General features: G+C 43.1%; 9 protein-coding genes, 1 long non-coding RNA gene and 2 pseudogenes across 13 annotated transcripts; 4 read left to right on the plus strand and 8 right to left on the minus strand.

Annotated features, from left to right (window-relative positions):
* The first annotated feature begins 31,635 nt into the window (after positions 1-31,635).
* Positions 31,636-55,694, plus strand: Ywhab (tyrosine 3-monooxygenase/tryptophan 5-monooxygenase activation protein beta). 2 transcript variants are annotated; one of them, XM_090352412.1, is made up of 6 exons: positions 31,636-31,819; positions 49,990-50,292; positions 52,385-52,508; positions 53,899-54,062; positions 54,512-54,607; positions 54,962-55,694. In XM_090352412.1, the coding sequence occupies exons 2-6, from the start codon at positions 49,999-50,001 to the stop codon at positions 55,016-55,018; spliced, it is 735 nt and encodes a 244-aa protein (XP_090208538.1). In that variant the 5' UTR covers positions 31,636-31,819; positions 49,990-49,998; the 3' UTR covers positions 55,019-55,694. The 2 variants fall into 2 exon arrangements, with proteins under 2 accessions (XP_090208538.1, XP_090208537.1); XM_090352411.1 differs by lacking the exon at positions 31,636-31,819 and adding an exon at positions 32,687-32,771.
* A 3,463-nt stretch (positions 55,695-59,157) lies between these two features.
* On the plus strand, positions 59,158-83,473 carry Pabpc1l (poly(A) binding protein cytoplasmic 1 like). The gene is made up of 14 exons (XM_090352410.1): positions 59,158-59,350; positions 61,842-62,035; positions 63,689-63,804; positions 66,332-66,471; positions 66,663-66,757; positions 69,581-69,718; positions 71,688-71,783; positions 75,963-76,211; positions 76,862-76,952; positions 77,395-77,523; positions 78,758-78,864; positions 79,888-79,981; positions 81,488-81,618; positions 82,891-83,473. The coding sequence occupies exons 1-14, from the start codon at positions 59,158-59,160 to the stop codon at positions 82,957-82,959; spliced, it is 1,842 nt and encodes a 613-aa protein (XP_090208536.1). The 3' UTR covers positions 82,960-83,473.
* A 1,292-nt stretch (positions 83,474-84,765) lies between these two features.
* Positions 84,766-96,433, minus strand: Tomm34 (translocase of outer mitochondrial membrane 34). Of its 2 annotated transcripts, none has more exons than XM_090352414.1 (7): positions 96,184-96,433; positions 92,103-92,202; positions 90,928-91,056; positions 89,975-90,144; positions 86,575-86,722; positions 85,937-86,063; positions 84,766-85,729 (listed from the first exon to the last, which is right to left on the minus strand). In XM_090352414.1, exons 1-7 carry the CDS (start codon positions 96,308-96,310, stop codon positions 85,625-85,627), a joined length of 906 nt encoding a protein of 301 aa, XP_090208540.1. In that variant the 5' UTR covers positions 96,311-96,433; the 3' UTR covers positions 84,766-85,624. The 2 variants fall into 2 exon arrangements, with proteins under 2 accessions (XP_090208540.1, XP_090208539.1); XM_090352413.1 differs by having other exon boundaries at positions 90,928-91,080; positions 96,184-96,432.
* Positions 96,434-99,180: 2,747 nt separating this feature from the next.
* On the plus strand, positions 99,181-168,957 carry Stk4 (serine/threonine kinase 4). Its single transcript, XM_090352415.1, has 11 exons — positions 99,181-99,297; positions 104,270-104,350; positions 111,220-111,348; positions 115,041-115,155; positions 118,044-118,208; positions 120,184-120,351; positions 121,528-121,665; positions 123,064-123,192; positions 124,101-124,287; positions 139,480-139,637; positions 167,573-168,957. The coding sequence occupies exons 1-11, from the start codon at positions 99,263-99,265 to the stop codon at positions 167,729-167,731; spliced, it is 1,464 nt and encodes a 487-aa protein (XP_090208541.1). The 5' UTR covers positions 99,181-99,262; the 3' UTR covers positions 167,732-168,957.
* A 10,660-nt stretch (positions 168,958-179,617) lies between these two features.
* Positions 179,618-183,635, minus strand: Kcns1 (potassium voltage-gated channel modifier subfamily S member 1). The gene is made up of 2 exons (XM_090352863.1): positions 182,610-183,635; positions 179,618-180,088 (listed from the first exon to the last, which is right to left on the minus strand). Exons 1-2 carry the CDS (start codon positions 183,633-183,635, stop codon positions 179,618-179,620), a joined length of 1,497 nt encoding a protein of 498 aa, XP_090208989.1.
* A 2,895-nt stretch (positions 183,636-186,530) lies between these two features.
* On the minus strand, positions 186,531-194,339 carry Wfdc5 (WAP four-disulfide core domain 5). Its single transcript, XM_090352717.1, has 6 exons — positions 194,252-194,339; positions 190,283-190,423; positions 190,034-190,198; positions 188,134-188,219; positions 186,820-186,895; positions 186,531-186,700 (listed from the first exon to the last, which is right to left on the minus strand). Exons 1-6 carry the CDS (start codon positions 194,337-194,339, stop codon positions 186,531-186,533), a joined length of 726 nt encoding a protein of 241 aa, XP_090208843.1.
* A 6,085-nt stretch (positions 194,340-200,424) lies between these two features.
* Positions 200,425-203,987, minus strand: LOC150050520 (WAP four-disulfide core domain protein 12-like; annotated as a pseudogene). Its single transcript, XR_016538693.1, has 4 exons — positions 203,732-203,987; positions 201,127-201,391; positions 200,968-201,076; positions 200,425-200,503 (listed from the first exon to the last, which is right to left on the minus strand). The product of XR_016538693.1 is annotated as a WAP four-disulfide core domain protein 12-like (transcript).
* Positions 203,988-207,997: 4,010 nt separating this feature from the next.
* On the minus strand, positions 207,998-209,224 carry LOC150050521 (WAP four-disulfide core domain protein 15A-like). The gene is made up of 3 exons (XM_090352864.1): positions 208,998-209,224; positions 208,679-208,837; positions 207,998-208,136 (listed from the first exon to the last, which is right to left on the minus strand). Exons 1-2 carry the CDS (start codon positions 209,083-209,085, stop codon positions 208,680-208,682), a joined length of 246 nt encoding a protein of 81 aa, XP_090208990.1. The 5' UTR covers positions 209,086-209,224; the 3' UTR covers positions 207,998-208,136; position 208,679.
* Positions 209,225-215,781: 6,557 nt separating this feature from the next.
* On the minus strand, positions 215,782-218,096 carry LOC150050522 (uncharacterized). The gene is made up of 3 exons (XR_016538728.1): positions 217,909-218,096; positions 216,963-217,577; positions 215,782-215,919 (listed from the first exon to the last, which is right to left on the minus strand). It is a non-coding gene; the product is annotated as an uncharacterized LOC150050522 (long non-coding RNA).
* Positions 218,097-219,894: 1,798 nt separating this feature from the next.
* Positions 219,895-220,368, minus strand: LOC150050523 (large ribosomal subunit protein uL23 pseudogene; annotated as a pseudogene).
* Positions 220,369-231,386: 11,018 nt separating this feature from the next.
* Positions 231,387-233,430, plus strand: LOC150050524 (uncharacterized). Its single transcript, XM_090352719.1, has 2 exons — positions 231,387-231,583; positions 231,845-233,430. The coding sequence occupies exons 1-2, from the start codon at positions 231,511-231,513 to the stop codon at positions 233,428-233,430; spliced, it is 1,659 nt and encodes a 552-aa protein (XP_090208845.1). The 5' UTR covers positions 231,387-231,510.
* Positions 233,431-270,073: 36,643 nt separating this feature from the next.
* Positions 270,074-276,134, minus strand: Slpi (secretory leukocyte peptidase inhibitor). Its single transcript, XM_090352720.1, has 4 exons — positions 276,050-276,134; positions 275,226-275,387; positions 274,638-274,787; positions 270,074-270,210 (listed from the first exon to the last, which is right to left on the minus strand). Exons 1-4 carry the CDS (start codon positions 276,132-276,134, stop codon positions 270,074-270,076), a joined length of 534 nt encoding a protein of 177 aa, XP_090208846.1.
* Positions 276,135-281,734: the final 5,600 nt, after the last annotated feature.

A 281,734-nucleotide genomic window follows, 5' to 3' on the forward strand; every position in this document is an offset into this window, starting at 1 on the left:
GGGTATGAGTAAGCCCAGGCTATGTGGACCTTGATGCAGCCCTTGCTGGCACCTGCCGGTAACTGCTAAGCAAGGCCAGCCTAGTCAGAGCCCTTCTCAAACTCCCTTCAGGCGTGGGGATCATATTTTATGCCACAGTACATTGTGGATTGAACACAGGGCTCATACATGTTAGGCAAGTGCTCTACCTCTTGAGCTATGCCTCTATCCTTTTCATGTTTGAGGTAAGCTCTTCCTAATTTTGTCTGGGAAGGGCCTCAAACATGAGATCTTCCTGCTTCCTATTCCTAAGTAGCTGGGATGACAGGCTTACACCCACACACCCATTGGAATAATGACCATCGGGGAGAGAATTTACCTCTTCCAGCTTCAGTTTCTCCATTTGTAAAGCAAGGACCATGTGGAATATCTCCATCAAATGATGTCCTAAACACAGAGCCCCACACAAGAATCAGTGATTACTAATGAGGGGCCTGACAGCTCCACCTGTATGTGCTTGATATGCAGAGCTTGACAGAATACAAATCTCATCCATCGTTCTCCTCTGGAGAGAGAGAAAATGAGGTGCAAGGGATTGCGAATGGGGCAAAGCGGTTGCCTGGACAGAGCCCTCCTGACCTGGGCACCTGTTCATCTGGAAAGATTGGAAGGAGGTTCCTGGGGTAACTGCACAGAAGGCTGGCTGTGTGTAGAAGAGGAAAGATCTTCTGGTCAAAAGGTTAGGCAGTACCCTTTGTGTATAATTTCACTGTTCTTTATAAGCTTATGGCTAAATTCTATCCACAAGGACCAGGTCTGTAAGGTTAAATCTCTTGTCCTTTATGAGTGCCTAGTATCCCAATAGGAAATTTCAGGGGGTCAGCCACTTGGACCTTGGTTTGAATAAAATGGCCTAAGAACTAGTTTGATGGTGGAGGGATAGTTGGGATTGTAGATGCGGGGAGTGGTCAGAGTGGATCCAGGAGAAGGAAATTGGGAAAACAGAAAAATGTTCAGTTGGGGCTTTCGTACACAATGAGAAGGACAGTGCCAAGGGCCAAGCGGGAGGAGTGGGTCTGAAGAGGTTGTAATGCCTGGGTGATGTGGGTAAACCTCCTTGGCTTCTCATTTAAAAAAAGGATAATTAACACTCACTTTTACAAAGTCATGGTGAAGATGAAATGTGTAGAGAGTGTTTCACATATAACAGATAGTTACTAGATACCTCCCTTGGATTAAAGTTCTAGATATTGGCTATCTGCCAGCTCTCAGAATCCGGGGATGAATAGAAGAGACCTGGATCCTGCCTCCATGGAGTTTACAGTTCAACAACATTAAACAATTATGCTAATAGATACCTCATGACAACAGTATCTAATCATTTCTTTATGACAATTATAATTGCAATTGTGATAAATGTCATAAAAACATACAGCACACCTATTACTTTGCAGTGTGTGTGCCCACCTGTTAAGTGGGCAGGGACTTTAATTCCAACTGGAGAGATGAGGGAAAGCTTCCCCAGGGAAGTGATATTTAAGCTGGAAATGTTACCTACTATGCTACTGGCACTGGTCCTATGTTCTGAGTCTATATCAACAAATTAAAAAGTCACTGTCCTCATGTCTAAAAATTATCCCACTAGCTACTCTGAAGAGAATGGATTGGAATAGATTTAGAAGGTTACCTTCCCCATTCTTTTCAGATAAATACTGATTGGAAGCCAAAGGTCCCTGATGATTTCTGGTTTCCTCAGTGGGGGAAGATGACTGAGACAGAATGCCCCAGGGTGAAGGGGGACCTGAGAAGGGTTGGAAACTGGGGATTCTGCGGCCAGAGAGAAGGCTGTGATGGAGATTTAGGTGGTGACAAAGCCTAAGGGAAGGGCTGAGCCTGAGGACATTTCAGAGCAGGATTAGGTGACAAAATGGGTAAGATGAGGTACAAAGACATTGCTGAGCTTCTGGGCATCCAGAGAAAACAGCTGCAGCTGAATCCCTCACCACCACCCCCACCTTTCTCTAAGTTGAGGCATCGAGGGACGATGGGTCCCTCACTGTAAGACCCAGAGAATGGCTTTCATCTTGAGTGAGAAGGGGCTGGTATATGGCTAAGCCCAAGGGGGTTCTTTTGTAACTAGGTCAGCTAGAGAAAGACTAGTCTTGTCTATGTCCTACTTATGTGTATGTGTGTGTGCATGTGCATGTAAGTGTGTGTGTGAAACAACTATATTCATTTATGCCTGTCTCTAAACAGGTGGACATTTTTTTTATACCTGTGTCCTCATCTGTGTGGCAATGACCTTGTTGCTGAGAGTATCTTTGAAGGATGCCTATCACCTTGTGTTCAATGTATCCAATCTGGCTTTAAATGCACCAGGCATCCTGATCTCTGTGTTGCATGTCTTTGAATAGATGGGCATTTCTGCATAGCTCATTAATGACCATGTCTAAGCATGTCTTTTTGGGTTTTTTTGTTTGTTTTGTCAGTCCTGGGCACTGTCCTTGCACTTTCTCATCACTTGAGCCAGAGCACCATTTCTGGCTTTTTCTGTGTATGTAGTACCAAGGAATCAAACCCAGGGCTTCATGCATGCTAGGCAAGCACTCTACCACTAGGCTACAATCTCAGCCCTGAGCATGTTTTGAAAAGTCTTGTCCTTGTGTTTGGCACGTCCAGTCTGGCTATATGTGTGCAAATCTGCGTGTGCAATGTGTATTTGTACCAGGGAGAGAAGAGAGATTCTATGTGTAAGTGGCCCAAGTGTACAAGTATTTGTGTGGCTCTGCATGTGCTAAAGTGTGTATGTGCTTATTCTTCTATTGATGGCTTATCCTTCTCCATGTCTGCCTTGTCTCTAAGCATATCAGAGTCTACGTGAATGTCACTGCAGTGTGTGTGTGTTATATTTGTGTATAGTGTAAGTTTTCTGATATCATCTGCTTATGGTTGTGTCTGCCCCTCTGTGTCCTGGAGTGTGCTGCACGTGTAACTTTGTCCACCTAGGCTCATGTAGCTGGAGAGAGACTCATATTTTCTTGATTAGTCTTTGCCTTTGAGGGGCTAATATATAACCTGAAGCCTCATGGGAACATAGATGTTCAGATACTTTGTGAACTCAAGGTCCTCTAACTACTTATCTAACTTCATTAATTTATCCATCCATCCATCCATCTCAATTACACTCACATCTAGTTCCTGGGGAGTTATCTCTCTCAGACAAATTACTAAAGGTCTCAGTATCTCTGTGTTCTCATCTATAAAATGGTGATAAAGGTAGTTACCTGATAGGGCTTTGGGCATAGGATGGGAATGTAACTGACAGAAGGCATACAAAATACCTAATGCACTGTGTGACACCGAGTAAGTGCTCTCAACACATGGACACATTAACTATGATTATCACATCATATCCTCAGTATATTTCAGCAAATTCTCTACACTTCACTGAACAGCACCCCTGAGCTAGATGCTGATGAGGTTATTAAATGTCTGCCAGTGTCTATTCCTATGACCTTGGGGAAGGCATATGCCTTCCGTGGGCCCACAGAATGAGAGTCTGGATGTAGCTGCCCTTCAAGGCCTGTAAAGAGCTGTGCATAGCAAGACAGGAGACAAACACCTCAAAAGGTCAGGGTGATGAGGTGTTATCCCTGGTTATTTAGAAATTCAGGCAGAGCAGCGACACAGTCCACCCTGCTACACTGCAAAACTCAGTGTGGTGCCTCCCATTGTCTCTTTCCTGCCATGAGTAATCTGTGTTCACACTGGGGAAGCACTAGTGGGGAGCCAAAGGCACTGACACCTCCTCCTCCTTTCCACTGGTGGGATCTCAGAATTTAGAGCGGGGCTTTATGTTTTATGCCCTCAGAAAGAAAGGAAAAGAACCAATGAGAGATCTGATTTCTGTTCTAGTAGCCACTAACTTGGGTGAGAGGCAGAAAAAGGGAGGGGTGGTATATGGGGAAATGCAATAGAGAGACACAGAGACAAGAAATGGAGGCAGAAATGAGAGCAAATGGGAGAAAGTTGGAGGGAGGAGACAGAGGGAATAGAGTCAGGCTTTACGGCAGACCAGGTTTCCACAGCCAGGAATCAAGGCTCCACCCATGGCAGCCCTTATGGCAATACTGCTTCTTCTCCCAGCTAATCCCTGCCACACACATGCGCACACACACACACACACACACACACACACACACACACACACACCACTCATACACACCACACACACACTCATACATGCATGCACACACATGCACAAACTCATAATCCACCCATACACCAATGTATGCATACACACACAAGCTTGTGCACTGATGTATACACTCACATATTGATGCACACACACCAATGCACACACATGCTAATACATGCACACATCCATACACTGATAAACATATATCCACATGTATGTGGAAGGCTCCCACCATGACATACATATATGGGCATGCATGTATATATTTGTGCACACTCACACTGGTACACACAGATGTACATATATTCTCACATGCACGCTCATACTCATATGTATGATACATATAGATGCACTCATATGCTCATGTGTGTTCATACATGGATACACATAGCAACACACATGTTCATATAGTGACATGCAATATACCCAAGTAAGCACTCAGACAAACATTGAAATGAACATTAACAGAGGCAGAGGCCCAGGCCACAGGACAGGGTGGATGCTGGCCATTGGAACTCTTCTCTGTGACCTTGGGCAATGCTACGTCACACCTCAAATGGATGTCACCTTCCTCATTTGGAGAACAAGCCCACTGAACTCAGTGGCTTTGAGGCTTAATAGGATAAAGGATATAAAAGAGATTTTGAAATAGTGGAAAAATTGGAGCTGATTTGACAATTCATAAGGAAAAATAAACAAGTAAAAATGGTCAGGAAAATTGGGGCTGGGGAATGGAGAGGAGAATTATGAGAACGAATGACTATATCCAAGAGGAAAACATGATAAATCACAGGGGGTGTTTTAAGGCTTTGAAAATGAGTTCTCTTAATATGTAAAAAGCTCTTTAAAAAAACAATATTAAGAGCCTATACCTATTACAAAAAAAATAGGGGAAACTCATCTGAAAAAAATGTCACTGACATAGAGGTAGTAAAAAGATATTCATTATTTCTCATTACAGTTAATAGAATGTTCATTAAAATAAAAGCAAGGCATCATTTTCTACCCATTCATCTAAGGAGGAAGAAACTACTTAAAATAAACTGTACAGAAGGAGGGAGGGGAGAAATAGACACAGGCACACATTTTTGGTGGGTGTATATATTAATTGATAGAAACTTTGGAGATTACTCTGTTTGTACCTATCAAAATATTTAAGGCAGCAATTTACCATTTCATACAACAATTTCACTTCTGGCAATTTATTCTGTGTTCTTCAGAGATACTTGCTTATGTATACAAAGTTAGTACAGATAAGAATGTATTTGTAGGGGCCGGGAGTTTGGCCTAGTGGTAGAGTGCTTGCCTAGCATGCATGAAGACCCGGGTTCGATTCCTCGGTACCACATACATAGAAAAAAGCCGGAAGTGGTGCTGAGGCTCAAGAGGTAGAGCTCTAGCCTTGAGAAAGTCCAAGGACAGTGCTCAGGCCCTGAGCTCAAACCCAGGACTGGCAAAAAAAAAAAAAAAAAAAAAAAAAAAAAGAATGTATTTGTAACAATTTCTAATTAGGGGAATGGAAAACAAGGTAAATAAGAAACTAAGGATATCCATATAAGAGAATCAGATATCAAACTCAAATATACAGACATGTTAAAATTATAATTAAATTAAAATTTAAATTGGGCACCAATATGCCCACCTGTACTGCTAGCTACTCAAGAGGCTGAGGTCTGAGGATCATGGTTCACAGCTAACCAGGGCAGGAAAGTCCATGAGACTTGTGTCTCCAATTAACTGCCAAAAAGCTAGAAGCAGAGCTGTGGCTTAAGTGGTAGAGCACCAAACTTGAGCAAAGAAAAAAAAACAATTCAGGGACAGCACCCAAGTCCTGAGTTCAAGCCCCAGGACCAGCATACACACACACACACACACACACACACACAGAGTAATGTTGAACATTATATCTATAATGAGCATTATATGTACGTCTATACATATATATTTCCATCTGTGTTCCCAAAAGACATATATGTGGTATTTAATATTTTTGAGTAGAGACAGATTTTAGTAGCAATGCATATTTTTATTTTCTTTTTCCTTCTCTTCCCTTTCTTCCCTCTCTCCTTTTTCCTTCTCTCTTTCTGGATCCTCACTGATGGAGTGGTGAAAGGGCACTTCTAAGCACAGCTGGTACTTCTGCGAATTGGCACTGCTTTCCTGGAGGGCAATTTGGCAGACTATTAAAAAAAATGAAGACAGGCCCTCTGTTTGATCCAACAATCCTACTTCTAGGAATGTTTCCTAAGGAAATAATTAGAAATGAATGCAGAGATGAATAATAGCAAGTGAACATTGATCAGCATTCATTCCGTGCCAGGCAACATGTTGCATGCTCTATCCTGATGGCAATATACAAAGTAATGAAATATTATCCACAAGGGGAAACTGAGACTCAGGTATAAGTTGCTAAAATTCAAGTTCCTGGCAAATGAGAGGATGGAGTCAAATCCTGATCTCTAAGTCCAAAAATTCTACACTTGATGCTCCAAGCCAACTTGTTCTTTCTCATGTGCTTTGAAAGCACTGCATAAGAAATGTGTTTTAGTGGGGCCGGGAGTTTGGCCTAGTGGTTAAAGTGCTTGCCTAGCATGCATGAAGACCCGGGTTCGATTCCTTGGTACCACATATAGAAAAAAGCCAGAAATGGTGCTGAGGCTCAAGTGGTAGAGCTCTAGCCTTGAGAAAGTCCAAAGACAGTGCTCAGGCCCTGAGCTCAAGCCCAGGACTGGCAAAAAAAAAAAAAAAGAAATGTGTGTTAGAGCTCCCCTATGACCCAGCAATTCCACTACTTGGCATTTACCCAACCATCCAGAAACAAGGACATACTAAATCCACTAGCACAACGATGTTCATTGCAGCACTATTTACTATAGCGAAGATATGGAACCAACCCAGATGTCCCTCAGTTGATGAGTAGATCAACAAGATGTGGTATTTGTACACAATGAAATTCTATGCTGCTGTCAGAAAGAACGACATCACCCCATTTGTAAAGAAATGGAAAGACTTAGAAAAAAAAAATCATACTAAGTGAAGTTAGCCAGATTCAAAGGAACATAGGCTCAATGGTTTCCCTCATTTGTCATAATCAGTAGAAACCTTGGGCTCTCCTAGCAGAGATTTACAATAGAGCAAAATCTAGATACATAAGGCCATATAGGATGATGTGAAATGAAAGGACCTTCAGGATATAGAAACAAAAGCCATATGAGTGATGGTTGTCCTTAATGTACTACATTATTTCTCATCTCTTTTGCTGTTCTTTGGTTATCTCATATTGTTACAGTATTTTATCTTGTTATCTGATATATTGTATACATGTTTATTTGGTTATTTGAAATAGGATAGAGAAGAGGGGAAAACAAGATGAGGGGCAGGGGTAGGGAGAGGGAAATGGGGACCAAGACATGAAAAAGGGTATCAATGTTTGTGAAGTAGTGCGTCTTCTATTTGGTGAATATAATGTAACCCTTCCATTAATTACAATAAAAATATATGAAAAAAAGAAGAGCGAGAGAGAGAGAGAGAGAGAGAGAGAGAGAGAGAGAGAGAGAGAGAGAGAGTGTGTGTGTGTGTGTGTGTCCTGGTACTGATGGGCATGAACTCAGAGTCTGGTTGGTGCTTCTTAGCTCTCTCATTCAAGGCAAGACCTCTATCAATTTAGCCACAGTTCTTTTTGGACTTATTTGCTGGTTAATTGGAGGTAAGAGTCTCATTAACTTTCCTGCCATGGTTAGCTTTGAACTTTGATTCTCATATCTCAGTCTCCTAAGTAGCTAGGGTTACAAGTATAAGCTACCTGTACTTGATTTCTCCCTACTACTGTTAAAAACAGTGAAAGTTTCCAGGTGCCTGTAGCTCATACTTGTAATCCTCACTACTTTGGAGGCAAGGATGACCAGAGGCACAGAGGCATTGTGTAAAGCTTTGTGTTCTTCCCCTTAGTATATTCTCCTTTGGTCTCACTGCATGGGAATGCCTGGAGTCCTACATTGTTCATGATATATTAAATGTAAAAAACTAAAAACAGCCAGGTGCCAGTGGTTCATGCCTGTAATCCTAGCTACTCAGGAGGCTGAGATCTGAGGATCACAGTTCAAAGCCAGACCAGGCACAAAAGTATGTAAGACTCTTATCTACAATAAACCACCAGAAACCTGAAGTGGTGCTGTGGCTCAAGTGGTAGAGCACTAGCCTTGAGTTGAAGAGCTCAGGCCCAGAATTCAAGCCCCATGACTGACAAAGAAAAACAAAACAAGGGCCTGGAGTTTGGCCTAGTGGTTAAAGTGCTTGCCTAGCATGCACGAAGACCCAGGTTCGATTCCTCGGTACCACATACATACAAAAAAGCCGGAAGTGGTGCTGAGGCTCAAGTGGTAGAGCTCTAGCCTTGAGAAAGTCCAAGGACAGTGCTCAGGCCCTGAGCTCAAGCCCAGGACTGGCAAAAAAAAAAAAAAAAAAAAAAAAAAAAAGCTAAAAAACAGATCCATTTTCAATTTTTTTTTTTTTTGCCAGTCCTGGGCTTGAGCTCAGGGCCTGAGCACTGTCCTTGGACTTTCTCAAGGCTTCAGCTCTATCACTGGAGCCTCAGCACCACTGCTGGCTTTTTTTTTTCTATGTATATGGTACCGAAAAATTGAACCCAGGTCTTTGTGCATGCTAGGCAAGCACTCTACCATTAGGCCAAACTTCCGGCCCTCGTTTTCAGTTTTTTAAATGTAGTTTTGCCATTCAACTGCATTTTTATCAAGTTGAAAACTTGGGAAGCGGTGGAGGGGAGGGTAATGGGTACCAAGACATGTGAAAGGGTATCAGTGTAGTGAATCAATGCACCTTCTATCTGGCAAATATCATGTAACCCTTTTATTAATTACAATAAAAATATATATAAAAAAAGAAAACTTGGGAAGCCTAATCTGTGGTGGTAAAGGTTGAAAGAGGAAGGGCTGTCAACTGGGACACCGTCTGGGTATATGTATGCATAAAGTCTGAACCTGGGTTGTGTGGTTATGTGATGGTCTACACATGTTCAAATCAATCCAGTTGTGGCTGGGCACTGGTGGCTCATGTTGTAATCCTTGCTATTCAGGAGACTGAGATCTGAGCACTGAGGTTCAAAGCTAGTCTGGGCAGGAAAGTCCATAAGACTCTTATCTCCAGTTAACTAAAAAAAAAAAAATAGTAGGAGGTAGAGCTCAAGTGGTAGAAAGTTGGCCTTGAACAACAACAACAAAAAAAAAACACCACAAAACCCCCTACAGCAGCTACCAGGCCTTGAGTTTAAGCCCCAGAATGTGAATGAAAAAATATTAATTCAGTTATATAGTTAATGTATTATAGGTTTATATATTGTGTATTGTGTATTGTGCATTATAAGTTTATATCATTTACAGGCCCATAAAATTAAATAAATTGTGTGTGTGTGTGTGTGTAAAACTTTTGTGGAAAAACACAGAAGTGTTGGGAGTGTGGGTGCTAACTGCTATACAATTTTAATTTTTAGAATCTGTATTTTATAGTATTCTATAGTATTTACCTACAAGTATATACTATTTTTGTACATATATGTATTTTATGGTATATTTCATATAGTCTATATTTTCCTTATCCGAATGAGTCTGCATTACCTTTATAATTAGGAAAAAATAATGCCAATAACAGAAGTGTGGGAACAATGTACTGGAGAAGCAAGTTCAAGTATGGCCCTGGAACCTGGAGTGCACAGAGCTGTTTTAAATCCCAGACAGCCCTGGGCCCACCTGGCTCTGGTCTTGCAAGTTCCAGTCTCCTTAGAAGGCAGAGCTTCTGTGATGTGCAGAGGTTTGTTTGGGTAGAGGAGACACACAGTGCCCTTAACACAGATTCCACCCGTTTTTGAATCCCTGCTGGGCAAGTGCGACAGAACCACAGAACCATCCTGGTCCCAGCAACAACTCCTTGTTCAGCTGCCAGCTGGACGCCTTGTTGCTTGCTGGTGGTGACATCAGGCCACCTGGGAGCAGCAGGCTGTCAATCTGAGGCCTCTTCTCAGCAGTGAGCCATCTCTGCCTCCTCTCCCATTTAAAGGGGCAGTTTCTGCCTGGGTGAGAGAGCAGGGTTTCTGCCTTTCCATTTAGGGTCTGATTTAGGATAATGGAGATATTAGGAAGGGACAAAGGCCAGTTACCATGAATAACTCCTGAGATGACAGAATCATCTTATCCTCCATAGGAAACCAATGCAAGCAAAGCCAAGCATCGGTATTCTCATCTGTCATCCTAACTACTTAAGCCGCTGAGATCTCAGGATTGCTGTTCAAAGCCAGCCCAAGCAGGAAAGTCTGTGAGACTCTTATCTCCAATTAACCTCCAAAAAAGCCAGAAGTGGAGCTGTGGCTCAAGTAGTAGAGCATTAGCCTTGAGCAAAAATGCTCAGGAACAGTGTCTTAGGCACTGAGTTCAAGCCCTAGGACACACACACACACACACACACACACACACACACACACACACACAGCACCAAATAAGAGATCAGTCATTTAATACCAATTTTAGCCAGGTACTGGTAGCTTACTCGTACAATCCCACCCAAAATATGGAGGATCATGGTTTGAAGCCAGCCTGGGCAGAAGTCTGCAAGATCTCCAAAATAATCAGCAAAGCTAGAGATCACAATGTCCAAACAGAAATATATACATTACTGGACTTATGTCAGCAACTTTTCTGTGTATCACCTTTATAATAGCAACTAAAAATTTAATTACCTGGCACTGGTAGCTCATGCCTACAATCCTAGCCATTCAGAAGGCTGAGATCTGAGGAATGCTGTTTGAAGCCAGCCTGGGCAAGAAAGTCTGAGAGATACTTATCTCCAATCAAGTACTAGGAAACCATAAGTGGTACTGTGGCTCAAGGTGGTAGAGCACTAGCACTCTTTTGAACAAAAGAGTTCAGGGACAGTGCCCAGGCCCTGAGTTCAAGCCTCATAACCAACCAAAAATAAATACATAAAGTCAGGCTAAAGGTATGGCTCAAATGGTAGAGCACCTGTCTACCAATTATCAACACCCTAAGTTAAAACTCCAGAACTTCAAAAAGGAAAGTTGAGGACCGGGATTGTGGCCTAGTGGTAGAGTGCTTGCCTAGCATGCAAGAAGCCCTGGGTTTGAATCCTCAGTACCACATACACAGATAAAGCCAGAAGTTGTGCTGTGGCTCAAGTGGTAAGGCCCTAGCCTTGAGAAAGTCCAAGGACAGTGCTCAGGCCCTGAGTTCAAGCCCCAGGACTGGCAAAAAAAAAAACTGTTTGAAATGATGTTTCTAACATTTGATTTGTTGTGTTCATTTCATGCATTTGTTTGTTTTTGCTCTTACACTTTTAATATAGTAACGATGGTAGTTTTACAGAAGAGTTGCACAGACGACTAAAAGTCCCCATTTACCAACTCTTTCTCAAGTTCATCTTACATAATCATGGAACATTTGCAAAGATTCAAAAATTAAACCAGTAACTGCCATAATATTATTAATGACACTCCATATTTAATTCAGATTTTCCATTTTTTTCCACTGACGTCCCTTCTCTGTTCCAGTTTCCAAATCAGGATGTCACATTGCATTTCTACATCATCACATAGCTCAAGTTTCTTCTGGCCTATGACAGTTTCTCAATTATCTTGGCTTACTTTTTTTTTTTTTGCCAGTCCTGGGCCTTGAACTCAGGACCTGAGCTTTCTCAAGGCTAGAGCTCTACCACTTGAGCACAGCACCATTTCCAGCTTTTTCTGTGTATGTGGTACTGAGGAATCAAACCCCGATCTTTGTGCATGCTAGCCAAGCACTCTACCTCTAGGCCAAACTCCCTGCCCCTCCTTGTCTTACTTTTAAAGAAAGGTGTTCAGATAGTTCACAGAATTCCCCCTAACAGTGGTTTGTCAGATATTTGCCCAGATCTGACAGAAGTTACAGACTTGGGGAAATGAGACCACAGAAGTGACACTCACATCACCATACTGGAGGTATGTGGCGTGCACCTGACTTCATGCATGCAAGCATCCCCTTGGTCACATGACTTCTGGAGTATAAGTCATTGTACTTCATATTGCTTTAAGTCTTTGTCATGGATATATGGAAAGGGTGAGTTTAGAAATGCCTTGTCCACAGAAGAACCTCACAAATGAAAGTATTAAATTTTTTATTTGAAAGAGAAAATTCATATCCAGAGCTTGGCTGGACAAGGAATTATAGCCAGGACATCAATGTTTAATTGGTCTGGAGACTAGCTAGGGAGACAGGCAAAGATGGAGATGGCTTTGAGATTTATGTTCCTGCTAACAGCAGAGTGCCTTTTTCAGGCATTTGGAACATAATATTCTCTTTTAGACTGAAGCCCTGGGTGAGGGGTGTAGACTAGCCTACCTGCCTAGTCAGAAATAGCATGACCAAGAAGGATGATTCTTCTCGAACAGCAGGGGGTGCAGAACTAACACTATGAACTGGCTATATTTCAGCTATTACTCCATTTTATTAGCCCTGCTAGCTAATTTGATGGGTATTCTCTCTTTCTCTTTCCTTTCCTTCCTCCCTTCCCCCTTTCCCACTTCCCTCCCATCTTTCTCTCTCACACTCTCTCTTTCTGTTTCAGTGTTGCAATGAGTGCCTTACATGTGCCAGGCAAGTATTCCTTCCCTGAGTGACATTCCTAGCCCTTGGGTTTTTTTCCAAATAGGGTCTCATTAAGTACGTCAGACAAGGCTCAAATGTTAGATCTTCTTGCCTCTGCCTCCAAAGAGCTGGAGCTGGAATTACAGGCATGCAAAACTCACCGTGGCAAGTTGATCATCTCTACTTTATGGGAAAACCGGGGCTCAAGAGAAGTGAAATTGATTTGCCTAAAGCCAATGGCCTATTTGATATCAGTCATCTCTTGGGCCACATACCAGGTAGAGGGATTTAGACTGTTCAAATCTGGAGCTCTGGAATAACACAACTGTCCTGCTTCTCTTCCCCGCTACACAATATGCTTCCTAGAATTCTGAGAAGCACAAGGATCTCAGTCACTGGCGAAGAATTTGAGCTTGGATTGCTATTCCTATCCATAAAATTTATTTTTCCTTGAAATATTTTCATTACCTCACAAATCACCTGGTGTAAATCCCCAGATCAGGATCCACTATCCTCTGGATGATATCTGCCTTCCAGTGGGGCCAAAGGCCAAAGAGTAGATCGGGATAGCCTGCTTCTCACTTACGAGTACACTGGTATGAAGGGATAAATAAGAAAAACAAATATAAAAATAGAGAGATGTGAAGGCAAGATGTTTGGTTTTGAATCTTGCCTTCCAGTTGGCCTCAAGGCCAGCTTCCATTTTGGCCCTGTAGGGATGAATTAAGTCAAAGCAACAGTCTTACTTGCTGAATCTGGACCAAGGTTGGCAATCATAGTCTCATACTGGTTTCAGGAATGGTTATAATGAAGGTTCTAGAATGAGAAAGACCAAGCGATTGGATCATCATTTTTCCTGGATAAGCTATGTGGGCCTGTGCAGGGACTTGGGTCTTTTTGAATTTGTCACTCTGATTGTACCCCAAGGAGCAGCAAAAGAATTAGACAGGATAATGCACGCAAAGTGCTTAGCCAGGCACAACTTTAGCTTAGCATCCCAAGTACCTTAGCTATATTCAACTCTCCTCACCAATTAGACATAATTGATTGATTTCCATGTCGAATGAGATGTTTGCTAGTCAGCCATTTTTTTTTCCTCACCAGGCCATAGGATACAAATGTCACTGGAAGTCTATAGACAAGTCTTCCCAGGGGTTGAGTCTATCTCTGGGGCCGGGAGTTTGGCCTAGTGGTTAAAGTTCTTGCCTAGCATGCATGAAGACCCGGGTTTAATTCCTCGGTACCACATACATAGAAAAAAGCCAGAAGTGGTACGAAGGCTCAAGTGGTAGAGCTCTAGCCTTGAGAAAGTCCAAGGACAGTGCTCAGGCCCTGAGCTCAAGCCCACGACTGGAAAAAAAAAAAAGAGTCTATCTCTGCCTTTTGTTGTTGTTGTTGGTGGTGGTGGTGGTGGTAGAGAGGGTCAGAGGGAAAAAGCCCAGATGACTCACTCTCTGGAGATCATCAGGGTGTGATGATCATATTTATGGAGAAATTGATAGGGATGGAGAGGCCCAAGGTTGTGGAGCTGCTGCTGCTGCTGCTTGCTCCCTCTCTGGGAGGTTGGCTAGGCCTGTGGTGGTGGCAGTGGCAGCTGGTGTTGATATTGGGTGACCATGACTATGAACAAGGTTCTAGTGTAAAGATCACAAGTATTCAACTCCCTATTTCTTCCAAGTTTGTCTTTCTTTCAACGTCTTGTGTTTCGACAATGGTCCTGGGCATTAAAACAATTTCAAATTCCATCTTGTCAAAACTAGAAGGATGGAAGCGTGAATAAGAGCATGGAAATACATTCACTTCACCAGAGCAGTCCTGCTGTGTATATTTCCTGTGAAAACAATACACACATTCCCTAGGGCTGTAATTTCTTTGGTTTGCCTCCATACAGTTCTGTGGGGAGTGTAGGGTTGTGGTGACTACAGACTTGTTAACATGGCAAACCCATGAGTGCAGCTGAACAAGGCAACATGGTGCCAGGAAATCCACCAGTTTCCTAGAATGAGTCTGCCTGCAGGCAGTGTGGGACTGCTGGGTCCAGCCGTGGGGCCTTGCTTGTGAGGACCAGCGCTTAGTAACCGTGCCTGTGGATAGACTGGTTGGTGAGCTGGAGGTCATGTCTGAGGAAGTCTGCAGGAAATGAGCAGTTGTGATTGTTTCTCTTTTGGTGTGTGCCTGCGTCTCTTCCTTCCTCTCATTCTCCCTCCCCAGAGTGAGACTGAGGTCTTTTGCCATGCCAAGCACTGGCCATATTATCTTGGCAGCAAAGAAGCTCTCTACATAAGGCCTATCCTGGGACAAATGCAAACGTCATTCCTGTGGTATCTACTGAGCATCAACTGTGAGCCATGCATGCATCCAGGTGCAGGGGAGGTAGAAAGGAGGAAAGAAGATCACTCCCCAGTCTTCTCAGGGCTAGTGCTCAAGTAAATTTAAAGGCTCATTCTCCACACCCATATGAGGTAATGGAGACTCAGTGAAACTGATCAAGGACAGATAACCAACAGTGGAGCTATGATTTCATTTAACATCAGCCTGGTCTCAAAACCCATGTCAAGGGCTGGGGAGGTGGCTTAGTGGTAGAGTGCTTTCCTATCATGCCTAAAGCCCTAGGTTCAGTTCCTCAGCACCATGTAGACAGAAGAGGATGGAAGTAGCACGTGGCTCAAGTGGTAGAGTGCTAGCTTTGAGCTCAAAAAAGCCCAGAGACAGTGCCCAGGCCCTGATTTCAAGTCCCAGATCTGGAAAAAAAAAAAAGCCACAGACAGTATTATCTATACTGTCTTCAGTGAACGTTTTTGCTTGTAGGTGTTTTTAAACAACTAACCCCCCTGCCCGCTCTGCATGACATTTTTTTTTCTGGCTATTCTATAAAGACACCATTCCAATTATCTGGAAGGTCTGCTAGCTAGCACATCCTGTCCTTTTCCACTTAAGATCAAGCCCCTCTACCAAAAGATGGCATGGAATCCTTGTTCTGTTGCTGCCCTGCTACAACCAAGGGCTCCCTCTGTGTCTACCTTAGTTTTGCCTAGAGTCTGCCTGCCTGCTATCAACAAACAAGCTTTTCTTCCAGCTGTACTATCTGTAGCTGTAGCATAGAACCAGCACTGGGCTGATCTGATCACTTCACCCTATGGGCCCTGGTTTGGACCCCAGGCAGGTTCTGTCATGTGATTACTGCAAGGAACAGTATGTGCTTCCTGGAAAGACAGAGGAAGGAGAGCCTGCTTACCTGAGTCTGGCTTTACACATCCTACTCTCCATAGGGACAGCAGAAATGCTTTGAAACACCCCTGGGAGACACCATTAGTCCTTGTAGTAATCAGGTCTGTCGATGTGAACAGGAAAAGACAAAAACAACATAACCACCAACTTGCAAATGACTCAGGGCCAAAGGATCCCATAACTAAAAAACTGGAGCTTGCATTTGTTAAGCCATTGTGTGGCCAATAGAGGTCTAAGAATTCTTTTAATCCTCTACATAATATTTTGAGGAAAAAGCTAATATTAGCTTGTCACCATAATGTTTTAGAAAGGATTTAAAGCTACTCTCCAGGAGGAGAAAATGCTAGGTAAGCATTTTCAGGGAATGATTAAAAAAAAAAAAGAAGTGGTGGTGGAAGCATTGCATTTGGTGAGTGGGGATGGAAAATGAAAGGAATAAGGCATTGAAAGCAGAGAGAACTCTTAAGTGAGCAACAGGGCTGCATCCTTGTGTGCTGATGCCATCTTCTGGAAAGAAGTGAGTACAACAGGTTAATTCCTGCTTCAGAATGCTTCTGGAGGGAGTGAAAGAAGAGACTACATTTTAACCAACTCCCATCTTCCTCTGCTCTGGCCCTGTCCATTTTTATACTGATGTCATTTTTTTTTTGGTATTTCTAGCTCTGGGGCTTGACCTTGGAGTCCAGGAACCATCCCTGAGCTTTCTTTCCTTTTTCTCTGTTGAGGCTAGTTCGTGTTTTACCACTTGAGCCACAGCTCCACTTCTGGCTTTTGAATCGTTATTCGGAGATAAAAGTATCATGGACTCTTTTGCCCAGGCTGGCTTCAAACCTTGATCCTCAGATCTTAGCCTCCTGAGTAGCTAGGATTACAGGTATGAGTCACCAGAGCCCAGCATAGTATTCCTTTTAATAAAATACAACTGTAAACATGCTTGTCTATTGCACTGAAAGCCTGCTGGATTCTGTGCCATGTGCTTTACATGTATTCTAGTCAATCTCACAGTAACTGCAAGAGGCAGTCATGATTCTTGTTTCATCTTTAGATAACAAAGAGGGCTCATGTGCTAGCTTGCTACTTAAATTTAAAAATAATAAAAAGATGGTTTGCTTGGTGCTGGTGGCTCATGCCTATAATCCTAATTACTCAAAAGACTGAGATCTGAAAAAAAAAATCCCAGTTCAAAGCCAGCCTGTACAGACAAATCCAAGAGACTTGTATCTTTAAAAACAAAACAAAAACCAGCTGGAAGTGGAGCTATAGCTCAAGTAGCAAAGCACTAGCCTTCAAAAAAAAAAAAAACCTAAGAAAGAGCATGAAGCAGCAATGTAATGCAATGTAATAATGTAATACTTGGGACAATGAAAAATTTTTAAATTTTAAACTAAATTCCCTTTTTCCACCTGTGACACTGACCAATGAGTAAGCCATTTTCCGCAACTCTGCAATGAGGGGGAAGAATGGGGTGATTCTGTCCTATTTGCTCTCTGTCCTCCTCTGTGCCCCAGGCGGCTTGCACAGGCTACATCAACAGACTTGTTCTGCCATCTGGGCAGAGGTCATCCCAGGGGGACACTGAGGGGAGAGAGTAATCAAGGCCTGTATTCCCTCTGCTCATCCCCTGGGGGCCTCACTAGGCTGGTTCATCCATCTCACCCCACATGACTCTGTTGCTCTACTAAAGAACACTCTCCCTTTGCTCTAAAAGCTCTCCAAGGGTATTAATAGTCCCATCCTTGCCAGGCCTGCAGTATTGTTCACTCATTACAAATAGTACCTCCTGGGGGCCAGGAGTTTGGCCTAGTGGTAGAGTGCTAGCATGCACAAAGACCCAGGTTCGATTCCTCGGTACCACATACATAGAAAAAAGCTGGAAGTGGTTCTGAGGCTCAAGTGGTAGAGCTCTAGCCTAGAGAAAGTCCAAGGACAGTTCTCAAGCCCTGAGCTCAAGCCCAGGACTGGCAGAAAAAAAAAAAAAAAACAAATAGCACCTCCTTGTTTTTGTTTTGTTTTGTTTTGTTTGCCAGTTCTGGGCCTTGAGCTCAGGGCCTGAGCACTGTTTCTGAGATTAAAAAAAAAACAAAAACGAACAAACAAAAAAAACCCTCAAGGCTAGCGCTCTATCACTGAACCACAGCTCCATTTGCAGCATTTTTGGTAGTTAATTGGAAATAAGAATCTCACCAACTTTCCTGCCTGGAACTGTGATTCTCGGGTCTCAGTCTCCTGAGCAGCTAAGATTACAGACGTGAACCACTGGCACTGGGGACAAGTGACTTTAATGCTTAATATTTTCATCTTCTTACAACAAAAATGCTTTCATACATCACTATGTAATACATTATTTAAAATGGATATAGCAGGTGTTTTCTTACTTAAAAAGTAAATGCTAAAAAATATCGGTCTTAAAATATACTCACAAACATCGAAAAAATTAATGGTTCTTTCTGCCCAGCTGGCATTCCAAAGAAGGCAATTGGAGGCAGAGCGCTTCACTGAACTTTCTCAAGCTAGAGGTACTGGAGCGTGACGGTGTCTGACCACTTTCTTTGCAGGTTAGATATCTGCAGAGCCTGGACATATGTGCAACTTACTTCTGGCCTAACTGTCCTGAAATTGAAATGCAGATTCCAAATCCTTTTTATTTTTACATTAATAATTCCTCGCTTTTATGATAACGAAGGTTATCGTATAACTTATATGAGCCAATTCAACTCATGGTAGTCTAGGAGACCGCTCTGGTCTTCTTGACACAGCTTACCCTTGTCAGTTAGCAAGAGCTAGAAGAGCTCCGTGTCTTTATTTTTATTTTTTTAATTGTATCTGTAGACTTCTCTGAACCAGCCTCTGTTCCATTCAAATGAAGAGCCAAATTTGGCTGCACAGGTAGTAAAGACCTCATGAAAGGCACATCATAGATCTGCCTTGCAATTTCAACTTTTTATGGAAGCCAAAAAAATACCCTCTTTACTTTTGGGCATAATCAAAGTCACCAGATTGCCTGACCCAAAGCCCAGTATCCAGCTTCATGAGTATCAAGAAATAGCAATGGTGCCCTGACCTTCCAGTCACTGTGATGATGACCTTGATTTCTCCCTTGATTTCTGAAGCTCCAGCTCTTGTCATGTTTGCATTCAAACGCTTTCAATTTATAATACCTACGCTGGTTTTTGCTCTGCACCCTAAATAGAACCCTGAAGACAGGTTGGAAAATAGTATTCAAAAAGGAGTCCCAAAGACAAAAGGTGGGGAGAGTGAGAAATAAAATAAAAAGAAAATTTTAGTTCCATTAGAATATTCCATATGGTCAAAGACCTGTAATACTCAAGCTCTAAAAAGTGAAAATATGGAAAATAGAGAAATAAGGGGGATTAATATTCTGTGTGTGTGTGTGTGTGTGTGTGTGTGTGTGTGTGTTGGCCTTGGTGTTTGGACTCCGGGCCGATGCACTGTCCTGGGTGCTACTGCACCCGGTTTAAGGGGGGAATAATATTGTAAAAAAAAAAAAATTGTGGGCCCGGGAGTTTGGCCTAGCGGTTAAAGTGCTTGCCTAGCATGCACAAAGACCCGGGTTCGATTCCTCGGTATCCCACATACACAACCAAGCCGGAAGTGGCAGAGACGAGACACAACCAAGCCGGAAGTGGCAGAGACGAGACTGCAACAAGCGACAGAGACCTAAAGCAAGCAAGCGGAGCCCAACCGAGTGGTGGCCGGAGCGAGCGGGGCCGGAGCGAGCAGGGCGGGAGCGTGCGGGAGCGAGCCGAGCCCGGAGCCAGCGAGGCCGGAGCGAGCGGGGCCGGAGCGGGGCCGGAGCGGGGCCGGAGCGGGGCCGGAGCGGGGCCGGAGCGGGGCCGGAGCGAGCGGGGCCAGAAAGAGAAGGGGGCCAAAAAAAAAAAAAAAAATTGTGCTGGGCAATGGCTCACACCTGTAATCCAAACTACTTAAGAGGCTGAGATCTGAAGACCAAGGTTCAAAGCCAGCCCGGGCACAAAAGGACCTGAGACTCTTGTCTCCAATTAACCTCTAGAAAATGGGAAGTAGGGCTTGGCTCAAGGGTAGGGTGGTAATCTTGAGCTGAAGAGCTCAGGGACAGTGTCTAGGCCCAGCGTTCAAGCCCCATGACCCACCAAAAAAATAATGCAAAAAGGAAAGAAAGAAGAGGATATTCCAATTGCAATTTCAAAGCCATTTTAGAATGGGATTTCAAATATTTTAGAATGAGATTTTAGAATAAACAAAACAAAGCAAAAAAGAAAAAAACTTGAAAAGAGACAAAGTCAGTTTCTATAAGAAGAAAAATTCAGAAGAAGAAGAAGAAGAAGAGGAAGAAGAAAAAGAGAAAGGGGCAGATAGGCACTGGTAGCTCACACCTGTAATCCTAGCTATTCAAGAGGCTGAGATCTGAGGATCATGATTCAAAGCCAGCCTGGGTACAAAAGTTTGTAAGACTCTTATCCTCAATTAACCATCAAAAAACCGGAAGTGGTGTTGTGGCTCAAAGTGGTAGAGTGCTAGGTTTGAACTAAACAGCTCAGGGACAGCACCCAGGACCAGAGTGCCAGCCCCATGACTGACCAAAAAAAAAAAAAAAAAGAGGATGAATATGGTCAAAATAAATCATTGACATGTATAAAAATAGTGCAATGAAACCTGATGTATTGGGAAGGGTGAGGGGAGGGGAGATTCATTGGAATCCACTGTATCCCAATGTGCAGAATGTCACAATGAAACCCCATCTCTTTCGCTAATGTATACAAATAAAAAAATTATAGAATACTAAAATTAGAAAGAATCAAGGGGCTGGGAGCCTAGTGGCAGCGTGATTGCCCAGAACCACATACACACAAAAAACCGGAAGTGGCGCTGTGGCTCAAATGGCAGAGTGGAGCAAAAAGTGTCCAAGGACAGTGCCCACACCCTGAGTTTTGCCAGGCCCCAGGACTGACAAGAGGGGGAGGAAGTGGGGGGGGGGGAAGGAGAGAGGATCATAAAAGCCTAAGATTTTGCAACAGCAATACAGATGCTAAAGGAGTGTAAGAATGTGGTCTGCTAGGAGTGGAGATATGGCTCAGTGATAGAGTATTGACCTTGAGTGAAAAAGCCAAATGAGAACTTGAAGGCCCAAGTTTAAGTCCCAGTACCTGCACACATATATGGAAAAAAAAAAGATTGAGGTCTTCACAATTTAGAAAAAGTGGTTAACTTGCAACTTGGGATTTTATATCTAGGGAAAGGATCAGCCAGGTGCCAAGGTAGGATAAAAGTGTTTGTTCTCACACAATTCCCACCCCCTCCGGACACCACAGAGAAATGTTATCCACATACATTAATTTATTCATCAAAGATATAGCATCCAGGAAACTCAACATCCAAATTAAAAGTAGGAAAGAATCCCACAGATGGTGATGAAGAAGAACTCCAAGTCACAACCTAGATAGAGAAGGCAACCAAGTGGAACTGGAGTCACCCAACCGCAGAGAGCTCTTCAGTAAATGGAAGTTTATACAAAAGGCACTGAAAAGGTATGCGCAGGTATGAATCCGTGTACACACACACACACACACACACACACACACACACGGAAGGCTTTGCATACAAATGAAAAGACAACAAAAAACTGAAACTAAATTAATATTGAAACTAACACGTTCCCTAGCTATCAGACCTGGGAAAACAAAATATTGCTTCTGAACTACCGGGCAGCCCATCCACCATCACAAGCTTGGAGCCTGTTGTCATATGTCACCTACAGAGCTGACCAAGTGACAGATGCTTTGGTTTTTGGCTGAAGCCTCCTTCTGGAGAGCATAATGTGTGCTTTGATCTGTCACCAAGTCAAGCTCCTCAGGAGAAGGAGCGAGAGTGTTGGAATCATGGGGACTAATAGCTACAGCTGGCAGTTTTTCAACAGGGCAAGTTTCTTCCTTGACCTCATGTATTTAGGAGTGTGTAACAGCATCTTCTGTGCATGCTCAGGCTCAGACACTAGAACTGTTCCTACTCTCAAGGAGCTTACAATCTGAAGCTGCACTGGGCATCCCCTGTGATCAAATCTAGTCTTTAACTTGTGTAGGTGTGTTACTAAGTCTTGACTCCAGGTCCTTGTGCTCCGATTTGGCTTTTCCACTCAAGGCTGACAACCATTTGAACCACAGTTCCTCTTCTGGTTTTTGTTTGTTTGGTTTTTGGCCATCCTGAGGTTTGAATTCAGGTCCTGGGCACTGTCCTTGAGTTTTCTCAAGGCTAGTGCTCTACCACTTGAGCCACAGCACCACTTTCAGCTTTTTCTGTGTATGTGGTACTAAGGAATCAAACCCAGGGTTTCATTCATGCTAGGCAAGCACTCTACCACTAGGCCACAGCCCTGTTTTTGTTTTAATGTTGTTGTTGTTGGTGGTGGTGGTGGTGGTAGTAGTATTGATTAATTGGAAATAAAAATGTCACAGACTTTTCTGCCTGGGCTAGCTTTAAACCTTGATTCTCAGGGACTGGGAGTTTGGCCTACTGGTAGAGTGCTTGCCTAGCATGCACAAAGGCCTAGGTTTGATTCCTTGGTACCACATACATATAAAAAGCCAGAGTGGTGCTGTAGTTCAAGTGGTAGAGCTCTAGTCTTGAGAAAGCCCAAGAATAGTGCTCAGGTCCTGAGTTCAAGCCCCACGACTCAGTCTCCTGGGTAGCTAGGATCATAGGCATAAACCACCAGTAACTGACTATTTTGGGGGGTGAGGGGTGGGACTGGGGCCTACATTCAGGGCTTTGCACTTTTGCTTAGCTTTTTAAATGCTCTGCCATTCAAGCCACACCTCTAGGTCCTTCACTCTATTCTTTAAACAATACATTGTCCTTATTTTTCATTTTGCCTTACATGAGTGAAACTTTACTGTGGCATGGCTTCTGCTCCAAGAGCTCAGAAGCTAGAGCACTCTGTCTTCAAAAACATGGGAAAAAACTGAGCAAATTGAAGACCAAGAAATCTTAAGCCTTCTTAGCAAATTGAGGTGACAGGGCAGTGGCTGCTTAAAAGCCAGAAAGACAAATAATAAACAGGACCACAACTTGCCAGGAGTAAAACCTCTTGGACACAGTAACATGTAGTAACATTTGCTAAGTATTTACCAATCACTAGAGTCAGAGTTTGGTCTAGCTTAAAAAAAAAATCTAGGAGCCCAGGTTAGGCATGGTGGTTTCTCTACCTGTAATCCCAGCTACTTGGGAGGTAAAGATGTAAGAGGCCAGCCAAGGCAAAAACAAACAAAAAAACACACAAAGACCCCATCTGAAAAAAGGAGCTGTTGTATGGATGCATACTTGCAATCTCAACTATGCCAGAGGCATAAATAAGCAGATAGGTGCCTATGGCTACCTGGGGCAGAAGTACAAGATTGTATTGGGAGGGGGGAACTAAAACAAAAAGGACTGGGGATGTGGCTTAAGTGGGAGAATGTATGCTCATTAAGTGTGAGGTCTTGAGTTCAAACTCTAGTACTGTACCAAAAAAAAATGCAGGAACCCATTATCTTCGGGCACCCACTGAATCCCACCAGTTTTTCATAGCAAAGATCTGAAGTCACACTGTGGACTACAGGAGGGAAGAAGAAACCATTGGAAATGAGCCCAGAGCACTGCGCTTGTTGTGTGAGGCCTGCCCTCAAATGAAACCACTTTACCAGAGCCTTCCCTGACCTGGGGGAAGGCAATTACACAACTCCAGACTCCTTCAGTTCTCCTGTCTCCCCAAGAGAAGTAGAGGGAGACTATGAGACTATTTTGAAAGTTACAGTCCAATAACTGACAAACAACTCCCATCCCCCACAAAGAGATGAAAGATAAGATTATAGCAGGCTCTCTCCCTACCATACCTTACCATCCACACCACGTCTTCAGTACAAAAACAGTGATTTACAACCAAGAAAGCTGCAAAACATAGACTTTAATTCAGTAGGGGTTTCCAGGGAAACTAAAAGACAACAGGGGAGACAAAAACAAGGACATTGGAAGAAACTGAAGCCTTTGACACAGTTACAGTAAACAGGCGAACTCATAAACATGAAATACCACAGGCCTATTTACCTAAGTTCCTGTTACCCAATGCATTGTGCGTGATAATCCAAAAGTATAGAAGGCACACTAAAAACAAGGAGAAATAAACAGATTGGAGAGACAAACTAGGCATCTCCTGGCTGGGGTATGATAAAAGGTTTGGATTAATGTTCTAGCAGACAATGTGCAGGAATGCAGGTACGGATTCAGGAAGCTCAGAGAACCTCAAGAAAATAAAAGATTCACATCAACAATTGTGTCAAAACTGTAGAAAATCAAAGACAAAGTATTTTTTTCTTCCTTTACCAGTCTTTTTCTTTTCTTTCTCTTTTCTTTTCTTGCATTTGAACTCAGAGCTTCCCATTTGCTAGGAAGGCACTCTACCTCTAAGCCCTGGCTCAGCCCCAAAAGACAATCCTGGGAAAGAGTTAGAGGGGAAGAAATCACCTTACTTAAGATGGAAAAAGGCACTAGGTCTTATGCCTGTCAGGAAGCTGCAATCTGAGGATCATCGGTCAAAGTCAGCCTGGGCAGGAAAGTCTGAGCTTCTTATCTCCATTCACCACCAGAAAACTGGAAGTGGCACTGTGGCTCAATGTGATAGAGTGCTAACTTTGAGTGTAAGAGCTCAGGGACAGTGCACAGACCTACAGCTGAAGCCCCATGACTGATCAAAAAAAAAAAAAAAGAAAGAAAATCAATTAATCCATCACAAAAACAGTTTAAAATAAAGCAAGACAGAAGAAAGCAAGAGATGGTATCACAAATATAGAGGAAGCATTTGACAAAACTTTATGTGAATGTATTATAAAAGTGCTCACTAAATTAGGAATAGAAATAAAACTTCCTAAGCTTGATGAATACAAACTCCCTATAACTAATCATATACTTGGTGATGAGAAACTACATGATTTCTCCTGGGACAAGGCAGACACATCTCCCTTACTAGTTTCATTCATCATCTTGCATAAAAAGTATAATAACAAAAGGCAAAAATAAGAAAAATTGTTTTTGTAGACAAAAATGGAAATAAATACGATAAAACATGTCCAAATTCATGAGAGGAAAACTACAAAACTCTTATAATAAAATGGAATAGCTGGGTGTGGTGGCTCATGCATTAATCCTAACTACTCAGGAGGCTGAGATCTGAGGATCACAGTTCAAAGCCAGCCTGGGCACTACAGTCTGTGAGACTCTTCAATTAACCACCAGAAACCAGAAGTGGCACTGTGATTCAAGGGGTAGGGCAGTAGCTTTGAGCTGAAGAGGTCAGGGAGAGCACCCAGGTCCAGAGTTCAAGCCCCACGACCGACAAAATAAATAAGTAAATAAATAAAATGGAATAAATGAAGAGACATTCCATCAGTCTTAAAAAAAAAACAACGCACCCTCAATATTGCTAAGATATGGTTCTTCTCAATTTGACTCGTAAATTCAATATAATCCCAACCAATTTTCCAGTAAGATACTTTAGGATGTTGATAACCTGATTATGAAATTTAGATGTTAAAACAAATAAAAAAAAACTGTACAGAAGGAAGGAAAAAGCTGGAGTTGTGACAACTGACTACAAGACTTACCAGATAGCTGCTATAATCAACACAGCATGGTCTGCCCCTACCAAAAGAAAATAGATCAATGGAATCAAATATAAGAGAAACCAAAAGTAGACAAAATTATAGACAACTGTGTATTTGTAAAGGAGCATAGGCAATTCAATATAGGACATTGTATTTAGTAAGAAGATTTACACAATATCCACAGCAAAAAGTGAATCTATAGACTTCACACTAAAAAAACATATATTTAGGCCGGGTGCTGGTGGCTCACACCTGTAATCCTAGCTATTCAGGAGGCTGAGACCTAAGTATCATGGTTCAAAGCCAGCTCAGGCATGAAAAGTCCATGAGACTCATCTCCAGTTAACCACCAGAAAACCAGAAGTGGCACTATGGCTCAAGTGGTAGAACACTAGCACTGAGCTGAAGAGCTTAGAGACAGTGCCCAAATCTCAATGAGTTTAGCATAGTGATCTAGGTATGTGATTCTAGCTGTGCAGAAGGCTGAACATTAGGTCATGAGGCCCACTGGCCCTGAACAAAAAAAATCATAAGGTCCAGGGCATGGAGATGCAGCTAAGGCGATACAGTGTTTGTCGGTATTAGATATGGCTCAGGATGTTGGGGTGCCAAATATGAATAAGAACATCAATTCAACAGGAACTCTGCAAGGCAGAGATTATTTCTGCAGAAGGGTGTGCCATCAGCCACCCGCCCCCCCCCCCAAAAAAAAATCTAGCAGGCTGTTCCAGGGAGGCTGCTCCTTTTTTATCTCTAACCCAGCAGACCCTGTCCCTCTGCTGGGATTGGCTGAATTCAGGGTTACAAAATGCAAAAAGATGTAGCTTAATTTTAGTTACAGGATATAACTAAAACTCAAGGAGTTTCTAACATGAATTATTAATTAAAGTACAACAAGAAAAGGATGTAGCTAAAATGTAGCAAGCCACCTGGCCAAAGCAAGAACTTTTCAGATAAACAAGTGTCACAAGACGGACAGAAAGGCAGTAAACTACTTTGATAGAAAAGACAGTTTCTCTCCCATCTAGCAAGTGCAAAACCATGTTAGTACCACCAAAAACCCTACAAAATACAAAGGGGCCTGGGGATGTAGCTTGAAAGTGGCCTATTTGACTACTATAGGAAGACCTTAGTACCACACATACAATTAAAAAAAAAAAAAAGCTAGGCACTGGTGGCTCATGCCTGTAATCCTAGCCTGTGACCTTGTCTTCTAGCAATCTTGCCTTCACTTGATTATATCTGCAAAAATCCTTTTCTCCAAAGAAGGTTCCAGTCACAGAAACTTGGGATTAGATCTGAGAGTTCAAAGCCAGTCCAGGGGAAAAAGTGGAGACTTTATCTCCACTAAACTACTCAGAAAAAAAAAAAATGCAAGTGGCACTGTAGCTCAAGTGGTAAAGCACTAATCTTGAGTACTAAGAGGCTCAGGGACAGGGCCTGGGCTTTGAGGTCAAACTATAGGCCAAGCAAGAAAAAAAGAAAAAAGAAAGAAATGAAAAGGAAACAACAAAAAACCAAAGACCCTACCTGAATAACTAAAACAAAAAGATCTAGAAGGTGAACAAAGCTCAAGTGGTAGAGTGCTTGCTCAGCAAGCAATAGCTCCAGAGTTCAATCCCCGATACCACACACACACACACACACACACACACACACACACACACACACACAAAGTAAAATAAATCCCAACTGTATGAAAAACCATATAACTTCCAGGAGATAACATAAGAAATAAAATGTAGGTGACCTTGTGTTTAGAGTTTTTAGATACCAAAAATGATTCATTGACTTCACTGATAAGTTTGATTTCAGACAAACCACAGACTAGAAGAAAACTTTTCCTGATAAAGGACAGATATGTCAAATATAAGCCTCCCAAAAACTCTTAAAATTCAGCAATAATTTTAATAACGAACAACTCAATTAAAAATGGGCCAACCCAGGCGCTAGTGGCTCATATCTATAATCCCAGCTACTCAGGCGGCTGAAATCTGAGGATCACAATTCAAAGCCAGACCGGACACGAAAATTCAAAAAATTCAAGCAATGATAAGATATATAACTAAAATACAGAAAACAAAGCAAAAAAAAATAAAACAAAATCTAGCTGGCATACATACATAGGGGACAACAAGAATTATCAGTGTGGGTGAAAACATAAAATGACACAGCCACTTTGAAATTTAGTCTTATAGTTTCTTATCTAGTTAGGCATAGTTTGAACACAGCGTCTAGCAGACAGGTACTTATTTAAAAGAGTTAAGAACTGGAGCTGGGAGTTTGGCCTAGTGTTAGAGTGCTTGCCTAGCATGCACGAAGACTGGAGTTCAATTCCTCAGTACCACACACATAGGTTCAAGTGGTAGAGCGCTAGCCTTGAGAAAGTCCAAGGACAATGCTCAGGACCTGAGTTCAAGCCAGGACTGGCAAAAAAAAAAAAAAAAAAGAGTTAAGAACTGATGGCCATACAAAAATGTGCCCATGAATATTTAACAGTGGCTTAACTCTTCATCAGCAAAGGCTGGATCAGAGATCCCTCCATAGATCTGTTAATTTCCCAGGGCTACTAAAAAACAAAGTACTACAAATCAGGAGGCTTTAAACCAGTTATATGTTTTCTGATAGTTCTGGAATCTAGAAGCCTGAAATTGATGTGTCTTCAAGACCATCTTTCCTGACACTCTTGGTAAAGTATCTTCCTGCTTCTCAAGCGGTTAATGCTTAACACCCTTAAATTTGCAGCTACAATCACTGCAATCTTTTCCTGTGTCACAGTGTGTTTTCCATAAGAGTCTGTTTCCACATGGCATTTCCACCTTAAAGATATTATTCCTGTTGGACTGGGGTCCATTCTAGTGACCCAGCCTTCACTTGATTAAAGCTGCAAAGATACTTTTCTCCAAAGAAGGTTACATTCACAGAAACATGGGATTAGTACTTTAACAGATCTTTCTGGAAGAACTAGATCAATTTTTAAGAATGGGTTAATGAATAAACAAACTGTGGTAATTTATACAATGGACTACTATTCAGTAATAAAAAGAAATGAGCCTTGGGCCATAAAAAGGCAAGAGGGAGTTTTAAATCATATAGCTTTGTGAAAGAATACAATTAGAAAAGGCTACGTAGTGTATGATACAAGTTTATGAAACTTTGGCAAAGGCAAAACTGTGAATACCAAAGTTGGAGGTACCTGAAGCAGATGTGATTTTTTCAGGCAGTGAAATTGTTTGATCTGTGCATGTATGTACACATTTTGCATGTGTACATGTGCGTGCACTTGCATGTGCTGGTGCTTGAACTCACAGCTGGTGCTCTACCACTTGAACCATGCCTCTGTTTGTAGCTCTTGGCTGGCTCTCAACTTAGATCCTCAGATCTCAGCTTCCTGAATAGCTAGACTACAGGTGAGAATCACCAGCACCATGTTTTCTTCTGGATAGTTAATTGGAGATATATCACATCTCATCTTTGTCAAAACCTGTAGAACTATACAACCCAAAGAATGAGCTCTAACAGAAAACTATGGACTCTAGTTAATGATCATGTGTCAATATTGGCTCAGCAACTTACAATTTGTTACAGGATACTATATATTTCTAATTGGGAAACTGTGTGGGGAAGAAGGGACTGTGGAAGTTCTGCTGTAGTTTTGTTCTTTAAAAAGGGTCTATTGAATACATCATTTGAAATAGGATGTAAAAATCAATGCTAATAAATTCTTTAATAAAAAAGAAAAAAGGGTCTATTGATTTTCTAAAATACATTACTAAATCTCAGAATCAAATGCCATTTCCCACAACCTCATGATGGGCTGGGAGTCCTTGTCCCCAAACACATATAGACACCTAATACCCTACACAGACAAGATAGTCCTATGGTTGCATCTACCACATCTTTGGGTCAATGTCAGTACATAGCTGTGGCTTGCTGACCTCTGAACTAGAATGTAGAGATGGTAAAAGGATCTATTCTAGCCAATCTCTTACCAGACACATAATGAGGTCTGAAAAGGGTACTCTGTTCACTCAGTGTACTGATGATATAATTTGTGGTGTAATCATTATGAGTCTCTGACCCACTCAGCTGTTTTCTGGATGATGGCATAAGACACAGTCATGAGACATTAAAGTTTACTGCAATCTGAACAAAGACAAATTCCCATGGGAAGTTTTTGTACTCCAGAACTCCAATCTAGTGGTTTTGATCAAAACCCATGCTTTTTGCATTACACAACTCACTCTTAAGCTTTGTCAAGTTAAAAGATGGTATACTATTTGGTTCAGACCAAATATGATACAGAGGTCATTAGCACAAATGTCTATACAACAGACAAATCCATGAGGCAGGCTGATAGTTTGGGAGAGTGTCCTTTCGACAGTTCATGCCTCACCTTGAGTAAGGAGGGCTATAGCCAATTGTTGCCATACAGATATGTCGAAATAGTGTTACCAGATGAGGCAGAGGTGCAGATTTCTGTAGTATTAAAAAGAAAAGAAAGAAAGAAATGCTATCAATTAATTCCGATTGTTTAGAAGTAATGGAAGGGCATGTTGAAAGGATAAAGGTTATATACATCAGGGTACTCAGGATGGGAGAAAAACTGCAGGTGATGGCTGTAGAGAACTTTGACTCCAGAAAACTAATGGGTCTGAGCCACCACCACTAAAAGATTTAAGCAACAACAGGATAAGATTAGAATGGCATCTTTAAAAGATCACTTGGCAGTTGATGGGGGCAGGGCTGAGAGTTGGGTGATGAATTAGAAGTCTATCATTAAACTAAGTAAGGGTAAAGGAGAGATGACAAAGGCCTATTTACTTTGTTCTTTTCTTCTACCAGACTGTAAACTCCAAGCCAGCAGGGCGCCTGCTGATCTTGTTCTAGGTCTCCAGCATTTAGCAGAAAGCTTACTAAATATTTGTTTAAAGAATGAAGGAAGACAGAAGCATTTGGAAGGGCTGGGCTGAAAAGTCAACTGCATTGACTATAGTAAAATACTGGTTATTTGGTTATTTTCATATTGTTACAGTATCTTAACCTTGTTATCTGGTATAGTGTATACACATTTATTTATTTTAAATAGGAAAGGGAAGGTGGGAAAACAAGATGAGGGGAGGAGGAGGAGGGAGAGAAATGGGGACAAAAAACATGAAAAGGTATCAATGTGTGTAAAGTAATGCACCTTCTACCTGGCAAATACAACTGTAACGCTTCTATAAATTACAATAAAAATATATGAAAAAAATACTGGTTAATGTAGAGTAATGTGGAGGGTGGAGGGGTGCCAAGGCCTGTTCCCTTTCCACACGCTTCTCCTGGAAGCCTCAGGGAAGGGGCTACTCTCAAGGAAGAACTGAACACAGATTCTTTTTTTTGAATTTTTAATACCTTGGAGTGTTCCCTTCCTGGAACCCCTAGGTTTGTGTATGAAAGGAGGAAATAGGAAGTACCTTGAAGAACTGGGAAAGCAGACGACCTGAAAATGGAGTTAGTAAGCAATCTCTCTTCTCTACTAGTTACAGTGTCCCCCAAGCGCCCAGCAAAGGCGCCTGGTCACCCTACGATCCGTGCGGACCGCTTTAAGGGTGGGTGGGGTGGGAACCTCTGGACCCTCAGAATTTCAGGCCTGACGCTCGAGGGTAGGGCAAACCCCAACGTACCCACCAAGTCCTCCGCTCCCACACACCGCATTTCTGGATCGCGACAACCCCCAGCTCCACCCTCTCTCTCACCTCCTCTTCCTGCACCCCCGCCCCATTTCCTTCCCCTTCGCCCACCTCCTCCCCGCTCCCACCCCAGCCCGCCGCATCCCTGCCCTCAGCTCCTTTTCCTCCTCCCTTGCGTCACTGCCCTTCTGGGGCGGCCGAGGCAACCCCGTGCCGCGCTTGGCCAATGAGGAGACGGCGCAGGGTGGGGGCGGGACTTGGGCCAGAGCGGAAGTGGTGGCCGGAGCGGAAGTGGAGCTACCGCCACTGCCGCCACCGATTTCGGAGCCGTGGTAGCTGTCGCCGCCGCCGCCGTCGCCGCCACCGCTGGCACCGCTGCCGCCGCCTGAAGCGTGGGCTTGGGAAGAAAGCGGTCGCCGCTCTTAAAGCTTCGCTGGAAGCGCCTTTGCCCCCTGGAATCCTCCCACGGTAAATGTGGCGCGGGGTCCATCGGGGCCCCTAGGGGGCCCAGCTCGAAGCTCCTCTCACGGCGACGGTGGCCCCGCGGGCCGCCCCCTCGGTAGCGGCGTGAGGGCCTCCACGGCCCCGCGCGGCCGCCCGCGGCGCGCGCCTGGCCTCGCCGCGGCCCCTCCCTGTTTCCGGGGCCGGGCCCGTCGCCTCCGGCCGGAGCCCGGGCCTCTCTCGCCGCCCGCCGCCCGCCGCCCGCCGCCCTGCCCAGCGGGTGCGGCTCGGTACCGCGCTGGGAGGGGCCGTCGGGACCCGAGCCGCAGACGGGGCTCCTGAACCCAGGACGTCCCCTCAGTACCTAGCCTCGGTCTCGGGCGACCCCTCCCCGCTCCTTGATCGGCCAGAGTCATCCCTTTCAGCTCTTTCACACCCTGCTCCTTGCTTGGTGGCCTACAGAGATGGAAATTGTAGTCAAACGTGGGCGAATTCTGGAGCCCCCCGTGCCCTTACTGGACTCCTCCTGGATGAGTAAGGGGTTTAACCTTGAGAAACAGCAGGAGGGGACCCCTCCTCCCACTTTGCAGTAAAGCTTTTTTCATCCGCTGCTCCTTGTTTTTGAAACCTGGTAGGACCCGAGATTCCCGAGGAAGAACAGCAGGGTTGAGGTTTGAATCAAGAAATGGATCTGTTGGAATCGGCGACCGAGCCGGCCCCAGATCCCCAGGAAAAAATATCAAGAGGCAGAATTGGAAATTATCCATAATTTCCCACGGCCCTTATCATCATTTAATGACGAAATCTTGTGCCCTTGCTCGTCCCCAGTCCCTCCATAGACATTTTTTTTTTTTCCTGTCTGAAATTTGCCTAATGGCTTGGTTGATGGTGGGGAAGGGGTGGGATGTGGACCTTTCTTCAGATGAGCAGGCAAATGGAGAACTTGCATGTGATGGGGTTTTCAAAGGTGGCAATATTGGTAAGACAATTGGCCATCGTTTCTGTTTAAAGATGCATGTTTTTTGTTCTTGCCTTAACTTCGTTTCTCTTTGGTAAGGCTGTGGTGCTATGATTTCACTTGTTCTGTCTGGGAGATGGAATTTGACAAGATGATACTGTGAATGTATAAAATCCATCTCAGGAAGTCCTTAGTACAAGGAAATTGTCTTTACTTCTGGTGTCTCACTTGTTCATAGGAAACCACACACATAGGTAGTTTATAGAACTGAATACATGGGAGTTACTCAGCTCTTTTCATTTTCCTATTGGAAGTTATATTAATATTACTTGGTTCGCACTGAATCTCTTCTTAACTCATTCTATACTATTTCTTAGAGTTGTCTGGGCCCTCGTGTTTCTTCCATCCATATTCACAGCAGCACTCAACATATTGAGTGTAAAACTTACTGGTTTTACATGACCCAGGTTAGAATTTTATCCTGGCCTTCAAAATGGAAGGCTAAAATCCAATAGCAACTGCAGAATTATTTTCTTAGCTTCTGCCTTCAATGAGATAAATCATTCAGTCCATCTTAGAGATGAAGTCTTTATGAGGAATGAGGTGATTTGACCTAAACCACGGACTTAGTTTCATATTGAATATCCTCTTTCATCAGTAGCAAATATTTATGGACTGACAGCCCCTGGAGTATGGCTCCTACCCTATAATCTTCTGTACACTTCCCATCATGCAGTGCTTGTGTTGTGTTGAAGCCATTTTAGAATTGGAGCTCCATAGATCAGGGAGGCATCCTCTATAAAATTGAGCTGAGCAAATTCCCTTGACACTAGCTCCCCTAGGCAGTGTCTCCAGAGATTTAGGCCACTGCAAAAAGTGCATTTTCCCCACTTGGCTGTGGATCCAGAAACAGAAAGAGCACTGAAGCTGCAGTTAGGCAAATTGGATTTAGTTCTTGCCTGAAGTATTTTCTGTCATTGTGATCTTGTTAATCAGTCTCTTAATTTCCTTGTCTCCAGATTTGTCACGAGATTTTTTTCACAAGCCATAAAGTGCGAAATACAAGCTTTTGATTTTGTTGTATTTTTTCTTAGATCCTTGGTTTTCTTTTTTCCTCTAGTCACATTCTGATAAAAGGCAGCGTTGTTTTTGATGAAAATTCAGCATCATTTTTATACATGTTACATTGAAAAAAAAGATATGTATTACAGAATTTTATGCTACATATAGCAAATCCAGTTTTTTTTCAGTTAAAGACTATCATCTTGGATGTGTTGTGATCGACTAAATGAAGCATCTGGCATATAGACTTTTAAAAATTTAAATAAATAACTGATAGATAAAAACCTTGCACATGTTGATGAATACCATGTGATGTTTAATATGTGTATAGCTTGGGTAATGTTTAAATCAGATCAAAACATATCTCTCCTCCAACATTTGTGATGAAAACATTCAAAGTTCTTCTAGCTTTTTGAGGTCTATTGTACATTCTTTTTATCTGTAATCACCATATTGTACACCAGAACTTCTCCCTCTCCTTTTCTAACCATAACTTAATACTAATCCATTTAACTTCAACCGGTAGATGTTTAATAAATATTTCGATCATATGGATGAATGCATATATTTAGATTAGGCATGGTATGGGCATGTAGAGTACCCATTGTGACTTGTTCACCAACTGCTGTAGCACAAGCACATGAGACAGTAGTCATAATAGCTGTAATTTGTAGCACTTACTATGTGCTAAACTTTTTCTTAGTATCTCATACATATTAACTGTCTTCTGACTACTAGTAAGAGGTAAGTACTTTTAGATTCATTTTACAGATGAGGAAGCAAGTGCAGAGAATTTTTCCAAGGACACACACACAGAACAGCACAAGGTAAGTGCTAGAATCAAGACTCAAACACAGGTGGTCTGACTATAAGGAATGAGATTTGTAGATATGGTAGAACACAGGTGTATGTCTTTGTAAATACCACTTAGTTTTTAATTTTTTAGTGTGCTTAAACTGGAATTTAGGCCCTTTGCTAGTGGCTCACACTTGTAATCCTAGTTATTCAGCAGGTTGATATCTGAGGATCCCAGGTTGAGGCCAGCCTGGGCAGGAACATCTGTGAGATTTTTATCTCCAATAAACCATCAAAAAGTTGGACATGGATCTATGGCTCAAGTGGTACAATGCCAGCTTTGACAGAAAAGCTAAGGAATAGCACCCAGCCTTGAGTTCAGTCCCCAATACCAACAACAAACACACACCTCAAAAATTGGAATTTTGACTGATTTTGAAGCTAATTAGAATGTGACTTACTGGGAGTGGGCAAACCCATCCAGGACAGTGAAGATGATAATTCCCAGTAGGAAGCAAGCTGGTAAAAAATCCAGTTTTTCAGGTACTTGCTTCATACTGGGGAGAAAGTTCGTCAGTACTTTGTGGCATACAGTTTTGGGTATTTCTTTGAATAGAATTTGATTATGGCCATCATTAATTTGAACTTTTTGTATTCTGTTCAGTTGATGAGGAATTGTAAAACATAAGAGAGTAGGATATGTAAGTAGAGAGAATATTTTTAAGTACTACATCCTGTTTTACTACCTGCCTTTTTTGTGGCATTAGACAAAGCAGTTTTCCTTAAATAAGAATACCTTAGAGGGGCCTGGAGTTTGGCCTAGTGGTTAAAGTGCTTGCCTAGCATGCATGAAGACCCGGGTTCGATTCCTCGGTACCACATACATAGAAAAAAGCCGGAAGTGGTGCTGAGGCTCAAGTGGTAGAGCTCTAGCCTTGAGAAAGTCCAAGGCCAGTGCTCAGGCCCTGAGCTCAAGCCCAGGACTGGCAAAAAAAAAAAAAAAAGAATACCTTAGAGAACTAAAATTGGGTTACAGAGAGACCTTTAAAAGTACTTTACTTGGGGCTGGGAGTTTGGCCTAGTGGTAGAGTGCTTGCCTAGCATGCACAAAGACCCCGGTTCAATTCCTGGGTACCATACACATAGAAAAAAAGCCAGAAATGGTGCGGTTGGCTTAAGTGGTAGAGCTCTAGCCTTGAGGAAAGCCCAAGGACTGCGCTCAGGTCCTGAGTTTAAGCCCAGGACTGGCAAAAATAAAAAATAAAAGTACCTTAGTTTATATATTTTTCTAGGGTAATGCTAACACTATGGTTAGGGTCAGGAAATTATGGTGGTATATATTAACTATCCTGATCACCACATGAAAATCCTAGTAGTCATCTGTATGTTATAATGGAAAAGTTGATTATTGGAGATGAATTCTGAAGGCATTGTTGAAAGAATGCTAAAGAAGGAAAAAAAGATTAAAGGTAGTCTCTAATTCCTGGAATGTATGCTAAGAGCCACTTAGGCTCCTGCTTCCTTTACTAAAAGATCTAGAAGAGGCACAGTTACATGTTTCTAATACTTTCAATGAGATGAATGATCTCACAAAAACAAGTTATTCCAGAAGATTATAGGTTAGTTGACTTTAAAAATTCTGGGTAGTTCTTTATTATGTAAGTTTTCCTGTCCTGGTTGTTTATTTCATTTTTTTTTTTCTCTAAGAGACCTCCTTGTTGGGTCTCCTTGTTGAATGGCCTTGACCAAGACAAACAACTTGAAAGCTAAAATAGACAACAGCCCTGTCATTATAATTATTAGCCCCCTGAGACTGAGAACCATATTTAAAGTTTGTTTGGTGAGTTTTTGGCATATACTGCAATGCTAACATTGCATGATTCTTTGAAAAGAACTATTGTACCTTTTTCTTTTCTTTCTTTCTTTTTTTTTTTTTTTTTTTGCCAGTCCTGGGACTTGAACTCAGGGCCTGGGCACTGTCCTTGGACACTTTGCTCAAGGCTAGTGCTCTGCACCTTGAGCCTCAGTGCCACTTCTGGCTTTTCTGGGTGTGTGGCACTGAGGAATTGAATCCAGAGCTTCATGCATGCTAGGTGAGCACTCCCAGCCCCTAGACCTTTTTTTTTTTTTTTTTTTTTTTTTAATAATGCTAGGGTAGGGTATGAACCCAGCCTTTTGCTTTTTAAACTGGTCCATCTCTTGAACCATACTTCTCATTGGAGGCAGCCTGACCTTTGACCTCCTTCAAACTTGGATTATAGGCATGTTATTTGCTGAGTTAAATTCTCACTTTTTTCTTGTACTCTCCTTGAACCATAACCTGAGTAAAGATTGTACGTGTGAGCCACTGCATCAATGTTGATTAGCTTTTGGAATGAAGATGGATAGAAAGTATTTCAAGAACTTACTGAAATTCAGTTTGAACCAATAAATATTATGATTGGCAGTGAAAATACTATTATATATCTATATGTCTGTATATCTATAGCTCCATGAACCACCCCCTTTTTTATACAACTAATACATACTAAAAGTATATAGGGGGAAAAAAAGCCTGAGGTTGCTCTTTTCAAGAAATAGCCTTAAGTGGGCTGTGCATATAGTCTGTTTTCATGTCTACATGAAAAATAATAGCTTGTTTGCATCTTTAAAAAAAAATGGGGGCTGGGAGTTTGGCCTAGTGGTAGAGTGCTTGCCTAGCATGCACGAAGACCCGGGTTCAATTCCTCGGTACCGCACATACATAGCAAAAAGCCGGAAGTGGTGCTGAGGCTCAAGTAGTAGAGCTCTAGCCTTGAGAACGTCCAAGGACAGTGCTCAAGCCCTGAGCCCAAGCCCAGGACTGGCAAAAAAAAAAAAAAAATGGCATCAGTTGTTGATGCCTTACTGCTTGGTGTGGTAAACGTGTCCAAAGGTAAAGTGAATTTCTTCCTTAAGCTCTTAATCTAGTATAGGAGCTGATAGAGATGTTTACAGTAAATGATGATAAGAGCTATTTAGAAATGGATATAAGTAATTAAAGTCTGTAAAGAGTCAGTCATTGGTGGCCCACATCTGTGCTCCTGCTTACACGGGAGGCTGAAATCCAAAGGATTCAAAGCCAACATAGAAAATCTTTGAGACTTTATCACCAAAATAACCAGCAAAAAGCTGGGCTGGAGGTATGGCTCAAGTGGTAAATAACTTTGCTTATCTTAGCAGTGAGAAAACATTCAGTTGTCAATTAACTTATGTAGCTTGTGTGTGGTACTGGTATATTGGACTAGAAAGCTTCATTATGTTGAAATTAATTGATGGGGTCAATTAATTGAGCTGTATTTATGGGCCAGAATTAGCATATTTTTTCTGGGTTGATCAACTAAGGCCAAGAGATCAATTTATTATAATACATGCTATTGGTTCATCTTGGACAAACCATTTAATACCATAATTGCTTCAGTTGACTCATTGGACATAATCTAATGATATTCAAGAACTTGTGGGAGAAAAAGAAGGGGTTTCAAAGTAAAGGCACAATTTCTTAGCAGTTTAATATTCATTGGACAGAAAGTTAATGGCTGTGTTTAAGATACTGTTCTGGGGCTGGGAGTTTGGCCTAGTGGTAGAGTGTTTGCCTAGCATACAGGAAGACCCAGGTTTGATTCCTTGGTACCACATACATAGAAAAAATGCCAGAAGTGGTGCTGTGGCTCAACTGGTAGAGCTCTAAAAGACAAAGCTCAGGCCCTGAGCCCAAGCCCAGGACTGGCAAAAAAAAAAACCTAACTAAATAAATAATTTTAAAGAAGATACTGTTTCTGTTCTGACAAAGAACCTGCAAGTGTTTGGATGGAATTAAATGTAATTCATGACACCAAATTTTGTGTATGGAATGGCACATAGACTTTTTAGAGTAGGTGTTTCTCAGTAAGTAGTTTTCTTTGAGAGATAGAAGTATCTTAACTTTTTTTCTGGGTAACACCCACTAGCAAACTGGTCCCACTGACTTTGTCATTCCCTCTTGCAGTAATTTGGCATAAGTTTCTTTCAGCAGTGTTTTTAGAGCTGTAATCTGCTTTATTGTGCTAAAGGTGCTGTATGTGAGATGTTACAATGAATACTTAACCCATGGAAGCTTTTACTTATGGATTGTTAATTTTCTCACTGTTTTCTTTCTCTTAGCTAGCTATATATATATATATTTGTGTCATCACCTGTAGTTCTTTTCCATACATCCCTACCAACCATGAAACAAGTCAGGATCTGTATACTTTCAGATTAAATGTCTTTCCTTCTAGGTACTTGCTTTTCCAAGAAAAGTATTGTCTCTTTAAATGTGTGCTGCTTTCTGATATTTCTGCCATTAGAGTTAAATTCTCAGAGGGGATATTCATACTCATGGCATTTCTTTTCAGCTCTTCTCAGTAAATAATTTAGAGTTCTTGGAAATACTGATTTTCATTTTAGAGTTATCACAACACTCACAGATTCTATGCATTATATATTTGTACAGAGACTTAAGAGCAAGGGTATTTGTCCATGAACCTTTCATTATATAGGCACTGTACTATATAATCTCATTTGGTAGCTATTAATCTATATTCCTATCACTGAGGGGATGAGTCAGAGGAGTTCTAATATGGAGATATAGAAAATATCACTTGATTTCTTTGTAGGAGCCCAGATTTGTTATATATATGGCTTTTCTAAAAACAAGTGATGAAATTGGGAAATTTCCTGACACGTAATAGATAACGGAATCCTCATTGTGACTATTTGGCAGTTCAGTTAAAACATATTAGAGAGCTGGGAATGTGGCTTAATAGTAGAATGCTTGCCTAGCAGGCATGAAGCCCTGGATTCCATTCCTCAGTACCATATACACAGAAAAAGCTGGAAGTGGTGCTGTGGCTCAAGTGTTAGAGCTCCAGCTTTGAACATAACGGCCCAGGTCCTGAGTTCAAGACCCAGGACCGGCCAGGAAAAAAAGGAAAATGTATTAGAGCTTGGTACTGGTGGCTTATACCTGAGGAGGCTCAGGCTGTCCTCAGGAGATCTGAGGATTATGATTCAAAGCCAGGCAGCAAAGTTTGTGAGACTCTTAGCTCCAACACACCACTGAGAAAAAGGCTGGAAGTAGAGCTATGCCTCCAGTGGTAGAGTACTAGCCTTGAGCAAAAAGGCTCTGGGGGTCTGGGAATGTGGCTTAGTGGTAGAGTGCTTGCCTAGCATGCCTGAAGCCCTGGGCTTGATTCCTCAGTTCCACATGAACAGAAAAGGCTGGAAATGATGCTGTGGCTCAAGTGCTTAGAGTGATAGCCTTGAACAAAAGAAACTCAGGTATCACACCTATGCCCTGAGTTCAAGCCCCAGGCCTGGCATAAAAAGTAAATAAGTAACATAGAGTTTTTTTCCTTGCAAACAAAACAGGTGAAATTGTCTCCAAAAGCCATCTCTGTCATGCCTTCTTATAAAAATACAAGTTAGTGGGCTAGGAGTTTGACCTAGTGGTATAGAATGCTTGCCTAGCATGCACAAAACAAAACAAAATACAAGTTAGTGATGGATAATTTTTGTTTGTTTTTTGTTTTTTTGTTCTTTGTCCTTAGATAGCTGCTCTGGCCACTGCAAAATGATGTCTTTGAATTTTGACCATTATTAGAAAAATGAGGAGCTAGGTTACTCTTGTTAGCTTGTGGGCATATTTAGAACTATTTCTCAGGTTGATGCTATAATCCTGGCACTAAGGAGGCAGAGACAGGAGTATCTGGGATTATAAACCAGTGTTGGGCTACATAGCAAGAACCTATCTCAAAAAACCTAGGGCTAGGATGCAACATTGTAGAAATCTGCTTGCCTGGCATGTGCAAGGCCCTAGGTTTGATCCCCAACACTACAAAAAGAAGGAAGAAAAGAAAAAAATCATAGCTGTTTCTCTACAGTAATGGGTCATCTCTCATCCCCTTATAGTATAGAGGTTTGGACTTGGACTTATACATTTAACTTGCACTTTTATTTTATTTTATTTTTTTTGGCCAGTCCTGGGGCTTGAACTCAGGGCCTAAGCATTGTCCGTGGGCTTTCCCAAGGCTAGAGCATTACCACTTGAGCCACAGCACCACTTCCAGCTTCTTTTATGTATGTGGTACGTTAAGGAATCGAACCTGGGTCTTCATGCATGCTAGGCAAGCACTCTACCACTAGGCCAAGCTCCCAATTCTCTTACCTTGCACTTTTCTAGGCAGATTTTTTACCACTTGAATTGTGATTCTAGCCCTTTTTGCTCAGTTATTTATTTATTTATTTTATTTTTTTGCCAGTTCTGGGCTTGAGCCCAGGGCCTGAGCACTGTCCTTGGACTTTCTCAAGGCTAGAGCTCTACCACTTGAGCCCCAGCACCACTTCTGGCTTTTTTCTATGTATGTGGTACCGAGGAATCGAACCCGGGTCTTCATGCATGCTAGGCAAGCACTTTAACCACTAGGCCAAACTCCCGGCCCTGCTCAGTTATTTTTCATATAAGATGTTTTGCTTTTTGCCCAGCTAGCCTTAGACCATAATCCTCCTGCCTTTAATCTCTTGGTTGGAAAGCTGGGATTTTGGTGTGTCCCACCTTCTCTGAGCACTGTCCTTGGACTTTTTCAAGGCTAGAGCTCTACTACTTGAGCCTCAGCACCACTTCTGGTTTTTTTTCTATGTATGTGATACTGAGGAATTGAACCTGGGTCTTCATGCATACTAGGCAAGCACTCTACCACTAGGCCAAACTCCCTGCCATTAACTGTTAACTTTTTGTTGAAGCTGGCCTCCCAAGTTGGGATTCTTTAGTCACTTTTTTTTTTTCTTTTTTTGCCAATGAATGTAGTGTATGCACATTTGTAATCCCAGCAATTAGAAGTCTGCGAGTCAAAAAGCTCTAGGTTAGCTTGGACTACATGTGGCTCACAATCCTAGCTTCTCAGAAGGCTGAGATATGAGGATTCTGTTTCAAAGTCAGCCCAGGCAGAAAAGAGCCCGTGAGTTTCTTTATCTCCAGGTAACCACTCAAAACCTTGAAGTGGCTCTGGTGGTAGAGCACAAGCCTTGAGAAAAGAGCTGAGGGAAAGTAGACCTGAGTCTAAGCCCCATAACTTGGGGGACAGGAAAGCAAGATGCACAAAAAAATTTCAAAAGGTGAAATATGAGTATTATGGAAATGTTATCACCCAGAAAAGACTAGAAAAATAACCCATTAGCCATTTGTTGTTAACTTTTTTGATTGTGTATGTTCTTTAGAGCATATTTTACAAAAGTGAAACTATATTGTAAGCCTTCTCTCCTTGTCATTTATAGCTCTTTTAAATACATCTTTCTCATTGAATGCCTTATTTTGATGGCTATACAGTTTTGTACCATCTGTCTCCTTTTCTCTAACCATTCCCCTATTGTTAGATATCTAGCTTGTTTCCAGTATTTCACTAAGGGGTTGCTACAATGTCAGCAAATGATTTCCAGTCCTGTAACTCACTGAGTCCAGTGGCTTAGAACAGATTGACACTCATCTCCACTATATCACCATATGGGTGTGGTTTAGAACTCTTGTTCTCACTGTTTCCATATCTTCCTCAAGTGTGCCAGCACAGGGAAAAATCTTATGTCTCACTGCAGGTCAAGACCCAGACGCTAATGAATTTGTCTCTCCTGGTGTTTTGACTGTTGTTTTGGTGTTAGGCCTGGTCATAACTGTAGTCTTCTAGGGTTTTTTTGTTTTGTTTTTTGTCTTTAAGTTTTTTGAGGAACCAAATAAAAGTTCTTAGCTAGGTACTGGTAGCCCACATACGTAATCCTAGCTACTCAAGAGGCTGAGATCCTAGGATTATGGTTTGAAGCTAGCCAGGGCAGGAAAGTCCTTGAGACTCTTACCTCCAGTTAACTGCCAGAAAACCGGAAGTGGCGCTGTGGAGCTCTGGCCTTCAACACAAAGAGGCTCAGGCAGCACCCAGGCCATGAGTTCCAGCCCCACAACCCCCCTCCCCCCTCAAAAAAAGGACCAGGAGGAAGTCAGGTGCTAGTGGCTCAAGCAGGAGGCTAAAATCCAGGCACCTCAAAGGCAGAAAAGTATATAAGACCACCTATTTCAATTACCTAGCAAAAAGCAAGGCTAGAGACATAACTTAGTGTAGAGCACCAGAGTTCAAATTTTAGAGTTAGGGACTGAGTTTTAGGATAACAACATGCTTTCTATGCAAAATTAAAAGTTTGCTTATAGAATTGTATGTTCAAGATTGATCGATTTCTGTCTAGGGCTAAAGGGTATGCATAACTCAAATGGTAGAGTGCTGCTTGGCAGGGCCCAAATCCTTAGCTCAAATCCCAATACTGCATCTACCTCCCCCACCCCAAATTGAATTCAAGGCCTTGGTCTCATGCTGTGCATCTACCACTGAACTAACATCCCCACCAGTACTTTTGAAGTTGTATATTTTTTAAAGAATCCACATTCTGATGCCGGGTACAGTGGCTCACACCTATAGTCCTAATTACTCACAGGCTGAGATCTGAGGATCACAGTTCAAAGCCAGCCCAGGCATTAAAGACCTTGAGACTCATATCTCCAATTAATCACTAGAAAAGGGAAAGTGGGGCTGTGGTTCAAGGGGTAGGGCAGTAGCCTTGAGCCGAAGCGCTCAGGGGCAGCGCCCAGGTCCAGAGTTCAAGCCCCATGACTCCCCCCCTACCCACCCCCCCAAAAAAAAGAATCCACATTCTGGGGCCAGAAGTGTGGCCTAGTGGTAGAGGTAGAGTGTGTGTGTGCATAACATGCACAAAACCATGGACTCAATTGCCCAGTACCACATACACAGAAAAAGCGGAAGGGATGCTATGGTTCAAGTGGTAGAACACTAGCCTTCAGAAAGCTCAAGGACAGTACCCAGGTCCTGAGTCAGGTCCTAGGACTGGCAAAAAAAAAAAAAAATCTACATTCTGTGGGTTAAAACAGTAATGTGAGAGGAATAACATTGTTTGTGCAGCAGGCATTTTTAAAGAAATGTTTCCACATTTGCTATTTCATAATTCTCTATTCCTTGTGCTCATAGCAACTTTTCTGAAGGGGATGCTGCTTACTCAGTGATGTTTTATAAATGGTAGAGTGGGGGGCCGGGAGTTTGGCCTAGTGGTTAAAGTGTTTGCCTAGCATGCATGAAGACCCAAGTTCAATTCCTCGGTACCACATAGCCGGAAGTGGTGCTGAGGCTCAAGTGATAGAGCTCTAGCCTTGAGAAAGTCCAAGGACAGTGAGCCCTGAGCTCAAGCCCAGGACTGGCAAATAAATAAATAAATGAATGAATGGATGAATGAATGGTAGAGTGGGGTTTAACAAGTTCCTAATGCTGTGTTGTAGTAGATTGCTCAGGCACACAATACTGTTGTTTTTCTCCTGTATCCCACATAGGTAATTTGTGTTCTCTGCTATCCAAGTAACAAGTGGTGAAAAAGTTAACAGATATTTGATCTTCCAATGAAAAATTCACATTTGTGGGGAATAAGAATAGTACGAAATTTGAGTAATTTCCTTAATTTCAGTGTGTTTTAGTTTCCTTTAGTAGAACCTCTTATATCAATAATGTACAGAATGCTGTAGCAGACAGATACACTCCAAAGGATCTCAAGATATACAAAGGCATTTGAGAAATATAGGAGTAACTTTAATACTGAAGAAAAGTGGTAAGACATTGTGACAGTTATAGATGAAAGTCCTTGGGCGAATGTTTTTATTTTAGTGCTGTCCAATAGAAATAGAATGCCAGAAGCCTGGCTCGGTGGCTCACGCCTGTAATCTTAGCTGTTCAGGAGGCTTCTCTCCAGTTAACCACTAGGAAACTGGAAGTGGTACTGTGGCTCAAGTCTTGAGCTGAAGAGCTCAGGTACAATGCCCAGGCCCGGAAGTATAGCAGTAGCCTTGAGCTGAAGAGCTCAGGGACAGCGCCCAGGCCCAGAGTTCAAGCCCCACGACCAACTGAAAAAAAAAAAAAGAAATAGAATGCCAGCCACGTGCAGTTTAAAATTTTCTGGTAGCTACTCTACGTGTATGTGTGTGTACACGTGCTACCATACTCTAGTCCTGAGGCCTGAACTAAGGGCCTAGGCACTGTCCCCAAGCTTTTTTGCTTAAGGCTAGTGTCCTACCCTTTGAGAGGGCTGGCTTTAAACCTCAATCCTCAGATCTTTAAAAAGATGAGCCGGGAGTTTGGCCTAGTGGTAGAGTGCTTGCCTAGCATGCACGAAGACCCAGGTTCGATTCCTCGGCACCACATACATAGGAAAAAGCCAAAAGTGGTGCTGAGGCTCAAGTGGTAGAGTTCTAGCGTTGAGAAAGTCCAAGGACAGTGCTCAGGCCCTAAGCTCAAGCCTAGGACTGGCAAAAAAAAAAAAAAAATTAAAAAGATGACAATAAAGCAGGTCTGGAGACAGCTGAAGTGGTAGAGCACAAGACCTTAAGATGCAGCTTAGTGGTAGAATGCCTTTGCCTCGGCATGGGTACAGTTCTCAACCCTGCATAACACCATCAACAAAACTAAGTGATTTTTTTTTTTAACCTTATTGTTTGTGTCCAAAACATTATTTCAGCAGGTAGCCCTGGTCACATTTCAGCTGCCTAACTATGTGGGTAGGACCTTGCAGTAAATGAAAGCTCAGGCATAGGGGTAAGAAAAACTTCATATTGGGGATATTGTTGGAGCTGTGGTCCAGAGAACATTGTAGTCTGTAAATGGCAAAGGCCATTTCAGAAAGAAAGATTGACTTAGCCAAGACTAAGCAGCACACTATGTATGTAAGATAACCTTTTTGTCTGAAGCTTACACTGTGTGGCATGTTGTAAGAGACGGTACCTTAGCAAACTTGAACTGGAGAAGAGATTGATTCTGCTATTCACAGCAGGAACTAGAACTTGGGGGCGGAAGTGTCCTGATTGGGGTTTTAAGAAGCTGGGTCTAATAGCAAAAGATGTGATGGTAGCTAGAGATCATGAGGGACTGAATGCAGTGTGAACAGGGAGAGATTGAGGATGGGATATTTATCATAGATATAGTAAGAGGAACAAATTCATTTCTCCCTTGTCTGCTGCCTTCTCCAAACTGCTGGGTGTTGTGTAACCCATTTCCTGTTGAAATTGGTCTAGTTACTTCAAAATCCATGTTATATAAGTAAAAGGTTATATAAGCAGTAGACATCAGGATATTTAGCTATGGATTTTAAGTTGTTTCTGTGTGTATGTGTACTTTTGAAATAAATCAAGATTATTTTAAGGCACTCTATATTAAAAGTGAATTTTAATCTCTAGAAACTCTTGTAATGATCTCAAAAGAATTTTAAAATAGTTGGCCTTTAACCAGAAGGCTACGTTTTGTTTTAGAAAATAAAGTGAAGACACTTGAGGGGAAGCTCCCAAGGTAGAGTTAGGTAGAGTATGAGTTTTAACTTTAAATGTGTGAGGAAGAAAGAAGGCGTGGGGTAGTTAGTTTGGGGCCACTTCATGGTACCCTTCTGGCTTGTCCGTCCTTCCTGTCTCTGTGGTTCCTTATGCTCCATGTGATGACTAAACTGGCTCTTATCAAAACATATTTGGAATCTTTCAGAGAAAATGTTGCATAGGGTCCCAGGAGTTTGGTCTAGTGGTAGAGTGCTTGCCTAGCATGCATGAATACCCAGGTTCAATTCCTCGGTACCATATACACAGACATGATGGAGCTCTAACCTTGAGAAAGCCCAAGGGCAGGGCTCAGGCCCTGAGTTCAAGCCCCAGGACTGGCCCAAGAAAGAAAAAAGAAAACATGGGGCCGGGAGTTTGGCCTAGTGGTAGAGTACTTGCCTAGCATGCACAAAGACCCGGGTTCAATTCCTTGGTACCACATACTTAGAAAAAGCCAGAAGTGGTACTGAGGATCAAGTGGTAGAGCTCTAGCCTTGAGAAAAATCCAAGGACAGTGCTCAGGCCCTGAGCTTAAGCCCAGGACTGGCCAAAAAAAAAAAAAAAAAGAAGAAAAGAAAAGAAAACATGTTGGACAGGGTCTGGGAGTTTGGCCTAGTGGTAGAGTACTTGCCTATTTGCATGAAGCCCTGGATTTGATTCCTCAGTACCACATGCACAGAAAAAGCTGGAAGTGGTGCTGTGGCTCAAGTGGTAGAGCACTAGCCTTAAGAAAGCCCAAGGACGGTGTCCAGGCCCTAAGTTAAAGCCCGAGGACTGGTGAAAGGGAGGGAGAGAGGAAGGAAGGGAAGGGAAGGAGTGGTATTTTACAAGCTTTAGAGTGGACCAAAGCTGCTTTTGGTGGATGTGCCTGGCACTTTAGGAAGAATGAAGTAAGATTATTTAATAAAGAGATGTTTTCTCTAATGGTCCCGGAGGTTTTATTTTCTCTCAGACATATTGAGAGTGTATGTGGCTTTTGGGGGAGTGGCAGGGAGTGGGGGAAGTCTTGGATTTGAACTCAGGGCCTAGTTACTGTCCCTGAGCTTTTTTGTTTAAGGCTAGTGCTTTGAGCCACCACTGGTTCTTAGTTGAAAGTGCTGCTTTTTTTTTTTTTTTTTTAAATCCTGGGGCTCAAACTCAGGGCAGGGGGCTTCCCTGAGCTTTTATTTTGCTCAAAACTAGCACCCTACCACTTTGAGCCACAGTGCCACTTCCGATTCTCTGGTTTCTAATTGGGAGATAAGAGTCTCATATGGGGCTGGGAGTTTGGCCTAGTGGTAGATTGCTTGCCTAGCATGCATAAAGACCTAGGTTTGATTCCTTGGTACCACAAACATAGAAAAAGCTGGAAGTGGTGCTGTGGTTCAAGTGGTGAGGCTCTAGTCTTGAGAAAGCCCAAGGACTGCTCAAGCCCTGAGATCAAGACCCAGGAAAGTCTCACAGATTTTCCTGCTTGGTCTGGCTTCAAACTTCAATCCTCAGATTGCAGCCTCCCAAGTAACTTGGATTACAGGCGTGAGTCATCAGCACCCAGCTAAAGAGCATTATATGTATGTATGTATGTATGCATGTATGTATGTTTGTTTGTTTAGTGGGTAATGGGGCTTGAACTCAGCCTGGGTGCTGTCCCTGAGTTCAAAGCTCAAAACTACCGCCCTACCCCTTGAGCCATCCCATTTTCCAGAGGTTAATTGGAGATAAGAGTCTCAGGTCCTTTTGTGCCTGGATTGGCTTTGAACCTTGATCCTCAGATTTTAGCCTCCTGAGTAGCTGGGATTACAGGTGTGCACCACTGTGCCCGGGTAAGAGCACATAATTTAAAGGTGACAAATATGCTATATTCGTGCGTGCTTGCGTGTGTTGTGTGTGTGTGTGTGCGCGCACGCACGCACACACGCGCGCATTTGCATGCACAATCTTCCAGCTTAAACTTGAGGCCTACATGCTGTTCTTAACCTTTTTTGTTCAAGGCTAGTGTTTTGCCACTCGCCACAGTTCCATTCCCTGCTTTTGGGTGATTTATTGGAGAGAGAGACTGATGGTCTTATCTGAGGATCACAGATCCTTAGAATGTTGTGTGAGGATTTTATCTGTCTCAATCTGTGATGTGAGTAGAGATGTCTGAGACCAAGAAGAGACTTAATTCACTGAGGGGGACTTTACAGTTAATGAGTTTTGTGTAGGAAAATAAACAGAAGGAAGAACAATCAAGAGTTCTCAAGTAGAGGATTCCAAACAAACATCTTTAATTCCCATGTATGCAGTATGCAGCTCATGCAGCTCAGTTGGCTTTGTTAAAGGACAGGATGTCTTAGTGGAACTAGAATGGCCTTACAGGAAAAATTGGATCAAATGGCCAAGAGTATGAAAGGAGGTCTAGTTTTTAGTGAGCAATATTAATGTGTACAGCGGTAATTTCTTTCTTTTTTGGGGTGGGGGGGGGACGTCAGTCATGGGACTTGAACTCTGAGCCTGGGCCCTGTCCCTGAGCTCTTCAGCTCAAGGCTACCACCCTACCTCTTGAGCCACAATGCCGCCGCTTCCAGTTTTCTGGTGATTAATTGGAGATAAGAGTCTCATGGGTACTGGCTGGCTTTGAACCCTTATCCTCACACCTCAGCCTCCTGAGTAGCTATGATTATAGGCATGACGTGAATATATCCTTCTCCATGTGGTTTCAAGTCATGAGATGGTCAGACCAGTTACTATATGCATGGTATAGGTAAATTTGAATAATTTCAGAGCCAAACTCCATGCATCCTGAGTGTTCCTGGTTTTTCCTCAATATTAGTCTGCTTGGAACCACATACCCAACAGATACTAGTATTTAGCATATATACTACTAACTTATTTTTGCCCTGGAATTAGTTGATATATAGCATTTTAAGTGAGCAGTACATAAACTCTTAGTAATTTTTACTTACATATTATCCAAAAATTACTTTATAATGATGATTTTTATAGTAGGGGGATTGACTAATGTGAGGTAAACAAGAGGTACCAAGGATGATATATTCTAGGATTCAATAGAATGATAAACTGAAGTCACTATGATTGTATCCCAGAAAAACTTTAAACAAACTCCGTGTGGTTAGATTAATTCAGTTTCTGGTTTGTGTACATCCTGTTCATTGTGGTCTTTTACAACCTATAACCGAACAGAATTGTGCTTGGTATCTCTAAGTGTAATGCTTTAGACTATGAGTTAGGTCATTTGTTTTTCACAAGTCCCCATTAAGAGAGCTGGTAGAGTTCTTTCCAGTCAAGAAACAGGCCCTCAAGTTAAGTGATTTAACCAGCCAGGTTCATGGTTCTTCTGAGGAGTAGAGCCAGTGCTGCCCATCTTTGGTATGTGCTCCTCTACCAGGTGTTCTTGAACCAAAGCCACTGTGTGTGGAGGATATGACTTCTATAGTTTATATTTCAGGATAGACTTTTTCTTAAACTAAAGGGGGAAACAGATTTGGTAAATCCAGATAATTAGGACAGTGAGAAAGGGAAAGGAAGTCACGGGTACTTTCACTTTGAAAAGTACCCAATTACTGAAAGAACTAAAGAATGTATACTTAGCATAAACTTTGAAAGAAAGAGTTGCTAAGCAGTGTCCGTGTTGGGGAAGTAGAATAGGATAGTGGAGAAAATAAAAGCACGGATAGTCAAGTTCAAGTCCTGGCTTTCTATCGTTTTCCACTCTGGGCATGTTGCCTGCCTTCTTTGAACCTTCATTCTTTAGCTCTAAAAAAGGGTTGTTATTAACATACTCTCCCATAGAACTTTTGGGGCATGCTAATTTACCAGAGTAATTTAAAGACCTCAGGAACTTCTTGGCTCTGGAGGTGCTCAGCATATGGTCAGCATTGTTGGTAGCATTTGTAAAAGGAGGTCTCACTTTCACATGTGCTGCTTTGAATGTGAGACTCCTGACACTTTCCTTTTCTCTTGCTCTTCTAGGGAATAACCATGGACAAAAGTGAGCTGGTACAGAAAGCTAAGCTGGCCGAACAGGCTGAGCGCTATGATGACATGGCTGCAGCTATGAAAGCAGTCACGGAACAGGGGCATGAACTCTCCAATGAAGAGAGAAATCTGCTCTCTGTTGCCTACAAGAACGTGGTAGGCGCTCGACGCTCTTCCTGGCGTGTTATCTCCAGCATTGAGCAGAAAACAGAGAGGAATGAGAAGAAGCAGCAGATGGGCAAAGAGTACCGTGAGAAGATTGAGGCGGAGCTGCAGGACATCTGCAATGACGTTCTGGTGAGGGGCCAGCATTTCTGCTTTAAGTGATTATCTTTTAAGTAATTAATGTCCAAATGCAAACCAAACAACTTGTGAGAGAGATCTTGAGTATACTGGAAGCTGAAAGTCATTTTGTGATTCATTTGAATGCATATGATGTGATTTTTTTTTTTTCTCACTAGAAACTTCATCACTTCTGGGCTATTTTCCTCTATCATAAAGACCTTTGAAAAACAGGAACATTTAGTCAACATCCTGCCATCTTCCCCCCCCCCCCCAAGGCCAGATAGGATTTTAGGTAGATACAACTAAAGATCGAGTATTTGCTAATTCTGTCTGAGTAATGATGTCATCTTTAGTGTAGGTGACACAAGATAAAAGGGCTGAGGTGCTTTTCAGCCTCTCCCCAGCCATGCCTTTGCAGTATAGAGTCCTGGTTTTTTTCTGAAGGGCAGGCACATGTGTCTAATGTATCCCAAAGTTAAGTCAAAGGTGATAATGGGGCTTCCCCTGTATTTTCTATAAGCTCTAGTCAGGTGATTGAGTCCCTCTTTCCACAATTTGAGGTTGAAGGGAAGGGTCTGGATTCTAGAGCGAATCATTATCATGCTGTCTTCCCTCACATCCTATACCCACTGGGAACTTTTTTTTTCTTCCAGGTGAAATCAGGTAAAAATGAGGGCTGCTTTGAAGGGAAAAGGAATTCACACTTGTTGATCTACCTCCTCCCTGCTAGCTGCCTCTCTGAATTAACTACCCTTGACACCTTTCTTTTGAAAACCAGTATAGAGCTTGTCAGTCATCAGACAGTACTGTTCATCCCTACCCTGTAAGGCATTACACCGTTTGCCTGCAAAGAATACTAAAATGACTACTACCCCTTTCATTCGTCACTTTGATCAAATTCCCTAGTAGCTAAGCTTGGCATTGAGCCTCTCCTTTATTAGACGTATGGTGTAAGATAAGAATGTCATGGCTAAACTTGTTGCCTGTTGGTCATTTGGGGGTTTGTTAATGGTGCACTAATTCCTGAATGTTAGGTACATCTGTATTCAGATGAAGTATGGCATGCATTCCAAGGGCAAGAAAGTTCCATTATTCCTGAAATGTAGACCAGCTTTTAAGAGCATCTGAAAGAATGTGAAGAAGAGCATGGTACTTACTGCCTCTTAACCAGTTTTTCAGGATGCCACATTCTAAAACAACTCTTCGAAAATATTGCTCTGTATACGAAGCTTGGACTCCTTCAGAACTACTTTTGTTGTAAGCATAAATGTTTAAAGGAATTTATTATTAATAATAGTTCTAGACTCTTTGAGTGCTTACTGTGTGCCAGGCAACGTATGAAGCACTTTCTGTATGTTGGCTCACTTGTCTTAATAACTACCCTAGAAGGGGACCATTATGGTCCCCAGTTGTACAGCCAAGGAAACAAGCTTGGGGTGGTAAGGCAGTCTGTCCAAGGTCATATCGACAGAGACAGTAACCACAAGAAGAAGGGTTTCCCAGGTCAGATTAATTCTAATCATAGTGTTTGGCAGTTTTCTCTATTGTTGACCTTTTCCCTCTCAGAATTTAAACATCCCTTCCCCCCCAATTACAGAAGAAATACAAATTTATGTGTATATGTAAAGGACAAGGCAGAAGAGTGTAAAGTAAAAAAATCACTTCTAATCTTTTATCACTTAGAGAACCATGGTTAACCTAATCCTTGTAGGCTTTCTCACTATGTGTTTGTGTGCATATACACATGAATATCTTAGGAGTTAAAATAGACTTGTTGGGTTTTTTTTTTTTCCACTCAAATTTCTTTTGGGAGATTTTTCATGTGCTCAGTATAGGTCTGCACCATCATTTTTACATAGCATTCCATTGTAATGGCTAGATTTTAATTAACCCCTTATGGATGGTCAAGGTGACTTTAACGGAAAATTACAGGCATCTGCTGTTAACTCCTGGGCAAACAACATTTAGAGGCTTGGATGGAAACATATATATATGTTTTTTGATCTTCAAAAAATTGGTAGGGGTAGTCTATCTTTGAATCACAAACATAATTAAAACATCTTGAAACAATTTGAAATTCTTAACAATGCGAATCATTTTTTAGGAGCTGTTGGACAAATACCTTATTCCTAATGCTACACAACCAGAAAGTAAGGTGTTCTACTTGAAAATGAAAGGAGATTATTTTAGATACCTTTCTGAGGTGGCATCTGGAGATAATAAACAAAGTAAGTAACCTTTTAAAAAATTGACCAGATGTCTTCTTCCTTAATGATTTGAACACTTATTACTTTGTTCACCCTAGGCAGTAACATTATAGGAATCAGAACTTAAAAGACCACAGCAGCTTATTTTGAGGATTACAAGTCATTAATTTTAAGGTTATATGATGGGATAGAATATCATGCTATCCTCAAGTCAAGAGTCATCATTTGTCCCAAGTATCTTCCCTGTGTGTTGTGCTACCTGTCTGCTACAGCTAAAGCTACTCATTGCCTTAGATGCCATCTTTGTTACCAGATCTACAGTTGTAAATGTAAATTTAGTGCTTTTGTTCAAGTAACTGTCATTTTATTTAATGACTACAAATACAAATTTACAGTACATTGTTACAGTTGTCCTATTTAATTATTAGTGATTCATAAATTTTACTGTTGAGATATATATATATATATATATATATATATATATATATATATATATATGGACAAACAGCTGTATCCAGTTTAATACTGTCTGCAGTTGCAAGAATCTACTTGGAGTTTGGGAACAAACCCCACAAGTAAGGGAGCCCTACTGTAATGTGGTGAGAAACCACCATGTAATGCATTTCCTTCATCATGTGGATTCTTATGATGATGACAATTTTCTATACCTTACTGGGTGCCTCCTCAATGCCAAGTATTTTGCAGTCTCGTTTATTCTCACACAGCTTTATGGGTTTTGGTAGGTGCCTTTAGTTTTTCTAATAAAGAAAACCAGTGCTTAGAGATAGCAGTCTCACAGACTTTTGTGCCTCGGCTGGCTTTGAACTGTAATCCTCAGGTCTCAGCCTCCTAAGTACCTAAGAATACAGGCGTGAGCCACCAGTACCTGGCCTCCCCTTGTCCTCTCCCCCTCTTTCTGTGGTATTTGGCAGTGCTGGGGTTTGAAGTTGAACTCAGGGCCTTGTGTTTGCTAGGCCAGCACTCATTATTTGAGCAATACTCCCAGCCTTGCTTTTTGCTGGTTAGATTGGAGATGGAGTCTCAAGAATTTTTTTTTTCCCCATGGACTGGCCTTGAACCAAGATTCTCCAGATTCAGTCGCCTGAACAGCTAGAATTATAGGCATGAGCCACCCCCACCTGGTTTTCTTTTCTTTTAAAGGTTATGTCTGTTTCTTAATTACTTTAATAGTCTTTATCTATAGACTTTTATCCCCCTCGAAGCATTTAATGATACTTGAGTTAGAATAAACATTTAGCCAATATGTAATTGAACATCAGACATGCTGTTTTTTTCATTTTGATGAATCATTTGCTTCAGCTCAGTTTGCTAATTTGGTAGTGGATCTAGTGGGATGTAACCTGTGAAAGAAGCTAATCTTTAATATATAATTTTTTCATATTCCTTCTAGCTACTGTGTCGAACTCCCAGCAGGCGTATCAGGAAGCGTTTGAAATTAGTAAGAAAGAAATGCAACCTACACATCCAATTCGACTTGGCCTGGCACTGAATTTCTCCGTCTTTTACTATGAAATTCTAAACTCTCCTGAAAAGGCCTGCAGCCTAGCGAAAACGGTGAGAAGGACCCTTGATGGCCTCTGGTCATAGTGAATAAATAGTACATGTGCTTTTTTATTCTGAACATCTTCAAATACTGTATTTTTACAAAGATTTTTTTAGGGATGGAATTAGATCTGTTAGGAAGTATGAACTTTGTGATTTCTCTTTGATGCCTGCTGATTTCTGTTTGTTTTGTTTGATGACAGTTGTAGAGGGTGGTTATAGACAATTCCAGGTAAAAGTAGCAGTTGTTTCCTCATCAAGCTTGGGCACTGGTTATCTGTTCTTATCTGAGTACTGACACAGTTCTGATCCAGGAATGTAGATCTGTTTTAGTTGCTGCTATACATGCACTGTACATTTTTTTTTAATAAAGAGATAATATACTCATTAGCAGAAGAAAAAAAATGAGCTAGAGGGACTTCTGAGAGCTTGGAGGTTTACTGAAGGGTCTTTTGTTTTAGGCATTTGATGAAGCGATTGCTGAATTGGATACACTGAATGAGGAATCTTACAAAGACAGCACCTTGATCATGCAGCTACTTAGGGACAATCTCACTGTAAGTACTGTTGTTAGCTGGGTGCAGAATAATCACAGCTACTCTGGAAGTAAGACGGGAGAATCAACTGGCAAAGTTAGCAACTAAGATTCTTCTCTCAGAATCAAGTGAAAATCAGAAAGACTGGGGGCATAGTTTTAAGTAGAACGCTCGGAGGCCATAGGTTCAGTCCCTAGTACCACAAAAAAAAAAGTGATTGTTAAGTTATATATGACTACTAAGATTTTTACCTTCTCAGTCTTCCCTGTGATACTACAGAAGTTAGATGAGATAAGTTACAGATTGGATCTCTCCCTTGAGGAAATTTTAGTGGCCCTACTTTGATAATACTTTTGATTTCTTTTTGTTTTGCAGCTTTGGACATCGGAGAACCAGGGAGATGAAGGAGATGCTGGGGAGGGAGAGAACTAATGTTTGTTGTGCTCTGTGATCTATTCAGCGTCACTCTGTACCCTCCACATATATCCCTTTGTGCGATAAAAAAAAAAAATTGTATGTCGACTTTCGATTTTTCACAGCCTCTGCCTAGCAAAAATGGTCCATGGGATAAACAGCTGGTATTTGTATCTAAAACAAATTGGTCACATAAATGCCACGGCATTCTGAAGTTTTGATTTCAATTGACTTTGACAGGATCACTGTATGTTTAATTTTTTAAAACTAAACACTGTGATTATGTGGTTTTGTAACTTAGCAGAAACTCACTGGTAGAAAAAAATAGACCTGAATTATGTGTAACTTTTCCAAAAGTTTAATCTGATATCAAAATAGTCACTGAAGTACAATTCTGTTGTAAAGTTGTACAGAAAGTTAATAGAGATTATATTGCAATGCTGGGACTAGGAGTGAGACACCATTTGGCAACTGAGTATAATGGTAATTCACAGTGATTCTGCCTGTAGGGACATAAGATCCTTGACCAGTTTGGGCCATTGCCACTCAAATTTCATGACCACAAATGTCTGTAGAGTCTTCCTCTGAGGATATGGAAGCCTGACCTGAAATTGGAATTGCTTATGGCGGAAAACTTGGTTGTGACACCATGAATAGGTCCCGTGCTCCTATATGATGTGACTAAACCCCCTTCCTACAGCACTATGATACTGAAATCAGAGGGATCGCTTTTCCTTATTATCACTTAGATGAAAGAAGAGAAAATAAAAAGCCGTGTGTCTTATGGATGGCCTTCTCTGTTTCCTGGATGCTACCTTTTAAGACTAATGTTCTAGCCAGGCACGGTGGATCACACCTATAATCCTAGCTACTCAGGAGGCTGAGATCTGAGGATTGCAGTTCAAAGCCAGCCTGGACACCAACATCCATGAGACTTTTTTCTCCAATTAACCACTAGGAAACTGGAAGTGGTGCTGTGGCTCAAGGGGTAGGGTGGTAGCCTTGGGCTGAAGAGCTCAGGGACAGAGCCCAGGCCAAGAGTTCAAGTCCCATGATCAACAACAACAAAAAGAGTAGCATTCTGTAGACATAGCTTCTCACTTGGAATACTCATACTTTGAGTTCTTCCTGGCTTGGAGCATTTAAAATTTTGAAATTTAGCATTCTTTCCCTTTTTGACTGTTGATTTTAGTTTTCTCTTTCCTCTTTAAAATTTTGTCCTTGTACTTCTTTCCATTTGTTTTATTTTGGAAGCCCATTTTTATCTGTCTTTTGTTTACTTTTTTATATTGTATGGGCAGGGGGTGAGAGATGGGCAAGCACATTGGTGAGCAAGCCCTGCTCAGAATTGAGAAGAGCTTCTGACACCACTGCCCTGTCTTCCTCTAGTTCTCAGCCCAGTTACTGCTCTTTAGTCATACCACAGTCAGAACCAGCACAGCATTCTTAAGTATCCATGGTTTCTCCCTGTAGTGCACCAACCCTGATACTGCTTGTTGATTATTATTACCAACCTCCCAAGTGTGCTCACCCAGCTCAGTTCTCAGATAATGTCTAAACCAGACCCTAGAACTCGAGCGGTTGTGTGGACACTACAACAGAGCACAGCCAGGCCTATCAGTCTCACAGTAGCACTCCTCTACCTTTGACATTCCACATAGCTATAGGGTCCCATCTGTTTGTCCATCTGCTGAACTGAGAAAAGAAAAAATCATGCACTGAATTAAACAAACAAGAAAAAAGAAAAAAATCCTCCTTTTTAGCTGAACAAAAATGTGCAGTTAATACTTGGCGCTTGAAAATGCAGTAGTGAATGTGGAACCAAGCTTGTCTGTATATCTGGTAGCCCTTTGTTTTTCCTTACCAGTATTCTGCCTACTGTTTGCTTCTGTGACGGTTACATTGCCTAGCAAGCACACCTGTGGTTGTGAAAATAGTATAGAAAAAAACAAAAAAGAAAAGAAAATCCCCAGTTATTGATGTACTAGATTTGTGTATGTCTTCTAAACAGTTCAAGTTTCACCTTACATGGACTAATCAGGAAAAGTGTAAAAATTCAAAAGTGAAATAAAAAAATTTTATCAGTTAATTTCCTGTGCATTGCTGTGTCACCACCATCTCACCACTTTCAAAACTAGTTTAAACATTTAGATCACTTTTAGCTGTTTCTTTTTCTTTTTTTCTTTTTTTAAGCCAGTCCTGGGCTTGAGTTCAGGGCCTGGGCTCTGTCCTTGTACTTTCTCAAGGCTAGAGCTCTACCACTTGAGCTCACTTCGGGGTTTGTTTTGTTTTGTTTTTCCTATGTATGTGGTACTGAGGAATTGAACCCGGGTCTTTGTGCATGCTAGACAAGCACTTTACCACTAGGCCAAACTCTGGGCCTCTTTTTTTTTTTTTTTAAGGCAAACAGCCTTCCTCCTTTAAAACCAGTAAGCAAGCTGGGTGAGTGTGGTGGCAAATGCCTGTAATCCTAGCTACTCAGGAGGCTGAGATCTGAGGATGAAAGTTCAAAGCCAGACCAGGCACTAAAGTCTGTGAGACTCTTATCTCCAATTAACCACCAAAAAACTGGACGTGGTGCTGTGGCTTAAGGGGTAGGGAGGTAACCTTGAGCTGAAAACTCAAGGACAACACCCAGGCCCAGAGTTAAGTCTCACAACCTACAAAGGTAAACCTCGTGTGGTAAAGGGAAATAAATTGCCCACGATCAAACAGCTCTTCCCATCAGTTAACCTCCACAGCAGACTATCCAGGTGTTAAGTCCCCTGTGGATTGCTTGATCCCTTCCCAACATGTTTAACCCTAAGATGGAACCAGGCTGGGAGGTATAACCTGGCCTTGGGATTGTGTGATTCTTGGAGGTCTCCAATGTTATACTGGTCTCCTCTCCTGTTCATGATAGCTTGCAACACTTTCCTCATGAAGTTCTCTCTCCCTAGATAAGAGTAGTATTGGGGCCAGGAATGTGACCTAGTGGTAGAGTGCCTGCCTAGAATGCACAAAGCTCTGGGTACAATTTCTCAGTACCACATACACAGAAAAAGCTGGAAATGGAGCTGTGGTTCAAGTGGCAGAATGCTAGCCTTGAGCAGAAGCAGCGCAGGGATAGTGCAAAGACAGAGTAGTATTTTTTAGGCCAAGCTTAAGACTGGCATATCTTTTTTAGGGTGATACTGGACAGGCCGGCATCCACCCCTAGTTCAGGAATTGTTGGGGGTACATGCAACCCGAGTTCCGGGGAGGCCTCTCCGCCTGATGCAGGAGGACAACCAGCATCCCTAAGAAACATGATGAAATATTGGTTCCTTGTGTACCAGGACTTTAACAAAACTGCCTGACGCCATGCAGGTTGAGGCCAGAAGTTCCAGCAGAAAGTCTAGTGGGGGGGGGGGGGCTCCTTGGCCTTGCTCTTTTCCCATTCAGGCTGAGGCATGAATGGGATGGCTTAGCCCACAGAGGTGGGAGGGGACCTTGGCATTGTCACCACCAGTGTCAAAGCCTTACCTTAGTGGTCCAAAACCGCAAAACAGACAATGCCAGTGCAGAAGAGCAGAGCCAGATAGGCTTGAGAGACCAGGCTTGCCTGGATGCAGCATCAAAAAACAGTATAGCTATGGGCACCGGAGGCTGACCCTGTGGTCCTACTCGGGAAGCTGAGAGGGGGAGAGCAGCTCGAAGCTGGCCAATTAACCACCCAGAAAAACGAAGTGGCGCTGTGGCTCCGTGGTAGATCACTATCCTTGAGTAAAAGGGACTCAAGGACAGCACCCAGGCCCTGGAGTTCAAGCTCCACCACCGACAAAACAAAATCTGTGTTCCCCTTGGAATAGTCCCACTTGATGTAGAGCCCAGGGTCCAGAGTCTGATCCTAAACTAGAAGGAAAAGCCGAGGATGGTGAATTTCCACCCAATCGGGTTCCAGCCTCCGCCCCTCCTGAACTGCTCCACCCTGCCCCAGGCCCGGTCAGTGGAGGCGCTGGCCACCTGCGCCTGGCAAGGGCTGAGGGTTCGCAGGTGGGCGGGGGCTGCCGTCTGTGATTGGCTGCAGGGCCTGGTGGGCTGTCTAGGGAGGCTATAAAGGGAATGAGCAGGTCGCCCGCGCACCCAGGCAGGCCGCAGGGGGCGCCCGGAGCCCAGGCCACCCAGCCCCTGCCACCATGCACGCTGGAGGCCAGGGCTACCCGCTCGCCTCCCTCTACGTAGGTGACCTGCACCCCGACGTGACCGAAGCTTTGCTCTACGAGACATTCTCGCCCACGGGCCCCATCCTGTCCATCCGTGTGTGCCGCGACGTGGCCACCCGGCGCTCGCTGGGCTACGCCTACATCAACTTCCAGCAGCCAGCGGACGGTGAGTTGGGGCCAGAGCCCAGCAGAGAGACAGGGACACTTGGGACTGGAGCCATAGATGCAGGGCAGGGCGTTGGCAGACACTGGGCTCCTTTGGAGGTGGTGAAAGAGGGGGGCAGAGAATGCGGATGGCTGCATGGCTTCCTGGCATTGCTTTCTTTTGTAGAGAAAATTAGGCCAAGTGAAGATACTAACCTTTGGGGCCAGGCAGATCCTGGTATGGAATCCTAGCTAGCAGCTGTGTGATGGTGGCCAAGTTATTCAACCATTCTGGGCTTTCTGAAAAATCAGGGTGCTTTCCTTAGGAGTGAATTGAGAGGCCTGGCATAGTAGCTCATACTTGTAATCTTCCCTATTAGGGAGTGGAAATCCTGTAGATGCCAGTTCCAAGGAAGGTCCTAGGTAAAGATTTTTTTCTTTTTTTAAGGAATCTATTGGAAAATAAAGCAGTGGTGCTGGAAGTGTGGCTTGAGTGGTAGAGTGCCTGCCTAACAAGCTTGACTGAAAGATAGCACCTGGTGAGGGGGAATGACCAAGGCACCACAGCTGGAGAGTAGGGGAAGCCTTGGCCGCACCCTACCAACCAATGAAAAGCCATTTCCTCCAGGCTCCAGGGAAGCCTCCTGGAGCTTGTGGGGTTGACTAGAGCTTCATCAGCTAGGCATGTCTATGCCTTCGTTGACACTGAAGACACTAAGTTTTTCTGTGTACTTAATCATTGCTGGCACTTCTTTATTTGTAAAATGGAACCAAGGCTTATTCCCAACAGCATGAATGAAGAACTGGTTGTTTGTGAAGTACCATTTGCCACATTGCAAGCCGCTCTTAAGTAACAACCTAAGAAAAGTAAGTCCTTGTAACACTCTACAAATGTAACCAAAATTTGCCTGGACCAGATAGGGCACACCTGTAAGCTTAGCACTCAGGAGTCTGAGGCAAGAGGATCATGAGTTTGAGGCTAACCTAGTCTACATATGGAGACTGTCTCAAAAAAGCAAACGACAAAAAACAAAAGCCCCAGCTTTTCTGCCCCAGTCAAAACACAAGGAGGAGGAGGAGGGGGGGGGGGGGAGAAGGAAGAAAAATGGCCACTTAATTTCAGGCTTCCAAGATAGTTCCCTGAGTTGGGGATTGTAACAATTCTGTATTCCAGTACAGTTCTCATTCCTCTTTGCTTTACCCCATTTTCCGACTCTTGCCCAGTGCCTCTGCAGGCCCTGTGAGTGCAATAGAACCTGACCCAGTTCATAGGTGGAAGAATTGAACAGCAGAGGAAAGGTGTTTTGCCCTTGGTTGCGCATGCTAGCACAGGATGGAGAGCCTAGACTTCAAGGCATGCCCTGCCACCCTCCACCAGCTTCTTCTGTCCTCAAAGCAGAGGGGGCAGCATGTAGTGTGACACGAGGATGGGCTGAGGTTGCTGTTTTCGAACACATCATCATCCACCAAAAACCTCTTATAAACTGAGCTTTGGTAGGGCAGAAAAGTCTGTGAGACCTTTATCTCCAATTAACTGCCAAAAAGCTGGAAGTGGAGGTGCAGTTCAAATAGTAGAGCACCAGCCTTGAGCAAAAATATCTATGGTCTGGGCACTGATGGTTCATGTCTGTAACCCTAGCTACTAAGGAGGCTGAGATCTGAGGGTCAGGGTTCAAAGCCATCCCAGACAGGAAAGTCCATGTAACTCTTATCTCCAGTTAGCTACCTAAACAATGGAAGTGGAGCTGTGGCTCAAAGTGGTAGAGTGCTAACTTTGAACACAAAAACTCAGTGCCTAGGTCCTATGTTCAAGCCCTATGAACAACTATAGATGAGGATGGGGGCTTGGAGAGGTGGTCTTCACTTTCCCTAAAGCCAAACCATCCCAAATCAAATCTCAGCTCTATTATTTAGCACCTCTGAGCTGTAATTTCCTCTAACTGCTATTACCCTCTTGTCACATGGGACTTTCCTTTACGTTCTCATTTAGTCCACTGACTATAGAAGACAGAATAAATGCGTTCAGCCACTGACCTCTTATCTTGCCCAGCTTGTTTTCCCATTTTTAAAATGGGGTTAGGGATCCATGTTCGTGTGGCTCTGGTAAGCTGGGCCAGAAAGGTGAGAGAAGCACCAGACACATGAATTTCTTCAGCTTAATGTGACCTGAACTTCTGGGTTCCTCTCATGTGAGGATCAGACAATAGCTTTCCATTTTTTGTTTCTGTGCAGGTACTAAGGCTTGAACTCAGGGCCTGGGCAATGTAGCTTTTGGCTCAAGTTTAGCATTCTACTAAAGCACAGCTCTACTTCCTGCTTATTTTTAGTGCTTAATTGGAGATCAAAGTGTCACAGACTTCTTCCTGGGCTGGTTTTGAACTGTAATCCTCGGATCTCAGCTTCCTGACTAGCTAAAATTATAGGAAGTAGAAGCCACCAGGACCTGGCTTGCTCTTTCCATTCCCTTCTTTCTGTTTTGTTCTAATTTAGCTTTTTTCTCTCCTTCTGCCCAGCTGAACGAGCCTTGGACACCATGAACTTTGAAGTACTCAAGGGTCAACCCATTCGAATCATGTGGTCCCATCGAGACCCAGGGCTTCGAAAGTCAGGTGTGGGCAACATCTTCATCAAGAACCTGGAGGACTCCATAGACAACAAGGCATTGTATGACACCTTCTCCACCTTCGGGAATATCCTCTCGTGCAAGGTGGGTGCGACTCTCTAGGGAAAGTTTGCTGAATCTCATGTGTTGGATGGAGCCACATTTCACCTTTACAACTGGGCTTAACATAAGAGCAAGTGGTTGAACAGTAGCTAGCTGTTCTGTTTTCTCTCACTGGATCTATCAGAGGTTATCTGTGTATGAGTCAATCCACCATGACAGGTATTCAGAGACTGAGAACTGACACCCCATCACTTCTACTGCATTCTGTTGGCCAAAGCAAGTACCAAGACCAGCCCATATCCACGGGGGGGGGTGGATAGGGGGTTGGGGGGGAGAGACAGAGAGAGGGGGTGCAGTGGGGGGAGAGAGAGGAGAGACATGGGGGGAGAGAGAGGAGAGACATGGGGGGAGAGAGAGGAGAGACATGGGGGGAGAGAGAGGAGAGACATGGGGGGAGAGAGAGGAGAGACATGGGGGGAGAGAGAGGAGAGACATGGGGGGAGAGAGAGGAGAGACATGGGGGGAGAGAGAGGAGAGACATGGGGGGAGAGAGAAGAGAGACATGGGGGGAGAGAGAAGAGAGACATGGGGGGAGAGAGAAGAGAGACATGGGGGGAGAGAGAAGAGAGACATGGGGGGAGAGAGAAGAGAGACATGGGGGGAGAGAGAAGAGAGACATGGGGGGAGAGAGAAGAGAGACATGGGGGGAGAGAGAAGAGAGACACGGGAGGAGGAGGAGAGAGAAGAGAGACACGGGAGGAGGAGGAGAGAGAAGAGAGACGCGGGGGGAGAGAGAAGAGAGACGCGGGGGGAGAGAGAAGAGAGACGCGGGGGGAGAGAGAAGAGAGACGCGGGGGGAGAGAGAAGAGAGACGCGGGGGGAGAGAGAAGAGAGACGCGGGGGGAGAGAGAAGAGAGACGCGGGGGGAGAGAGAAGAGAGACGCGGGGGGAGAGAGAAGAGAGACGGGGGGGGGAGAGAAGAGAGACGGGGGGGGAGAGAAGAGAGACGGGGGGGGGAGAGAAGAGAGACACGGGGGGGAGGGGGAAATACAGGCTAAAATCATGTATCAGTGGTCCAGGGCTATAATCCAAGCTACGTAGGAGACTGAGACTTGAAGGTGGAGGTTGGAAGCCAGCCCAGGCAGACGTATCCTGCGTTTGAGGGCTAGGGATGTGAATACTTCTGTCACTTAAGTCTCACCCGGCCCCTACCACATCGCCTTTTAAAAACTTTTCCTATGCTGTTCATGGAGACCAGTGGCCTGGCTCTGAATCGCTGTTGTATGTCCAGGATCTAACGTAGACATGAGAGCCAGCCCAGGAGGCTCTTGCCTGAATCCTAGGTATTCGGGAGTCTCATCTAGAAGTTTGGGGGGTTTCTAGGTTTCTAGTTTGCTGTTAGAACTAGGATGCAGTTATAGGGGCTTGATATCCTTGACCATCATCTTAGCAAGGGAAGGAATTGATCTCCAAATCTCAATGTCCCATCATGAAATGGGACAGATAGAGGATTCTTTTTGTTGTTGTTTGTTTGATGATGGTGCTAACACCACAAAATACTTGGTGCGTACTTGACAAATGTCCGACCTCTGAGCCACACCCAATCCCTATGCATTCAACACACAGAGGTACATGTGCTGCCTTTATCACCGCCGCCGTCCTGTTGAATGCTCTGTCTTTCCTCCCGTGGCTCAGGTGGTGTGCAATGAGCATGGCTCCCGGGGCTTCGGCTTTGTGCACTTTGAGACCCACGAGGCTGCGCAGCAGGCCATCAGCACCATGAATGGGATGCTGCTCAATGACCGCAAAGTGTGAGTGGTGGGGCCCAGGGAAGGGGCCAAGGCTTGAGGGGACAGACTTGTCAGGGATTAGGAAGGACAGGGCTGCCACCCACAAATGGGCAACCAGCCCTGGGCAGCCGTCTTCTTGCTCAAACTGGGACTCTCGTGGATTTTCTGCCTCACAGTTGTCTTCTCTGTCTCCTGCTCTCCTTATTTCTCAGCAAGGCTGAGACTCTCATGGATTCTCTTTCCTTGTGTTAAAAAAAAATGAGCTAGGCGTGGTGGCTCACGCCTGTAATCCCAGCTACTCAGGAAGCTGAGATCTGAGGATCAGGGTTCAACACAGCCTGAGCACTAAAGAACTAAAGAATGTGAGACTCGTATCTCCAAGTAATCACTAGAAAATGGGAAGTGGGGCTGTAGTCAAGGGGTAGTGTGGTAGCCTTGAGCTGAGGAGCCCAGGCCCAGAGTTCAAGCCCCATCACCCACAAAAAAAAAAGTTCATTCAGAAGGTAGTGTGTCCCCTTTGTGTTTTCTCAGTATGGTTGTGAATTTTCTTCCCCAAACCCTCCAAGTTATTCCATGGAGTTTGTGGGCAGAAAGCAAAATAGGGGGCCAGGAATTTGGCCTAGTGGTAGAGTGCTTGCCTGGCATGCACAAGGACCTGGGTTCGATTCTTCAGTACCACATATATAGCAAAAGCCAGAAGTGGTGTTGTGACTCAAGTGGTAGGGTTCTAGCCTTGTGAAACCCCACAGAGAGTGCTCAGGCTCTGAGCTCAAGCCCAGGACTGGCAAAATAAAACAATTAAAATAATAATTAAAAAGAAAGCAAAGTAAGCCTGACCTGCTTAGTCTATTTTGGCTGCCAACCGTCTTCTCCCCACTACTTTAATGGGAAAACTGAGATGTAGACATTGGAGAGAAGCTGCTTCTGCTATTCTGCCCACTTTTTTATTTTTCTTTTTTTGCCAGTACCAGTGTTTGAACTCGGAGGCTCATGTTTGTTCAGCTTACTTGTCTGGTGCTGTACCACTTACACTGTATCTCCAGTCCAGCATTTTTGGAGATCGAATCTTGTAAGGCTTTTCTGACCAAACTATCTTTGAACTGAGGTCTTCCAGATTTCAGCCTCCTGAGTAGCTAGGATTACAGGCATAGAGCCACTGGAACTCAGCTATTTTCTTCAAGTTTTGAAGAATTCAGCATCCTTGTGCCAATTCAAGAGGCAAGAGGGATGAAAACTCCTAAAACTCAACTCTTTTAATGCTACATGTACTACAGATATCACCCAAATAACTTTGTTTCTATGAGACAGGAACTTGATAGGTAGCCCAGATAGGTCTCAAACATGTGATTGTCTTGGCTCAGCTTCCTGAGGTGAGTACTCCCTTATCTGACTTCACCTAAATTTCATCATGAAGTGTCATCATGACGCTTCAATACATGCATATATATGTATTTTGATTTTATATGGTTTTTTTTTTTTCCAGTCCTGGGCTTGAACTCAGGGCTTGAGCACTGTCCTTGGATTTTCTTAAGGCTAGCACTCTACCACTTGAGCCTCAGCACCACTTCCGGCTTTTTGCTATGTATGTGGGGTACCTAGGAATCAAACCTGGGTCTTCGTGCATGCTAGGCAAGCACTCTACCACTAGGCCAAACTCCCAGCCCCTAATTTTATATATTTTATTTTCTTAGTCCTGGGGCTTGAACTTAGGGTCTGGGCACTACCCCTGAGCTGCTTTTACTTAAGACTGGCACTCTACCACATGAACCACATTGTCACTTCCAGCCCTTTCTGCTTATGTGGTACTGAGGAATCAAACCTAAGGGCTTCATGAATGCTAGGCAAACCCTCTACCACTGAGCCACATTACCAGCCATTTTTGTTTTCTTTAGGATATTTTGAGGCCAGGCGTGGAAGATGTGCCTATAGCTGAGAAGCTGAGGCAGGAGAATTACTTGAGCCTAGGAAATGAAGGCCATAGTCTGAGCAATATACCAGGCTCGAATCTCTTAAAAACGGGAGAGAGATATCAGTACTTTCCTTCATGGGTTATGTGAACTTGGAAACTCTAGTTTTTTTTAATTAATGTGTACTTAAGTAATTTCAGCCCATTTCCTAGAATGACACTGGCATTACTCATGTTTGACTCACCCACCCCTGCTTCTCCAACATACCTAAGTATGTGTTACATGAATAAGCAGTTTTGCAGGGATAAACACTGAAGCTCAGAGATGCTAAGTAACTTGCCTGGAATCATACAGCTAGGCATCTGCAGAGTAAGGATTCAAACTTGTTTTGGAATCCCAAGTTCATGTGCTCATCTCCTATTGTCACAGCTACCCGGTGTATAGGAGTTCTGTATACATTTGTTCACCTGAACCTCATGTAAGGACAAAGGACAGACTGAGTGTAGGACGATAGTCCTACCTTGTCTCCCAGGAGGGATATGGAGAAGGACAGTGACTAGCCTAAGTGGTCCAGGACAGCCTGAGGAAGGGATGGAGTAGCTGCAGGCTGGCAGTTGCTTACCATGTCAGTGTATCCACAGCTTCGTTGGCCACTTCAAGTCTCGACGAGAACGAGAGGCAGAGCTGGGAGCTCGGAAACAGGAGTTCACCAACATCTATGTGAAGAACCTCCATGCAGATATGGATGAGCAGGGCCTGCAGGATCTCTTCTCTCAGTTTGGTGAGCATTATATTTCTATTTCCCAAAAGAGGGCCGGCTCCACTTTTGTTCGCCCCCCCACACACCCCCAGATCTGGTATGTGGGGGAGGGGGAGATGGGGAGCCCTGAGATGTACTGAGGTCTATGGAAAGGAAAGACAGCACCCCGGGGCTTCCACAACTTCCCACTGAGCCAGATTTGTTGTTTCCAGGAAAGATGCTGAGCGTGAAAGTGATGAGAAACAGCAGCGGCCAGTCCCGGGGCTTTGGCTTTGTCAACTTTGAGAAACATGAGGATGCCCAGAAGGTAGCACCTCCCCCCATGGCTCCAGCCAGCACTGGAAAGATGGGAGACAGGAGTAGGCCTCAAGATGCTCTTGGAGGGGAGGGCAGACCCCTCTTTCTGGGTCACATGGGGTGGGAGAGATTAAACAAGGTCTCTACAGCTTGTGATGCAGAGGCCTAGGGCTTCATCCTCCCTTGTCCAGGTCTAAGACTTGAGAGGTGAAAAATTAAGTATTTAGGTAGAGAAAATTTATTCATAATTACTGCTAGTACTAAAGCTTGAATTCAGAACCTGGGTGCTGTCCCTTAGCTTTTTCACTCAAGTCTGGCACTCTACCACTTGAGCCATAGGTCTAATGAACTTTCCTGCACAGGCTAGGTTTGAACTTCACTCCTCAATGCTCAAGTCTCTTGAATATCTAGGATCACAGGCATGAACCACTGGAGATGGGAAAAAGTCTCCATTATGTGTAAAATATTCATGAATGAAATAAACATTTTAAGTCCGTTTCCCTTTAAACATTCCAGCTAACACCAATGGAAAATCTTAACCACTGGGTCAGTATAAATTAGATCTGACTTCTGCTAATTTTTTGAGATAAGCCAATGAAACCCCAGTCAAGTATGAAACCCCAGTCAAGTATGAATGGAGAGAAGCTTCCCATCCTGTAGAATATGTAGAAGTTAATGCCACCAACCTTCAGATCTAGCAGGATTAGGCCAGTTAGCTAGAGAAAAGAAAAATCAATGGGGTTAACACCCAGCTGCATTTAAGAAATGTAATAAAAGCTCCTTGTAGGTAGCAAAGAGCATGCTTTTGTGCTGTGAAATAATGCCCTCAAACAAAGGATGCTGATTACGTTATTGTCATTTTGGGAACAATTATACTTGCTGCTTTGTTCAAACTATCCATGAGTAGTTTTCTGTAAGAACCTTTTTGGTATTTATTTATTTATTTATTTTTTGCCAGTCCTGGGCTTGAGCTCAGGGCCTGAGCACTGTCCTTGGACTTTCTCAAGGTTAGAGCTGTACCACTTGAGCCTCAGCACCATTTCTGGCTTTTTTCTATGTATGTGGTACCGAGGAATTGAACCAGGGTCTTCGTGCGTGCTAGGCAAGCACTCTACCACTAGGCCAAACTCCCGGCCCCGGTATTTATTTATTATTTATTTATTTTGCCAGTCCTGAGGCTTGAACTCAGGGCATGGGCTCTGTCCCTGAGCCTCTTTGCCCAAGGCTAGCACCCTACCACTTGGCCACAGCACCACTTCCAGCCACAGGGCTTCATGCATGCTAGGCAAGCATTCTATCACTAAGCCACATTCCCAGCCCTGTGAGAACCTTTTATAATAGACTTTATATTTCTAGAATCACAGAAGAACTGGGGGGGGACACAGATGTCTCACATACTTCCACCCCTACACTTGCACAGCATCCCCATTATTACATAGGTTACAATTGATCAATCTACCTCAATATAATCATCACCACTGGAGCCCACAGTACATATACCAGGAGTCACTTGATGGGGTACATAATGTAGATTTGGATGAAAGTATAATGACATGACGCACCATTACAGTACCACACAGAGTATTTTCATTCCTCTAAAAAAAAGTCTGTGATTGCATTCAGCTCTATAATCCCAGCTACTTGGGAGGCTGAGATCTGAGAATTGTGATTTGAAGCCAGCCCAGATAGGAAAATCCATGAGACGTTATCTCAATTAACCACCAAAAAATAAGCCAGAAGTGGAGCTGTGGCTAAAGTAGTAGAGTGCTAGTTCTAGGAGAAGAAAAAAAGGCTCAGAGACATGAGCTCAAGTTCAAGCCCCAGGACTGACACGCACACATACATACATGCACACACACAATCTGTGCTTTGTCTGTTCAACATCTCCTGACCTTAACCTTGACCTACTACTGATTGTTTTAGTGGTCTCATAGTTCTACCTTTTCCAGAATGTTAGGCAGTCGAAGTTACGTGCCATGTAGCTTTTCCCCACTGACTTCATTAAGTTTCATTGAGTTTCAAAGATGAGAAAATTGGTTGGGTAGCAGTGGCTCATATCTACAATCCTAGCTATTCAGGAGGTGAGATCCAGAGGATTGTAGTTCAAAGCCAAGACTGGACAGAAAAATCTGTGAGACTCCATCTCTAAAGTAACTAGTAAAAAAACCCAGCTGGAGGTGTGGCTGTCGTGGTACAGTGCAGCCTAGCAAGCAAGTCTAGCAAGTAAGAGGCCCATGAATTAAAATACTAGTATTTTAATATATTTAAATTTAAGCCTGGAAAAGTGAAAAGTTCTATTAAAAAATTAGAGCCTTGATTAAAAAATGTAAGGCCCACAATTTATGCTGGAACTTATCTTTTTAACTAAATAAGAAAATGTTTATATGATGAGGTCGGGGGAGGGAAATGGGGACTAGGACATGAGAAAGGGTATCAATGTATGTGAAGTAATGCACCTTCTATCTGGTGAATATATTGTAACCCTTCTATTAATTACAATAAAAATATATGGATTAAAAATGTTTATATGAAAGTAAAAAAAAAGCAGTGAAAGAAAGTAGCAAAAACTTGAGAGGACTCAAAGAGTCATTTGTTTTGTCTTGCTCGGGCTTGAACCCAGGACCTTGTTACTTGCTAGGCAAGCACTCATCACTGAGCCATACCCTCAGCCCCATGGTTGCACTTTAAATCGCCTTTATCCTGACATAAATGATCAACTAGCAAGACCAGCCTGGTTTGTAGGTGGGCCCCTCTAGGTCCATGACACAGTGTTGGTGACTAGGGCCACATCTGGAGAGTTACTACGCATGCTCACCCCACTTTCCCTCTCCAGGCCGTGGACCATATGAACAGCCAGGAGGTGAGCGGGAGGCTGCTGTATGTAGGCCGGGCCCAGAAGCGGGCAGAGCGGCAGAATGAGCTAAAGCGCAAGTTTGAGCAGATGAAGCAGGATCGGCAGAACCGTTACCAGGTGAGGCCTGGCCTCCTGGTTGGCCACTGCTCTGTAGGAAGGAGGCAGGCCGGGTATGACTCCTCCTCCCCTTAGCTATGCTACTTCTAGAAACCCCACTGTGGCACCGAGACAGCCTCCAGTGCTTGGCTTGTAAAGGGATCTGGCCAGAGCGTGTTGGTCTCTTACAGCCAGCCTTTTTGGGGGCCTATTGGCACCCCTCATCCCAGTATCCATTACATCCTCCAATCATGAACAACCAAAGTGCCCTGTGTATTTCCAGACTGAGAATAATGGAGCCAACTATCTGACATCCAAAAATGACATATTTTTCTCTCCTAGTTTTTTTTTTTCCTCTCTCAAGGCTAGTACTCTACCATTTGAACCACAGCTCCATTTCTGGCTTTTTGCTGGTTAACTGGTGGTAAGAGTTCCATGGGCTTTCCAGCCTGCGCTGGCTTTGAACCACAGTCCTCAGATCTCAGCCTCCTGAGTGGCCAAGATCACAGGTGTGAGCCGCCAGCGCCCTTCCCCCCACTCAGTAGCTCTCAATGAGAGGCAGCTTTCCTCCCCACTCCAAGGACATGATCAGCAGTGTCTAGAATTTTCACCTGCCACATTTTGTGGGTAGAGGCCATGGCAAGGCAATGCCTGCAACAACAAGCAAGTCTCAGTCTGCACACACAGTCTGTTGTGCATACACACTTGGACTTGGGGGTCCTGGAAAGATGAAACCAAAGTCTTGGAAGCAGATGTCACTCAGTGGTGAGGAGCCTGGCTGAGGTTAGACTGCCTCAGATAGTCCTGGTTCTGTATTTTAGGGGCTGTATGACCTGAGGCACTGAACTTGACCTGTTTGTGCCTTTTGTTTTTTGTTTTGTTTTTGTTTGTTTGTTTTTGGTCAGTTGTGGGGTTTGAACTCAGGGCCAGGGTGCTGTTCCTGAGGCTCTTTGTGCTTAAGCGCTCCACCACTTGAGCCACAACACCACTTCCAGTTTTTGAGTGGTTTGTTGGAGAAAATAGTATCCAAGCTGGGCATTGGGCATTGAGGATCACGGTTCAAAACCAGCCCTGACATGAAAACACATGAGACTTTTTTTTTTTTGCCAGTCCTGTGCATGGACTCAGGGCCTGAGCACTGTCCTTGGATTCTTTTTCTCAAGAGTAGAGCTCTAACACTTGAGCCACAGCACCATTTCTGGCTTTTTTCTATGTATGTGGTACTGAGGAGTTGAACCTGGGTCTTCATGCATGCTAGGCAAGCACTCTACTGCTAGGCTAAACTCCTGGCCCCAGAAAAATACATGAGACTCTTATCTCCAATTAACCACTAGAAAATGGAAGTGGTGCTGTGGTTCAAAGGATAGGGTGGTAGGCTTGAACTGAAGAGCTCAGGGACAACACCCAGTCCCAGACAGAGTTCAAGTCCTACAACTGACTAAAAAAAAAAAGTCTCCAGAATTTTTCTGCACAGGCTGGTTTCAAACTGTGATCATCAGATCTCAGCCTCCTGAGTAGCTAGGATTACTGAAAGGAACCACCAGCTCCAGGCTTGTGTTCTGACATCTCTAAGGTGGAAAGTAAAGCTTTCTTCTCTTAGAATGTTGTGAGGTTTAAACATTAGCTTAGTGTACTGAGCTGGCAGGTCAGGGAGTGACAGCTCTTTCTGCTCTGTGGCTGGTCCAGAGCTGGTTTGCAAGGAATTCCGCCTCTGGCTGCTTCCTGTGACTAGCTGACTGAACTCAGACCCTAAGGCTGCTGAGGGAGTCCAGCTTCCTTCTGTGAAATGAGTGCACGTGGAAGACCTGCTGGAGGCCTTTGGAGTTGTGGGTCCTGCATCTTTCTAGGGGGCAGGCATGCTGAGTGAGTGGTGATAGGGTGTTGTGACTGGCAGAGCTCCCAGGGTCCTCATGGCCATGGGAGCCCCTGTCCTTCCCTGGGTGATCTGAGACTTAAGGGAAGGGACATTGAGCAGTGTCCCTTCCTCCAGGGTGTAAACCTGTATGTGAAGAACCTGGATGACTCCATCAATGATGAGAAGCTGAGGAAAGTGTTCTCTCCTTACGGAGTGATTACCAGTGCAAAGGTGAGGCTCGTGACCCATCCAGGGAGCAAGTCTCTCCTTCATCCTCTCACCACCCCTCCATGAACCCGATTCCCCCCAGCCTCTTGCCTGGCTTCTGGACAACTTGAGGCTGAGCTCCCTTTTGGGGCTTTGCCTTAACCCATTGGAGCTTGCAGTCCACCTACAGCCTTGTCTGGGTTGGTGGGGAAGTAGACACAATCCAGTTACAGAACTGGACCCAGGATGTACTGTAACCTTAATTCATTGAATAAGCATTTATTGAGTGCCTACTGTATACCAGCTTCCAGAAATGCCTCAGTGTTCTATGGATTTTGCTGTTTGGTTTTGGCCAGTGACAAATCCCTTTTGGGCCTCAGTTTCCCCATCCAAATTTGATCATGTTACTCTTACCTCGTTTGTCCACAGTGATTGTTCCTAATCCTAAAAGGTACCTAAGAAGAGACAACAATCATTCTACTCAGAATGACCCTGATGGAGTCTTAGCTTTGCAACTCCATTTGTGTTGGGCTTACTGACTTTTGTTTTTTGTTTTATTTTATTTTATTTTTTACAGTCCTCAGGCTTGAACTCAGGGCCTGGGCACTGAACTTTTGTGCAAGGATAGCACTCTACCACTAAGCCACTTGTGGTTTTTTCTGAGTAGTTTATTAGAGGTAAGAGTCACTTGAACTTTTCTACCTGGACTGCTTTCTGTCCTGTTTACCTGCTTGGAGTGTGGGAGTGCTTTCCCTGCCTCTAGAGATGACCTGAGCTCCACGATGGAGTCACATGCACACCAGTGCTATATGTACTAGACATTTCTGTGAATATTTGAAACATAGTGCATAGAATTCTTTTTGCTCATGAATTTTCTTTATTGTAATTAATAGAGGGGTTACAGTTATAGTTGCCAGCTAGAAGGAGCATTACTTCACATACATCGATACCCCTTTTCATATTTCTGTCCCCATTTGCCTCCCCACAGCCCCTAGGGCATATAATTCTAAGAAACTTGCTGAGAATTGCTTGAACAAGGTGGATTGCTGAGTTGGAGTAAACCTGGGATGATCATTTTATAGTAGATCAAATAGGTTTTGAGATGGGGATTTGAAATAATTGTATATATTGTCTATTTTAACTGGGCATGATGGCTTATGCCTGTAATCCCACCTACTCAGGAGGCTGAGATCTGAGGATCAAGGTTCAAAGCCAGCCGGGCACAAAAGGACCTGAGACTCTTCAATTAACCTCTAGAAAATGGGACGTGGGGCTTGGCTCAAGGGTAGGGCAATAGCCTTGAGCTGAAGAGCTCAGGGACACTGTCCAGGCCCAGAGGTAAAGCGGTAGCCTTGAACTAGAGCTCAAGGACAGTGCCCAGGCCAAGTTCAAGCCTCAGGACCCACAAAAAAAATAAGTGTATATATTGTCTATTTTGTATTAAATGGCACTTGTGACAATTAGATGAATTCAGATAAACACCTTACACAACTATTGAGTTTACAGTATTAGCTTTACTAATTTTTATTTTTATTTTCTTTTTTTTTTTTTTTTTTGCTAGTCCTGGGCTTGAGCTCAGTGCCTGAGCACTGTCCTTGGACTTTCTCAAGGCTAGAGTTCTACCACTTGAGCTTTAGCACCACTTCCGGCTTTTTTCTATGTATGTGGTACCGAGGAATCAAACCTGGGCCTCCTTGCATGCTAGGCAAGCACTCTGCTACTAGGCCAAACTCCCAGCCACTGATTTTTATTTTTTTAATTACCTATTGCTGGACACTGGTGGTTCATGCCTGTAATCCTTTGCTACTCAAGAGGCTTAGCTCTGAGGATCATAGTTCAAAACTAGCCCAGGCAGGAGAGGCCATGAGCATGACTTAGTGATAGAGTGCTTGCCTAGCATGCACAAAGCCTTGGGTCTGAGTCCTCAGTACCACATACACAGAAAAAGCTGGAAGTGCATCTATGGCTCAAGTGGTAGAGCACTAGCCTTGAGAAAGCCTAAGGGCAGTGCCCATGCCCTGAGTTCAAGCCCCATGACTGGCAAAAACAAAAACCAACCAACTAGTTACAGTATTCTTGTATTATGACCTCTTGTTCCTACTGAACCTGTGGACCGCTTCTAAGAATTTTTTTTTGCCACACTCCCAGCCAAGAATATGAATATATATATATATATATTCTAGAGGTTCTAGAGGTTAATTGAGGATAAGAGCCTCTTGGCTTTGTGGTGCCCGAATTGTGATGCTCAGATCTCAGCCTCCTGAGTCGGATGAGAGGCCTGAGCCACTGTGCCGGCTAAGAATATTTTTAAATGTATAAGTAAATTCACAAAATGATAAAAGAAATCCCAATTGTGTTGCTGGTTTTTGTTTTTGGTGGAAGGGCTAGCTAGCAATGTTGCTGAAGTGGGAGAATGATTGTGTAGAAAGTATAAGGCCCTGAATTCAAATCCCAAAGAACTACAACCTATCATAATTCAAAAGTGATAGTATGGGCTTCATTACTAAAGCATTCAACTGAAATCTATCATAGTAGCAATTAGCATAAATGACATTATCTTTTTTTTTTTTTTTTTTTTTTTTGCTAGTCCTGTGCTTGGGCACAGGGGCTGAGCATTGTCCTTGGGTTTTCTCAAGGCTAGAGCTCTACCACTTGAACCACAGTACCACTTCTGGCTTTTTTTCTATGTGTGTGGTATCAAGGAATCGAACCCGGTCTTTGTGCATGCTAGGCAAGCACTCTACTACTAGGCCCAACTCCCAGTCCCATCATAAATGACATTTAAAAATAATGGAAAGCTCGCTCACTCGCTCGCTCTCGCGCTCTCTCTCCCTCCCTCCCTCCCTCCCTCCCTCCCTCTCTCCCTCTCTCTCTCTCTCTCTCTCTCTCTCTCTCTCTCTCTCTTTCCGTCTCTCTCTCTCTCTCTCTGTCTCTCTCTCTCTCTGTCTCTCTCTCTCTGTCTCTCTCTGTCTCTCTCTCTGTCTCTCTTTCTCTCTCTCTCTCTCTCTCTCTCTCTCGTTTTTGTCACTCGTGGGCCTGGGTGTTGTCCTTGAGTTCTTCAGCTCAAGGCTAACACTCTACCACTTGAGCCATAGCACGACTTCTGGTTTTCTGGTGATAATCTGGAGATGAGTCTCATGGACTTTCATTCCTGGGCTTGCTTTGAACCTCGATCCTCAGATCTCAGCCTCCTGAGGATTACAGGCGTGAGTCACCAGTGCCCAGCTTTGACTTCTCTTTTTGATAAACAGTGCTGGTTCCTTTTCTGCTTGTATCTATATTCATACTAAAAGAGAAGGCTCATGTGAAAAAATTTTTGCCCATCCCAAGTCCACAGAGCCTGAATTGTATCTTTTATAGTCTGTATGTCCTCAGTGATAGGGAGGGTTTGCTGCTGAGTGTCGCTGTGATGGAATGTTCACAAGAGATCTAGTCATCACAGGACATGTCTACTCTAAATCAAGTTAAAAACGTAATGTGGTGGCCAGGAGTTTGGCCTAGTGGTTAAAGTGCTTGCCTAGCATGCACGAAGGCCTGGGTTTGATTCCTTGGTACCACATACATAGAAAAAAAGCCAGAAGTGGTGCTGAGTCTCAAGTGGTAGAGCTCTAGCCTTGAGAAAGTCCAAGGACAGTGTTCAGGCCCTGAGCTCAAGACCAGGACTGGCAAAAAAAAAAAATGCAATGTGAATCTGATCCTGGAAGAGAAAAGAGAACACTAGTCCAAAAGGTGACAACTGAATGAAGTGTGGAGTTCAGGTAGTGATTAGGAGCTAGTATTTTAAGGGCATTGCATCATTGTTGAGGTACCATCAGCGACAAATAACACCTAGTTCACCTTAGCGATGTCTGAGTGAAAGCTACATGGCAGTTCTTTCTGTTGGTAACTTTTCTGTGAGTCTTCTGGTCCTGTGCCTTGCTGAGGCTCCAGAACACCATGACCTATGGCATGGGAGGCCCTAGTGTGCACAAACCACCAAAAACTGGGTGGCCCTGGACAAGTCACTCTTGCCTCTTTTCTTTCCTGGGAAGTCCAACCTGCAGGCGTGTGAACTCTCTGGTACACAGTAGGCCTCAGTAAGTGTGGGGTGGGTGGTTTGTCCACAAGCTTCTGTGGAGGCCGAGTGGGTGCTGGGCGGGGAGGAGGGCAGCATGGTCCAGAGGTCTGCCACCCCCAGCAAACCTTGTCTTGTCTTGCTTTTAGGTGATGACAGAGAGTAGCCACAGCAAAGGGTTTGGCTTTGTGTGTTTTTCCTCTCCAGAAGAGGCGACAAAGGCCGTGACAGAAATGAATGGACGCATCGTGGGCACCAAGCCACTGTACGTGGCACTGGCCCAACGCAAAGAGGAGCGGAAGGCCATCCTGACTAACCAGCACCTGCAGCGCCTCTCCACCGTGCAGGCCTTAGGATCCTTTCAGCAACCCAGTTACTTCCTGCCTGCCGTGCCCCAGGTGACCTTCTGCCCGCAGCTCCTGCCTCCACCCTTCCCCTCCCCCCCCCATGACAGCTAGGAACATGGTTCCTTCAGGAAAGGCCTTCTGGGCCTTGAAGGAAATAGACACCACTGAAGGCCACCCAGCTGGTAACATTCCCTCCCCTTCTAGCTGATCTTAAGCTGGCACATATTGGGGTACAATGAAGTGCTTTTTTTTTTTTGTGGGTCATGAGACTTGAGCTCTGGACCTGGTGTTGTCCATGAGTCTTTAGCTCAAGGCAGAGTTTTCTGGTGGTTAACTAGAGATAAGAGTCTCATGGACTTTAGTGCCCTTGCTGGCTTTGAACAGGATCCTCAGATCTCAGCCTCCTGAGTAGCTAGGGTTACAGGCCTGAGCCACTTCTCCCCGCTGTTTGTTTCTTTTTATCTAGGTCTCTGGGCTAGACCTGATAAGGACCAAGAGTTGAAATCTTTCTCTTAAGGGGTTTCAGGTTCATGGAACTTGTGAGATGGGAGGGAGGAGTCTTTCCCCACTGGCTTTTTTGAGCCTTTTATTGCTCTCTGGAAGGGCTTGGTTGTTCTTGCTGTGGTCATTCCTGAGTGGATGCCGTGTCCTTCCTGCTCCGCTATCAACTTCCTCATTCTAGGTCCTCTTCTCTCATACAGCCTCCAGCCCAGGCTGCATATTATGGCTCTAGCTCCATGACCCCTGTCCAGGCTACTCCTAGGTGGACAGCCCAGCTTCACAGACCATCATGTGAGTCACCCAGCCCCTTCCGCCCTTAGCCCCGAGAGGCAATGAGTGTGTAACACAGGGGTCAAACCTGGCTTTGCTGCTTCCCACCATTGACTCCGTTGACTCCCTCTGAACTTGGATTTGAATACGCTGTGCATGAAGCTGCCAGCACTGTGGGAGCCCGCAAGACATGTGCAGTGTGGCCAGTATCAGTTGACTCCAGACACCGAGAAAGTACAACCCCTTGGCATTGCTCTTCATAATCACGTCAAACTCTGGGGACTGAAGTGAACCCTCAGGGTAGTTAGGCAGCTCAGGGCTCTGGGTAGACCTGAATTATTTGTCATTTTTAGACTTAGGCCCCTCTTCCCTTTTTACTGCCCCTCCCTATGGGACCTTTGGGGGAGAGTACAACCCTGTTTACCTCTCGTTGCCCAACTTTTCTCCATTTTTCTGTCACAAGCTGTCTACTCTCCATGTGCCTCAGTGGTCCAGCCACCAGGCCTGCCTCAGCGCTCCCGGGCCCAGGTCAGCAGTGCCAGGCAGGTGTCTACCCAGATGCCACGCCCAGTGTCCCACACCCAGAGAGTGGGTGAGTGTGGGTGGGACCACAGGAATTGGGATGTGAGGAGGGTGAGGTAAGGACTAGGAGTCTCCGAGGTTGACTCTGGAGGAGCGTTACATAATGACCTTCCTTGCCCTCTTGGTGAGCAAAACCAACTTTGGAGGTGGCATAGTGTAGCATTTGGTTTGGCCTTCAACTTCTGGAGCTCAGATCACTCTGTGACCCTCGCAGACTATTTCTGATCGCTTGATCTTTACAGTGGGGGAAAGAAAACTGTAAAGAGTATGCCCAATTGGTTTGAGGATTCATGAATTCTCTTAGCCTTAGTAAGATTGCAACTGCTGTTAAGAAGGGTATGCCCTGCAAGGCAAGGGCTTCTGTTCTGTCATCCAGTGGATCCTTAGTCTCTGCCCTTGGTTGTTACAAGTCCCTAACACTCATGCTTATTATTATTATTATTAATTGTGGTAAAATATACATAATATTTGCATTAAGCTATTTTTTGAGGTGTACAGTGCAGTGGTATGTATTCTTTCCTCGTCATGCATCTCTAGAACTTGGTCTTTGCAGAATTGAAATTCTGTGCCCATTAAGCCAAAACTCCTCACCCCGTAGCCACTAGCAACTACCATTCTATTTTACATCTGTGAATCTCCCCTACACTGGTTTACTTCATAGAATTGGAATCATACAGAATTTGTCCTTCTGTGATTGGCTTATTTAAGCTTGGCACAATGTCCTTAAATTTCAGTTGTGCCATAGCACATCAGGTTGAATAATTCATTGTTTGTATGGACACTCACCTGTCTGTTTATCTACTCATCTATGGATTGACAGACAATGGGTTGCTTCCTATAGGCTACTGTAAATCCTACAGCTATGCAAATGATGTCTTTCAATTCCTCTGGATGCATGAAATTTGATGGATAATACAGAAGCTCAATTTCTGTATATGTATACATTTGTGTGTGTGTGCGTGTGTGTGTGTGTGTGCGCGTGCATGTGTGCTGGAAGTTGTATTTGAGTGTCTGGTCTGGGCATTGTCCCTTTACCTTTATGACCAAGGCTGGTGCTCTACCACCTGAGTCATGGCTATACTTCCAGCTCTTAATTTGGGGTGCTTAAATTGGAGATAAAGGGAGCCTTAGGAACTTTCTTGCTCAGGCTGGCTTCAAACTTTGATTCAAACTTTGATTCCCCAAGATATCTGCCTCCTGAATTCCAGGTGTGATTTGTTAGTTTACTTTTTTTTTTTTTTCAGCCAACATTGGAACCCAGACCACAGGATCTTGCAGGACAGGATGTTACACCCCAAGCCGGCCTCTCCTGCCGTACAAGTGTTCCTCAGCTATGTACAATGCCCGTAGGGTAAGGCGACCTGCTTTCTCTGGCTTTAGGGGGATCATGGCTTTAGAGCTTTAGCTAAGGTGTTGGTTCTCTGGGCCTTCCTTGCTTTTCTTTATTTTCTTGGCTTGTAAAGTTTAAGTCAGGAAGAGAAGCACACTTACAGAAGGAAAAAGGACCAGTGACATATTTTATTACTACTACTACTATTATTATTATTATTATTTTGCCAGTCCTGGGGCTTGAACTCAGGGCCTGAGCACTGTCCTTGGGTCTTTCTCAAGGCTAGAGCTCTACCACTTGAGCCACAGCACCACTTCCGGATTTTCTATGTATATGGTACTGAGGAATCGAACCCGGGTCTTTGTGCATGCCTTAAGCAAACCTGTTACCACTAGGCCAACCTTCCAGCTCACATTTTGGTTATTACTATTGTCAAGGCAATTACCAAAACGAATTTGAACTTTGCTGGTATTTACTGAGCATCAAAGAAAGGTATTCTATGATTACGCTGAGTATTAAAACTGAATCATGTTCAAAATAGAACTGAAAATCCTCATTGGAATAAAATGAAAGACTGTGTTTTGATCTTCTTGCCCCCCAAAAGGTCTCCAACTATCTGCACTGTCATGCAGTTTGTAGTATTTCACTGTACCTAGAACTATTTTTCCTTTTTGCCTTCCTTCAGCTGGTTGTGAATACCATAGATAAGGGGGCAGAATCACTCTCCTGTGTGAAACCTACAAGTTGATGGCTTAATGCACACCTGTTACACACCTGTGTAACTTTATTTAAAAGTGCTTTATTAAGCACAAAGTGATGAGCAATGAGTGGCTTTCATTGGGCAACACTTTCCAAGTCCTTTAGAGGTTCAAAATACACCTAAATTAGTATTCTAATCCATGTTATCCTACTTGATTGACCAGACCTTGATCACCACTCCTCTTCCAGAGCCTTCCTTCCTGGAGGCTTTGTTCACCTGACAGCCTCACTTGAGGCCTTTTCAATCCATGTGGTTAAATGACGTGTCCCTGGCACCCTGTGCAGGTCCAGGAGCCTGCTGTGTATGTTCCTGGTCAGGAGCCCCTGACTGCGTCCATGCTGGCTGCTGCACCCCTGCACGAGCAAAAGCAGATGATAGGTGAGTGGGCTGGCTCTTCTACATGGGGGCAGGAGGGGGCGGGCTGACTTTCCAGGAACTCCCAGAAGTGAGGACCAGCTTACTTTGTCCCTTGATGGAGCTGCTAGGTAATTTTCCCCATGTTGCCTCTATTGCCTAGGCTCCTGTCCTTCTGTCTTCAAATACTGGCTAGACGAATGGTTCCGAGGCTTTCCCCAGCTCTGCTGTTGTCATTCTGACACAGATGGGAAAGGTCAGGGCCTGGAGGAATCTGTAGCCTTGGGTTTCTGCTAGGAAATAGCCCAGAGTCGGGCGCTGGTGGCTCACACCTCTAATTCTAGCTACTCAGGAAGCTGAGATTTGAGGATTGGGGTTCAAAGCCAGCCATGAGATTCATCCAGAAAACCAGAAGTGGCACTGTGGCTCAAGTAGTAGAGGGCTAGCCTTGAGCTGAAGAGCTCAGGGCAGTGCCTAGGCCCAGAGTTCAAGCCCCATAAGAGAGAGAGAGAGGGACAGAGAGAGGGAGGGACAGAGAGAGGGAGGGACAGAGAGAGGGAGGGACAGAGAGAGGGAGAGAGACATAGAGAGGGAGAGAGACATAGAGAAGGAGAGAGACATAGAGAGGGAGAGAGACATAGAGAGGGAGAGAGACATAGAGAGGGAGAGAGACATAGAGAGGGAGAGAGACATAGAGAGGGAGAGAGACAGAGAGGGAGAGAGACAGGGAGACAGGGAGACAGGGAGACAGGGAGACAGGGAGACATACGCAGAGAAAAGAAATAGCCCAGAAGTAGGAAATACTGTGCGCTGGGTTCAGTACAGGTGGTTCCCATTGAACTCTGAACGCCATTTATGTGGTTCATTTCTAGGTTCATTTCTAGTTCAGTCCGTGACACACCCTGCCACTAACCGTACAGGCTTGTTTGCTAGCAGGTTGGCCAATTTGATGGCCATAAGGTCTCTAGAACCTCCACTACCAGTCTTTATTTCCCCAGCTGATTAGGTTTGGTCACTTCAACATCCAAAAAAAAAAAAAATTGAAGTGTGCTTAAAGGTAAAAGGCCTTCCCAGCTCTCCATAAACACCTTCCTCATGCATAGACCTCCCCCTGCGGGCCTCATTCTGTCAGGTCCTCTGCACATTGCTGAGATGGGCCGATACCAATGCTAGGCACGGTTACTAGAAAGACTGAGGGTGGAAGGTGAATCTACTCCAGGTTTGTCTCTTCATCCCTTCACACAATCTCACATTTAGTGTTATATCCTGCCTAGAATCTTGAGTGTCCAGTGAGAACCGTTTCTTGCCAAATGAACAAGTACTGTCTTTTAAACAGCAACTAACATACTACTGCAGATCACGTCACACATTATAGCAAATCTGAATCTTCAAACTGTCCTCTATAGCTCAGTAATAGCCTAGAATGAGAACCCAGGTAGCCCCACAGCCCAACTCCAGGTCCCACTCCCCGGACATGGGGGTATAGGTCAGGTGTGTGTTAAGTCATCCACTTGTAGGTTGTTCACACAGGGGAGCGACTCTACCCCCTCATCTATGATGTTCATAACCAGCTGGCTGGCAAGATCACAGGCATGCTGCTGGAGATTGACAACTCGGAGCTGCTGCTTATGCTGGAGTCTCCAGAGTCCCTCAAGGCCAAGGTAGGTGGAGACTGGGTAGCCTGGCAGCTAAAGACAAGAGCTGGGGAGATGAGCCAGGAACCAGTGATGGTTGTCTGTAATTCAGCTACTCAGGAGGCTGAGCCCTGAGGATTGCAGTTTGAAGCCAGCCTGAGTAGGAAAGTCTGAGACCCTGATCGCCAATTGACCATAAAAAAAGCTGGAAATGGAGCTGCAGTTTTTAGATGGTAGAGCGCTAGCTTTAAGCAAAATGCAGCTCAGGGACAGTTTCCAGACCCTGAGTTCAAGTTCCAAGAACAAAAAACAAAATGTTCAGGACTACTTAATTTGATGTTGCTTTTTGCCAGTCCTAGGCATTACTCAGGGCCTGAGCACTGACCTTGGGCTTTCTCAAGGCTAGCACTCTACCACTTGAGCCACAGCACCACTTCTGGTTTTATGTATGTGGTCCATACATAAAAACCCAGGTCTTTGTGCATGCCAGGCAAGCACTCTACCATTAGGCCAAACTCCTGGCCCCGATATTGCTGATTTTTAAAAATGTATCCCAGTCCTGGAGCTTGAACTTGGGACCTGTGTGCTGTCCTGAGGTGCTTTTTCTTGTTTTTCCTCAAGGCTAGCTCTCTTATCACTTGAGGCACAGCACAACTTCTGAGTTTTTGGTAAAGTGCAAATAAGTCTCAGACTTTCAGCTGGGTGTGGTGGCTCACACCTGTAATCCTAGTTACTCAGGAGGCTGAGATCTGAGGATCCTAATTCAAAGCCAGCACAGGCACTAAAGACTGAGATTCTCATCTCCAATTAACCACTAGAAAAAGGGAGGTGGTGCTGTGGCTCAAGGGGTAGGGTGGTAGCCTTGAGCTGAAGAGCTGAGGGACAGCGCCCAGGTCTAGAGTTTAAGCCCCATGACCAATCAAAACCAAAAAAAGTTTTAGACCTTCCTGCCCAGGCTGGCCTTGAACCTTATTCCTCTGATCTTACCCTTTTGAATAGCCATGGTATGGTGGTGAGCCTCCAGTGTCCATCTAATTTGTGCTGAACCTTGAGTAGGAGAGGGCCTTCATTAAGGGTTTACTAATTCAGCCAGTGTACAGGCAAGGTCTGGAATAAGTAGCTGATTCGTCCATTGTCTATGGTGTACCTCTATCTTGAGAACAGGAAATGGGCCATGGGACCTTGTAAGCACAGTGGATGACTCCACAAATCCTTTTGCTGAGTTAAGATGGGGAGGTCACAGCTCTCCTGAGGTTCTATGGGGGCAGCTGCAGTAAGCTCCTCATTTGCATCCCACAGATTGAAGAGGCGCTGGCAGTCCTGCGCTCGCACCAGGCCGTGGAGCCACTAAAGGCACAGGAGAACTGAAAACAGGTGGATTGGGAGTAAGGAACTAGAACTGAGCAGCTGGGTCCAGGAAAAGCTGCAGAGAAGCGGCCAGAGGCTGCCTCTTAAAGATGCTGCTGGCTTTGAAGTGCCAAGAGGTGGGGGACACGGAGGCTCACAGATGACACACCAACGCACAACTGCAACCGTAGTGAGGGTGGTGCTCGTGTGTCCTCGACCCTGGCCTGGCCTCATGTAGAACGGGTTGGGCTTTCCCTGGGAACTGTCTGGTTCTGGAGGCCTGGTGTAGACCACTGCCACCTTCTTACCTGAAGACTTTATCTTCCCTACTTTTGAAGTGTGTATTCCCTCCCTTCCCTCCTCCCCCCACCCACTTTTCACTCGCAGAAAATGGAACCCTTACTTCCCTGGCTGCTACAAGTACAGCATCTACTGTTCTCAGCTCTAAGGCCCTGAAAACAATAACTTATTTCCTGATTGTTCTGTATCTGTAGTAGACCTTGGGCTATGGGCCACAGGCTGGTTCCCTTTCCCCCTGGCCACTTACCTTTTGCTTTGTGTATTAAAAGTGTTGCAAAATCTATTTTGCCTCCCAGGAGGCTTTCTTGTGCCCACAGGGAGGTGGAGATGGAGCAAAGGCTCTACTACATTGAGTTTGGGCTTTGGCTATAAGGAACAGAACTCCAGAAGCGCATGGACCTACCCTGTTGTATATATAACACCACAGACCTGTAGGGAACAGAGATGCACTATCTGTAATAGTCCAGAGAAGAAACGCTGGCTGGTCAGGACAGCATTGTACCATACGAAGTAGAATGAGAAATGAGCTAACGCTACAAGTGCCTATATGTGAAGCGCAGTGTTTCCTCAGAACTGTGCACCCTGTAACACCCTAAGAGAAAGCAACTGCTTCCAGTTGTACAGTACACTTCCTGAAAAACCCTCATAGAAATGTATTTGGGTGTTTTCCTAGGTCAGGGCTTCCTTCGCTCAAGCATGCAACCTTAGCAGCTTGGGAGGGGAAGATCAGGGATCATGGTTTGAGGCACGTCGGAGGTCTTGAGACCCCAACTCAAAATCAATAGCCGGGTGTAGCGGCGTGTGCTAGTCATCCTAGCTCTGAATGAAGCATAAAAATTGTAGCCTAGGCTGACCTGGGGTCCTGGGGGGCAAGACATGTTCTCAAAAGCAGCCAAGATAAAAAGGCTTGGGGGCAATTCAGTAGAGCTCTTGCTGAACAAGCTCTGGTTTTTGAGTTCCTTCCCAGTACTACCGGGGAAGGGGACGGAGTGGAAGATTCTTCAAAGCAGAGCTGACAGAGGGACAGACCCCAGCTCTTTGCCCTCCCTATATCTGTGTAGTCAAAAGATAGTAGTGAAGATCAAACTGGTACTACATTAAGTTCACCAGCAATACTTCTTTTTATCATCAGTCATAGGGCTTGGATCTGGGCCTGGGCCTTGTCTCTGAGCTCTTCAGCTCAAGGCTACTTTGAGCCACAGCACCACTTCCAGTTTCCTAATGGTTAATTGGAGATAAGAGTCTTGAGTGCTCAGGTTGGCTCTGAACCGTGATCCTCAGATCTCAGGCTTCTGAGTAGCTAGGACTACAGCGTGAGCCACCGTGCCCGGCGCACAGCCACTGTTTCTCAAGACTGTACCTAATTTTGCCTTAAACTGCTCCATTGCTTAGACCAACCCCGAGTCCCTGGTGCGCTCACCCCCCTCTTCCTTCACCATGCTTTAGCCAGCTGTGGCCAGCTATCTGATCACGTCTCACCTTTCCACTCGACTGCGGACATTTTAGTAAATTTGTTCAACAAATGGATAAATGCACAAGAATCGATAGCTTTATTATCACTATGAAGTTCCAGGCACAAAGCTAAAGAGGTATAAATGAAAGTAGAACAAACACCTGTAAAAGCTTTTTAATGCAAGAGCTTAAACACAGTTCAACAAAATCAGTCCAAATTAACTTCAACATATTACAAACAACTAAGAAGCCTGAGGGGCCATGTTTGGGGGAAAAGGCAAGTTCCTGCCCAGCATGGAAGGACACTGACCTCAGAGAGGCCTCTCCATCCCAGGAGGAACAGCCATAACCACTGAGCTCTTGAAATAGCTTAGGTAGCTGCACATAGAAGGCAGCGGCAGAGTCGAGGACAGAGACTCCACAGGTCAGGGCTCTGCCTTCCCACAAAGGAGGGCCTGACTAAAGGCACTGGGGCTCAGACACAGTGGACTGTGCCTGTGGGGAGGTAGCAGCCCTGGAGAACCAGCTCAACAGGCTGCTCTGGGTGTAGGTGGGTCAGGAGTTTTAGCTTGTCAAACCTTCCTTTCCCCAGCTCAGTTTGTTCAGGTTAACTGCAGAAAGGCTGGGTCTGGGGAAGCCATAGGGGCAGCCTGCAGGACCAAGCCTACTGTTTGCTGTCTGAGGCAGGTGAATGGGGACAAGTCTCCAACTTCACACTCAGCTCTAGAAGGTACCTTTCTGCCAAAACAATGTCCTGTGCTTGACTATACTGGGCTTAATTTGAACAAGCAAAGCTTCTCAGAGGGGCTGAGGAGAGTACTTTGAAGCTCCCTTGGGGGCATGCTGGGTGTTAGGGGTAGGCAGATGCAGGGGAGGAGGCTCCTGGCTTCTCTGGGATGGTCAGGCAGAGGGTTCCTGCTGCCCATTGGGGGTTCTACTTCAGGCTCTGGTTAACTTCCTGACGTAACTTCTGTGCAGGGCCATTCCTGGGCTCAATCTGTAGGAGGCTGCTGATGTCTGCAAGGCTGGATTTATAGTCCTAGTGGAAGAGAAGAGTGTGGGGAAGGGACCGGGAGGAGGTGAGATCTAGCTGGGGTCAGGACATTTCAAACTCCAGCCTCTACGTGTTGTGCACTATCTTGGGGCCCTGCAATAATTGCCTCACTTTTAACTGCACTCTGAAGTGCCAGTACTGGCATCAGTATCTACAGCGAAACAGCAGCACGTTCAGACATACATCTTTTACCTTGAGTGACTTGTAGGCTTGGGCCCGCCTGTAAAACGCCTTCACGTTCTTCCCATCCAGCTTAAGGGCTTCAGAGCAGTCTTTCACTGCTTCCTTGTACTGCTTCAGGACTAGATGGCAGAGTGCTCTGGTGGAGAGGTCATTGTAGAGGTTCAGTCATTTTTCATGGACCCCCACAAGCTCAAAGACAGCTGAAAAGTCATCTCTGATTTGTGAACACCTATTCTGTGCCAGCTATCTTCTTAGGTCCTCCCAACAGTCCTACCCTCTATTTATAGACGAGAAGTCTTGAAAACCTTTCTGTGGTTGGATAGAGTGAAGGGATCTACCCAACATGCTACCACTACTGAGGGCTAAAGCAAGGGGGTCTAAATGATCCCAGATCCTGATCTTACTTGGGGCTATCTCTCTGTCTACTTCACTCTCCTGAACCAAGGTCTTTCAAGGGGCTAATTAAAAAGTCTATGGAGCTAGTAAAACCCAGACTACCCTGTATCCTGAAAGGGGTCAAAGTGCATGGTCTGAACTAGAACATGACTAAATGCTAGAGACTGGAGAACCCATCAGTCACAGAAGCCCATGGAACCAAATGTCCAATGTCCTGAAATCCCCCAGGCCAGCAGCTGTGTGCAAGGTACCTGTTGCTGTACGTGGCAGATTCCAGGTTACTAAACAAGAGGCTCTCACTGTACTTCTCAATAGCTTTCTTATGGTTGCCCTTCTTTACAAGCTCATTGCCTTCTTCCTTCAGAACTTTGGCTCTCTCCACATCCCCAGCAGAAGGCACTAGACAAATTCAGAAGAGGAAAAAACCATGGAGCAGCAAGTGCTCAAACGAGATCAGTGAGATCTCTTCAGCATTATCTCTTCAAAATGGAGTAACTCCCTCCCACCCCCCACTGCCTATACTGTTTTAAATTATTTTTCCTGGATTAAACAATGAGTTCCCCAACTAATGGCTTCTTGGAAAGTTTTTCATTCAGAGGAGATTGAAGACTCCTGCTATCGATGTATTTACAACATGCACATGACATATACATGACTAAGCAGCTCAGGTTCTAGTCTTGACATGGCCACTTGATAGCTGGTGTACCTCAAGTGATCTATTTAACCTCTTCAGTTTCCTAACTAAGGCAGCAGAGCATCTAGTCCACAAGAGGCTATGTCAGGATCAGACATGAGGGTACATGAGAAAGTATAAAATATCCTGCAGACTTAAAGCAGGAGTGCTACTCAACTAACAGCTAGCAAAAAAAGAGCTATAGTTTCTGGGTTTCAGAAGTGAATACAAGGGTGTGTTTGTTCTGTTTTGGTCTGAGTTTGTGAGTCCCCTCCCTCTCCTGTCCCAGGCAGCTTGACCCCAGCTTCTCATAACAGAGAGAACAAGGTGAACACGCGGTTTACATTGGTGGAAAAAGGCCATTCACTGCTTGGCTCCAGTTAACTTCTCAGTCTTGGTTCTATGTTACCTGCTTTTTAATCCTTAAAAACTAATTTAAAAAAAAAAACGAGTATTTACAACAAAAGTAAGGCTACAACCAACCTCGGAACCCATCCCACTGCTTAGGAAACATCACGAAGTCTCCTGTAGTCCTGAATACCCTTCTCTACTTAATCTACTTCTGGAAGAAAATAGGATGCCCCCCAATTCTAGTCTTCTCTGCTGACTTTCCCTGCTTTAACCTATAGTTTAACTATATATAGTAATACCAATAAACTATTCTTTAATATACTATTTTTGAGTTTTATATAGAGGAGTAAATAATCCTGCATATACATTTTTGGTTTGGTTTTCCTTTCCCCCACTTGACATGCTCTTGAGATTCATATGGGTTGATGCATTTTTTTTTTTTTTTTTTTTTGTTGGTTATGGGGCTTGAACTCCAGGCCTAGGTGCTGTCCCTGAGCTCTTCAGCTCAAAGCTATTACTCTACCACTTGTGCCACAGCACCACTTACAGTTTTCTGGTGGTTAACTGGAGATAAAAGTCTCACAGACTTTAGTGCCCAGGCTGGCTTTGAACTGGGATCCTCAGATCTCAGCCTCCTGAGTAGCTAGGATTGCAGGTGTGAGCCACTGGTGCCCAGCAGGTTGATGCATTTTCACAGTGGCAGCACCACAATGGATTTGTCCTTTGTCTCACTTGTGGAAATGCGAGTTATTTCTGGTTTTCTTATTGCTGCTACAAACATGTTGCTATGAATACTCCTGTACATGTCACAGATGTACATTTCTGGAGCTTCTCTAGAAGCGACTCTATGCACTGGATATATACAGCCTCAGTTTTACCTGGGTTCTGTGACATACCGCTCATTGTTCCAACAGGTATTTCCATTGTTTGCCCTGTGTGCTTTCCTTTTCCTTCCCCAGTTCCTTCTACTGTCTCTGTCCCTTCCCACTTATGACCTCCTCCTTCAAGGCCCAGTTCCAGCTATCATTTCATAGCCAGCTTTCTCTAACCTTAAGCTGTGTGTGTGTGTGTAAGCTAGGTATTTAATTAAGCTTCCTGTCTGAAGACTCTACAGCACTCATTCTTCCCCCTTGTAATTTTTTTCTTTTTTTTTTGGTGGGTCATAGGGCTTGGACTCTGGGCCTAGATGTTGTCCCTGAGCTCTTCAGCTCAAGACTACCCCCCACCACTGAAGCCACAGCACCACTTCCCATTTTCTAGTGATTAATTGGAGTACCAGTCTCATGGGCTTTAGTGCCCAGACTGTCTTTGAACCTTGATCCTCAGATCTCAGCCTCCTGAGTAGCTAGGATTACAGGCGTGAGCCACCTCGCCTGGCTCTCCTTGTAAAGTGTTCTTTCCTTGTTTCATTTCCTTGTCTGATCAGTAGTTCCCTACAGATTGTCCTCTCTCATGTCACAATACTTAGCACAAGACCTGGAACACATATATGGCTGAGTGACTCCCACAAGGCAGAGTGAGTACTACCCATGGCTAGATAGTTACTCCTCTCAGAGATCCCTACATTTCCCTGACCTCAATCCCTGGCCTACTTGGTGGGACAGTTAGTTCTCTTGGAACATGGTAAAGGCTTCCAGTGGTTAGTTTCCTGCTTGTGGGCTTTAGGATCTGATCGCTTTTCTTTTACTAATCTTTCTCCAAGGATCCACCCAGAGCACCAGTTCCTGAGGAAGCATCTCCCTCTAGTACTGGAGGTGGTACGAAGGGCCTGGGGCTAAGAAAGTCACAAAATCTCATCTCCTGACCAAACCAGAAGAAACTGAGAATAATTTTACACAGGGCACTTTGGGAAAAATAGGCTCTCATTCACTAGTGAACTATTTTGTTTTTCTTTTTGTGGTGGTGCGGTCAGGCAGAGAAGGTTCCTTCCCCAGGTCATGAGGCATGGAGTAAGGCTGAAGGCCAGAAAATGTCTGAAGGCAAAGCTGAAATACAACCAAGAAGAAAATGGAGAAAAGAATCTTATTATGATCTGGGTGCCAGTAGTTCCTGCCTATAATTCCAGCTACTCAGGAGGCTGAGGATCACACCTTGAAGCCAGCTCAGGCAGGAAAGTCCCCATGAGACTTCTTATCTCCAAGTAACTACTCAAGAATTGGAAGTGGAGCTGTGGCTCAAAGTGGTAGAGCACTGGCCTTGAGCAAAAGAATTCAGGCCCTGGATTTAAAAACAAAACAAAACAAAAAAACAGAAAGAAAAAAGAAGAACCTGAGTATATAATGAACTGCTGGGGCAAACCTCATCTGAACTCTGGACTTGCATTTATGTGAGCAATACATTCCCTTTACTGAGCTTTCCTTTCTTACAAACAAAATTATGCTAAGTGACACACCCAAATACCACCAGAGGAATGGGAACAAATACCCGAAACCCATGGGCAAAGCTGAAAAGTTCTTAATCCTTATTGCTACAAAGTAGGTTTTCTCTTTGCCTCACTGTACAGCTGAGAAAACAAACTCTGAGTAGAGACCTTTTCTCTTTCTTTAAAAAACTTTACTTATATATAACTTGGCTAAGTAAGATCAATTTGTATATAGAAACACTCTAAGCAGGGCGTCACAACTTACCTCTGCTCTTTGTAGTTGCAGTTTCTTTGGATTTGCTTTTAGCTGTCTCATTGTGGTTCTCTGAAGGCAGGGAATTCCACCTCTTCTGGGCCGAGACAGGTACTACGGGGACAGAGGGCAGTTTCAAGCGCCACTCAGGTCCAAGTGAGTCCATGAGAGCTCTGGTCATTCTGGAAGGGTTTTGCAGCAGGGTCAAGAAGGCTGTTACTCCCTTTACATGCCTCAGGGAAAGATAGGCCCTTTCACAAAAGCTAGAATTATCTCCCCCAGTCCAAACCTTCTGCTTATATTCTCTTAACAGAGCTGTAATAGAGGAACAAAATGGAGCCTGCCATCCCCACACACGCTACTTCTCAGATTATCACTATGACCCTCATTCGATTAGGGCTCACCACAATACATGGTGATATGTGCTGCATGTTAAGGATACATAACTTTACCCTGCCAAACTACATGTTCCCCAAGAATGTTCTGTTTTAGTATTTTTTCTATCTAAAAGTCAGGTAAGCACCTAACATTTCTTGAGTACTATGAGATGAAAAAAAAAAAAGTGAATCTAGTAAAAAAAAAAATAATCAACTACTAAAGACAGCAGATTCTCTTTGCAAACTTTGCCCACATGGCAGTCTTTTTTTTTTTTTTTAGGGGGGAGTCAGTCCTGGCTCTTGAACTCAGGGTCTAAACATTGTTCTTGGACTTTCTCAAGGCTAGAGCTTTACCACTTGAGCCACAGCACCACTTCTAGCTTTTTCTATGTATGTGGTACCAGGAATTGAACCTGGGTCTTTGTGCATGCTAGGCAAGCACTCTATCACTAGGCCAAACTCCCGGCCCATTGCATGCCAGTCTTCTAAGCCCAGTCAAAGGAATGCTATTCAGAAGATAACCAAATCAATGGGTGGATCAAGCATAGAGAACCTCCACGGAGAAGACCTGAGGTGAATTGGGCTCACCTATTGATGCCTTCCAGGGCTGACATTACACTATTGTCAATCTGTAATACAGTCTTGTAGTCGACATAGGCCTGGGGGTACTTCTCTAGGGCCTCATAGGCTGCTGCTCGCCGCAGTAGAGGCTTCATGCTGAAAGGAACCAAGGCCAGGGCTCTAAAACAGAAAGCAAACTATTGTATTTCTGCTGGGACCCTAGGGCTGTCCCACAATTTCTTCTAGGTGGGGTCCATGTATTAGAGGCAACTTGTGCAGAAAGCCATTCCCTCTAAAATGAGAACTTTTCAATTTAAAGTGTGTGGGAAAGGAGGGTTGAGAACTATTAATGGGAACTTTGCATGCAAATATATCAATTTTCATTCCTTCACTCTCCTAAAGAGAAAAAGAACCCCATGGTTTTCAAGCTACTAGACTTAAGTCCTGTGTGAGTGATACATGTGGAGTCAGCTGAGGTTCCATTGGGAGGCACCTCTGCCATCCTAGAAATGGTACCCCAGCAAATTCAGTAACTCAGTTCTACCTGGGAAGGTGGGTAAACTTAACCTACAGGGTGATCATGAGCACTTAAGAAGGAAACCTAGTATAGGTTCTACCAGCATGTTCACCTACCTACTCCTGTAAGGCAGTGCTACCAGTCAGGAGGGGTTAAGTGCTAGTTTAGAGATGAGCAGGCCACATTAGCCTGGCCTGAAGAAGGGAGAGGTATGAACAACTGCTCAGTGTTCTCTATCACTGGTCAATGATGGAAACCCATTTTTGTCCTCTTTGCTTCTTCAGCAACAACCTTCTCTCATCCTTCTTTCTTTTCTCCCCTCCTTCTTCCCTTTTACCTGTATCCATCCCAGAAAAAAACAAAAACAAAAGCAAAAACAAAACAAAACAAAACACAAAAAGCCATTTAGCAAGCCTGTCACAGATCTGCAACTCTGTCTCACCACAGGTTCCCAGACTCAAGAAAGTTTTAAGGCCGACCTCTAACTACCCACCTAACTCATTTTTCAATAGCAGCAGAGCTGAAACTCCAAAGACACAAGTCAAAGGCACCAAAACAAATAAAACCTGTTGCCCGAGGCTTGATGATAATCCTAGAATCTGTCACCTATATAACTGGGAGGATCCTTCCAAGGAAGAAATAAACTAGATCCTCAGGGACCCAAAAGTCACCCCGGGTCACTTACGAAGTACAGTCTTTGATGCAGTCTGTGCAGTTCCCATCTTTCAAGTGGCACGCTGCGCGATTGGAGTAGAGAACACTTTCCTCTTCGGGGTCTGCACAACCTGCCCAGGAGAAGGCAGAAAGAGAGCATCACTTTGGAAAATGGATGTCAGGGGAAAACCGAAACTCTCGAGGCTTTGGGGAAAGGCAACAGATGACTATAATCGCTCAGGCTTGTTCACCAGCACCTGCTGGCATGTTTGTCATTCTCACCAGCATTGACTGGGACAGGGCACTGACTGACCATGCTGCCATTACAGGGAACCAAGCATCTTCTCAATTATTCACTTCAGCACTGAATTGGCCCAAAGCATATACAGCTGACTCCTGCCTCACTCTGCAAGTCAGTCACTGAGCAGAGTCTTACAAAGACTATGTATGGTGAACTCAGAAGAATTCCAGTTATCCAAGAGCAAGAGAGTTATTATTTCTCTAAAGAAAATCCTACTCTCAGGAATGCTACTTAACTGTGTTTTCACTGTGGCTATGATTTTCAATTTTAAAGATAATTTTTGAGGCCAAGAGCATGGCGTTTAAGCAACAGAACAGGCACCCTGTCAACAGAGGTTCTGAGTTCAAACCCTAAGTACTGCTCCCCCCCCCCATATATAGCCATAAACAAAACAGAAGGGTGGGGGTTTGGCCTAGTGGTAGAGTGCTTGCCTAGCATGCATGAAGAGCAGGTTCAATTTCTCAGTACCATATACATAGAAAAAAAATCTAGAAGTGGTGCTGAGGCTCAAGTGGTAGAACTCTAGCCTTGAGAAAGTCCAAGAACAGTGCTCGGCTGAGCACTGAGCTCAAGCCCAAGACTGGCAAAAATCAAAAAACAAAAACATAGAAAAACTAAACAAGATCCAGTAATTCTACTCCTAGGGACCTATCCCAAAGACCTGAAAACATTTTCTTTCTGAAAATTCTGAAACACATGCAATGCCATATACTATTCAGTACCTACTACTATATTTAGCATATTGACATATTTTCATCCTTAAATTTAGGGGCCGGGAGTTTGGCCTAGTGGTAGAGTGCTTGCCTAGCATGCATGAAGACCCAGGTTCGATTCCTTGGTACCACATACATAGAAAAAAGCTGGAAATGGTGCTGAGGCTATATAGCCCAGCCTAGCCTAAAACTAGTGATCTTTTGCCCTGACTGCTGAGTGAGTGCTGGAATTACAGGTATAAGATACTAGGCCTGATTTCCTTTTTATTTGTGATATGCCTAAAGTCCTATGCATTCTCATCCATATCCCTGAGCTCCCTTTTCAGGAGCCAGGACAACTGATATGTAGGTTTTCAAGCACTGTCTACTTTTTAAGGGGGTGGGTCTGTGGTTTGGACCTTGTACATTCTAGGACGGTGTTTCACCACTTGAGTTTCACTAATAACTCTACTTTTTCCTGGTTATTTTGGAGATGGAGTTTTGCTAACTTTTCTGTCCAGGCTGGCCTGGAACTGCTATCCTCCTCTAGTTCTCCTGAGTAGCTAGGATTATATGTATGAGGCATTGGCACCTGGCTATTTTTATTACACATGTAGTCACAGGTAAGGTACAATATCATTTATATCTACCACAGCATTTCCTAAGGAGCATCATATTTCCTATCCCTTGGTAACTTGCTTTTTTCACCATCATGATACTATGCTGATATTTGATATCTTGCATTCAACAGCAACAATAGCAAACATGATTAAAATAGCCTTTTTCTTATCTTGCTGGGCCCTGAGCCAGAAAGTACATAGATAAAACACAGCCTTGTCCTTAAGAAGCAAGTTGTCTGTAATGCATCCCAAGTCACCAGAGCATGTCCTGTTCAGAAATAGCAATGGCATATGAAAACACCAGGAGAACCTACAGTCCAGCCAGCCTGACCAAGTCACTTGATCCTGTGTATGTACCGAGCACATGAAAGCATCACTTCACAGACTTGCTGAGAAGGTTCCTTGCATTAGGCTGCTCCCTGTTCCTTCCAAGAACAATCAAGAAATTTGTCCACAAATTACCACAAAATCAGTAGTTGGATCAGAAAAACTGTGGTCCCGGAGAAATTTAAACCTAGGGTCAATTTTCCTAAGGAATAAACGTACACAAAAGCACAGCTTTTCTAGACCAGCTGGGTGGGTAAGAAAGGAAAATGAAGAATTATCAACACTTCAGATCCCTGAACAATTTCAAATAATGCTGGTCTGAGCAGGTAAGACTACAGAGGTTCCCAGGAGAAAAAACAGAGGGGATGGGGAGTGAAGAGTAGATTATTACTGTAAAAACTACTAATAAAAAGGCTTAACCTGGAAACATGAAGAAGTCTAATTTACAAAAATATTGGTCTTGGGGCTGGAAGTGTGACCTAGTGGCAGAGTGCTTGCCTAGCATGCACAAAGCCCTGCGCCCAATTCCTCAGTACCATATACATAGAAAAAGCCAGAAGTGGTGCTGTGGCTCAAGTGGTAGAGTGCTAGTCTTGAGAAAGCCCAAGGACAGTGCCCAGGCCCTGCATTCAAGGCCCAGGACTGGCCAAAAGAAAAAACAACAACAACAACAACAAAACCCTGGTCGTAGCAATCAGACAGATAGATCCATGTGCAAATCCTATCTTGGACATATCCTGATTGTCTAACCCTAGATTTTTCAATTCTAAGTGTCTTACCAGTAAGGTATAATGTACATAAAAGTAATTTCTATAGAGCATTTGACTTATGCTAGCCAAGAAAGAGGAAGGCAAAAGAAAATAGGCACTGAAGTGAAAATGTCAAAAGTTATAAGCTTTAACCAAGGGGGGCTCTGGATAAAATATTCTGGAAATGAGGCCTTGGGCCTAGGGGAACTATATAAAAATCTCCTATCCCTTCTCTCAAGGAATAAGATGCAAATTCCTTACTAAAGCTTAACATGGCTACAAGACTGGCTCTTCTACTCTCATGTATTCCCTATAGGAAATGCAGCACTGTGCTTCAGGCCTTGGGCACACTGCTTACCCTGTGTGTGTGTGTGTACTGAACTCTGGGCCCAAATTCTGGGCCAGGATGCTTTCCCATAGCTTTCTGCTTCAAGGCTGGCACTGTACCAATCAAGCTACACCTCCACCTCCACTTCTGGCTTTTTGCTAGTTGGAGATTAACTCCAATTAATTGGGAGTCTCTCCGAATTGTCTGCCCAGGCAGTTCAAGCTGTGATTCTCTGATTATAGCGTCCACAGTTGCTAGGATTGCAGAGGAGCTAACTCTGCCTGGCTCCGAGGGCCTTAATAATGGCTGTTTCCTCCATCTGGAGAGCTCAGCCTTTGTGCACTGGGCTCTCACCATTCAGTCATCTCCTGGAATGGCCCTCCATTACACAAGTTGCCTTTGACTTCCCACGGTAGAGGGGTGCTAGGGATGATTACATCACCTCAGTGTCTCTCTCACTCTCTTTTTGTGGGGCTTAAACTCAGGGACTGGGCTTTTTTTTTTTTTTTTTCTCAAGTCTAGCGCTCTACCACTGGAGCCACAGCTCCCCTTCCGGTTAACTGGAGGCTCACGGCCTTTCCTGCCTGGGCTGGCTACGAACCACCATCTTTAGATCCAAGCCTTCTGAGAAGCTAGGATTAAAGGCTGAGCCACCAGTTCCCGGCTGGTGTCAGTCTTTTCGATGGCTTTACTTTCCCCTCGATGTCCTTATGTATTTATTTACTACCTTAAGGCCCACCCCCCTCTCCCAAATCCCGCAGTGTGATTCAACAGGGAATAGGTATACAACAGGTGCTCAAAAGATATTTAATTTAAAAAAGTAGTGGAGGGGAAGGAGGAGAAGGAGGAGGAGGAGGCCCGAGTAACTTGAGGCTGGGAGTCCGGAAGGCAGTTGGAAAATGAAAACGAACCGAGGAAGTCTCTGGTGGGATGCTGAGCGCCGGCGGGGGCGGAGCCGGGCGGGAAGGCCTGCGGGGCCGGCGGGCCGCGGGGGAGGGAAAGCCCCGGCCAGCCGGCCCCGGAGCCCGGCGTGGGGGGCGCCGAGGGGAGGCCGTGGGGGGCCGGCCGGGGGACAAATGGGGGCCAGGTTCGTACCTCGCGCCTGCAGCAGCTGCAGCGCGCGGCCGTAGAGCGCGGAGGCCTCGGCGTACTGGCCGTTGCGGAAGCTCTGGTTGCCGGCAGCACGGAGCCCTTCCACAGAGTCCGGGAGTTTCGGGGCCATCCCGGGGCCGGCGGGCCGACGAGGGAGCGACTCCGGACCCGGCGGCGCGGCGGGGGAAACAGCGTCCCCGAGGAAACAGCGTCCGGGCGGAAGCACCGACTGCGAGGCCTTGGGTCCCGCCCCTTCTGCGGCAGCCAGGGGGCGGGGCCTCCGCGCACTGGAGGCGGAGAGCCCGGCCCTCTGCGCATGCTCAGTCTGCACCGCCTTGGTTCCTAGAGCTGGGCGGGGCGCTGGGTGTCCAGGGGCAACGGCGGGGAGGGGGGAAGGGGGGAGACTCGCTCTCCATCTTCTGGAGGGGCCGTAGCACGCCTTTAACGCCTGACCCAGTGAAGACGCTATCTTCACTTGAAGAAAGTGAAACTTCCTGGGATGGTGGTACACGGCTGAAATTCCGGCCCTCTGCAGTTGTCGCCGGAGGATGGCGAGTTTGAGGCCTGCCTGGACCACATAGCAAGGCTGGTGGTCAACAAAGTAAACCCCCAAGAAAAGAGACTGGTAATGCCACGGAAAGTGCCCCCGTGGGAACTACGGTAGACGAGGCAGGCAGAGAAGAACACTCTTGAGGGCAATAATGGGCCTGAAACCTGAGATGATTTAGGAAATATTCTAAATGGAGATAGCAAGTGCAAAGGTTTTCTTTCTTTCTTTTTTTGTCACTCATCGGGCTTCAGCTCAGTGCCTGGGTACTGTCCTTGAGAAAGGTTAGCACTCTACCACTTGAGCTACAGCACCACTTTGGGCTTTTTCTGTGCATGGGATACTGAGGAATCCAACCTGGGTCTTTTTGCATGCTAGGCAAGCACTCTACCACTAGGCCAAACTCCCGGACAACAGCAAAGGTCTTGAGGCTTTCTGGGTACTGACTTGGTAAATGGAGCCTTGGTAAATGGTTGATGGATAAAGAGTTTCCATTCAGGGTGACTTTAGTTTATTCTTATCTTGACCCACTAAATATTCCAATTTCTCTCTCTCTCTCTCTCTTTTGGCAATCTTGGGGCAGGAACTCAGGGTCTGAGCACTATTCTTGGGCTTTCTCAAGGCTAGAGCTCTACTACTTGAGCCACAGCACCACTTTTGGCTTTTTCTATGTATCTGGTACCGAGGAATCAAACCCTGGTATTTGTGCATACTAGGCAAGCACTCTACCACTAGGCCAAACTTCGGCCTCATCCAATTTTTTTTAAACTTCATTTTACTACTTACACATACTAAACAATTTCTCTTGCCTCTAGTTATTCTCTTCTGGAATTCCCTTCTGAATATTTTTTTTTATCCTGAATCAGTTTATAACACTAAACTCAAAACATCAGCTCTCAAATCCCCTCTTTAGCTCTCGATGGATCTGCACATTGATCCCTAGCTTATGATTTATCACTGGGCTTGTCAGTTTACAGGTGGAGGCAGAGGTGGGACCTTCTTGTCTTTGTCACTGCAGGATGCAATAGTTTACCATCAGGCATGAGTTTGTCCCTTAATAGCTGTAGGTGAACCAGGTGCTAGTGGCTCACATATGTAATCCTAGTTACTTAGGCTGAGATCTGAGGGTGTAAGTTCGAGCCAGTCCAGGCAGGAAAGTTTGTGATGTTGTTTCCAATTAAGCTTCAAAAAGCTAGAGTTTGGGATGGGGAGTTTGGCCTCATGGCAGAGTATTTGCCTAGCATGCACAAAGACCAGTTTCGATTCCTTGGTACCACATACATAGAAAAAGCTGGAAGTGGTGCTGTGGCTCAAGTGGTAGAGCTCTAGCCTTGAGAAAGCCCAAAGACAGTGTTCAGGCCCTGAGCTCAAGCCCCAGGATTGGCCAAAAAAATGAAAATAAAATAAAAGCCTGGAGCTTTGGCTCAAGTTAGCCTTGAATAAGAAAAGCCAAGTGAGACTATGAGGCTCCAAGTTTAAGACCTGGTCCTGACACAGACACAAAAAGCTTTATTTCAAAATCCTTCCTAACTCCTCCCCCGGGCCCCCAGGTGATGGTTCTAGGAGTGGGGACATTAGGCAATTTATAGAGGCAAAATCCTCATGGGTAGATTCCATGTCCTTACCATAGTGAGTAATCACTTCCAAGATGCTGGGACACAGCAAGAAGTGTGGTCAATGAACCAGAAAGGAGGCCCTCACCAGAGGCTGAAGTTACCACCACCCGTGTTTCCAGCCTCTAGACCTGGGCGAATTACACTGTCCATGTTATATTTTTATGCTATTTTAAAAAACAGCACAGACCAAGAAAGCCTGGGTTGAAAACTCTGCATAACTATAAACTGATCAATTGTGATGCTGGTGACATGTCTACCCTAAATCCACTTGTTTTTCAGCTTAACGGTTAAATCCAACGACTGAGTCCTGTTCAATCAATGAAACGTTAAGACCTGAGAGTCTGATCCTAACATATCTTTACTTGCCAGTGTTTTCTCAACATAAGGGAGGCAGATTGGACAGAGCATTTTAAGAAGAGGAGACGGAAAGGGGATAGTGGGCTGGGGATAGGGCACAAAGGCAGAGAACATGCCCAGCATGGACAAGGCCTTTGGATGCAAAACCAAACCAAACGTGTAGTTAACAGCTGATACACAAAATAGGGCCCGGTGGCTGCCTGTAACCCCAGTAGTGGGTGGGCAGAGGCCAGAGGATCTCAAGGCAGAACAAGGAAAGAGAACCGTTCTTTGAGAGTCGGAGCCCGAGAGAGAAGAAGCCCGAGGTAGAGACAGGTACTGGCCCGGCGCTTCCTGACAAAGCCCTCCAGGACTCCAGGCCCTCCAGGACTTCCGGGTTCCGGCTCCGCGCACGCGGCGGCACCACGTGACCCACACAAGCCCCGCCCACCACACGCGCTCACGCCGCTTCCGGTAGGGGCGGAAAGCGGAAGTGTGGGAGGGTCTGCGGGGCGGGCTTGGCTCCGGGAGGTCCGGGGCAGGATGGAGCAGTGAGCCCAGTTTGGTGGCTGCCGGCAGCGCCATGGAGACAGTGCAGCTGAGGAACCCGCCGCGCCGGTGAGAGGAGGACGCGCAGGGGGCCGGGGAGGACCAGGGGGTGAACTGTACGGAGCCGAGGGGCGGTGGGGGGGGAGACACTTGGGTGGGAGCCCCGCCGGAGGGAAGGGACCTGCGGGGCGAGGCGACCCGGCTGGCGGGGCACCTGCTGGTCCCCGGGGCCGTCCGGTGGGTCGGGCTGCGGGAGCTCCCGGGGAGACCGACGGAGGACTCCCCTCTGGAACGGCGGGCGGGTTGGCGAGCGCGCCTGCCGGACCCCCGGAGGAGACCCACGGCGGTGGGGTGTGCCGAGTCCGCACGGGGACCCGCGCGGGGTCGCTCTCGGGAGGAGCGGGAGCTCGCCGAGAGCGAGATTCGCAAAAGTAGTCTTCAGATCCCACCCCAGGGAGCGGTGGGGACAGGTGTGCGGGCTCGAGGCCGACGTCGTGCGAGCCCCGCTGCAGAGTCCGCCACAGGCGAGAGGTCTGGCGAGGCTGGCGGGCTCAGGAGGATGTACCTGGGGGTGTCCCCACGCGAGCGTGACGGCAGCATCTTCGGTCCTAATTTCCTTTACAGCCTCCCCCGGCCCCTTTTCGGATCCCAACATTGGTAAATGAAATATCTTAAGGATGAGCCAGGGAGGTCCAGAAGAGTCGAGAGATAAATGGACCCATGTAAGGATAAAATACTCCATGCCTCTGTTGTGCGACTACCGGTAGCTCCTCCGTGCCCTCTTTCGAGCCTTCTGTTGATTTGTGACTGTCAGCTTCGGATCCTAAAGGTGCCTGGAATGCCTTTAGGTCAAGTGCCTGAAGGCTGATCCTACGGAAACTCTGAGCTCCTGATGGGTTGCAGTTGTGCCACTGAGTTCCCCTGTGGGCATCCAGGGTCTGAGACTTGCCTCATCTGGAGAAAAGTAGGGAGCAAGACGGTGGGTGTCATCCTCTAGGTGGTGCAGCTTGGTTAACTTCTTTCTCGCAGAGAAGACATTTGACTTCCTGCTGCAGAATGAGCTCTGAAGTAGGAAGTGTTGAGAGTGTGAGGGTGCTGAGAGAGGTGGAGGGAGGGGATTGGCAGCCCAGACAGCACTCGTAAGGATGATTGTTTGAAGGACACAGACATTGCACAAACGTTGTTGGACTGGACCCTCACAGGTATTGAATGAGCTGCTTAAAGAGATAATAAAAACTGAAGCATAGAGGTTAGTGATTTCTTGAGGTCCAAAGCTGAGATTTTAATGTCCCAGTAGTTTGGCCTGAAGGCCCCCCTATCTCCCTCCTCTCTCTCTCAGTGCCTGTCCTAGGGTTTGAACTCTGTGAGCTTTTTTTTTTGCTCAAAGTTAGCATTCTACCACTTGAGCCCAGCACTCCCTTTCCAGCTCTTTGTTATCTTGAGACTTTGACTGCCTTCTCCCTACGTATTCATATGGTCTTCTCCTTATACCTGTGTTCTCACTTCTTCCTTTTATAAGGACATCAAATCATATTGGACTGAAGCCTTGCTCATATGACCCCTGCCTGTTTTACTCAATGGTTCTATCTCTAAACATGGTCAAATTCTGAAGGACTAGGAGTTAGGACTTCAACATGGTGTGTGGCACAGTTAATTTTGATATTAAAATATTTAAAATATATCATTTATTGTAACCTATTTGTAATTCTGTTTGAAATGAGTGATAGGTTTTCTAAATAAAATGAGCCTTTTTATAGTTTGGATATGGGAGCTAGAAGGTTAGAATTAGCCAGACTTCTGAATGACCTCTTCGTAAACATTGTTCATGTCTGATAGCTTCAGATGGTATGCATTTCCAACAATCCCGATGAAGGAAGTGCTCTGTATGTTCATGAGTGTGGTATTTGTGTGACTAAGTGAATGAGGGTAGATGGGTATCTTAATGTGGTCATTTTAAAAAGTGAGTTGCCATTAGGTAGTGGTATAGTGGGAGGCATAAAGTACACTCTTGAGATTTTGTCTCTTCCAACAGTTCTGTGGCAGGAGAATGAAATCCACCGAGATTCAGTGCGTGTAATCTGTATTAGCCAGACCTGTTCATTCTGAGCAAGTGCTGAAACTGCTTCAGACCTGGGGAATTCTCAAGTGAAAGAGTCATATAATAAAAGTCATGCCATTGTGGTCTATTTACTTGTTCTGTGAAGACTCATAGTTTAACATGACAAGTACTAGTCACTTATCAATACATTTTTCCATAGCAATTTTGACTTGTTAATAACCTCATAATACATTTTATTTATTATTTAACCATTGCCAATCCTGGGGCTTGCACTCAGGGCCTGGGCACTATCTCTGGGTTTTTGTGCTCAAGGTTAGTGTTTGGAGCCCTGGTTCCATTTCAGCTTCTTGGGTGATTAATTTGAGGTAAGAATTCTATAGACTTTTCTATCCAGCCTGGCTTCAAACCATGATCTTCATAGCTCAACCTCTTGAGTAGCTAGGATTACAGGCGTGAGTGACCAGTGCTTGGCTTATAATACTTTTTAGGTGAATTTCTGTTTTATTTTGATAACTTGCACAGTTAGGATTCTCATAACATTTGTTGATACATTTAACAGCTAATATTTTTTGACCACCTCTTTATCGTCAAGCACTAGAGATAATTTGTTTTAAATTATTCCTGGTCAAAAATAAAGAAAACACTTAGATTGTTTGAAAGAAGCATGTAAGCAGTTATATAAAGTTTGTCTGTTACAGTATTATCAGAGCCTTGCAACTGTCTTCCATGGCAATGGCAGTTTCCTTTGTTTTATTCTGTGGTCTCTGGGGTAGCTGAAATAGTGAGTTTTGCTTTCTGTAAACTACAAGAATCACCACTTCAAAGAAACACATTTGATCCTTATGTAAACTGTTTATAAAACTTTAATTATACTTGATTGAGGCTTTTGTTTATATAATTCAAGTCTTTACCAAAACCCTGGCATATGAGCTGTTCATAAGTTCATAGAAATTTCAGTTCTGACGTTTTAGAGAAGTTTCACTTCAGATCTTTAATGTTTTTGAAAGTGGGAAGTTTTATGCTGTCACTGGAATTTCATTTTTAGAATCTTTGTTTTTTCAAAGGTCAGTGTGGTCACTGTTGTGTTGATCTTCAAGTTTAGGCATTGACCTTTTTAGTTTTTCATTTCTTTAGTATGTAGCTCTTGACTGTTTTTAAAATCTAAGATTATTCTTTTGAGATCAGGCTTTATTAGTGTTCATATTTGATGTGGTTAGGATTTTTTTTATCTTCTGATTTTGCTATTTAGGAAGGTATGTTTGTGTGTGTGTTTAAATTCAACTTTTTTTTTTGTAAGAAATGGTATTGTCTAGTTAGCTTAAACCTTTTTCTTTACAAGAAATCTACAGAGTGACTACTTCCATATTTCACCATTTCCTGAGCTCTTTGTGTCCTTTGCCATTTCAGGAAGCCATTGTGTAGAACGAACCCACGGACACACACATACATACATGTGCACATGCGCACGCACGCACGCACGCACGCACGCACGCACGCAGGGACACACACACACACACACACACACACACACACACACACACATTCTCCAGAAGATTCTTTAAGACCGTTGGCAATTCTCAGAGGTTTCAGAATTTTTAAAAGGTTGTTAATTTATAACCCCATGGTTGCCATGATTGTTTAGCATCAGTAAAATAAGAACTGTCTGGAGGCTGTGATCAGATATGTACCTTTGATTTGGAGACTAGTCAAAGGTACATAGCAGTTCTTGGGAGAGTCTTAGAAACGCTGTTTAAACTCCTAGTTGCCAAGTTATTTTTTACTTCATTCTTGCCTTTCACTTTCCATTCTCTGTTTCTGTGACCTGTAGAACTTAGATGTTTTGAAAGTTACCAAAATCTTGCTAATAGAGAGCTTCCTAGCTGCCAGTGCAATTCATGTTTCAATACATTGTTGACCTTATTTTTTCTGAAGAGATAGCAGTGGCCTTTCAGTTCATGAATTCTTAAGAGTTAAGTGATTCTAAAGGACTTATCTACTGATTGACCCCACTCTACATCATTTTACCCGCATAACATTTCTTCCATTTTCTGTTTAAATGTTCCAGCCATGGGGAATTTAGGATTACTTAGTCTAAACATTGTAGGGCAGCTTCGGTTGTCAGAAAATTCCTGTATATGTTGAATCTGAAGTCTTGATTCCTGGCAGCTGTTCTTTGCGTTCTGATTTTGCTCCTCAGGTGATCCAAACAAACTTACTCATCCCACAGAACAATTCTTCAGTGTCCTGAACTAGGCTTTTAGAGCTGGGCACTGGTGGCTCATGTCTGTAATTCTAGCTTCTCAGGAGGCTGAGATCTGAGGATCTCAGTTTGAAGCCAGCCTGGGCAGATTAATCTGAGATATTCTTACTCCAGTTAACCAGCAGAAAGCTGACGATGGAGGTGTGGTCTAAGTAGAAGAGCCTCAAACTTGAGTGAGAGGCTGTGAGCTAGAGGCTGTGTCAAGCCCCAGTACCAGTGCACGCATATGTATGTACACACACACACACACACACACACACACACACACACACACACACACACACACACACACACACACGGCCCTTAAAGTTAGTATGGTGATATATACCTAGCTCTTCAGTGGCTGAGACAGAAGCATTGTCAGTTTGAGGTCAGTCTTTACTACGTAATGACACTTAGACCAAGTGAGACAAAGGCAAGTCTTGGCTAGCTTTTGTTGTTTATCAGTAGAGTTTAGGGCCTAGGCACCGTCCTGGCTTTCTCAAGGCTAGCACTCTACCACTTGCCACAGTACCACTTCAGCCTTTTCTGTGTATGTGGTACCGAGGAATCGAACCCAGAGCTTCGTGCATGCTAGGCGAGTACTCTATCATTAGGCCATGCTCCCAGCTCTATAGAGAAATTCTTAGGATGCTAGTTAGTTGGAAAATAAGTGATATATTTTATGTTTTAGTTGCTAGGAAGTGAAATGGTATTTTATGTTTATATTTCTTTATTTACAGGCAGCTGAAAAAGTTGGATGAAGATAGTTTAACCAAACAACCAGAAGAAGTGTTTGATGTTTTAGAGAAACTTGGAGAAGGGTAAGTGTGGAGAAAATAAGTATTTTTCCTGCTGTAGTACTTGAAGGATAAAGATTTTCTCCTGGTGCCAATTCTGAAATGCGCAAAAGAAAGAGGAATGTTGCATATAAGCCTGGCTATAGGTGAAGTAGGGAGATAAATATGCTGCTTTAAGTGCCTTCCACTATTTCACCTTAATCACTATTCTAAATGAATTCAATATGACTCTGAGGCATTGACACCAAGGCACTTATTGTTTCCTCTATTGAATCTATGGTATGTATGATTTTTATATGGTTAAAGATAATACTAATAAAATCATAATTGCATTTTTAGTCATCAAAATAGGTACATCTATTTGCTGCTCATGGCTTTAGATTGATATGCAGTCACTGCAGTCTCAGTAAAAAGCAGTGTAATTCAGCATTTTAGTTATTGCAGCTTTATGGAATATAATAAAGGCTTGCCATCCTTTGCATGTTCCTGGGAGATCCAGAGCTCTCCATTGGGAATCCAGTGTGGGTTTCTTAAAATACAGACTTGTGACAGTGAGTGAAATATGGCATAAATTATACTTACTGGTTGATGTACTATCATTGACTTTCATAATATAGTAGGGGTTATATCATAATTCCTCACATCTTTCCTTTACATAGCTTTTAAATTTAATTATGTGTATTGATTCCTTCTTTTGTAACATTAAAATATTAGAAGCACCATTTTTTAAGTTTTGGCTATTAATTTTTGAATAAGTAATAAATGCACATTTTGGAGGTGGTTTATACACATATGTAAGAATGTGTGCATACATGTGGGTTTTTCATCTTTTAATAATACTTCTTAGAACTGGGTTCTGGTGGCTCATGCCTGTAATCCTAGCTACTCAGGAGGCTGAGATCTGAGGATTATCATTGGAATCCAGCCCAGGCAGGGAAGTCTATGAGACCTATCTCCAGTTAACCACTAGAAAACTGGAAGTAGTGTTGTAGTTCAAGTGGTATAGTGCTAGCCTTTAGCAAAAGAGCTCTGGGACAACTCCCAGGCCCCAAGTTCAAGCCTCACTACCAATTAAAAAAAAAGAAAGTACTTCTTATTCAAGAGAACACCCTTTTTTTAATACTTAGTACCACAATTGCATTTCCTAGCCCTTCCTTTCCTCCCTTTCTGCAGCCCCATCTTTACCCTCCCTAAAAAGAACAACAACAACACGAAAAAGCAAAACCCAAAGCAAAAACAAAAACACTAAATACTGCCAGCAACCAGTAACAACAACCAAAAGACCCATCTATGTTTCCATTTTCTGGAATTTATTTTGCTAAATGGTAATTTATTATTTTTTTTGTGGGTCATGGGGCTTGAACTCAGCCTGGATGCTATCCCTGAGCTCTTCAGCTCAGTGCTGCTGCCCTACCCCTGGGCCTGGGCATTGTTGGTGAACTCTTCAGGTCTAGGCTACTGCCCTAACCCTTGAGCCAAGTCCCACTTCCTGTTTTCTAAAGGTTAACTGGAGATAAGAGTCTTAGGTCCTTTTGTGCCGGGGCTGGCTTTGAACCTTAATCTTCAGATCTCAGCCTTCTGAGTACCTAGGATTATAATAGGCATGAGCCACTGAGCCCTGTTTGTCCTTGGTCTTTTTCCTCAAGGCTAGAACCCTAGCCCTTGAGCCATCCTGGGTCTTTGTGCATGCTGGGTCTTGAGTGCAAGCACTCAACTGCTAGGCCAAACTCTTGGCCCCATTTTTTTTGCCAGTCCTGGGGCTTGAACTCAGGGCCTGGCACTGTCATTGGACACATTTACTCAAGGCTAGTGCTCTGCTACTTGAGCCACAGTGCTACTTCCCACTTCTGGTTTTTGAGTGGTTTATTGGAGATAAGAATCTCAAGGACTTTCTTGGACTTTACTAACCACAATCTTCAGATCTCAGCCTCTTGAGTGGCTAGGACTATAGGTGTGAGAAACCTGAGCGTGGATGATAAAATAATATTTTAAATTTTTAGAGGAGTTATACCTTTGGGTTCACCCCCTAAAGTCTTGTTTGTGTATGAATGCTTAGAGCCTTGAATAGGTTATATTTTAGATCTAACTTCTACATATGAAAGAAACATGCTCCGTTTGTCTCTTTGAGCTTGGCTTACTTCACTTAGCATGATTTATTCTAGGTCTATTTATTGTAGGTCCATATTCTAGGTCATTTCCCTGAAAAAACATAAACTTATTCTTATGAATGAGCAAAATTCCGTTGTGTATTTATACCACATTTTATTGATCTGTTGTATGGCATCTGGGCTATTTCCATAACTTGGTTATTGTGAACAATGCAGGAATGAACATGGATGTGCCAATGTTTTTATGGTATCCTGACTTGTAATGATCTGGGGAGATACCCAAGAGTGATATAATTGGGTCATAGGGAAGTTCTATTTTTTTTTTTTTTTGCCAGTCCTGGGCTTGAGCTCAGGGCCTGAGCACTGTCCTTGGACTTTCTCAAGGCTAGAGCTCTACCGCTTGAGCCTTTGCACCACTTCCCGCTTTTTTTTTTATGTATGTGGTACTGAGGAATCAAATCCAGGTCTTCTTGTATGCTAGGCAAGTACTCTATCACTAGGCCAAACTCCTGGCCCTGGGAAGTTCTATCTTTAGTTTCTTGAACTTCCAAACCACCTTCCAGAAGGGTTGTACCGCTATTTATGTAAGAGGAGAGCATATTAACTTTTAAAAATGACTCACTTTTATAATGACTATATGCTCTTTAAAATCAGTTCATAGGTGATTAGATTAGATTGTCGTGGGGGCTAGTGTAATTTATGCCTACAATCCCCATTAATGTCAAGCTGTATTCTGGATTACCTAGAAAAGTTTTTCATGGATTATTACTTCCTTGTTAAGAAAAAAAAATAGCTAGACATCATGGCTCAAGCCTGTAATCCTAGCTACTCAGGAGGTTGAGATCTGAGGATCATGGTTCAAAGCCAGCCTGGGCGCTAAAATCCGTGAGAATCTTACCTCCAGTTAATCATCAGAAAACTGGAAGTGGTGCTGTGGCTCAAGGGACAGGGCGGTAGCCTTGAGCTGAAGAGCTCAGGGACAGCACCTAGGCCCAGAGTTCAAGTCCCATGACTAAAAACAAAACAAAACAAAATTAGTCTTCAGTTTTCTGTAAATTGGAAAAAACCTCTTTGGAATCCAGTAAGAAATCAGGCAGAGAAGAGGAGGAAAAGAGAACACCACCTGTAGACCATAAGACAAGTCTAGGATTGATTGGCATTGTTAAAGGTACGGGATGGTGACCAGAACTGGTCCCTTGCTATGTTTAGCGTTAGCTAGCATCCTTGCTGTTCCCTTCAAGGCACCGTGTCCATGCTCCTTAATCTAAGGACGATCATAGGTTAACACTTACAATAAGATAATGCTAGTAGACATAACTTTATATTTATTATGAACATTTATGTTTACCATAACTTATTTTTTCCTGGTCTGTTGTGAGGCTTGAACTCAGGGCCTAGGTTCTGTCCCTGAGCTCTTCTGCTCAAGGCTAGTGCTTTACCACTTTGAGCCACAGCACCACTTTTAGTTCTCTGGTGGTTAGTCGGAGCTAAGAGTCTCACAGACTTTCTTCCCTAGGTTGGCTTTGAACCACAATCCTCAGCTCTCAGCCTCCTGAGAAACGAGGATTATAGGCATGAGCCACCAGTGCTCCGCTTGCACTTCCTTCTTAATTCAAAATGCTGTTGTCTTTAAATGTTTCTTTAGAATGAATGGATTGTGAACTCTTTACGACTGGTGTCTTGTGAAATGAGATCTTGCTAAAGAGCTATACTTGATTCTGGAGTCTGCAGTCAGGCCATGTTGTGAGGAAATCCCGTGGAGTAGTCACAAGCTTGAAATGAATGAGTGGAGAACATTTGAAGAGTGGCTTACATTGAAAGTGTGCTTCCTTTTACTTCTGTTATACTTAAAGTTTTAAAGTTTTACATATTGACTCAGTTGGCTGTTTTTTAAATAGAAATAAAAAGATTTAGTATGTTTGTTTAGGTCTTAACTTGAAATATTCCCTGAAGGCTCATTTATTAAAGGCTTGGCTACCAACTGATAGATTCATTCAGAAGTGTTTGGATCCTAAGGGCTGTGATTAGTCTGGGTTAATTTCATGATAGATTTGTTATTGGGAAGCAAGGGTCACTAAAAAGTGGGGTCTAGTTGGAGGAAGTAAGTTATAGGGAAAGGAAAATATATCGTGTCCTAGGCCCCATCTTTTCTCTTTTCCTCCTCTCTGTCATGAAATGAGCTTATTTGTTCTACCACATGCTCTTGGTTATTTTATTGTCTTACTCTTCATGGACCTAACGGCAGTGGAGTTGGGTGAAGGAGGACTGATACTCTACTTGATCTTAGCCAAAAGGCTAAGAACCTGACCAAGACCTAAACCTCTGAAAAGAAAAAAGAAATACTCCTTCCTTTTCAATTGTTTATTGACATTGTCAATTGTTAATTGAAATTGCCATGTAAAGCATATAAACAATGTTTGTTTTTGATGTTTAAAAGCTAAAACAAGGAAATAGTAACTTTGAAAGATTATTAATGTGAAAAGTTGGCCTAGTGAAAAAAATTGGGAATCTTGATGATGAAAACTGTGATAAGTGAAGTTTCTGTGCCTATACTAGTGGCTCTCACCTGTGATCCTAGCAACTCAGGAGGCTGAGATGTGAGGATCATGGTTCAAAGCCAGCCTGGGTACAAAAGTCTGTGAGACTTTTCTCTATATTATATCCAATTAACCATCAGAAAACCGGAAATGAAGCTGTGGCTCAATGTGGTAGCTTTCTACCTTTGAGCTGAAGAGCTCAGGGACAGCCCTCAGGCTCAGAGTTCAAGCCAAATGACAGACTCCCCCTCCCCCCCAAAAAGAAAGAATCCTAGAAGGTATTAAAAGAGATAAAGTAGGGAATGTTGAGAAATTTCCATACTTGAATGACATAAGCCCTTCAATTTAAGACACTTAAATCCCAATTGCAGAAAAAAATAGAGAAACTGAAGGATGAAGAAGACATTAGAGACTATGGAGAGATTACCAATGAAGAATGGTAATCCAGTGAGTATTCATCTCAACAGTAGATGAGCAAATAAAAGTATTAAGAGAAAGCTATCATTGAAACAGAATTCTCCAGAAAAAAAAATACAGTTCCAGAGTAAAGCTGAAATAAAGACAATTTGGGTACGCATATGTGTCAAGAGTACCTTTGGATGAGAATAGCAGGACTAGGGGATGGGCTCAGAAGTGGTTTGGTATGGGCAGTTCTCAAAGTCTCAGAATGGGTATATTAGTTTCAAGCATCTTCCCTCACCAGACAGTAACCAAAACAAGAAAGGAAGTGCCTGGGGAAAATGGCCGTTGTTTTAATCTGGGGGAAAAAAATCTTTCTCCGAAACCTGGCAACAGAAGTTCAGTCAAACACCACTGGTTAGAACTGGGCAAATGCTGTGGCAAAGAGAAAAGGCAGGCTGGCACTGGTTTAGTCTACCATGATTTATACCCTGGGACCAAGTGATTTGCCATCTTAACTAACTCAGGGTTACTTTAGCAAAGAAGATAAGGCAGTGGTTAGGTCTTTACACATGCCTTTCTGTGGTGAAAAAGTATTGATATTGTATTTAAATGTCATAATATTAATTCGTAAAATAGGGGATTCTGATGGAATTTACGTGCTCTGCATAGTTTTGTTGTTCTGTTTTTTGGTATTAGCCCTGAGGCTTGAACTCAGGGCTTTAGTGCTGCCCTAAATTATTTATTTTTTGTCCAAAGCTAGCACTCCAGCACTTGAGCCATAGCTCTACTTCTAGCTTCTTGGTGGTTAATTTGGTACAAAAAAACCCTAATAATATTTATAAATAATAGTGAATATATGCTGATGGTAGGACTTAATTAGGTCTTTATATTCTAATCTAAGGTTATTTGTGTGTGTGTGGGGGGGGGTCATGGGGCTTGAACTCTGGACCTGGGTGCTGTCCCTGAGCTCTTCAGCTCAAGGCTACCACCCTACCCCTGGGCCTGGGCATTGTCTCTGAGCGCCTCAGCTCAAGGTCAAGGCTACCACTCTACCCCAGAGCTGCAGCCCCACTTCCTGTTTTCTAGTGATTAATTAGAGATAAGAGTCTTACATTCTTTAGTGCCTGGGCTGGCTTTGAACCTCCATCTTCAGATCTTAGCCTCCTGGGTAGCTACCATTACAGATGTGAGCCACTGCGCCTAGCTCTAAATCTAAGGTTCTTATAGTCCCCAAATTAAATAGGCATAGACACTTCATTTATTTTGATTTCAGGTTTTTAAGAAAAGTGGAACAGAAAGCAAAATGTTTATATGTACACTGTTGAACTGATAATGGCACTAAAGAGAATTAGATTTGAGTTTTTTATAATGTTTAATTATTATTGCATATAAGAGGAACAAGGAGAGATAAACTTGGTGTACTTGAGTGAATATAACAAAACAGACTTCCATATTTTATTCTCATATAAGTGCAGAGAGGAAACAAGTGCTCTATTCAGATACCTGCTTTCAAATATTGAACCACTTATTAATTACGTATGTGACTGTGGGCAGCTCATGTAACCTTTCTGAACACTTTTTACATTTACTTGTCAATATAAATGATTATGGTATTTTTTTCTGTAGGTATAAGCTCACATGATATACAGTTTCTGGAAGATACTAAGGATCCAGTAAAATGATAATTATCACTTCACAATATTCACATATATATAAATTACAAATATATGTGTAGGAATGTGTGTGTGTGTTTATATATATGTTAGAATTTGGAGTTGCTTGCATTATACCATTTATTTCTTGGCTGGCTTTGTTTTTATAAATATTCTTATTCCCTCGATTGTAGGTCCTATGGCAGTGTATACAAAGCTATTCATAAAGAGACGGGTCAGATTGTTGCTATTAAGCAAGTTCCAGTAGAATCAGACCTGCAGGAGATAATCAAAGAAATCTCTATCATGCAACAATGTGACAGGTAAAGACTTGGGGAGTTCCTTTGGAGAGAATGTGGTTTTGACTTTTTTTTTTTTGCCACTCCTGGGCTTGAACTCAGAGCCTGATCACTATCTTTGGGCTTTCTCAAGGTTAGCACTGTACCAGTTGAGCCATAGCACCACTTCTGGCTTTTTCTTGTATATGGTACTGAGGAATCAAATCCAGGGCTTTGTACATGCTAGGCAGGCGCTCTACCACTAGGCTATACTCTCAGCCCATGTTTTTTACTTTCTGTGATTATTTAGAATTGGACATTTAGAGATTTATTCACTTAGATATTTTGCAGAAAGTAGAGGTTGATGGAATCATTGTACATATTCTTCTCAGAAAAAAAAAAACAAGAGGAAAATGTTTGAATGTTTGGAAGCTAGGTTTATATAGTTTTACTTTTTTATTTGTTGGTAAGCCCTTTCAGAAACTAGGAGGAAGAGACAGATGTGGTTTTTTTTTTTCTTTTTTGATAATGATCTCCTACTTCCTATTGAGAAACCTTTTCTGCAGACATAGCTAAGACAAATTGCAACTGCTTTTTAGCTCTAGAAATCTTAGAATATTCAGTTGAGTCTATGAAGAGATATTTAGGCATTGCTATTCTGTCCTTTACTTTAAAAATTGTAAGTTTTCAAGCTGAGAGCAGTTAAAGATTTTATTTTGAGGAACTAAGTTTGTCAAATGCAAAAAGCAGGAAGTTGTCCTAAAAGTTGACCACAGAAAAGCACGTGGTATGTGCTGAAATTCTGTGACAACAAGGGCTGGTCACTGATGGAGCAGGCTTTTATCTAGCACTCTATAGATTTGAAAGAAAAAGTTAAACGGAATGCCAGCACTAGGGCTTTAGAAGTGTAATTCAAAAAATTCCACACTTGAGGATCCATACCTTATTTTTATTTGTTTTCTTATTTAGTGGTACTAGTGTTTGAACTCTGTACTTCATGCTTGCTAGAAAGACCCTCTATTCTTTTTTTTGAGGGGGGGGGTTTGTAGTGAGGCATGAACTCTGGGCCTGGGGGCATCCCTAAGCTCTTCAGCTCAAGACTCTACCACTTTGAGCCACAGCATTACTTCTGGTTTTCTGGTGGTTAGTTGGAGATAAGAGTCTCGTGGACTTTTGTGCCTGAGCTGGCTTTGAACTGGGATCCTCAGATCTCAGCCTCCTGAGTAGCTAGGATTACAGGCCTGAGCCACTATACCCAGCCCCTCTACTTTTGGAGCTATGCCTCTATCCCTCCACCCCCCCCCCCCCCCATTATTTTTAAGATAGAGCCTCACCTTTTGCCTGGAGCCATCCGTCCTGTGTATGTTTCCTGCAGTATCTGGGATGGCCAGCATGTGCCATTATACCTAATCCTTTTTTTTTTTCCTATTGCGATCTGTGATTCATAAGCTTTTTGCCTCTAGCCTTAAACCATGGCCTTCCCAATCTCTTGTTCCTGAGTAGTTTAGGAATACAGGTAGAACAAGTTAAGCTACCTTCTAGGAAATTTGCTCAGAAGTACTGTCATTTCTCTTTTTCGTTTTTTTTCCCCTTCTACATTTGTGATTATTATTTATTAAATAAAGTTCTCATTTTTCTTGATTGTATTGCCAGATTAATTTAGCAGTTTTTCTTTTCCTTCTCTATAGAAACCATTATGGTTTATAAACTGGAACATTGTTCATAGGGTATGGAAATTAGTGAAAAAAATTAGAAAATTAATAGAGATACTTTGAAGATTTTTTAAAGTAATGTAGGACAAAGACCTTGTGTTTTGGGAATTTATAGACAAATTAGTCAGACTAGGATACACATGTTCAGGGAAATCTAGATGAAAGTACCAGTCTAGATAGAAATGTCCATTGACTCATAGAGGCAGTAAATACTATAGGAGTTGTGGGGAGAGTACAGTGGGCATCTGGAAGTTAAAAGAGATTTAGTTATGGTCTGGGGGTTTGGCCTAGTTATAGAGTGCTTGCCTAGTGTGCATGAAGACCCAGATTCAATTCCTCAGTACCACATACATAGAAAAAAAAAAGCCGGAAGCAGTATTAAGGCTCAAGTGGTAGAGCTCTAGCCTTGAGAAAGTCCAATGACAGTGCTCAGGCCCTGAGCTCAAGTCCAGGAATGAAAAAAAAAAAAAAAAGAGATTTAGTTACTTATTTCTTAATATTTAGTGTGTGTGTGTTTTCCCTCTGTCCTTGTCATTGGTAAGTGTTGCAAGGATGAAGGAATGTGAAATTCTGAGACTTAATAAACACAAGCTGGTTTTATCATCTTTGATTGCTAGGCAGTTTCATCTGATCCTAATAGCAGTTTACCTAGTTATAGCCAATAGCTTGCAAGAGGACAGATTATTTAATTTACTGGGATGTTTGACTTCTCTCTGAAATCTTTTGTTTGATATCTGTCTTCAAGCGTGGAAAGTAAAAAATTAAAACCAAATTAATTTTTTTTTGACTGGTCTCGTGGCTTGAACTCAGGGCCTGGGTACTGTTGCTGAGTCTGTGCTCAACTATAGTGCTCTATCACAGTACCAGTTCCTGCTCTTTCTGAGTAGTTTATTGGAGATAAGAGTCTTACAGACTTTCCTGCCTAGGCTGGCTTTGAAATGCAATCTTCTGAAATCAGCCTCCAGAGTAGCTGAGATTACAGGTGTGAGCTACCAGTACCCAGCCAAATTAATCTTGAATCTCTATTTTTTTGTAATAGATACTTTGTTACTATAAAATATGTATGACTGTTTTGATAAAAAGGAAATAACTTTCCCCTTTAGAGAAACCATTGTTAAAAATTTTCCTGATAAGCATATGATTGTCTCTGTAAAAACTGGAATATCTTTTTATTATCAGTTATTCCCCTATGACATTTTATGGATTCATAATGTTCATTATATTGATATATTTCTTAAGTAGAACCTCTACAGTTGGATGGAAATTTAAATGTTACCTAAATTTTAAATGGTAACTAAATTTTTATTGACAGTTTTATGTTGGTGTCCATTTCATTTCTGCTTTTGTATTGGCAGTACTGAGGCTTGAACTGAGGGTTTTGTGATTGCTAGGTAGGTGCTTTGCTGCTTAGGCCATGTTTTCAGCCCTTTTTGTTTTCATTAATTTTTGGAATAGAGTATCACTTTTTGGTTATGAATCTCCTATTTATGCTTCCTGCAGAGCTGAAATGACAGGCTCATGCCACCACACCAGGTTTGGGACCACTTTCTTTTTTTTTTTTTTTTTTTGCCAGTCCTGGCTTTGAGCTCAGGGCCTGAGCACTGTTCTTGGGCTTTTCTCAAGGTTAGCACTCTACCACTTGAGCCATAGCACCACTTCCAGCCTTTTTCTATGTATGTGGTACTAAGGAATCGAACCTGGGTCTTCGTGCATGCTAGGCAGGCACTCTACCACTAGGCCAAACTCCCAGCCCTGGGACCACTTTCTTTTTGAACATGTATAATTCTTTTCCAGGGGCAAATTGTAAACCTGAAACTAGTTTAAAATATCCACCCATTTCTTGTAGTTTCTGTTACTCCTAGGTCAGCACAATTTGATTTTTTGTCAAAAGAGCACTCATTTTAGCTTTGACAGAGAATAATTGATTTTTTTTGGATGAGTAGTAAGTTTTCATGTATTTAACAGCATTAGGTCATAGAGATATTTGAAGACCATTCCATTAATTTGTATTGTGTATCTCTCCAGCCCTCATGTAGTCAAATATTATGGCAGTTATTTTAAGAACACTGATTTGTGGATCGTTATGGAATACTGTGGGGCTGGTTCTGTATCTGACATCATTCGATTACGAAATAAGACGGTAAGTTTACCTTCCAGAAGATTGCTACTAAGCTATCTTCTTTTCTCTGGACTTTTAGTTGTGTGCTTGTTCTCCTCTTCCTCCTCCTCCTTCTCATCCCCCCCCTCCTTTTAATGAACAATTTTGACTCCTTAACTAGTATAAAAAAAAAATCCAGTGATTTGTGTGTGTGCCTGTGTGCCTGTGTGTCTGTGTGTCTATCCTTGGTCTTGAACTCAGGGCCTTGGCACTGTCCTTAAGCTTTTTTTTTTTTTTTTTTTTTTTTTTGCCAGGCTTGGACTTGGGCTCAGGGCCTGAGCACTGTCCTTGGACTTTCTCAAGGCTAGAGCTCTACCACTTGAGCCTCAGCACCACTTCTGACTTTTTTCTATGTATGTAATACCGAGGAATTGAACCTGGGTCTTCGTGCATGCTAGGCAAGCACTCTACCACTAGGCCAAACTCCCGGCCGAGTCCTTAAGCTTTCTTAAGGCCAGCACTCTACCATTTGAGCCACAGTGCCACTTCCGGCTTGTTTTTGTGTGTGTGTGTGTGTGTGTGTGTGTGTGTGTGTGTGTGTGTGGTGCCAAGGAATTGAACCCAGGGCTTTGTGCATGCTAGGCAAGCACTCTACTACTAGGCTATACTCTCGCCCTTCCCGAGATTCTTTTGCTCAAGGTTAGCACTCTGTCCTTTGAGCCACAGTGCCATGTCTCGCCTTTTCTGTTTATGTGGTACTGAGGAATTGAACCCAGGGCTTCATGCATGCTAGGCAAGCAGTCTACCACTAAGTCACATTCCCACCCCTGACTTTTTCTTTCTTTCTTTTCTTTTTCTGTTTTTTTTTTTAAAGCATGTTATACTTTTTTATTATTGGGGGAAAGAATAAATGTCAAATTTGGCCTGGGCAGTGTCCCTTAGCTTTTAGTTCAAGGCTGGCACTCTACTTCTTGAACCATACCTTTACTTCTAGCTTTTTGGTGGTTAATTGGACTTTTCTGCCTGGGTTAGCTTGGGACTGCAATCCTTAGATCTTAACCTGAATAGTTAGGATTTGGGGTATGAACCACCAGTGCCCAGCTGAGCTAAGATACATGCTAGTTGGAGAATATTGAGAAATTGATGAGAGAAGCTCTTTTTTTTTTTTTAAATGTCAGTCATGGGACTTGGACTCTGGGCTTGGGCACTGTCTTGAGCTGTTAAGCTCAAGGCTACCACTCTACCCCTTGAGCAACAGTGCTTCTTCCAGTTTTATGGTGGTTAATTGGAGATGAGTCTCATGTTCTTTAGTGCCTGGGCTGGCTTTGAACCTCTATCCTCAGATCTCAGCCTCCTGAGTAGCTAGGATTACAGGCGTGAGCCACCACACCTGGCTCAATAACTTAATTTTAAGAATTACTCCCTAAGAATAAAGGCTGGGTCTTTCTCTAAATTTCACACTTTTCTTTTTGCTACAGCTCTTTTTCTTCTAAATGTGAGCTTTTATCAGAGGAACTATTGTTGGTGGATTTTGTTTAGAGCTAGGGATAGCTCTGTACAGAGTCAACATTTGGTCTGAGCTGGTTTCTATACCAGTCTCCAGCATTCTCAGCTACATTTAGCCATCATCATTCAACATCCAGTATGTGTCAGCTAGCTTTCTTGGTGCTGAAGATAGAAATAGAAACAAAAGACATTTTTAATGGTGCTTATATTTCTAATAGGGAAGACATCATACAAATGTGTACTCCAGTAATTCATGGTATGTTTAATACACTGCACTGAAAAGCAAGGTTAGATGAAGGAGTAGAGAATGATTTAGGTGTGGACTAAGAAAGGCCTCTGCTATTCTGATGACGTGAATTTAGGTAAAGTAAGTGATGTAAGAAAGCCAATGGTATAGACATTAGATGAAGGGTGCTGTAGTCAGAGAATAGCAGATAAAGGGGAGTGTGCATTTCCATTTCTCAGCAGCAAGGAAGCCAATGTAGCCAGAATGGAACAAGAAAGAAAACTAGGGACTAGGAGTGTAGCTTACTGGTAGAATGCTTGCCTAGCATGCACAAAGCCCTAGCTAGGTTTGATTATTCATACCACATACACAGGAAAAGCTGGAAGTGGTGCTATGGCTCAAGTGGCAGAGCACTAGTCTTGAGCAAAAAGTGTCCAAGGACAGTGCCCAGGTGCTGAGTTAAGGCTCAGGACTGGAAAAAAAAAAAGGAGGAAGGAAGGAAAACAAAACTAAACTAGTTGGAGAGGCATCTGATGAGGAGCCAAATAGTGTTTTGTGACTTAGAAAGCTGTTGGCAAGTTTTGAACAGATTTGGCTTATATTTGAAAATGAAAAATGCATTATAGCATGTCAAGGGCAGAGGCATAAGAGCAGCTAAGAAGTTGTTAGAACAGTACAGGCAGGTTATAGTGGCAACTTGAATGTGATTTCAGAAGATAGAAGAGTGAAGGGTGACCTCAGTGTTTTTGGCTAGAGCAACTGAAAGAATGAAGTTACCTTTTACTGAGACAACAAGAAAAGCAGAGTAGTTTTGGTGAGGAGAGGACAGGGTGGACCAGAACTGGAGATTAAATGTGGGGCCTCATCCTTGCTAGGAAGGTGTTGTTTTACTTGAGCTATACCCTGACCCCCAAAATACAGAATTGGATTTTGGGCATATTTTAACATTTTCTGCTTGGGATGCGTGCTAAATAGTATTCAACTAGGGATATTGTCAGCATGTACATAAATTCCATGTTTGGGGACAGATCTGGTCAAGAAATACCATCAGGAGAGGTTAATATGTCAAAGAGATCATAAGTAGTCAAATGCTCTTTGGAGACCAGGATGCTTACCGTCACAGAAAGGAGTTTGTATCTAATGTTTTTCCTTTTTTCTAATGTGGGATGTAAACAGAATTTGAACTTCTCTTTTTTAGTTAACAGAAGATGAAATTTCTACAATATTACAGTCAACTCTTAAGGGTCTAGAATACCTTCATTTTATGAGAAAAATACACCGAGATATCAAGGCAGGAAATATTTTGCTAAATACCGAAGGACATGCAAAACTTGCAGATTTTGGAGTAGCAGGCCAACTTACAGTAAGTAAAAAGTGATTGCTTTTTTGAAATTTCTAGATCTGACCTGAGGTAGTTTTTTTAAATTACTTATTTTTAAAGTATATTACTTAATTATTTTAGTAGAAAATCTGTAGGATCTATGAAGAGTTACAGAAGAGCTAACAGGTTTTTGTTTTGTTTTATTTTTAAAGTCCTTTCTCCAGGGTACACAGTTCAGCTCAACTTTTTTTTTCCCTCCTGTCAAGGTCTAGGTACTCTCCCTGAGTATTTTTTGCTCAAGGCTCCATTCTACCACTTGAACCATAGGTCAACTTCTAGATTTTTTTCTTGGGAGGATGGTAAATTTAATGGAGATGAGAGTCTCACAAACTTTCCTGCCCACGTTGGCTTTAATCCACAGTCCTCAGGTCTCAGCTTCCTGAGTAGCTAGGATTATAGACATAAGCTCCCAGTGCCAGGTTTCTACCAAAACTTTTATCTTGCTTTTTGTACTGTTTGCTTCTTGAGAAGCATATTTTTTACAAAACCAAGGAAGGTAAAACAGAAGGTCACACAACAATTTAAGTAAGTGGAGATAATGGGAGATTGCGAGCTCTTTTTCTCTCCCATTTGACAGTGTCTTCCTGTGTACCTCAGGCTGGCCTAGAACCCAAAAGCCTCTTTTTAACTCTGCTTCCCAAGTGCTGGGTTTACTGTCTGGCTCCATTAAGCCTAGCACAAACTCTTAGATTCACTTAAATGATCCACCTGCTTCAGCTTCTGGGGTATCTAGGACTATAGATGCCTAGCTGGATGGTCAGTCCAGGCTCCCTTATAATCATATCTGTAATTTTGTACATGTCTCTTCTGCACTGGTATGTTAGACACACATTTAGAAATGTATTTGTAAGCTGGGAGCGGTGATGTGAGACGCTTATCTCCAATTAACCACTAGAAAACCGGAAATGACGCTGAGGCTCAAGCGGTAGTGTGGTAGCCTTGAGCTGAGGAGCTCAGGAACAATGCCCAGGCCCAAAGGATGGGAGGTGACTGACCAAAAAAAAGAAATGTATTTGGAGGGCTGGGAGAATAGCCTAGTGGTAGAGTGCTTGCCTAGCATGCAGGAAGCCTTGGATTCGATTCTTCAGTACCACATACACAGAAAAAGCTGGAAGTGGTGCTGTGGCTCAAGTGGCAGAGTACTAGCCTGGGAATTGCTATATATATATATATATATATATATATATATATATATATATACACGCACACACACACACACACACACACATATATATTTAGAGCTAAGCAGAATTGCCACACACACACATTTAGAGCTAAGCGCCAGTGGCTCATACCTACAATTCTAAGCAATTCAGAAGGCTGAGATCCAGGGATCGTGGTTTGAAGTCATTAATATCTATGAGATTCTTATCACCATTAAAAACTACCAAAAAGCCAGAAGTAGAGATGTAGTTCAAGTTGTATAGCACTATCCTTGAGCAAAACAGCTCAGGGAAAATGCCTAAGCCTCAGTTCAAGACCTAGGACTGGTTCCAAAAAAAGAAATGTATTTGGATTAGAGGATATAAACATTTAGAAGTTTAATAAATACTGCCAATTTGCCTACTAAAAAGGTTGTACTAGTTTATATTATAGAGATCTTGCATTTCAGTTCCTGATTTTTAGTGCTATTATCAATACTACTTACTGGTTGCAAAAAATAGCATTCTTATTTAGTTTGTTTTAATAATCAAATTGAGAGTCATTTTATGTTTTTGGTATTTAACTTTCTTCTATATTGCATACTGTTTTTATATATATATATTTCTAGTTTACAATATATATTCAATTAACAACCAAAGTGAAGCTGTGATTCAAAGTGGTAGAGCTCTAGCCTTGAGCAAAAGAGCTCAGAGTTCAGGAACAGTGCCTTGGTCTAGACTTGAAGCCCCATGACAGACAAAAAAAAGGAATTTATTATAATGACAAGATTTGGTCTTTCCCCTTTCTACTTTAGGATACGATGGCCAAGCGGAATACAGTGATAGGAACACCATTTTGGATGGCTCCTGAAGTGATTCAAGAAATTGGGTACAACTGCGTGGCAGACATCTGGTCTCTGGGAATAACTGCCATAGAAATGGCTGAAGGAAAGCCCCCATATGCCGATATCCATCCAATGAGGGTAAGGGAATAGACACTCATCAGCACTATGAAGTAAATGGAGTGATTTACTTGGTTACATTCCAAATAGTAAATGAGGGGCTGGGAATTTGGCTTAGTGGTAGTGCTTGCCTAGCATGCAAGAAGACCCAGGTTTGGTTCCTTGGTACCACATACCTAGAAAAAGCTAGAAGTGGTATTGTGGCTCAAGTGGTAGAGTTCTAGTTTTGAGAAAGCTCAAGGACAGCGCTCAGGCCCTGAGTTCAAGCCTAGGACTGGCAAAAAAGAAAAAAAAAGGAACTGATTACATCTAATTGATGTGTTTCCACAGATGTTCTTCCATTATTAATTAAGTGTGACCCACCTTTTTATAAATTTATAGCGGGGTGCTGATGGCCCACATCTGTAATCCTAGCTACTTTGGAGGCTGAGATCGAGAATCACAGTTTGAACCCTCCTGGACACTATTGAAAAAGCCAGAAATGAAGCTGTGGTTCAAATGGTAGAGTGCTAACTTTGAGTAAAAATGTTCAGGGGCAGTGCTTAGGCACTGAGTTCAAGTTCCAGGCCTGGCATGCACATGTGTATACACACACACACTTGCACACATGCAGAAACAGTTTACTACAGGCCAGATTAGTGTCTAGTGAGGGCCTGTTCCTCTGTAAGTCACTCTGTCTAGGCCCTCACATGAGTACAGAGGAGCCATTCTTTTTTTTTTTTTGCCAGTGTTGGGCCTTGAACTCAGGGCCTGAGCATTGTCTTTGGGTTTTCTCAAGGCTAGAGGTATACTCTTTGAGCTACAGTACCACTTTCAGGCTTTTCTATAAATGTGGTACTGAGAAATCAAACACAAGTCTTTGTGCATGCTAGGCAAGCACTCTAGGCCAAATTCCCGGCCCAGAAAAATAATTTTAAAAGCTTCATATATAATTATCATCATGTTTGTATTGGGGCATTACTTTTATTTTTGTTTCCTTTTTCTCTTTTGGTTTGTTTTGCCAGTCCTGGGCCTTGAACTCAGGGCCTGAGCACTGTCCTTGGGCTTTCTCAAGACTAGAGCTTGAGCCACAGCACCCTTCCGGCTTTTTTCTATGTCTGTGGTACCGAGGAATCAAATCTGCATCTTCGTGCATGCTAGGCAAGCACTCTACCACTAGGCCAAACTCCTGGCCCTATTTTTGTTTCTTTTGACTAGGCAATCTTCATGATTCCTACAAATCCTCCACCCACATTCCGCAAGCCAGAACTGTGGTCAGATAACTTTATGGATTTTGTGAAGCAGTGTCTTGTCAAAAGCCCAGACCAGAGAGCCACAGCTACTCAGCTCCTACAGGTATGAATCACCGTGTAAGGCTGCTTCTCTATTTCATTCACTAACTGACCTGAAGATGCTAAGTCCTCTGCTTGGAGTTATCCTATTTGAGCAGAAAAGACATAGAAAACCATCTTAACTCATTGAGCATAGCACTAATATAAGAAAACATAGGGCATATGGGATTAGAGAAAGAGAATCCATGTTGTACCTAATGTGTGTTAAATGCTGTGCACATTTAATCATCTTGTAGACCCTATGAGAGGTGGCTGTCATGTCCATTTTATAGGTGAGAAAAACTGGTTAGGTTAATCCATTTAGAGTTGTTCAGCTGGTAAACTGGTAAAGAGTAGGGCAGCCAGTGATAGAACTTGGTTCTACTTGCTTTCCTTCTTCCCTTCCCTTCCTCTCTTTTTATCTTAGGTATGTATCCTAGGTCAGCCTGGAACTTGAGATGCCAAAATTATAGAGATGCACCATCATATCTGGCAGAAACTTGAGTCTTTTTCATTCCAAAAGCAGGAATGCCATCAGGTCTACCCAGTCCTGAGAGAGTTAACATCAGTGCTGGTAGTATTGTTGCTTGGGGTAGGAGGAGGCTATATTAGTTTGGAGACACTGCAAGTGTTTCATTGGAAGAAAGTATGTCTATGTTTGGGCTTTGAAGGGTAGATAGGATTTGGCAGATGGTCTGTGTACCCCAGTAATTGGATTCAAAGGTCATACTACCCAGGTTTGAAGTCAAGATCCCTACTTGGTTACTTGTCTAAGGTCACAGGCTATTAGAAACCAGCTAGTATAGAAACTATTTTTTGCACTAAAATCCACTTTACCTAAGTAGGTGGTTGGAAATGTATAATGTATTGAATTAAATAAGTGAAATGGATAAATATGCAGTGATTTCTAAGCAATATTTTTGTTTCATTTAAGCCCCCCTCTCCTAAATTACCTCCAAAATCACTATACTTTGCATGTCACTTGGAAAAAGCCCAGTATTTATCACAGTGTAGTAGATAGTCTAAAACATTTGAAAAAATGTGTAGAATTTTCAGGATCGCTTGCAGTATTGCTAGTGTCTCCACTGCTCATCACCTGCCATCTGTGTTCTTGAAGCATTATGACAACAGGTTTTCAGTGCACTTAGAAAACTTCCTGTAGGGACTGATACCACTGCTTTAAGGATTTTAGACTAGACAGAGAGAAATGATATAGCCATGCCAATGAGGATAAAAAAAAAAACAACCCACCAAAATGAGCAAATCCTGAATGTAATCTGTCCAGAGTGATAGTGAGTGTCACCAAAAATGTGAAGGGAAAGCTTACAACCACTGATTTATTCAGATTTTATTAAGTACCTAGTATGTCTCCTGGGCTGTGTTGTTATAAATTGTTTCCAGCATTTTTCGTTTTGCTGTTTAGCACCCATTTGTAAAGAGTGCCAAAGGAGTGTCAATATTACGAGACTTAATTAACGAAGCCATGGATGTGAAACTGAAACATCAGGAAGCCCAGCAGCGGGAAGTGGACCAGGATGATGAAGAAAACTCAGTAAGTGGCAGGCAGTGCTGTTGGGCTCAGGCATGAGTGCTTGTTAGTTCATGATAGCCAAGACTGTAAGATAAATAGGTGATTCTGGATTGGCTTGCAACTGGAGATTCTTTTTGACGGACTGTGCCCTGACCTACACCCAAGCACATAGAAGCTTGCTAAACTTGTTTCCCCAGTGCTTACATTTTATTCTTGCCACCATAGCTTTCACTGAAGTTAAATTTTTTTTTCTTGGTCTGAGACTGGGACTTGACTCTGTACCTGATGCTTCTGCTCATTAGCTAGTACTTTACCAACGGAGCCACTCTTCCAATGCACAAATTCAAATTTATTTGTGATGGATCTAAGACAGGTTTTCTAAGCCCTTTTGGGTGAATCTAGAATCTATTCTCAGTTATATAAACTTTACACTTACAGGTTCTCACAATCTTGAGATTCCAAGGGTGCTTATGTGAGCTGCTTAGATCTGTCTTGTAAAAGTATAATAAGTAAAGGGATCGCTGACTGCCAGTGGCTCATGCCTGTAATCTTAGCTACTCCAGAAGCTGAGATCTGAAGTGAGATGGGTGGTAAAAGAGGTTCCCTTCATTTTAGCTGTCTTTCCATGTGGGTGAATTGTAATTTTCTTTGATTAAATAGGGATTTTCAGTTCTATTAAGGTAGGTTTAGAAGCTAAAGATATATCAAATCCAGAAACATTTGTGCTAAGATGAGAAACAGTACTTCAGGAAACTTAAAGTGTTTTGATCAAAGTAGCTCCAGTTTGAGGTTTTGTCTGTTTTTTTTTTTTTTTTGTCGCTCATGGGGCTTGAGCTCTGAGCCTGGGTGCTGTCCCTGAGCTCTTCAGCTCAAGGCTACCTCTCTACCCCTCGAGCCACAGCACCACTTAAGGTTTTGTCGTTTTGCAGGAGGAAGATGAAATGGATTCTGGCACAATGGTCCGAGCAGCAGGTGATGAGATGGGCACTGTCCGAGTAGCCAGCACCATGAGTGATGGAGCCAATACCATGATTGAGCACGATGACACGTTGCCATCACAGCTGGGCACCATGGTGATCAATGCAGAGGATGAGGAAGAGGAAGGGACTATGAAAAGTAAGGCTCTGATGACAGACACTAACTTCTCAGACAGAACATACACATTCCAGAAAAGATGCTTTCTGGAGTCTACCTTTCTGTTGCCTCAACCAAGAGAGGCTTTGTATTGGAGGGCTGAGTAGAAATAGTTGGCATGTGGAGTAAGAGGAAAGAAGGCTTCACAAAGGATTTAGCTTTTGAACCCAAACGATTATTGTCTCATTGGATGTTGTCACTGAAAGTCATCCATGGAGGCAAATGTATATAATCTTCAGTTCGTTTTCAGGACAGTTTGTTATCTAGGCAAGGTTTACCAGCACTCTGTAGTCACAGCATAGCTGTACAAGTTTAAAATTCTGCTATGTCCCTTTAGAAGTTTCTATTCTCTTTTCCTTTCTTACTGAGATGGTGATCTCCCTCTGCTTTGTAATGCTCCTGAACTCATGGGCTCAAGTGTCCTTCTTGCCTCAGCCTCCCACGGAGCTGGGATTGCAGGCAGGCCCTCATCACCATGCCTTTTGCTCTGCTTCTTTTCATATCTGGCTGATCCTTTTTTTTTTTTTTTTTTTTTTTCTGCCAGTCCTGGGCTTGAGCTCAGGGCCTGAGCCCTGTCCTTGGACTTTCCCAAGGCTAGAGCTCTACCACTTGAGCCTCAGCACCACTTCTGGCTTTTTTCTATGTATGTGGTACCGAGAAATCGAACCCGGGTCTTCATGCATGCTAGGCAAGCACTCAACCACTAGGCCAAACTCCCGACCTGGCTGATCCTTTTTGCCTCTAGGCCTCAGACTCTGCGCCTAGCTTTCATCTTAAGGTAACACTCTCCTCTCCTTTTTAGCTATTGACCTTCCCTTTATTTTGAACATTACACACCAATTCTCAGAGGAAAGGAAATGGGATTCAAAATGATTATAATTGAGTTGTAAGGTATAGTTTAGCAAAATATAGGTTTAAAGTATCAAGTCTTTCATCCTCTTTTTTTTTGTTGTTAATCTCTCTTTAAAATTAAACAAAACCAAAGCCAAAACATTGCTAGGCATCTAACCCCAGGACTTGTGTAGACTAGACAACTATTCAATCACTGAGCTACATCTCTGCCTCTATCTTTTGTTGTTGTTGTTGGTGGTGGTGGTGGTAATGGTGGCACTTGAACTCTGGGCCTGGGTGTGTCCCTGAGCTCTTTAGTTCAAACCTAGTGCTCTACCACTTGAGCCACAGTGCCACTTCTGGTGGTTAATTGGAGATAGGAGTCTCACAGACTTTAATGCCTGGGCTGGCTTTGAGCCACGATCCTCAGATATCAGCCTCCTGAGTAGCTAGGATTATAGGTGTGAGCCACTGGCACCTGGCTTTTTTTTTTTTCTCCCCCGAACAACACTGTAATGTACCTTCCTCTTAACCATGGGTCAGCAGACTGTGGTCCTTGACCAAATCTGGCTTGGTCCCTACAGTTGGTAATAGACTTTTATTGAAACATAGGCATGGTCATTCATTTACATGTTGTCATCTATGGTTGGTTTTTTTTTTTTTGTGCTAAGCAGGCAGAATTAAATAGTGAGAGGGACCATATAGCCTACAAGGCCTAAAATTAATTAGTTTTCTGACTTCTGACAGAAAGAGGTTGCTGTCTTAGTTGTAGATCCTTTGTAATTAGTTTATTCAGTAAATTTGTCTTCAGTGCCTACTGTTTCTGAAGTACTTTGCTAGAGGTTGAGGACAGCAGAGAATGAAAAAGCAATCCTTGCCCTGAATGAACTGATTGTCTAGTCTAGGAAAAGACTACTAATTACTGTTCAGCATATGAAGTAAGCTCTATCAGAGGAGCAATCTGAGGGTGTTGTCAGAACAGAACTTAGATGGGCCTCACTGAAAAATGTCTAGAGGAAAAAGGCAGCGAGATTGGCAGCATTCAGCATGGGCAAAGGTTCTCCAGCACCGGGAGCAGTGTAAAGAAGATCCTGGGCAAGAGCTAGAGGAGGCCAGGGAGCTGAAGTTGGGATGGACAGTGAGAGACAGGGATCTCAGGCTTCTTCTCCAGTCTTCACCTTCCCAGTCTAGGTCCTTATGTTTATTGTCAGCCACTTGTTTTCAAAGGGAAAATGTTTTCTTTTTTCTCTTTGGGTCCAGGGCTCATTATTTGGCTTCTGACTTGAATTTTATAGATGATGAAGTAGTGGTAGCAATATTGGTTGATACTTTAACTGGTAAGACTTTTTTGGAATGTTTCCAGAGTTTGAAAAGTTCAAATTTTTGATCCAGTAAATTTTCTTTCTCTTCCTTCCTTCCTTCCTCCTTCCTTCCTTCCTTCCTTCCTTCCTTCCTTCCTTCCTTCCTTCCTCCCTTCCCTCCTCCTCCTCCTCCTCCTCCTCCTCCTCCTCCTCCTCCTCCTCTTCCTCCTTCCTTTCTTCTTCTTCTTCCTTCTTCTTCTTCCATCTTCGTCCTGGGGCTTGAACTCAGGGCCTGGGCAGTGTCCTTGGGTTTTCTCAAGACTACTGCTCTACCACTTGAGCCACAGAACCACTTTCAGAATTTTTCTGTGTATGTGGTCCCTGACGAATTGAACCCAGAGCTTCGTGTGTGCTAGGCAAGTACTCTACTGCTAGGCCCCGCTTTTGCCCCAGTAAATACTATTTCTAGGAATATGATCCAAGAAAATAACTGTGTATATATTGAATACACACCCATACCCACATAGAAGTTATATTTAAGAATATTTCCAAGTACAATGCTTATAATTAAAAAAACTGGATTAATGTAAATATTTAGTGGCAGATGATTTCATCTAAAGGATGAAATACTGTACATAGGAAAACAAAAAATCCTGTTGTGAGGAACACAGTGAATTGAGGAAACAGCATGATTGGTTTTGTAAAGATGAAAAGCTAATATATGTTCAGAATAAGTACTAAAAAGAGAAAAAGAAGAAAAACAGCTGTTGAGAAAGAAAGCAAAGTATTTATCCCTGATAGCTGATGCTAGAATGTGAAAGAAGGTTGAGATCTCAACTGAAATCTAAAAGATAAGTGGAGATTACCATTTATGCCTGTCTAAAAGCATAGTAGAAATTTGGGGGTGGGGGGAGGGAAACAGGGACTAAAACATGAGAAAGGGATATCAATGTGCAAGAAGTAATGTACCTACTACCTGACAAATATAACTGTAACTCTATACATTACCCCAACAATAAAATTAAAAATAAAAAAAGAAATCCTCCCCCCTTTTGTGGAATACATGCAGAACAAAATAGCCTATTACCTAAATATTTATTTTGTTCTTTTAAAAGATTTGAGTCTGGGCTGGGAGTGTTGCCTAGTGGTAGAGTGCTTGCCTAGCATGCATGACAACCCAGGTTCGATTTCTGGGCACCACAAACACAGAAAAAGCCAGAAGTGGGGCTGTGGCTCAAATGTTAGAGCATTAACCTTGAGAAAGCCCAAGGAGTGCTTAGGTCCTGAGTTCAAGTCCCAGGACTGGAAAAAAATGTGTGTGTGTGTGTGTGTGTGTATATATATATATATATATATATATATATTTGCAGGCATGGTGGCTCACACCTGTAATCCTAGCTACTTAGAAGGCTGAGATCTGAGAATTGCAGTTCAAAGCCAGCCCAGGCACTAAAGACTGTGAGACTCTTATCTCCAGTTAACCACTAGAAAACCATAGGTGGCACTGTGGCTCCAGCAGTAGGTTGGTAGCCTTGAGCTGAAGAGCTTAGGGACAGTGGCCAGAGTCCATGCCATATGACCAACCCCCCGCCCACCCCCCCAAAAATTGAGTCTACTGTTTAGATTTAACATGCTGATTTTTTTTCCTCTGATTCTGGGACTTGAACTTAGGGCCTGGGTTCTGTTCCTGAACCTCTTTGGGCTCAAGGCTAGCCCTCTACCACTTAAGTCACAGCACCACTTCTGGCTTTTTCTGTTTATGTGGTACTAGGGAATCGAACCCTAGGGCTTCGTGCATGCTAGGTGAGCACTCTACCTACCACTAGGCTACATTCCCAGCCCCCGATTCTTTTAGATGCATATCACAATTTTTTTTTTTGGCCAGTCCTGGCTTGAACTCAAGGCCTGAGCACTGTCCTTGGGCTTTCTTAAAGCTAGAGCTCTACCACAAGCCTGAGAACCACTTCTGGCTCTTTCTGTGTATGTGGTACCAAGGAATCAACCCCAGGTCTTCATGCATGCTGGGCAAGTACTCCACCACTAAGCCAAACTCCCAGCTCTGCACATCACAAATTCTAAGAAAACAACTCAATACAAAAAGAAGCTTAATATTGTCCAATTCCTCTTTTTAGCTATATTAATCACAAATTTGCTGTGCAATTTTTCTGATTTTTTTGTATCTGTATTTTTGCTACATTTCTATATATTTACAAATAATGCTAGATGTTGTCTTGTCTTTAGAAGATGATATTGTGTGTTTAACAGCTTGTAAGCAATTAAATGTAGTGTTTTTTGGTTATTTTTCGATGAGATATGTCATTACACCCTGGGCATTCTCACTTAATTTCTAGTGTTTTGTTTTGTTTCAATCATGTCTGTTTCTCTCAGTAGAGGTATGAATGTATGCTGAGAAGTGGAATTTGCTAGGCTTCATGACACGGACACTTTGGGTTTTACTTAGAATCCTCTACATTGCTCCCCCAAAATAAAATAATACATGCTTTTACTAGCAGTGGATAAGGCCTCAGTTTGTTTTTTTTGCCAGTTGTGGGATTTGAACTCAGGGCCTGAGCACTGTCCTTGGACTTTTCTCAAGGCTAGAGCTCTCCCACTTGAGCCACTTCCAGCTTTCTTTTATGTATGTGGTAACGAGGAATCGAACCTGGGCCTTTGTACATGCTAGGCAAGCACTCTACCACTAGGCCAAACTCCCGGCCTAATGCCTCTGTTTTATATCTTTTCCATTAACTGATATTTCTAGATCTTTTGCTGCTTTTTAGTTTTTGATGTTTCTGTTTTTCATAAAATATTTTAGACAAAAAATAGAGTACAGTAATACTTACATTATACCACTCATTGTACAGAAGTGGTCCCTATTTGTTCATCAGTTACAGTCCTCTCATTTTTTTTTTGCCAGTCCTGGGCTTGGGCTCAGGGCCTGAGTTCTGTCCCTGGATTTTCTCAAGGCTAGAGCTCTACCACTTGAGCCACAGCACCACTTCTGGCTTTTTGCTATTATGTGGTACCCAGGAATTGAACCCGGGTCTCCATGCATGCTAGGCAAGCACTCTACCACTAGGCCAAACTCCTGGCCCCTAGTCCTCTCATTTTTACCACAGATAGTGATGTTTTGTTCCTTCCTCTTTATCATTCTAATTTCTTGAATTTAATAAATATTTTTTTCTGTTCAGCATTTTAATTTTTGCAGGTTAAAGTATTGCTTTAAAACAGTATCCCACAAATGTTTGTCCAAGGTGCTAATGTGCTTGGGTTATTTTTGTCAGTCAGAGCTGTTTGAAATTAATCTACAAAGAAGACATTTTTGCACTTTCTCTGTAAGGAACAGCTTCACAGAGGGTGTTCTTCTTAGTCCCATGGCTAGTAGTGATGAGCTGGGAGCTGTAAGCAGTCCAGATTGTCCCTTCTTCATGTTCCTGTGTCTAGTAAGTGGTAGAGACAGTGCGCTTGTTATTGTAGTGAATGTCTGATTTGTTTTGATTGCCTGTGAAACCAAATTTATAATAGAAAACTTCTGGAAAGTAATAGTAAAACTTATGTTGTCTTCTGATTAGATTCTGGGATGTCGTTTGTGTATATGTTTTTAAGACATTATTATTATACTCAGTAGGATGGAAGTTAATACTATTAATAGTAATTAGTGAGTAGTCATTTAATATACACCTGTCACTGTGTTTAATCTTTTATAAAAAATTTGACATTATTTTAATCATCACAGCCATGCTGTGTGGTAAATATATATAATCACTGTTTGATAGCATTTGAATCTGAATTATGGAGAAATTAAGTGGCTTGCTTCTGATTACTTGTAGTAGAAAAGCCATTATTTGAATCCAGATATACTTGATTGCAGAGTTAATGCTCTTAACCATGAAATTATTTTGCTTCAGCAGAGCTCATTTATTTTGATTGTTCACACTAAGGCTTGCATTATGGTCTCAGCCTCGCCTTGCTGATTTTAGTAATTAGCTCCTCTGCATGCTCTTAGGATTTCCAGAAGGAAATAACAGATGGTGTTCAAGGGGGACATGCCTCTGATAGATGATGGTATTGTTATATCTGAGAACTATGTTTCAGACACACACACAATTAATTGCTTTATCAAGAATGCTTGCTAGACCAGGTACTGGTGGCTCACACCTGCAATCCTCACTATTCTGGAGGCTGAGCTCTGAGGATCGAAGTTCAAAGCCAGCCTGGGGCAAGAAAAGTCCATGAGACTCTTATGACCAATTAACCACCAGAAAACTGGAAGTGGTACTATGGCTCAATGTGGTAGATCACTAAGTAGGCTTGAGCTAAATTGCTCAAGGACAGCACCCAGGCCCAGAGTGCAAGCCCCAAAACCAAACCAAAAAAAAAAACAAAAAACCCACCAAAAAACAGTGCTTGTAAGAATAACAGACAAACCATGGTCCATGCTACTTACAACTGTTCTATTCCCTAATGCATGTTAGCAAGCATTCAGTTATACTTTATCATTTTAGGAAAATCTTATTTGTCCCCAGGATCTGAGTAGTATAATTAGCCTGTTAGAAGTGATCCTGATAGACTGTTAGTTGGGAATCAGTGTTTTTTTCCTTTGACCAGCAGAGGGAGCTCTGTAATAGGTTATGAGTTAAATTCTATCCCAATGCACGAAGCCCCCTTTTCTTGGTTAAAGACCATTAGTAGGCAAGCATACAAACACTAAATCAGTGTCCCTATTTAGTTAGGAGATTGGGATATCTCATACTTGGCAAAATTAAGTAAGATTGATGTCATCAAAGCATCTCAACATAGTAATTTTTTCTCTCCCAGATTTCTTAGTGGTCCTTAACCAGAATTGGTATTCTCTTTCTGTAGCATGCTACTCTAAATATAGTTTTGGAGCTTTCATTACTTAAAAGGTCCTAACCAAGAAATTTAACAAAATAAAAATTGATAAAACTTTTAACAATTGATAAAGAATTGATTTTGGAGAAAGTTACTTCGTATGTATAAATAGTAATAGTAATAATATTTTATAGCTTTTTTTGGTCTGCTTCATTTGGGGGGGAATACTTGGCATTTTGCTTGTTACCTTACCACTTAGCTCTACCTTTAGATCTCATTTTATTTATTTGATTTGATTTAGCCACTACCAGGATTTGAACTCAGGTCCTTATGATTGCTTTTCAGTGGTGTTGTTCCAGTAAAGGAAGTGACAGGAGGAAGGATGGCTGTCACAGTAGTCAAGTACCCATTTACCCATGTCTTGCCATGCCATCATTCTCTGTGAGACTTAGTGACTATAATGCCACGGTCCTTACAATCACACTGCATGTTCTAGAGAGGTAGATTGGCTGTTGTCTCCCTGATTCTTCCTAGGCTTGTTAAGCTAATGGAGGCAGGAGGTAGATGACTATGCAAAGTTTTTTCCCCAGACTTGAGCCTTTCTAATTCGACTCTTACAAACTAAGGGGAGTAAGTAGGTGATTTATCTTTAGAACTTGCAATTAGGGGCTGGGATATAGCTCAAAAGTGAAGCGCTTTTCTAGCAAGTGTAATGTTCTGGGTTCAATCCCCAGGACTAAAATGGTAAAGACAAAAAAAAAATACAGTTAAAATTGGATTTTGTTCACAGAATTCTCCTTTGTGTCTCTAGAGTGATAGAGCCATTAATCTCTTTAAAATAGAATTTTAAGGTATAGTGGCATACTTAAGTTAAAGCAATTCTAGTAAATTACTGTAACAGTATTATATAGTGAAAACATGTATTTAGAGTTTCAGAAAGTCCTCAGGTGTATGAAGGCACCACTGTTGTGAGTTCCCTCCTTTAGAGCCAAAGGTCAGGCTCTTTTGAAAAGATTCTGTTTCAACACTGTCCATCAGATACACATGTCAGAACTGCATAAGAGAGAGATTCTTGACTCATGTCCTATTTTCTTTCCACCTGCAGTTTTCTGAAGGGGGCTGTTGTTATAAAAATTGCCTCTTTTGTGTTTTATCTTTTTCATTCTCTCTGGGATTATAACATTTGCATTTTGGGTAGTTAGGCCATAAAATATTTTAACACTTTTTCTTAACGACTGGAACCTAATTGTTCAATTTCTGATTGCTTCAGAATTTTAGAAACTATCACCAGAGAGTATTAAATGGCTGTGTATGTTTGTCACTCCTAGTTAACATCATAAGACAAGTGCACATACATATACTAGAGCTTAAACAGGACATTCAGCTTTGTTGGAATCATTCTTGAGGCCTCAGGGGTCTATCTGAGCTTTTTTTTCCTTCCCTTAATGTTAGTGCTCTACCAGTTGAGCCACAGGGTCACTGGCTATTTCTGAGTGGTATATTGAAGATAAGAGTCTCAAGGATTTTCCGGCCTGGGCTGGCTTCAAACTGTGATCCTCAGATCTCTGACCCTTGAGTGGCTAGGAACAGGCATGAGCCACTGATGCCAGGCTGGAATCATATTTCTGAGTAAGGCTGAAAAACTTTTCTGTACGATTTTCAGAGTAAGTCTTTGGCTTGCAACTCTGGTTCTAGGCTTTATACACTGAGTCACTTTGGGAAAACTATTTCTTTTGGAGCCCTTCAGTTTCCTAGTCTGAAAAAAACAGCATAGAAAAATTTCTGTTTTGTAGCCGGAATATACAATATTTAGTGTTTAAATGCTAAAAAATGGTAGGTATTATAGTAAGTACTTACGAATCCTATGAGTACTTTTGTATTACACCTAAACATTCCTGCAGTTGGGCTGCTTATCTCCATCCTCATTCCTTTTTTCTTGACAATTAACAACTTTTTAAAATCTCTATTGTTGGTTATTAACTCTATTTTCTAAGTGCTACCTTAAATGTATCTGAGCATTGACATGAAAATGCTTGAATTAAAGGAAGGTCGCATATCTCTTTCAGGAATGTTTTACAAATGTGCTGAGAAGAAAATGGAAGTGTGTGTGTGTGTGTGTGTGTGTGTGTGTGTGTGTGTGTGTGTTTGTGTGTTTGTGTTAAATTCCTTGGCAATAAGAAGATAGATATTTTTGAGAATCTGTTAAGTAGCTCAACATAGCAGATGACAGATTCTAAAGAAGTCCAGACTTTGGATCCCCATGAGCCCTCTTTTGTGAAGTTTCAACCTCTTATCTTAATACTGTGGAATTTATTACTGACTGGATTGTTTTACATTCCTGAAAGATAATCTCTGTGGCTCCCTGTGTATTTTATCAGAAGCTCCTGCTTGGATGACATTTACAATAGAAGAACAGACATCTTGGTACTCAGACTTTTCTCACAGTTTCATAAATAGCCAAGGTCATCCTGCCAGAATACAGACTAAGTCCTAATTGTTTGTGCAGTTTTCTTATTGTGTGCAGATGTTGGGTCCACATTTATCTTCGGAAACCATTAGCTTTTTAAATTTTTTTTGGATGAACTAAAAAGCATAGACACTTAGTGCCTGAAAATTTGTTCAAGACACCCTGCCAGACCATGTATTAGACATGAACATACCACATCTCACTGTGACTTGGGTGAAGGGCTCATGGACTGCATTTCTGGGAATTTAAGGTACTGCTTCATAGTTATATTGGTAAGAGGAAAGGCAAGAATAGCTACAAGGAAATACATCTTCCCAGCTGGGCGCTGGTGGCTCATGCCGATAATCCTAGCTACTCGGGAGGTTGAGCTCTGAGGATTGAGGTTCAAAGCCAGTCCGTGAGACTCTTATCTGCAGTTAACCACAGAAAACCAGAAATGGCTCTGTGGCTCAATTGGTAGAGTGCTAGCCTTGAGCTGAAGAGCTCAGGGACAGTTCTCAAGCCCTCAGTTCAAGTCCCACAAAAGAAAAAAACAAAGACACACACAAAAAAATCCGGCACAATAGTGATGAAAAACTAAGGAAAGTAAGTCTTAAAGATATTCTTTGGCTCTTCTGCCTACGTGATAGGTAAAATCAATCTTGATCAGTTAATGAAATCTGTTTCTCTGGTGCCCCAATCTGTTCTGATCAGCTTGCTTTTGTTCAGAAAGAAATGGAGATGAGTTCTCCCCTCCTTCCCTCTCTTCTCTCCTCTGTCCTCTCTCTCTCCTCTCTCCCTCCCCCACCTCTGTCTCTTTCTCTCTTTGTTTCCTTTTTTTTTTTTTTTCAAGTCCTGGAACTTGAATTCAGGGCCTGGGCACTGTCTTTGAGCATTCTCACACTACCACTTGAGCCACAGCACCACTTCTGGCTTTTTCTGTGAATGTGGTATCAAAGAATTGAGCCAGGGCTTCGTGCATGCTAGGCAAGCACTCTACTGCTAGGCCATGCTCCCGGCCCTGGCTCCTGGCTTTGAACGGAATATTATGGTTACCCAGCACAACTTGAATAATTTCTATAAGTAAATGAGTTGATACATGGAAAGCAATTAGATGCCAAGGAACAAAACCAAAACCCCCAACCATACACATAACTAATAGTAGACTTAAAACCCAAACCAAAGAAAAACTTCTAAATGCTCTAAGAAAAGTTCACATGATATCATAGTATTCTAAACCAGAAGGAAACACTGAGGGATCACTAGAGTTTTTCTTTGCAGATGTTTACATATAAACATTTGCATTGGGGCCGGAAGTTTGGCCTAGTGGTTAAAGTGCTTGCCTAGCATGCACGAAGACCTGGGTTCGATTCCTTGGTACCACATACATAGAAAAAAGCCGGAAGTGGTGCTGAGGCTCAAGTGGTAGAGCTCTAGCCTTGAGAAAGTCCAAGGACAGTGCTCAGGCCCTGAGCTCAAGCCCAGGACTGGCAAAAAAAAAAAAAAAAAGAAAGAAAAAAAAACATTTGCATTATGTATAAAGAGAAGAAAATGTAGGCTTTTACCTAGTTCCCTGTTTTGAACAGCTAATTACTATTCAGGTGAAGAACTATTGTAGGAATTAAGGAAAGAATAGGTTGCACAGTGTGGTTTTACCTAGGGACAAATCTGAAACATGGAAGTTTGAAATGGAGGTCATAAAGTCATTGACTCCTTTTTAGTTAGCACTCTGTTGGCATCATTATGTAAATCCAAAATTAGAATTGAACAGTAGAGGAAAGTGATCTTGCTGCTTTGTTTGAAAATTGAATTAGTGACATGTAATTTAAAAACCATAGGCATCACTTAAGAGTGTGCAGTTAGTGGTTTTTCATACATTCACACTTGTGCAGCCATCACCCTCTCCTCTTATTCTGTTCCCCTCATCAAAGGCATGGGGATTTGAAACCAGCCATGGGCTTGCCAGGCAGGTAGTCTCACTTTATCAGTTGAGCAACCCAGCCTTGTTTTGTTTTAGTTATTTTTCTTGTTATTTGTTAGTCTTGTGGTTTTGTCCCTCTCACGTAAGGAGACCATATGGGACATAGGCCCATGCTCCTTCCCCTGCTTATGTGATTGAGATGGGCTGACCTTGAAGTGTGATCTCCAGATCTCCACATTCTGAGTGGCAAGAATTATAGGCATGCACCACCAGCACTCAGCGGGATTGTTGCTTTTTTAAAAAAAAAATGTAATTTTATTGTGATTATTAAGAAGGTTGTACAGAGGGATTATCATTTCTTAAATCAGGTAATGAGGACATTTCTTTTTTTGGGGGGATGGTGTTACCCCTTCCTTCACTTTCCCTCAGTTTCCCCCTCCCATTTCTTCCTACAAGTTACAGAGGTCATTTTCCACATTGGATTGTTGCTTTTACATAGCATTTTTCAACAAAAAAGTAGCAGAAGGTATTGTTTATCATTTAACTCCTTTGCCTGTGGGCCTAGACAGATTGCCCTTTTAGCTTGATAAATGTGGCTCACAGAGAAAAATAGGCCAGTTAAAATACAGGAGTTCATGTATTTCCTGCACCACATAAAAGAATCTGCAAGATGTGATTGTTTTTAAGGCTTTGCTCAGTCCAGTCTCCCTGTGGCTTCAAGTTTCTTCTATTATTTCACTGAATGTCTTCCTTGCCTGGGATACATCTGAAAAAAAGTGCCCTGGTTCAAGTTGAAACAGAAAGCTGGTCAGCCAACCAACGGAAGCCCTGGGGATAGCGCAGCCTTTAATCAGCTTGGAGTGATGGTCTTAAGCCTTTCAGCAGAGTCGGGCTGCTGTCCAGCACTTGATCATCTAACTAGACGATGCTGAAAGAAAAGTTCAAAGATAAAGTTCCTGGGAAATTCCATTCCCTCACTCTTTCTGCACTTTACTTAATGGAAGCACTAACATGTCAAGAGTCTTCAGTTTGGTTTCAGAGCATTTACAATGTAAATGCTTAACACCTGACAGCTGGAATTTGATCCTATCCTTGTTGGTTACTAGCTATGAAATCTTAGGCAAAATTCTCACCGCTGAAGTGGGGAAAATAACATGTACTTCAGAAGATTCTCTGAGGATCAAATGAGGTAGTGCTTTGGCTCTTGGTAGCAGTACAGGTCCTCTTTCCCTCCTCCATTCTGTGCTGGTCCATGACTTTGGATGAGACTCGTGTGAATGCACCTAGTAGAAAGCCTGAGAGACTCAGAGGTATTTAGTGAGTGTTGATTGAATTTGATTTCCTCCAGGATAGATCTCTTTTTGTGGATAACATAGGGTGGTACGTGTGAATGAGGGGCTGGGGTAAAGACAGACAGACTATATATCCAGACTAAATCTAGACTACATTTTCTGGTTAATAAAGCACTTCAAAATTTAATGGCTTAAAATAGCAACCATTTTACTTGATTCATGATTCTGTAGGTGGGCTGCTAAGTTGCACTCAGCTAGACATTTCTTTTGGTCTGGTCTGGTTAGCTTTGCTGTGTGTTCAGCTGGGAAAGCAGCAGCTAGGACCGACTTGATGAAGGCCTCAGCTAAGGACCAGGCTCTTCCACATGCTTTGTGTTATACATCTCACAAACTCACTGCTTTATTTACATGGTAGTAGAATACACAAGAAATTTAGAACTCTTACTTGTATTGCAGTGAGGACCGAGGTTATAGATTTATTTATTTTTTATTTTTTTGCCAGTCCTGGGGCTTGAACTCAGGGCATGGGCGCACTCTCCCTGAATTTCTTTTGTTCAAGGCTAGCACTCTACCACACTTGAGCCATAGCACCACTTCGGCTTTTTCTGTGTATGTGGTACCAAGGAATTGGTACCAAGGAAGCTGTGTCTAGCACAGCTTCATGCGTGCTAGACAAGCACTCTATCACTAAGCCGTCTTCTCAGTTAAGGATATAGATTTTTATTTATGGTACTGGAGATTAAAACCAGGGCCTTACGCATGCTAGGCAAGTGCTCTACCATTTGAGCCATACCCCAGCCCTAGGATAGGAAGATATTTTTGTTTTTTTGCCAGTCCTAGGCTTGAGCTTCAGGGCCTGAGCACTGTCCTTGAGCTTTCTCAAGGCTAAAGCTCTACCACTTGAGCCTCAGCACCACTTCTGGCTTTTTTCTATGTATGTGGTACTGAGGAATCGAACTGGGTCTTCATGCATGTTAGGCAAGCACTCTACCACTAGGCCAAACTCCTAGCCCCTGTTTTGGTTTTGTTTGTGGGTCATGGGGCTTGAACTCTGGGCCTGAGCACTGTCCCTGAGCTCTTCAGCTCAAGGCTACCACCCTACTCCTGAGCCACAGCCCCCCTTCCCATTTTTTAGTGATTAGTTGAAGATAAGAATCTCATGTTCTTTAGTGCACTGGGCTGGCTTTGAACCTTGATCCTCAGCCTCCTGAGTAGCTAGGATTACAGATGTAGGCAACGTGTCTGGCAGATTTTCTTCTTATATTTTAAAATCATGGATATATATCATTTTTCTAGGGATTTTCTGTTGTGTTTCTGAAATTAACTTTAGGTCTTTGTTAATCTGATATAGATATCTATCTATATCTATATTAGATATAGATATCTATAAATGATATAGATTGCTTAAATGATTATATCTAATATTAGATATAGATATAGAAGTATATAATCATTTAAGCTATCATTTCTAAGAAGTGTGTGAATTTCACTCGGCTTATGTTTGAATAGGTATTGAGATTTAAAAAAAATCTAATTCCAAAATTTATTTTAGTTTTTAGAACTTTGAATTCTTGTAGATATCAGGTATTGACATTAAGCTGAAAGCAGAAATATTTTATGTAGACTATGCAGAATTTTTGATTCTTAACCATTGAAAGAGATTAAAAAAAAAACAGCACTTAATATAGCTGGATGCCAGTGGCTCATGCCTGTAATCCTAGCTGTTCAGGAGACTGAGATGTGAGGATCATGGTTCGAAGCTGGCCCAGGCAGCAAAGTCTGTGAGACTCTTATTTCCAGTTAATCACTACAATACCAGGAGTGGAGCTGTGGCTCAAACTTGGAGAGCACTAGCATTGAACACAAAAGCTCAGGGACAGCATCCTAGCCCTTAGGTCAAGCCCCTTGACTGACCATCCACCCCCCCCCAAAAAAACCCCAAAACAAAAACAAGTTAATGTTTTTGTTTACAAAATGCCAGCTCTAGGTTTCACCCCTAGCACTAGAAGAACAGAAACAAAAACAGCTACATAATATTTCACAGAGTGGATAGATTGTGATTTTTGTAATTTTGTCTGTGTGTGTATTTTTCTTTCCTAGATCTTGAATTTATCCAGAAAAATCACCTCACTGTATTATCCTCCTAACTACCTATGGCAGAAAGAAGTGTGTATGGCAGATTCTAAACAAGTATTTTTGTGCTTTTCACTTGTTTTTAAATCTAAATAACATAGATATTATTTATTACAGAAAACTCAAAAATATATTATTCACAGCTTACTCAGTTGCTGGAGTGTGCAAATCTTTCTGTATAGGAAAAGAGACCCTGGGTTTCACATAAACAGGGAAACCTTGGATTTTATTCAGGTCCATGAGAAATACTTTGAGCATTTGTAGATTTGTACATTTTTCTGCAGTTTCCCTGGATTTATGGAGGATCGCTCAGAAAGGCCTACTGATAAAGAGATGGTAGCTTCCCTGAGATCTATTTACTACAATTAACCTAAAATATAAGGTTTCTTTTTACCTTTTATTTTTCTTGGTTTTCAGGAAGGGATGAGACCATTCAGCCTGCAAAACCATCTTTCCTTGAGTACTTTGAACAAAAAGAAAAGGAAAATCAGATCAACAGCTTTGGCAAGAGTATACCTGGCCCGCTGAAAAATTCTTCAGAGTGGAAAATACCACAGGATGGAGACTATGAGTTTGTGAGTAATGTCAGAATTAAATGGTTATGTCTTCTGAAGCTGTTTGCAATATCACCCATCTAGTTTTGTCCGTTCATGACAGTGCCCTGGGCATGGTTCACCCACCCCTCTCCCAATCTGTTTTTTTATTGTATTTTACTTTTTTTAGTTGATTTTCTGTAAGTACCTCCAGTAGCAGCTTCTGAGCCAAGAACCTCATTTATTTGTAGTGTGTGTGTGTGTGTGTGTGTGTGTGTGTGTGTGTGTGTATGTGTATGTGTATGCATGCATGCATGCCATCCCTAGGGCTTAAACTCAGCAGACTGGGCACTGTCCTTGAACTTTTTTGCACAAGGCTAGTGCTCTTAACACTTGAGCCACAACTGTACTCTGGCCTTTTGCTTGTCAGTTGAAGGCAAGAGTCTTACAGCATTTCCTGCCTGGATTGGCTTCCAAACATGATAGTCAGATATCAGCTTTCTAAGTAGCTAGGATTATAGGTGTGAACCACTGGTGTCTGGACAGAAATATACAGTATTTTCACTGGCATTTGCTGTTCTGTGGTCTCTGATGAGTAATATCAATTTTGCTTTAAAATCCTTTATCTGGGCTAGGAGTGTAGCCTGGTGGTAGGATACTTGCCTAGCATGCACGAAACCCTGGGTTTGATTCCTTGGCGCTACATACACAGAAAAACCAGAACTGGTGCTGTGATATTTCAGTTAGGTACTGATGACTCACACCGAAGTCCTAGCTACTTAGGATCTGAGATCTGAAGATCTGCCAACTTGGGCAGTAAAAGCCATAAAACTTTTATCTCCAGTTAACAATCAAAATGTCAGAAGTAGAACTGTGGCTCAAATGGTAGAGCACTATCCTTGAACATAAAAATTCAGGGACAGTACCCAGGCCCTGAGTTCTAGGATTGGCTAACTAACTAAATGCCCCTAGTCCTTTTTACTTTGGCTGTTTTTTTGAATACAGTCTTAAATTTTTCTTAGAGTTGGCTTAGAACAAATTTTCCTATTTATATGTCCCAATATCTGGGATCATAGGTGTTAACCACTGTACCCCACTTGCTTGTTAAGATGGTTATCTCATTAACTTTGTGCCCAGAATGGCCTTGAATTGAAAACTTTCTAATCTCTGCTTCCTAAATAGCTGGGATTAGAGGTGTGTACCCCTATGACTCCCCATCTCCCCTTGTTTTTAAAGCAAGGAATAGATTTATACAGAGGTATATATATATATATTTACATATCATCAAATAATTTTTTTACAGAGGTATATTTTTTACCAATCTGTTGCTGGTTATATAAACTAGACTCTAAGACTAATGTAATCATAACATCATGTTTCATAGGAGAGTAAGCATAGTCCATCTTTTAGCCAAGCATTATTAGTCTGCCCCAGTTGCCAAGTCAGAGTTAACAAGTGCAGTCTCTAGGGCCTAGAGTTACTAATTGCTGTAATCAAATCCTGACATTTTAAAGTTTGAATCTATTTACAATCAGGGCCAGATTTTGTTCAGTTACTTTATGTTATAATTTAAAATCAGAAAAGAAAAACAACTGTAAGTTCAGTAATTTGTTCTTCATCAAGAAGATTCCAGAGGATGAAAAATATTTTTAAAAATACAAATTAGTTATTAACCTAGGAGACAAAGATTTAATTTTTGCCTAACTTAAATGTAAATCTCCCTTTTCCCTTCCTTTGTGTTAAATGCAGGGCCTCGGGCTTTTTTTTTTTTTTTTTGGTGGGTCATGGGGCTTGAACTCAGCCTGGACACTGTCCCTGAGCTCTTCACCTCAAGGCTACTGCCCTACCCTTGAGCCAAACTCCACTTCCCATTTTCTACAGGTTAGTTGGAGATAAGAGTCTCAGGTCCTTTTGTGCCCCAGCTAGCTTTGAACCCTGATCCTCAGATCTCAGCCTCCTAAGTAGCTAGGATTACAGGCATGAGCCACTGCGCTAAATTCCTCGGGCTTTTGAGCCATACTTTAACCCAGCGCTTGTTTGAATTTGGGGTCTTGTGCTTGCTAGGTTGGTGCTATGCTGCTCAAGCCATACCTCCAGTTCTGTAAATTAGAACCATGAAGTTGAGTTGTTATGCAATTAGCTTACATGCTCTCTTGACAGTACTGGGGCTTAAACACAAAGCCTTGTATTGCTTTATGTGTGTTCTGCCACTTGAGCTATGCTCCCAGACCTTTCTGCTTTGTGTATTTTTGGATAATGTCTCGCTTTTTTACCCCCAAACTAGTTTAGACTCCCCTGCTCCAGTCTCCTCCTCTTAATTTCTTTGAGCTGTCAAAAATACTTCATTCAATGGCTTTTCTTTGCTTCACCTCCCCTCCCCACCTTTTTTTCTTACATGGGCTCTTGACAGTTCCAGTAATCCACATTCCTTGGATGTAAGAGCTGCAAATAAAAGATTTATGTCATCCTTATTGTCATCCAAAGTGAGAATCTCCATTTGTAATAATTAGTATACCTAGGATTTTCCAAGCAGAGGGTCACAATAGCACAATAGTTATGTGCATATGACCATTTAGGATGATGCTAAGCGACATGAACTCCAGGATAAGGAAACAAGAGGTTTATCTTTGTGTGTGTGTGGTTTTCTTTCTTTCTTTCTTTCTTTCTTTCTTTCTTTCTTTCTTTCTTTCTTTTCTTTTCTTTCTTTCTTTCTTTCTTTCGTTCTCTCTCTCTCTCTCTCTCTCTCTTCTCTCCTCTCTCTTCTCTCCTCTCTCTCTCTCTCTCTCTCTCTCTCTCTCTCTCTCTCTCTCTCTCTCTCTCTCTCTCTCTCTCTCTCTCTCTTTCTTTTTTTTTGTGGGTCATGGGGCTTGAACTCGGCCTGGGCAGCGCTATCCCTGAGCTCTTCAGCTCAAGGCTACCACTCTAGCCCTGAGCCACAGCCCCACTTCCCATTTTTCTAGTGATTAGTTGGAGATAGAGTCTCTAGTGCACAGGCTGGCTTTTGAACCTTGATTCTCAGATCTCAGCCTCCTGAGTAGCTAGGATTACAGGCGTGAGCCACCATGAGGCTTTTGGTTGTTTTTAATGTACTATGTGAAGTTATTTCTTTTCTCTTTTTTTTCCCCTTATGGTTTATCCCATGATGTTACTACATCTGTCTTTGGCACCTGGTATATTGTATATACGTTTTGTGTGTTCAAATTAGGGAAGGGAAAGGAAGGGGAACAACAAGATGACGAGACAAAGGACAAAGAGTAAACCAACATAACAGGAATATTCACAAAACAATATGTCGGAAATGAACTTTACAACCCTGGGGCATGTGGGAGAAAAACATGGAAAAGGGAGAAGGGGTAATAATGTTCGAGAAGTAATGTACTCACTGCATTGTGAATGTAACTGTAATCTCTCTATACATCACCCTGACAATAAAATCAAAGAAAGAAAGTACATACGTGAGAATCTGTTAGGACTCAAAGTACATGGAGGTAGGAGGATAGAGTTCAAGGCCAGCCAGGGCTACACAGTGAAATTTATTTATTTTTTAAAAAGAGGCCTCTGACAGGAAATTAAAAAACAAAAACATGACATGAAACCTTTTTCCAATACAAGTCAGCATCTTTAGTCTTTAATAGCATGTTCTTCAAGCTCTGACAATTCTTGTGTGGAAGTCGGGCCTCTTTCCTCCACTGCTTACTTCATTATGCTGCTGTAGTTTGATTATTAATGAACTGACAATGTGGGGAGAAAAGGTATTGAAGTGATTTGGAAGCAAAAGTTGGTTGATGGCCTTTTACTGTATTTCTAAGGAAATGACACAGCTTGAGTGGTTCTACGCATCTTTTTTTTTTTCTTTTTCTTTTTTTCCCCTGGCTGACTAGATTTCACATTTGTTCAGCAGTTCTTTGTATGGACCTGGGTTATGCCTCTATGTATCATGCTGGTTTAGTTGAGTGGCATTGTATCTGGCTGTTAAGATGAGTAGAATCAAGCTTTTAGTGTTGAATCCCTTCTGCCTTCTTCTTAGTAGCTTTAAACATATTGTTCATTTGAAGCCAGCCAGGGTTCCCTTCTCTTCTCATCCTTGCTAGCAAGCTCATTTGTCTTTTCTCTCTTTCTTTTTTTTTTTGGCCAGTCCTGGGCTTGTGCTTAGGACTTGAGCATTGTCCTTGGACTTTCTCAGGGCTAGAGTTCTAATACTTGAGCCTCAGCACCACTTCCAGCTTTTTTTCTATGCATGTAGTACTGAGGAATCAAACCAGGATCTTCGTGCATGCTAGGCAAGCACTCTACCGCTAGGCCTAACTCCCGCCCCCTAAATGGATCAGTACTCCTTTTTCCATCTGACAGAGTTGGGGAAAAACTCAGGGCCTTGCAATTATTAGACAAGCACCCTATCACTTGAGCCACCCTCCAGCCCCCTAAACATTTTGTCTCTCCGGACTTAAGTTTCCTCATCTGCAGAATGGGGAAAATGTTGGGATAGAATCTATCCCAAAGGATAGATTCTGTGGGGGAAAGTTAAATGGGATAATGCATTAAACGCTTCATGTTTGCCAGCCTTCTCTTCTTTCCCTCTACCTGCCCTCCTTTATTGAAACATTATCTACAGAATCAGTTGCAGTTATCTAAATCTTCCTCCATATCAGAGCAGAGCTCTATTCCCAAAGAAACCATGATCCAAAGGAACTGATTTTAAAATTACTCCCCAAAAAAGGGAATGGAAATACTGCGACTTATAGATTGATTCTGGAAGTACTCATATCAGTTTTGTGACTTTCCAGTCTCTCTTTCTCTCCGTTCAGTATAGTATTGCTTTCTAGCCCCCTTTCATTTCCTGGTAATTTTCAAATAGTGAAGCTGAGTACTTACGTTGTAACAGCATACTTTGGTCAGTAGATGCCGCCCTTTCACTTCTTGTGTGCAGTGTGCTGTAGAACATTTTTAGAGCAGGGTGGCCAGCTGTGTACAATAAGTAGTAATATTAATTCACCATCATAGAAGTTTGGGCATCGTGAGATGTGAATAGACCCACCAAATCAGTGAAGATCACATTATATTGGAAGAGCAATGGTGCCAGCCCTAGCCTTAGCTGGATCCTTTGGTTTGAATTTCACATTGTGGTCTTGTATTATATCAGGCATAATACCATCTTTCTCACATACCACACAGAGCTAGAGAAAAGGATCAAATTAAATGTAGCTTCGATTATCTGAGCCAAATTTATTTTCAGAACTGTCGTAAAATTGTGTTAGATAATTATCAGGCTGTTTCTGTTTATGGTCCACTGTGCATTAAACTAATATTACTTATTTTATTATTTTACATTTTACCTTTGTTTAAAAAAAAGTCGTTAGCTCTTTGCTAATGACAGAGATCACAGAGGCAACAGAAAGTTAAGGGAGCAGTTAACATCCCTTTGGTATGTTTTTATTTGCTGATAAGTATTACCACTGCTTTCCAAGTGCTTAGTGATTCTCATCTGTAATCTTTGTTCCTCAGGAGTCTGCGAATCAAGGTTTGAAGCCAGGCCAGGCAGGAAAGTCTGAGATTTTTTTTTTTTTTTTGGTCGCTGTGGGGCTTGAACTCTGGACCTGGGAGCTTGTCCCTGAGCTCTTCAGCTGAAGGCTAGTGCTCTACCACTTTGAGCCACAATGCCACTTCTGGTTTTCTAGTGGTTATTGGTGGTAAGAGTCTCATGGACTTCCATGCCTCAGCTGGCTTTGAACTGTGATCCTCGGATCTCAGCCTCCTGAAGAGGTAGGATTACAGGCATGAGTGGTGCCCAGCTAAAAGTCTATGAGAATCTTATCTCTAATTAACCACCAAAAAAACTGGAAGTGGCTCCGTGGCTCAAGTGATAAAATACTAGCTTTGAGCAAAAGAATCTCACGGACAGTGCTTAGGCTCTGAATTCAAGCCCCAGAACAGACAACTCCTCCCCCCAAGAAAAGAAATATTATCATTGCTTAATAATTCAGTTATAGGTACATTTAATGCAGATAAGAGTAAAGACATACATCGTTTGTTTGGTGATTCTTACAGTGTTCCTGTGCGGAAACAAGGTAGTGTTTTTAGTTATTTTTTTTATAGCTGGAGAAATGGAAGTCCAAAGACCTGTTTAAAAGACAAGATTTCTCTCTTCATGACAGAATCATGTCTACAGCCCAAAGCACCAGGTAGTTCCTAGTTTTGTTAACTCCTGGGTCTTTTCTCATGTGAAAACCTCAGCACAATGCTGTGCGTTCATACTAGGTACTTTCTGTTTTGCAGACCAAGAAAGAGTCATTTAAGAGTAATAGTGGGGCTAGGAGTTTGGCCTAGTGGTAGAGTGCTTGCCTAGCATGCACGAAGACTTGGGTTTGATTCCTTGGTACCACATATATATTGGAAAAAAAAAAAAAAAAGCTAGAAGTGTTGCTGAGGCTCAAGTGGTAGAGCTCTAACCCTGAGAAAGCCTAAGGACAGTGCTCAGGCCCTGAGGTCAAGCCCAGGACTGGCCAAAAAAAAAAAGGAATAGTGGTAGACACAAAACTAATAGGGAAAAATAGATTTCAGGTTTATTTTGTCCCTGGGAATTTCATGAAGTTGGAAGAGTATCATTGACTTAATCGTCCCCCCCCATGAGCTCTATTTTTTCCCCCGTGCTTATTCAGAATGTATTAGAGATGATACACAAGCTTTGCATTTATTCATTCTTTTCTTTTTTCTCCCAGTCCTGGGGCTTTAGCTCAGGGCCTGGGCACTTTCCTTGAGCCTCTCTGTGCTCAAAGCTAGCACTCTTACCACTTGAGTCACAGCACCATTCCAAGCCTTTTCTGTGTATGTGGTACTGAAGAATCAAAACCAGTCCTTTATGTATGCTCAGCAAGCACTCTACCACTGGGCCATACTCCGAGCCCAATTTAGTCATTTTTAAGGTAAATAATAAGAACAATTTAATGTTTTTTTTTGGCTTGAATTCTGGGCCTGGGCATTGTCCCTGAGCTCCTCAAGCTCAAGGCTTCCACCCTGCCCCTTGAGCCATAGCACCATTTCCACTTTAAAAGTTTAAAGAAGTATGCTGAGTGCTCCTGGCTCATACCTCTAATCCTAGCTATCAGAAGGCTGAGAACTGAGGATCAAGGTTCAAAGCCAGCCCAAGCAGGAAAGGCCATGAGACGCCTATCTCTATTTAAGCATCAAAAAAGCTGGAAGTAGAGCTGTGGCTCAAGTGTTAGAGTGATAGCCCTGAGCACAAAAGCTCAGGGACAACACCCAGACCTTCTTTCAAGCCCTAGGACTGGGGAGCGTGTGCATGGATACACACAGTTGCAGACACACACACACACACACACACACGCGCATGCTCAGTAAAAAATATGATTTGGGAACTCAGAAGATTAAAAGGAACATAGGAGGGAGGATAACTGACCATGAACTAGATGGATCTATTAATCCTGATACGAGATCAGTAATTCTAGACAAGTTGCTTAACTTGGTGTCAATGTACTGACTACATTTTACCTTAGGGTTATAGAGAAGGTTAAGTTTTAAAGTGCTTTTAAAGCACTTAGCTTTATGACTAACAGAGTGAACATTCAGGTCATTTTCTCTGTATGGATAGCACTTAAGGTAGAAGATGGATAAACTACCAAAGGAAAGAGGTTAATAAGGTGGCTGCCCAAAAAAGGGAGGTAGGAGGAAGTTCAAGACTTAATTTTGTATTTTGTTAAAGGCCCTGACAATGCAGCTTTTTTTTTTTTTTTTTTTTTTTTTTGTGGGTCACGGCCTTGAACTCAGCCTGGGTGCTGTTCCTGAGCTCTTCAGCTCAAGGCTACTTACCTATCCTTGAGCCAAGCCCCATTTTCCATTTTCTAGCGAGTGATTGTAGATAAGAGTCTCAGGTCCTTTTGTGTCCGGGCTGGCTTTGAACCTTAGTCCTCAGATCTCAGCCTCCTGAGTAGCTAGGATTACAGGTGTGAGTCATCACGCCCGGCTACAACTCCTATTTTCTAGCTCAAATATACTTTGCTTTGAAGCCATTTGTTTATTTTGTAATGCTGGGTATCAAATCCGGGGCCTTATTCACGCTAAGTAAGTGGTCTATCACTAAGCCATATCCCCAACCCATAGAAGCATTTATTTAATATTGAAGATGGAGCTCAATTCTGTTAGGTTTAAGCATCGAAATCCCAACACTCTTTTCTCTTAAATTGCTTTCCTTCTCCCTTTGACTCTGAACAGTTCCTACATGGATATTCTTTTCAAACTAGTTTGCATTCTAGTGATGCTGTTGTTATTGTGAAGTAGCTCAAACAAGTGTGTATGAGAGCAGAGTGGGGAGCAGAAGAGAGACAGGGGAGCTGTAACAAATCAGCTGTCTCATGCTCTTGCCGGTGCTTCTGAATGAATTCTGCATTACCCTTGGTGGCTAACTGCTGGAAGAAGGGCAGGCTCACGTTCACTTGTGGACTCACTTCTCCCTTCCATTTGCGTTTTGAAGGAAAATCATGGCAAAATCATCAGATACAGATGTCTTCAGGGAAGGTGTTTAAAATGAAGTAAAGTCAGGAAGCTGGCTAAGCTCTCCCAAGCGCTTTTACTCCAGATATGGTAGGACCAGGCATATGGTTATTCTTGCACACTGGGATAGAAGTGTTCCATTCCAGAATCAAGTGGAAGTTTTCCACTTTTGGAAGTGCCTCTGAAGCTGTAATTATAAACCACAACCATTCTAGGATTAATTTAAAACAGTTCATGGGATGAATTAAGATCTTGCAATAAAAATATCATATACAATGTGTCACATTATATGTGGTAATTTCTATCCAAGCCAGTGTTGTTAATGAGGGTGTCAGGTACCCAGAAGTTTGCTAGGAATGTTGAACAGTGGTACTATGAATTCATCACATATAAAAATAAATTTGTAATATTTGAACCAATATGTGAGGTTTTTTTGTTTTATTTTTGGGTCAGAAGTAGAGCTTGAACTGTTGGCCTAGGTGCTGTCCTTGAGCTCTTCAGCTCAAGGTACTGCCCTACCCATTGAGCCTCAGTGCCACTTCCCATTTTCTAGTGGTTAATTGGAGATAAGACTTTAGTGCCAGGCTGGCTTTGAACCACGCTCCTCAGATCTTAGTCTCCTGAGTAGCTAGGATTACAGGTGTGAGCCACTGTGCCAGGCTAATATGTGAGGTTTTTGGTCAATTGTAGGGCTGGAATTCAGGGCCTGGGTGCTGTCCTTGAGCTTCTTTGTACTCAAGGCTAGTCTCTACCACTTGAGCCACAGTGCTGCTTCTGGTTTTTGAGTGGTTAATTGGAAATAAGAGTCTCAGGGGGACTTTTCTGCCCAGGCTGGCTTTGAACTATGATTCTCAGATCTCAGCCTCCTGAGTAGTTAGGATCACAGACATGAGCCACCAGTGCGGGCTTCAATATGAGTTTTATGCTTAGTTAAGTGGAAGTCCTGTGCAAGAATTCACCTATTTTAATTCTTAGGGCCTCTCCTCCCAGTTTTTGCGTATGAAAACCAAAAATCCAACAGGAAGGCCTGATCTTCTCCTCATCCCGACTGCCAGCTTTCCTCTCCATCACTTTCCATCTCCTTCCATTCCCTTCTCTAAGTGCTTGATGTGAGCCTAAACAGGGCCTAAATGATCAGAGCCTTGAGGGAAACCTCCTGTCTGGAAAGATGTTCTGGTTCTGGTTCTGGTTCTGTTGTCAGGGTCTGTGATTCCACATCAGAGAACTCCTGTGGTTACTCAGACAAGGTAGAACTGATGAGCATTCAGTATCCAGTGGAAAGGGATTCTTCAGGCTGTTTACAGAGAAAATGGGCAGGCAGCCCTGTTCCAGGCCTGTAGATTACACCCCTCCCCCTCAGAGGGATGAGGGGGTAGACCAGGGGAAAGCTAGTTGGTCCTTGACACTGAATCTTTTTTCCCGTAATTTTAGCTACAGAAATAGGCATGAGATCTACAGTGTATCACAAATGCCTATTTAACCTCAGTTGACCCATTGCCTGCGCAAGTCCCTGAAAATATTTCTGGTTGTGACCTGTGATTTAACTAAATCTTCAGTGCATGGACCTGTTAGGTGACTTGGAGCTTATAATATTTATATTATTATAGTATATATAGCTTGATATTATATAAATATCTGTATAACATTTGGTATATATGTAGTATGTTACAATCAAACACTATTAATTTTCTAATGAACATACATAGTCAAACTATTTAGTTTGAAATTGTACATACTGTCAGATTTACCTATTATTTTTGGTATGTGAATTTCTGTTTTGTGCTGTTTAATTTTTAGTAGACTTTTATTTTCCTTAATGATTTTAAGATGCATATATCAATAAGATTATGAACCTTTTAGCATTTGTGGTAGACATTTTCTCAGATTATAAAGCATGTTTATATACAGTATCTAACTATTTTAAACTTTATTTTAATTTATGAGCACTTTCTTTGTGGTCTCTGGACTTCTATGTCATGTTTAGAAAAAAGTTTTCCTATCCTAAGATTGTAAAATGTTAGCCCTTACTTTATTGTAGCTTTTTTTTCTTTTTCAATATGTAATCTATCTGGAATTTGTCTTGCTTTACAGCCTAAGTTAGCAATCTAGCTTTATATTTTTCTTAACAAGTAATCACTTTTGCTAGCAACTCAGGAGGTTTTTTTCATTTTTTTGTAAGCAGTTAATTTACAATTACCAAATCTCAATAGCTTCTGTATCTGAAAGTTTGCACTTCGGACCTTGAGTTTCCATATTTTCCTGTTTTAAAAGCCTCTAGAAAGGAACTGTGAACACAACACCATATTGGTTTTGGCAGTGATCTTAATGCATCGCAAATAGGCTGATTCTACAGAATTTGATCCAAAGTACTTTTGTGTCTTGACACCTTTTTGCCAAGCAAAATTGATTATTTCTAGCCAAAAGTCCTTCATGGTAGTGGGTTGAAAAAAAAAAAAGTAAGGCCTCTGAGACTGGGTTCAGATTATATAATTTGGCATTAAATGCAATGCTTTGTATTTTTCTCTTATGTTCTATTCTTTTGTTTCTGGAGGATGTTTTGGGAAGCAAATTCATATCCTTCCTGTGAAAAATCTAGTAGTTGTAACTTTATGTTTTTCTCTTGACATTTCTCTTAAGTGGGTTCTAGGGTCTTGGACAATTATCTCTGGCTTTCTCTTGTGACCACATTTAGTTGTGGATTGAATTTATTGTACTGGCAAGTTTTCAAACACAGTGATACTTGGTGACAGATTTTGTTTTTAGCTTCAGTGAGAGCTGTTTAGTCCCTCTTGCTTAACTTGAATATTTTAGGATCTTGGTAAAGTCCTCAGTTATGCTAGTGCCTCTTATAGTAGACCTTATTCCCAAGGCTTGTTTTTCAGTTACGTTTATAGATAGAGAGATGGATGTTGCCATTGTGGTTGAGACAGAATACACAGTGCTATTCTGTGCATGAATCCATTGGAGTCATTCCGTAGGTTCATAGCCCATTTCGTCTCATCACCTGCTGTTACCTATCTATTTCCTTATCTGTCAGACATGGGTGAAATTACACTTAGCTCATAGGGCCCGAATGAGTATCATGTGATATAAAGTATGTAAAACATTTAAGTGTCCCTGGCCTGCACTTAATACTGTTTTTGTTTGGGTGTATGCTGGTACTGGGGATTGATCTCAGGACCTTATGTTGTTGCTCAGCTTGCTTGCTCATGGTTGGTACTCTACCACTTTGAGCCATACTACAGCCTAGCATTTTGCTAATTAGTTGGAGATGGAATCTCTCAGGCTCTTCTGCCTAGGCTGGCTTTGAATCTCAGTCCTCTTGGTCTCAGCCTTCTGAATAACTGGTATTACAGGAATGTGCTTAGAAGAAATGATATTTTTTTCCATTTCAGTATTGATTTGCTCTTCTAGGATGTTACAGTGCTATTTTCCTTCCTAATTATATACATATATATCTGTATACATATGATATGTATACACATGTATACATATGTATGCATGTAAGTTTTTCTTTTTTTGTTGTTTTTTTTTTTAACTGTTTTTTTTTTTTTTTGTCTTTTCTTTTTTTTGGCACTGGGGATCGAACCCAGGACGTTGTACTTCCTAGGCAAGCGCTTTGCCACTGAGCTACATCCCAGCCCAAGTTTTTCTTTTTTATCTTTTCCTTTTTGGCACTGGGAATCGAACCCAGGATGTTGCACTTGCTAGGCAAGCGCTTGCCACTGAGCTACATCCCAGCCCATGCATGTTCATTGTAGAAAGTTTAGGTTGAAGCAAAGCTTAGAAAGAAAATGTTTTCTATAATTCTATCACCCCTCACCAACTATTTAATTTACATGTTAACATTGACCTTTTTGTTTTTTGTACTCAATTATTTTACACTCCTGAAGGAATTTTGAATGTATATCATCTCTTGATTTTTTTAAATTAACTTACCATATCTTGAACATTTTCATCTTTTTCTTTTTTTATTGTGATTAATAGAAGGGTTACATTATATTCACCAGATAGAAGGTGCATAACTTCACAAACATTGATACCCTTTCTTATGACATGGTCCCCATTTCCCTCCCACACTCCCCCCCCCCCCCCACTCATCTTGATTTTCCCCCTTCCCTATCCAATTTCAAATAACCAATTAAGCACATATAAAATATATCAGATAACAAGGTGAAATATTGTAACAATATGAGATAACCAAGGGATGGCAAAAGAGATGAGAAATAACATAGTACATTAAGGACAACAATCACTCATTATATGGCTTTTGTTTCCTTATCCTGGAGGGCCTTACATTTAGTGTCATACTATTTGGCCTAATGTCTCTAGATTTTGTTCTGTTGTAAATCTCTGCTAGGAGAGCCCAAGGTTTCTACTGATTATGACAAATGAGGGGGACTATTGGGCCTGTGTTCCTTTGAGTCTGGCTTACTTCACTTAATATGATTTTTTTCTAATGACATCTTTTTCTTTTGTATGTGTGCTGGTAACTGGGCTTGAATGCTGCGCCTGGGTACTGTTGCTTGAGTCACAACTCCACTTCTAGGCTTTTTGCTGGTTAATTGGAGATTAAGAGTCTCATGGGCTTTCCTGCCTGGGTTAGCTTCAACTGCAAGCCTCAGGTCTTAGCCTCCTGAGTAGCAAGTATTACAGGCTTGAACCACTGATGCCTAGTGACTTTTTTTTTTTTTCTGAGATGTTTTGAGTCAGGATCTCGCTAAAGCTATATAAAGCCCAGGTTGGTCTTGAACTCATAATATTCCTGCCTCAACTGCTGAAGTGCTGGTGTACATAGGCTATACAATCATATATATATATATGATTAAAATAATTTTTAATGGTTACATGATAGTCCATTACACTTACTATTCTGTTTGGCTTAATCATTATGTTTTTTTATTTGGCATTTAGGATTTGGGGCTATTTTTGGCAGGGGGAATTTAGATCATCCTAATTTATTAAATCATGTTTTCATGTTGTCTACAAGAAGTTAGGGTTTGGGGCTTCATATTTGCTTTTATTGTTGTTTTTGCATTAAGTGAATTAAGCCAGGATTTAAATTGAACAAGACTCTGTGCTCTCAAAATCTTCTGGATATCTGCATGCTTATTTTTCTCTTAACTTTTTTTTAAACTCCTGTGCTAGAAGAATGATGAATAAAGACTATGGTTAGTATTGAGGTCCCTGGTCCGATGGTGCCACGTGTGCCAGGAGCTAGCCAGGGTAAATACAGTTGCATGCCAATGGGTCTTTACAGAGATAATCATGCTGAGCTCTTTATGCTGAGAAGACTGTCCTAAATTGTTCTTAACTGGGCACACTATTTTTGTTTCAACTTCTTATTTTCCCTGTAAAGCCAAGTTTAAACTATGTTGAGACTGAATTCATTTGTACTTCATAGTATAATGAGATCTTGTACTCCTTACTTTCAGAAAACTGGCCAAGAATAGCAGTCTATAAAAAGACATGTGTATCCAAAATTGCCAGGGAAACCTGGTGTGTAGATATGCTTTCTGAGAAAACCACATGGCATATGAATGTCGTCTTTGTTTCAGAATCTTCCACAGCTTGCTGGTCAATTGCACTAGTTGATTTGAACCTGGTGACATTTTCTCTTAACTTTTATGTCAATTTTTATTTTATTTTATTTTATTTTTCCCAGTCCTGAGACTTGATGAACTCAGGGCCTGAGCGCTGTCCTTGAGCTTCTTTTGCTCAATGCTAGCACTTTACCACTTGAGTCACAACACCACCTCTGGCTTTTTCTGATTATATGGTACTGAGAAAGCTTCATATATGCTCGGCAAGCATTCTACCACTGAGCCAGATTCCTAGCCTTTATGCCAATTTTTAAAGTGATTAATTAATCTTATCGTTATACAAGACAGTTACAGTGGGAAGTTTTCATACCTACATCAGCCATGAATCCTAAGAAGCAGATCCTAGGAACTGCCAAGAAGTATCTTGCCACCTTGGGTTCTTGGAGAGCCTCTTCCAAGATCATTTCCACATGGCTTCATAGGAGGTGCAGGTGGTAGACATAGGCCTTGAATTCCTAGAAATCACTGCTCCTCTCAATCCTATCTGCAGTACCCCTTCAGAATTTAAAGGGCACTACCTCCTGCTATCTCCAACAGGGTCACCTGCCTCCCATCATCATCATCAACATCATTATCATTTTCTTCTTCTTCTTCTTCTTCTTCTTCTTCTTCTTCTTCTTCTTCTTCTTCTTCTTCTTCTTCTTCCTTCTTCTTCTTCTTCTTCTTCTTCTTCTTCTTCTTCTTCTTCTTCTTCTTCTTCTTCTCCTCCTCCTCCTCCTCCTCCTCCTCCTCCTCCTCCTCCTCCTCCTCCTCCTCTCTGATCATCATCATCATCTTCTCCTCCTCCTCCTCCTTCTTCCTCCTCCTCCTCCTTCTTCTTCCTCCTCCTCCCCCCTCCCCCCCTCCTCCTTCTTCTTCCTCTTCTTCCTCCTTCCTCCTCTTCCTCCCTCCTCCTCCTCCTTCCTCCTCCCCCCTCCCTCCTCCCTCCTCCTCCTCCTCCTCCTCCTCCCCCCCCCTCCTCCTTCTTCTTCCTTTTTTTTTTTTTTGCCAATCCTGGGGGCTTTCTCAAAGCTAGAGCTCTACCACTTGAGCCACAGTACCACATCCAGCTTTTTCTATGTATGTGGTACTAAGGAATCAAACCCAAATCTTTGTGCATGCTAGGCAAGCATTTTACCACTAGGCCAAACTCCCAGCCCACTCTGGTCATTTCTGAGAAAGAATTCTACCAGTTGGGGGGTAGTTCTTATCATTTTTCAAGAGCTCTAAGGAGAATTACATTGTAATTTTCAGCCAAAAGTTGTCCCCTGGGACCTTCATCTTCATGAAATTTTGATCGTGTCACAAACTTGACAGGTTAGCTAGAATTGCTAACCCAGATAGCAATTGGTTTTCTTCCCTCCCCCCCTCCTCTTCCTCCTCCATTCTGGGGCTTGGATTTGGCCTGTGTGCCATCTCTGAACCTTTTTATGCTCACGGCTAGTGTATGAGATACAGTGCCACTTCTAGTTTTTTCTGAGTAGTTTATTGGAGGGACTTTTCTGCCTGTGCTAGTTTCGAACTGGGCTTTGAACTGTGGACTTCAGATCTCGCCCTCCTGAGTAGCTAGAATTACAGGTGTGTGTCTCTGGCGGATGTTTAGTTTTGTAGATGGAGAAAGACAATCTCTTGTCTGTAGAGGCCACCTGTTATTGTGATGAATTGGCTTGAGTAGAACTTGGAAGCCATGTCTTGCTTTTTGTTACTAGGGCATCGTCTACATTGAGATCCTCTTATCTTGCAGTTCTGCTCAGCCCATGGGTCTTTGCACAGTCTGAGGTGATGAGCTGGGAGGCACCTGACAGTAAATGTTGGATGATGTCTTCTTGAAAGTGCAGCCTCCAGATTCAGACAGAACCAGATTTGATTTTAGTCTCTGCCATTTACTTACTGTGAAACCTCAGACAGATTCGTTTATGTAATTCTTTTTTTTAATTGAGATTAGGTACATAAAGTTTACAGTACTGTGTCACTTTCTTAATAGTAAGCATCATCATTCGAGCCTACAAAATTTATAAATGTTGAAATATACAAAAACCTCTCTCTTACATAGAACAAAAGATTTAACTCTGAACATTGACAATAAAACCATTTCTTCCTAATCTTGTTCCCTCTTCCTTAGTTGATTATGTAATTCTTCAGACCTCAAATTCTCCATATGTAGAGGTTAATTATTTGAGTTGTAAGATTTGGTGAAGCACAGGAGGGAATGAGGGAAGGGAAAGTGGAAGAAAAACATGGGAAAGGCCTATCAAGAAGTAATGTATGGGGGGGGAGGGAAATGGGTACCAAGACATGTGAAAGGGTATCAATGTATGTGAATTAATGCACCTTCTATCTGGCAAATATCATGTAACCCTTTTACTAAATACAATAAAAAAATAAAATTAAAAAAAAAGAAGTAATGTATGGGGCCAGGAGTTTGGTTTAGTGGGTACAGTGCTTGTCTAGCATGTGTGAAAACCTGGGTTCGATTCCTCAGTACCACGTATATTGAAAAGCTGGAAGTGATGCTTTGGCTCAAGTGGTAGAACACTAACCTCGAGGAAAACCCAAGTCAGTGCTCAGGCCCCCAGGACTGGCAGAAAAGAAAAACAAGTAAGTAATGTACCCACTACCTGACAAATGTAACTATAACCCCTCTCTATATTACCCCTGCAATAAAAAATGGTAAAACATAAATAAGCAAAATTAACATACATAGGAAGCATTTTCAAATCTCAGTTTGATATTACTTTTGTTATTGTTCCTATAATCATCATGTAGCCAGTTCCATGGATCCTGCCTGCCTTCTCACCAGGGCTGCACTGGCAGGGTTTCTGCTGTTCTTTCTTTAGTCCCGACTTTCTTTGAATTTTTTTCTGTGTAGGACTACTCCGTTGGTGTCTGCTTTGCCTGATTTACCAAGAATAGCAGAGTTAGCATCATGAGGAGGTTGGAGCTGGATGTGCACACAGGCTCTCTGGACGCCTCTCTCATGGGAGAAACTGAGAGTTGGCTTAGTAGTGGACTATGAGACCAGAGTTGGGCATTAACCTTTTTCCTGCTTATAAGGAAATTACCTTGCTCTCAATAATACCACATTTTCTCTATTTTTAAAGATTGTTTTATTCTTCATGACTCTACCATTTGAGACCATGTTTTTAACAGTCTAGCTGTGTTCCAATTTTTAGTCCTAGTTTTGTTCTATGCTAATCTAGGATCTCCTCTATAGAAATTTCAGTTTTGTCTAAGGTTTTTAATATATTGTTATTAAAGTTTAGGATTTTAACATCTGTAGTACCAAGGATTTTGACCATAACTCTGGTAGAGAGCTGACTCAGCAATCAAGAGGCCTAGATCTCTAGGAATGCAAAAAAAGCAAAAATTAGCAGTTTGCTTATCCGTTGGTAGTATCTGTCTATTCTTTTTTTTTTTTTTTTTTTTTTTGCCAGTCCTGGGCTTGAGCTCAGGGCCTGAGCACTGTCCTTGGGCTTTCTCAAGGCTAGAGCTCTACCACTTGAGCCTCAGCACCACTTCCGGCTTTTTTCTATGTATGTGGTACCAAGGAATCGAACCCGGGTCTTCATGCATGCTAGGCAAGCACTTTAACCACTAGGCCAAACTCCCGGCCCCCTGTCTATTCTTCCTCTAACTTTTTTTTTTTTTTCCAGTTAGTAATGGGACTTGAAATCCAGGCCTGGCTGTTGTCCCTGAATAATTCCGTTCAAGCTACCGCTCTACCCCTTGAGCTACAGCACCACTTCCAGTTTCCTGGTGGTTAATTGGAGACAAGAGTCTCACTGACTTTAATGCTCGGGTGGCTTTGAACCTCTATCCTTAGATCTCAGCCTCCTGAGTAGCTAGGATTACAGGCATGAGCTACCATGCCCAGTTCCTTTTCCTTCTTAAACTTACCAGGTACTTAAAATTTTTTTTTTTTAGCTCAAACTAGCTTTTGGTTTTGTCAAGCTTTTTTATATTGCGCTTTAGTTTATTTTTACCTTATATATATTTTTAATTTTCTATATTCTTTTGCTGGTCCTGAGGCTTGAACTCTATGCCTAGGAGCTGTCCCTGAATTTTTGTGCTCAAGGCTTTTTTGTGCTCTACCATTTGGGCCACAGACCTACTTTTGGCTTTTTTTTTTTTTTTTGGCTAGTTCTGGGTCTTGAACTCAGGGCCAAGCACTGTCCTTGGACTTTCTCAAAGCTAGAACTTTATCACTTAAGCCATAGCACCACTGCTGGTTTTTTTCTATGTATGTGGTACCAAGGAATCGAAGCTGGGTCTTTGTGCATGCTAGGCAAGCACTCTGTCACTAGACCAAACTGCAGGCCTGGCCTTTTTTTTTTTTCTCCCCCTTTGGTAGTTAAGTGAAGGTAGAGCCTCATGGACTTTTCTGCCTGAGCTAGCTTCAAACCATGATCCTCAGATCTCAGTCTTCTGATGAGTTTGGAGCCATCAACACTAGACTTAATTTGTATTGTTTTATTATATCTTATTGTGGGTTTATTCTGATTTTTTTCTTCCACTGGACAATTTAGTTTTTATTAAAACATCCTTTTCTAATATATTTATTTAAGGCTCTAAAATTCCTGTAACGTTATCACCTTCATTTTTTATGTTTTGTTGTTGTTGTTTTGAGAGTCAAGTTCATTGAGATTTAATTGATATACCACAAAATATAAGTATACAGTTTGATAAGCTTTGATATTATATTTTTCTAATACACACATACACACTTGATGTAAAGGTAAAATGAAAGTATTATATCACCACAATCAAGTAATGGAATATTTCTATCACCCTGAAGAATTTTCCTCATGTGAGTAAAATCATAGTCTATCGCCTTTCGTGTTTTGGCTTTTTTTTATTCTAGTTGTGGGGCTTGAACTCTGGGTCTGGGCGCTGTCCCTGAGCTCTTCAGCTCAAGGCTACTGCCCTACTCCTTGAGCCACAGCACCACTTCCATTTTTCTAGTGGTTAATCAGAGATAAGAGTCTCACAGACTTTAGTGCCTGGGCTGGCACTGTGATCCTCAGATTTCAGCCTTCTGAGTAGCTCAGATTACAGGTGTGAGCCACCACACCAGCTTGTGTTTGGCTTTAACATAGCTAGCTGCTTTGATATTCATTCATGTTATTGCAGATACCTGGGGTTTGTCATTGTTTTTCCTGAGTGGCTTTAATTGTATGGATTCCAGAATTCGTTTATTTCTAATTTTCAGTGGAAGAAAATGAGAGGCTTAGGCTTCACCCTTTCCCTCCCTCCCTCCCTTTCTCCCTGCCCCGCCTTCCTCCCCCCCTCTTTCTCTCTAAATCTATAGATGTATATAGATATATGGTAACATCAAGTCCTACACAGGACAGACAACTAGTCAACCACCTCCCCTGCCCCATGTCACTGCCTGCACCCACTGAATCAGTCTGTAGACACACATATAAGCATACTTTGAACTTCAAATTATCATTTTTCAATTTTGATTTAGGGCCTGATGTCTTGGAACTTGTTTTCATGAGTGAAGGAACATGTGCTCAATTCTTCCTCCTGGGGATTTGGTCCATTAAGGAGATAGGAAACACTGAGTAAATTAAACAGTGCATGTTTAATATGAGAAATATTTCCTATGATAAAAAGCATTGCAGAACACATATAATAGTTTACACTTGGACCGGTAGTATAGCCTAGTGATAGAGTGTTTACCTAGCATGCGTGAAAACCTGGGTTCGATTCCTCAGTACCACATACCCAGAAAAAGCTAGAAGAGATGCTGTGGCTCAAGTGGCAGAGTGCTAGCCTTGAGCACAAAGTGTCCAGGGACGGTACTCAGGCCCTGAGTTTGAGCCCCAGGACTGACCAAAAAAAAAAAAAAAAAAAAAAGCTTGCAGTTAGAGTTTAGGGCAGTAAAGTGATAACTGATACATTCTCCTTTTTTTTTTTTTTTTTTTCCGGATGGGGATGGAGTGGAGAAAGTTGGGTAGAACTGAGAATTTGAACTTGAGCCATACTTCCATCCTATTCTCCTTGTTCTTTTAAAAAGAATACTATCAGTTTAAAGCCTCAGTAAATTTATTTTCATAATTAACAAAGACCATTAATGAGAGGGGGGGAAAAAAGAAAATTAGACAAACAGAACTTTTAGATATGTTTTTAGATGCATAGCATCATATTAATCATGAATTTTTACCTTCCCATGGGACCTGGCTGTTCTGTCTTTTTTTTTTTTTTTTTTTGTCAGTCCTGGGCTTGAGCTCAGGGCCTGTCCTTGGACTTTCTCGAGGCAGGTGTGTTCCACTATGTCCAACTATTGGCCGAGAAAGGGTCTTGAGGGTTTGCCTTGAATTGTAATCCTCTCCATCTCAGCCTCCTGGTCATTAGAATTATGGGTATGAGCCCCGAGGGTACAGCTGAATATGCCTTTTAAAGACTATACTGAATAAAATTATACCAGTTTTCATCTTAACTTAATTTGCTTATGCTTCTTTTATTTGGTGGGGGTGGGGAGAGGACAGAAGAAGGAGGGGAAAGAGAGATAGAAAAGGAGAGGGGGAGGGAGACGGAGGATACCTTTTTGCTCTCTTGGAAATTTCTAGTCCAAGAGTGTATAGAGAAGGCACATAGCTTGTAAGGATTGTCACGTGACTTACCAGCTCTTTTTCTAAATTATTAAGCTTGATAACAACAGCAGCTTGGTGCACTTGGTGGTTTAGCTTTTTCCTCTTCTAAAACATTAATATCCTTTCAAGGGCAATGTCACTGTCTGTGTCTCCCTTTAATGTTTCAGATATGAAAGAGTTTTGCATCCTGCCCTATCTATTCTTATACTCTATCCTCTTTAGTTATTTACAGTTATTCTAGGAGGCTTCATGTGTTTATTAACTCCCTGAAGGTTATCCTTTTACAGTTTTAACTTTTTTTTTTTTTTTGCCAGTCCTGGGCTTGGGCTCAGGGCCTGAGCACTGTCCCTGGATTTTCTCAAGGCTAGGGCTCTACCTCTTGAGCCACAGCACCATTTCTGGCGTTTTGCTACATATGTGGTATTGAGGAATCGAACCCGAGTCTTCATGCATGCTAGGCAAGCACTCTACCACTAGGCCAAACTCCCGGCCCCAGTTTTAACTTTTTAAGTGTGAAATTTAAATACCAATTTAGAACTCTTAAAAATAGAATTTTTCTTAAAGAGCAGTCAGGGCTAGTGTGAGGAGGGGGAGGGGGTTGGGGGGGGAGTTGAGCTTGGGCTTTGTAGCCCAGGCTGGCCTTGAATGCTCCATCCTTTTGTCTCAACCTCCTGAGTACTGGGATTAAAAGCATGGGCCATTTAAAATATTTCATTAAAGGTTTTATCAATTTAATTAAGTAGCAGATTCTTTAGAAATTGATGGTATAGTGTTTACTTAATCCACACTGTGATTTGGTGGTCAGCTTCCTTGCTTCCTTGATTCTCTGCTGGCTCTCTTCTTTCTCATCTGATGAGAGTTGCTCTGACACCTGTGAGAATCATCTTACTAGAGTCGCCTCTTCTCCTTCTAGGTATAGATAGGTTTACCTCAACACAGGGAAGTATCTTTGGTGGAACTAAATCAGTCCCTTACTTAAATGCCCTTTAAGAATCCCCCCTCCCCCAACCCCCCAACCCCCACCCCCACCCCTGGCCCCAGGTCAGGGGATGGATGATGGATGTTGGCTCTGAGCTCTTTCTTTAGAGGACAGTGTTCCACCACTTTGAGCCACAGTTCTACTTCTGGTTTTCTGGTGGTTAATTGGAGACAGACAAGTTCTCCTGGGCTGACTTTGAACCATGATCCTCAGACCTCAGCCTCCTGAATAACTAGGATTATAGGCAGGAGTCACCAGCATCCAGCCTTAGATGCCATTTGACTTTTGTACATTTTTCTCTCTTGCACTTGCACTGGCTTTTTATGTGCTGGTCTAGTTGAAGGTATGGAATAGTATATTGATAACTTTATATTGCTTCTGTTAAACTTCCCTATCATCTCACTAAATTCCAAAGGTGTATTCTTTCCACATTCTTGACCATAATAAGACATGGCCTGTGACAAAATCGTTTTTACGTATGCAGAAGGGATGATGTGTTTGAGAAGTACTGTAACATTAGAGGCAAAATTAAACGTGTTCAAGTATGTTGAGGTATGGAAGTTTATCCTTAAAATATTTAGCAAGTGACTTCTTGATTTTTTTTTTTTTTTGGCCAGTCCTGGGGACCAAACTCAGGGCCTGAGCACTGTCCTTGAGTTTTCCTCAAGGCTAGAGCTTTACCACTTGAGCCACAGCATCACTTCCAGCTTTTTTCTATGTATGTGGTACTAATGAATTGAACCTGGGTCTTCATGTGTGCTAGGCAAAGACTCTACCACTAGGCCAAACTCCCGGCTCTCCTCAGTTTTTTGGAGACATCTCATGATACCATTTCATAATTAATATATACAGTTGAAACAGATCTCAAGCCTATATCTTGGATGACCCTGTTTATTCACCATGATGCTCGTTGGCCAAGGCAGGATAGTATGTGGTGTATTGTCATGTTTCGTTTGTCTCAGCTTACTCAAAATAGCCTGTCAGTGTAATTCTTGTCCATTACCTCTTGTGATAAGGCATCAGCCAAAGCTTCTCAGTGGGTCTCTGGGCCAGTTGTGCAGTGACATTGACAAAATGTGATTCAGAATACTGTAATCAGAGTTGCCGCAGTGTAACTGGATAGAAATCAGTTCCCATCGGCCTTGGAATTCCTGACACTGAGATCTGAAGACTTTTTCTTGGTCTGCTGGTCTGTTTCTATGTGCGTGGTCTATTCTACAATTTACTGTGACCTCATCTAATAGCAACAGGAGCCACTATTTCTATTACATACCTCCTGTGTTTTCCAAGGGAATTTAGATGGTAGCTCCCACCTGTCCATTCTCTTTTTGTATGCACCAGACACTATACTTTGCCAGTATCTATGATGCTCATAACTTCCCTTGTAGGACAGACACTGTTGTCTCTATTAACAAAGGATGGATGAAGGCACATGCTAGATGACCTGCTCATTGGCCTTGACATACCAAGGGCAGAGCTGAAAGCCAGTGTTCTTGCCCCTAAGCTTAGCCATGTCTTCAGTATTCCACTCTTCATATTCATATTGCCTAATAGTGTAGACCTGGTGTTGATATACTGTGAATGCTCAGCCACTTGCAACTGAGTCACTGCTCATCAGTATCCCATTCATGAAGTAGGCACTTGGTATGTTTTCAAGAGGCAAGCAGAGCATACTTACCTTACAGGTAGGGGAAATAAACTCCAGAGAGGTTAGGTAACTTGCCAGCAGCCACCCATTACTACTATGGGTGGTGTTTTTAAAACTCTGAGGGCAATGTAACATATTTAATGTCAGTTAAATTCTTAATATTTCTAATCTCTTCCATTTTTTTAAACCAAACACAGCCTATTTCCAGAAACCTTTGGCTGTTTTCATTTATTTGTCTCTTCCACTTAATTGAAATTTGAAGTAATTTGAAGCACACGACTTGCCTACTCACCCTGATTGACCTCATGTATAAAAGGAAGTTAATTGTACTTACTTTACAGTTGGAGTAAACACAATAGTGCAGATCAAACACTTGGTGACGTTAGAACATTTGGTAACCGCTGAAGTAATTAGCCTATTTCCTCCATGTGTATGTGTAAAATCCGGTAGTACAGTAGCACTTGCTGAAAAGGAATGAGACCAAACTTTCAATATTTCCAGAAACCCTAAATTTTGAGACAAGCCTGCATACCTATATTGTTGCCTTTACATTCTCACATATCCTTAACAGCCAACATACCCCGTTAGGCCCTGGTGAATGAGTATAGTTACAATGTATAGGCAGTTGGAGAAGAAAACAGACTGCTTTGAGTTCTACCAGTATGTCAGAATAGATTTCTAGGACTACAGAACCTTGAAGGTGGGCAGAAAGGCAGCAGGGAAAAGGGAAAGACCAAGATAATTTTGAGTATTTGAGGGTTTGGTGGTACCATTCTTGGAGTGGAGAAGACTGGAAATAAGGAGAAGAGACTGGAAGATGAAACTTCTGTATGAGTCTCAAATAGAAGGTGCATGTTTCCATAAAGTCTCAGAGACTGAGGTAGCTGCCCAGGTTAGTATCCCTGGGATAAATTCCATCCTAACCTAGTGAAAATAGCTCACGTTGTGTGCATGGTTGCATTGAAGATTTGCTGGCTGTAGTAGATCTATAGAACCAAAGTTATTTACCAGGAGAGCCACTTGAAGTTTATGTCTCCGAGGACCAGGAAGGTGAAATGCTTCACTTGGCACCATTGTCTGTGCTTGTTTTTCACAAAAATCCATATCTAGATGGTGTGAGAAAGTCTGCAGCAGTCTTGGCTATATTCCAATAGGTCAGGTGTAAGTTAAGCCTCAGAGGCCCTCAGGAATCATAAATGAGGTTGAAGGTAGCTGAGATAAAGCAAGAGTGCCTTTGCCCCCAGATTAGAATCAAGGACAACAAAGTTGCCTAGAATTAGAAATCTAAAAGAAATTTCAGAGCAGAGACAAACAGAAGTTATTTTGTGAGTCTTTTGCTAACAGACAAAATAAGAAGAAATATATAAAATAATGCCTTATCCAACTTGAAGATTTATAAGGTCTGCCTGAAGAGCTGCTTGAAAACACACTCTGTGCTTCTTCCCAGGGAGTCTGAGTAGCTGTGGGCTCCCCACTCAAGACTATATTTTTCCCAAGTGATTCTGATACAAGTGATTCATAAATCTTCTTTGGAAAACCACTGAGACTAGAAAAATATCTGAAACCATTCCTGCCTTACAAATGGAGAAACTAAAGCTTGTGGAGGAGAAGGGGTTTGTCCAGTCGTGGAGTTGAAATGTCAGTGTTGTTCCTTCACCAGCCTACCTTACCTACTCTTCGTCCTGATGAATAAATGGAAAGCAAACCTGTCTTTCCACGTCCCACCTATCCTTCTTCCATTCTGTGTTTTCTTTTCTTTTCCAAAGCACATGCTGCCTAATATGATACTAGCTTGCTAGTTTGCTATGCTTGTCATTTGTCTCACTAAAATGTGGACTTTACAGGGGCAGTGGCTTTTGTTTGCTTTGTTTTATGGAAGTATCCTATGTACCTCAAATAGTGCCTGACCCACAGCAAAAGTTTCATGAATGTGAATGAATAGATGAAAAATATTTTGTTTAGCTCTTAAGTAAATAGTTACTATGGGAAAATTCTATCTCTTAGGCAGGGTTAGCACAAAGTAAAGTAGAATTTCTTCTGCTGCTTCTGCTTCTGTGTCTTCGTCTTTTTCGTCGTCTTCTTCATCTTCACCATCGTCATCGTCGGACTTGAACTCTGGGTCTGGGTGTTGTCCCTGACCTCTTCAGTTCAAGCCTGCTGCCCTATCCCTTGAACCACAGCACCACTTCTGGTATTCTGGTGGTTAACTGGAGATAAGAGTGTCACAGACTTTAGTACCCAGGGTGGCCTCCTGAGTAGCTAGGATTACAGGCGTGAGCCACCGCACCCAGATTTTCTTCATTTGTTTGATTCTGCTAGAATCAGGGTTTTCAAGAAAAATTGTGTTTGGGATTAGAATTCCCCACAATATTAATAATATTATTAGCAATTATAGTAACAATAGCCACCAATACCAAATACATAGAAGTTCAGAGCCAGGAATGCCACACTCAGCAATCTTTTTTTTTTTTTTTTTTTGCCAGTCCTGGGCTTGAGCTCGGGGCCTAAGCACTGTCTGCACTGTCCTTGGACTTTCTCAAGCTTAGAACTCTACCACTTGAGCCTCAGCACCACTTCCGGCTTTTTTCTAGGTATGTGGTACCAAGAAATTGAACACAGGTCTTTGGGCATGCTAGGCAAACTCCCTGCCCTCAGCAATCTTTTCTAAGTCTCCTTACTTCCAGGATTGGTCTGTTTTATAAAAGGAGATGATGCTCAAGAGGTAAAATAAATTCTTCACAGTCAGTGTACATTGAAGAATAAGTTCTCAGCTACCAGTAACGTTCAGTATTGGGTCGGGGATATTCTCCTTTTGAAGGAGAAATTTAAAAATGCTGAAGACTAGGTGAGAATCTCTTTTGGGATATCTCTGGGCCAAGAACATCAATGTTCAAGGTGGTATAAAACCACAGGATGGAAAGAAAGGTGCATTGCTTTCAGCTCAACTTTCCAGCACTTTCCCATTCCTCACATCTTTCCATTCTCACATGAAAAAAAAAAATACAGTCCTTACATCTTAAACTGTTGGGCTTTTCTTCCTTCTCAGACAACCTCCCTGAAAGCAGCCAAGGAAAATTCCTGTGGTGACAGGTCACACTAACCATTTCTACGGAGGCCACTGGCACTCATTCACAGCCCACTCCTAAGGAAGGGTGGATAGAAAGGGCCCCTTCACCCACCTTCTCTAACACTTCCCTGCTAGGCCTCAACAAGGAAATGACGGCTTTCTAAATGTGGATACAGTAGATCTCTTATGAGACTTGGGTGAACCTCTGAGTTCTGGAAACACTGTACTTTTTAACTGGTTATAAGCAGCAAAATGATTATAAAGCCCCCTCCCCCATGAATAATGTCAGCATTCATTCAAACCCCACCAGCCAAGATGGACTTTGACCCATCCATGCATATGGCAGAAGATCTCTAAATATGCATGATCAGACAACACTGTCCCGCTTCCTCAGTGCAAAGGCCGAGGGCAGTTGGTAACTTGCCTGGGTCTCACAGCCTTTGCAAGAGATAGAACTATGTTTTAGACACAGGTTGTATAATAAGTCCTGTACTTTTTTTTTTTTTTGTCCTGGGAACTGAACTCAGAGAGCCTAGGCACTGTCCTTAGACACTTTTGCTCAAGGCTAGTGCTCTGCCACTTGAGCCACAGCACCACTTCTGGCCTTTTCTTTGTATGTGGTACCAGGGAATCGAACCCAAGGCTTCATGCATGCTAGATGAGCACTCTACCACTAGGCTTCGCACTCAGCCCAAGGCCTGTACTTTATTCTTAAATTGCTTTGTGCTTTTTGGGGAGCAGACTAAAGGATCTTGAGTTTGAATCTTGGCTTTGCTTCAGAGATGCCCTCTTCCGAGGCATGTCCATCTGTAGTAAATGATAGCTCCTGTTGTTCATTATGAGAATGAAATGAATCAATGCATGTAAAGCACATGGTTTTTGGTGCACAGAACTAATACTAGTATTAGTTCTAGTATAAGTACTAGACTATAAATATTAGTTTGCATGTCCAGTACTATTTCTTTGTAAACTTTGTCTTGGAATTTCAGGGTCTCCAAATTCCCCGCTCACAGGTTGTGCTTATATGTTCAAGAGCCATGTGTTTGATCCATACATAGTGTTTAAAGTTGTACCTGGTGTATCATTCCCCTGCCCCCATCCCCATAACCATTAGTAATGCCTGGCGTATTTTTCACCCTGGTAACTGTTAGTGGTGATAAGCATGACATTGCTAAGGCACTGAGAGTAGAAGTGGGAGGGCATCTCCTCTCAGTCAGTGCCTCTCCACAGGGAGAGATGGGCATCTGTGCTCTTACAAATTGGGCAGGAAGTGGGTAGTGGCCATTAATTTTACATACAGCAAATTACTTTTATTTTAATGCCCTAACAATGAATATGAATATATATGAATATATATAGCTAATTTAAAAGGATTGGCAGGTAAGACTATTTTATTCCTGGTTAAGCAACATTATATCAAAATGATACAAATTAGAACTTAGAGCTTCTGCAGTGATAATTTGTCACTGAACAACTTTATGGTGTGCCATCCATTGGAATGAGTTTTATCTAGTTGCCACCAGCCCATGCTTGGTCTGAGCACAGAATCCTCCTGTCAGCCTAGGTTTGTCGTGACCACTCTGTCCTTCTCTCCTAGCTTAAGAGTTGGACAGTGGAAGACCTTCAGAAGAGGCTCTTGGCCCTTGACCCCATGATGGAACAGGAGATTGAAGAGATCCGGCAGAAGTACCAGTCTAAGCGGCAGCCAATTCTGGATGCCATTGAAGCTAAGAAGAGGCGGCAACAAAATTTCTGAGCAAGGCTGGGCCCAGGTCTCTGGCGCGTCTTTTGTTTGTTAGCCAGCATCTGCGCTGTCAGTTCTCCACAGCTCCTTTGTGAACTCAGGAACATGCGCCACTGGGAGGGGCTGCTCGATGGTCGTTGTGTTATCTTGTGTGTGTTTCCATTGGCCAGACTTACTATTTCAAAAGATTTGTACGGGCGCTTTGAACTCAGAGTTTTCAGTCCCAAGAACAGAGACTCCTAGTTGAGTGATACCTAGGAAACTTTTACATTGTCTTTTTGGTTTTCTTTTCCCAACAGCTTTTGGTTGTTCTTTCTGGAAGAGTTTTGTTTTTTTTTTAATATGCACATATGTATAAATTATAAATAGATTCCCCACTCTGTGTGGTGGCATCTCTGTACAGGTACAGTTTTGAACATTTTTGCCTCTTTCTGTAAGCTTATGGTACTGTGGAACAAGAGAGCAGAGGACATAGGAAGGCTCATAAGGAGTCACTAAACTGTAGAAATCAACCTCACCTTTGCAAGGCTGCATTTAAAAATTAGGAATTGGACAATCCTCTCAGCTTTGTGTAGCCCTCACTGACTTCTGCAGCTGTCAGAATTTGCGTTTGCTCTTGGAGTCCCAGGGGAAGCCTGGCACCCTCTTTGCAAATTGGCCTTTGTTGTTTCAATGTCTTCATCCATTGCCTAAAGTCACACAGATACTGCCCAGTGCCTTAAGAGGAGACCATGATCCAGCAAAGGGACAGGCCTTCCAGGAGCTCTCGGCAAATACAGGGCTGAGCTCTATTGACAGAAAGAAAAAAGGGTTTTTGAAACTCTCATTGTTCCTGTGCAAAATCACACGCATGTATCATTTCACTCTGCATTCCTTACAGATAGGGTAGAGGGTGTTGCTTCTGTATATGTGACCATTTTCTTTGTTTCCTGTTGGGGGGGGGGGGTCTGGAAAGGATAAATGCGATCCCAGACTAAGATTTGCTCTCCAGAAGGGCAGTGAGGACACACAGTGCCAGAGCTTGAAGGAACCATGACCTTGTGTTGGGTAGATGGGGAAGTAAGGCTTTGAGAGGGAAGTGACCTGGGGAACAGCACAAATCAAGTTGAGGAAGAACAGAGATTGGAACTCAGGGCCCTTCTCCTTGGCCATTGAACTGAGCAACCCTTTCATGAAAGGTGGGATCTGTGTCTGTTTTGATCATCCTGTCCTAGGGAACTTTACTCACAGAGCTTTAACTCTGTCCTTGCCTCTTTAGTAGCTGATCTGGCTGTGGAGTGATTTCCCCAAGGAGCTGCACTGTTCCATCTCAGTGAGTCCATGAGCTCTGCAGTTTCTGTAGATATCCACAAGCATCTTTTGTAGATATACACAAGCACCCATGGAGGAACATTTTTGCCTGAAGTAGACGTTGGGCTCTGCAAAAAAAAAAAAAAGGCTTCCTGCAACTTTGGCTCAAAGCTTCCTTTAGTTATACAGCAGAGAGAAGACAATTGAGAAAGACAAATGTCTTTTTATTTTCTTCTAAAGTCTTTTCCCTCAGATGGGAAGCCATGATTGAGTAGCACCAGAGGATACTGTAACTTGACCCCATAATTGCTCTCACTCCTGAACCTCAGAATCAACATGAAGGCAGGGGAAGTTCCTCTGTATGACAAAATTCTGTTCTTTGTAATTACTGCAAGTGTTTTAACAAGGCAAGATACAATTGGTCTTTGATGCTTGGCCTAAAAAAATAGAGGATAGTCTGAAGATCTTGTAAGAGCTGCAGCTGGCATTTGTTGACCACTGGCTATATTCAGGCACCATCTAGGTGGGCTCCACCTTTTACAGTAGTCCTGTGTGGGGAATTCTCTGTATCTCTTTCATAGATGAAGAAGTCGGTTTGAAGGGGACCATTCATTTCCTCAGCAGTACAGCCAGGAAGTTGTAGAATTAAGACTCATAGCATCCTTGTGTGGGGCCAGTATTTACAGGAAAAGGAAACTCATATGTCTAAGTGACCATCTTTTCTCACATAAACTAGCTCTAAATGCAGTTTTTAGGTGGAAAACAGCCAAACGGAGAGTTACCTGTAGCAACCAATTGTTTTGTTGTTGTTTGTTTGTTTTTGTTTTTGCCAGTCCTGGGGCTTGAACTCAGGGCCTATCTCATGGCTAGCGCTCTACCACTTGAGCCACAGCACCACTTCCAGCTTTTTCAATGTATGTGGTACTGAGGAATCGAACCTGGGTCTTTGTGCATGCTAGGCAAGCATTCTACCCCTAGGCCAAACTCCTGCCCGCCACCCCCCCAACTAAGTTTTAAAAAACCAAAGCACTGAGAATGCACGCCCAATATACTGTGTGTGTGCCTGTGTGTGTGTGTGTGTGTGTGTGTGTGTGTGTGTTTGCGTGCGCACTAATTGACGGTTCTGTCTCAGGCTCTTTTCTCTTTAAGCAAATAACTTTGTACTTGGCCCAGGAGGAAGGACGAGCCCGGAGCCCGTCCAGTAGGAAGAATGATCCAAGTCAAGAAAAGCTGTTTTTCCTGTGAATACTCTTAGGCCATGAACCTTGATTTCAAACATGTATGCACCCTAAGGCTGGTGGAGCGAAGTCTACTGCTCAACAGTCCAGCTAGACAGAGCTTTTTGGCTGGAAGTCAGTTTGTTTTGGATCAGATAGTTTTCTTGGCAAGGTATATTTATTTTCTAGAGACAGAAAAGTAAGAAGAGAAAATCATAGTCATTTTTCCCTTGAATGCTGCATTCAGGATGCTTTAGCTTGCTTTCATTGAGCCTAAGCCTTTGAGACTCAAGCTTCCAAGGAACTCTGTAGCTCTAATTCCAAGAAACCATGACCTGATTTCATCTTTTGAAAAATTCTCCTTTAAAACATCTTGACTGCTTTCCCCTTAGAGACCTGAATTTCTATATATTTTTTTAATTTCCTGTATTCTTTTTCCCAGCCACAAATTGGATAATGAGAATTTGTTTAGGAGTGAGGAGAGGCGGTTGAATGGTAGGTAAGTAGAGAAATAGATCGATCCAGCAAGTTGAAGCTGTTTAAAAACTATAGCGTAGCCTCTTTAAGACTATAGATTCCAAACCAGGTAACATTTGCTTAACACCTATCAGATGCCAAAACTTATTTATATCATTTAAAACTTAATAATCCCTAATAACAGGAATGAGAGAAATGAGGTAACATTACTATGGATCCTACAGATATAAAAGGCTAAAATCCAACAACATGAACGCAAAAGAAAAAACAGCTCTGAGAAAATGGGGCATTGCTATCTGCATTTTACAGATGAGGGAACTAGGCTCAGAGAGGTAGTCAGACTCAAAGTCATGGCACTAGAGTATAGCAGAGTCAGGATAGAAATCCTGGTACTTGTGGTGTCCTTTCCAGCGTTCCATGTTGCCCCCAAAGACTGCAGCTCCTTATTTCCGGGAAATGGTTCCTGCTCCCACCTGTCTACCTTTAAGCACCGCTGTGATGTTATCGTGATTATATTCATTGTCTTTGGAATCCACATTTTTTGTTGGGGTTTAAAAAAAAATTTTCCACCAGCTTGCACTTGGACCAACTTGGAAAATAAAAACTTAAATGCTGTTGCTGATGTACAATATAAAAATGTGAAGTTTGTAGCTTTAATTTTTTTTTGTAATGAAAACTAAACACACTGGCTTAAGTGCTGACTTGAAAAGCTATTTTGTAAAGCTTGGATGTAAATAATTGGTTGAGGTCAGCAGTTTGTATATGGGTGAGACATAGCTTCCTCCACTGCCTTTGGTTTGGATTCTAAAATTTGAGATGATTCCTGTGTGTTTTTATGTTAGAACTGTCCTTTCTTCCTTCTTTCCTACCTCTCCCTTCCTCCCTCCCTACACCATGTCACCTTTGTTTTAAATAAATTTGTCTTTTGGACCATGGACTCTTTTTTTTTTTTTTTTTTTTTAAGGAATCCTTTAAAACAAAACAAAACAAGGTCTCACATATTCCTGCATAGTGGTGTGATGTAAGCTTTAGTGACATTGACTGTGCAGAGAGTGTGTGTTCCAGAATCCAAGGATGAGGAGAAGCAGGTGGACTCTTGTTGGGCACATACTTTGTGCCAGGGAGTGAGCTGGTCGACAAGGACATAGAAATGAACCATGAACAGTGTGTGCAGAACTTCTCAGGAGTCGGTCCAACACAAAGCTCACAGCCTCATGAATGCTGTGGATGAAGGAAGAATACAGCTCTCAACACACTTGATGGCATGTGGGTGCTGCCGGAGCCGCCAAGGAAGCTCTCTGGAAGAGGTAACACACCCTGCTACTTGAAGGATAAGGAGTGAAGAGACAAATATGGTTTATGTGTAGAAATGGTTCCGTTCTTAAAAAGGAAGGGCATTCTGATAGATGCTACAACATGGACAGACTTGGAAAACATAATGTTCACTGAAATAAGCCAGTCAGAAAAAAAGCATATGATTTTAATATAAGGTTTGTACAGTAGGCAGATTAATAGAAACAGGAAGCAGAATGATGGTTACTGAAGGATGGGAGGAATGAGGCGCTAGTGTTTAGTTTTAAAGATGACAGTATAGAGATGGGGTGATGATGATACAGCAAAGTACCTACTACTGCTACTGAACTGTAGACTAAAAATGGTAGGTTAGGTATGCAAACCCTATTTGCATAAAATTCAAAATGACAGGAACATAGCGTATGGTGGGCAGAGTGCGTAAAGCTTCCCTTTGTTGGATGTGGAGCAATGCAGCAGAGGGGAGGAGCATGAGGAAGGTCCATAGGCATTCTTCTTTATCTGGGTGCTCAGTACATGAGGGTGCTCAGGATGAGAAAATACTCCATGAGCTGTGCATTTTATACTGGAATAAACAAAACTCTCACAGCTTGGTGCTGAGTCTGCACGTCTCCCGGCCACGGGAACCTCTTCATCCTATGTCAGTTCTGTGCTGGCTGCTGCACTCATTTTTCGGCAATGTCAAGTCCACTCTTTTACCCAAGCTTCTGGACTCTGGTGTTTAGTCAGCGGTGGCATCAAGTAGGTGAGTCTAATTTGTAATATGTAGATAAAAATTGCAATCTGTGGAGAAACAATTTCCTAACGTTCTCTCTTCACTTGTCTGACATCTGTGGAGGAAATTGAGGCCTTTGGCAGAGGCTGCTGAGGCTCCTACCAGTGTGGTGGTGGTTTTGAGTGTTTACTGTGTTATCGTGTCCACATATCTTGCTTGAACTTGACATTAACACTCCACAAGAGATGTGTGCTGAAGCTGAGGCTCAGAGAGGACAAGAAACCCAAGCAAGATCACAGAACGGAGGCTCAGGTCCAAGTCCATCTGGTCTCATACCACGTGGCATCCCTCATGTCCTCCCGTCACATTCAGATGTTTTTAAATAACGGCCTGAGAATGAAGCCAGCCCAGTAATGCAGAACAGAGAGAAGCGGGGGAGGGAGGCGATGACCTCAGGTGAACCTCTGGATCCACCTTGAGTGAAGTCAGGTCTATCATTTGGCATTACTTTGAGAGATCTTGCCCAGTCTGGGTGGATAGGAGAAGATGGGAAGGATTGTGGATACCAGAAACTGGCCCTGAGAAGGCACTTCTTCCAAATGCCAAGTCCAGTTCAAGGTCAGGCAGCTGGTAAGCAACAAAACCAATATCTGAACCCAAGTCTGACTTTCAAGACCAAGGTGTGTGCAGTTCTTCCTCCTCAACAAATTTCCTGTGAGTCTCAACTGATCCTTGTACACAAGGTTACACACCAGTCGAGTCTTGTCCTCTTCCTTTCTAGCCACCAGGATTCTAAGATACTGATCTTTTCCTCTCAAAGAATGTTAGCTTCTCAGCTTTCTAAACTTTTGAGAATTTTTCCACACTCAGGCACAGGGCTAGTTTGGCCCAAACATGAACACTTGTATACAGTTAGTGAGGACTATCACTAAGCACCTAAGAGATGTGTTCAGAGCGGAGGAGAGAAGTAGCCCAGACTGACACATCAAAGCCATTCCCTTCAGTGGGGCCTGTGGAGTTAACTGACGATGGTAGTAATGCAGTATCATCACGACAGAACTATGAATTTAATTTTGTATGAATATAATTTTGTATTAGGAATCCTAGGTTTAATCCCTGATCTGCTTTTTTTGAAGGGAGGGGAAGGAATAGGTGTTAGGGATTTGAACTGAGGGCTTAGAATTGAGGTGAAAAGTTTTCTCAACCAAAAGAGACCCAGGAATAGACTTGACTTCCTATGTAATCTTGAACTCCTCTGGATCTTTGCGTTTGAATCTGCAGTATGTGGCTGTGAAGGGACTGATGCAAAGTCGGATTATCCTTAAATATTCACTATGTGTCACGCATCAGCAAAGTCTCTACCTGAAGGTCACAGCGAAGAAGGAGAAATCATCAGAATTGCTTCACCATTAACATCATATCCCCTAGAACATCCAGATATTCTGAGCTTGCCATGTAACACAGAACCCTAATCACTCCTAAACGTTTCTAGAAATCTCTCCATCTTATAGACTCTGAAACCAAGACTCACAAGACTGCAAAGGACAATTGCAATTGTGTCACCTGCCAAGTTCCTTCTCTCTCTCTCTCTCTCTCTCTCTCTCTCTCTCTCTCTCTCTCTCTCTCTCTCTCTCTCTCTCTCTCTCTCTCTCTCCTCTCCTCTCCTCTCCTCTCCTCTCCTCTCCTCTCTCTCCTCTCTCTCCTCTCTCTCCTCTCTCTCCTCTCTCTCCCTCCTCTCGGCAGAGACTAGAATGCTAACCCAAACTCCAGTGCTTTATCTCACTGGCTGATGTTCTGCCATCTGTCTGCCACCTGAACCACTCTTCCAATTCCATCCAATTCCACTTTTTCTCTTTTGGGAACTGCCAGGCTCACACCAGTAACAAGGTCAATTTGATAGCTGCCAAAATGCCACAATGTCCCTGTCTAGTCACCTCGCTCCATGTGCTCATCTCATGCTCTAGCCTGGTAAACTAGCAGACTGCAGTATGCTATGTCTTGTATTATTTGTTATAGACTTTTAAGGGTGATTGTAGCATCTCTCACAGTCCATTTTTAAGGAAGTAAGGAATGCGTAGTGTGTGTGATAAAGTGTGTGTGTGTTTTTTAAAGGAGAGCTAATAAAGCAAACCCAAATAATAACACAAAAAGAAAAGTGGAGCATTTTTCATTCCTGTGATCATGGTGACTTACTCATGACTTGCAGTAAGTCTGAATTCTCCAAATACCAAAATTGATGATGCAGGTTCTTGGATTCGGTCTTGCCTACACCTTTATGAAGTCCAGCACTGATAGAGTAGGTTCATTAAGAGGAGTGGCTATGTGAGAGCACGCAGGAGAAATCCGAGCTTCTCCAAACACTGGTGTAAATAGTTCAAAACCTTCCCTAGAGAGGAAAGAAAGCTATGACTTCCTGTTTGTCCCACTCCTCAGGGCTACTTAGCTAGGAGCCTGGGACTAATTTGGTTTGGAGAGTTAAAAGTAAGCTGAGCAGGAACCATACAAAATTGTAGAAACTTGTTAATTAATACCTTTGGAAACTTAGGGAATTTTTGTGGAAGTGGATTTCCATGATATTTGACCAAGTAGGGGAAGTGGAATTTTGGACCAGGCTGGTCTTCTTGCAGCAGATGCACTTAGCAGAGATTCTGCCTTCTGTGTGCTAGTTCCAAGAACTGACTGAGCTCTAGCAATTTGATGAGTTGGCTAATGCAAACCTGGACCAAATGTTGCCCCACATAAATTGGAACTTAACCGAGCCCAAATCCCTTGGCATCATGTAGACAGGAAGGGAATAAAAGATTTCTGAAGACAAGATTCTGGATTGGGTTTATTCTGTGCCTTCTCCCCTCAAATACCCTTTACGATGGCCTCCAGTGAACCCAATATGCTTTTCCCTTGGTTTGAAGAAAGTCTAGATCAAGAGTGGCTGATCTAGAAAAGCTGCAAGGTGAAATGGGGGCTCCTAAGTTTAGAGGGAAGGAAGAACTCAGAGGGACAGGAAGCCAGACATTTCATTTTCACAAGTTTGTCATAATATTCAGCAGGCTCTGAAGTGAGGCAAGAGCTCATGGGGTAGTGACCCGTTTTGTACTTCCTGAGGCTTTGTCAATCAGTCCTTCCTTTTTTTTTTTTTTTGCTTGAACTCAGGGTCTGAGCACTGTCCTTGGGCTTTTCTCAAGGTTAGCACTCTGCCACTTGGTCCACTTCACCACTTCCAGCTTTTTCTATGTATGTGGTACCGAGGAATCAAACCTGGGTCTTCGTACATGCTAGGCAAGCACTCTACCACTAGGCTAAACTCCCGGCCCAGTCCTTCCTTTTTTTTGTGTGAACTTCATATACTCTTTTGTGATAGGCCATAGACTTAACACTGGTCTCAAATGCATACCCACATACAAGTCTTTACAACCTGTAAATATTTCCTTACTTGAAACAGGGTCTTTTAGCAAATACGATTAGGAATCTTGAAAGCCGGTCATGTTGGACCATCCAAGTGGGCCTTAAATATAATCACATATGTCTTCATGAGACAGATGTATTTGCAGATTTGACACAGAAGAAAAGATATCAGACACTAGAGATAGGGACTGGAGTGATGGAGCTACATGCCACCGAATGGCACTGCTTAGAAATCTAGAAGAGTCTGAAGGAAATGATCTGGGCATGGCCAACAGCTTGATTGTGGATTTCTTGACTCAAGAACTGTCAAGAATAAATTTCGCTATTTTAAGCCATTTAGTACTGCAGGGGCTTGAATTTGGGGACTTGTGCTATACTTTTTTGCTCCCAACTGGTACTTTACCACTTGATACATACCTTTAGTCTAATATTTTGATGGTTAATTGGTGTTGTCTATCTCAGGAACATTTCTGCCTGAGCTGGCTTTGAATCATGATCCTATAGTTTTAGCCTCCCAAATAGCTAGGATTACAGGTGTGAGACACTAGAAACTGGCCAGGTAATTATTTATGCTAGAAACTGGAAGAGAACATATCTTTAAAATATTTATTTATTTATTTTACAGAAGTTATTATTCAGTGAGTTTCTGTTGCTTGCAGCCTAATAACACTAATTGTAACAATTGTTGATCATTTCCACTGTTTGTTGTAATCTACTTAATGCCAACTAGACTCTTGTCATTTTCTGCAACCATATTTTGTGGGCCAAATCTAAGACCAGACCCAGAAGATGCAGATTTTAGAGCACTTTGCACATCCTCCCTCCTCAACTTCTCAGAACATGCCAGGAAGCCGACTCCATACAAGAGAAATAGGTACACAGGCATGGTTCTTTATTTGCATAATGCATTTCTTTGATACACTGGAATAGGGGAGAATTGAGGCATTTGGGCCAGGATCACACACAACCTTGGGTTGGACACGAGTCAGATGATTCTTCCCTGAGCTGTTCCCACGGCAGCATTAGCATTCCTGCTTTGCAGGAAGTCTACAAGCCATCTGGCTTCTCCATGTGTTAGGTCAAATCAAAGGAGGGGTGCATGAAGCTCTTCAAATACCTCTGATTCCTCATCTAGTGTACAGCTGGACTGGTTAGAAAGAGGTGAATGTGCAGCAGGGCCTGTATAAGGCGGACTCCTGAAAGCTGCTTTGGCTTAGCTCTTGCCCCTGCTCCAATCTGGACACCATGTGTGTGCTGGCAGCCTGCTATGTACTATCCACATGCCATTCCCACCCCGAATCTCCTTTGCTTAGCTGACTGCTCATCCTTACAATGGCAGGTTAAATAATACTTGCTGAGGAAAGCTGTTTCTGATCTTCTTGAGTCATAAACCCTGGCACGCTGTGTGTGCTTACAGATCTCTGTATTTAGTTTAGGCCACCATTAGATAGTTTTGTAATTGTTGGATTAGAGTCTCGATCTACTAGGCCAAGGAGCAACATGAGTATATCGATAACTGATTTGTCCACCATCATTCTCCCTCTCCTTCTTCTTTTCCTCCCTAATTCTATCTCTCCCTGGTCTCTTCTCTCATCTCTCTTCCCCTCTGGTACTGCTGATGAACCCAGAACTTTTTGCTTGCTAAGTGTTCTGCCAACTGAGTGAAAACCCCAGTCCCTTGATTTTTTTGTATTTTTACCCAGGCTAGCCTCCAACTTGTGATCTTTATGCACTCACCTCCTAAATTGCTGAGATTACAGCCATGTACCACCAGACTCAGCCATTATTATCTTTTGAACCTAATGAAGAGTCAATGATTCAGAGACCAGGAGGTTAAATCAAAGAAGTGGGTGAGCATACCATGGTGACATGTGTTTTTGTAGGGACAGAAAGGTACTATGAGAAGCCAGACTGTGTAAAGCACTCCGAAACTTAAACTGTACTAAGTCCAGTCTGTAAACAACATGTGAAACCTCTGAGTGAAGAACTTAGAAGAAGGTTATGGTAAACAAAACAACAAAAACAAAACTTCAAAATCCTAGCAGGGCCAAAGAGACCAAATTAAATAGGCCTCCTTTCTTTTCCATCTTGTTCACACCCTTTTAAAGGAAGGTCTTTGGAGTATGGCCTAGTGGTAGAGTGCTTGCCTAGCATGCATAAAGCACTTCCTTCAATTTCTTGGTACCACATACACAGAAAAAGCCAGAAGTGGTGCTGTTGCTCAAGTGATAGAACTCTAACCTTGAGAAAGCCCAAGGACAGTACTCAGGCCCTGAGGTCAAGCCCCAGGACTTGCGGCAAACACACACACACAACTACTACCCTGCTGCAAGACTGGGGTTCAGCTACATAGTGCTTTCTATTTTGAGGCCCAGTGTGATGGGACAGGAAGAAGCAGGCAGACCATGATGGCGTGGTGATTGATGTTCTAGCCGTGCTGTAGGAAAGGGCCATGGGAACACTCGCTCAGCCAAGGGGCAGAGGATTCAGCAGAATATAAAGATGTACCTCCAGCAAGGAGGACAGGCCCATAGCTTACCGAAGGAACATGTCTCAAGCATTTGCTTGGATGGTTACTCAGGCAGGACTGGAGACGTGTGTAGGGGGCAGAAGGGAATTTGCCAAGTTGGAATGGGGGGCATGCAGGGCAGTCCTGTGCTATGGACATTTCAGAGTGGAGCTGCCTCCACAGCTCTATTTGTCCTTCACCTCCCTCTGGGTCACAGACTGTGACCCTTTGACAGATGGTCTGGGAGCCTGAAGCAGGGGCAAAGGGCTGGCTCACTTCCCACAGCAGGTATAGAGCTGGATCTGCAGCTCAGGCTGTGCCCTATTGGGTTTGCTCTGTCTTAAGTCAGCCTGGGAGGGAGGTGCAGGAGATGATCACTCAGCAAACTCAGAGCAGCCGAAGAGGCAGCAAGGTCTCACCCTTGAAAGCTGACTCCTTCTAGAAGTACTTTGAAAGCCATAGCTGGGGTTCAGGGCTCCCATGTCCAAATCCCCTCTGACAGATGGTTCTCACCCTATAGCTCAATCTCGGGGACCCATACCCCTCCTAAAATCCAAACTTTGTAGAGGATAGAAGCAGAGTGAATGGAATTTATCTTGGCAGACCATAAGCAAGGACTCCAGACCTGACTCCATAACTTCTAGCCATGACATCAGTGGGACTCGTTACTCCTTTCTGAGCTTCAGTTCTGTCATCTGTGAAATGGTTTTCTAGCACAGTCACAGGTGCTACTTAGAGCCATCACCCCCGTCTTCGCCTTGCCCCTGGCTCATGCTTGCTTCCCAGGTGGCTCTGGGCCACTGTGGGCTCACTGTCTTCTGCTGTCCTGGGTCTTTGGAAGAAAGTACACAGTCCCTGGTTCTGATTTCAGGCTGTGCACATGTGGTCATGAGAGGCCCACTTTGTGGGCAAAGAACCTAGGCAGGGAGGGCTCTGCTGGGTTCCAGCTGAGGAAAGGGGATACAGACACTATGGTTTTAATAACTTTGAGACTTTGCAGGTTCGCTGGGGGCCTGGCTCTCCAGATCTGCAGACCGCCCCTCCTGTGAGGTCTCTCGGGATGTCTCTAGAGACGCCTCGGACCCCCCGTCCATGCTGCTCAGGATGTCCTCAAATTCCCGCTGGCCACTGTTGCGCACGGCTGCCTCCAGAGCCTTCTGGCGCCCGTAGAAGTGGGAGAACTTGTTGAAGATGATGGTGATGGGGAGTGCCACCACCAGAATGCCTCCGAGGATGCAGCCCGAGGCTGCCAGCTTGCCAGCCACTGTCACCGGCACCACATCCCCGTAGCCCACCGTGGTCATGCTCACTGTGCCCCACCACCAGCAGGCTGGGATGGTGTCAAAGCCCACGTTCTCCTCCTCCTCTGCTGTGTAGGCCACGCCGGAGAAGACTGACACACCCACGGCCAGGTACAGCAGCAAGATGCCCACCTCACGGTAGCTGTGCTGGAAGACAGTGTAGGAACTGGAGTCAGCTACATGGGCTTACAGGAGAAACTGAGGTCTGGAGAGCATAGCGCTGACCAGGTCCCAAGTCATAGAGTAAGGGCGAGTTAGCACCAAGACCCAAGTACCCTTACTCTAAGGTCTTTTCATAGTAGGGCTAGAGAACTCCCTGATATCGAATTATAGGCCTACTTGCTGTGTTTGCTTGGCCACCCTTGTTTCTTTTAACTCAGAGATCCTGCTGATTTTTCCCCCACTGGCAGAACCAAGAAAATCATAGTTCGTATTTCATAATGCAGTTAGTTTCATGCCCTTTTGACTGGTCTATGACATGTTTGGCAGGTACCAAAAAAAAAAAAGGTACTTTCCTCTCCATCAAGGGAGTTGAGAGGATATGGGTTCCCCAGAGTATATCTACTCTGCCACTGGAGTCAAGATTGAGGACAGTGGTTCTCAAACAGGGTGATTTGGGCTCCCCCCCCCCCGGGGACAATGGCATTATTTAGAGACACTTTTGGTTATCATAGTGGGAAGAAGTATGCCACGGGTGTCTGATGGGTAGAGGTGAAGGGTGTGTTTTAAAACACTATCGTGCCTAGGACAGACCCACAACCAAGAGTTACTAGTGCCAGGCTGAGAAAACTGGAATGTGTGGCAATATCACATAATTCTTGTTTAAAAGTCAGAACCCAACGAATTCACTTCGTACTGCTCAGATTGACTCCATTAAGGTAGATCTGTGGTAGAGCCACAGATACTACCTTTCTGGCAAACTTCTATGTGTCAAGAGATCCATTTCTGGTCTGGGGCCTCACTCTGAGTCTGTAGCAAGAGTCTCATCTGGAGAGCGAATTGCTGTTCTGCTCCTGCCTTGCAGATAAAGCTAGGATCCTCAAGCCATGATTTTCTGTCACAGCATGATTCTCGTGGTAGAGGCAAGGTGGGGTTTTAGAATATAAGGATCTTCCCTACACAGACACTGCAATCGGGGCGTGTGGCTAGAATTCTCTGAAGCTGATCAGTAGCCTCGGATTCTGCCTCGATTGCCTGCAAGTGTCCTTGCTGTCCTGCTGGGAGGACAGGCAAAAGGATTTACTGAGCAAGGATGGAAGCACTTTGAGCACTTTGATCCTCTCCAGGGATCCTTCACAGTTGTATGACGCTTTAGTAAAGGGGGGAAAGTCGGAGTGTTGGACTTGGGCACAGGGAATTTAGTCTCTGGACTAGGCCATTTGTTTACTGAGGAACCTTTGGTAAGTCCTGTCACTCGCTGAAGCCTCAGTTTCCACATCTGCAAAGGGGGCGGGGTGAGGCAATACATACCTTCACAAGCTCTCCCACGCTTTGGGGAAGAACTTGAGGGCCAAGCGTTCATGCCTGAAGTATCCTGACCCTTGCATTTCTTAGAGCACATTTTTGGCACCCCTATCTCTCTGTGTCCCCTCTTCCAGCATTCATCCTGTCCCCTGGCCAAACCTTCTTACAAGTTGTTCACATTGCCTTCCTTCTTCTTTCCCTATCGGGCTAATTTCACCCCCTGGGCAGGGGGCACAAAGATAATGTGTTCATTAAGTTGCAACTAGGCTTAAAAAAAATAAGTCTTCTAAACTCATGATCTTTATCTACAGGAAGAAAATGAATAATAGCATCTTGAGGAAGTTGTCCTAAGGACGAATCAATAATGGATGTGAAATTGGCACAGTAAGTGAAATTGTGCTCAGTAAGTGTTCGCTCCAGGCTGTTCCTAGTTTGCTCTATTAAGGATGACTGCCTGTACCTTTGCATCATGCCAGAAGAAAGGCTCAAGGGGAGAAGCCAATTAACATCTAGGCTTGCGTGTATTTGCTCTATAATTTGAAGTTTGGAAGATATACCAGAAGTGGCCTTTTTGTCCCCGGGCATGGCAGTCTATATTTGTAATGACAAAAGGCAAGAGGACCCACAGTTTGAGGCCAGCCTTGACTATCTATGTAAGGAGTTCAAGGCCAGTCTGGACTATATAGTGAGACTGTCTTCAGGGTGGGGGATGAGTGGGGAGAGCGCCTGGCCCTAGTGGCTCACACCTGTAATCCTAGCTACTCTGGAGGCTACTAAGGATGGAGGTTCCAAGCCAGCTCGGCAGGGAAGTCCCGAGACTCTTAAATAAACTTCAGAAAACACTGGAAGTGCTGCTGTGGCTCAAGTGGTAGAGCGCTAGCCTAGAGCCATAGAAGCTTCTGGACATCGCTCGGGCCAAAGTTCAAACTCCAGGATCAGCGCACACCAAAAAGGGAGGGGGGGTAAGGGATGGAAGTGGGGGAGTGATCTTTGTCTTTTCCTTTGCAAAGAGGAAGTCAAGCAAAGCGATGGCGCCATCTTCTCTTCCAGAAGCAGAGGCACCAAGCCCTTCTTTACGGAGCCCAAAGAATGGCTTCTCAGTGCGCCCACACATGGGAGGCTTGTGCATTCACCAGCTCGCCTGCCAGGGTCTCCCCCGCACTCTCCTCCACCCCAGTGCGCCCCCCGCCCCCGGACATCCTACCTTGAGCGTGGCGCCCAGCGATCGAAGCCCGGTGGAGTGACGAGCCAATTTGAGCACGCGGAAGATGCGCATGAGACGGAAGACCTGCACCACCTTGCCCAGGTCCCCCAGATTCTCGCCGCTGGCGCCGCCCCTCTTGCCCAGCGCCACCCCGGCCAGCAGCGTGAGATAGAAGGGCAGCACGGACACGATGTCGATGAGATTGAGCGGGTGGCAAAAGAAGTTGCGCGTGCTGGGCGCCAGCAGAAGGCGAGACGACACCTCGAAGCTGAACCAGGCGATGCAGAAGTACTCGAGCCGTCGAAGCACCGGGTCGTCGCGCACCTCCTCTGCGCTCCTGCCCGCGGCCACGGCGGCCACGGCGGCCGCAGCCTCCCGGGCCTGGTACTCGGGCAGGCTGTGGATGCACATGGCAGCGATGGAGGCGAGCACCACGCCGATGGAGACGCAGCTGAACAGCTTGCTGGGTAGCGAGTAGCCCGGGTTCTCCATGGTGAGCCACAGGCGGCGGCGCAGGCGGCCGCAGCGCGCCGTGCCATAGCGCGCCAGCTCGCGCTGCACGTCGGAGATCTCATCCGGACACGGGTCCACGCTGCTCGGCGTGTCGCTGTCCTCGTCCCACGCGCGAGGCCGCGCCACGCGTCGCTCCAGGTAGCGCGCCCGGCAGCACGCGGCCAGCGCGTTCTCGCCCAGGCCCCAGTAATCCGCCTCCTGGCCGAAGGCGAACACGCACAGCTCGTCCAGCACGTGCAGGTGGCCAGTGCGGTAGAAATGCAGCAGGCCCAGGAAGAAGCCCGGGTGCCGATCGAAGTAGAACTCGCGTGTCCCCGCGTCGTAGTCGTCACACAGGCGCCGCGCCTGCTCCTCGGACACGGCGGCCTGCAGGCGACCCAAGCGCGTGCCAGGGAAGCGCGCCACGGCGCGTGCGCTCAGCCGCCGCCGCACGCCGCCCACGTTCACGCGCAGCGCTTCGTCTCCTCGCCGCCAGGGGGCGCCGGCGCCCGACCCCGAGGACTCGCTCACCATGGCTCCGGGGAATGCTTTCCACCTGCGATGTTCAGGAGAAGCAGCTGAGAGCCAGGGCTCCGAGCACGTCCCTGGACCGAGCCGCGTCGGCATCACCTGGGACTTGGTCAGACATTCAGGTTTTCCAGCCTGTCCTAGATTTGCCAGATCAGAAACTGGGTGCAGAGAGGCGTGGGGCAGTCAGTCTCCCTCTCTCTTTCCCTCTCTGTTGTCTCTGTCTACCTGTGTAGTGTAATTGTTGTCTTGAAACACACTCTTGCTAAGGTAGCCCAGGCTGACCTCGAACTTGAAGTCTCCTGCCTCAGTTTCCTAAGGGCTGGGATTTCAGGCTTGTCTCCACCGCAGCAACAGTTCGGTGTTTAAAGACAGGGAGGGTGATTCCAATTCTTGGTCAAGTTGAGAGCTACTACAGTTAGATGATGTAAGGCAATCTTTAGATTCCTTCAGATGTGACTTTGAACCTTCTGTGTATATGAGACTCTGAGCCTCTATGAAATGGAGGTTTTAAAAATATCTATTTTAGCCTGGAGTTTGGCCTAGTGGTAGAGTGCTTGCCTAGCATGCATGAAGACCCGGGATCGATTCCTCGGTACCACATACATAGAAAAAAGCCGGAAATGGTGCTGAGGCTCAAGTGGTAGAGCTCTAGCCTTGAGAAAGTCCAAGGATAGTGCTCAAGCCCAGGACTGGCAAAAAAATCTATTTTAACATATATATAAATATGTATTTACTATATAGAAATATATTTATAATACATTTATATATTAAACTATATATATGTATATGTACACACACACCCTTCAAAATGTGGAAACAATGATTATGTGTCCTGTCCTTTTTATTTTTTATTTATTTATTTATTTTTTTGCCAGTCCTGGGCTTGAGCTCAGGGCCTGAGCACTGTCCTTGGACTTTCTCAAGGCTAGAGCTCTACCACTTGAGCCTCAGCACCACTTCCGGCTTTTTTCTATGTATGTGGTACCGAGGAATCGAACCCGGGTCTTCATGCATGCTAGGCAAGCACTTTAACCACTAGGCCAAACTCCCGGCCGTCCTGTCCTTTTTAGACCTGGCTAACATAAAGAATTCATTGAATAACCCACCAGTGCCACTCACTGCCTTTTGGACTCAAGCAAACCTGGGCTTAACTACACCTATGATGCAACTAAGCCATGAATAAGGCATTTTTTTCTCTAGGTCTCTGAGTGCTGCACAATGCAGGCAGTAGCATCCCTCCCCAAGGTGGACTGGGGGTCATGGAAAGTGCTTGGCTCTGGTGGAGAGTCAGGAAACGCTTGGTCACTCCACAGAAAGAGCACCCTGACATCCACTGCTGCAGCCAAGGCCTGATGTCTCGACTGCTGACCTCTATCAACTCATCCACGGCGGGCCAGGGTCCAGCACACACCTGGCATGCAAGCCTGGCTGCCTTTCACTAAAGCCTGGGTGTGTAATCGATGGGTTGGAATCTGATTCTGCTCTTAGCTCCATCTCTTGTGCAACCTCAGGTCAGCTTTGTTCTCTTGTGCAGCCTCTGTTCTAGGCTTTAGCTTGGATGAACTGTGGATAAACTGTTACCATGATGGGGTACAGAGCCCCAGGAGCACAATAGAAGCTCAGTGTGTGTTCATAGTCCCTTAAATAAGGGAATATTAATCCTTCGGGCTTCCCTTTGGTCAAATGTGAGTTCAAATTCTGACAAGTCCAGCTCTTGCCCTTTGAATGGGTCCACTGCCTGCTCTGTACTCACTCTCCGATCTGCAAACCGGAAAGCACCATTCTTGCCATCAGAGGCTGAGGGTGCAGTGCTGCAGTATGTTCGCGGCAGGCTAGTCCTGGGCAGAATCAGTGCACTGTCACCACGAGTGGGATGCATGCACCTCCACGCTGGCCTCTTCCACCTGGATTTGCCCTCAGGATTCAAAAGTTTCCAAGCCATTCCCATCATCCATAGGAATCCTGATCCCTGGCAAATCCTTTTTATCTGCCTAGAACTTACTTTCCTGCTTTAGGAAGCAGAGGAATTAGTTGAACAAACACTACTTGACAAGAAACTGGCTACCAGTAAGAAAGGTTGATGACGTGCTCAAAATCTCCTAGCTGGTTCACGACCCACTTAAGTAGAACCTTGGCTCACTGACTTGGAGCACCTTCTGTCCCTATTTGGTACTTTTCTAAGCCACCCACCCCACAACTGTCCTTTTGTGACTCCTCTACCCATGCATTCACAGGGAGGTTCATTAGTCCCATTTTACAGATGTGCCAGCAGACCCATCAGGGGGTACCTGAACCCCAGAACCCATGGCAGTCCCTGCCACCCACTCTCTCTGTCCCTTACCTTACCAGCACCACGCCTCTCCCCGAAGGAGACTTCAGACTTGGTCGGGCCCCCTTTGAGGCTTCTGTGTTCCCTGCTTGCCTGTCTCCAAAAAGCAGAGGAGGAGAGTCAGCCGCTAGCCCAGTGCAGGCCTCCTCTCATCCCTGCGGCCCGCTGCGTCTCTCTGCGGCCCCCTCCTTCCTTGTTCCTCCGTCCCCCGCGGCTGAGGCCGCATCGATCGCTGCCAGCAGAGGGAGGGAGGCCGTGGGGCGGCCGGAGGCGGTGGCTTCTATTCCTGACTCGGGTGAGAGCTGGGGGTGTTGTCTGGAGACTGAGTCCAACAGCCCAGCCATGTCCACAAACCAGGGGTCCAGATGGATGAGCCACTTAGGAGGGTGGAGACCCCTCTGGACAGAAGTCTCCATCTCTGTCCCAGGAATGACAGCATCAGTATTTTGCTTCATGGAGTGCTTGCCACAGTGACAGGAGACTGAGCTCAGTCATTTCCTGACACAGACTTGGCCAGGGCCAAGGCTCTGTGCTCCGGATTTTTACAGGGGAGACCCAGCCGGTGAGAATCAGGGTGAAAGAGCTGGAGAAGGTGGCTTCAGATCCCAGGGGGCTCCCAGGCTGTGCCTGAGCAGTGCAGCTGGAGCCAGGTGGGTTGTACAGCCTGAGCTCATCTTTGTGCTCTGAGAGTCAGTGCCCCACCTGCCCGTGAGGTCCTGAGTCCCATCTTCCAGGAGAGCTGGGCAGGGGGCAAGCATCTCTGGTCCTCAGGCATTCACTGGAGCGAGGGCTGTTTGCTGAAGACTAGACTCTGACGGACAGGTCTTGCTCTAAACAACCAGCATGTTGAGAACTTACTTGGTCCAAGTACAGGCCGCATCTCATTCAGGCTGCGCACACATCTGTAGAAAGCTATTCTCGGACAAGCTGACACCTAAGAAGTGACAAGGTTAGGATGCACAGTTCCTTGTTTCTCTGTCACATGACTGGGTGGGGAATCTCCTATGCCACGGCTGTGTCACAGATAAAATGTGAGCTACTTATATGTTGTTTGAAATTCTCTCTCTCACTCTCTGTCTCTGTCTCTCTGCCTCACTCATCTCTTTATTGCCTCTCCCCTCTCCTCTCTTGGCCAATTCAATACTTTTCAGAGCTTCTCCACTGTCAAATCAAAATAGCAATTTCCCTACCTTCCTCAGTGCTAGGGGGTGGTTGAATGAAGTGATATTTTAAAGTGGAAGCATTAAAATGTGTATTGCTATAGATGAATGATCGATATTGGCATGAGGCTCCTTACCATGATAAATCAATTCCTTGTCTTGAACCTGCACGCTGTCATTTCTACCCACATCCCATCAGCCAAAGCAGGTTCCTAAGCAAATCCCAAATCTATGGGGGTGGGGAAGCCATGGAGAGGGGGGAATGTGGGGGGAGGAGGCGACTCCAGGCGAAGAACACACAGTGCTCCACAATCTTAGTGTTAGCTCCTGGAGGTTCTGGGTGGGGAATCAGAGACTCAGAAGGATCCAGAGACAGAGCCAAGGACACAGAAGCTCAGTGACTCCCACAAAGTGCTCTCTGTTCTCCATCTCCTCTCTCAGGCATCACCTTGTATCCAAGATGCTGCACTGGTTGCTTTGAGTCTTGTGAAGGGGACTGCAGCAGCCAGGAAATGGAATTCTTTCTGCCTCCCAACCGGAAGGCCAGATGGGTGTAGGACTTCAGTTGGGATTACCCCTTCTCTCCTTAGACCCTGGCTACAGGCGGGAGCCTGGGGGAATTGAAGCCAGTGAAATATAGTCCTGCACTGGGAGAGACCCACTCTAGCCATGCCATCCCAGCTGCTGGAGCACCGTGTCTTCTAATGTAGAACAGTCCCCAAGGATCTTAGCGAGCACTTGGATGTAACGTGATACAACATCAACTCCTGGAGTGAGATTGACTCTCTCTTTGTTCCTGCTTGTGGCAACCAGAGGTTCTCAGTTTAAAGCTCAGACAACTCCTTTTCCTTTGCTAATCTCCCATTTATTAAAGCAGAGACAAGGAATGGGCTGTAGGCTCCATCTTGGCAAGGGGCCCTTATCTAGCTAGAGTTTAGTAATATTATTTAATCTGACATGAATTAATTGAGTGGAACGGAGCCATTCTCATCGAATTTGTTTTCCCAATTACATTCTTTCTGTGCGGCCAGCCAGTGATCTTGCTTATTGCTTCCATAGTAGTGAGGTCAGATTTTCTTTTGAAATGGATTTCACTACCTACAAAAGGGAAATGTGAGGTGAACAGCATTACAGGTGCCATGGAAAACAGCATGCTATTTTACAGGTGCAGCTGAAATTGTGAATGAACTGAGTTGTGGAAAATTCTGCTGGATATACTTTTTTTTTTCTATACTACTCCTGAGGCTTGAATTCAGAGCCTGGGTGCTGTCTCTGAGCCTTTTATTTTATTTATGTGCTTATGTATTATGTATTTATTCTTTTTTGTTTGTTTGTTCAAGGCTGAAAAAAGAAAAGGGCACACCTCCATCTTTTGGATTGTTTGGTAGTTTATTGGAGATAAGAGACTCACAGACTTTCCTTTCCCAGGCTGGCTTTGAACCATGATCCTCAGGTCTCAGCATCTACAATAGCTAGGATTACATGCACGAGCCACTGGTACCGGCTGGACATGCATTTTTAGAGGGTAGATTGCCTGAGTTGGACATTTTAGGGAAAGGAACAGATACATAAAAAGCTGTAAACATGGGTGTTGGTCAGGGTGAGTAGCTCAGTGTGGTGGGGGTTTTGGGGTGCTAGGTTGGTAATGGCAAGTTCCTCTGAGGTCCCGTGATAAACCTTGACTCCCAGGAGGAGAAACAAGAGTTTCTAGGAAGTGACAGCAAGTCACTTATCAGAAGGTTGGTACTACTCCTGGCAGAGTGGGGTTCTTCTGTCATCTCTTCCTGTTAGGACCCTGAACTGGGATGTGGAGCCATGGATCTTAAACCAAAATTAGCCTGAGGAGAGAGAGATAAAAAAGGAAAAGTTAATCCCCCACCCAGGCCCCATCAGCCCAGCTCTGGTGGCTACCAAGGCAGGGCTCCCTGTGTCCTTCAAAAGGGCTCACTGAAGCTCAGAGCTGTCCCAGGCTGTAGTACATAAAGAGGATCAAGGGCCATGTGCCAGTGCTCATGCTTGTACCCTACCTACCAAGGAGGCTCTGAGGATCACAGTTCAAAGGCTAGGCCGGGAGTTTGGCCTAGTGGTAGAGTGCTTGCCTAGCATGCGCAAAGACCCAGGTTCGATTCCTTGGTACCATATACTTAGAAAAAGCTGGTAGTGGTGCTGAGACTCAAGTGGTAGAGCCCTAGCCTTGAGAAAAATTCAAGGACAGTGCTCAGGCCCTGAGCTTAAGCCCAGGACTGGCAAAAAAAAAAAAAAAAAAGTTAGCAAAGGCAGGAAAGTCCATGAGATTCTTATTGCCAATTGAACACCAAAAGGACAGAAATGGAGCTGTGGCTCAAGTGGTAGAGTACCAGCCTTGAGCAAAAGAGTTAAATACCAGCCGGGTACGGAGGCTCAAGCTTACAAGTCTAGCTACTCAGGAGACTGAGATCTGAGGATCACACTTCAAAGCCAGCTGGGTTCTAAAGAATGAGAGACTCTTATCTCCAATTAACCACTAGAAAACCAGAAGTGGGGCTGTGGCTCCAAGGGCAGGGCAATAACTTTGAGCTGAAGAGCTCAGGGACAGCACCCAGGCCCAGAGTTCAAGCCCTATGACCCACAAAAAAAAAAAAAAAGGAAAGAAAGAAAGAAAAAAGTTAAAGGCCAGTGCCAGGGCCTGAGTTTAAGCCCCAGACTGGCACTACACACACACACACACACACACACACACACACACACACACACACACACACGGAGAGAGAGAGGGTCCTCATTTCCTTTTCCCTCCCCCCAAAAGGACCTCTTACACCCCAGTTTCTGATTCCCCAGCTCAAGCCATGGAGGTCTTGGCTCTGGGGAAATAACCTGCTGAACTTGTTGAACTGAAAGAAATGTCAGAGCTGGGGTTGGAAAGGAGGCCCCACCCCTGGATGCCCCAGGAGCCATACCTCTGGTGGGATCTCTGCAGTCTCGGCCACAGGCAGTGGGGCAGCAGCGTTTACTGCGTGAGCAGTTGGAGTCCTGGTTACACAAGTGCTGCGTGGGGCTGAGGCAGAGTAGTTGGTCCCGGGGGCAGTTGCCCCGCTTTACTGCAACAAGAAGCCTGGGTGAGCCCTGCTTATCCCCACTGGCTCTGGAGCTTGAATGGTCAGCCAGGTGGGAGAGGCACTTACCTGAGACCCTAGGAACACACTGGCGAAAACAAGTTCGGTAGCAGCATTTGTACGTGGAGGGACACTGGCTGTCACTCGTGCACTGGTCTGGTACTGACAGTGTACAGGGCCCATCGTCTGGCGGACAGCCTCCCAATTTCTCTGTAAAAAGAACCCATATTTGGGTAGCTGGAAACAGCTCAGTCTCCATCCCCTCATCTCTGCCTGTCCTCTGAGAAGAGATTCAGATGGCATCAATGGGCAGGGGGAAAAAAATGAAGGGATCAACATCTCTGTGGGGCATGCAGTCGTGCCTGAAATGCTCCCTGCCAATCTCCTGGGCTTACCCCATACCATTCTTGCTCACAGGCCCCTGATCTGCTCCCCCAGCCCACAGACCACTCCCACAATGCCCACGGATGACAATCCTGTCCCTCCACCTAATCAGCAGGGCCTTTGTTTTGGATGCATCCCTTTCCCTCATGCGGTGCCCTGTATCTCATGTACCCAGTCCATCCATTTGTCTTCAGGGAATATCACTTCTGCAGACACTCATCTATTCCTGCTCCCACATGAACTATAGGTCCCAAATGATCTGCCTCTCCAAGTATGTGACTATAGCTGTCTGCACCCCTCATTGGCCAGAGCTGAGACCCGTCACCCCTCTCTCCTCGGCTTACCATGGATTCCAGCTTGGCACTGGGTGCATTAGTGACTCAGTGCCACTGGAAAGAAACGATTTTGAAGGGAGACTCACTGTTACAGGGGTGGTACCTGCCAGCCTGGTGCAGCGTCACCAGATGTGGCCACATCTGCCTTGGCACACTGTCACTGTTGCATGTGGCATCGCTTTGGATGTATGTGTCCCCTCTATTAATAGTCTACAGCTGCAGAATGTTCTGTCTTGTACCTAGCTGCTCTTCCTGCTGTGATTTGGGGCTGTTTCCAGGCTTCTCACATGAAGCTGGCAGCCAGTATCTCCCTCCACTTGAAGGGAGAACTCCAGGACTGGAGGGGGAGTGACCAGCCCAGCCGTACACAGTCCTGGGGCTAGAACTCCCAGGCCTGGTTCCCTCTGACCGCCATGACCTCCAGTTCTGATTGCTCTGGGGCTTTAGGGACGAGCCTGGTCTGTGGGCTCTGCTTCAGTCTAGCTGTTCAGGAGCCTCCTGTGGCACTGGATTCAGGTTGAGACACTGCCCTGAGTCCCCTGCTGCCCCTGTCTGGGTGCTGGCTGTACACATAGTAGGTGATCCCTTGCTTGCATAGTGGGTGCTCAGTGTCAGCCACAGTTTGGTTAAGTTGATCTGCTGCCCCCTGCTGGATAAAAGGGTGCTTTACCCCGGGAGGGAGCCCTACTCTGATGAGCCCTTCTTTTTTTTTTTTTTTCTTTTTTTGCCAGTCCTGGGCTTGAGCTCAGGGCCTGAGCACTGTTCTTGGACTTTCTCAAGGCTAGACCTCAGCACCACTTCCGGCTTTTTTGTATATATGTGGTTCCAAGGAATCAAACCCAGGTCTTTGTGCATGCTAGGCAAGCACTTTAACCACTAGGCCAAACTCCCGGCCCTGATGATCCCTTCTTAAAGCGGGTCTAGGGGAGCCTTGACAGACTGTCTGCAGTGTAGGTTTTAGTCCTGAACTCCAGCTCAGGCCTCAAAGAATGGGTCAAACAGAGCCACCTGAGCTCAAAGCCAGGTGAGTGGGAGCTGCTTGTGTGATACAGGGTAGGTCAGGGACAGAGGCAGGGGAGCGTGTAGAGGGAGGGAGAGGGGCTGATAGGGAGAGGGGCTGTTAGAGGGGCTGAGAGTTCAAGTTGGAAGAGCTACTAGCCACAGGGTGGAGAGGGATATAATAGCCTACAGCAGACAGAGGGCTGAGAAGGGGTTTGGGTAGTCACACCAGTTCTGCTCATCCGCCCTCCATATCCACATTCCATGTTCCCTGACGGGCACTCTGGGCACAGCACGGGCACACACATCAATGGCGATTTAACCATGTATGCCATGAATGTGTAGACTCAGGGAGTGAGCACCACACCCAGAGAGTTTAAAGAGACAATCATCTATGCAGAGGTAGACCCATCAACAATCAAACCCACAACACCCTTAGATCCACCCGCACAGTTCATGGTCAGCTGACCTATGACATTGTTGACAGCCAACCTTTTATTTCTACAAGAAGAGCAGCTTGCACACAAGACAGTTTTATATATGTATATGTGAATATATATGTGTGTGTGAACATGCATGTGAATATATGCACACATATCTTCACTCATATACAAGCAGTACCATCCATACATTAAAAGTGGGACACACACAATCAAATATACAAATGTTATATATGCATACTTACACACACGTCCACATACACGCCTAGACATGCATGTATTACATGCAAATGTGGGTAGACAGTACCAAATGCATCACTGTTGTACGTACACAGAGCTACACATACAAGTTTATCCCCAATATTATATCACCATAGAAAACATCTTATTAGGCACTTGCTGTTTACTAAGCTCTTTGCATCAGAAGCGCCCAACATTTGAGTAAGAGACAAGGAGGACGGGGTCTTACAAACAGTGGTGCCTGACATTCCACACACAACAGACTCAGACTTCCTCCCCTCGGGCCTGCCACCTTATGCTGCTGTTGGCTGAGGGCCAGGCCGTTGCCTTGTGGTAAAGATATCAGGGCACAGTGGATTCCAGTGAATCCTAAGAGCCACACTCGGCAGAGAGGTCCTGAGCAGGCCCCGGCTCCTGCAGGCATCAAAACAGCCGAGCAAGGCATGGAGGCATGGCCTCCTGTGGTTGCTTTTCTGTATCATTCACTTGTGCTGCCCTTACTCCTCAGAGTACTTCTTATCATTCCCAAAGGGAAACATGGACCCCATTTCCCAGAGAGGAAGTTAGTGAGGTGAGTTTTTCTGATTGCAAAGATATATACTCAGCTGCCACCTTTGATACTAACTCAGAGTCAGTCTCTAGCCTTGGGTGAGTGATTTCCTCCTCTGAAAAAATGGGAACAAAACAGTGCTGACTCACCCCATGACAGAGAGACTATGTGTGGTGCTGCTGGGTGAATCACAGCCACAAGACTTGACTTGGAACCTGTCAACATAGTTCTTGCACCAGCCTGGATGCTCTGAGCATCCTTCTTCTCATACCAGCTCATGCACCAGGCAGAGACCTGTGCCTCTGAGGAAGGCGTAGTGTAAGCTTCAAGGGGCAGAGAAGACACAGAACTGCTCCGTGGGGCCTTGTGGAGAAAGGGGACTGGCTCTCATAACTGCCCACTCCTCCTTGGGCAGGGACAGGCTGCACAGGTGGATGTAGGTCAGAGCATTCCAGCCCCAGCGGAGGATGGAAAGGGCAGCTCCACGGAGATCAGGAGCCACCTAGCCACTCAAGCATTCACACCTCCCTTGATGCCAACAGGTCAGCCCGAGTCTTGTCAGGGGATGGAGTGGGGGCAGCATTTCAGGGTGGGAGAAGAGAGGCAATGTCAGAGATTCCTTTTAACAGATGCTAGATTCCAAGAGCCACATTTCCGACTCAGTTCCAAGTCCCTTCTATGGATATGGCTCTGGCCAGAGAGAACCAGAGAAGACTCACACCCCATGGTGAGTGCTACAGGACCACAGAGGGGGACATAGGACACAGAGTGGACACTCAGGGGCACAGAGACAACATGTACAGACACCTATGGATGTGGGTGTATGTGTAGAGGGTCACACAGACAGGCACAGAAACACACATGTACACAGAGGCAGGCATGTATATGCCCCTAAACACACTCAGGCACAGGCAAGCATGGAAATACTGGCAGAAAGATTTTTACCAAGAGACACAAGCATATGGACAAGCCAAAAAATTCCACAAATACAAATAAAGCACCAAGCACACACACACACACACACACACACACACACACACACACACACACACACAGCAAACCACCTGGTCCCTGGAGCTATGACACTCACCTCCTTTCTTCTTCCAGCCTGCTACCGCAGGCCATTGGCTCCCTAAAGCCAGGAGAACCATTAGAAAGAAGCAGCTCTGGATCCTCATGTTTCTCTACCAAGACACCTATTAAGATCAGGGCCCAGAGGCCCCCAAATGCATACCAGTAGCCCCAGAGAGACTACAGGGGTTGAGTCAGGGGAGGAGGAGCAGGGGTGTAGCTAAGGACACCTGTCTCCTTTGTCATGACCCCACCCCCTGCCCAAGAGCCTCTGTGGAGTATGTATGCAACAACTGGAGGCAGGTCTTTCGTGCTTGGGCCTCGGATCCAGTTTTGCCTGTCTTAGTGACTGGGCTCTGATATTGGGCAAGTCTTTTTGTTCTTTGGACCTAAGTGTTCCTCATCTGTCTTTTCTTTCTTTTTGCTTAAAAATTTTAGACTGGGGCCGGGAGTTTGGCCTAGTGGTAGAGAGCTTGCCTAGCATGCTTGAAGCCCTGGGTTTGATGCCCCGAAACCACATACACAGAAAAAGACGAAAGTGGTGCTGTGGCTCAAGTGGTTGGATAGCTGGCAAAAAGTGCCCAAGGACAGTGCCTAGGCCCTGACTTCAAGCTCCAGGACTGACTGGCAAAACAATACAAACACACACAACAACAACAACAACAACAACAACAACAAAACAATTATGTTTTATGGCAGGGGATGTAGCTCTTTGATAGAGTGCCACAAAAAAAAAAAAAAAATCGGCCAGGAGTTTGGCCTAGTGGTAGAGTGCTTGCCTAGCATGCATGAAGACCCAGGTTCAATTCCTCAGTACCACATACATAGAAAAAAAAAAGCTGGAAATGGTGCTGTGGCTCAAGTGGTAGAGCCCTAGCCTTGAGAAAGCCCAAGGACAGTGCCCAGGACCTGAGTTCAAGGCCCAGGACTGGCAAAAGAAAAAAAAAGGGGAAAGAAAAAGCTGGGCGAGTTAGCTCACGCCTATAATCCTAGCTACTCAGGAGGCTGAGATCTGAGGATCAAGGTTCAAAGCCAGCCTGGGCACAGAAGGACTGAGGCTCTTAGCTCCGTTTAACCTCTAGAAAACGGGAAGTGAGGCTTGGCTTAAGGGTAACATGGTAGCCTTGAGGTGAAGAGCTCAGGGACAGCACCCAGGCCCAGTTCAAGACCCATGACCCACCAAAAAAAAAAAAATCTGGAAGTGGAGCTGTGGCTTAAGTGGTAGAGCACTAGCCTTAGGCACAAAACCTCAAGGGCAGTGCCCAGGCTCCTGAATTCAAGCCCCGGGACACACACACACACACAGGAGGTAGCTGCATTGACTGTAGCTATCTGGAATTTCTAGAATGTGCCAGGGGTTAGAATTGTGCCCAGAGGTTGAAGATCTTTAATAAGAGGTTGTTGGACTCTTGTTTCATGGACAGTTTTCTAAATATCTAATTATTTTTTTATTTATCTTCTTTGATCATATACTTTCTGCTCTTTCTCAATATTCAATAGACTGTTTTTATTGTTTTGTAAATGAATCAGCCTTGCTTCCAAGTTAAGCCCCAACTTTTCTGCTTTCTTCACAACACCAATTCAGAGTCCCTAGACCTGTGTTTTCAAGTTTGGATTAATCGAGAGTATTTAGTGTCGTGAGTCAGGCCTTTTTCCCCTGGCTTTCATAAAGCACCAGCAGGGGTTCAAAGGCAGCTTGAAACAGCAAGGAGGACTGTACAGCATTCTGGGTATCTAGGAGGAAAGGAAAGGCCGCATTAGGGTCGGGGTTAAAGCTTCCTGCCAGAGAAACTGGCTCAGCTTGGCATGGGAAGTGTGAGTCCAACCCCGGCTGCTTCTCTTGGGCCCCTGTGGATGGAAGAGAAACACTGCGACCTTTGAGAAAATCATGCCCTCTGCCTGGGATGGGCAGAGCGTGATTTCGGTTTGACTTCTTTGAGGGCTGGAGCAGATAAAAATGCCAGTGGCACTCCTCTCCTGACTGCTGACGATTCTAAGCAAGAATGCCATCTGAGTCAGGGACACCACCCTGGGTTTCACACCTGTGGTGTGGGCTCGCTCCTACATTTGGTGGGAGGGGGCTGTGGAGGTCTGTCATGGCAAGGGCCATTGAGGAGACCAAGTCCTTCCTCTCAGTTCTCCTGTTGGAAAGATCCTGAAATGGAGCCACAGATGAGGTGGCACGAACCCAAGGATACACCTAATTCTTGGGCCTGAACTCAAGGATACACCTAATTCTTGGGCCTAGGCTGGGCCTTCCCCTATTGCTTCTCTAGTTCCTGGGCGTTGAAAGCAGGAAAATAATTAAATGACTCCGAGGAAAAAAAGGTGACATTCTAGGGCTTGTCTCCTTCACCTTTTGAACTCCACAACAGCCAGGCAGGAAATTAGTTCTTCCTTGAGTTTGACCCAAATCTTTCACATGGACTTTTAAGCTCTCAAAAAGATTTTTATCTTCTCTGGTCTGATATTACTTTGGGGATTCAGTGATACTATAAATAGCATTTTGTTCATTTTTTGTGTCATTATTTTTGAGTTGTAAGAGCTGCTTGTATATTAAGGATATTTTTAGTTTACTATACATGAGAGATGGCAAAAAAAAAGTGTTTAACAAATCAGCGTGATTTTGAATCTTAGTACTAGCAAATTCTAATTGTTTCACTTTTCTAAACCTCGATTAATTATTTTATAAAACAGAGATAGAGATGCTAGTATTTATTTTTCAGCATAGTTCTGGGCACTAAATAAGAGGAGTTTGACAAATGCTTATTTTGATTTTCTCTTCTAAATTATTCCTTTTTTCTTTCTCCTTTAGCTTTGTGTAGACTTTGAAAATGTTAAGATAGTTAAATTAGATTTTTCACTTAAATTTTTATTCTAAAAGCATTATGACTCATGGTCTAATAAATATTTGTTACATTTCCCCACCCCCAACCCCTCACACCCCCCTCCTGTCTCTGCCAGTCCTGGGGCTTGAACTCAGGGCCTGGGCATTGTCCCTGAGCTTCTTTTGTTCAACTAGTGCTCTACCACTTGAGCCATAGTGCCACTTCCAGCTTTTTTTGTTTATGTAGTACTGAGGAATTGAAGCCAGGGCTTCATGCATGCTAGGTAACCACTCTGCGTGAAGCCACATTCCCAGCAGCCCCCTTCTCTCTTTGAGAACATTTGAAAACATCTGGAAATTTATCACTGTGCATGCTGTAACAGTACATAAGACAAAAAAATATCCTTCCTGCTGGGTGCCAGTGTCTTACATCTGTGATCCTAGCTACGGGAGGCTGAGATCTGAGGATAGTAGTTCAAAGCCAGTTTGGGCAGAAAAGTCCATGAGATGCTTATCTCCAATTACCAGCAGAAATCCAAAACTGGAGCTATGGCTCAAGTGGTAGAGTACTAGCTTTGACCACAAAAGCTCAGAGATAGCACCAAGACCCTGAATTCAAGCCCTCAGGACTGGGAAAAAAGCAAACAAACAAACCAAAATATAAATAAACAAAAAGAAAGCACTTTTTCCCTGTGTTGTTAACCAATTATTCCATCAGCTTTTAGTGAATAATTCAAACTTTTACCATTGATTGGAACTGAGAACTTCATAAAAAATTCATGCCTCATATGTCATAGGGTCTATTTTGGGGTTTCTTTTTTCTGTCCTTGGGCTGTTTATTCTTGTACAAATCTTGCTATTGTAGTGGTGATATTGCTTCACATCATGTTTTATGACTTGTGGTATCCATTCCTATCTGCTAATGCTCATTTTCAATATTTCAGGTCCCAATCTCATTTTTTCCAAAATTAACCTGATGATCACTTGCAAAAAATACAGTTCCCAAAATACATTCATTGTGGCAAAAATAACATCACAAATGTTTTTAAATGCACAGAAGAATGGTAACTACTTTTGTAAAACACTACCTACTCATCCTGAATCAATAATACTCATCTTACAGTGTCATCTTTTCATGGATAGCCCTACTCTTTTTTTTTTTTTTTTGTGGGTCATGGGGCTTTAACTCGGCTTAGGCAGTGTCCCTGAGCTCTTTAGCTCAAGGCTACGGCTTTACCCTTGAGCTAAGCCCCATTTCCTGTTTTCTAGAGGTTAATTGGAGATAAGATTCTCAGGTCCTTTTGTGCCCAGGCTGGCTTTGAACCTTGATCCTCAGATCTCAGCCTCCTGAGTAGCTAGGATTTCTTTTCTTTTTTTTACTGAAGAATTTTTAAATACATGTACATCTTCTATTTTATTCTTAAATACTTCAATGTGAATCTTTAATAAATTGGACATTTTTAGACTAATCTGGTGGGACATATCAGTAATCCCATCAGGAGGACTGGAGCAGTAGGCTCACAAGTTCAAGGTTTGCCTGGGCTGTATAGTGAGTTTGAGGCTAACCTGGGCTACGTAGTGAAACCATGGCACAGAAAGATATAAGGACATTTTCTCGCACAATCACAGTGCCATTCTTCTTATACAACCAAATTAGTATTCATGTCTTAGCATCATTTAGTATTGTATTTGCCCTCCCTCCACATGCTACTGAAACTTGAACCTAGGGATATGCATTCCAGTACTTCAGCTATGCATTCACTCCTTTTGTTTTTATTTTTGAAGACAGAGTCTTGCTAACCTGGACCTAATCTGGCCTTAAACTCCAATTACTCTTCCTCAGCATCCCCAGTAGCAGAGAATACAGATATGGTTACACACACAGCAACACTATTTGATTTCTGTTTCTCTTATTGTCTGGAAAATGACTATCAATTTGTTTAAATCAAAATCTACACTTGTTGCAAACACTGCATGGATGTGATGTCCTTGCAGTTTCCTGGAATGTAGAATAATCCTTCCAATCCTTTCTGTTCTCTCAGCTCCTTCTTCCTCCTTTACTTCTCCTTCCATCCTCCTCTCTCTTCTACTTCTCTTCTTCCTTTATATAATTTACTTGTTGAACAAAACAGATAAGTAGTTGAGAGCCTCACATCTTTTCCTTGTCATACCTTTCAGCTTCTCAGTCTTTCCAATTTCTGTAGACAAATGTTCTCTCTAGAAAATTAATAAATTGGCCAGGTACTGGTGGCTTATGCCTGTAATCTGAGCTACTCAGGTGGCTGAGGTCTGAGGACAAAGCCAGCCCAGGCAGAAAAGTCTCCGTGAGACTTCTAGTAACCACCAGAAAAATAGCAATGTGGCTCAAAGTGGTAGAGCCCTAGCCTTGAGCAAAAAAAGCACAGGGACAGGACCCAGACCCTGAGTTCATGCCCCATGACCACCATCACCACTAACAACAACAAAAAAGAGGGGGTGAGGGAGAGAGAGAAGGAGGGAGGGAAGGAGGGAGGGTGAGAGGGAGGGAGGAAGGAAGGAAGGAAGGAAGGAAGGAAGGAAGGAAGGAAGGAGTTAATGAATTGGAAGAGCAAACGACTTCACAAGAGCCTTCTATGTGCAATGAATGTTGTGTGTTTTAGGGCATCACCTTGGAAGGAATGAAAGCCTGCCCCTGTTCTCCCATTTGTAAACCTTTTTCCTACGTAGGAACATTTGCCATGAGCCAGGTGATGGTGGCTTACGTCTATAATCCTAGCTACTCAAGAGTCTGAGATCTGAGGATCACGGTTCAAAACCAGCCAGGACAGCAAAGTGTGTGAGATTATTATTTCCAATTAACCACCAGCAAACCAGAAGTGGTGCTGTGGCTCAAAGTGGTAGAGTGCTAGCCTTCGGTGCAAAAGCTCAGGAACAGCGTCCAGGCCCTGAGTTCAAGCCCCATGACCAACCAACCAACCAACCAACCAATAAATAAATAAGGTATGATGATAAGTGCGTATTTATAAATATTTAGAAGCATCCTTTCTGAATCCATTATTTAATTAGTGGTTGCAAAAATCCAAAGAGTTTTTATTTCAGTTTTGTTTTAGGCATAAAATGTGCCGTCCAGAAGGGTTATTTTTACTTAATCGAGGCTTCCTGTTAGAAGAAAAGTGTATCTTTAAGAAAGGACAATTAAATAATGGACAATTTCAGCCAAGACATTTTAAAATTTCATTTAACATATTATGTTTTTTCCAGAAAATTTCCAGACGTCTCTCAATGTTTATTGGTAGACATGGCATATTTAATCCATTTTCATAATGTTGAAGAGGAAATTGCTGTGACACATTTCCATGGATGTGGCTCATAAACATTTATTCCTCATAGGATCTCGGTGCCAGCAGCTTTGGCCTCTGGTGAGGACTTGTTTCTGGCGTCTGTGGCTTCATGCTGTGCTCACACCTGGTAGACAACTGGCAAGACAACTCTTTGGGGCCTCTTTTATATGGTCTCCACGCCTGAGGGTGGGGGCATGGAAGCTTCTGGGGGCAGGGAGGGTGGGAGGCTTTTTTTCCCTTTTCTTCAGGACTGGGTCTTTCTCGAGATATCCATTTCTTCTTCCTTATTACAATCCCATGATCCTCCGGGACAGTGACTCCAGGGTGGCCTCTGAGGACCCTGGAAGGATGGGGATGAGGAGGGAGAGCAAGAGGGGCTCCCATGCTGCTTTGGGGTGTTCTCCACACCTTGTCTTTCTTGTTTCCTCCTGGTACCATGGAGACTCCAGATCGGGGGATCTCTAACACATACATGGCCAATCCTTTGCCATCTTCTTCACACTTCTGGGAATAAGAAGTGCTCCCTGGGGATTTCCCAGGGCAAGGGGGTAGTGGAGGGGTCAGGGGAGGTGACAGCATGGTCCTTACCTTCATCCAGTGTCCTCACAGGCTTTACACAGATAAAGCCACAGTGGAAGTGACGACACTTCAGGTATCCAGCATGGTGTCTGTCTTTGTGACACTGGGGTAGATTTTCCTACAAGCACAGTGTATTGTCAGCTGGACAAACTCCTGGTTTGTCAGTACCTGGAGGAAGCAGGACTGGGTGAGCTGAGAGCTTCCATCCTGCCCAGTGCCCCCCACAGCTCTCAGAGACCCTGCAACCCAACTGTACTCGGCCCACCAGGTCCACTTACCATAACCTTTGACGCCTTCCCTGACCACCAGAGTCATGAAAGGAGGACTGCCATAAAGCCCATGAAGCTGCTTGCCCCCATGCTGTCTTGTAGTCAGGAAGGCACTCGTGTGTGTGGCTGGCAGCTGAGGCTGAGTCTGGCTTTCTATTTTCCTGCTGGATGTAGACACGGGCTGGGTGATGATTCACTAAGGACAGGAAGGCCTGCCCTGCTCCAGCTCCAGCAGGAACTGCCCATCGGTCTGAGGGGGGCGGGTTGGGGGTCCTCCCTCCACCCCAGATGCCGTCACTAGAATAGAAGCAGACATCCTAAAGCAGACTCTTGTCATAAAGGAGCAGAAGGTTGTTGTGGCCACCCTAGCCAGTAGAAGAGAAAGAGGCTCGGCAAGAGCACGAGTCCCTCAGGGCACAATCCTGGCAGTGACTGGACCAGACTTCTTCCTTCCTGAGTAAATTCTCCACGAAGCCTTCTCTATGATCACTCCATCCTGAGGAAGCCCCCACTCCTTTCTGTGTTGCCCTTGGCTCTGCTCAGCCCAGGGAAGAACCTAAACGACAGTGCTCAACCTTACCTGACCCCCCCAGGACCTCAGGTTTATCCACACTCACCCTTAAGCTCCTGGACCAGGTGCTCTGAACCCTGCCAGCTCATGTAGCCTGGACACAAGCACACCACTTTGTACACTTTGCATCTGTTACCAAGTGAGACTGCAAGTGGTGTCACCTTCCAAGCCTCAGTTTCCTCAGACATGACATGCGCATTAGTAAGTCCTTCATAGGGGTTGTTTTTTATTTCCTGGAAGAAAAACCTGCACAATGGCCCTCACCACTTTTCACCATCCACCATCAAGATTTCTGGATTTGGGGGTTTCTTTGGGAACGTAGGTCATGAGCATGGTGTGTGTGTGTGTGTGTGTGTGTGTGTGTGTGTGTGTGTGTGTGTGTGTGTCTGTCTGTCTGTCTGTCTGTCTGTCTTTGTCTCTGTCTGTATCTCTGTCTGTGTCGCTAAGGCTGAAGTTTGGAAGGCCTCTCTTGCAATGGATACTAAAGAGCAAAGAGTCCTTCCCTTTGGAAAACTTGGTGAGATACACCCAGAACCTCCTAGAAGATAAATCTAAGATGGCAAGAAGAGCTGTGAGATGAACTGTGAGGGGTGAGGGAGGGTCTTTAGTTCTGGTCTCGATAGCATGGCCTTGGTCGCAGGCAATTTCACTACTAGATCCGGAGTCTGGGAAGCCATTGAGTAAATCCTACTTTTCACTATGAATTTTCAAAATATATACGGCAAGAACCAAGCTTTCCTTCTTCCTTCTCTCCTTCCCTCCTCCTACCTCCTCTCCTCTCCTTCTTTCCTTTCTTCCTCTTTTTCCTTTTGATCTCTCTTTCCTCCCTTCTTTTTTCTTCCTATCTTTCTCTTTCCCTCCCTTCTTTCCCCCCTTCCTCCTTCCCTCTCTTCCTTCCTTCCTTCTTCCCTTCTTCCTCTTTTTTTCTCTCTTCCTTTCCCTTTCTTCCTTTTTATTTTCAGGGTCTTACTATGTAGCTCAGGTTAACTTCAAACTTGTGATTTTCCTGCCTCAGCCTTTGAAGGTGTGGAATACAGGTATAAGCTACCATGCCAGTTTTGTGTTTCTTATTTTTTTGCCAGTCCTAGGATTTGAACTCAAGACCTAGACATTGTCCTTGAGCATTCTCAAAGCTAGCATTCTACCACTTGAGCCACAGCACCACTTTCAGTTTTTTCTGTATATGTGGTACCGAGAAATCGAACCCATGGCTTCATGAATGCTAGGCAAGCACTCTACCACTAGGCCACACTCTTCGCCCGTGTGTTTTCTACTTCTGATCTCAGCCTGGTCTCATCCCAACTCTCATCAGTGATGACATGGAGGGAGGAACGGGAACTTCAGCCCCTAAAATATGGTCAGCCCAGACAACTGTCCTACACCCGACCGGCATTGGCTAGCCCACCTGAGTGCTTTTGGCTTTCAGCCATCCTTTTCTCAAAGACAAATAAGCTTAGGTCAGAAATTTAGCTAGGTTACCTACATCACATGACAGATTACAAACATGTCTTAAAAAAACAGTATTTGGCTGATATGATGATATTTTCCACAAAACTGTTTTTGTTCTAATATGACAAGAAATCCAGTGGGTTGCACTCCCCAATTTTTCCTCCCGTCTGCCCTTGACAACTATTATCCTATCTTTTGCTTCTAAGATGGACTGCTTTAGATGCTTCCTGTAAATAGACAACACAGTATTTGTCTTTCTGTGATGTGACTAGCTCATTTTCCTTAGCCAAATGTCCTCTGTGTGGGTTGAGGGCAGGATGCCACCCCTTAAACCACACCCCTAGCTTTTCTTCTCCTTGGGTTGTTTTCCAGGTATGATTTACCATTTCTGCCCAAGACTACCCTCAGATCGAGACTCTCCTACCTGCAGACTTCAGCGTAGCTGAGACCCAGGCATATGCCACCACACTTAGTCCCCTGTTACCTTTTCAGGAAAGAAGTTTGCATAGAAGTCAATTTCCTTTTCCTGTTACTTGCTTTCTTCCTCTTTTTCTTTTTTCTTTTGACGCATTTTGGAGTCTTTCTTTCCCTCATCCGATATGATCTGGCTATTGAGACCTCTTTCTATGTTCTAAATATTTGCAGTAGAATGTATCTTTTCTCTCCTAATGCTGTTTGTGTCTTCCTGAATTCATGCGGACTTTCTGTAGAAGATGGGGATCTCTTCAGAGTGTTTTGCATTTAAAATCACAAGGGCGTGATTTATGTACAGCAGGAGCTTGTTCGTTGAGTGATTTGGTGGTTGTAGTAGCAGACAGGCTTCTCTATGGCTGCTCAGGGTCTCTACTTCCTACCCCTGCCTGCCCCCAGGGTCCGCCTGGTGGGCTGGAACAGCAGACCTGAGAGGTGAGGGGGTGGAGCCTAAGGGTTAGGGGTGAGGCTTGCGAGCTGATGGGGAGAGGGCTAGAGTGGAAGGTTTAAAACCTGAGTGTTGTGCTAGCCGGAAGTGCGGCTGGTTGGTGAAGTCTCCACCTTCATGTGCCTTAGAGCTTGCTGGATTTCCTTGTCTCTTTCTGACAGTTCAGTGTGCTGGGTTCTGGACACAAGCGATATGTGACTATGAGAAAGAAAAGCTACAATTGTCTTGGAAGAATCTGGAGAGTCAAGACTGAAGAGTTTCTTGGCCTTGTTAATATAAATCATTCTAGGGATCAGAATCTGTCTTGGAGGGTCCACATCATCTCTCTTGTTAGCTCAGGGACCATCACACATTATCTGTGGTTTTTGGATGACAAGGACACTCTTAGGAGAGGATCACAAAGGCACAATGCCTATGTACATCTGATCCTATAGAATAATGCTTACTCATTTTTTTTCATTTTTGCTGTTTTTTTTTTTAATTTCTTTTCTTTTTGTTCTGTGTGTATGTCTTTGGGACGGTCACAGGAGGCACAGAAATGGGAGGACAAAAGTGAACAAATGCAGCGATGGCACTCACTGGACACTGTGTTGAAAATGAATTAGACAACGTGTGGGTGGGATCCAAGGGAAAAACTAGGAGGGAGCAAAAGGAGGGATGGCATTGGCCAGAAGGCCATGTCCTCTCTGCCTGACTTACGTAACTCTAACCCTTCTGTTTTTAGCATTTTCAAGTGAAAGTACCAAGAAAAAGAAAAGAAGAAAATGAAAAGATCCACTCCTTCCTCCAGCTAGTTATCCATAACAAGATTTAAGAGTGTGCGGTTCTTAATCATGATTACTTCAACTAAAGCATTCAAGGGAATTGTTTGTGTCCTCAGAGTAAGGATGAATTCTTTCTCATTTTCAGTAAGAAGAGAAGGTAATTTCATTAAGAAACAAAAAACAAAACAAAACAAAAAAACCTCCAGAAACCTCATACTGGCTGCCAGCTGCTAGCGGATAGCAGATGGGTCCATCGTGCAGGAGCATTTACTAAGTTTTCCAAGGATATGGATATGCCTCAGGACTGGGAAGAATGCCCAATGTCAGGAAGGAGGCAGGGAGTCATGCATCTGGGAGGGTGTGTCTTTTACCCCCTCAGAAGTAGATCAGGCAAGTGTAACTGTGTTACTATTCACAGCCACTGTGATTTGATAGCCGAACTGATACTGTGGGATGCGTTTCATTTGGCAGTCCCATTAGTCAGAGACCTATTGCTATACACATCTTAGTGTAAGAATAGGGAGGAGAAAGAATAGTTCCTCTAGTAACATGTTTCCAGAGTAAGTGATAGGACGGAAGCTTGGGAAAGGGCTTGGGGACTTTTCTTTCTGGGTGCTGTCCCTGAGCTCTTTTGCTCAAGGCTAGTGCTCTACTACTTCCGGTTTTCTGGTGGTTAACTGGAGATAAGAGTCGCACGGACTTTCCTGCCCAGCTTACTTTGAACCATGATCCTCAGATCCTTAGCCTCCTGAGTAGCTAGAATTAAAGGTCTGAGCCACCAGCACCCAGCTGGACTTTTCTTTCAAAATCACTTTCACCAAATGAAGAAGGACATTAGATTTCATAATAGTTGCTTAGAAAATTCTTTACGGACTCCCCATTGAGGACTAGAAATGAACGAAATGCAGGAGAAAAGCTTGGTATCCCTGCCTCCTTTCTACATCTGTCTTCTTTAGTCTATAGTCTCTCTTTCCTGAAGTCACCCTGGATCCCGGGAATGACAGCCATCAATCAATACTATCTCTACAATAAGGGGCCAACAATGTCCTAAGCAACAATGAGCCTTGCAGAATATGCATCCACTCCCCCCGACAAAATAAAGAGAACAGTTACCTCTACCAAGGAGGCTGTATCCTGGCATAGGGACCAGATCCTGGGAACTGACTTGTGGGGTCTCGATGGTTTTCCCTAAGAAATGTCAACAGCGATGAAATCCTCCAACACTTTCCACAACCAGAACCAAGGTCAAGACCAATCAGATCACACTTTGCTTAGGAACCGCTTAATTCGGCACACTTCCTGCCCCCATCTTCTTCTATTGAAGCTCATTTAGCTCAGGTACCCAAGTGGTATGTTAGTCTCCTTTCTCTGATTATTAGCAATCCTCTCTTTAATAAGAATATCGGAGCAAGCAGCCAGGCTTCATTTGTTGGCATCTCTGGAGTTGAGCTTCCGGCCAGGTACACAGCGTACAGTTTCACTAGGAACACTCAGAAAAGTAATGTACCCACTTAACATCTGTGACAGCACTCACTGTGTACCTAAAATATTAATCCTAGTGACTATGAATCGTTAAAAGATTACACAGCAATTCAGAGCAGGCTACGGGTTACAAAGCTTTTCAAAATGTGTGCTGGGCTGGGAGTTTGGCCTAGTGGTAGCATGCTTGCCTAGCATGCACAAAGACCAGGGTTTGATTCCTTGCTACCACATATGCAGGAAAAAACCAGAAGTGGTGCTGTGGCTCAAGTGGTAGAGCTCTAGCCTTGAGAAAGCCCGAAGACAATGCTCAGGCCCTGAGTTCAAGGCCCAGGACTAGCAAAAAAAGTGTGCTGACCACCACAGGAAAATTGCAAGGATATTTTTTTCCCAGCTTTCTGCTACCATTGTGGCCCTTATAGAAGATGGATGCATAGAGTTATCCAGTGAGGGCACTCAAGGTGAAAAACATTTTATCCTTAGAGAAAGAGGGGCTCAAGCCCTACTTTGTGGTGGCTCAGCTGAGCCACAGAGAAAAATTCTTTTTCCTAGAATCCTAGAGCAATTAGGATATACATCTAGAGACCTAAAGCTCTCTAAAACTGAATATGCTCTGCCTCATCTCCGGCCCAGAGTTCCAAATCTAATCCTAGATCAGCAAGTAGAAAGACTGCCAGTACCAGTACCAGAAAAAACCATAGTAAAACCAGCTACATTATCCTAGGAGAATGTATTTGCCCCTTTATTAGATCTAAGCACTGAAAATTTGACCCTGATGTGTACAGGAGATGACTGCAGATGTCATGCAGAGGTAGAGCTCTTGAGAGAGAGAGAGAGAGAGAGAGAGAGAGAGAGAGAGAGAGAGAGAGAGAGAGAGAGAGAGAGAGAGAGAGATAATGAGATCATGAGAATGTCATCTTCAAAAGTAATAAACAGGGCTGGGAGTTTGGCCTAGTGGTAGAGTGCTTGCCTAGCATGCACAAAGACCCAGGTACGATTCCTCGGTACCATACACGTAGACAAAAGCCGGAAGTGGTGTTGAGGCTCAAGTGGTAGAGCTCTAGCCTTGAGAAATTCCAAGGACAATGCTCAGGCCCTGAGCTCAAGCTCATGACAGGCAAAAAAATAAAAATAAAAATAAAACAAAAAAAATCAACAAAGAGCTGGAGGTTGAGCTTAGGTAGTAGCATATCTGCCTAGCAAGCATAAGGCCCTGAGTTCAAGCTCCAGAATCTAAATCACAAATCAATAAGGAAAATCTCATGAGTCTAGATTGGCTGGCCCCAGTGTGTGTGTTTTAAGGGAGCCTGGCACCTCTGCTGAATCTTTCTTCTGCCTGTATCATGGTTCATCGCACTAGTACTATTTGTCACAAAGCCCTACCAAGAGCTGAAAGATGCTGGTGGTTCACTCTTGAACCCCCACAACGGTGAGTTAAACAAGCCTCTATTATAAGTGATGTACAAAGGGGTTAGAGTTACATAAGCCTGGTAAAGAGTACATTTCTTTTTGGACAATGCCATCCCATTCTCTCCCAGTTAACGTAGCACCCAACCTCAGGTCATTGTAACAACAGAAAACAGGCTAACACATAAGATTTTATTTCTTCATTTTGTTTTTCATATCCATAGGCATTTTGCTCCTAACAATAGGAAGGGAGAGCATGGGAGAAGCAGAGGCATGGTTATCCAAGTACACCTGTCTTCTGTGACTTAAGAAGTTTCCACCTAAGGAGAGAAGAATCAGAGATGGAAATGGATGCAAATTATGCTGGGCATATGCCTTTGGTCTCAGGATCACCATGGTCTGGATTCTCCTAGGTACTCTCTTCCCAAGAACACTGAGATACCATGCCAAGAAATTAGGGACTGAGGGCCAGGGATTCTTGGCAAGCTACACAAAGGAATTCTGATCTCATAATTCTTGACCACATGATTTCAATGTGAGGTGGAAAATATTTCATTAGCACAGACTAGAAAAAAAATCAGAGAGAGAGGGAGAGGATTGTAAAGCAATCAGCAGAGCAAAAATCCATTCACAGCAAAAAATAAAAGTAAAAAAATAAAAGGTGAGAGATAATTTTGTCCCAATATGCCTGCTGTACAGGACGGATTTTCTGAGAAAGCCTGCTCCCGACCCACCCCTGATTTAAAAACTTCTGATCACAGAGTTCTAGAGGGACAGACCACTTTGGAACATTCCGGAAAGGTATTGGTTCTGCAGGAGGATTTCAGACAGGAGAGAGGAGGACAGATCTGGGGTTTGTCACCTCAATCCAAACTCAACCACGGCTGGACACACTGCTTCTGACAGTAGTAAAAACAACACTTCTTGTCTTCCTTACAGCTGTAATCACGATTGCATTTGGGGAGCAGGGTGAAACGACAGGCAAGATGAAACTCTGGGCAATACCCCGATTTGACATCATCTGCAGAAAAATGTCACAGGGTGAGTCAAGGTCACGGTTGAGACACACAGAGGGCATCAACACCACCCTGGGTTATTTATCAGCTACCTCTTGCCCCAGATCCATCGTCTCCCAAGTGCCACCTCCCTGCCCCAGTATCCCCAGGACTACCAGGCCTTACTTCTACGCTTCTGGAATTCAGGTTGAGCCATGTGGAGGCAAAGGAGGATGGTCACAATGAGTAGTAAGAGGCTGCTGGGCTTCATCATCCCAGGAACTGAGGTGAATGTGTCTGTCGGCTCCGGTGGAGGACCACCAACAGGGGGTGCTGTGGTTCCCACGACAGGAGGGCAGAATGCATCCCTGTGACCAAGAAATGGCAGCAGTTTCCTTCAGTACCCAGGAAGAGACATAACATCCGGGTATGCCTTCCTAACCTCTCCCCCACAGACATGCCTTCCTTCTGGGTATTGCATTATACCGTGATTTTTAAATGGATGGAATGCTTGTTATTGACAGACTAATTAATATATGCAAACGTGGTTTTTGTTTTTGAGGCAATACAGAAGAAATTTTCTTGCCTAGGCCATGCAATCCTGCTCATCTCCTTACGTGTCTTGGCTCAAATTTGGTTGCCTTTGAGATCTTCCTTTTAACACATTAAGATTTAAATGCTACCCACACCATCACAAAGACAAAACAAGATGATGGGCTATTAATAATGTGCGGTCTAGATTTATGGGGTGGGGGGGAAAAGCCAATTTGTACTCAGTATGCGACTGAAGTTTAATGTGTAACTAATGTTTTATATCTCAGTTCATTCCTTTCATAATCGCCAGGAATGTACAAAAGTTACATTTATTGATAAAAGTTTAACTTGAGATCATTTTGGAATGTGAATTGCAGGGCAAATAACCGTGTAGGTTCTTTCTGCACTCTTGCTAAAGTGTGTGTTGTTTCTACTTGCTTGGTTTCTAGAACATACCTTTGCAAGTAATGTTGTTAAAAATAGTTTCATTATTTTGTGCACGGGGTAGAACTGGAACGGGATATGGAGGCCGAAGTTTTGCAACGAGTCTTCCCTTACTTCCTACACCAACCTTGTAGCTACCTGAAGGCTTTGCATCCTTTTGCTGCAGTTGTGTATCTGAGCTGCTGTTTTCTAGCCCTTGGATGGCTGAACTCTGAGGAAAAAAATCACATGTAGGAAAAAAATCATTTCTATTTGGTTTAACCTGTAACAGTATGATTTTTCTTTCATTTTCCAGAAATTTTTCTGCAGCTCCAGGCACTGACTTGAACTTTCTGGGTTTTCAATTACATTTCATATCACAATTTATTTTAATTAATTAATTTATTTATTTTTGTGCTTTTGGGGCTTGATTCAGGGCCTGGGCACTATCCTTAAGCTGTATTTTGCTCAAGGCTAACATTCTACCACTTTGAGCCACAGCTCCACTTCTGATTTTGTTTTTTTTTTTTGGCAGTTAATTGGAGGTAAGAGTCTCAGGGACTTTCCTGCCTGGTATGGCTTTGAATCATGATCCTCAGATCTTAGCCCCCTGAGTAGCTAGGATTACAGGTGTGAGACATGAAAGGAAATTATAATCTAACCTTGCTATAAATATAATAATATTTACTCAGTACATTTTATACATATACACATATGTTCATGTATAAATAAAATGATACATCACAAACAAGTGGGTTATTCCCCCCTCCACTGCAACCTATGGTTAGTCTAAAATTTCAAACAAATAAGGTTAGTGAGTTCAAGCTACAGTACCAACATCAAAAACATTTAAAAAATAAAAAGGGGGAGAAAAAGAATCTGAGTAAGATCAGAGATAGGTTATTTTAAAATATGTAATGAGTAGAAAAAGAATAAAAAAGAGAAAAAAGCTTTTGAAATAACACGTGTACAACACACATGTGTTGTGGGCATTCCAGAGGAGGCAGAAAGGGGGTTTTCAAAAGAAAACATACCAAATTTGGAGAAAGATACAAGGATCCAGATATAAGAAGGTTAAAGATCTTTAATCAGACTAAACCTAAAATCAGATTAGACAGCATGAACGATACTTCAAGGTTGAAAGCCAAGAAAAGATCCTGAAGCAACAAAGGAAACAAAACAAACAGCAAGTAAGAAAATTCCAGTGTGACGCAGAGCAGACTTCCCAGCAGAAATCCTAGAGGCCCAGGAGGTTTGATGACATATATTCAAGGAACTCAAGGAAAGAAATCTACAAACTGATGTTACCTACCCCAGCAAACTGTCCTTGAAAAGGGCATCAAGGGTTTTCATATACAAAATCCAAGAAACCTCATCAACACCAGACCTGTTTTACAAGAAATTCTAAGGGGAGGTCCTCAACCTGAAGGAAAAGAACTTAAGGACATGTAAGAGGATAAAAACTCCCTGTTAAAAATATACACATGATTGAATTTAAAATGAGCCAATAAAAATGTCATTATAAAACATAAATCATATGTCTTTCATATTAAGGTTAAAGACAAAACTGCTTAAAATGAGTAAACTCAAACAAGTTTCTACAGGATATGCAATATGGACAGATGTCCAGGGGTACAATGAAATTAAATTACAGAGTTTTTGCTTTGCAATAGAACTTAGCTTGTTACCAGCCTAAAGTAATTTTTGTAAGTATAATGTTTTTTTTCTAAGTGTCATGACAATCACAAACCAAAAATTATGATAGATATATTATAAAAAGGATTCAAAAGATGCTCTAAAAAGAAATATGGATACTGCTTCTAAGTGGTGCCATCTTGGCATCTTGGTAGAGGATGGGGAGTTTTTGGAAACTCTTAGAGGTGAGATCTGTTCCTTACCACTATTCACAGGTGATGGGTGCTTAGATTCCTAGAAGCAGGGGGTGGGGACTTGGACACACCAGTGATGTGAACTCATGTGACTTTCTGAGCTCCCTGTGGTCCAGCTCGTTGACCATGACCCTGTTGAGGCCCCCTACCACCTCTGCTGCCATTGTACTGTGCCTCCTGTCTTCTGACTTCCTCACTGGAGTCCCTTTCAACTCCCTGTTAGAGTTGATCCGGTTTGTTAAGATGATTGTTCAGCTCTTTCTTTACTACTCTCGTGGCTCAGTTTTCTAACTGCATTAAGTCTCTTGGAGGCTATTCATTTCTGAGGGACACGAGCCTGTCCTCAGTCACCGGCTTGCTAATGAAGACTCCTAATTCAACTGCTCAAAATGTGGCTTCTTTATATCTTGTGATTGAATTGTCATATAACAAAATCACTTACTTATAAAGCAATAAAGCAATACTTTCTTTTTTCTTGTGTTAGTACTGCGGGAGCGGGAACATGGGGCCTGTAGATGTCCTTGAACTTTTTTTTCCCCTCAAGGTGAGTGCTCTACCACTTGAGCCACACCTCTGCTTCTGGCTTTTTGCTAGTTAATTAAAAATAAGAGTCTCACAGGCTTTCCTGTGTAGGCTGACTTTAAACCAGGATCCTGAAATCTCAGCCTCCTGTGTAGCTAGTACTACAGGCATGGTTCACCAACTTCCAGCCAAGGAAATATATGTATATATATTTTTTGCCAGTTCAGGGGCTTGAATTAAGGCCTGGGCACTGTCCTTGGACACTTTTTGTTCCAGGCTAGTGATCTGCCACTTGAGCCACAGCACCACTTCTGGCTTTTTCTGTGTATGTGATACCGAGGAATCGAACCCAGGGCTTCATGCATACAAGGCAAGCACTCTACTGCTTGGCCATGCTCCTGGCCCCAAGGAAATATTTTTGAGAGGAACAAAGGATCTACAAAACCACTGGGACGTCATTGACTAAATTCCTTTATCTATTAATAGTTACCTTGAATATCAGTGGTTTAATCTCTCCAGTTAAAACACTCAGTATGGTTATAGTACATGGACATAGTAAAATCAATACTCAACTGCATGGTGTTTACTAAAGACTCATGTCATGTGGAAAGCAGAGACAATGCAAAAGAACAGATGAAAAGGAATTCATGCTAATGGGAAAGTAAAAGAGAACAGAAAAGAGAAATAACAGACTTTAAGCCACACATTTTTTGTTTTTTGCCAGTCCTGGGCTTGGGCTCAGCGTGTGAGCACTGCTGTTGGCTTTCTCAAGGCTAGAGCTCTACCACTTGAGCCACAGCACCACTTCTGGCTTTTTTCTATGTATGTGGGACTGAGGAATCGAACCCAGGTCTTCATGCATGCTAGGCAAGCACTCTACCACTAGGCCAAACTCCCAGCCCCACCCCCAAATATTATTTTAAAAGACACAAAGAAGCTTATAAAGCAATGATAAGGAGATGAATTCAGCATGAGGATGGCGCCTCTTGGAGAGGTCTGATCTTCCTACAGTCTTCTTTACCTAAAGATGTGTATGAAGATGACTTAGTCACATATGAGTAGAAACCAAAACCCCAGCGAGGACTAACAGCATCAGTAACACTGTCATGACAACAGTCAATGAAGAACGAAATCCCAGGTACAATAGCTACTCTACATAGATAGGTAATTACTGGTGGTAATGTGTGTGCGAGTCTGGCAGATTTCTATTTCCCATGAATTGGATGGAGACTGAGGTATGATGGTAGCCTGGTGGCTGATGGTTGGGTGAGTGAGAGGCTCTTATTCCTAGCCCTGCCTTTCTTAGGCCCTAGAAACAGGCGTTATGGGTCTTTATCTCTCCACCTTCACATCCATTTCCCAGGAGCTTCTAGGAGCCCCAAATCAAAGGATCCAGAGACAAAAAGGAACAGGAAGTATCTTTTGTTGGAAAGTGGATGAAAAAAGCAGACTGGAGGGGAGAATGGGCACTGTGCACAATGGATAGAGGATAATAGAGGGTAGACAACATCGGTTATCTACCTCCCCTCCTCCTCATGGCTGGGGCACATGATACTACACTCAGGACAAGTTCCCCCTAGTGGAGGAGAGGAGATTTGCCGTAGTGAGGACAGGAACTCCTTACTCTCTGAGAGCTTAGGAAGCTTCACCATCTTGTTACTACCAGGCACTGTCTGCCTTTTCAGCACATCTGGATGGGAATCTATTGTCATTTCCTTGTGATCTGAGTTTGTGTCTACCTAGTGACTGGTGAGCTGCAGGAATTTTATACCTTTTGGTATCTATTTGGGTGTGTTCTTTCGTCAAGTGCTTGCCAAGTATCTTGCCTTTTAAGATTGGGTTATCTGTCTTTTCTTTCTTACTAATTTGTAGAAGAAAAGATCCTCTTATATATTCCTAAGGCATCGATGTCATAGTTTGGAATTCCACTCAAAGGCTCATGGATTATGAAGGCTGGGCCCCAGCTTAGGTAGTGGGGTAGACGTCTGTCCTGGGGGTTGTGGGAAGGGTGGGGAGGTGAGGACAATCCTAGGACGTAGGTCATTTGGGAAACATACCAGTGAGATTTCCACATCAGGAGAACACTGGATGGCTTGTAGCATGGCAGAATGGGTCTCATCATTGAATATAGAGTATTTGAAGCCACATTCACTCTTCTGCGCTCTCTCCATTCATCCTTCCCCTCCCGCTCATCTCTGTTCTCAAACAGGGCTTGTTTTACATACATGGTAATTAAAAGCAATTTGCTGTGGTGTTTTGCATGGTTCTTGTGATTACTATACATTCAACACCTCCATCTTTAATATTTTGAGTCTTCTTTCTTTTATCCTTGGTGATAATTTGTTAATTGTGTTTATTTTTTTTTCCAAAGTGGCCCATCTTTGGTTGATATTCTCTCCCCCGCCTCCTTTCTGTACTGAGATTTAAACTCAGGACTTTATGTCGATTAGGCAAGCATCTTACCTCTATAGAAACACCTTCAACAAATTCTCTCTAATTTTCAATTACATGTTGCTTTTATATGTGTGTAGGTCAGTCCCTGGGCATGAAACCAGCATCTGGGCTCTGTCAGTGGGCTACTTGTGCTCAAGATTAGCACTGGACCACTGGAGCCACAGCTCTACTTTTGGTAGTCTATTGGAGAAAAGAGTCTCGCGTCCTTCTCACTTGGGCTGACTTTGAACTGCTGCCCCCAGACTCAGCTTCCTCAGTAGCTAGTCTTATAGGCATGATCCACTGGAGCTCAGCTCAAATGTTTCTTTTGCATTCATTTAAGTATTTACTATTTTCTTCCTTTTATAGCTTTGAGTTTCGCTTCCTTTCTTACTTACTTTTATTTTTGTTTGAACATCATTGAAGTTAGTTTATTGGTTTGAAACTAAAAGTACTTTCTAATTTCTCTTGGGATGGTGAAAATGGAGGCACCAGTAGATCTGGGAGTTAAACTCTACCACTTATGGAGCCTTGTGAGTTTCTGAAGTCTTGATAAGAAAAGGGTCATGGTAGAATGTGAAGCTAATTGAAAGGACCTCCAGGATAGTGAAACAAAAGCCATATAATGAATGATTGTTGTCCTTAATGTACTATGTTGTCTCTCATCTCCTTTGCTGTCCTTGGTTATCTCATATTGGTATAGTATCTCACTTTGTTATCTGATATATTGAATTTATTTGTATTTGGATATTTGAAATTTGATAGGGAAGGGGGGAAAACCAAGACGGGTGGGGGGTGTGGGGGGGAGGGAAATGGGTACCAAGACATGTGAAAGGGTATCAATGTATGTGAATTAATGCACCTTCTATCTGGCAAATATCATGTAACCCTTTTACTAATTACAATAAAAAATGCAAAAAAAAAAAAGAAAAGGTTCATGGGAGGCTTCAGACAGGGCCTCAGGCAGCACAGAATGACTGTCTTGAATGCCTTGTTTCTAATAGTGTCTTTGATTAGCATTCTCCTTAATACTCTGAGACACTCACTTTTCTTTTGGAACTCTCTATTTCAGGAATGCCTCCCCATCCTCTAAATCTGAACAAGTCAAGAGATCTCAGAAGTCAAAAGCAAATGATGCAGAAAGTTACATTTTTATTGAAACGCACATGTTGGAGGCATCCCCAGGTTTAGAAATCCCGAAGAAAAGCAAGTGTGAGGAAGTGGTGTCATCCACGGACCAAAGGTCTGGAATCACGTGATAGAATGACTCTTGAAAGCATCGCAGACTGCACTCACGTGAGATGACCCTTAGGGAAAGAGAAGACAGTGAGCGATACGATCATGGAGGAGGTTTGGTGGTTATACTTGACCATTCTCCCTTTTAGCATCAGCCGGACCCAACTTATATGTAGTAGTGTGCTAGGCCACCAGTGGTCAGCTGGGGACATTGTCTATGTCACTTGCTCTTTCTGCAGTGGAAGTATTATTTAACACGAGCCTATAGGAAGCATCACTTTCCTTCACTGGGCTTCAAATTTCTCTCCTGGCATTGTGAATATACAATGGGGGGAAAGTAGGTTTTCTCCCTTTCTAGTCAGCGCTCTGATGTCAAAGATAAGACATCTTTCTATATTCATCCCTTCCCTGTATTCTGAAAGAGTGCAAAAGTCCTCAGATGTGTTCTCACAGAAGATCAGCCATACCCAAACAGGGATGAAAAAAATGCTCAACAGTATGCACAAAGATAAAAATATTATTACTTTTCTTAGGCTTTAGATCAATATAAGCAAGGAGTAAAATTTTACCATCTGGTGTATAATAGTTAATAGTTATTATCAGCTTACAAATATACTTATCTAGGTGGTGCATGGTCAGGAAAAAAGGCTAGGTAAAAGATAACTGTTGTTGGGCTGGGAGTTTAATCTAGTGGTAGAGTGCTTGCGTAGCATGCACGAAGACCTGGGTTCGATTCCTCAATACCACATACATAGAAAAAAAGCCGGAAGTGGTGCTGAGGCTCAAGTGGTAGAGCTCTACCGTTGAGAAAGTCCAAGGACAGTGCTTAGGCCCTGAGCTCAAGCCCAGGACTGGTCAAAAAGAAAAAAAAGGTAACAGTTGCAAATGTTCACTAAAAGTAGAAATTCAGTACCTAATGATAGCCTAGGTAGCTTTTTCTTCCTCTAATCAGGAGCTTATCTCATCTTCTCTCCTCCCAAAAGATAAAAAAAACTGATAACGCAGCACTTCTGTGGAGGTGGAGTCTCAATCCCATAAAATGTTCCCAAGAAGGTTTCGTCTACCACTTCTAAAGGTGAGGGTAAGTCTCTCCCATGTATAGCAAGAAACTTACCTCCAAATTGGTCCTGATCTTCCATGTATTACTGAAGATATTGTTCAATCGACTCTTGGTATTTGGCTTGACCTCCCTTGGCAAATTGTGGCTGCAGTTGATCGTCAGAGGGATACCGTGGCTGCCCTTTAAATGAGACCTGTCTTTCTTGGAATTTTGTGCCTTTCGTCCCCTGATATAAGGAGCTTCCCTTGGTCTTCATGTATTGACTAGTTCCCCTGAGCTGCTGGGAAGCACCTTTGGATCCAAGGTAGAGTGAGCTTCCTTTTGTCTTTAAATACTGGCCTGACCTTCCCTTTGCTTGACCGATATCAAATTGTTTATGGTCTTGTGCCTGTCCACCAGCGTGCTTCCTAGAGAGGACTTGAGCTTTCTGTTGTCTCAGTCCTCCCGCCTGGCAAAGGGTGGCTTGTTTTTTGGATACGTAGGCTTGCTTAGAGTTTTTTGTTTTTTGCATGGAAAGATCGCTTCCCTCTATCTGGCTTTTAGCTTGGGCAAGAAAACTTTCTTCACTTGCTATTTCTTTGGCTCCTTTTTGTCGAGCATGCTGAGGAGTTTTTTGCTGTGTAAGTAGATATTCATAGGATCTATCTGGCAACTGGCTTTTTGTCTGACCTGGTAATTGATAACAACAACAATAACAACAAGTTACGGCATCTCCCACCACTCCTTCCAAGCCTATGCAGACCTTTTGCATCAATTCCTCCATGACCCTCTACCCACCCCTGGCCCCCAGACATCTGAATTCTCATCAGGAAGAGGGGCTGCTGCAAATGGAGGTTTGGCTCAAGCAGTAGATCTCCAGCAAAGCTGCAAGACTACTCCAGGCCTTGCATTCAAGACTTAGAATGAGCATAAAGAAGAAATTTCTGCTCAGCCCCAGAATAATAACCTTTGGGGGTGTACTCCTTGTAGAATATTCCCCTGCCCGACCCTCCATACTCACCACGGAACGCAACACCAGCTGCTTGCTTCTCCAGAAGAAAGAGCAGAGAAAGGATGAAGATGGTGGGCTTCATCTTGCCAATGTGAGTTTTGGCTGAGAGCTGATGGTTGCTTCTCCTTTATATCTTTCTGGCTATACCATGGATGTGGCTGAGGTTAAAAAGCAACACCCTTGCATACTTAACTTAATGCCAGCTTCCTTCCCTCCTCTCAGTTGGGGGCACTGCCAATGTGCCTAGGGACTTTGAGCAGGGACACAGTGTGAGAGACCTTTTCCTACTCCCACAAGCTCCAGGAAAAATCTTTATCAACATTGAAAAACTGTAATACAGAGTTTCTTGTACACACACACACACACACACACACAATCAGTACTGAGTGGGAATGAGACTTCAAGTTACAAAAGTAACCAGACCCTGATCATACTTTCATAGTCCATGTCACCATGGTTCAAAAGCTCCATCACAGATGTCAGCCCTGTAGTTAATTCTCTGCTTGCTTCAAACGGAGTATGAATACCTCTTACCTATGCAGGAGCCATCACAGATGCCGAAAGACGCAGAAGACATGTGAACTTATGGGAGCCAAAAGAAAGTTTTGCAAAGGAAATGCTGGGGTTGAGGGGTGTATATCAGTGGTAGAAAAACTTTCTGCCATTTGGCAGGCCCTTGATTTGATTCGTAGCTCTGAAAATTAAAAAAAAAAATGGCTGGAGCGCATAAATATCCAAAGTTACCATGGTGTTTGTTCCTAGCCATCGCAATCAGTCTGTACCAAAAGCTGCTGAACACTTTATGCCAGAAGAAGTAAGAAATAGTTGCTTATATTGATTATAGTGACATTTAGGAAACAAATACAGTTTTGGTGGGTTGTCAGCAGGAGAATGTAGAACAACCACAATCTTTTCAAGACGTTTCTATGAATGGTGGAATGAGAAGTGAGACTCTAGTGGTGGGCCAGAGAACTGAGGAGATGTCTTACATGATGATAAACATGATGACTGGAAAAAAAAGACAGAATGTAGTTTTCATCATTCTCATCTATCCCTCCCTCCCAGCTTCATCTCCTTCCCCTATTTTCCTCTCTCTCTCTCTCTCTCTCTCTCTCTCTCTCTCTCTCTCTCTCTCTCTCTCTCTCTCTCTCTCTCTCCTTCCTTTATCCCCCCCCTCTTTCTTTCTTTGTTGGTCATGGGTCTTGAACTTGGGGCCTGGGAACTGTCCCTGAGCACTTTTTCTCAAGGCTAATGCTCCACCACTCTGAGCCACAGCTTCATTTCTGGTTTTCTGGTGGCTTATTGGAGATAAGAATCTCTTGGAATTTCCTTCCCAGTCTTTGAACCACAATCCTTAGAACTCAGCCTCCCGAGTAGTGAGGATTACAGGCATGAGCTACCAGACCCCCACTTGCCTTAATTTTATAGGATGTACATTGAATTTGTTCCTGCATTTCCCCTCTGCTTTTTCTCCTCATTTATCCACCCTGCCTTGACCTCACCTCATTTCCCAGTCTTTATTTTGTTAGACTCTGATTTTGCCTCCCTAAGGAATTGTACTTTTTGAGTTCTCTCCTAAAGGTACCATATTGCAGTTAATTCATGTATGTACTCTTGCATGCAACCCACCCACCAGAATATTTACTTATACCTATCCAATTCTATCATCCACATATAAGAGAAAACATGCAAACTTTGTCTCTCTGGGCCTGACTTACTTCACGTCACATAATTTTTTCCAGGTTCTTCTAGCTACTTCTTTTGGAAAAGTGCCAGAGCCATCTCTTTCATGGCTTACTAGCAAAAGAATCTGATCATTTTGATTATATTTTTGGGGAAAAGATCATCTTTTGACTAATGCAGTGTGCAAGAGGTAGAAACAAAAACCAAAGGATGAAGATTTAATACCCAGAAGGAAATATATTGAAGTTTTAAAAAGTCATTTCAAAATTTGTAACTCAGATTTCTGGTAAAAATGAAAGCCGACACCAGTAATTAGAAAAACGGGGGAAATGAGTAAATAACATAGAATAGGTATTGCTTCTTGGTAGGTAAAGCCAGTTGAACATGTGCCTTCTTCTCTCCATCAGGTCCCATCAGGGTATTGAGCTTAGCTACCCCAATGTCACAGAGCTTCTTCACAGCTTGTTTGATCTGATGCCCGTTGGCCTTGACATCCACAATGAACACTGGTGTGTTGTCTTCTGTCTTCTTCATGGCTGACTCAGTGGTCAGAGGGAACTTGCTGATGGCATAGCGGTTGAGCTGATTTCTCCTCAGAGCACTCTTCCCAGGATATTTGGGCTGTCTCCGGAGCCAGAGAGTCTTGGGCCAGCGGAAGGTGGGTGAAGGGCGTGTCTTCTTCTTTTTGTGGACACCTTTCGGTATTGCTTTCTTGGCCTTCAAAGCTTTTGCCTTGGCTTTGGCTTTAGGAGGGACAGGAACGCTCTTCTTCACTTTTGGTGCCATCTTGACATTGATTTTTTACATTTAGCTTTTTATTTCTGTTTTTGTCTGTTATGGGGCTTTAACTCAGGCACTGTCCCTGAGCTGTTTTGCTCAAGGCTAGCACTATACCATGGTTGGGCCACAGCACCACTTCCAGATTTCTAATGGTTAATTGGAAACAAGACTCTCACTGGGACTTTTCAGCCTGGGGTGGCTTTGTACCATAATCCTCAAATCTCACCCTCCTGAGTAGCTAGCAGGCGTGAGCCACCGCGCCCAGTGTGTAGTTCTTTATGCATTCTAGATATGAATTACCTATGGGTGAATATTTGGCAACTATTGCCCGCTATTCTGTAAATCATCTTTCATGCCAGAGCTTCTTTCTTTCTTTCTTTCTTTCTTTCTTTCTTTCTTTCTTTCTTTCTTTCTTCTCTCTCTCTCTCTCTCTCTCTCTCTCTCTCTCTCTCTCTCTCTCTTTCTTTCTTTCTTTCTTTCTTTCTTTCTTTCTTTCTTTCTTTCTTTGCCAGTTGTGGGGCTTGAGCTCAGGGCCTGAGCACTGTCCTTGGACTTTTCTCAAGGTTAGAGCTCTACCACTTGGGCCACAGCACCACTTCCAGCTTTTTTCTATGTGTATGGTACTGAGAAATTGAACCCGGGCCTTCATGGATGCTAGGCAAGCACTCTACCACTAGGCCAAACTCCCGACCCCTCCAAAGTTTGTTTCTTTTGTTATAGCCTACCTTAGAAGTAGAATAAAAGACCACACATTGTGGGACCAAAAATATCTTGGGACAGTTGAAGAAGAAGCCATTTTCCTTGCTCCTATTGAGTTGATCTCCTGGTTCTGAATGAGATGCCTGCAGTGAACCTTGTCCTGCAGACATGAAGCAGGCTTCATATGCAAGCGCGGCATCCTGGTCTTGTCAGCTCATCCTAAGGAAGGCAGCCTTGCCTGAGGAGCACTAAACCAGATGAGAGCTGGGAGACCACATCTTTCAAAGATGTGTGAGGCCCTGCACGTTGGGCTTGTCGATCTTTCCTAGGAATCACGGTAGCTAATGAACAAAATGATCTAAACGGGCACAGGAACAGCAACAACAACAAAACATCTGTGGTTAGATATGTTTTATGTCAATTGTATGGGCCCTGTAAGAAACCCCTCTTTCGAGTTCACACTGTAAGGAAGGTAAGGATTTCCCACGTTAATCTATAGCGAAAAGTAACTGGCTGACTCAGTTAACTTCTTTCTAATGTCATTTCTATGATTCTGACTTATGCCTGGTTATTGGCGTCCTAACACATGGAATCTATTCTTAATTAAACATGGTTACTGTTTGTGAAATTGTTGATTCAAAGAAATGTGGAATTCACAGCATGTTCAAAGTTAATGAGAAACGTGACTTTGGATGAGTCCATTGGCCTTGCCCCCACTGAGGCTTTGTCCTGCCTGCCTAGGGCATTGTGGGATATGAGGCCCAGGGAAGAGAGTATTTCCATATCCATTCACTTATCTGCCTTCCCAATTTTCCAGAACAGAGGTTGCCTCTATTCTCTGATTCTTTTCTGGATTTCAGTAAAATACAGTACTGTGTCACCACCCTGATCCAAGCCCTGCTCTTAACTGACATGGGGCAGGGACAGGTTCCTTGTGCTTTCTCTAAATCTCAGTCAAAGAGACAACAAAGCATGTGGAGTATTCCAAGCCTCTAACTGACTCTCTTTCAAGGGCACATCTGTCCATATGGGTAACTTTAGAGAGGAAGTCAGAAACAGGGGAAGAATTGTGCACTTGTGTTTGACCGGCATTAAGGAAGGTCACCTAAAATGACTTCGGAGTTCTGCACATGATCTGTCCAGAAGATATGCAGGAGAAAAGATGCACTAGCATATCTCACTTTCAAAATTAAGATTCAGCAAAGCAACATGCACCAGGACCCTTGTCTCCTGTCTGAGGCATCCTGCTCCTATCTGAGGCTCCATGGTCAGTCTTAAGGTTAAACAATAGCACAATTGCTGGCCAGCCTAGAGGAAAACGTGAGCCACACCATCCACCCTGTGTCAACAGGGAAAAGGATCTTTTCCTTGGTCTCCCACTGGGGCAATCAGGCGCGAGCACCAAGATGTCAAAGAGGCATCCAGTATCCATCAGCCTTTGACATTTCCCTGAGAATATACCCTTTCATTTGATAGAACACCAAGTGTTCGTTGCTAACTCAGATCAGGAATTACATTTTCACATCAAGGACCAGACCACTGGGTCACAGAAAGGAGGCCAACATGCTTTCACAGAGTGCCCTGTAACCCAGAAGGCAGATAGGGAGCTCATTTTTTCATAAAGGTCACATTTGAAGGATCCCCAGGATGGAGGAAAATGTTTCAGACTGACAGACTAACACAGGGTAAAGCACCAAGCAGAGGTTCAGTGCATTAACTGTACTTTACCTTTAAATTGAAACAATTAAAATTAAAAAAATAAAAAGAAGAAGCAGAAGCAATGTAGTGAAAGTGGTCTTTTAGAAATTTGAAAAAAAAAAAGACCTGTTTTTAGTGATGGTTCCACTACACTTCACTTGCTCATTTTCACGATTTAATCATCTCAACTTGGTTTTACAGTTAACTCACGACTTTGGTGAAAAACACCCTTTTCACTGTGAAAAGGAACAAGAGAGTCCCCAAAGCAACCACCCCAACTCCTCCATTTTCCAGCAGACAATTACCTAGTCAGCAAACCCACTGTTCAATGACCAAGGAGATATTACAGCTGGCACAGCAATCCAAGGGTTGTCTCTTCTTTGCTGCCTTTGGTATCTAGGATATTGTATTAATTTAAAAGAGAATTTCTTCTGTTAAAAAAAATCACAGCTAGATTTCCTGCTATACAACTTGAATTCAGCACTGAGAGGCTGACAAAGGAAGGCTACTAAAGCAAGGCCAGTCTGCAATACAAACTGAGACTGTGTCCCTTTCCAGGAAGCAAAACCCTTCTGTATCTGCTCTCATATATTTAATGTGTATCTTTCTAGTGAATTATTAATTATCATTTTCCTTTTCTTATGCAATATTTTTTACCATGCATATATTTTCAATTTTTGTAAAAACCAGTGTTCTATTATTCTCTGAGAAGTATTTCTTCTTAGTGCTATATTTTAGGGAGGTGGGGGGCAGCAGGATTCCTGAGAAGTGAGTGTCCTGGTGAAGTGTGAATCCGAAATTCTACAACTGAATAATAAGAACAATGAAACCTCATAAACACATTCCTTCAAGAGAAACAGAAATCTGGAACTTCAAATTCTATGTGTAGAAATAGCAACAGCTTTCCCAGTGGAAAAACTTTTTTGAACTTCAATGTCCTTGTACTTTAAAAAGTAAAAGGGGGTGGAATAGATCTATCTGTCTATCTATCTATCTATCTATCTATCTATCTATCTATCTATCTATCTATCTATCTATCTATCTTATCCATCTATGAAGCTTTTCATTGTATGGAGAGGGCACCTGAAAGCTGTTCTATAAAGCAACATTCCAGCATTCAGTCTTAAGGATCAAATAACTGAGAATTTGCACTCTGCAACTTCTGGTGGGACATTCCATGGCACCTTTCCACATCCAGGCATCAGTGAGTGATGAAAGTTATTTTCAAAAACAACTACTTAGCTGAGCACTGGTGGCTCATGCCTGTAATCCTAACTACCCAGGAGGCTAAGATCTGAGGATTGTGGTTCAAAGCCAGACCAGGCAGGAAAGTCTGGGAGACTCTTATCTTTAATTAAACACCAAAAAGAGCCAGACATGAAGCTGTGATTCAAGTGATAGAGTGCTAGCCTTGAGCAATAAAGCTCAGGGACAGCATCAGGCCCCGAGGTCAAGCCGCAAGACTGGCACAAAAAAACAAAACAAAAGACAATCACTTAAAATCTCTGAGAGTCACCAAGCACTAATGGCCCAGGTCTGAAAATTTTAGCTACTCAGGAAGCTGAAATCTGAGGATTGCTGCTCAAAATCAGCTTGGGCTGACTCTTCTCTCCAATTAAACATCAAAAAGCCAAAAGTGGGTTTGAGGCTCAAGTAGTAGTGCATTAACCTTCAGCACAAAAGTGCAGGGACAGCCAGGTGTGGTGACTCACACCTGTAATCCTAGCTACTCAGGAGGCTGAGATCTGAGGATCAAAGTTCAAAGCCAGCCCAGGCACAAAAGGACCCAAGACTTATCTCCAATTAACCTCTAGAAAATGGGAAGTGGGGCTTGGCTCAAGGGTAGGGTGGTAGCTTTGAGTTGAAGAGCTCAGGGACAGCGCCCAGGCTGAGTTCAAGCCCTATGATCCACAAAAAAAAAAAAAAAAAAAAAAAATCAGGACAGTGCCCAGGCCCTGAGTTTAAGCTCTGGCACAGACACAGATACACAGATACACACACACACACAGCAGAACAAAATAAAATTTGGAAGTTATTGTAAACATATTTATTTTATTGTTTAAGGTAAAGTTATTTAGTAGTAGATATTAATTTTACAAAATTGCTTATTTACTAATTGCTCGATAGCTATGTACATATGATCCAATAAGATGATGATAGGTATAATGAGCTCCAGGATATGAAAACAAGAGGTTTTTCTTGGTGGTTGTTTTCATTGTACTATGTGAAGTTATTTCTTTTTTCTTTTGTTTCCCCCTCCTCACCCCCTAGTTTATCCCCTGTTGTCATTGAATTTAATTTTTGGGTACCTGGTGTATTGTATATCTGTTTATTTGAATTAGGGAAAAGGAAAGGGAACAACAAAATGGTGGGACAAAGAACAAAGGGTGAACTATGCAACAGTGATACACACAAGAAAAGTTGTTGGAAATGAACTCTACAACTTGGAGAGGGTGGGGGTAGGGAAAATGGGAGAAATGCATGGGAGGGGGTAATAGTGTTCAAGGAGTTATGCATTCACTGGCTTACATATGTAATTGTAACCCCTCTGTGCATCACCCTGAGAATAAAATTAAATTAAAAAAAGACAAAACCAAAATTGTTTCTATGTAAATATATATGACTTGAGTCATATTGATTTTCTCCAATTATCCACACTCAGCCCTGCTCTGGATGCTCATCCACTCCTTCCCTAAGGGTCCTTTTCCTACTTTTATGCACTAAAGAAACCTTTTCATGTCAGAAAACATGACACTTTTTTCCTTTTGAGATGTACTTAATTCCCTTCACAGGATGGTCTCCATTTCTATTTATTTCCTGCAAGCATTTTGTTCTTTCCTTTCTTCATGAATCCTGTATAGTCACTGGATAAAATACGGGTTTTATTGTACTTTCATACCTGTATATAATACACTTTGATCACATCCATCCCCCTATTACTTCTTTTATCTGCTCTTCTCCCTTACTGGTCCCATTCCTCTTCCCAAGTAGCTCCATGTCCTTTTTGTAAACTGCTTCTGGGACCTGAACTCAGTACCTGGGTGCTGTTCCTGAGCGTTTTTGCTCAAGGCTAGCACTATAGCACTTGAAGCACAGTTCCACTTCTTAACTAGAGAAAAGAGTATCACAAACTTTTCTGCATGGGCTGGCTTAGAACCAGAATGCTCAGATTTCAGTCTCTTAAGTAGCTAGGATTACAAGTATGAGCTATTATTGCCCAGCTTCATGTCCGCCCCCCTTTTTTTCCTGGGCTTGAGCTAAGGGTCTGGGCACTGTCCTTGACTTTCTCAAGGCTAGAGCTCTACCACTTAAGCCTCAGCACCATTTCTGGCTTTTTTTTTCTATGTATGTGGTACCGAGGAATCAAACCTGGGTCTTCGTGCATGCTAGGCAAGCACTCTACCACTAGGCCAAATTCTCTCCCCCACCTTTTTTTTGCCAGTCCTGGGCTTGAGCTCAAGGCATGAGCACTATCCTTGGACTTTCTCAAGGCTAGAGCTCTACCACTTGAGCCTCAGCACCATTTCTGGCTTTTTTCTATGTATGTGGTACCGAGGAATTGAACCCGGGTCTTCGTGCATACTAGGCAAGCACTCCACCACTAGGCCAAACTCCTGGCCCCTCGGCCCCCCCCCCACCTTTTAAAAACAGATTATACATATAAAAGAAAACAATTGGTATTTGTCTTATTGAGTCTGGACTATTTTACTTAATATGATGATCTACATTTAAATCCATTTTCTTTCAAATGATGTGACTTTGTTATTTTCAATGGCTGAATAATACTCTATTATGTATAGATAAACGAATTAGAAATTTTAATGCTGGAAGAATTAATACTTAATGGATAAATGTGCAATTGCACTGAGGAGGTATTTTTCCTTTCCTTGGTCAGTCCTGGGGCGTGGGCCTGGGCACTGTCCCTGAGCCTTTTCCCTCAAGGCTAGTGCTCAACCACTTTGAGTCACAGCTCCACTTCTGATTTTCTGGTGGTTCACTGGGATAAGAGGCTCATGGACTTTCCTTCCTGGGCTGGCTATGACCTGGGATCCTCAGATCTCAGCCTCCTGAATATCCAGGGTTACAGAAATGAGCCATCACTGCCCAGCTTGCAGGTGCTTTTCTTAGGAAGAGCTGTAAATGACCTGAAGATTGTTAAACCTCTTTAGCAATGCAAGAAATGTGCATCAAAACAACATGGTAGCTGAGCATAATATCTCACACTTGTAGTCCTGGCTTTTTCACTCATGGCTGGTGACGTATTACTCGAGCCCAACCTCTATCACTGCCTCTTGATAGCTGGTTAGAGATGATGTCTCACAGACTTTTCCCACTCAGGAAAGCTTTGAACCATGATCCTCCAGATCTCAGCCTGAGCAGCTAGGATTACAAACATGGGCCTCTGGTTCCAGATACTATTAGCATTTTAGAGGGGCTGATTGGAGTGTCATCTCTGATACTCTTTCCAGTTTTCTTGTGTGAAGTCTATAGATATGTACACATTGTTTATGTCAGGATTCCATATGCAAATTTCCAACAATCCAATTTAAATTTATTCTAGGTGACCATCAATGGAAATATGGGGAAAAAAATCAAACTGAAACCCTGGAGATGGAAAATACCATTTAAAGATTCTCTAGTAAAGCAGGTGGAATGAAAGTCAGAATTTCAAGGCTTGGCCATAAAGTAATATAGTAGAAAAAGTAGAAGATAAAGATATTGGAAGACTATAAAAGGAATTTGCAAGACCTTCAAAACTCTTAAAAGACCAAACTTATGAATCATAGGCATAGAAGAGCTAGCTAAAGACATAGGAAATATCACCAACAAATTACTTCCCAAATCTCAAAAAGAAGGTCCATCCAACTACAGGAGACCTGAAACATCTAATAGATCAGATAAGAATAAAACCTCCTTGTGACACATTATAGTTAAAACCTAAGTACAGAGAAGGAAGAAAAAATACTGAAAGCTGCCAGAGAAAAAGGCAAGTCACTTGCAAGAGGAAATGCATTAGAATAATAGCAGATACCTCAACAGAAACTTTAATGTCAAGGAGGGCTTAGAATGATCCATTTCAAGCACTGAAAGTAAACAATTGCCAATCCAGAAATATTGTACCCAGCAAAACTATCATTCATAACTGAAAGACAAATAAAAACATTCCAGGAAAAAAAAATCTAAAGCAATTTATGGCCACTAAACCAGAACTACAGATAATACTAAAAGGAATTGTGCACACAGAAAAGGGAGATATATAACTATATATCTCTGTATCTCTGTATCTATCTCTGTATCTATCTCTGTATCTATCTCTGGATCTATCTGTCTATCTATCTATCTATCTATCTATCTATCTATCTATCTATCTATCTGGAGATTTAGAGTGAAAGGTTGAGAGAAAACCTTACAAATGTGAATGAAGCCTGAAACTAGGAAGGAGTAGCTGAATTCTTATCTGATAAAGTAGACTTCAAATCAAAATTAAACAGATGAGAATGTCACTTAGCATTAAATAGTGGATAACCTATCCATAGGAAATAACATTTATTATCATTTATGAACCAAATGTGGGGGGCACTTAACTTAGTAAACAAACGCTATTGGACTTACATAGATCCAAGCTGGGCATTAGTGCTGTCATCCGAGCCACTCAGGAGGCTGAGAACTGAAGGTCACAATTTACACTCCGCTTGTTCAGGGAAGTCTGTGAGACTCTTATCTCCAATTAACCACCAGAAAAACCAAAAGTGGAGCTGTGGCTCAAGTGGTAGAGTGCTAGCCTTGAGCACAAAAGTTTAGGAACAGTGCCTAGGCCCTGAGTTCAAGCCCCAAGATTGGAAAAAAAGGAAAGAAAGAAAGAAAAGAAAAACAAATAAATAGTCTAAAGCAAAGAGCTCAAGTTTTGGCTCAAGTGGTAGAATATCTGCCTAGTAAGCACAATGTCCTGAATTCTAAACTCATAACATAAAAAATAATTACACATACATACATGTATATATATGCCTTGCTTTTATTCATCAGCTTTATCATTTTTTCCTCTTTACATAGCATTAATTTCTGCATTCATCTTTATCATAATCTCTTGCTATGTCTTACTTGACTTTTCCTGGTTGTCTTTTCTAACATTGTGTTTCTCATTGTTTCATCTGTATCTTTTGGACACAAGTTTAGACATAGACTTTGTTCTCTGATGTTATTAACAAGACCAGTATTATCAGAAGCAGTGTTATCAGCAAGCTTGTATGGGAACAGTTCCTGGTATGTTTTTCTCAAGGGAAGTGTGTGGAGGAGTGCAGATACAAGCCGACACAAGTTGCAATTTTACTTTAGCATCATTTTAATGCAGTTGACTAATGTCAAGGTTGGTGGGAAGTGTCATGAATCTTATGACAAAAATATAACTCTGGTAGAAGCTCAGATTAAAAATCCCATATAGCTCCCATGTCTTACATTTGATGGTTCTCAGAGGTTTATCTTTGCTCTTTTTGTGAAAACATGGTTGGTTCTTTCCTTGACTCCATCTACAAAACATTTGCTGTAGTAGACTGGGGTTTAGGATAAAATGTTTGAAAAAAATATACATATACACATCCATATACTTGTTATTATTATTGTTAATTTATTTTGTATTCATCCTAGGGCCTAGGTGCTATCCTTGAGCTTTTTTATTCAAGGCTAATACTTGAGACACAACTCCACTTCTGACTTTTTTTGCTAACTACTTTGAGATAAGAATCTCATGGATTTTCCTGCCTGGGCTAGCTTTCAACTGCAATTCTCAGATCTCAGCTTCCTGAGTAGTTTGGATTACAGGTGGGAGCCACCAGCAACAAGTTGAAAATGTATTTTTAACCCATCCTCCTACTAGAATCACCCTCAATGCTGCTCAAAATCCATACAGGCTCTGTAGTCTGGTGCTGTCCCCTTCTCAACACTGTATGTGGACAAAAACTAAAAGAATGTCCTGAGAACTATTCAGATGTTCTCACACTTACTTAAAACATTTCTTCTACATAAGGAGGAAGCACTCATTTTGTTTCCTGTCTGAATATGTTAATACATTTATCAGTGTTGGCAAATATTCCTAACAGCTTGTTGAGATTTTGATCTACATAACACTTCTATACATTATTCTTTCATTAAATATATCTGTGTTTCTTAGGTCCATTTCATGACAAGAATAAAATAAGGAACTAATATTCCTCTTTCTTTTTCCCAGTCATTCTTATCATCATTCAAGCATGTTAAATTCTGCCCATCCTTTAAAAATATCTTTGCAACTCATCAGGTATAGCCCCAAGTGTCACTCCACTAAATGCACAGACTTCTTGTTAGCTACTATTTTTCCTCATCCTCCATCTAACAAACCCAAACAACTCTACTGCTTCTTTCATCAAAGTAACTAAGAGGTTTACTGCTTAGAGTCCCACTTCTGCATAAGTTATACTAAATCATGTATACATGCATATGTCCTTGTGTTGTGTTCTGGGTCTAAGATCCACGGACGACAGAGAGAACATGTACCTTTTGTCTTTCTGGGCCTGGTTTACTTCACTCAGTGTGATATTTCCCAGCCATCTTCCTGAAACTGACATGATTTCATCCTCCCCAAGCTGAGGGAACACTCCATGGAGCAAATCTTTTGAATGGCTGACGAAAAATTTAACAAAATGAATATCAGGAAGTGAAAATGAGATGGTAAGGGGGTGTGGTGAGCAGGAGGAGAATGGATGGATGGAAAAGGGAATAAGGGACAAATAACAGCAAGAATACTAAATGTACACATGTGATAAAGGAAGCAAGAAATGTACAATCTGTCTGAGGGAAGAAAGCAATGGGACTAGGGGAGAATGGTAGAAGGAATGACAGTGACCCAGAAGCCCTGGACATGTTACATTGTAACCACCTTTTCAAAATTAAAAAAAAATGTTTTTTGCTAGTCCTGGGGCTTGAACTGAGCTCTGAGCACTGTCCTTGAGCTTTCTCAAGGCTAACGTACCATTTGAGCCACAACACCACTTGCAGCCTTTTCTGTGTATGTGGTACCAAGGAATCATACCCAGGGCTTCATGCCAGCTAGGCAAGCACTCTACCACTAGGCCAAACTCCTGGTCCCCCTTTTCAAATTTAGAAACATAAGTAATTTGCAGGACCTAGTTGGAAAAGTTTCAATACTGGCTGTTTTTTATGGTTATGTACTTCCTAGCCACTTTTAAAAACTGATGGTTTTCGTTTATCGTTGAAACTCTCCTTGCCTTCCAGAAGTTGACTTCTCATCTGTGTTTATCTATCTCTGTGTGCTCTACTTCTCATATTCTTATAAAATGGAATGCTTCTACAGTTCATTTGGAAATAGAAGCAGGGTTATACTGTGGTGGAGGTCCTTTCTGGAATTATGAAAGCTTGATCAGGTTCTTGGATTCCTTTTTATAGCCCCAAGTGAGCCTCTTCCCTTCTCTACCCCGAATTTCTTCTGTAAATGGAGGAAATGCTGGGTGATGATCTCAGTGTTGATAAACATTTGAAAGGGATTGTGGGAGTATGAAATGGTCTATGACATTGTGTCCCTAGCATAAAGTCCCTGGGTATATTAACAATGCCCCCAGCTGTGCAGAGGAGAGGAAGCTGGCATTTCAGATAAGCAAGGACCAGTGCCTTCTAGCACCAGCCACTCCCGTGGCACACACAGTCAAAGAAGATATAAACGAGAGGCTCGACTCGGCTTTCAGCTAACATCTTTCTAGCAAGATGAAGTCCCCCATCTTCATCCTTTCTCTGCTCCTCGTTCTGGAGAAGCAAGCAGCTGGTGTTCCATTCTATGGTGAGTGGGAAAAGCTGGCTGGGGGTGGGGGAAAGAGTCCTTCGGGGAGAATGTTTTCTAAGGTTCCTCGGAAGGGGGTGATGGAGGTGGTGGTGCATCTTTAGGCAATCCTTCTTCTTCACTATGAACGGAGTCTTCTCCACCAAAACTCAAAACATCCCTTGGAGAAAAATCTATAATTCCATAAAAAGGGTCTAGATAAGACTTGGTAGGAGGCATTAGAGATTATGTAACTCACATGTTCTTATTATCAATTATCAGGCCAGACAAAAAGCCAGTTTCCAGATAGATCCTATGAGCATCTAATTGCACAACACATTCAAAAGGCAGTTCAACAACAGCCTCACCATGAACCGATAGCCACAAAAGGAGTTTTAACTGCAGAAGGCATTGTTACCAAAACAAAATTCCAGGTACAGACCAAAGATTTTGACATGCCACTACAACAACAACAGCAACAAAAACAAATGACACAGCGGACTATAGCTAGAAGAAACGTACTGTGTGCTACAGAAGGAATCAAAACCCAACAACAATCCAAAGGCATTTCTCCAGTGCAAAGTCAGCAGAAGACATTGGTCATAAAAGGCATTCCAAGCCAGCAAACAGCACTTGTCATGAAAGGCAGCCCAAGCCAACAGAAGACGCTGGTTGTCACGGGCCACCCAAGTCAGCAGACAGCACTGGTTGTGAAAGGTGACCCAAGCCAGCAGCAGACACTGGCTGTGAAAGGCGTCCCAGGCCAGCAGACGACCCTGGCCGTGCAAGGCGTCCCAGGCCAGCAGACGACCCTGGCCGTGAAAGGCGTCCCAAGTCAGCAGCAGACACTGGCTGTGAAAGGCGTCCCAGGCCAGCAGACGACCCTGCCCGTGAAAGGCGTCCCAGGCCAGCAGACGACCCTGGCTGTGAAAGGCGTCCCAGGCCAGCAGATGACACTGGCGGTGAAAGGCGCCCCAGGCCAGCAGACGACCCTGGCTGTGAAAGGCATCCCAAGTCAGCAGCAGACCCTGGCCGTGAAAGGCGTCCCAGGCCAGCAGACGACCCTGGCCATGAAAGGCGTCCCAGGCCAGCAGACAACCCTGGCCGTGAAAGGTGTCCCAAGTCAGCAGACCCTGGCCGTGAAAGGCGTCCCAGGCCAGCAGACAACCCTGGCCGTGAAAGGTGTCCCAAGTCAGCAGACCCTGGCCGTGAAAGGCGTCCCAAGTCAGCAGACCCTGGCCGTGAAAGGCGTCCCAAGTCAGCAGTCGACCCTGGCCGTGAAAGGCGTCCCAGGCCAGCAGACGACCCTGCCCGTGAAAGGCGTCCCAAGTCAGCAGACCCTGGCCGTGAAAGGCGTCCCAGGTCAGCAGACGACCCTGGCCGTGAAAGGCGTCCCAGGCCAGCAGACGACCCTGGCTGTGAAAGGCGTCCCAGGCCAGCAGACGACCCTGGCCGTGAAAGGCGTCCCAGGTCAGCAGCAGACACTGGCTGTGAAAGGCATCCCAGGCCAGCAGACAACCCTGGCCGTGAAAGGCGTCCCAAGTCAGCAGACCCTGGCCGTGAAAGGCGTCCCAAGTCAGCAGTCGACCCTGGCCGTGAAAGGCGTCCCAGGCCAGCAGACGACCCTGGCCGTGCAAGGCATCCCAGGCCAGCAGACGACCCTGGCCGTGCAAGGCGTCCCAGGCCAGCAGACGACCCTGGCCGTGAAAGGCGTCCCAAGTCAGCAGTCGACCCTGGCCATGAAAGGCGTCCCAGGCCAGCAGACGACCCTGGCCGTGCAAGGCGTCCCAAGTCAGCAGAGGACCCTGGCTGTGAAAGGCGTCCCAGGTCAGCAGCAGACACTGGCCGTGAAAGGCGTCCCAGGCTAGCAGACGACCCTGGCCATGAAAGGCGTCCCAGGCCAGCAGACGACCCTGGCCGTGAAAGGCGTCCCAGGCCAGCAGACGACACTGGCCATGACAGGCATGTCAACCCAGATTTATGCAGTAGGTGAAGACTATGGCACACATACACAGGGACAATTTGTTCAATTTTTAAAGACCAAACAAAGCTTGCTCTATCGTGGTCCAACACAACAACAGCTATATCAGGTCCAATACAAACAGCAGCTCCATGGCCGTAGTAATCAACTAAGAGCTGCTTATCTTAGTCAAGGACATTGCAGATGTCTAAAGGGAATAACGATGAAATCTATTGCCTAATACACTCAATGGCTAACTGAAGACCTGGATCAATATTGAGGTATGTTTTCTTAGCACACTGGGGAGAGATACATGTTTAGAAATACTACGTATAAAGTCCCTGGGACTCACAAAGGGAATCCACTGTGCAGAAAGGTTGTGGTACAAAGTTGGGAGAAATGTACAAAAGTGCTGTGAGATACAATGGTCTTCTCTCCCTTATTTTTCTTTGGAGGGAGGTGGTCTTTGGTGGCAATAGGATTTGGACTTGCTAGACAGGCACTCCACCACTTGAGCCACACTCTTACCCTTTTTTGCTTTTGTTATATTTTGTGTGTGGGGTGGGGCTGAGGGGGGCGTCAGTATCAGAATTTGAACTCAGGACCTTGAGCTCTCATTGTTTTCTTGCTCATATTTGATGCTCTACCAGTTGAGCCACTCATCTAGCCAGGTCTCCATCTCCAGAGTAGCTTAATTTACAGCTATGAACCATAAACACTCATATATTTGGTTATTTTTTTCAGATAGGCTCTTATATTCATGCCTGGACCCACTTAATTACAATCTCTTTCCACTTCTTTCCACTTCCCACATAGCTGAGATGATAGGCACATGCCACCAAACCCAGCTTTTTATTGATTGAAAGGGGGTGGGGGAGTCTTAATATTTTTCCATCTGCCCTCTGGGTACAGTCCTCTCAATTTCCACCTTTCAAGCAGCTAGGGCTACAGGTATAAACTACCAGGTCCAGCATCAGTGGGATTTTGTTGCATGTATCTATTATAAAAGTAAATATGTACCACAGATCCAATCATACTTAGGAGCTTAAGTTGTACCTTTTTAAATTCGTATGTTTTTGATTAGTTAAGCTGAATTTCTTTTCTTACATTGCCATGATGTATTAGGACATCATGAACCATAATTAAGAACCATTAGCTTCTTTTTCCCCTCACAGGTAAAAGAGTAATACCAAAACGGTTCCTGCTTATGATACAGGAGAGATGAAAAAGGGAGACATCTGAGATAACGAGAAACCACAGGTCCAAGTTGGAATATTTGCAATGTCAGGAGAGAAATGTGAAGTCCAAAGAGGAAAAAAAAAATGATGTTCCCTGCATGTTTCTTCATTTAAGCAAAGGAATGCAACAGAAACCATGGATCCCGTGGACCTTAGGGGTCTACCACCCCCATATGCAGGAGTTGGTCCAGCTGGAGCTATAAGGGACTGGGGTCACAGTTGGTGTCTTGACTCCTGACCCTTCACTGGCTTCACATCACTATGCGCTCTTTCTTTAGGAGTCACCTGACCTGAGTGAAATCTATGATCCAGACTCCCATGTTTCCCAAGATACTCTTCTATGGATGGTATCACCCGTTCATGCTTGCTTGTCTTTAACTTGGAGATTGCTCAGACATTTGCTTTCCAATAAAGAGTTAACTTTCTGCATCATTTGTTTTGCTGCTTCTTGGTTCTTATGATGTCAAGGGCTTTGGTGAGAATTTCTGCAATGGCCAGTTCCATAATAAAAGGAAAGGGCATTCTTACAGCCCTATGAAAGCCACACATGTAAGCCTCTGGCTAGAAAGGTGGCATTAAATACAGCACTAAAACTCCTTCGGTCACCTTGTGTGTCACATCAAACCAAGTCTAAAGCCACTCGTGAGCTTTTCATAGTGGGACTTTGGGAACAAACAACACTAGCAGAAATAAACTTTAACAGGCTCTTTGGAAATCACTGGTTTATTTGTGAGTTCAATTCCACTTGTCACAGCAGCACATTCTTGCCCATGGTTCAGATTGTCCTTCTTTAGCTCCTTTCAGATTCAAATGTTCCGAAGAGTAATAGATTAAGTCTATACCACTTCAGCACAAGGTAGTGGGTTAAAAAATCTTAGCTGTGGATGGACAGACCAGAGGGCCAGATATAATAGTTTGAGAAAGGAGTCTTCAGAGTGAAAAACTGTGTTACTGAAACACCCTTCTTTCTACCAGTTCTAAGAAAGAGTCCTGTAAAGAAAAACCCTTCAGGAGCAGAAACCAGCATAGAAGAGTCAATAAAATTGCTTATTTCCAATTCCATTTCTGCCACAGAAACAGTCTATCATCATCAATCAATCATCTCATCCAGCTTCATTTGCTATGAACTTGTCATATTTTCTACATATTCTTGAATCATATTTTCTACATAATCATATTTTTACATATTCTTGATAAGTCTTTAGGAACTTGTTTACAATATCTAAGTTATCCCTGTTGTAGATGTACATATGTTCAACTATTCTCTTAAAATTGCTTCTTATAATGTATTCAGGAATATGCCCAATCTCATTTCTGGTTTTATTAACTCACAACTTCTCTCATTTTCATGGTAGATTCAGAAAATTGTCTGACTTCTCACCCTGTTTTAAAAATTGTTGCTATATGGGGCCGGGAGTTTGGCCTAGTGGTAAAAGTGCTTGCCTAGCATGCATGAAGACCCGGGTTCGATTCCTCGGTACCACATACATAGAAAAAAAAAGCCAGAAGTGGTGCTGAGGCTCAAGTGGTAGAGCTCTAGCCTTGAGAAAGTCCAAGGACAGTGCTCAGGCCCTGAGCTCAAGCCCAGGACTGGCAAAAAAAAAATTGTTGCTATAAAGGTGATGTGCAAACACTTTACAGTTACATAAGTCAGGTAAAGAATGCATTTCTTGTTGGGCAGTGTCACCTCTTCCCTTGCTCCCTGCCAGTTTATCCCCTCCCATCCCCACCCACTAGTTGTACAGTTCACTTTAAACATAGTGGGCTGGGACTCTGGCCTAGTGGTAGAATGCTTGCCTAGCATGTACCAAGACCTGGGCTCGATTCCTCGGTACCACATATATAGAAAAGCCAGGACTGGTGTTGTGGCTCAAGTGGTAGAGCACTAACTTTGAGGAAAAGCCCAAGGACAGTGTTCAGGCTCTGAATTTAGTCTCCAAGACTGGCAAAAAAATAGTGTCTAGTGAGTCCACTGCTACATTTGTTTATCCTTTGTCCTTCCATATCTGTGTCCCCATTACTGTCCCAAAGACAGATAAACTGACAGAAAAAAAACAAAAATAGCAACAAAAGAAAAATATCCTGTTTCTATATTCTGGAGTTCAAGTAGATAAATATTATTTTATATGATCCAATGCACATAGGCATTGCATCTCTGTGTCTTCCCTGAGAGGCTCCGCCTTTGGTCTCACTGTGTGAATGCCTAGAGACCTGCACTACTTATCATGTTCCAGTGTATTTTAGATCTAGCTTTCACATATGAAAGCTTGGTTTACCTCACTTAACCTGATTTGTTCTAGGTTCATCAATTTCCCTGCAAATGTCATAATTGTGTTCTTTCTAATGACTGTATAAAATTCCATTGAGTATAGTTACCACATTTTTTTGACCCACTCATCTACTGTAGGGCATCTGAGTTGTTTCACTATTGTGAATAGTCCAGCAATAATGTACAAGTGTCTTTACAGTGTCTTGGCTTATAATGTTTGTCTGACTTTTAACTTTTATTAAAGACCCAACTTTACATTTTTTTATTGCTTTTCTGTCCTCTCTTTGTTTATATATACTTTGATATGTATTGTTTCCTTCTTGCTAATTGCTCAAGGTTTCCTTGTTCCACTTTATTGGCATTTATTAATAACAAATTAGGTCATCAGTTGGGATTAAAGAGTTGGCAATGAAGAGTTACTCCCTATCCATACCCAATGGTATCCAGTGGTTAAGAGTTATTCAGCCCTAAAAGAGAAAGATGGAAGATGAGTAATACAGAAATGGGTTGTGTCTATATATGAAGAAGGTGAAATTCACTGAAAGCTGTAAAACAACAGAAAGGCAGGGGATGGGGAAAGAGTGGGTTAATTTTGATTTCCTTTATTTTATAGTTCAAATATAATTATATTTTAATCTAATACATGCCAATATGAAACCCCTCAGTACAATTATAATACACTGAAAAAGCAAAACAGCCTCTGTTAGGTGGCTGGGTACTGGTGGGAGGGTAGAATGAAGGTGAATGAGGTCAAAGCACTTCACATACCTGCATAGAAACAAAACAACAAAAACTGGGAATATTGTTTTAAGAAGCTGAGAGAAGCCAAGTGCCAATGGCTCACGCCTGTAATCCTAGCTACTCAAGAGGCTGAGATCTGAGGATCACAGTTCAAAACCAGCCCAGATCTCCAATTAACCAATCTTATCTCCAATTAACCACCAGAAAATTGGAAGTGGTGCTAAGTGGTAGAGTGCTAAGCCTTGAGTTGAAGAGCTAAGGGATGGCGACCGGGCCTGGAGTTGAAGGCCCATGACCAGGAAAAAGAAAGAAGAAGGAGAAGGAGAAGGAGAAGGAGAAGGAGAAGGTGAAGGAGAAGAGGAGGAGGTGGAGGAGGAGGAGGGGGAGGGGGGAGGGGAAGGAGGAGGAGGACGAGAAGGAGAAGGAAGAGGAGAAGGAGAAGGAGATGGAGGAGGAGGTGGAGGGGGGGAGGGGGAGGAGGAGGAGGAGGAGAAGGAGAAGGAGGAGGAGAAGGAGAAGGAGATGGAGGAGGAGGTGGAGGGGGGGAGGGGGAGGAGGAGGAAGAGGAGAAGCAGCAGCAGCAGCTGGATGGAAGATGGGGGAGAGTGTTAAAGTAAATGAGATTGATCAAGTATGGAAATTGATCACACATGGAAATGTCACAATGAAGCCCCCTTTGTACAACTAACTACTCTGTGTTAATTGGAATATTTTAAAACGTTTTATTAGCATACATTAGATGTGGAGGGCTGTTTACTCAGCTCCAAACACAGAGGTCTGCCATTCAGCTATTGCTCATTCATTCTCATACCCTGAGTTGTTTATTCCAAGTCTCAGAACCCTCTTACTTCCTGTGCGTATATTTTATAAATGCTTTCTTGGCTGTTACCATCGGAACTGAATAGAATAACCAAAGTTATAACAATCAAATTTGAATTCATTGCGGCTTAGCTTCCATCGCACAAGAAGGACTTACTAGTATCATTACATGCTTATTTTCCATGTCTGCTTACAGCTGCCTCATTTTTTCATTTAGTGTGATGAGTTAACTGCCTTTGCATTTCTTTCCTTCCTGCCTACCTGCCTGCCTTCTCTCTCCCTCTTTCTTTCCTTCCTCTCCCCACTCTCTTTCTTTCTGTCAGTCATGGGGCTTGAACTCAGGGCCTGAGTACTTCTTATAAGTACCATGCGCTAACCAATTGCGCTACGAGAGCTCCATGGCCTGAGCACTTCTTTTGCTCAAGGTCAGTGCTCTACCACTTGAGCCACAGTACCACTTCCAGCTTTTTCTGTTGATGTGATACCGAGGAATTGAACCCAGGGCTTCATGCATGCTAGGCAAGCACTGTACTGCGAAAACCACATTCCCAGCTCCTTAGTGTTTCTTTTATTTTGAATTCAAAACTATTGTCCAGGACTTCCTTTGACCTCTAACAATCAAATTTGAATTCATTCCAACTTTACAACCCTTTTCTCCTTCATGGCTCTGGCACTTTGTGTTGTTATTGTCACATAATATCAGTCTTTTGATTTGGATGCTTGGAAACATGAATGTATACATTTTGATGGTTTTATATTCTTGTCTTTTAGAAAGTATTTTAAGAGGAAAGGGTTGTATCCAAACTTCAATACACACAGCTTCAGAGCTACAGACGTGGTTACACCTTTCTGTTCTTCCTGTCTTCTTACAGTTTTCCTGGGGTAGTACCTCTCATTTCTTCTGGAGGGCTCCATTTAGAGTCCTGCTTCTTGACTGCTTGCCAACAGCCCGTGTAAACAGTCCACACTGTGCTCCAAGCTCCCTTCCAGAAGAGGCCAGATCCTTTGCTTGCTGGAATGATCTGGAGCCATGGCATTGAACTCAGGGGTAGGGTAGGGCCTCCAACTGCTGAGCCCCTTGAGTTAAGACCCTCCCCCTAATGTCACTTCTGTTGCAAGGTTGCCCGGAAGAAGAGGAGAGCCACTGGGGTACCATGACGACACGGAGTGTGATCATAGGGGGAAACCTAGTAAAGTGCTTACCCAGGTTCAAGTACTTGGGCACACAGAAGCCTGTGAAGCCACAGTACCAGTGACCTGTCTGATGCTTGAGCTGATGGCAGACATCATCTTCCACATGAGGTTGGCTTTTCAGTAAGGCAGAATGCAAGGGTTAAGATGGGATCGTGGAGTGTTTTACCCAGAGGTCAGAAGAAAGCTTGGGAAGCCAGGCGGTATGTGACAGAGTTATAATCCAGGTAAGTAGACATGGAGTGGCCACTGCATGGTGTGGCTATGAGTCTGAAGCCAAAGCGGTGACTAAGACCAAAGGAAGTTAGAAATGCCAGGAATGTGGAATGTCTACCAAACAAAGCCCCAAGCAACCAGCAAAGCCCATTCAAGTGGCCTGAAGTGGGCAAGGCTGGTGGGGAGAGGGGCCCCTCATTCTTCAAAATCTCACCTGGAGCCACCACATGTCCTACAGACAGAATACTGATTTAATGTTTGCCCTGCTAACATTTGAGTTTGAGTCTTGCTTTGGTTTGTTCATTACTTAATAGTCTCTTATTCTTCTTTTTTCGGAATAGAAATGCTTATTTACCATCATTGCACGCTAGAGGTAGGTATGTTTTTTTGTTTTTTTCGTTTTTGTTTTTTTTAAGTGTTCACAGGGTTCACAACTAAGAGTTTAGTTCAAAGGAGTCTTTGGACTTAAAATTTGGGGAAATGAAGGGACAATGTCCAGACCTAGAGATCAAGTCCCACAACTGACAAAAAGAAAAGAAAAGAAAATAGGAAGCTTCTTCATTGATTTGAGAAAAAGTCTTTGGACCCTGTAGCCTTGAGCTATTACCAAAGGGAGCCAAGTCTCTGACACAGAACAGAAGGAAAACACCCGGATTGTTACGCTTCCTCATAGATTATTTCAGATGGCCAGTTCATTCCTACATTGACTTTGGATATTATGGATGAAATGTAGCATTGTATAGTATCGGTCACCTTACAGAATAGTCTTGGTGTTCATGAGTATTCCTTAGAATGAAAGTAACAGAAATGAACACAAATAGTAAATTGGTAAATGGAATTTACTTGTTTGCATCACTGTGAAGTTCAGAAATGGTGACTGCTTTAGAAAAGAACTAGATCTGATTATACTAGTGTCTGGAGCTGTCTATATGATAGGAAGAATGGAAATTTTAACATTCTATTTCAGTAACTCCCCCAATAGAAAAAGAAGGGCTCCTGATAGTTCTACAGAAATTTCTGGCTTCCAAATTAACATTATACCCATGGAATGTGTTTTTCTACTAGGTAGATGTAGCACTCACATCTATACCTGGAACTGGAGAAGGCATGAGAGAAACAGGTAAGTGCAATCAGTCCCAATATACTACCCAAAATGAGTTCCCTCAAGAAATAACCAAAGCAATTCTAGGTAAAAAGAGCAATGCAGGTGGTATTACAATATCAGACTTTAAAATCTACTATAGAGCCATAATAACAAAAACAGCATGGTATTGGCACAAAAATAGACCAGAAGATCAATGGAAGAGAGCAGAAGATCCAGAAATAGAACCATATACCTATAGTCCTTGTATTTAACAAAGGAGCCAAAGATATACAGTGGAACAAACACAGCCTGTTCAATTATTGGTGCTGGGAAAACTGGGCAGCCACATGCGGAAAACTAAAAATTGATCCTAGCCTGTTGCCATGCATGAACATTAACTCAACATGGATCAAAGGCCCCAATATGAGACCTGACAATCTGAAACTGCTACACGACAGAGTAGGAGAGACATTGGAATTCATAGGCACAGGCAGAAACTTCCTGAACAGAGTCCCAGGGTCACCACAGATTGGAGAGAGACTTAACAAATGGGACTACCTAAAAATAAAAAGCATCTGCACAGATAAAGACATAGCTGCTAAAGTAGAAAGACAACCAACCACTGGGAAAAGGTATTTACATCAAACAAATGCTTAATATCCAATATCTACAGGGAATTCAAGAAACTAATTCCTCTCAAACCTAACAAACCACTCACTAAATGGGCAAGGGAACTAAAGAGAGACTTATCAGAGGAAGAGGTAAAAATGGTAAAGAAACATATGAGAAAATGCTCATCATCCATGATCATAAAGGAAATGCAATTAAAACAACCCTAAGATACCACCTTACCCCAATCAAAAAGGCCAATATTCTGAATTCAGACAACAAATGCTGTGGTATATATACACAATGGAATTCTACATAGCCACCAGACAAGAAAAAATAATGGCATTCTTTGGGAAGTGGATGGAACTGGAGCAAATCATGTTGAGTGAAATAAGCCAAGACAAAAGGAACAAAAGGCACATCAGAGCTGGGAGTTTGGCCTAGTGGTAGAGTGCTTGCCTAGCATGCACGAAGACCTGGGTTTGATTCCTCGATACTCCACATACATAGCAAAAAGCCAGAAGTGGTGCTGAGGCTCAAGTGGTAGAGTGCTAGCCGTGAGAAAGTCCAAGGACAGTGCTCAGGCCCTGAGCTCAAGCCTAGGACTGGCAAAAAAAAAAAAAAGAAAAAGGCACATGAACTCCTTGATATGTTGAGTATTAGATGGAAACAATACAAGAGCGATGACTCAATACTCAGGTACTCCAGCTCATTGACATGAATTTGGAGATATAAATATATCTTTATTGACATATAAGTCTATAACGTGAAGTATATTCTATAGCCATATTGATATACTGATATATATGTATCTTGACACATAAAGACTCAGTTTAATTTTAATTATGTTCTTAAATTTATGGCCGGTGATTGTATAGAGAGATTCCCTTCTTGAATATTTGTTTGTTAAACATGAGATTTGAGAGTCAGGAGTTTGGCCTACTGGTAGAGTGCTTGCCTAGCATGCATGAAGACTCAGGTTCGATTCCTAGGTACTGCATACATAGAAAAAAGCCAGAAGTGGTGCTGTATCTCAAGTGGTAGAGCTATAGCCTTGAGAAAATCCAAGGGTAGTGCTTCAGCCCTGAATTCAAGGCCTAGTTCTGGCAATAAAAAAACAAACAAGGGCCGGGAGTTTGGCCTAGTGGTAGAGTGCTTGCCTAGCATGCACGAATACCCGGGTTCGATTCCTCGGCACCACATACATAGAAAAAAAGCTGGAAGTGGTGCTGAGGCTCAAGTGGTAGAGCTCTAACCTTGAGAAAGTCCAAGGACAGTGCTCAGGCCATGAGCCCCCCCCCAAAAAAAACAAACAACCCCATGACATTTGAAATATGATTTTAAAAGTCTGTGTTAATAAAATGTTTTAATAAAAAAATTTGGGGAAATGTTGGAATGGATGAATCCCTTGATGAGATATGTAATATGATGACATTTGGGGGAGTTGTTAGGAAATAGGAGTAGTGTGTAATTGGGGGAATTAAATCACAAAGTGGATGCCATGGAAATACATGCAATTATCTCTGGCCCTTCTGTCTGTCTATCTGATGTTCCCTCCTTCTCCTGCTCCCCCCACCCCCCGCCTCTCGCTGCTTCTTGGATATCATATAGTGAATAGCTTTGCTCTACTGCTTTTTACCACCATGACATTCTGTCTTATCATAATCCCACAGAAGTGGAGCTATCCAATCATGGGCTCAAACATCTGAAAGCATGAGATCAACATGACTTCCTTTAACTTGTTCCTCAGGTAATGTCACAACATAAAATAAAATACAGTGAGTCTCTTGCATTCAGAGAGGCAGAGAACAGGATTCTGGAGTGAGGAGGCCTTGAAAATCCATTTTGAATCATTCTATCCTAAAATCAGATTCTGTCACAAAAATGCTATGTGACAGGATAATGAGAAAGGCCACTCTTCTGTAGATTAAATGCTAAGTCACCAAATAGAAGACATGAGAACTACATGATATCACTACTAGCCAATCTAATGTCTGTAGAGATTATCCCTTGAACCTGAAGTAGTAATTATACATTAGGTGGAAATTGTCCTCAATGCAATCTGAGTACAGTGCTTGCCAATCTAAACCTCTAGCCTCACAGTTCCCTTAAGGAAATACCAGGAACTGCTTCATTCAACCCATCTACCAGAAAAAAGAATATGATAACACTGGTCTCATTTATGGCTCAAAGAACAAAGCCCGGTTCAGTGTGTCAGAGATCCCGCAAACACAAAGGGGTGCATGAGATATAGAAAGTAAACCAGGAAAGGGCAAGGCAAAGCTCACATGATATTATAATACCCATATCAGAACATAATTTAATGAAATTTTCAAAAAGCATTTCAACATAGATAACTAATATGTTGATAAAAATGAAACCAGAGGCCAGTGACTTGAAAAAGGAGGAACTGAGTGCCAAATATGCCCTAGATATGATATCTCCAGAACAGAAGGAAGAAGTGATCCTGAAACAATTCAGGAAAAAAAATATCAGAGGACACAAAAGTTAACATGAGATGTGAAAAATAGTATCCTCAAAGCATGGAAGAGGAGACTCCACAAATGTTTTTGTTGATCTCTGTGTAGAATTATTTCACATCATAGAAAGAGCAAAAAAAATGCCCTAGCTTCCCTAAGAGTAGATTGAAAAGTTAAAGAAATCTAGAATCCTGTCTGGGTTAAGTCCAAGCAATCTAATATGGAGCAACATGAGAGGAGCGTCATAGATAAAGGCCCATGCAGAAGCAGAGACAGGAGGTTCAACATCACATGAATGATTATAGGGCAAGAAAGGAAAGAGGGGTGTTCAGCAGTTATAGTTTGAATGAAATAGGGCAGCAAAATTCTTCTCTATCACTTGTATTTAGAAGTGAGTGGGTCTCCAAATTAGGCAGTAATAATTGAATAGCTACTGAGAATCAAGATGAAGGCCTAGTAAGCTGATTATGTTAACCAGTTTCAGTCTAAGGAAATTATTCTCTTCGAGCCACTACTTTATGCCCTGTAACTTTTGTTGTTGTTGTTTTTGGTGGGTTTTGGGGCCAGAACTCTGGGCCTGGGCGCTGTCCCTAACCTCTTCAGCTCAAGGCTACCACCCTACTCATTGAGCCACAGCTCCATCTTCCATTTTCTAGTGGGTCATTGGAGATAAGAGTCTCATTCTTTAGTCCCCGGGCTAGTTTTGAACTGCGATCCTCAGATCTCAGTAGCTAGTATTACATGTGTGAGCCACTGTGCCTAGTTAGCCCTGTACCTTCTTTATGGCTAAGAATAATCAATGGGTTTTGCATGTATATATTGATCATTTGTACTTCTTTTTCCAGAACAATCTGTCAAATACATTTGCCTATACATGTCACAGCATTGTTTTTTTCTTTTGGTGATTTTTTTTAGTTCTGTATATATTCTGAATAATATTCCTTTGTTAGACAAATAGCTGAAAAATAAATTTTCTCCCACTCTTTAGGTTCTCTTTATTCTGGTAGTTGATTTCTTTGTATACAGAAATCTGCTAATTTGATGCAGCCTCATTAGTCAATTCTTGTGCTTATATCTTAGTCCAGGGTTTAATGGACTCTAATTCAGAAAGTAACTGCCTATGCCTGGGTCTTTGATTGTTTTCCCTGTGTTTTACTGTGATAGTACAACAGCTTATGTCTTAAGATCTTTGATCCTTTCAAACGGCTTTTTTTTTCAGAACAGAAAATAAGCAGCTCGTTTCAATTTCCTAAAACTAGAAGTTGAGTTTTTCCTAGCACCATTTGCTGAAGAGGCTGTTGCTGTTTTTGTTTTTGCTTTTTTTTATGGTTATGGCATCTTTATTGAGCATCAGATAGCTGTAGGTGCATAGGATTATTTCTGGGTCTTTGCAGCTACTGGTCTACATATCTGTTTTTGTGTTGGTACTGTACTGTTGTAAATTTTCTGTCTCTGTAATATAATCTGAAGTATTAATTTATCTTTCAGTTACATTGCTTCCCCCGCCCCTTTTCTGTGGAGAATGTCATTTGAATTTTGGTGGATTACATTTAGAGTACTCTTGTTAACATAGCCATTTTACAATATTAGTTCTGCCAATCCAAAATGGGAAAGGTCCTTCTGTCTTATCGGGACTTTTTCAATCTCATTCCTCTGACTTTTTTTTATTAAAGAATTTATTAACATTGATTTTTATATTATATTTCAAATGACATGTTTAACAAACAAGTATTCAAGAAGGGAATCTCTATATGCAATCACTGGCACTTAGATTTTAGAACATAATTAAAATTAGGCTGAGGGTTTGTATGTCATAGATATATATTAATCTATATAATAAAATATGTCTATAAAGTCATAAATTTTTATGTCTATGTAGATTTTTAAAATATTTCCAATACCATGTCCATAGCATTGGGTATGCAAATATTGAGTTCTCAGTCTTGTACTGTTTGGATCTAAAAGCCACATATTAAGGATACCATGTGCCTTTTGTTCCTTTGGTCTTGACTTGTCTCACTCAACATGATTCGCTCTAGATTCATCCACTTCCCTGCAAATGCCATTATTTTATCTTGTCTGTCGGCAATGTACAAATCCATTGTTTATATATAACACATTTTTTGTATCCACTCACCTGCAGTCGGGCATCTGGATTGTTTCCATTGCTTGGCTATTGTGAATAGTGCAGAGATGAACATAGCTGAGCAGGTGTCCTTATATTTTGGGTTATGGTGTTCAGGATAGATGCCCAGGAGTGGTATGGCAGGATCTTAGGGAAGGTCAATTTTCAGTTAAGAAACCTCCACACTGCTTTCCAGAGTGGCTAAACTTGCTTACAATCCCACCAGCAGTGCAATAGGGTTCCTTTTTCTCCACAACCCCGCCAGAATCTGTCATTGTCTGAGTTCAAAATCTTGGCCATTCTTGTTGGGGTAAGGTGGTACCTTAGGGCTGTTTTTATTTGCATTTCCTTTTTGACCATGGATGATGAGCATTTTCTCATATGCTTTCCTGCCATTTTAACCTCTTCTTTTGATGACACTCTTTAGTTCCCTTGCCCATTTAGTGATTGGTTTGTTGGGTTTGAGGGGGATTAGTTTCTTGAGTTCCCTGTAGATACTGGGTCTTAAGCAGAAAAATCTGACTTTTATAGATGAAACCCCTGTAGATAGAATCAGATGAGCAGACCTGAGTTCAGCATTATCTGAGCCAGGGTGTCCCACTTAGTTTTGGTTCAGTCAGATGCTGGCTGGCAGACTCAAGCACACCCCTACCACTGTTGGAAGGTAGGGTCTCAGCACCCCTAGTCTCCAGTTTCAGTGGCCTGGGAGAGGAGGCTGTTGGGCAGATGGGAGCAGGGACACCTCTGCTCCCTTAGGTGGGGTGCTGGTTCTTAGCCCCCTGGCCTGCCAGTCTCCAGTCAATGGCCTAGGGGAGGGGGCTGTTGGGGAAGGGATAGGATTCTGAATTCCTTGCCCTCCTGCACTTGCCAGTTTTTCTTTGGCGGGGTGGAGGGGTCTGGGCTAAGTTCTGTAGCTCCCCACCAGCTCTGCTTTCCTGATGGGTTTGGGGAACCCGCTGGACTACTTACTCATCGGGGTTTGATGTGAGCTGCTCTGTGGTGTTGGAAGGTGGTTTGCCTCCCCTCTGGTCTCCACTGCTGTCTGCGCTGTCTGCACCCGGTCTATGTGGGATTCCTGCATCTGGATTCCACTGCTCTCTGGAGTTGCTGGAGTTCGGGGCTTCCCGGCCCTGGCCAGGCCCACTGAGCACAGCTTGGAGCCGGCAGTGAGGAGTGGGGGAGGGGTCCTCACGTTTGGATTCTTTGAGAACATGGATATAAGCTTTATCTGTGTTTCCTTTCCGGTTTGTATACTTCTCCATTGCTTCTTGAATTTGTAGTTGTTGATTTCTTAAGATAGTTGGCTCGTGGGATTCCCTGATTCTCTTTTTGTGGGAGAGAACTAGGATGGGTCCCTATTGTTTCAGCACCATCTTGCTTCCCCCTCTTCTGACTTTTTTTTTTTTTTTGGCCAGTCCTGGGCATGAGCTCAGGGCCTGAGCCCTGTCCTTGGACTTTCTCAAGGCTAGAGCTCTTGAGCCTCAGCACCACTTCTGGCTTTTTTCCTATGTATGTGGTACCAAGGAATCCAACCTGGGTCTTCGTGCATGCTAGGCAAGCACTCAACCACTAGGCCAAACTCCCGGCTCCCCCTCTTCTGACTTTTATAGTTATTAATTGTAAAGGTCTGTAAACTCATTGGTTAGACTTTTTGGGCGGGGGAAGTCTTGGGGCTTAAACTCAGGGCCTGAGCGCTGTCCTTGGGCTTTTTTTCTCAAAGTTAGCACTCTGCCACTTGAGCCACAGTACCACTTCTGGATTTTTCTATGTATGTGGTACCAAGGAATTGAACCTGGATCTTTGCGCATGCTAGGCAAGCACTCTATCACTAGGCCAAACTCCTGGTTCCTTGGTTAAGCTTTTATTAATTTTATTTTATTCACATCGGTTATTCATAAGGCTATGAAATAGAGAATGAATGAGATTGCTTTCCTAATTTCTTTCTCAGTACATTCATTGGTATTTAGAATAGCTACTGGTTATGGTATGATAAGGGAAGGATCAAGATAGTGGATTGCAGACACTCACCAGCTTCCTTTCTCTCCATCATCCAGAAATAAAAACTCAGAAATGCAACCTCAAGAAAGACAGACAAGCCAATAAGCTATGGGAAAGCACTAGTGAATGTTGAGACAGATAGTGGCTGGGGGGTGGGTAGAGTTTAAAGCATACTTTAATCTCTAAAAGAAACAAAAAAAAATCTTGCTCAGGTGGAACCCAAAATCACCTGGTGAAAACAGGATGGGATGCGTTCCTTTCCTCGGCTATGTCATCTTGTATTTTTGTTTGTTTTCTGTTTCTGCTAAGAGCCATCCACATAAGCCATTCTGTGAACAAAACATTTTAGTGCAGACCAGCAAACCTGGGTCAGATCACTGGACAGAAACAGACAGGTATCTGTGCCCTTCTGTCTAGGGCAAAAGACTGGCACGGGAGCAAGTGACTACAGGTGCCGCCCAGCCCTGAGCCAGCATGCAGACATAAATGCAGTGGTTCATGGAAGACTTAGGGCCAAATGGACTGATTACTACATCACATAGATGGCCCAGGGCTAACACATGGATGAAGCTACTGAGCAACTGACTACTCATCATAAGACATAAATGTATGTGTGGAGAGAAAGGGGCAGGTATATCAATCAAGTTTCTGGTCCTACTCTGACCACACAACTCACCATGGTAGATCAGAGCAGCCAGGAGATTGCCTGTGTGGAGCAGGGAACATATTTCAAGAGTGGCAGAGTGATTCCTGACTTACTAGGTGCACTCAGAGACCCCATCGCCCAATCACCACACACAATTCACAGGCCTGGATGAGCCTTACATCCATTGGAACCCAGACTGAGCACCCTAAAGCAGAATTTCAGCCACTCCACAGGACCTTGCTCTGGTTGAGAGCCCTCACAGAGCATTCACCAAAGCTGCCTGTGGATAATCCTGGGCCCAGAGGATTTGTAGAGGACTGTGGCTGTCAAGAAAAGGCCTATGCTTCTAGAAGAAACCTTTGAAAGAGAAAACTTGAGGTAATAGAAAACACATATCTCCGAGGGCCAATTGAAGAAGAATGCAAGACTGTTGGGCAGATCCTGGCCAGTACCCATACTTTCCCTCAGCATGAAAGACTGACTTTTGTTTTGTTTTGTTTTGCTCTATTTATTTTGGGACTGTGACTATGCTGTGTGATTTTTTTTTAAGATAGGGATTGATTTTCTTTTCTACTTTTCTGCTTTCCAAATCTTCTGTAGCAGATGGAGGCTAAGATGGAGGAAATACTACACTTCGGCTGTAATAAAGGGGAAACAACGAAGAGGTAAAATTACCACTGACAAAACCCCTGGGAAACAATCAAAAGTCAAAACCAACCAAGGGCAGTATCTTTTACCTATAGTCCTAGCTACTCAACAGGCAGTGTATAGTTCAAAGTGTGAACTCAGAAAAAGGTGTGGTTCAAAGACAGACCACAAAAATCCTTGATACTCTATCTCCAGCTAATCACCAACATGTTAGACTGAAGGTATGACTCAAGTAATAAAGTACCAGCCATGAGTAAAAAAACCAAGCAAGAACATAAGGCTCGGATTTCAAGTCCAGTGCAAATGCAACAAAAGAAAAAGAAAAAAAGAAAAGAAAAGAACATAGCTGAGCACAGGTGTTCATGCCTGGAATTCTAGCTACTTAGAGAGCTGAAAGCAGGAGGTTCTTAATTCAAGGCTAATTCTGAGTGGAAAAATTCAAGAGAACCTGTCTCAAATGATGATGATGATGATGAAGAAGAATCAGAAAACCAGAGCTGGTGGCATGGTTCAAGTGGTAGGGCCTAGCAAACACAGATCCTGAATTCAAAACCCAATACTAGTTTTTAAAAGACCAAACTTAAGAATTCATGGAGATAATGAAGGACCTGAGATACAAAACAAAAGAATAGAAAATTTATTAAATAAAATAATGATTAAAGTGCTTGCCTAGCATGCATGAAGACCCAGGTTCGATTCCTCAGTACCACATACATAGAAAAAAGCCAGAAGTGGTGCTGAGGCTCAAGTGGTAGAGCTCTAGCCTTGAGAAAGTCCAAGGACAGTGCTCAGGCCCTGAGCTCAAGCCCAGGACTGGCAAAAAAAAAATTAGAGCAGAAATTTTTCTACCACAGGTTAACATCATAAATGGGAACCCTCGTGGTCAGTGTGGTAGCTAAGAAGTGAGAAAGGAAAATGGACCACAATGATGTCTCAGGGTTCTTTTCTCTCTGAAATATCATTGATAACTCCTCAAATATCTTCCTTATATTTCTCTTTCTTCCTTTTTATCTTCATTCTAGTAGCTGATATTATATGTATTTGGGGGAAAATGTGTAGAATTTTCAATTTTTTTAATTAGACATGCTGTTTGTGTGTATTCTTTTTAATTAAAGAATTTATTAACATTGATTTTTACATCATATTTCAAGTGATGTATTTCAAGAACAAGTATTCAAGAAGGGAATCTCTATATACAATCACTGGCATGTTTGTCTATTCTTAACGTTGCAACTTCTTAACTATGTTTTTATCTGAATTCTTTCTTTCTTTTACTGTCCTCTTATTTTCTAGCTTTACTCATCTACATTCACAATTCACTTACATTGATAAGTGTCCTGGGGTCTTCTCTATGCTGATTTTTTTATGTCTACCTGATGAGTCTTGTATGGATACAGTGGTTTTAAATCCTATGTTCTGAGTGTGCTTTTACACAGCTCTTTCTTTTATTTTTTTTTATTTTATCGGGGTGATATATAGAGTTACATTCATCAGGGAGTGGGTATTTCTTTCTTTCTTTTTTTTTTTTTGCCAGTCCTGGGCTTGAGCTCAGGGCCTGAACACTGTCCTTGAACTTTCTCAAAGCTAGAGCTCTACCACTTGAGCCTCAGCACCACTTCTGGTTTTTTTTCTATGTATGTGGTACCGAGGAATCGAACCCGGGTCTTCATGCATGCTAGGCAAGCACTTTAACCACTAGGCCTAACTCCTGGCCCCGGGAGTGGGTATTTCTTGAACATTGATACCCCATCCCATGATTTTCTCCCACTTTTCTTCCCCTCCACTCCCTCCCAATCATCTTGTTTTTCCCCTTCTCTATTTCAAACAAACAAGTAAACATATATACAATATACCAGGTACCTAAGTGAGATACAGTAACAACAGGGGATAAACAGGGGGCAACCATAGAGCCTATGTCTGAGTCTGGCTTACTTCACTTAATATGATTTTTTCCATGTCTTTCCATTTCCTTATGAATGTGGCAATGTCATTCTTTCTGATGGCAGCATAGAATTCTATTGTGTATAAATATCACATTTTCTTGCACAGATCTCGTATATTGAATTTTCATGCATATTTTCATTCATAGTTCATACATATATTCACTCATAGAGGTAATTGCTGCTGCATATGTCACTTAAATAATTATAAGTCAAATTGATGCTGAGAAGTATAGTTTTGACGTGCAAAATTTTCATTTTACTCTTTGAACAATGAAACAAATTATAACACAAGCTGTGTAATAATTGTTTATGAGTTCACACAGATATAAATGGACTGTTGAATAATATATAAAGACGGAACTAGACAAGTCAATCTCTTGTACAAAATAATTCCAAATAATTTATGTAGATTCTTCCCCTTGAAAGAATATCTTCAGTATGGACAAGCCTGATGACTTCTTTCCTTAACACATAGTAAGGAAGGACAGGTGATGATGGTGATTTACAGTGGAGACAAACACCACCTTAACCAGGTTTTCCAGGTTGGCATCATCTGTACGATATGATCATAAAGAAAGTAGCTTTTCAGCTGGGCACCAGTGACTCATGCCTGTAATCCTAGCTACTCAGGAGCCTGAGATCTGAAGGTCATGGTTCAAAGCCAGCCTGGTCAGGGAGACTCTCATCTCCATTTAATCACCAGAAAACCAGAAGTGGTGCCGTGGCTCAAAGTGGTTGAGCAAAAACAGCTAAGGGGCAGTACCCAGACCCTGCTGAGTTCAAGCCCCATGACAAAAACAAAAACACAAAACAAAAAGCAAAACCACAAAATGTCTGGGCGTAAGGCTCTAGCAACAGAGAAGGCAAACACAATTCCCTGAGTTCAAAATGCCAGTGCTACAAAACTCATCATCATCATCATCATAATCATGATAAAATAAAACTTTGACTTTATAAAAGTGAAAACATCTGCAGTGTAAAGATGGGTAAAGAAAGGAAAACAATATTGAACAGCTCACCAAAAATATTATATTAAATAAACAAGAGGGCTGTGCATACGCTTGCTATCATGTACCTCAGGCTAGTCTGCAACTATTTGTGCCCCCAGGCTGGAGCTGAATTGGTAATTCGCACTTTTCAGCTTCTCTATTGCTGGGATTATTAGCATAAATCACATCTGACTTTGAATTTTTTAATGTAAAAACTGCTCATAAATCAACACAATATTCTGATCAGTCTAATGTAAAAGGTAGCAGAAAGTATGAGAGGCAGATTGGGTGGAGCTGAGGGAGGAAGAAAAGCTAAGGCCCAAAGCTATGTCACAACTGTACTATTTCATTGGTTATTGAACATGGGTTCAAAGATCATTGTGTTTCCACTTGAGAAGATTCTTGAAAAATGTTAGGAACGTTTCCTATTTCTGGGCTTTGGTTCTAGCAACTGCAAAAACAGAAGCCAGAAGATTCCTCTAAGGACTCTTTGAAAGTCAGAAAGGCTCAAAGACTTTTTAAAAAGTCATCAAAGTTGTGAGTTAAAAGCACACCATGCACAGAATTGAGATAACTAAATTTTGGGACCAAGTGCCAAAGACCTACAGAGAAGAATTTCTTTTCAGACTTGTAGATTGCCACATTGCTTCTATCTGTAGCATCATTAATTTACTTAACTTTTGCTTTAATGGTTTTCCTGTGCTGTTCTGTATCTGCAAAGACCTTCTAAATCTTAGGGACCTTTTCTCATGACCCAGATCAAATGAAACCATCAAACGCAACCTTATCAAGAACTTAGTTCTATATCTTCGTTGTTGGCTCCTCAGGGCCATAGAGCACTCCGAGATTACAAGAGCCTTTCATCTCCTGTCTCATTCTTGATGTGAGTAGGAAGTTCATGACCATTTCAAAGGCACTTCCTCTTCTCCTGAGTGGAAGGTTGTGTGATCAGGGAAATGCCAAGAGCTGAGGAACAGCGGGTGTCCATCCTTACTTTTTGATGCTGGTAGCTGATAACCTCTCAGGGGGCTATTCCAGGTAGCTTCAGATAGGAGACAGGGCCTTGATATATGCATGCTTCCCTTGTAGAATCCTGGTACAAAAGTAGGCTGTAGAGAATGTTTCTGAAGGCTAGATATTTGCAATAAAATGAAGCCACTGTAACTCAAATGACATTTTAGGTGACCTTGATTGTGTCAGTTAGACACAAATGTGTAATGAGTACCCTGCCTCTGATTCTCTCCTTGCTCCAAAGTTTTCCGCCTAGTCAAATATGCACTTAAAAACTGAGTGCCTACAATCCTGGATGCTCAGTCATTTAAGTATGGTAGTTTGAAGCCAATCTGAGCAGGAAAGTCCATGAGATACTTGTCTTCAAGTGGGAAAGTACTAGCTTTGAATACTAAGGGACAGGACCAAGGGCATGAGTTTAAGCCCCAATATTGGGGGACACACACACACACACACACACACACACACACACACACACACAAAACAAGATTGTTAGAAGGCCTATAACATATTATGTGCTCTCTGGCATTTTCTCTCTCTCTCTCTCTCTCTCTCTCTCTCTCTCTCTCTCTCTCTCTCTCTCTCTCTCTCTCTCTCTCTCTCTCTATCTCTCTCTCTTTCTTTGTCAATTGTAGGGTTTGAACTCTGGTCCTGGGTGCTGTCCCTGAGCTCTTCAGCTCTAGGCTAGTGCTCTACCATGTAGAACCACAGCACCACTTCCTGTTTTCTAGAGGTTAATTGGAGATAAGAATCTCAGGTCCTTTTGTACCTGGGCTGGCTTTGAATCTTGATCCTTAGATCTCAGCCTCCTGAGCAGCTAGGATTATAGACGTGAGCCACTGGCATCTGGCTTTCCAACTTCTTTTCTAGAGTTTTCAGTCTGCCTCTTCCGACTCTTGAATATAAAAAATATAAGGAGCATAAAGAAAAATAAAGTCTGTCCACAAATGCAAAACAAAAAAAGTTACTCACTTAAACCTTAAAGAAAGCCAATGCTCTTAATACCTCTGTTCCCATACTCTCTACACCCTGCAGCCCCGTGTTCATTTTAGTTGTGGTGTGCTAATGAGATCTTTCTAAAACTATGATCCAAATACAGGGCACAAATCCTCATTGTACTCATTTATTACAAGTACAGGGCACAAATACTCATTGTACTCATTTATTATTATGACAAATCGTATTTCCTGATAGCTTCCTAGAACTTAGCTTCTGTCTCCCTGGATCATAAGCTGGAGTTTACTGTTTTGTAAGACTTAGGGCTGATGGATTTTCTGATTATTTGCATTTTGGGGGCAGTGTCTTCCCTTCGTATCTCGTTGGAATTATAGTTTGGCCATGTACTTCCTTGGCATCCTATCTTGATATGTTAATGTGTTCACTGATGATGGTAAGTACAGTGGCTCATTATTTCCATGGAAATTTTTCCTCTTCAATTAAAAATATAATGAGCTGGGCATGATGGCTCCTGTCTGAAATCCAGCTACTGAGGAGATGGAAGTGAGAAGATCATCATTCAAGGTCATCTGAGAAACGAGTTTACAAGACATCATCATGACCAATCTCAACCAATGAAAGGCAGGCTGTGGTGACATACACCTGTCACCCCAGCCACACAGAAAGTATAAACAAGAGTACTGCACCACAGGTGGACCGGGAAATAAGTGTGAGACCATATTTGAAAAACAATGAAATAAAAAAGGTCTACAGGTATAGTGCAAATGGTACAGCATATATGGTGTATGTATATGCATGCATATATACATATGTATGATGTTTGTATATAGTCCTTCAGGTAGATTTCATGACAAAAATTCAATAATTTTGAAGTCAAGACCCACTGTATTCCACAAGTCATTTTTTTCCCCAGTATCATCGTTCAAACTTGTCGTATGCCTCTTGTACTTTACAGCAGCTCATCTGAGCCTACAGGAAGAGCCTTAGATTTCACTGTTCTTCACATACTGACTTACAGACAATGTTGTTGCTATTCTCCATCCTCTAGTGGACAACTTACCTCAACTGCATTTGTCGTTTCTCATCTGTATTGCTAGAATCAAGTAAACATACAAGAAAATGGTAATTTCTTGCTTGCATTAGTATAAAATATTGAAGTATGTGGAAATGCCATCATTTAAAAAAATATTCCTTTCGCAAGCACTTCTCTGCTCATGGGCCTCATTTATTCTTTATTTTTAATTTATCTTTTGTTAGCAATGCTAACAAAATGCTAATCAAACCCAATACCTCAGGAATGCTAGGCAAGCAGTCTAACTTGGAATTACAGCATTAGCCTCTCCATTTATTCTTGATTTTCTTGCTCTCTCTGTACAATGGGTTATTCAATTCAACAACTCAGATCACGAGTATAATGCATCTCTATCAATGTCTTCACTTCCGTTTTCTTTCCCAATCCCAACTCTATTTATTTTTGATTTTTTTTCTTGGTTTCTTAAGTTGCATTCTGTGTTTTCCTACCTTCATGGTAGCTGCTTTTTTAAAAAATATATATGTAGCTGCTTTTTAAAGCAATCATGAATACAAGGATATATCCATTGTAGCATGATAGCACCATGGAAGGGGTTCTACTCTTGGACTTGTTCAGGCTATGATTGGTCCTGTAATGCAAAACAAGATCTTTTCTCATTCCAGATTTTTGAAAAATTTTTTGCCATTCCCAGGGCTTGAACTCAGGGCCTCAGCACTGTCCTTGGAGTTTCTCAAGGCTAGTGCTCTACCACTTGAGCCACAGCACCACTTCTGGCTTTTTCTATGTATGTGATACTGAGAAACCAAACCCAGGTCTTCGTGCATGCTAGGCAGGCACTCTACCACTAGGTCAATCACCCAGCCTGAGATTTTTTTGGAAATTTAAATGAATGATCTCAAAATATCGATAAACATTTATTGGGGTTTGGGGTGTTGGGAAAAGGTCCCTGACATTATATTCCTGTACAAAGTCCCTGGTATCTTGACAATGTCCCCTGCTGAGCAGAGGGGAGGAAGTTGACATTTATGATAAGGGTGTTGCCAGTGGTGGCTTTTGCCACACCCTTCGCACACCCCACCCAATTAGATATAAATAGGATACTCAGCTCAGCTCTCAGCAAAGATTCTTCCCAGCAAGATGAAGTCCACTATCTTCTTTGTCCTTTTTCTGCTTCTCATTCTGCAGGAGCAAGCCACAGCTGGAATGGGATATCATGGTGAGTGAGGAGAGTGAGCTGAAGGAAAGATAACCAGGTGGGTGGGGGATATCCTGTAAATGAACTCTGAAGGTGACTAGAACCTTCTTCACCCAGTGCTTCTTATGTCTGGTTAAACAAACAAACAAACAAACCTGAGTCTTCACCAGATCATATCCCTTGTGAGAACATCAGAGGGCTGAGAAAGAAGGATGGGATTATGAGTTGCTAGGGGTCCCTTGGAGATGGTATAATGGAGACATTTTATTGTTGATTTACCAGATAATTCAGGCCAGTTGGTAAATGAAATGTCCTCATATTCAAAAAGACCAAGAAGTTCACGAGGTTCTGGACATCATCACAGTGTGCGTATGATAGAAGACAGTTCCCTAAGCCACGGTGACCCAAGAGCTGGTGATGGTGATTCTGACATAAAATATACACTGAAGGAAAAGGAAACCATTATCTCCGAGGAACACAGATCTGAAAGCAGACCTCGTAGCATTTCTTCTGGGGACAGTCTCGAGACGAGTAGGTCAGAAAATCAACCACCAAGACATTTCCTTGAAAGACGTCACAAAAGTGAAAAGGAAGATCAAGGTGGCTTTGAGTAATTCATCCACGGACCAACTCAATACCGGGCCTGATATCAAGATAAGATTTTTTTTAACCAAATAAGAGTGATACTTAATCCAGTGTTTCAAAGCAGTGCATAAGGACTTCCAGGGCCCATTATGGAATTGATAATGTTACAAACTTAAGGAACATAAGCACTGTTCACTGGTGAGAAGAGCACCTGCTACAGGCAGAAAGCAATATTCCCATCACTGAACCCTAAATTTAAATCCCTAATAAGCATTTTAAGTGGCACTGAACTAACAGTGAATTCTTTTTTTTTTTTGCCGGTCCTGGGACTTGAACTCAGGGCCTGAGCACTGTCCTTGGGCTTTTTCCTCAAGGCTAGCACTCTGCTACTTGAGCCACAGCACCATTTCTGGCTTTTTCCGTATATGTGGTACCGAGGAATCAAACCTGGGTCTTCGTGCATGCTAGGCAAGCACTCTACCACGAGGCCAGACTCCTGGCCCCTTAACAGTGAATTCTTTATTGAACATATACCACCTCCCTAAGCATATTTCTGAGTTTGAGACATAACCATTTTCTTTGGAATACTGGAATTTAGTTTCTTGTTCATATTGGTATTCTCTTCTTCACTGGGAATAGTTGGGGCACCCCTGCAACTCAAGCTCTTTGGGAGATAGAGGCAGGAGAATCACAAGTAACTTATTCTTCAGAATATAAGAAGGCGCACACAAATAAAGATCCCTGTATGTGATGCAGGAGAAGTGTTGAGAAAGAGAAACATTCTCAGTGTCGGGAGAGAAATTTAAAGCCCAAGGAGGGAAGAAATAATGTGCCCTGCACATTTGTACTAATTAACAAACCAATTAAAGGAAAAGTAAGCCACAAAACCAATAGACAAAGCTAGTAGCCTCATTGCCAGTGGCTGTAGTAGGGGTGCAGCTCCTATCCTACCTGTGGGCCTTCACTGCCCTTCTAGCTTACCTGGTCCTGCTTGGCCTCCCCAGGAGTCACTTAACCTGAGTGAAGACTGTGATGTGTTCAAGATGAAGACATCCACGACGTCCCACAGCTCTCGGTCCGTGGACGACACCTCGTGCTCACATCTGCTTTCCTTGGGGTTTCTAAAACTGGGGATTCTTCAAGCACCTGCTCTGAAATAAAAAGATCACTTTCTGCATCATTTGCTTTTGACTTCTGAGACCTTATTTCCTTGATGCTTAGTGAATGGGAGGAAGGAATATTTCTGAAATGAAAGGAAGGAATATTCTCAGAGGATTATGGAGATTTGCTAATCACAGACAACTTTCTAGAATTCTGGCTAGACATTCAATCTCAAGAATGGGATAAGGGGATTCTGCCAGTCACCAAACTCAACCATAAAAGCCCCTCAGAACACTTTTCCTTGGGGGAACTTCAGAAAGTGACAACCTCCAAGAATTATCAGGGTCCTGAAGACACCCCCCACCACCACATTTTCCATTGTCCACAGTTCTACCAGTCCATGGTAGCTCATCTCTGGAGCAGGGCAAGAAATCTGCTCCCTTACAGATTCCTATGCAATGGCAATATCCAGTGTTCAGTTTGTACCACTGCCCTGCGAGGAAATGGTTTACTAGTGTCATCTGTGGAGATACAGACCAGGGAATGAACTACTACTACGACAGCTCCTATGCTGGCCAGAGAAATCTTTAAGATGAAAACATTGCTACTGAAACACCCTTCTTTCCAGTACGCAAGTAAAATGCTCAAGGATGGCAATCCCCGAGAATCACAAACCAACATAGAGGAATCAAAAACCTGTCATCCCATGGATACAGGTTTTCCAGTTCTACCTCCACCGGCCAACTGCAATTATCTTCAATGAAACCAGATTTCCTCCAAGATCTTTATACATGGGAAATCTTGATGCAATCATGCTGAACCTCAGCTCATATGCATCGGATGAAAGGCTACCACACTTCTAGGGGACTACAGGCAGGAGCTGGACTGGCAGAATTACTTAGTCGAGAACATGTTTGACTCTTGGGGAAAGGGAAAAGTGATTCTCAGTGTGATCAAGTGACACCATATCTTCCTCTGCCACCACAATTCCAGGGAGACATAGCCACCCTGATTTAGTCCTGTATTGAGATCTGAGTATTGGGGTTCGAAGCCAGCTCAGGCAGGAAAGTCCTTGAGACTCTTATCTCCAATTACCCAGCAAAAAGCTGGAAGTGGAGCTGTACCTCAAGTGGTGGAGTGCTAGCTACAAAAACTCAAGGACAGTGTCCAGACCTTGACTTCAAGTCTCAGGAATGGCACCCACCTACCTGCACACACACACAAACACATGTGCACACATGCATAACCAGAGCTGAAAGAGGACTGACTGCAGGTATGGCAAGAGTGGCTAAGCACCTGCCTCAGACAGGCAAAATCCTGAGTTAAGGTCTCAGGACTGCAAATAAATAAGTACATAGATAAATACGTAATATAATAAAACAGATTTTTTTCAATTTCAAGCCAATTATGGCAAAGGTGCACATTAAGAAATTTTGGAATATGCACATTTTACTTCAGTAAGGACACTGGTGGAGACGGAGAACGCTTCTGGGCAGTCGGAGTCCTGACTTCCAATCCTTTGTGAGTACTTTCCATGGTGTTCTTTGGCCTTTACCTTCCAGTGAACAGTTTGAATATTTCTACCGTAATAAGCATGTTAATAAGCTTATTAGATAAACATGCTAAAGCGTGAACTTTCAACTACTGGTAATTTGATTGCTTATGTATGAGGTATGACGGCGGTTAACCCATCAGGTCCTTGGATCTGAGAGTTTGGTAGATGCTTGTTTTCTGCTTCCATCTCATTCCTTGTATTTCTGTCCTGGTGATTTATATCTTCTTGCTTTAGATTGCACAAGTTTATTGGAATCCAAGTTTTCAAATATTCCCTCATGATCCCTTGACTTTAGTTGGTATTTGTAATATCCCCATTTTCATCTCTAATTTTATTCTTTCCCCTCCTTTTGGCCAGTTTGACTTAAGCTGAGAAGAATGTGCATTATGCAGCTTCTGGAAGAAATAACCTATAGTTGTTTATAAAGTCCATGTGGTCTTGACTAATGACTAATGCTATTGACTAATTCTGAAGTTTCTCTTTTTATTCTTAATTTGTTTTGCCTGAAGTCTCCTGATATTATTTTTGGGGGGTGTGATATCTATGCTTTAATGAAACTTGATGTGCCAACTTTTGGTGCATATATGTCAACTATTGATATCTCTTCTCAATAAAATGTTCCTTTTTTAATAGTTTTTTTTTCTGACTGATGTTGAAGTCTGCTTTATCTGATGTGAGTATAACTACCACTGCCTGTTTGTGCAGCACATTGGCTTGAATTTTTCCCCCATTCTCTTACTCTAAGCTCGTGTTTGTCTTTGTCAGTGAGATGTACTTTTAGCATGGGACAAACAATTGGGTCTTGTTTTTTTATTGGTGATGGTGGTACTGAGTTTTGAACTCAGGGTCTCTGACTTGCTAGAAAAGTAATTGTCCGCTGAGCTACACCTTCAGCCAATTTTTTTTTTTGCCAGTTCTGGGCTTGAGCTCAGGGCCTGAGCACTGTCCTTGGTCTTTCTCAAGGCTAGAACTCTACCACTTGAGCCTCAGCACCACTTCCGGCTCTTTTCTATGTATGTGGTACTGAGGAATCGAACCCGGGTCTTCGTGCATGCCAGGCAAGCACTCTACTACTAGGCCAAACTCCCGGCCCCACCTTCAGCCAATTTTTTTGCAGGCTACTGGGAAGATCAGGTTTTGATTCTTACACAAGCATGTCCTTGGACTCAGGAGCTGCCCATTTTAGGCTTCCAGAAGTTACCGAGGTGACCAGAACATGTCACCACACCAGCTTCCTTCTGTTGAGATGGAGACATGGATTTTCCCCAGCTTGCCTGAAGACATGCTCCTCCCTATTTCAGTTTCCCCTGTAGTTCTAGATGCTAATCGCACACCATTGAAGCTGCCCAACCATGGGCTGAGAAGTCTCACCAGTTTCACCATCTAGGCTGACTTGAAATTGTGATCATCCCATTTGTAGCCTCCTAAGTAATGAAGATTACAGGGTTAGGCCACTGGCACATGGCTTTTGGGTCCTGCCTTTTCACCTAACTCACTATTCTATGTGTTTTGATTAGAGAATTAGTGCTTTTAATATTTGGCATTAATAGTCAAAGTTTTGTAGTATTTCCTGTCATTTTGCGATTTTTTTTGCTTCTTTTCTAATCCTCATTTCCTAGCTTACTCATCGAGCATGACTAACTTTTCCCTGTTGTTTCCCTGGTTGTGCTTTCTGTCCTTCATGTGTGTGTACTGTTTGTTTTAAATAGCTTCTCAAGTTCTAGTTTGCTGGTCATGAAATGCCTTCAGTTTTTGTTTATCATGGAAGATTTTTATTTCTCCTTCAATGATGCAGGATGTTTCTTTTCTACCAGGGTCTTGGAATATGTCTTTACTTGCCCAAATGCTTTAAGAATTTCTGTTGAGGGCCCAGTGTTTGGCCTAGTGGTGCTTGCCTATCGTGCATGAAGACCCGGGCTCAATTTCTCAGTATCACATACATAGAAAAAAAGCCAGAAGTGGTGCTGAGGCTCAAGTGGTAGAGATCTAGCCTTGAGAAAGTCCAAGGATAGTGCCCAAGCCCTGAGCTCAAGCCCAAGACTGGCAAAAAAAAATTTCTGTTGAAAAATCTGTATTATTCTGATGGATTTGCATTTTCTTCTTTTTTGTGTGCGTGTGCCAGATCTGGGGCTTGAACTCAGGGCCTGGGCACTGTCCCTGAGCTTCTTTTTCTCAAGACTAGCACTCTACCACTTGAGCGACGCACCACTTCCAGCTTTTTCTGTATATGTGGGAATGAGGAATCGAACCCCAAAGATTCGTGCATGCTAGGCAAGCACTCTACCACTTAGCCACACTCCCAACTCTGGATATGCATTTCCATGCGACCTATTGCTTCTCTTTTGCAGATTGCAATTTTTTTTCATTTTTTCATTATTGCATATATTTAATGTTTTTATAGCATGCATAAAATATTTTTTCTCTAATCTTTCCTATTTTGTGCTCTGAAAGTCTTCTGTATGTGACTGCTCCTCTCTTTCTTCAGGTTAGAGAAATTTGCTTCTCTAATTCAGTTGAATAAAATCTCTAAACGATTAGCTTATATCTCCTCTTCTTCTATACACATAATTAGTAGGTTTGGTCCTTTTAAATAGTGCTTCAGACTTCTTGCATGTTCTATTCATTTTTTCATAGTACATTTTTTTCTGTGATACAATCTCTCTACTTGATCTTGATCCTTAATATTTTGTTTTCAATGTTCCATTGTCCTACTTGGCTTAAATTTGATGTTTTAATTTGAGCTGTTGAGCTTTATTCCAGTATTTTGACTTTACTTTTCTCTGTATCTTTATGGAATTCCTCCTCCCTTATATCCTAAATTGTGTTCCTTATTTTATTCAGTTGTCAATTTGAATAATTTTTTATTTCATTTAGCTAAATAGGTGAATGCCATATTATGCTCTTTGGTTTCATTAAGGTTTTTACAAGTGTCTTCTTTCATTTCATTCTTAATTGTGCGTGTGCCTATACTAGGGCTTAAAATCAAGGCCTCAAGATCTTGGGTTTTTCACTCACAACTCCCACTCAAGCCATATCTCCAGTCCAATATTTTCCTGGTTACTAGATGTAAGAGTCTCACAGCTACTTGGGCTGGTTTTGAACAATAATTCTCAGATTCAGCCTCCTGCCTGGCTATGACTACATCATGAGGTACTGATGCCTGGCTCATGGATCATTCTTATCATTGTTCTTCTGAGCTCATTTTTTGACATTTATTTTGCTTCACTGTAGGTTAAGTCATTTATTGTGGAATTGTTAACTTTTGGAGGAGATACGTTGCTGTGGGGGGTTTTGTGGGTTTTTTCCCTTCATATTTCTTGTATTTCTATATTGAGCTTTATATATCTGAGGTCCAACTCATTGGCTGGAAATTCCAGTCATGTGTATTCTTTCAGTTGAGTTCATATTCCTGTTCAGACAGGAGATGTCATAGTTTGGTCAAGGAGATATTTCCCACCACTGGCAGAGGGGGTAGAGGGGGATGTCTTAGTAATCAAGCCTTAACCCAGTGCTCAGGGCACTGGTCCTGATCTCTTGCATGGCCCAGATGCAATTAAATTCGTTGGAGTCAGTCACCCTCTTCTGGATTGCTATCATGATAAAGGTTTTTCTTCTTTGTGTTGTGGGAGATGCTTTTTCTGTAGGGGGCTTTATAGTGCTGGGTCAAGCAGCTTCACACTTGCTCTTCCTGTCCCTCAGTTTGTATCTTCAGGGTTAGCAAGCCTCCAAGCCTCAGGATGGTCTTAAACATGATGGTGAGTGAGGAGTGAACAGAGCACTGAATTCTGCCTCAGCTTGGGGAAAGCGGAAGGGCCAGTCACTCTGCCTGTTGGTCTCAATGCTTACAGACCCTCCCCTCTCTAGCACCTCTCTTTATGCAGAGGAGGAGGCTGCAGATGTTTTGTGATTTGGAGCAACTGCATTTGGGTTCTCAGTCCTGTCAAGCATACTCATCAGGCTGTAGTTTCTTGGGGGCACATCACCGTAGTTTCCAGGCCTTGCCAACTGCTCACCTCTGGGTGATATAAAGACTACTGATATCACAGGATTTACAGGGTCTGTGGAGCATGGCACTGACCTATTCAGCCATCAACACAACCAGCATGCAGAGCCTGGAAGTGAAATATTTATCCAGACACAGGTTCAAAGCATGATTGCCACCTATTAGACGCAGTGCCCTAAGTTCAAACCCTAGAACTGCTGCTTCCCCCACCAAAAATACCCACATGGAATGTAAAATTATTAGTATTCGCCCCTCTCCTGAAAAAAAAAGATTGCAGACACACAAACCTGCCTGACCTCTGGATCAATATGTAGGGTATTTGTGGTCACTGATGCTACCCTAGGCAGAGTGGGGAATGTAAGTCCTAATTGGCAGCATCTCATCTTTTTACAGGCTTAAAAATACTTCATGTAGTAAGGGTGCAACATGGCAGATCAGAAGCATCATGCTTTTGAGTCCATGAATGAGAAGAGTTTTCTAATAGAGTGGAGAGTGGGCTTATATCCCAAAGAGAAATCATGAAAGGGATGGTAGGATTGAAGAGAAAAAGAGTCATGAGATAAAAGCACCAAATAGCCCCCAGCTTAACCCCAGCTCTCTGAGAGAGGGGAATATATCTGAAGACATGATTACAAGGTGATTGACCCAAATGGATTTTGTGACAGACTGGCAGTTCCAGCTGCAAAATAAACACCTCCTACAAGCCAGTGCCACAATTGCTTGAGACAAAGACGTTCTTGCAGGCAGCACATTGCATAGGAGTTACAATAGTAGGTCTGGTCAGCAATCACAAGCCAGAGCAGGAGCTCTGTGAATACATTCACTCCCGGTACTGTTGAGGGAAAAGACCAGCTTCTCATCAGAGTAAATCAGCAAACTGTCTTTGATGCTTGTTATTAAGGGTTTTATTAGGGGGAGGGGGAATTTTCTATATTCAGCCCTCAAAGACCTCCCCAGTTCCACTAACCAAGCAAAATGCTGGGATTCATTGTGGACCCAGCAAATTGATGGAGATTTAGACTGGTTCACCAACACAGAACTCAAGATAGAGGAATGCAGGCTAGAAGGAAAATAGGGTAGATTTTCCATGGGAAAGACCCTCAGGTGGAGCGAGCAACCCCTCCTCTGAACTGCCACTCACAGGAAACAGCCCCACTTGGTTCACAAAACAGCTCTGAGTTTGCTGTTGGAAGCTGCCCCAACCCACTGAGATTACCCAAGCCCTGCAAAGCAGCCTTAATGTCCAGAGATAGGCATTCCCACCCATTGAAAAAGCTAAGCACTACCTCCTTAGACCTGTGTTCCCAAATGACCTCTACCACAGGAGGTCACACCCCTAGCAACCTGGCCCCCTGATGCTGTTTCTATAGCACCTACAGCTGACCCATGTGCCCAGACCCCATCTAGCAAGAACTTGCTGCATCCCATTCTTATAGGAACTTGATAACAAGCCAAGGGAAGCATCAGCTAGAACACAGGGGACTGTAAATCCTGACCCCTTGATTTTATCTGTATCTTTTGCACACTAGGTTAGACATGGGCTATGTTCTTTTATCCAAGATGGCAATCTAGGTTATCAGATCCTTTCTTTTACTAGCAAACTTTAAATAAATGGAACAGTTCCTGATACTTAAAAATGTTTTTAAAATGGTAGTTGTGCAGGCAGTCATAAGCTGGCACAGTAAGCAATATTGTGTGAGTGTGACTTTAGTTCAATCTGCAAAGATCTCTCCTGGGGGAAATGTTCACCATTCTTAGGCCAAGGAGATACTCTGGGAAGGAGATTAAGGTAAAAGTATATAACTTACATGTTTTTTAGTAGGTAGCTTGCTGGGTTTTTAAAAATCCATTTTATTAAAAAAACAAACAAACAAATAGGGCTATTCTTTTTCTTGCCTTCCCTCTTCATACAGCAGTCCTTATGGCAACTTAAGATTTTAGGACAGGATGACTGAACGAATGCTTTCAACTCATCTCCCCCCCCCCTCAGAATGTTCTGAATGCGTACTGATGCCCTGTGGGTGTGGGGATGCCAAGCTCTTCTCCTGTGGGGTGCCTACTCCAATCTTCACCAGACGATGTGAAAGAATGTCTTATTGGACCCTGGACAGTGTTGTCACAATGGCAGAAAAGCACACCTCACCAGAAGGGCAAATACTCACTTTGCATTCTATCTCAGTATACTACAAAAAACTCATTGATGGTGAGAAACATCCTCCACAGCCCGTGGGCTTGATGCTATCTTACACTTCCAGAAGAAAACTTGTTTTTTCAAGTAAAAAATATTCTGTGTTCTTCAGGAAGATTTCATGACAAGAATGCAAGAAAGGAATCAATAATCTTCTTTTCCAACAGCCATTTCTTTCGCCATACACACATGCTAAATTCCTTCCATCCTTTCAAACATTTGTTTGCACCTGAGCCTCTGGGTGTAGCTTTGACTTTCATCATATTATACGTGTATTATGCCTATTGAGAAGGCCACTGCTCTACAGCCTCTAGAATATAAGCAATTACATTTTTGCTTATGTTAGTATAAAGAATGGAATAGCTTTGGCATATGTCACTTTTGTTAGTGATGAACTTTGCAGAAACGTTTGACTTTAATGTACCCCATTTGCATTACTTTATTTTTTTTTCCAAAGCGATGCTGAAGATTGAGAGGAGGGTCCAGTGAACACTTGGCAAGCCCTCTTCCACTGAACTGAAGCCTCAGCCTCTCCGTTTACTCTTGAACCAACCTTTGTCTTAAGGCTTACGAAAGTCTTTTTCTGGCTTTCTTAAGTTGCATTCTCATCTGTGTCTACCTCAGGTAACATAGATGAACCTAAAGCTGATTTGAAACAACCACAAATATAGAGGTACATGTGTGATACAGCTTTTACAAAATGGCATCACGGAAGCATCCCAGCAGTCAGACAAGGAAAACTTCAAAAATACTTTTGTAAGCCAAAGCAGATCTCTTTCCCAGTCTGCCCTGAGTTTCCTATGGGGATGTAGGAAACTCACTAATGATCTCGAAGCATTGATAAAAATCTTTTAGGGCTTTCAGGGACAGCAAAAGGTCTCTGTCCTTAGATCCCTGGTCAAAGTCTCCAAGGAACACTGGCAATGCCTCCTACAGAGCAGGAGAGGGAACTGGCATTCACAGATAATTAAGAAAGGGCAGTGCCCTTTGTAACTTCAGCCAAGCCCATGGCATAGCCAGTCAGGAAAAGTATAAATGAGGAGCTCACCTCAGCTTTCAGACAAGGTACTTCCTGAAAAGATGAAGTCCACCATCTTCTTCATTCTTTCCCTGCTCTTCATTCTGCAGAACCAGGCATCTGGTATTAGATTCTGTGGTGAGTATGGGAGATTGGGGGCTGACATCTTGGGAGAAGGTACCCAGGGGCAAAGTCTCCTGAGGGTTCTCTGGAAGTAAGCAGAGTACCCTAAGAGACTACAGGAGAGTCTTTTTTTTTGCCAATCCTGGGCTTGAATGCAGGGCCTGAACACTGTCCTTGGACTTTCTCAAGGCTAGCACTCTACCACTTGAGCCTCAGCACCACTTTCAGCTGTTTTCTATGTATGTAGTACCGAGGAATCGAACCTGGGTCTGTGTGCATGCTAGGCAAGCACTTTAACCATTAGGCCAAACTCCCGGCCCTGCAGGAGAGTCTTATCCCTGGTGAGAACTGAACCCCCTTCACTGTTGTGATAGCTCTTGTGTGAACATAAGGGAGAGGATGTTGAAAAGATGGGGCATGACAGTTGCCAGGGAACATAAAGAGATAATGTAGCTCAGACTTTCTATTATTGTCAATGGCCAGGTAATGGACAGAGGTCACCGGAAGGCTTACCATCCAAACTTTCGAATAGACCAAGAAACGAAAGGCACTTCGGGCACCACAAGCGTATTGAATCTGATGTTGAGTCTGTAAGTGAAACTCAGCCAGCTGAAGTTGAATCTGAGTCGGAAATGAAATTTGCAGTTGCAGAAGAAGATATTTTTGCTTCAGAAGACAGACCTCAAAACAAACCCAATGACGAGTTTGAGGAAGGTCATCACAGAATGGATCGCGGTCACCGCAGGCAATACTTTGAAAGAATCCATAAACAAAATGGACGAGAAGATGAGGGAGGGTTTGGATTTTCAAAGAAAAGAACAATCCGCATCCAACATGAACAGATGGTGTAATACAGTCACTGGCCAAGGGGAGACCAGGACCAATTCTGAGGTAAGCTTTTTGGTTTTGACCAAATAAGTGTGATATGCTTAGAAGCAGTACCCGAGAACTCCCGGGGGTGCATCAGAAAATACCCACTGTCTGTGCTAAATGGAAGTGCAAGGTTATATAAGAACGCTGGAAAGTTGAGCAGTATTTCCTGGTGAGGAAAGCATGGGTTAGAGACAGAGAAAGCTGGGATATCACTGGGTGCTGAATTCCTGTCCTGAATGATTCTTTCCAGGGTGTTGTTGTTGTTTGGTTGGTTGTGGGACTTGAACTCTGGGCCTGGGCGCTGTCCCAGAGGTCTTTCAGCTTAAGGCTACCACCCTAGTCCTTGAGCCACAAAGCCACTTCCCATTTTCTGGTGGTTAATTGAAGATAGGAGTCTCACGGACTTTAGTGCCCGGGCTGACTTTGAACCATGATCCTCAAATCTCAGCCTCCTGAATAGCTAGGATTACAGCTAGGATTACTGAGGCACCACGCCCAGTTTCAGGGGTTTTTATTCAGCACAAAGCTGCCAGTGAAAGTATTTTTGAATATCTGCTCCACATATAAGCATATATATGCTTATTGTGACATCCTGTCATTCTTACAGTTTGGAATATTGGAGCTTGCTTTCTTGCTTATATCAGGATGAAGTCTTATAACAGTAATCTCTGTCTTCACACTCGTGAATGTCATTGCATCCCAGTCTCTTTCAGAGACCGCATGTTAAACATTCTTTTCCATCAGAGTTCAGCCAAGAGATGTGACAAAGGAGAGATGAAAAGTAGGCACAAGAGACAGTGACGATCTATAGGTACCAAAGGGATATTAGCAATATCGAGGGAAATTTAAAGTTCACAGGGGAAAAAAATAATGATGTGCCCTGCAAGTCTGTACTAAGTAGCACATCAATTGAAAGAAAAGCAAACAGCAACATCATTGGACAAAGCAAGTATCCTCATGTCCAGTGTTTGGGCCAGTAGGGGGCGCAGATCCTCTCCTCTCCTCTCGCTACCCTCACGGCTCAGCTTGTCCTCTGCCTCCCTAGGAGCTGCCTTACCCGAGTGAAGCCGGTGGTGTGTTTGAGATGAAGATTTCCACGTGATCCTGAAGGCCTGGTCCTTGGACGACACCTGGAGCTCCTGCTAGCTTTTCTTGTGCTTTCTAAAACTGAAGATTCCTCATATAATTGCTTTCAAATAAAAAGATCCATTTCTGCATCATTTGCTTTTGACTCCTGAGATCTTATTTCCTTTTAGTTTAGGAGATAAGGAGATATTTGGGGGATGGATATTTCCAAAATGAAAGGAAGGGGTATTCTCAGAGAATCATGGAGATTGCTCATCGAAAGGCAGGCTTCTAGAATTCTGGTTAGAAATGCAACATTAAAACCAGGGTGCTGTCTGCTACCTCACACTCCATAATGACCTTTTAACTACTGGGACTTCAGAAGCTAATAACTTTTCAGAAATGTCAGGGCAATGTGTTTGTTTTTGTTTTGTCTCGTTTCTTTTGAATTGTATTTAAAGGTGAGGTAGAGAGGTTACAGTTATGTAAGTCAGGTAACAGGTACCTTTCATTTTGGACAATGTCAGCCCTTCTGCACTCTCCCCCAGTTTTTCTCTCCTGTTCCAAGTTGTCTAGTGGTTGCATTTGTTTACCCTTTGTCCCTCCATTTCCTTTATTGCCCTGACCCCCTCAAAGACAGACAGATGAGCAAACAGGACAAAAACAAAGGAAAACCAACAGAGCAATGAAGAAAAACCTCTTGTTTCCATTTCCTGGAGTTCATTTCAATAAATATTATTTTATATAATCTGATGCACATGAGCATTGCACCTTTGTGTGCCTCTCCTAAGAGTAGGGGGCAATGTGATGTAAGAGACCATTAGAAAGTCCTTCATTGCCTGGTACCTTCAGTCACACCAACCCACAGCAGCTTGTCGCTGCACTCGCTTCAAATATTCTACTGCTTCTACAAGATGAAAATGTCCCAACAGATGTATTATGTGTTCACCACGTCTGGCAGTGGGAGTGGGTGAAGCAATGGCATCTGAAAAGACAGATGCAAGAGCTAAATCAATAAGAGGGGGGGGCAGTCTTCCAAATAAAACTGTTCTACCTCAACCCTCTTCTTACCTTCTAGGATTTTAAAGAATTTCTGGGAATGACAAATCCTCCAAGAGCACAAACCAAATGAGGGAGCCAGTAAGTCACTGCCTCATTGAGAAGGGGCATTCACAGGAACAGGAACAGATATATCAGTGAAATCAGTTTTTCCTTCAATCGGAAGTATCTTAGACTTGATTTTTTATGTACCAGATGAAAGGAAGTAAGGCTATCACATTTCTGGGAGTCCACAGACAGAACTGAGCTAATAGAGCTACTTAGACAAGAACATGTTTGATTCCTACAGAAAATGAAGAGTAATGCTGTGATTTGGTGACAATAGATCTGTCTCTGTCACATCAGCCTGGAGCCACAGCCACCCTCGATCCTAGAAGGTATAGCCACTGCTTCATTTATAGCAAACACATCCCTGTTTGTTATGGGTCCCCAAAGTCTGGCCACCATCTCTGTGTGCCCAGAAAAAAAGGCATGGAAACACAAAGAAGAATTATTCTGAGGTTTAAAACAGTACAGAATTGTCTGTATTCGCTTTTGGACATTCTTTACACATTTTCTCCCTTTAGACTGGGCATATCTTGTTTTCATTTGTCTCATGCCTGCGTTCTGAAAATGCATAACTTTTTCTTTTGTCTTCTCAAGCCACTGCTGTACTGTTCTAACCTTCTCTGGCTCACTAATTGGCCAACATTTCCTGGCATGTATTTGTGGGGGATTTTTCTAGTTTGTGGAAAAACAGGAATGTGGTTCTTGTCATCAATCTGCCATCTTCCCAGGTTCTCTCCCTCTCTCTCTCTCTCTCTCTCTCTCTCTCTCTCTCTCTCTCTCTCTCTCTCTCTCCCTCCCTCCCTCCCTCCCTCCCTCCCTCCCTCCCTCCCTCCCTCCCTCTCTCTCTCTCTCTCTCTCTCTCTCTCTCTCTCTCTCTCTCTCTCTCTCTCTCTCCCCCTCCCTCCCTCCCTCCCTCTCTCTCTCCCTCTCCCTCTCTCCTGTCTTCCTTCCTTTCTTCCTTCTCTCTCTCCCCCTCCCACTCATTCCCTTCTTTCTTTCTTTCCTTCTTTCTTTCTTCCTTCCTTCCTTCTTTCCTTTCTATCTTGTGCTGGTTCTGAGGTTTGAACTCAGGTTGTAGGCACTGTTCCTAAGCTTTTGTCCTCAAGGCTAGTACTCTGCCACTTTGAGCCATGGCTCTGTTTCCAGCTTTTTGTTAGTCAATTGGAGATAGAAGCCTCACAGACTTCCTTGCTAGGGCTGCCTTTGAACCAATCTCAGACTTCTGGGCAGTAGAATTACAAGCCTGAGCCAATGGCATCTGGCAGCCATTTCTATTTTTTTAACAAAAAATACACATTCATATTGAACTTTATGAATTTTTTGAGTGTTGGTTTGTTAATTTTATTAGACTTCCAAAGTGATCTATGTATATAATACACAAGAGATGTATCTCCTGCTATATGTGAGGGCAACACTGCTGTATATCATCTCTAAAATAATAATAGAATAAATTGGAAATATATATGTATATTACAAAAGAGTGCATGTTGTCCCACAATTTTGTCAACATCTATAGGAACTAACCATCTGACTTTCATCCAGACTGAGAGCTTATTTGTTTCTCATTGTTCTTTTACTCTAGTTTTCCGAATGATTGCTCGTTTTTTCATGTACATTTGATTGGTTCTATCCTTATTTCCAAAGTGCCTGTTTGAGTCTCTTTATTCATTTTTGCTTTGTTTCTTTTGTTGTTGCTGTTGGTTGTGAGTCTTGAACTCGGGGACTGGGCACTATCCCTGAGTGCTCTATCATTTGAGCCACAGTGAGACTTCCAGTTTTTGAGAGCTTGATTGGAGATAATAGTCTCATGGGGATTTTTCTGCCAGGACTGGCTTCAAACTGTGATCCTCAGATCTCAGCCTCCTGAATAGCTAGGATTACAGCATGAACCACTTGTACCCAGCTTGCTTTGTTTATTGTTTGTCATTTTATTATGGAACTATAGGAATTGTTTCTATATTCCAGAAGCAAATCCCTGAAGGGATAAAAATGTATCACAAGCATTTCCAAAAGAACTGTTTTTTTAAAAGATAACCGCCCTCTAGGACACTGGGCGTAGCTCTGAGGAAGCAAAACGCTGCAGTGGAATTTACTTTTATGAAACATTTTTAAGCCCTCATGAATTTTCTTTTTAACCTTTTATTTAAGATTATCATAACTCCCCAAAACTTAACATTTTAAAACCCATAAACCTTATCTCACGGTTTGAGGGTCAGAAATCCAGGAATGCCTTAGCTTGGTACAACTGGTTTCTCAGGCAGTTTCTCAGGAGATCAAGTCATTTCACGACAGTTAAGGCATCTGTGGGCTTGTGTGTAGGCCTCAGAGGCGTCAACAATTCCTCATTCTGTGGGCCACTCCGCAGTTGGCTTGAGTGCCTTCTGCACTTCGAGTGAGCATTCCTCAAAAGGAAGCTGCAAGCTTTTACCACCTGACCTCATTGAAACGCTCACCATCACTCCTACAAGGTCTTACTGTCCTGCAGCCCAATGATGGGAAGGGTGGGAGAGGGTTCCACAAGGTGGTGAAGGTCCCTGGGGTTCCGGGAGGGGGACCACCCTCACCCGTGGAACCAGTGAAATGGTTCTCCTGCTTTTTCCTCGTCTCTGGAATGGTTAACACATCCTGCTGCTGTGTTTAGAGCCTTGGTTAAACGTAGTGATGAATATTTTCTTCACTCAGTGACTATTTTCAGGAAAGGATCAAAGTACAAGTTTCTTTTTATCATTATCATCATTACTATTAATTTTTTTTGTCAGTTGTGGGGCTTGAAGTCTGGGCCTGGGTGCGGTCTCTGAGCTCTTCAGCTCAAGGCAAGCGTTCTACCACTTGGGCCATAGTGCCACTTCCGGTTTTCGGATGATTAATTGGAGATAAGAGTCTCATGGATTTTTCGTGCCTGGGCTGGCTTTGAACCACGATCCTCAGATTTAAGCTTTCTGAGTAGCTAGGACTACAGGCATGCACTACTGGCCCCCAGCTATTATTATTATGACCTAACCATGCTGTTTCTTTCCTCTAGAATGGAGGAGTAGAGAGGAAAGGGTGGGGAGAGGCTCTTGGTAGTTCCTGGACTGTAAAAGCCTGGCTGTTCTTGCCTCTGCTGTAAGGAGCCAAGAACAACATAATCTTCAAGCAATACCAGCCAACAGCATGTCATAAATGTTACTCCCCATGGCAATATTTTTATTTGAGGGTAGACAAGATCATGTCATAGGACAAACACAGAAATGGTAACTTCAGAATCTCCCAGGAGGCAACATATGGCTACAGAATGTGCGCAAGGTCCTGTGGCGATAGCCTTGCAATTTATTATACAAATATTGCATCTTCCAATCATCTAAATCCTGGGAGCCAGGAGTGATTTTACTACCATTTTTTAGATTAAGAAATAATATTTAAGGGATAACCACCTGTCCAACTGTCAAAGAGGTAATAGCTAGGTTTGCGATATGAACTCAAGGCTATCCAGCCCTAAAATATCATCCTTCTACTCCACATGAGTATAATAATTCAGGCCTTCCCTCGCTGCCTCTTACCCCGCCTATACCGCAATGAATCACAGATACAAAACGAGGAGCATTTGTTTTCTTGTTTATTCACGGATTACCAGATTTCCAAAAGCCTTCTATGTGCCAAGCAACCTGCCAAAACAAGATGCTGGTGACAGAATCAAATTAATCTCCAAAGGATCAAGCCTGGGATCAGAGGTAATTCTCAGATCCCCCAAATCCACTATCTCCTCCAACTGGGGGGATCAAGCTGCAAAGAAAACAAAATCAGGTAAGAAAAAAATAATCTGATAAGAACTGAAGCATGAAGAACCAACCAAATCTTTTCCACAAGGAAGCCACCAAGATAGAGGGAAATAATAAAGTAGTGATGCGGCTGAAGAGCTTTAGTCTCAGGAGACTGACTCAAGTCTCATTTTCACTGTTCAACTCAGAACACGGAGCTAGACTGTCCTCATATCCTACTGCTTCTTTCAGCCCTGATCCAGGATAGCATGACATAAGTGACCTGAACAACAGATACTTAGCATACTGTGCTTTACAAAACACTTTCTAATGCATTATGTCTATTTTACAGGCAAGGAAAGAGACTCAGAAGGGCTCTTTGTTTAACAAGCTGGAATGAACCAAAGCCAAAGGTGACCCCCTGGAAATCCATGCCCTGAAACCTAGGGAACAGTACAATTGAAAAACAAAGCCACAAATCAGGATCTGCACGGGGTAGGAGTCTCCCTACTCAGCCATCTAGACTTCCTGAGTGTGAGCAGGAGGAGAGGAGGTGTCCCTTCCTTACCTGCTACAGGCAGCACACAGGCCTTCCCGCACATGCCTTTGCAGCACTTGTAGTTACCCTCGCACTGGCCATCCGTCTCACAGCGATTGGGGGGGTTCAGCATCAGACATTGAGCATTTACCACTGGGCACTTCCCACGCTTCTTATTTACTGGGGAGAGTAGAGCCGCAAGTCAGAAGCCTTACTGCAATAGAACCCCCACTCTGCTTCTTAGACCCCTGAGTAAGGAGGATCATTTTCCTTCTCCACCCCCAGCTCTACCACTTCCCGTTAGCTAATGCATCCCTTGAAAATAGCACCTGGCTCCCCTCAGAGCATCTGGTCCTCGGCCAATACTGGTGCTGGCTACTTAGTGTTGACTAGATGAGTGCTTGGCTGTCTGAAGGCCATCCTGAAATGCCAGCTACGTCCGCCCTCTGGCTAACTGCCTCCAGAAGGCAGCGTGAGGCCTTGCCCCCAACACACTGAGATGGGTAACTTTTGAGAAAGAAGAGGCCTGGAAAGACCCTTTATCTAATCTTATGTCCCCAGATGCTGACCTTGAGGCTCTTTCCTCTCCACTTAACTCTTCTGCTGACTCTGGCTTACCTGGTTTCGAGATGGCAACAGGATCTAAGCATTTAATGCCACAATAGTCACGGCAACATTTCTTCTTGTCTGGGCATTCCCAGTCAGACTTGCACTTGGGTTTCTCATACACAAGGCAATTGGCAGGTTTTCTAAAAGGGCAGGCTCCAATTTTCACAGATCCTAAAAAGAAGAACAAGAAGATAGAAGAGGGTTAGGTGCTACGTAGTTACCAGGAGTCTTGAATAAAGTACAACTTTCCAGGAACAAGTCTCACCCCGGAGTTATGACCACAAATTCAAAGGGAAAGGCCTGCCCCACTAGAAAAAGTAACATACTTGCTCAAACCAGACATACAAGCAGGGGAAAAAAAGTCACAAATTTAGGGATAACGTCAAGGGCTTGTAGTAAAAGACCTTTCACTCCAGGGCAAAGGCAAGATTACACAAAAGCAGAGGGAAAGGGGGGAGGTGAAGCCTCCGGAGAGAAAGAAACAAAGGTAAGTAGAACCATCAGAGGAGATGCAAACTGAGGCCAGAGGTAGCCATGCCAAAGACTGAAGGACAGAAGCACACAGAGAAAGGAGAAGCAGAAAGGGTTAGAGACTAATGGTTGAAGAGTCACAGCTAGGGTTAGAGAGCAAAGGGGATGCTGATAGAGAGAATGGGGCAGAAAAGAAACCTGAATTCATGGGAAGTCTGAGTACAAGAAGCATTTGCATGTGCTCGGGACCCGGATGGACGCATGCCTTCCTTAGCTTAGAGACATCATCTGCATTCTCTGCAGACATTCCCCATCACATTGGGAGCCTCCAAAGGCAAAGATTGGACCAGAGTCCCACTCACCTTTTTCAGAACCTTCTACAACCCAGGATGCCAAGGTTCCCAGGGCAAAAAGCACCACGATGGGGAAGAGGCTGCTGTACTTCATGGTGAAGGCCAGATGGTCCTAATGACCAGTAAACCTCAGCCTTTATACCTTCTCTAGCCGGGTGTAGCCCCAGCAGAAGGCTTTGGCCCCTCCCTTGCTGCCATTGCTTAGGCAAGAAGCGTAGTTGAGATACCAGATATCTTGCAACAAGGAAGCTGGTATTAGTGTCCTTTTCATTTCAGCCAGCATTACAAGGCTAAATGAGTAATTCTCAGAGAAGAAAGAAAAGGAGTTGGCTCAGCAGGTACCCTTTTCAAGATCACTGTGTGAGCCCTGGACATTGCAAAGGTTTCCAGTCAGGCGGGGAAAAAAAAGGGCAATAAGTGTTAATCACAAAGGAGCCACATAGAGCTGAAATAGGAGACGTGGAGTCTCGGTTGAGACTGTATGCAAGACATCCTTCGTTCTCACGGAAGGCTGCCAGGCTTTCCAGGATTGGGAAATGCCTTACTGATTGCTTAATGCACATCCATTCTCAAAAGTACATATGATACATCACTGATCCAACACTGATCCAAATTACACTGTTACATGCCTATTCAGTGCCTATTTAGTGACTGCGACATGGAAAGAACTCCCTAAAACAATGAAAGATACATAGGAAGAGCAAATGTCTTTGGTGCTGTTTGCCATCTGTGAAATGGGATGATACAAACTGACCTTCTCTTAGAGATATGATATGAAGAATGTGAATAGATTCCAAAAAGAATTACTGTATCGTGCCCCCTTACCACTAAAGATAATGGAAATATTTCTGAGATAAAGGGGAAAATTACTCACCAGTCACTGTAATAAACACTGATTATGATGTTACAGGTATAATACGGAGACAGTGGAATAATGTTTCCAGTCCCTAAATCCTCTACTGATACAAGATGAGAGCAAATACCTCATGGTTGCCATCTATTAAAACTATTCTATTCTACCCAGATCTACACGATTGCTTCTCATTCCTGGAGAGCACTCGTTCTCTCTAGAACACAAACTCCTCTGACTGCAAAGTCCAAATCTTGTCTCACCGTCATATGACCTCTTGAGGCTTGGCATTCTGCCATTCACTCATCAAATTGTAGGTTTATGGAAATTCAAACACGAAAGCAGTAATGATGGTTCCACATGAATTTGTTTAGAATTCTCCAGTCAGCTGGCAGCAGACACTTGTATGCAGAAACGATTGAATGGTTTTGATTTTTGTAGGGAATGAAAAGAGAGATGATGAATAGACGATGGTGAGTCTAATACATTCATTGCTAGCTGAAGACAGATAGGAGATGTAGGGTCTGACTTCCACCAGTGGCAAAGCACTATGAGGTTTCGTCTCACTTCCTCTATCCAGGGGTTAGTTTGATTTCCCCCACTTAGCTCCTGCACTTCCCATCCATACTTTTTCTTATTCTTTTCAATGCCAAAAGAATGACTGGCATCTTCTAAATATGTATTTCTAAAAGAGGAAAAAAAAGAATACTACCACTAGTTTTTGATATGTGACTGATGACTGACGATTGATTGATTAAAAGCCAACTCTTTCTCATCAGAATAGGGCCCAGTGATCAAATTGAAATATCTTCAGTGTGTAACTAGGGGAGAATAGTGATGAACTTCTATGCTTGCCACAATTGACACTAAATCTTTATGATTACAGAGGATTTCAGAGATTATCAGTAGGCCAGATCCTGCAGGCTCCTTTCTCTATGTACACGAGTTTGTATTGGAACATACTCACGTGTATGTCCACTCATTTCTCCATTGTCTTTGGCATTTTGCCACTATAAGAGCCGAATAGAATAGTCACAACAGAAACCAGAAGTGCTCACTACAAAGCCTGAAATATGTCCTGTCTGGTCCTTTACAGAAGATACTTGCTTGTCCCTGATCTAGGCCAAACTCCCAGCTTATAATAAAAGATACTGAGTCCCTCCGAAAAGGGGTGAGTCCAAAGTCACACTATGTGCTAGTTATACAGCGTTAAGAGTGAACTTTTCTCAAACAGGTGAGTAACATGACAGGTTCTGAATCTCAGAACCTGTTTGGCAGTAGACATCCATTCCTAGCTGGATCTTAACCTAAGACTGACTCACTATATCCACTTTATATGCTCTCTACTAAGTCCTATAGATTAATATGTTCGTGCATGTACAAATTACTTAATTATGTCTTGCCACATGCCAAGCCACTGTGCTAGGTGCCAAGTGTACAACAAATAAGGTGCACAGAGCCAATCCTGGCTGGCTGCCATAAAACAAAACAAGAAAATAGATTTACTTAAGTCTGAATTGGGGAAAAAAAAAAACACTGAAGCTTTCTGTTCTTCAGTTACCTCATCTGCAAATAAAAGCCTTGCTTCCTCCTGTAACATACACATGTGGGGAGGAGTATTTGACAAGCACTCAGCGTAGTAGCAGGTCCCATCAACCCAACAGACAGTGTTTTTATTTTATTTATTTATTTTTTTGCCAATCCTGGGGCTTTAACTCAGGCCCTGAGCACTGTCCTTGGGCTTTCCTCAAGGCTAGCACTCTACCACTTGAGCCACAGCACGACTTCTGGCATTTCTATGTATGTGGTACCGAAGAATTGAAACCAAGTCTTTGTGCATGCTAAGCAAGCACTCTACCACAAGGCCAAACTCCTGGCCCAGACACTGTTTTTAACTGCATATACTTCCTTTGTACAACTACTCAAAATAATAAAAATATTTTACAAAGAAGAAAAATAATAGACCCAAGCAACAATAAACTCCTGACAAGAGTTTCTGGTTTGTTGTTATCCTCTCTTCTTTGAATATTCAATGAGTTACCAATAAGTGATACTTCCATATTCATCCATTTTTAAGGTCTTCTCCAATCAGGCATTCCATGCAAAAAGAAGACCTTACAATTTATAGATTCATGAAAGAAGAGAATGAGCCAACCTGTGGATATTATGACCATGAAGACAGGAACTCCTCTGTTCTTGTTTCTTCTGTTTTTATCATTTCTTTATAGGTTAGTAGGGGGACTCTAAACTCTGTCTCTGAGCCGCTGGTAATGGCAGCTGAACTTGAAGCACTCATGAGAAATTATTGCATTTCATTAGTGATCTATATGGATAGAAAAATGGAATGGGCTCTTTCTGTTCCTAGCCCAGTCATAGATGCTGATCTCAAGAAATATCTGAAGCAGGAAGCAGCTCTCAAGCGTGGGATGTTGAACGAATTCTGTGGTGTGTTCGCTCCTCATCCATCCACTGGTTTCACCAGGCTGAGAGAATGCCTGTTTTGTATTATTTTCCTAAGGAGCAGGCCTGAGTACATTCTGATAAAAGATGTAGCAAAAAAAAAAAATTTGCATGCAGAACTTCATTAAGATGTATGGGGAAACCAAGATGATAGAAGCTGCCACAGTGACAGCAAGTTATGCCATCTTAACCTGGTTCCAGGATGTCATCAGCGCTGACAAGCCTTAGGAGACGTTCCATCTGATCAATGGCACCAAGACTTCCTTTGTCGCTCCTGCATTCCATTGGAGGAGGCCACATACAAGTTTCACAAAGTGAGCACAGAAGGAATCCTTCATCAAAGCAGCCAACGTGCTGAGACTATTGACTACCCTGACTCCTCATCAAGGAAATGACACCTTCGGATGCATCCAGAGGCTGGCAACCATCTGGTGATGGTTTGTGATTGCCACTTTTTATCGCCTTTGACACTGGCAACCAGGGCATGGTGCCTGAAGGTGCTAACTTGGGAAGAATTGGTATGATCACCCACAGAAAAACATCGTGGCTCTTTTCAGGTGGTTCATGTGAAAGTTGCCAACAGCAATAGCTTTGCAACCTCATTTTCCAATAAATCTTGGTTTCTTTTCCCTAAAAAAAAAAGGAATCTGGCTTATCACTGCTGAAAAAGACAGAAAAGAGGCTGGCAGCCAACAAGAAATGATCTCTATTCTCTACGTGACACTGGACATATGAATCAAGGAATTGTATTTAGTTAAACATGATGTAGTATGATTTTTAAAAAGGAAAAAAGTAAATGGAATGGGACCTGATATCTTTCATCTTTTTTTTTTTTTGGTGGGTCATGGGGCTTGAACTGGGCATTGTCCCTGAGCTCTTCAGCTCAAGGCTATGGCATTACCCTTGAGCCAAGCCCCACTTCCTGTTTTCTAGAGGTTAATTGGAGCTATGAGTCTCAGGTTCTTTGGTGCCTGGGCTGGCTTTGAACCTTGATTCTCAGATCTCCTGAGTAGCTAGGATTACAGGCGTGAGCCACTACGCTCAGCAATACTTTCATCTTTAGCCTAATTGTAATTATCTCTTACCTTAAAAATTGTACAGTGCTGACATTGAAATGTCCTTCAGAAGAGATGTAGAGCAACCTTTTCCAGAGAGGAGAAAAGAGTCCCAAAAGAAAGGGGAAAGTCACCCAAAGTCACACAATAAATTAATTATCCTGAGTGAGAATACGTGTCTTGCCATCTGGTCATTACCTAGTGACCTGAGAAGCATGCTCTGTTTGACCTCATTTCTCCTAACCTGAGTTAGAGCTCATTTCCAGCATCCAGCCTCTGCTATATTCAAAAACATCATTTAAAATCAATGAGAAAAAATATATCTGTCAATCACAAAATAAGTTGCATCATGCTTACATGATAGAAACAAAGAAATTAAAAGAGAAAAGGATTTTATACAAAGCCATACAATTTATAATCACCTAGGGATAACATTTTTTTCTATCTACTAAATGTAGAAATATTTTCAAAGGAAGTCCTAAAACTCATACTTATTGTCCCTGTTTTGGGATAAACCTAAATCCTTTATCTCCATAGTATTGAATAATACACAGAATCCAGTTTAGCCATGGTTTAGTTATAAACTCATCCTAAATCTATTCTATCAATGCTTGAAAACTTAGCAAAATGATTAGAAGTTGCTAGAAAATGTGACCAGGTGTCTAGATAGGAATTCAAGAAATACCCCAGATAAGAACTATTACTTTGAGCTTTCTTATTCTCCAATAGACAAGAAGGTACCCTAAGATCTTGCATCATTCACAGTCTATGTTTTTGTTTTTGTTTTTTTTTGTCAGTCCTGGCCTTGAGCTCAGGGGCTGAGCATTGTCCTTGGGTTTTCTCAAGGCTTGAGCTCTACCACTTGAGCCTCAGCACCACTCCAGGCTATGTATGTGGTACTGAGGAATCGAACCTGGGTCTTTGTGCATGCTACTGGGCAAGCACTCTACCACTAGGCCAAACTCCCAGCCCCCTGTGTTTTCTTTTTAATTCTGCTAAAATATCTTTTAGATAACTATGATTTGGGGGAGGGAGTCTCTTAGGCCAGTCTTTAGGCACTTTATTTCTCTACAAGTTAAATTTATTCTACATTTAAAGAACAGTAACAGCAAATCCTTGGACCATACTTGAATATTATGTAAGGATCAACAGATGTCCTGGGTTCTGAAAAAAGTACAGAAAAATAACTGAGGGGGAAGGGTGGTCCTTAGGATCAGGGTTTATTTAGTTCTTTTTCTTCAAATACTTGATTTCAGTAGTTAATGTCTTCAAAAGTCATTTTCTTTAGAATTTACAGTACTGGGCAAAGGAAAAAAGAACAAATAATAA

This window comes from Megascapheus bottae, chromosome 18 (assembly GCF_031878675.1).
Source record: "Megascapheus bottae isolate mThoBot1 chromosome 18, mThoBot2.hap1, whole genome shotgun sequence".
Lineage (NCBI taxonomy): Eukaryota > Metazoa > Chordata > Mammalia > Rodentia > Geomyidae > Megascapheus > Megascapheus bottae.

Coding starts and splice junctions, on each gene's coding strand:
- Ywhab (XM_090352411.1), top strand. CDS start 32,697: ATGTGGACCTTTCTTCAGATGAGCAGGCAAATGGAGAACTTGCATGTG. Junction 50,293..52,384: donor ACATCTGCAATGACGTTCTG/GTGAGGGGCCAG, acceptor ATCATTTTTTAG/GAGCTGTTGGACAAATACCT. Junction 54,608..54,961: donor TACTTAGGGACAATCTCACT/GTAAGTACTGTT, acceptor TTTGTTTTGCAG/CTTTGGACATCGGAGAACCA.
- Pabpc1l (XM_090352410.1), top strand. CDS start 59,158: ATGCACGCTGGAGGCCAGGGCTACCCGCTCGCCTCCCTCTACGTAGGT. Junction 66,472..66,662: donor GGATCTCTTCTCTCAGTTTG/GTGAGCATTATA, acceptor TGTTGTTTCCAG/GAAAGATGCTGAGCGTGAAA. Junction 69,719..71,687: donor ATCGGCAGAACCGTTACCAG/GTGAGGCCTGGC, acceptor CCCTTCCTCCAG/GGTGTAAACCTGTATGTGAA.
- Tomm34 (XM_090352413.1), bottom strand. CDS start 96,310: ATGGCCCCGAAACTCCCGGACTCTGTGGAAGGGCTCCGTGCTGCCGGC. Junction 91,081..92,102: donor TGCATCAAAGACTGTACTTC/GTAAGTGACCCG, acceptor TTTCTGTTTTAG/AGCCCTGGCCTTGGTTCCTT. Junction 86,723..89,974: donor TGCAACTACAAAGAGCAGAG/GTAAGTTGTGAC, acceptor GAATTTGTCTAG/TGCCTTCTGCTGGGGATGTG.
- Stk4 (XM_090352415.1), top strand. CDS start 99,263: ATGGAGACAGTGCAGCTGAGGAACCCGCCGCGCCG. Junction 99,298..104,269: donor CTGAGGAACCCGCCGCGCCG/GTGAGAGGAGGA, acceptor CTTTATTTACAG/GCAGCTGAAAAAGTTGGATG. Junction 120,352..121,527: donor CCGATATCCATCCAATGAGG/GTAAGGGAATAG, acceptor TCTTTTGACTAG/GCAATCTTCATGATTCCTAC.
- Kcns1 (XM_090352863.1), bottom strand. CDS start 183,635: ATGGTGAGCGAGTCCTCGGGGTCGGGCGCCGGCGCCCCCTGGCGGCGA. Junction 180,089..182,609: donor CGCTGGGCGCCACGCTCAAG/GTAGGATGTCCG, acceptor ACTGTCTTCCAG/CACAGCTACCGTGAGGTGGG.
- Wfdc5 (XM_090352717.1), bottom strand. CDS start 194,339: ATGAGGATCCAGAGCTGCTTCTTTCTAATGGTTCTCCTGGCTTTAGGG. Junction 188,220..190,033: donor GGCTCCTGGGGCATCCAGGG/GTGGGGCCTCCT, acceptor TCCCTTTTGTAG/GTAGTGAAATCCATTTCAAA. Junction 186,701..186,819: donor GCGGCCTGTACTTGGACCAA/GTAAGTTCTCAA, acceptor CCCCCTGCCCAG/CTCTCCTGGAAGATGGGACT.
- LOC150050521 (XM_090352864.1), bottom strand. CDS start 209,085: ATGATGAAGCCCAGCAGCCTCTTACTACTCATTGTGACCATCCTCCTT. Junction 208,838..208,997: donor TGAATTCCAGAAGCGTAGAA/GTAAGGCCTGGT, acceptor ATTTTTCTGCAG/ATGATGTCAAATCGGGGTAT.
- LOC150050524 (XM_090352719.1), top strand. CDS start 231,511: ATGAAGTCCCCCATCTTCATCCTTTCTCTGCTCCTCGTTCTGGAGAAG. Junction 231,584..231,844: donor AGCTGGTGTTCCATTCTATG/GTGAGTGGGAAA, acceptor ATCAATTATCAG/GCCAGACAAAAAGCCAGTTT.
- Slpi (XM_090352720.1), bottom strand. CDS start 276,134: ATGAAGTACAGCAGCCTCTTCCCCATCGTGGTGCTTTTTGCCCTGGGA. Junction 275,388..276,049: donor TGTAGAAGGTTCTGAAAAAG/GTGAGTGGGACT, acceptor TCTTCTTTTTAG/GATCTGTGAAAATTGGAGCC. Junction 274,788..275,225: donor TGTTGCCATCTCGAAACCAG/GTAAGCCAGAGT, acceptor TACTCTCCCCAG/TAAATAAGAAGCGTGGGAAG.